The sequence below is a fragment of the Hyperoodon ampullatus genome (genome assembly GCF_949752795.1).
Source record: "Hyperoodon ampullatus genome assembly, chromosome: 1".
In the NCBI taxonomy this organism is placed as follows: domain Eukaryota; kingdom Metazoa; phylum Chordata; class Mammalia; order Artiodactyla; family Ziphiidae; genus Hyperoodon; species Hyperoodon ampullatus.
The window spans coordinates 147,010,073-147,238,502 of NC_136914.1; the positions used below are offsets into that span (position 1 = coordinate 147,010,073).

The following is a 228,430-nucleotide window of genomic DNA, read 5'->3' on the forward strand; positions in this document are numbered from 1 at the left end:
AACTGGAGAGAAATCGTAGAAGCATTGTTTTATATCTGGAGAGGCTTTTAGAAGCTTTATTTTGTAAGAGGGAACTGATGCCCAGAGAGGTTCTTCAGCTTATTCCATGTCACACAGCTAAGTACTGGCAGATTTGTAGTGTAAACCCACTTCTCTTGCCAGGATTCAGCGCTTTTTCTATTATAATTTTTTTTTAAGAATAGTTCTATGAAATGTCTCTTATTTATGAAACTTGGAGAAAATGACAAATTTAAAACAAATTGATGTTTGGGTTCTGAGTAGAATCAAGATAGATCTGTTGTATTTGTGAGTTGTGTGTGTGCCTAAACACATATGCAATTGGACTTTTTTCCTTAGTTTCTTAAATATATGTGCATATGTTCTTAGAGGTATGATATTTAAATCAGTAAGAAAGTCTGTCATCTTTGAGAAACCACTGACAACTCTCAAACAGTTGTAGGCTGCCACCTGGCTTCATCAATATATGACTCATAAAGTCAGTCCATTATCAACTTATCTTCTGCTAGATTTGTTGGACTTTTGATTTCTCTTTATCCTAACTGCCTGATTAAAATGACTAATGAGGATAGCACTAAACTGACACAAGTCAAAACATCTGGTTGCAGACTACTACTGGCAGTTCTGCTGGTCAGTCAATTGAATGACAAGGTGATTATTGCCAGTGACAAGCTCTGTGCTGTAATGGGGCTGTGGAAACCAAAGGCACCAAAATAATAGATACGTTTATGAGAGACTCTCTGTGAAACAGTTTAGTCTTACAATGAAAAAGTGGTTGGCAGCTGTTATTCAGGATTTCACGCCTGAGAATTTGCCTAGGGCTATAGAAGTGAGTTGCTGAGTTCCGCAGAGCTATGGTTAGAGCCTTTTTAGGGGGTAGTGATATGATATAGTGTATGATATGAAGCTGTCTCATGCACCTGATAATTGTACCTTTCCTCAAACCGTCATAAACATTTATTAACAGTGTTTATATTTTTAATAAAGTTAAGTGACTCAAACCCTCTTGTTAACAATTTCTTTTATCTGTTGCAGGGTTCTTTTATAGAACTGTTCCTTGGAATGATATTTTCATAATGAGTCAACAAGGCTATGTGGCTACACCTCCTTATTCTCAGTCCCAGCCTGGAATAGGCCTTTCTCCACCGCATTATGGGCACTATGGGGACCCATCTCACACAGGTTCTCCACCAGGTAAAGTGCATTATTTTGACCCATATGTGATTATTGAATCTCAGCCTCAGAGACATAAGATGTTCTGAAAGAGCTTTGGAAGAGTTGAATGGTCATTATAGATGATGCAATGGCTTGAGATTATAGGATTATTTGTTAAAAGCCTACCTCATTAGTTTGGTTATTGCATGGACCAGAATGAGTTTGTCTTTTAAATATAGATGAAAACAAAGACACTTGCTGAGTGTTTTGTTTTTACTGTTAGACTTGCTCTTGCTATTAATCAGTGGTGTGAGGTTATTGTAAACACTAAAAACCCCCACAAATTATGTATATATAGATATGTATATATACACACACTATATACTAAATATATGTATATTAAATATATACATATGTTGATATTGGAAAAATATCATTAGATTTGTATGCAAAAGATTACTCAGTGATGATAATAACAAGAAAAACATGGCCTTGCTTTGAAATCATTATTGAATAATATTGGTTGCCTTAAAATATGGTACCCAGCAGGGAATCTTGGCTTTGGAGCAGAGGTGGGAGAAAAAGGAGTAGTGGAGTGGGATTGGTATTGCTCTGATGGCAGTTGACATGATGAAGTCACCTCCTATTATCAAGGGGCTGCTCTGAGGGACCAAGTTTCAGCGTCAGAAGTGAGGCTAATACCAGCTTGTTTCAGTTCTGATGATCCCAGATTCCCTAAAAATATTTGTGTAAGACAGTTCTTGGGACTTCTGAGGGAATTCTGAGGAATTCATTTCAAATCCTTGGTGGAAATGGGCTGTGTATAAATCAATGAGTGTCTCTTGGGGTTCACTAGGACTGACTCAGGTATGTAGGATCCAGGCTGTGCTGAGTAGCATGTATGGGGTGCAGAGTCAGCCAGGGGTGAGGAAAGCCTCTAGGGAGGCTTGGTGGTAGCAGCCATGCACAGTTTGCTGTAGAAGATGCTGTGAGACTGTGAATGTCCTGTGGGAAGTCACTCTGATGACTTAGTCTGCCCATAATTTTTTTTTTGTGGTACCCGGGCCTCTCACTGTTGTGGCCTCTCCCTTTGCGGAGCATAGGCTCCGGAAGCGCAGGGTCAGCGGCCATGGCTCACGGGCCCAGCCGCTACACGGCATGTGGGATCTTCCCGGACCGGGGCACAAACCCGCGTCCCCTGCATCTGCAGGCAGACTCTCAACCACTGTGCCACCAGGGAAGCCCTGCCCATAATTTTTAAAAACCTCCAGATGAGGGCTTCCCTGGTGGCGCAGTGGTTGAGAGTCCGCCTGCCGATGCAGGGGACACGGGTTCGTGCCCCGGTCTGGGAGGATCCCACATGCCGCGGAGCGGCTTGGCCCATGAGCCATGGCCATTGAGCCTGCGTGTCCGGAGCCTGTGCTCCGCAACGGGAGAGGCCACAGCAGTGAGAGGCCCACATACCGCAAAAAAAAAAAAAAAAAAAAAAAAAACCTCCAGATGAGGCATCCTCCTCTTGTCCAGGACCAGTCCTCCCCATAATATTTCTAGGTCTGGATCCTGTAGGAAGCATTTAACCCATCTTTCTCTGGTTTCTTTCTGTCCGGTGGTTCATTCCCGCTCAGCATTTATATATAATGACAATTATAAATTTCTCTTTTTTGCATGCTTTCCATGTATCAAAAACTGGTCCTAAAAGATTTACGTGTATTATCTTCTTTAATCCTCATGCAGTGCTACTCAGGACATTATTAGCCCTATTTTGCAGCTAAGAAAACTGAATGTCTGGTATACAATGATTTATCCAAGGTCACAGAGCTGGTGGAGTAGCCAAGATTCATGCCCCGGTCCCTCAAGAAAACAAACAACAAACTCCAATACACACCTAAGTACGACATTCAGTATTATTCACTTTTCCTACCTGTCTTCACAGCCATCTTCTTAAACAAGTACTCACTTCACTCACTCACTCTCCATCCTTGCTTTGCAGCCCCTCCATGGCTCCATGTGGTCTCTACTCCATAGCTTGGGCCCCATCCACCCTTCCCCTTCTCCCACCGGGGTCATTGGTGGCCTCCTGTTACCAAATGCAGTAGACGCTGTCCTGTCCTCTTTTGAATTTGACACCGTTTACTGCTCTTGTTGTACAAAACCCTTTTCTCCTTCGGTTTCAGTGACACTATCCTTTTGTTATTTTTCTTGGTGGGTTTCTGGACATCTTCTAAGGAGTTCCCACCCCGCTACATGACCCTTAAGCAGTGCTGTTTCTCCTTCTTTCTTCTGTCTCCACCTCTCTTTTCCTCTCACTCTATAGATTTTTTCCCTTAACCATATCATTCCATATAAAGTACTAGTCTCTCAGATCTATTTCTCCAGTTCAGATGTCTCTCCTAAACTCCAAATCTGTATTTTCAACTGCCCACCTGTTTACATAGGTATATCAAACTCATCATGTCCAAAATAATTCAGTATTTTTTTATAAAACCTATTTTTTTCTGATACTCTGTATCTCACCCGGCAGCTATCATTCATTCAGCTACCCAAATTAGAAAGTTCCACTGTTTAAAAAAAATCTCTTCCTTTTACCTTCTCTAATCCAAATTCTTCTGGGGTAATCGCAAATGTCTTTTCTACCTACTTCCTCCTTTTTATCCCGTTGTCACTATTCTTGTTCCAGCCATCCACCTCTTGCCTGGATTACTAACATGGTCTCTTAACCCTCTCTCCAGTACTGCCTTTCTCAAAACATTCAGCCCTGTGCTGGAGAGATAGCCTGCAAATCTAATTCCGACTTTCTTTTGCTTCAGACCTTTCCAGGACCGCCAGAAAGCCAACCCGTGCCTCTATGTTCTTCCTCCCAGCAGGGCATACCTCACACTCCTCCTTCAGACTCAGTTCACGTGTGGTGCTTGCAGGCATTTCTGACCATTATTCGTCCTCAAGCTTATTTGTAAATCCTCTTCTCCTGTGTTCTCTAACACCTGTGCAGCCTCACTACAATTTACCATTATGTGTATAATAGATGTGCCTGAGCAGAGAAGGTCTTCATTCAATGTATGTTCGATGAATGAGTGAATGACCAGCTGCTGCATTCATCAGCAAAACACTCAGGTGTTTACCAATAATAAAAAAAACTGTCTTTGTTGGATTAAATCCTTCATGCTTTAATTTAAACCTCTTTCTCCTTATTCAATTCTCAGATGGATACCAGGCTATCCGACTCTGTATACGTACCTTTCTGTAAATTATGGTGTCTTTGTTTAATGATTTAAGGTGGTCACTAAATTACCCTAGCCTCTATTTCTCTGTGCTGAATGACCTTAGATCTCTTAGTCTTTGGTCATCACGTGCCTTCTTTTCTAGCCTTTTGGTGATCCTTTTTTTGTGTGTGTGTGACAGACACAGGCAACTTAGCTGTAGTTCCTTGAAATATCTATTTTACTGTAGATGTGGCCAGTGCTAAGTCTTGGTTTGAATTTCTTACATACCATATTGCCATTTGTGCCTATTGTGTAATGCTAGCGCTATATAATAACAAATATAACAGATTTATTGAGTGAGCAAAATACTTGTGGAGATACGACAATGAATAAAATGAAACTAACCTCTGTCCTTATAGTACTTACTTATCTGGCAGGACATGCATTAAGGAAATTGACAGTGACAGTGTGGGGGAAGCACCATCTTGAGGAGGTAGAGGTGGGCTGGAAGCCCACAGTGGGTGCACCTAACCAAGGCTTACAGGTGAAGGGAGTCTTCCTGGAAGGAAAGACCCGAAAGATGAGTGAGAGTTGGCCACGTAGGGAGGCAGCTTGCTGGGGTTGGGGAGGTGCCACTTTTGAGGACCTGCAAGAGGTTTACCATGGCTGACGTATAGAGTGTGAGCAGTGAGAGGCGCCTGAAGTGGAAAGTGGGGCCACTAAGACTTTATTTAGGCTTTATTCTAAGGGCCATGGGGTGCTGCTGAAGCATTGTAAGCTGGGAAGGGTCACGATCCCGTGTATATTTTTCAGTTACACTCCATATTAGGAAGAGTGTGGAGAAGGAATCAGAGTGGGCACACTGCTTTCTGGAGCAAGGTTTCTTGTCCTCAGCACTGTTGACATTTGGGGCCAGCTAGTTCTTTGTTGTGGGAGGCTGTGCTGTGCATTGTAGGGCCTTTAGCAGCGTCTGTGGCTTCTGCGCATTATTATTAGATACCAGTGCTCCCTCTCCAACCCCCGGCCCCAAGCCCTGGCAACCAAAAGCCCTAGACATTGCCTGTTGTCCCTTCAGGTGCAACATCGCCCTTGGTTGAGGACCACTGGTCTGGAAGCTGAGGGGCAAGAACTGTTGATGTCCTGGAACTGGGGCTGGGGGCTCTGGAGGTGGTGAGGCTTCTGATAAATAGTGAGCTTATGTAGGTGCAGCACCAGGCACAGTGCCTCAGGAACAATAGTCATTACAGTTCTGCCCATATAATAGGGAGTTTATCTTTGTTTATTTTAGATAAACTTTTTTTTTTTTTTAACAAATGGCTTTTAATTTTGGTTTTAGTTTGTCAGATCCAGGGCCAAATCCAAGATATGCTTTTCTGTGATGTTGTTTTGGTCGGGGTTCTTTTGCCAATAACAGAAGCCAGTCTAGCAGAAAGAGATTTGTAAAAGGGTATCAGGAAGCTAAGAGAATATTAGAGAGTCAGAGAACCAGGCTTGGGACTCTGCGGTCCATAGAGTGCACACCCTACATGGGGCTATTCCGTCAGCAGCCACTGCCTGTCTAACCTGGAGCCACCATCTCTGCCCTCTGGCCAGGGTCTCCCAAAGGTGTGTGGCTTTGCTGAATTTAGAGCACATGGCAGCCCAGTTTATAAGGGAGTCTAGGAAATGCAGATTCCATCTTTCCAGCTCAGGACCATACAGAAAGGCAAACCAGAAAGGAATTGGAATTGGTATTGAGTAAGCTAGTCCATAAAATCTGTCACTGCATTAAAGATCCGTTTATGATTTAAGATATTTTTCTTTGAGCATAAGCATAGTTAGATCTTTCTCTTGGTATGGTTTTGATTTCCTATTAAAATTCTCATACTGCTCTATAAAGAACCTGATTTCTCTTTATCTCTGATCACTTATGAAAATGCCAGTGATGTGGCCAGGCGAAGACTATGACTTTGCAGATAACAGTGATACTGACTTCCCTTTGCCCTGAGTATAGAGTTCAAATGGCATCCAGGACTTTGCAGTCTGACCCCAACCAACCTGGACAACCTCTGCTCCAGCCATTTTCCCCACCATCTGTTCACACCGCACCTTTTGCCAGTCCCTGATCACACCATGCTCTCTCAGGTCTTCACTTGAGCTTTGCCTTCTGCCTGGAATCCCCTATCCTGTCCTGTACTAAGACAACTCCTGCCTGTCCTTCAAGATTCTGCTCAAGTAGTCCTTCCTCTTTGAACTTTTCTTGATTCCCCTAGGAAGAGTTAGGTAGTCCCTCTGCATATCACAGCACTGTCACAGGGCACTGTAATTGTCTACATGGTTATCTCTTCCCTAAGAGCTCTTCATGCCTCAGAGGCACATTGAATGTATGTTGAACAAGAATGAGTTTGAATCATTGCTATACAGTTAATTTACAAAAATAAAGGGATTGACATGGACACACTACTATATTTAAAATAGATAACCAACAAGGACCTACTGTATAGCACGGGGAACTCTGCTCAATATTATGTAACAACCTAAATGGGAAAAGAATTTGAAAAAGAATAGATTCATATATACGTATAATTGAATCACTTTGCTGTACACCTGAAGCTAACACAACATTGTTAATCAACTGTACTCCAATATAAAATAAAAAGTTAAAAAAATAAAAGAGAAAGAACATTTTAGTAAGATTGGTGTACGACATTTCTGCTTGAGTAAGAACTGTTTTTTGTTTTGTTTTGTTTCGGTTTTGTTTTTAGAAACAAGTTAATATGTGCATCTCACGTACACATGACATGAGTAACTCCGAGAACAGTTTTTTGCTTTTCTAGACGTATATATGAGGGTTGTTGATGAAATTGCTGTTTACCTACTTATTTAAGAAACGAGAATATCTTTAGTTTCTTGTAGTGTACGTGATTGTTTACTGCTTTAGTGCTAGTATTGTAGATTTTCTACTTTTGTCCAAAATAATGTTTTAAAAATGAAAATACAAGTGTGCATATAATTATGGTATATATGTCTTGTTAGAATATAAATCCTTGGAAAAAAAGGCAAGGGATATGGCCAGGGAGAGAAACTAAGATTTCTTGAGAGATTACCTTTATTTATCGGGCATTATTCTGGATGCTTTTATACCCATTGCCTCATTTAATTCTCAGAACAATCCACAGAGACAGGGGACATTATTGCCGTGGTATAGTGTTAAAAGCTTAGGTTTCGAAAGAACAACGTATCTTGTCAGGGTCACAGGTGTTTAATGGTAGGGGAGGAACACAAACTCCAGTCTGTGTGACTGCAAGTCTCATGTTTTTCTAACTTTGCTGGATTTGGGGTTTAAACTCTATGTAAAAATAAGAGTAATATTTGTTGTTTTTGTTCTTGGTATATGGAAAATGGTTAAATATACTGTGACTGTAAAGGTAATATAAAATTTTTCTTAAGTTTGAGGAATCCTGTTTTAAGAAAAGAAACCTTTGTAAACGTTTCAATAATATTATTCATGAATACTGCCACCTTACTGGTTATATTTCATTCTGCATTACCCAGGCATCTGAGAGCATGTGCTCCAAAGTCTTGGCCAAAAAGTTCGTTCGGTTTTAAGTAAAAATAAAAGGCACATTTTTCGTTTCACCAAGAACTTTATTGAACAATGTATTCATTAACGTATTCATTAACCGAACGATCTTTTTGGCAAACCCAGTGTGACAATGTAAGAAATTCTTTCGGGGCTACTGCAAGGTCATCCAGTCACTTCCCTTACTGTCTAAGCGAATAAACTTTCTAGAAGAAGATAAAAGAAGAAAGGAGATGTTGAGTATGAAATACCATCATGAGGTCAAATGGAGGAGTGCACAGAAGCCAGCCAGGAGGTCATTGGTGATGGTGCCAGAGAGGAAAATGGGGTCAAAAGTAAATTGAATGGTAGAAAACAAACATATGGTTACCAGGGGGTAAGGGAGGGAGGGATAAATTGGGAGATTGGGATTGACATGTACATGCTACTACATATAAAATAGATAACTAATAAGGACCTACTGTATAGCACAGGGAGCTCTACTCAATACTCTATAATGACCTATATGGGAAAAGAATCTAAAAAAGAGTGGATATATGTATATATGTAACAGATTCACTCTGCTGTACAGCAGAAACTAACACAACATTGTAAACCAACTATACTCCAATAAAAATTTTAAAAAAGTGAATTGAATGGCCTGGAGCAAAAACAAGCAGGATGGAAATAGAGCAAATAAAAGAAATATACTTTTTCTCTTTTTTTTTTCCTTTTAAAAGACTGAAAGAGGTGTTGCAAGTAATCTAGTCTAAGCCTCTCCTTTTGCAGTGAGGGAAAACTGAGGTCCACAAAGATAAACTTCTTGCCCAGAGCCATCTATTTGCTAGTAAGTGGCCGGATGGGGCGTCGAACTGCTCTAACCCAAGCTCAATGATTTTTCTCCTGTACCATGATTTCTCTAGAAGGAGAGAAAAATGTCTGAGAATGGTTTTAAAGAGAAACCTTTAAAGATCTCTATTGGAGAAGAGCTGCTTATAAATTAAAACGCCGGCACTGCCAAGAGCATCTCTTAATCACGTGTGATTCCGTATTTTGTATGGGTGACCGTGATGACTTGAGAAGTCCCTCAACTCTTGAGAATCCTGGAAAAATTATTAACTCTGAAGGCTGTGCTCTGGATTCATTGGAGAAACAGATGCTATTCTCCATTCGTGTTCCTCCTGCTGTAACTCAAATAAAAGCATTTTCAGAGGTCTTTTTCCCCCCATAATTGAGTTAGGATGTTTTGTGATGCCTCATACTGGTTTTTTTTTTCCAGATTTGTATTCTGATATCCAATGGACATTTTCCACTGTGTATTCTAGCATTCTTTGTGTGATAGTGTGTTCCATCAAGATGCCTCTCTACCAAATGCAAAGATTTATTTCTTCTATTTTAGTTTCTGTTTAGCGTTAAAAGGATTTCTGCTCTCCTATCATTGTGATGGTCAAATAATGATGCCACAGCCTGGCATTGGTAAGTCTGTGATGGTTAAAGCAAGTGTGAAGGAGAACTTGTTCTAACCTGTTTTTCCTCCTCCCCCTCCTATTTTTTGCATTTTTAACCTAATATCTTTGTGTCCTCTCTCTTTGCACTTTCATACTCTTCTAAACTCATGTCCTTCCCTTGCAGGTATGATGAAGCCAGCAGGGCCTTTGGGGGCTGCTGCCCCCGGGGGGATGTTGCCTCAGGGCCATCCGCCTCATGGACCCCATCAGTTTGGCCAGAATGGAGCTCATGCCCAAGGTCCTCCTCTTCAAAGGTGAGCGAGATTCCAGCCCTCATTTGTATAATCTACTAAAATTATCTTACAAGTCCCTTCTACACTTGCATGTTGGTTGATTGAAACTCTGACCTCCTGATACTGCCCACATCCTCAAAAGGATCTACTGGAAAACTGCTAGGACACAAAGCATTTAGAGAAGTTAGGCCAGTGGTAAAGCCTGTGGATTTGATGTGGAAGGCACACGGATGCCAGTGAGGGACTCTTGAAAGGCAGGGTGATAGTAAAAACAACACGGGGAATAAATCATCTGTGTTTATAAATTAAGGAAGGGAGAAGTTGGAGGCAGGCCTGGAGAAGCCAAGGTATGAGATGTGGGAGATGCTGGGACCATGCAACCCCTCAGGACTGTGCCCCAGGAAGGGAGTCCGCATCACACCTTCCCTGCTGGAATCCCATTGTTGTTTGTCCTGTGAGGTGTTGCTGGTGAGAATCCCAGTGCCAAGCTGTACACAGTGTTTACGTTGGAATTTCTCCAAGGATCACCCAGAGGCTTCATTTCCCAGGTTCCTTTCTCAGGTTGTCAGGCTGCAAGGTTGGGGTTGGTGGAGGAGTAACCCTTCTGGAGGATTCTGGACCTTGCTGATGGTGGGGCCATTTCATTACCCTTTGAAGGAGCCTGTAGTCCCTGCTAGTGGGAAAACTCCTTCTGGAATGTTTTAAATCATCAAGTTCATTCACTGACAGGGCATTTGTGAGGTTGACATTCCCTGGCTCTTGTCTATTGTGATAACATTTGCCATTGACGTGGTAGCTCTCAGATGCAGAGTGAAGGTTGATGTAGGAATCACTGGATGAGTGAGTCTGAGTAATTGGGTTTACATGGGATCATGGTTTGAACAAGGAGCACGAAGTCAAATGGCCTGACTCAGGACCTGCCCCTCCTGTCTCTTGCCTAAATAGCATGGTGGTGAGGCACGAGGGGAGGGCAGAAAGCCTGAACCAAGACGTTGCCTCTGGTTCAAACAATTCACTAGCCTTGTGATGCTGGTGACGTTCCTGGGCCTCTAGACCGCATTTTCCTCCCTTGTAAAATGAGGAGGTAGAATTCTCAGTCCAGAGTATAGAGGAGAAAATCTGGAGAAGTACATTGTTGTGAACTGCCAAGCAAGTCAGATTTTTTTTTTAAAAGAAATGCAAAAATTGAACAGCCACTTTGAAGTTAAGAAAAGATTTGAGTCACTGGTATTAGCCTAGATTGGATTAATCTTTTTGGTTATTTCTACTTGTTTCACTTGAATTAGGTTGCTTAGGAGTAGGTAAATCACAGACGTTACCATCAGACCGATCTAAGCTGTGTGATTGTGAGCTCAGCACAGCATCTGGCACAGTGACGAATAGAGGCTCTAGGGTCGGGCACGTTTGATACCCTTGGCTCAGGGAGTTCTGGCTGGATAAGTTACTCTGCCTCTATGTGCCTTGGTTTCCTCATCACAGTTGTAACAATAATGGTGTGGTGGTGAGGATTTTGATCACTAATCCATGCAAAAAACCTTGCACAGTGCACAACGCCCGTGAAAGACAATGCATGTTAGCAGTTATCAGCACCGTTTCCACTGGATATGGAAAGTCTACGGTCTCTTGCTTGCCCTTCCTACTAGCTCAGTGTTGCTACCCACCACAGCTTGGTTTAGGAATCTGCCTTTATTGTGATGCCCACGGAAGCACTGACAGATTTTGCCCCATCTCTTCCTCCTCCACTGTTCACTTGCCTCAACTTGAACCGTTAATTAAAGGTTGGAAATGGGATTTAAAGATGGAAAAGTCTAGTATTCAGGCTAAGCCTCCATGGTGAGGCTACCTAGCCTCATGGGACGTATTTCTGTGTATACAGTTCAGTGCAAGCACAAAGGGCTCAGTGACTGTGCAGGTGAATCACACCAGTCTGATAACAGGGGTTGTCAGAGAGCATAGATCCCATATGACCTGGCTATGGTTATAGCACTTCAGGGAGTCATTTGTACTTAGAGGACCCATCATGGACCCATCATAGAAAGCTTTTGATTTTTACCATATCTAAACTGTTGAATAAAAACGTGATTAATTCAGAGTCATTATGTTGATTTAAATTTTAAAATTATAAGTTTTATTTTTAAATGTTGCTACTTCAAAGGTAATGTTTCCTAAAACTTAAAAATCATACCTAATCACTTGTCTTTTGGTGTTGGCTAAGGCGGAATAAATGTCTTAAACTTGTAAGTGGTACTAAAGTTATCTACAAAGTGTTACTGCTGGGTGGGATTAATCTCCTAAATAAATTCTATAACCTAAAGTTCCATTTTTTAATTATAGGGGGAAAAGTCCATTGTAAGTGTTCTATTTTGACCAAGAAATGGCAAATTGGGTGGGAAGGAAGGTTGGAAGGAGACTCGTCTTCCCAAATCGAAGCTATTATTAGGGTGAATCTAATAAGAAATTGGTTGCAATTTAAAAGGAGAAAACAAGAAAAATAAGAGAAATACATACTTGTTTTCTCTTCCATTTGTGTGTGTATATGTAAAGCAATGACATTGGGCAGAGCTTTTGTTTTTCTCTAGTCTATGGGCTGAGTATTTAAAAATCTAGATTTTGTATCAGTCAAATCTTGAAAAATTTGGTACCTTATCTCCAAATTCTAACAAACTTCAGCATACAGCTCACTTCTTACGCAATTTGTTGTAAACTTGAAAATGAAAAATATTTGAGGTTGAGCAGGCCACAGACAACTGAGTCAACTCTCCAGAGGTTTAGGGTTAAACTGAGGCTAACTTTTCATGTTTTGTAAATCCTCTGGTTATGATCCTTTATGGTTCTTTTTGGTTCTTTTTGATGGTGAATCTGCCCTCTTCTGACAGTCAATGAAACAGTTAATTAAAATATGTAATTGAATGTTTCTCAGCCCAGAAATATGTTAAATGAAGTAATCAATGAGAAATATTTAAATCTATATGATTTTTAATTCTAACCACATTATATTTACAGCAGGGAAAGAGATTGTTCCATTTTTATGGATTGAAAGCTGAAAGCTACAGAGAACTAAGTGGCTTGTCCATGCTCACACACCAGCTCTCCAGGCTATGGTCAGGGGCCTGGATTCTCACCTAAGCTCTGACACCCACATGCTGTGTGGTCTTGGATAAACTAATTTAGTAAAGTAATGAAATTGAAAAATAAACCACTCTGTATGTTTAATATGTTTTGTTAATCTCTTTTTTCATATGTATGTCAGAATTTTTTAAAATACTTTTTTTTTTTTTTTTGCCGTACGTGAGCCTCTCACTGTTGTGGCCTCTCCCGTTGCGGAGCACAGGCTCCGGACGCGCAGGCTCAGCGGCCATGGCTCACGGGCCCAGCCGCTCCGTGACACGTGGGATCTTCCCGGACCAGGGCATGAACCCGTGTCCCCTGCATTGGCAGGTGGACTCTCAACCACTGCGCCACCAGGGAAGCCCTAAAATACTTTTTATTAAAAAATTATTTAATAAAAGTTACCCTTTAATAGTATTTTATTTTTACTTTTAAGTTGATAATATTGCATTTAAAATCCAGATCTGTTTAAGACTTAGTTGATCAGAAAAAAAAAATTTGTGAATTTCTGACGCCTAACTCCTAGGATATGTATTATGCAATGAATGATGAGTTGGTTTTTTTGAGTCAAAAAGTAATAGCTAATGGTGTGCATTCTTTCATTCTGTATTTTAAATCTTTAACCTTTTGTTAAGTTAAAAAAAATAGTTGAGGGTGCTTGTCATAACTTCCATTTGAAACATATTTCATCCTACCTGTACTATCTCTATAAAAAATGATTCACAGAATGTTATATTTTAAAAATATTGTTAACATCTGTGAAATATCTCTGAACATGTTTTGGGGAATTTTTTTCTCAAATGATTAAATAACACTACCCACCCCCTCCTCCCATTAACTGCTGGTTAGCCCAAGCCCTGTAACCATACTTCACACTACAGCCACTAATACATTCTTGTAGAGAATGTACATTCTGCCTGTGTGCAATTGTTTCATATATCTATGAAACCCCATGCATAAGTTTTAAGAAAAAGACAAAAAGCATCATTTCTTGAGAAAAATGATTTCTTTTTATGATGCAGTGGATTTACAAAACATATCTTTAAGACAGTTCTCAAAATCATTTCTAAGTGATCATAAAGATACAGTCACAAAGCATTTTAGTTTTCTTGACTTCTGGTCTATTGATCATTAGCCCTAACATAGATTAGGCTGTGATGGACTCAGCTTCCTAAATTGATTTCCAAAACTTGTTCTTTGTTTATGTTAGAATTTTTTTTTCTGGCTAGGTGTCTTGATATGTTTAGCATGTAAGCATAGATATGGGATGATGCTACATGATTCATTTTGAGCTCACATTGAGGTTAATTAAAGATTTAGTGTATAACTGCTATATTTAAAATGGATAACCAACAAGGACTTACTGTTTAGCACAGAGACCTCTGCTCAATGTTATGTGGCAGCCTGGATGGGAGGTGAGTTTGGGGGAGAATGGATACATATATATGTATGGCTGCATCCCTTTGCTATGCACCTGAAACTATCACAACATTGTTAATTGGCCATACTCCAATATAAAATAAAGAGTTAAACAATAAATAAATAAAAGATTTAGTGTATAATATCAGTCATTTTCCTGGTGCCACTAGATGGGCTGATTTAATTTTACAAGTTACTGACATTTGTTGTATGTCATTTGCATATGAGACTATATGATATTAACACCCTTTTCTCTCTCAGATTTCCTGGCCCTGCACCTGTCAACAGTGCGGCCCCCTCCTATGCACCATACTCACCCTCTACACAATCGTCTTACCCAAGTCCGGTGTCCACTTCATCCGTCGCCCAGCTGGGCACTCAGCTCAGTACTATGCACGTCAACAGCTATGGTAACAATTTCATTATTCATGCTCATTGACTGTCTTGTCTCATGAGTATTTTTACTAAGAAAGGTTTTCTTCAAGTTCAAAATAGACATACCTCTGGCATACCATATTGAAGTAGTATTTGGACATTTTCATATAAATCATCTGTATTATGTGTGCAATAATTATTTTTTTCCAAATCATGCTGCCATTTATTTCAAGATAATTGAAGGACCCTCAGAATACCTTATGTTCAACATCAGATCAATAAAGAACAAAAAATGCTGACTTCACAAATAAACATTAGATCAGTGAAATTATTTTAAGAAATGTGAGGGTAGTTTAACCCTGTGTTTATTATGAGGCCCCCAAATCAAAAATATAATACTCTTTGTTTCACAGTGCTTTTTTGTTGTTGTTGTTGTTTTTAATATAAATTTATTTATTTATTTATTTTGGCTGCGTTGGGTCTTTGTTGCTGTGTGCGTGGGCTTTCTCTTGTTGTGGCGAGCAGGGGCTACTCTTCGTTGCAGTGCGCGGGCTTCTCATTGCGGTGGCTTCTCGTTGCAGAGCACAGGCTCTAGGTGCATGGGCTTCAGTAGTTGCAGCACGTGGGCTCAGTAGTTGTGGCTCGCGGGCTCTAGAGCGCAGGCTTAGTAGTTGTGGCGCACGGGCTTAGTTGCTCCACAGCATGTGGGATCTTCCCGGACTAGGGCTCGAACCCGTGTCCCCTGCATTGGCAGGCGGATTCTTAACCACTCCACCACCAGGGAAGCCCCACAGTGCGTTTTAATTCTGCATTTAGATCATGGGAAGAATGAAAGCTCAGATGCTGTGGGACAGAAAAGGGAACAAAAGGAGAGAGAACAGTTACAGTATTGGGATTAACATCAATAGCAATGCTGTATAAGAGCCATAGACATTTTCACTGGAACAACAGCATAGTCAGCCATTTATCTTGATGGCAAATGTTTTCATTACTTAAAGTTAGTTTCTTAAAAGTATCAGTAAAAAAATCCCCTCAGAGTATTTCTTTTTACTGGTTTCAAAATGGCTGAGTCTCCAAAGCAGCAGCAGTACAGTTTCACATAATCAAAGAAAGGAAAAAATAATCTAGTTTTATGATTTCCAGTATAATTCAATAGAATTTTAGTGGCCCATCCCTTCTTCTTGGTTATTTCTACCTACTTCCAAAATCCATTCGATCAAGTCAAGCACAGGATGCAAATAATTTATTGACTGAGTGAATAATGCTTGTCATGCCAAAAAATTTTTTTCTTCTGTATGATTTTCTATATTCTGTACCAGGTAAAATTCCTGAATTAATGCCATGAGTCATGAAAAGTGAATGCAACTGAGTTAAAATTTATCCTACTAATTTTCTCACTATCATTATAAATGTTGCTCTACTTGTATACAGTACTCCAAATAGCATTTGTGTCACTTTCTAAATGATGATTTCATCTTGTGGGGAAAAAAATGTGACTTGTACGGGTGCCTCCTTGCTTTATTCTGAAAAGGAAGTGTCCCTGTTGTATACGTGGTAGAAGTCAGAGTGTTGAGAAGTGTGGCATTTAGGTGAGCTGGTCTTTTTCTGGCCTAGGTTCGGGCATGGCTCCCCCCAGTCAGGGCCCTCCTGGCCCTCCATCAGCAGCAGCAGCATTCCAGGGTCCTCCACGGTCTACACAGCCATCCATCTTGCAGCCTGGATCTCAGGTTCTCCCACCACCACCCACTGCACTAAACGGCCCCGGTGCCTCACCCTTGCCTCCATCAACGCACAGACAAGACGGGCTCCCCAGGCCTGCTCCTACGAACTCCCAGTACCAGCCTCCACCTCTTCCAGGACAGACCCTGGGCCCTGGATATCCTCTGCAGCAGGGTAAGGTGGACAGGGCTCAGAGGAAGGCCTTGGGTCCCCTGGGGGTACCCTTAATTGGGAATCAGATTTGTTCCTATGTTACTAGGCATCTATCACTTACTGTTTTTGAATAGTGTGGCAAGTGCAAAGTAAAGGGGAACTGTAAATATTCACGTTTAACTCCCTGCCTTATTTAATATGAAAAATGCAAGGTGTTTGACTGAACAGTATAATATTGTCAGTGAGCCCTACATCTGGGTTTGGGGATTATAATAATTTCTTTTTAAAATTTTTTCCAAGCAGCCAACTATGGCCCCCAGATGGCAGGTGCACAGCTCTCCTACCCAGGAGGCTTCCCCGGAGGTCCTGCACAGATGGCTGGTCCACCGCAGCCCCAGAAGAAGCTGGATCCTGACTCTATCCCCAGCCCAGTAAGTGCTCTTCTCACTCTCACAGTCTACCTAACAAAAAACCATTCTTCATTCATTGTTCTCAGAAACTCTTCAGTTTGTTAGCATTTATCCTGTCCTTTATTGTCAAAGCACAATACCCATCACATGGATAAGGCTTGCTTCCTTCTGTGTATGTATGGGGGTGGTGAGGGTGGGTTATGTCATACCAGAGGTCTCCATGAGAGAAACAGCCTGTGCGGATTTTTTTTTGGTATCACGTAAACTTGGCAGTATCTATTGATGTTTATATTCACATATATTGGCAGTATGTATTGATATTTAATGAGTAATTAGTAGTAAGAGTATATTCTATATAAAAATGCTATTTTAAGAAACTAAAGAACCCTTTTCAGGATACTCATAGGAGTACAAAGTATTTGGCATATTTTAAAAAACTGTTTTAAATAAAATTAGAGCTGTAACTTAATTCTCCTCCACCCAAGTGATTTTCTTTGGAGAATTACTTTTTAGTAACTGTATCAGTCGGCTTTTATTAGGTTAATCTACATAACAAACAGTCCCCAACTTGGCTTAGACATCCACAAAGATTTATTTTTCACTTAGGTTACATGTACGCTGCAGTAGCTGCAGTTTGGTTTTAGGTTCTGCTCCATATGCCCTTATCACTCCAGAATCTAAGGTGAAAGGGCACCCCTTATTGGGGACATGTATTCTCATGGCAAAGAGAGAAAAGAAGGAAAACCGGTCAAAAGGTACAATAGCTGTTAAAGCTTCCAGTCAGATGTGGTACATGTCACAACCACACACATGCCCTTGGCTGAAACAAGTCATATAATAAAGTCTGATGTCAATGGAGGAGGGATATAAACACTTCCCTCAGAAGAAACTGCACATATTATGGCTTTGAGCAGGGATATAAAGTCCTTTGGAATAAGAATGAAATTGTCTACAGTTAACTTTCATCTTTGAAGTGGTTCTATAAACATGAGTAGAAAAAGTTAGAAAGAGACTAAGGAGCACTAAGAGGTATTATATTTCATATATATATATGGCCTAACTTTTGCATGTAACAAACCACCAGCAAACTTAGTAGCTTACAACCACTATTTATGAGTTGGTAGGTCCTCTGGGCTGGGCTTGACTGATTTTGGCTAGGCTTGCTTTGTGCATCTGGGGTCAGCTAGAGGCTTGACTGGAGCCCAAATGGTCTAGGATGGTCTATGAGTTTTCTGCGGTTGCTATAATCAAGTACCATAACCTGGGTGGTTTTCCAGCGTCTGGTGGCTCCAGGCATTCCTTGGCTTGTGGCCGCATCATTCCAATCTTTGCCTCTGTTGTCATATCACCTCCCCCTCTTCTCTGTGTCTTTTCTTCCGGGTGTTGATCTCAGAACTCCCTGTGCCCCTCTCATAAGTTTCATGTGATTCCATTTGGGGCCCACCCAGATAATCTAGGATAAGCACTATCTTTCAAGATCCTTTATTTAATCAATTCTTTTGCTATATGCAGTGTTAGTCACAGGTTTCAGGGATTAGGACATGGAGGTATCTTTTTGGGGGGCTATATATTCAGCCCACTATAAATGGTATCATTCATGCATTTGGTATTTGTTACCCATCTGTTAGCTGGGGATGATTGAGTCCTGTCACCAAGCAGGATAGCCTAGGTTTGGCAGTGCCAGAGATCCAAGAGGGAAAGTAGGAATATGCAAGGCCTCCTGAGGATGGTCTGCAGTGTTCTCTCATCCAAAGCAAGTCCCAAGACCACCCCAGAGTCAAGGGGCAGAAAAATAGACCCTGCCTCTGCATGGGAGGAGCAGCAAAGTCCTTAAAAACAGCATAGGTATAGGTAGGGGTGGAGGATTTTGGCTATTTTTGTACTCTACCACTTATTCTATATTTTTTAAAATATAAACTTGAAGATTTGTGGTAAAGTATCTGATGCTATGTTAGAAATTAAATTTTTTTTTTTTGCGATACACGGGCCTCTCACTGTTGTGGCCTCTCCCGTTGTGGAGCACAGGCTCTGGACATGCAGGCTCAGCGGCCATGGCTCACGGGCCCAGCTGCTCTGCGGCATGTGGGATCTTCCCAGACCAGGGCACGAACCCGTGTCCCCTGCATCTGCAGGCGGACTCTCAACCACTGCGCCACCAGGGCAGCCCAGAAATTAAATTTTAATAACTCTTAGTGCCCTTATTGATGATCATGTTACCAGCTATTACTTTTCTAGTTTAATATTATTTGATTATTCCAGTTGAAGAAGTATCATGTATTTACATGATTTACATTTTGACTTCCTGTTTCTCTGCTTGTATACAACATCTACAGACCCTTTGGGTCGTTCCACTTCATTCTCTGATGTTTCTACCTCCTGGTTCATTGTTAGTTAATCTCTCCAGTACTGTTTCTGTTACAGTTATTGGCAATTTTACTATCCATCTGTAGAAACTTCCATTTCTCTGGCCTCTCAATTCTTGATCTTATTTTCTTCCAATGTTCTTTGTATCTACCCCACTTACTCCTATCGTTACCAGTGACTGTACACCTTCATAGTCTCAGTTGAAAGCATCCCATCTTCCAACCACTGCCTTCTATCTTTTCAGCTCATTCCCTTTAGGACTCAAACTTCAATAATAATTCACCCACCAGGATTTACAACCTACCACTTTTTCTTGACTCACACCACCTTCATCTTCGCACTTCTCCTCTGCAGCTTATATTATGTGATCCATGATTATAAATCTGTCCCTTGCATCTTCTACCCTGAACTCCTTTGCCCCCTCCCTCCACTGCATTCACCTAGAAAATTCCCATTTGTTGTTAAACCAACTCTCCACCTACTCCGTGCCTGCACCTCAGATGCTGAAGGCAACTTGAGAAAGATGCACACCACGCTTACTGGTCTCACTTTGAATTCATAACCACTAAACTAAAGTGAACCTTTAGTTGTGTGTTTCTAAAACCTGACTGCACAGAATAATAACTGGTAGAGCATTTAAAATTATTGATGCCTTGCTCCCAGACCCCCAAATTACGATTTAATTGTACTGGGCATTGGAATTTTTCAAAGTTCCTCTGTTAATTCTAACGTGTAGCAAGTTTGGAGACCATCACCCAACTCCGCTGACCCTCCCATTTTCGTGATGACTATCATTTCTTCTCTCTTGAAACTCCTAACACTACCTTTTCCTTTTCTGACTCTTTAATGATAACCTGCTCCTTATTACAGTGAGAAAATAGAAGAAATCCAAAGAGAACCTCTGCATGTTTCATTTCCACATCTCGCTGCATGTGTTCTCATTTATCCCTCTTCCTCCTGTTAGTGTGGATAAGCTTGTCCATACTCCTGACCAAGGTCATCACCTCCACTTGTGCCCTAGAATCCACCTCTATGGCCTTTCAAGAGCAGCCCTCCAGAAAATGTCCCCTGTATTAGAGTTCTCCAAAAAACAGAACCAATAGGATATATGTCTATATATGGAAATAAATTTATTTTAAAGAATTGGTTTACTCAATTGTTGGGGACTGGCAAGGCCAAAATCTGCTGGGCTGGCCAGTGCGCTGGAGACACAGGAACAGCTGATGTTGCAGCTTGACTCTGAACGCATCTGAAGCAGAATTCCCTCTTCCTCAGGGAGACCTCGGCATTTTTCTCTTAATCCTTCGACAGGTCAGAAGAGGCCTACCCACACTGTGGAGGGTACTCTGCTTCACTCAAGGGTTACTGATTAAATGTTAATCGCATTTAAAAAAATACCTTCACAGCGAGATCTAGACTGGTATTTGAAACTGGGTACCATGGCCTAGCCAAGTTGACACATAAAATTAACCATCACATCCTCTCTCTGCTGCATTATTTTTACTTATTTGAAGATAAACTTAAGTTTTTCTCTGTCTAGATCATTCTCATCAGAATATAAACCTCCCGAAATACCTCTTACTGTTAATGAAAGAAGCCTCCTTTGTCCCTTCCCCATATCTATCCAGTTTCCTCCCCATTTTGTGGCTCTCTTTTACAGCAAGAAATCTCTAGAAGGGTTGCCTTTACCCACTGTCTTGGTTCATCTCCTCCTATTCCCTCCTGAACTTGTTCCAGTTTAGATCTTATCACTACAACCCCACTAATATTATGCTTGTTCAGGTCTCCAGTAACCTCCCATTTCCAAATCTTGTGGCCAATTCTCAGATCTCCTCTGTCTTGACCTGTCAGCAACAGATTTGACACGTCTGTTTATTCCATTCTCCTTGAAACACCTTTTCAGTGAGGTTACTGTGTCCCCAGCACATAGAACAGTGCCCAGTACATAGTATGCGCTCATATTTGTTGAACGAATGAACGTTAACAACAAAAGCAATGAGCAGTATATTGTGTCATTCATCCAAGACCCTTAAAATACGCACATACAAATCAGTCCAATATTATCTTAAGTGTAATGGCAACACCACCCACTCCTTTACATCTCTGCTTGTTTCACTGGTGGCTCTTTCCTGTCTCCTTTGTTGGTTTCACCTTGTCTTTGCAACCTCCTCGTGCTAAAAGTGTCCCAAAGTCTTTGGACCCGTCCCCTTCTCCATCGACATTTACTCTCTAGTCAGCTCTACTCGAAGTGTGCTCCTAGGACGGCACATGAATATTGGCTGGAGCAACCAAAATGTCCATCAGCAGATGACTAGATAAGGAAGATGTGGTACATATATACAGTGGAATACTACTCAGCCATAGAAATCATAAAATAATGCCATTTGCAGCAATATGGATGGACCTAGAGATTATCATACTAAGTGAAGTAAGTCAGACAAAGACAAATATCATATGATATTACTTATATGTGGAATCTAAAATATGATACAAATGAACTTATTTATGAAACAGAAATAGACTCACGGACATTGAAAACAAGTTTATGGTTACCAAAGGGGAAAGGGGATGGGGGAGATAAATTAGGAGTTTGGGATTAGCAGATACAAACTAATATAAATAAAATAGATAAACAACAAGGTCCTACTGTATAGCACAGGGAACTACATTCAATATCCTGTAATAAACCATAATGGAAAAGAATATAAAAAAGAATATATATATATGTATAACTGAATCACTTTACTGTATACCAGAAACTAATACAACATTGTAAATCTACTATACTTCAATAAATTAAAAACAAAGCAAAACAAAAAAAACATTGGCTTGGCGCTTAGTAGAAATGCATGTTCTCAGGCTCCACCCCAGACCTGAATCAGAATCTCTAGGAATGGGGCCCTGGAATCTGTTTTAACAAGCTCTTCAGATGATTCTTAGGCACCCTAAGGTTTGAGAAGTACCACTTTAGGGAATTCCCTGATGGTCCAGTAGTTAGGACTCCACACTGTCACTGCTGAGGGCCTGGGTTCAGTCCCTGGTCAGGGAACTATCATCCCACAAGCCACACAGCACAGCCAAAAAATAAATTTAAAAAAAACCAAAAAGCAATAACAAAAAACCCCAAAAACATGGCCCAAGAAGTACCGCTTTCGATGACTCATTCTCATGGCTTTAACTGAGAACGTAGATACTCCTAGTCAAGACCTTTTCCTTGAAATCTAGATTACAACCCCATTCTTCCAGGTCCTCTGGCCAAAAAACTTGGAGTCATCCTTGATTCTCTCTTTCTCACATTTAGTCCTTTAGCTAATTCCATTGCTTCTGCCTTTTGTGCTCATCCTGGTCCAAGCCTCTACCATCTATACCCACCTGGATTATCATAAGAGCATCCTAACTGGTCTCCCTGCTATTCTAGTCTGCACAGCAGCCAGGGTGATCCTTTCACATTCTAAGTCAGATGATGTCACGGCTCATAACAAACCCTCCAATACTCCTCTAGTTAGAAACCAAAGTTCTTACAAAGGCCTGTAAGACCCTACCATATTTGCCACCCCTGACACCGCCCACCCCCTGCCACCCACCCACACACACACGCACGCACACACACACGCACGCATGCCACTCTGACCTGTTCTTTTACCACTCTTCTCCATCACTTTGCTTTGTGTCACACCAGCCTCCTTGTTATGCCTCAGCCACGCCAAGCGTACTCCTGCCTCAAGGCCTTTGCACTTGCAGTTTCCTCTGCCTAGATTCTCCTCCCCTACATACATACAGGGCATGGCTCAATCCTGCATTTCCTTCACGTCCTCATTGCTCATCCCCCATCTCACTGGCACCCCATCCATATCACTTCATATCCACAGCACTTATTACCTGACATAGGATGCATCTTATTTATGCATTTATATATCGCCTGTCTTCCATACTAGAATGTCAGCTCCAAGAGGTCAAGGATTTGGTTTTGTTCACTACTGTGCCCCTAACACATAGAACAGGGCCTGGTACAGAGTATGTGCTCACATATTTGTTCAATGAATGAATGTTAACAACAAAAGCAATAAGCAGTATGTGATGTGATTTATTCAAGACCCTTAAAATATGCACATATAAGTCAGTCCAATATTATTTTTATCTTAAAAGTAATAAAATAGCAATACCAGATGGAGCCTGTTTTTATATTCTTATTACCAGAGTAGGATGCTTTTGCTAACTAAATTAATTCTTCCTTCTGGAAAGAAAGATGTGAAATCATGTTTACTGAACTCCTATTGCATTCCAGCCCTAAGCTAAGTGCTCACTACAACTCTTTTGGATGGTGGTCTTAGCCATATTTTGGAAGTGAGGACACTGGTATCACCATCAAACTCTTCCTCACTCTTTGTATCAGCAGTTGAGATCTTCCTATTCTCCTCTTTCTCTTACCATGCCCAAGTGCAAATAATTCTGCTTTAGGCAACCTGCCTTAGATGTGTACATGCATCTTATTATCTTGTCTCTCCCTTATCCCTTTTGTTCATTTATCTCAAGAGAATCACTTTCTTTTTTTCTCTTTCCTGATTCTATTTTGTGAAACTAGAATACTCTGTTCATAGCAGATATGTGTGAAAGTAATTCTAGTGGCGGAAAAAGAAATCTATACATTTTGAAGTAGGATTGGCATTATCAGGAGTCACTGTCACCAAATTTGAAACCCTTTAAGACCTGAGACACAGTCACAATCTCTATTGAAATTTCTGTGTTTTGTTTTATCTCTAAGCTGTTTTCCGAGAATATGGATTTGAGGTTAAAAAAAAAAAAAAAACAACCAAAAAAAAAACCCTGTATTTTTAGAAACTACTAGAACTGTTTGTTATATTTCTCACTCCCTTTGTAGTATTCTAGCCAAGATGTGAATTAATTTAGAAATGTAATTACCACCAATGACATTGTTTCTTTGGAGGCAGTGCTTTGTGAGTTTCAAATGGCTAGTTTAAAATAAACTTTTTGGAAGTAGAGTCTATCTGAAGACTGAGAGCTATCTATGTTCAATATATACATTATTATGACTTTTACCTCGCTTTCGTATTTGACACTTCATTTGTTGAAATGATGACAGTAAATGTAAACTACTGCAGTTTTGAATGACCCAGATGAACCTTGTGGTTGAAATGTAGAGTGTAATTACAGTGTTTTGATTTTTCTGTTTGCTTCTTGTCTCTGCCCGTGGTAGCTTTTAGTCTCGTTTGTATCTTACAGTAGTTGTGTTTGGAGCATATTCTATATCCTTAATTTAATAAGAATTCAAATCCTATGAAATTAAAAAGACAGAAATGCATGGATTTAAAAGCAGGCTAAATCTGTCTCTGATATGCTGTAAAAACCAATGATATCAATGCCAGGTGGGGCCTGGATTGGATGAGATGGAAAGGGAAAATGGAGCAGGTAACGTTTCAGAGCTTGGGGGAAGACAATTTTCATATTAGTAGTAGTTTCTTTTTTTTAATTGAAATACAGTTGATTTACAATATTGTATATGTACAGTAAAGTGATTCAGTTATACATATATATTTTTTTAGATTCTTTCCCATTATAGGTTATTATAAGATATTGAATATAGTTCCCTGTGTTATAAACACAACAGTAAATCCTTGTTGTTTATCAATTTTATATATGGTGGTGTGTATATGTTAACCCCAAACTCCTAGTTTATCTCCTGCCCCTTCCCCTTTGGTAACCATAAATTTGTCTTCTATGTCTGTGAGTCCATTTCTGTTTTGTAAATAAATTCATTTGTATTTTTTAGATTCCACATATAAGTGATATCATGTATTTGTCTTTCTCTAACTTACTTCGCTTAGTATGATAATCTCTAAGTCCATCCACATTGCTGCAAATGGCAATACTTCATTCTTTTTTATGGTTGAGTAATATTCCATGGTGTATATACGTGTGTGTGTGTGTGTATGTGTGTATGTATACACACGCACCACATCTTCTTTATCCATATCTGTTGATAGACACTTAGATTGCTTCCAAGTCTTAGCTATTGTAAATAGTGCTGCTATGAACATTGGGGTGCATGTATCTTTTTGAATTAGTTTTCATCTTTTCCAGGTATATACTCAGGAGGGGCATCACTGGATCATGCGGTAGCTCTATTTTTGTTTTTTTGAGGAAACTCCATACTGTTTTCCATAGTGGCTGCACCAATTATATTCCCACCAACAGTGTAGGAGGGTTCCTTTTTCTCCACACCCTCTCCAGCATTTATTATTTGTAGACTTTTTGATGATAGTAATTCTGACCCGTGATACCTCACTGTAGTTTTGATTTGCATTTCTCTAATAATTAGTGATGTTGAGCATCTTTTCATGTGCCTTTTGGCCATCTGTATGTCTTCTTTGGAGAAATATCGATTTAGGTCTTCTGCCCATTTTTTGATTGGGTTGATTTTTTCTTTGATATTGAGCTGTATGAGCCGTTTGTATATTTTGGAAATTAATCCCTTGTCAGTCTCATCGTTGGCAAATATTTTCTCCCGGTCAGTGGGTTGTCTTTTTGTTTTGTTTATGGTTTCCTTTGTTGTGCAAAAGCTTTTAAGTTTGATTAGACACCATTTGTTTATTTTTTATTTTATTTCTTTTGCCTTGGAAAACTGATCTCAGAAAATATTGCTGTGATTTATGTCGGAGAATGTTTTGCCTATATTCTCTTCTAGGAGTTTTGTGGTGTCATGTCTTATATTTAAGTCTTTAAACCATTTTGAGTTTATTTTTGTATATGGTGTGAGGGAGTGTTCTAACCACTGATTCACATGAGGCTATCCACCTTTCTCAGCACCACTTTCTGAAGAGACTGACTGTTCTCCGTTGTATATTCTTGCCTGCTTTGTTGAAGATTAATTGACCATGGGTGTGTGGATTTATGTCTGGCCTTTCTACTCTGTTCCATTGAGCTGTGTTTGGTTTTGTGCCAGTACCATACTGTTTTGATTACAGTAGCTTTGTAGTGTTGGCCAAAGTCTGGGAGGGTTACGCCTCCAGCTTTGTTCTTTTTCCTCAGGATTGCTTTGGTAATTCTGGGTTGTTTGTGGTTCCATATAAATTTTAGGATTATTTGTTCTAGTTCTGTGAAAAATGTCATAGGTAATTTGATAGGATCACATTAAATCTGTAGATTGCTTTGGGTAGTATGGCCGTTTTAACAATATTAATTCTTCCAGTCCAAGAGATGGGATATCTTTCCATTTTACTTTCTCTTTCTGATATTTCATTATTAGTGTAAAGAAATGCAACAGATTTCTGTATATTAATCTTATATCCTGCTACCTTCCTGAATTCATTTATTAGTTCTCATAGTGTTGGTGTGGAGTGTTTAGGGTTTTCTGTATAGAGTATCATGTCATCTGCATATAATGACAATTTTACGTCGTCCTTCTAATTTGGATACATTTTATTTCTTTTTCCTGCCTGATTGCTGTGGCTAGGGCTTCCAGTACTATTTGAATAGAAGTGATGAGAGAGGGCATCCATGTCTTGTTTCAGAATTTAGCAGGAAGGCTTTCAGCTTTTCACTGTTGAGTATTATAATGGCTATGGGTTTGTCGTAAATGGCTTTTACTATGTTGAGATACGTTCCCTCTGTACCCACTTTGGTGAAAGTTTTTATCATGAATGGATTTTGAATTTATCAAATGTTTTTTCTGCATCAGTTGAGATGACCATGTGGTTTTTGTCTTTTGTTGATATGGTCTATCACATTGATTGATTTGCATATGTTGAACCATCCTTGTGACTGTGGAATGAATCCAACTTGATCATGGTGTATAATCCTTACTATGTGCTGGATTCAGTTTGCTAATATTTTGTTGAGGATTTTTGCATCTATATCCATCAAAGATATTGGCCTGTAATTTTCTTTTTTTGTAGTGTCTGTCTGGTTTTGGTATCAGGGTGATGGTGGCTTCATAGAATGACTTTGGGAGTGTTCCTTCCTCTTCAGTCTTTTGGAAGAATTTGAGAAGGATAGGTGTAAGTTCTTTGTATGTTTGGTAGAATTCCCCAATGAAGCCATCCATTCCTGGAGTTTTGTTTGCAGGGAGTTTTTTTTAAAGTTACAGATTCTATTTCACTTCTAGTGATTGGTCTGTTCATATTATCTATTTCTACTTGACTCAGTTTTGGCAGGCAGTATGTTTCTCGATATTTGTCCATTTCTTCTAGGTTGTCCAATTTGTTCATATATAACTTCATAGTATTTTCTTATGATTTTTCGTATTTCTGTGGTATCAGTTGTTATTTTTCCTCTTTCATTTTTTATTTATTTTTTAAATTTATTTATTTTTCTTCTTGGTGAGCCTGGCTAGAGGTTTGTCAATTTTGTTTGTCCTTTCAAAAAGCGAGCTCTGGTTTTATTGATTTTTTTTCTTTTTCTTTTTTGGATCTCTAGTTTATTTATTTCCTCTTTGATCTTTATTATTTCCTTCCTTCTGCTCACTTTGGGTTTTGTTTGTTCTTTTTCTGATTCTTTTAATTGGTAGTTTAAGTTGTTTATTTGAGATTTTTCTTGTTTTTTGAGGAAGGCTTGTATTGCTATGAACTTTCCTCTTAGAACTGCTTTTGCTGCATCCCATAGGTTTTGTATTGTTGTGTTTTCATTGTTGTTTGTCTCGAGGTATTTTCTGATTTCCCCCTTGATTTTATTTTTGACTCATTGGTTTTTTTAGTAGCATATTGTTTAGTTTCCATGTAATCATTTTTTTTCTCATTTTTCTTTCTGTGGTTGATTTCTAGTTTCATACCATTGTGGTCAGAAAAAAATGCATGAAATAATTTCTGTCCTTTTAAATTTGTCCTAGTATGTGGTCTGTCCTAGAGAATGTTCCATGCATGCTTGAAAAGAATGTGCATTCTGGGTTTTTTGGATGTAGTGTCTGTAGATATCAATGAAGTTCAACTATTCTATTGTGTGATTTAGGATCTCTGTTGCCTTATTGGTTTTCTTTCTGGAAGGTCTGTCCATTGATGTCAGTGGAGTGTTAAAGTCTCCTACTGTTATTGTATTCCTCTCAGTTTCTCCCTTTATGTCTGTTAGTACTTGTTTTATGTATTTAGGTGCTCCTATATTGGGTGCATATATGTTAACCAGTGTAATATCCTCTTCTTGTATTGATCCTTTTATCATTATATAGCATCCTTCTTTATCTTTCTTTATGGCCTTTCTTTTAAAGTCTATTTTGTCTGATATGAGTATTGCTACCCTTGCTTTCTTGTCGTTTCCATTTGCATGAAATATCTTTTTCCATCTCCTCACTTTCAATCTAGGTATGTCTTTCACCCTAAAGTGGGTCTTTTGTAGGCAGCATATTATAGGTTCTTGGGTTTTTTAAATCCAATCTTCCACTCTATGTCTTTTGATCAGAGCATTTATTTATTTATTTATTTATTTATTTATTTATTTATTGTATGAATAAATAATAATTTATTTAGTCAGCATTTTACTAACGGTTTTTTTTTTATTAGTTTCTGCTTTATAACAAAGTGAATCAGTCATACACATACATCTGTTCCCACATCCCTTCCCTCTTGCATCTCCCTCCCTCCCACCCTCCCTATCCCACCCCTCTAAGTGGTCACCAAGCACCAAGCTGATCTCCCTGTGCTATGCGGCTGCTTCCCACTATCTATCTACCTTACATTTGGTACTGTATATATGTCCATGCCTCTCTCTCGCTTTGTCACAGCTTACCCTTCCCCCTCCCCATATCCTCAAGTCCATTCTCAAGTAGGTCTGTGTCTTTATTCCTGTTTTACCCCTAGGTTCTTCATGACATTTTTTTCCCTAAATTCCATATATATGTGTGAGCATACGGTATTTGTCTTTCTCTTTCTGACTTACTTCACTCTGTATGACAGACTCTAGGTCTATCCACCTCATTACAAATAGCTAAGTTTCGTTTCTTTTTATGGCTGAGTAATATTCCATTGTATATATGTGCCACATCTTCTTTATCCATTCATCCGATGATGGACACTGAGGTTGTTTCCATTTCCGGGCTATTGTGAATAGAGCTGCAATGAACATTTTGGTACATGTCTCTTTTTGAATTATGGTTTTCTCAGGGCATATGGCTAGTAGTGGGATTGCTGGGTCATATGGTAGTTCTATTTTTAGTTTTTTAAGGAACCTCCATACTGTTCTCCATAGTGGCTGTACCAATTCACATTCCCACCAGCAGTGCAAGAGTGTTCCCTTTTCTCCACACCCTCTCCAGCATTTATTGTTTCTAGATTTCTTGATGATGGCCATTCTGACTGGTGTGAGATGATATCTCATTGTAGTTTTGATTTGCATTTCTCTAATGATTAATGATGTTGAGCATTCTTTCATGTGTTTGTTGGCAGTCTGTATATCTTCTTTGGAGAAATGCCTATTTAACTCTTCTGCCCATTTTTTGATTGGGTTATTTGTTTTTTTGTTATTGAGTTGCATGAGCTGCTAATAAATTTTGGAGATTAATCCTTTGTCAGTTGTTTCACTTGCAAATATTTTCTCCCATTCTGAGGGTTGTCTTTTGGTCTTGTTTATAGTTTCCTTTGCTGTGCAAAAGCTTTGAAGTTTCATTAGGTCCCATTTGTTTATCTTTCTTTTTATTTCCATTTCTCTAGGAGGTGGGTCCAAAAGGATCTTGCTGTGATTTATGTCATAGAGTGTTCTGCCTATGTTTTCCTCTAAGAGTTTGATAGTTTCTGGCCTTACATTTAGGTCTTTAATCCATTTTGAGCTTATTTTTGTGTATGGTGTTAGGGAATGATCTAATCTCATACTTTTACATGTCCCTGTCCAGTTTTCCCAGCACCACTTATTGAACAGGCTGTCCTTTCTCCACTGTACATTCCTGCCTCCTTTATCAAAGATAAGTTGACCATATGTGCGTGGGTTTATCTCTGGCCTTTCTATCCTGTTTCATTGATCTTTCTGTTTTTGTGCCAGTACCACACTGTCTTGGTTACTGTAGCTTTGTAGTATAGTCTGAAGTCAGGGAGCCTGATTCCTCCAGCTCCGTTTTTCCTTCTCAAGATTGCTTTGGCTATTCGGGGTCTTTTGTTTTTCCAAACAAATTTTGAAATTTTTTGTTCTAGTTCTGTGAAAAATGCCAGTGGTAGTTTGATAGGGATTCCATTGAATCTGTAGATTGCTTTGGGTAGTAGAGTCATTTTCACAATATTGATTCTTCCAATTCAGGAACATGGTATATCTCTCCATCTATTTGTATCATCTTTAATTTCTTTCATCAGTGTCTTATAATTTTCTGCATACAGGTCTTTTGTCTCCTTAGGTAGGTTTATTCCTAGATATTTTATTCTTTTTGTTGCAGTGGTAAATGAGAGTGTTTTCTTGATTTCACTTTCAGATTTTTCATCATTAGTGTACAGGAATGCCAGAGATTTCTGTGCATTAATTTTGTATCCTGCTACTTTACCGAATTCATTGATTAGCTCTAGTAGTTTTCTGGTAGCATCTTTAGGATTCTCTATGTATAGTATCGTGTCATCTGCAAACAGTGACAGCTTTACTTCTTCTTTTCCAATTTGGATTCCTTTTATTTCCTTTTCTTCTCTGATTGCTGTGGCTAAAACTTCCAAAACTAAGTTGAATAAGAGTGGTGAGAGTGGGCAGCCTTGTCTTGTTCCTGATCTTAGTGGAAATGGTTTCAGTTCTTCACCATTGAGCACGATCTTGGCTGTGGGTTTGTCATATATGGCCTTTATTATGTTGAGGAAAGTTCCCTCTATGCCTACTTTCTGCAGGGTTTTTATCATAATTGGGTGTTGAATTTTGTCGAAAGCTTTCTCTGCATCTATTGAGATGATCCTATGGTTTTTCTCCTTCAATTTGTTAATATGGTGTATCACATTGATTGATTTGCGTATATTGAAGAATCCTTGCATTCCTGGAATAAACCCCACTTGATCATGGTGTTTGATCCTTTTAATGTGCTGTTGGATTCTGTTTGCTAGTATTTTGTTGAGGATTTTTGCATCTATGTTCATCAGTGATATTGGCCTGTAGTTTTCTTTCTTTGTGCCATCCTTGCCTGGTTTTGGTATCAAGGTGATGGTGGCCTCGTAGAATGAGTTTGGGAGGGTTCCTCCCTCTGCTATATTTTGGAAGAGTTTGAGAAGGATAGGTGTTAGCTCTTCTCTAAATGCTTGATAGAATTCGCCTGTGAAGCCATCTGGTCCTGGGCTTTTGTTTGTTGGAAGATTTTTAATCACAGTTTCAATTTCAGTGCTTGTGATTGGTCTATTCATATTTTCTATTTCTTCCTGATTCAGTCTTGGCAGGTTGTGCATTTCTAAGAATTTGTCCGTTTCTTCCAGGTTGTCCATTTTATTGGCATAGAGTTGCTTGTAGTAATCTCTCATGATCTTTTGTATTTCTGCAGTGTCAGTTGTTACTTCTCCTTTTTCATTTCTAATTCTATTGATTTGAGTCTTCTCCCTTTTTTTCTTGATGAGTCTGGCTAATGGTTTATCAATTTTGTTTATCTTCTCAAAGAACCAGCTTTTAGTTTTATTGATCTTTGCTATTGTTTCCTTCATTTCTTTTTCATTTATTTCTGATCTGATTTTTATGATTTCTTTCCTTCTGCTAACTTTGGGGTTTTTTTGTTCTTCTTTCTCTAATTGCTTTAGGTGCAGGGTCAGGTTGTTTACTCGAGATGTTTCCTGTTTCTTAAGGTGGGATTGTATTGCTATAAACTCCCCACTTCGAACTGCTTTTGCTGCGTCCCATAGGTTTTGGGTCGTCGTGTCTCCATTGTCATTTGTTTCTAGGTATTTTTTAATTTCCTCTTTGATTTCTTCAGTGATCACTTCGTTATTAAGTAGTGTATTGTGTAGCCTCCATGTGTTTGTATTTTTTACAGATCTTTTCCTGTAATTGATGTCTAGTCTCATAGCATTGTGGTCGGAAAAGATACTTGATACAATTTCAATTTTCTTAAATTTACCAAGGCTTGATTTGTGACCCAAGATATGATCTATCCTGGAGAATGTTCCATGAGCCCTTGAGAAAAATGTGTATTGTGTTGTTTTTGGATGGAATATCCTATAAATATCAATTAAGTCCATCTTGTTTAATGTATCATTTAAAGCTTGTGTTTCCTTATTTATTTTCATTTTGGATGATCTGTCCATTGGCGAAAGTGGGATGTTAAAGTCCCCTACTATGAGTGTGTTACTGTCGATTTCCCCTTTTATGGCTGTTAGTATTTGCCTTATGTATTGAGGTGCTCCTATGTTTGGTGCATAAATATTTACAATTGTTATATCTTCTTCTTGGATCGATCCCTTGATCATTATGTAGTGTCCTTCTTTGTCTCTTCTAATAGTCTTTATTTTAAAGTCTATTTTGTGTGATATGAGAATTGCTACTCCAGCTTTCTTTTGATTTCCATTTGCATGGAATATCTTTTTCCATCCCCTTACTTTCAATCTGCATGTGTCTCTAGGTCTGAAGTGGGTCTCTTGTAGACAGCATATATATGGGTCTTGTTTTTGTATCCATTCAGCCAATCTGTGTCTTTTGGTGGGAGCATTTAGTCCATTTACATTTAAGGTAATTATTGATATGTATGTTCCTATTCCCATTTCCTTAATTGTTTTGGGTTCGTTATTGTAGGTCTTTTCCTTCTGTTGTGTTTCTTGCCTAGAGAAGTTCCTTTAGCATTTGTTGTAAAGCTGGTTTGGTGGTGCTGAACTCTCTCAGCTTTTGCTTCTCTGTAAAGGTTTTAATTTCTCCATCAAATCTGAATGAGATCCTTGCTGGGTAGAGTAATCTTGGTTGCAGGTTTTTCTCCTTCATCACTTTAATTATGTCCTGCCACTCCCTTCTGGCTTGTAGAGTTTCTGCTGAGAGATCAGCTGTTAACCTGATGGGGATTCCCTTGTGTGTTATTTGTTGTTTTTCTCTTGCTGCTTTTAATATGATTTCTTTGTGTTTAATTTTTGACAGTTTGATTAATATGTGTCTTGGCGTATTTCTCCTTGGATTTATTCTGTATGGGACTCTCTGTGCCTCCTGGACTTGATTAACTATTTCCTTTCCCATATTAGGGAAGTTTTCAACTATAATCTCTTCAAATATTTTCTCAGTCCCTTTCTTTTTCTCTTCTTCTTCTGGAACTCCTATAATTCGAATGTTGGTGCATTTAATGTTGTCCCAGAGGTCTCTGAGACTGTCCTCTGTTCTTTTATTTCTTTTTTCTTTATTCTGCGCTGCAGCAGTTACTTCCACTATTTTATCTTCCACCTCACTTATCCGTTCTTCTGCCTCAGTTATTCTGCTATTGATCCCATCTAGAGTATTTTTCATTTCATCTATTGTGTTTATAATCGATGCTTGATTCATCTTTAGTTCTTCTAGGTCCTTGTTAACTGTTTCTTGCATTTTGTCTATTCTATATCCAAGATTTTGGATCTTGGAAATAGAATCTTGGATCATCTTTACTATCTTTATTTTGAATTCTTTTTCAGGTAGACCGCCTATTACTTCTTCATTTGTTAGGTCTGGTAGGTTTTTATCTTGCTCCTTCACCTGCTGTGTGTTTTTCTGTCTTCTCATTTTGCTTATCTTACTGTGTTTGGGGTCTCCTTTTTGCAGTCTGCAGATTCGTAGTTCCCGTTGTTTTTGGTGTCTGTCCCCAGCGGCTAAGGTTGTTTCAGTAGGTTGTGTAGGCTTCCTGGTGGGGGGGACTAGTGCCTGTGTTCTGGTGGTTGAGGCTCGATCTTGTCTTTCTGGTGGACCCGTCCACGTTTGTTGGTGTGTTTTGGGGTGCCTGTGGCCTTATTATGTTTTTAGGCAGCCTCTCTGCTAATGGGTGGGGTTGTGTTCCTGTCTTGCTAGTTGTTTGGCATAGGGTGACCAGCACTGTAGCTTGCTGGTTGTTGAGTGAAGCTGGGTGCTGGTGTTGAGATGGAGATCTCTGGGAGATTTTCGCCGCTTGATATTATGTGGAGCTGGGAGGTCTCTTGTGGACCCGTGTCCTGAAGTTGGCTCTCCCACCTCAGAGGCACAGCACTGACTCCTGGCTGCAGCACCAAGAGCCTTTCATCCACCCGGCTCAGAATAAAGGGAGAAAAAGTAGAAAGAAAGAATTAGTAGGAGAAAGAAAGAAAGAAAGAAGGAAAGAAAGGAAGGAAGAAAGAAAGAAAGAAAGGAGGGAGGGAGGGAGGAAGGTAAGAAAAAGGGAGAAAGGAAGAAAGAAGGGAGGGAGTGAGTAAGGAAAGAAAGAAAGAAAGACAGGAGGGAGGAAGGAAGGAAAGAAAGAAAGAAAGAAAGAAAGGAGGGGCGGAGGGAGGGAGGGAGGAAGGGAAGGTAGGAAAAAAGAGAGAAGATAAAGTAAAATAGAATAAAGTATGATAAAATATAGTAGTGTTATTAAAATAAAAAAGTAATTAATTAAAAAAAAAAACGGACGGATAGAACCCTGGGCCAAATGGTGGAAGCAAAGCTATACAGAGAAAATCTCACACAGAAGCATACACATACACATTCACAAAAAGAGAACAGGGAGAAAAAATCGTAAATCTTGCTCTCAAAGTCCACCTCCTCAATTTGGGATAATTCGTTGTAAAAAGAGGAAAAGGGGAAAAAAATCTTAAATCTTGTCCTCAAAGTCCGCCTCCTCAATTTGGGATGATTCGTTGTCTATTCATGTATTCCACAGATGCAGGGTACATCAAGTTGATTTTGGAGCTTTAATCCTCTGCTTCTGAGGCTGCACAGAGAGATTTCCCTGTCTCTTCTTTGTTTTCACAGCTCCAGGGTCTCAGCTTTGTATTTGGCCCCGCCTCTGCGTGTGGGTCGCCGGAGGGCGTCTGTTCTTCGCTCAGACAGGACGGGTTTAAAGGAGCCGCTGATTCGGGGACTCTGGCTCACTCAGGCCGTGGGGGAGGGAGGGGCACGCAGTGCGGGGTGAGCCTGCGGCGGCAGCGGCCGACGTGACGTTGCACCAGCCCGAGGCGCTCCGTGCACTTTCCCGGGGAAGCTGTCGCTGGATCCCGGGATCCCGGCAGTGGCGGGCTGCACAGGCTTCCCGGAAGGGGGGCGTGGACAGTGACTTGCGCTCGCACACAGGCCTCCTGGCGGCGGCAGCAGCAGCCCCAGCGTCCCACGCCCGTCTCCGGGGTCCGCACCTTTAGCCGCGGCTCGTGCCCCTCTCTGGAGCTCCTTTAAGCAGCGCTCTTAATCCCCTCTCCTCGCGCACCAGGAAACAAAGAGGGAAGAAAAAGTCTCTTGCCTCTTCGGCAGCTCCAGTCTTTTTCCTGGACTCCCTCCAGGCTAGCCGTGGTGCACTAACCCCTTCAGGCTCTCTTCCTGCCGCCAGCCCCAGTCCTCTCCCTGCGCTCGACTGAAACCCGATACCTGAGCCTCAGCTCCCAGCCCCCGCCCGCCCCGGCGGCCGAGCAGACAAGCCTCTCGGGCTGGTGAGTGCCTGAGGGCACCGATCCTCTGTGCGGGAATCTCTCCGCTTTGCCCTCCGCACCGTTGCTCCGAAGCTTTCCCCCTCCGCCACCCACAGTCTCCGCCCGCGAAGGGGCTTCCTAGTGTGTGGAAATCTTTCCTCCTTCACGGCTCCCTCCCACTGGTGCAGGTCCCGTCCATATCCTTTTGTCTCTGTTTATTCTTTTTTCTTTTGCCCTACCCAGGTATGTGGGGAGTTTCTTGCCTTTTTGGGGGTCTGAGGTCTTCTGTCAGCGTTCAGTAGGTGTTCTGTAGGAGTTGTTCCACGTGTAGATGAATTTCTGATGTATCTGTGGGGAGGAAGGTGATCTCCGCGTCTTACTCTTCCGCCATCTTCACCCACCTCCGATCAGAGCATTTAGTCCATTGACATTTAAAGTAATTATTGATAAGCATGTACTTATTGCCATTTTAAACCTTGTTTTGCAGTTTATTGTGTAGTTCTTTGTTCCTTTCTTCTTTTTGTTTTTCTTTTGTGATTTGATGGTTTTCTTTTGTATTATGTTTAAATTTCTTTTTGTTTTTTGTGAATCTATTATATGTTTTTGATTTGTGGTTACCCTGGTTTTCAAGTATGTTAACCCATAACTATTTCTACCTTCTTTAGACTCATAGTCATATAAGTTCAAATACATTCTAAAATATCTACATTTTTTATGCCCCTCCCCCACATTTCGTGATTTTGATGTCCTATTTTACATCTTCATGTTTATTTATTTTTTTGCTGTTCATTATAGTTATAACGCTTTTATAAAAATTTTCTTACTGGCTTATTTAAGTGATCTTCAATCTTTTTATATATTTGCCTCTCCTATTGTGTTTTTCCCTTTCCTATAGATTCTTGCTTATTTTCTGCTTAGAGAAGATCCTTCAATATTTCTTTTAGGTTAGGTTTAGTATTGCTATCTTCTTTTAGTTTTTGCTTGTCTGAGAAATTCTCAGTTTCTCCTTCTATTCTAAAGGATAATCTTCCTGTGTAGAGCATCCTAGGTTGCAGGTTTTTCCCTTTCAGGACTTTGAATGTATAATGCTACTCCCTTCTGGCCTGCAACATTTCTGCAGACAAATCAGCTGATAACCTTATGGGGGTTCCCTTGTACTGACTCTTTGTTTTTCTCTTACTGCCTTTAGAATCCTCTCTTTATCTTTAACTTTTGCTATTTTAATTATGTTATGTCTCATTGTGGGTCCATTTAAGTTCATCTTGTTTGGGACCCTCTGTACTTCCTGTACCAGGATATCTGTTTCCTTCTTAGGTTTGGGAAGTTTTCAGCCATAAATTCTTCAAATACATTTTTGATCCTCTTTTCTCTCTCTTCTCCTTCTGGAACCCCTATTGTATGTATGTTGGCATGCTTTGTATTATCCAGTAGATCTTGTATGTTCCTTTAATTTTTTCTTTTTTTTTTCTTTTTTTTTTTTTTTACATTTGTCTTCCTGTCTGCTGTTCTGATTGGGTGATTTCTATTATTTACCTTCCAGATCACTTATTTGTTCTTCTGCATTATTTGGTCTGCTGTTCATTGCCTTTAGCTTGGTGTTTATCTTGGCAATTGAGTTGTCTAATTTTGATTGGTTCCTCTTTATAGTTTCTAGTTCCTTGTTACAGTGACCTGCATTTCTATAGATAAATTTTCTTAATTCCTTCAGCATTTTTATTACCTCATTTTTGAACTCGGGATCTGGTAGACTGGAGTTGTCTTTTTCATTGTTTATTCTTTCAGGGGGTTTCTCCAGTTCTTTTAATTGGGAGTAGTTCCTCTGCTTTTTCATTTTACTTAAATTTCTCTGACTCTATGAATTTAGGAGAAACAGTTATCTACTGTGGTCTTGAAGGGCTTTTTTTATGTGCGAGTGTCCTTGTGTAGGCTGTGTGAGTCCAGTATTTTTGATATAAGGGCTGTTTTTAGTATGGATGTCTGCCACGTCTTTCCTCAGGGTGTGCTGGCTGTTGTCCCCTTGATATGGGGTGTGTTCGGTGTTGTGGTGACCAGAGCCTGCACTGGATGTTGGGTGGGGCCTCCTCTTTGCTATGTGGTTGTCACAGCCCTGTCATGGGCAGGGTCAGCTCCCAAGTTGTTGTAGTAGTAGCCCCTAGATCTAGTTCTAAGCTGTGATGCGAGATAGGTGGGACTGGAGTGCTCCCGCTGGGAAAGGAGGCGCTGTATATTCCTCCCCAGGGGCTTTCCGCTGCAGACATGCAATTCTGTGAGGATTCTGTGACACCACCCACCACCTGGTGTGCTTGCCCACAAAGTCCACCACTGCTGGTGTGCCCCCTGGACCTTCCCCCACTGTGGGAGCACTGATAATTGACTGGGATGTCAGCCCCACCTCTGGTGTGTGCCTGCTGCCAAAGCCCACTGCCACCAGAGGCATGACCTGCCTCGAGCATGCTGATAATGGGGCTTGTGTGGTGGACCTGTGCTCCATCTTGCGCACACCAACAGTGGCGCCCCCGACCACACTCCAGGCCCCTCGGGCTGCCTCTGTGCAGCCAAACTGAGTCCCCTCCCTGGGCCTGTCCACTGAAGCTTATGTTTCAAGACCCAGCCACTGTGAACACCAGGAGGCACATGTTTCGGGCTAGGAAGTGGGACAGCATGGCAGCCCTCAGAGCTGGTCCCTCTCTATGCTGCCTACCAGCAAGCCAGAACCTACACACTCCTCCCGAGCAAAGTCCAGGCCTCTCCAACTCCCTCTCTGTCCCAGCAGACCTCCCAGCAGGGGAAGGAGGTTCCCAGGATGAGAGAACCTTTCCTCCTTCACAGCTCCCTCCCAGGGGCACAGGTCTCATCCCGATTCCTCCTTCCTTTTTGTTTTTTGTTTTTTCCCTTTTGTACTACCTGGTTACATGGGGATCCTTCTTGCAGCTTTGATCTTGTGCCAGCTTTCAGTTGGTATTCTCTGAGAATTCTTCCACATGTAGATGTATCTTTGATGTGTTTGTGGGAGGAGGTGAGCTCCACATCCTTCTACTCTGCCATCTTGATCTCCCCTCACATTAATAGTTTCTTTAGGACCGCAGAAACTTCATATCCTCCAATGCTACATGTTGCAGTCTGGGCACTCATCTCATTTCTCCCCTCTTTTCCCCTCTTTTTACTGCCTCCTTTTCTTTTCTTTTTTTTTTTACCCCCTTATCTCTTGTCACTTTTATCCTATAAAGAAAGAAGTGAGGACAGGGAAAAGATAAAGAGGAAGAGAAAGATCCTTTTATTATTAGAATTCCTTCTTAACTCCATGCAACTAGATTTTGCTCATTATTTTAATCCCTAGACAGTTACAACAGAAAGACAATGTTTTGTCTCTATAGTCTTCATCAATAAATGTTTCAGTAGAGAAATATAAGATGTTTCCAAATTAAAGGACAAAACTTAAGGGGACTTCCCTTGAGGTCCAGTGGTTAAGACTGAGCTTCCAATGCAGGGGGCGCGGGTTCAATCCCTGGTTGGGGAACTAAGATCCCATGTGCGGTGTGGCACAGCCAAAAAAAAAAAAAAAAATTAGGGACTTTTGTTCTCGTTTCTATATGATAGGCAAAAATCATATGGGAACACGATATTGTTTGTTTCTTAAGTCTCAAGGAGCAGGGGTGTGGTGGAGAAAACTTGAAAGGCAAATTGAAGATCAAGAGGGATTTGAGGAGAAAAGTTAAGTCTTCTTCAGCTTATATATTTTAAATCATTTCTTCTGAATTTATTTTTAGCCTTTTAGAGTTTTCTTTAACTTCAAAAAGTATTTTCTTTTAAAAAAAAAAAGGTATTTTCAATTTCTTATCCTATGAGAATCTTTTCCCAAAAAACTCTTATCTATGGGCCCAAGAAACAAATTGAATAAAAATAGAGTTCTCCAAAAGATCAGGTCAGATCTCAAGAGCATTACAGAATAGAATTTGGAAGCTACTGGCATAAAGTTGTGCAAGTAAGCAAAAGTGGGACTGAAGACATGGTGGGTTCTCAACGAGAGTTTGATCTGAAATGAGCTGAAAGGATTTAGAAAATGCCTTTGTGTGTGTGTGTGTGAATAGTGTGAGGGGAAGGTTGGGAAGTCTTAACTTACTTTAACTTGCTCTTGATCTCTTGTTTATCAGATCCAGGTGATCGAGAATGACAGAGCCACCAGAGGGGGACAGGTTTATACCACCAACACCAGAGGCCAGATCCCTCCCCTGGTCACTACAGATTGTGTGATACAAGACCAAGGTACTTCTTTTCAGTTTCAGTTTTGACTGAGGTCTTAGTATTTCTCACATTTTTTAAGCAAATACATTGATACCCTTCAATAATGCTGTCTCTGATGGGCAACCCCTTTATAGCTGGTTAACAGGAACTAATTTGCCATTAATCAAGTAAAGAGAAGGTACTGTCGTCTGACTTCTACTGTATTCTCTGCTTGTAAAAATCTAGAGTTTCTGGTGAGATACAGTGCAATGTATCAATTTAAGAAAATTTTAAATTTTAATTTATGCGTTTAAAATTGTTCATGCCCTACTTTGGTTTAATTTATTTACTACAGTGGAAACCTGGCAGGATGACATGAGCAGAGCAGTAGGGGATTGAATACTTGAGTCAGCAGAACTGGTTCTAGTCCCAATGACATTTTTTTCAGCAAGTCCTTTAACATTTGGGGTTCTGGTTTTCTACTTTTAAACTGGGATGAGGAGAGGCTGAGCTCTGTCTCTACTGACTCTGTCCCATGTCTGCTATCAGTTTATATATCTGCCAAGCCTCATGCAGGTTTGATCTTTCTGGGAATATATTATTCTGTTATTTATGGCAAGTTAAAATATAGCCTGATGAGATGTGGCCGTCTCAGATTCTGAATAAACCCTTTTAATGGGTCATATACTCAATCCTGGAAATATAACATTGGTATACAGACAATCGTGTTGTCTCATCTCAAAGTTGTCAAGCCACCAGTTTCCCAATGGGGCTCCACTCTCTTCAGTCCATCCTCTGTGCTGCCTTCGGCACTGTCCTCATAGGGCAGGCAGCACGGTAAGGCAGAAAGAGCTCCGACTGGGAGCCTCACACGCCTGCACGCAAATCCAGGGTCTCTTCCTTAGTGTCCTGAGCTCTGCTTATCCCACCTCTCTGAACCTTAGTGTCGCCCTCTGTAAGATGTTAGGACTAAGACCTGCCCTGCAGGGGCAATGTACGGGTTAGAGATGACTCATGTATGCATGTGTGCACACGTATGTATGTTTATATGTATATAGGGGCTTGACGTGTAGAAGGGGTGATGTAAATCACAGGTGATGTTACTGTTATAGGTATTAATATTAAAACACACTTCAGATTACTTCATTTCCTATTCTAAAAATAATTTGTTCCTGACTACTTACAGAATCCATCCAAACTTGTCAAATGAATTCACATTTGTTAAGCACTTAGGACCTGGTATATAATAGGTTGGGCTCTATGAAATTGCTGATTTTTTTTCTATTATTGTTGACCTACAAAAATGGCAATTTCATTTCAACCTAATAGTAAGTGTTACATTCATGCTTTTAATATTTATTTATTTATTTAATATTTTAGTTTGAGGCACTTTACACACCTAAAGAATATTCCTTAGCAGCCTCATCTCTCATCTGTTTCTTCCTCTGCATCCGCCTCAGCCATACCAAACTCATCCCCTTCCCCTCCTGTCTCTGATTCTCACTTTGTACTATTTTCTCTGCAACAGACTGGGGACTGTTTTTTGTTCACTGTTGTACCCCTAGAAATTCACCTGGTATCTAGAATATAATGGTTGCCCAACAGATATCTATTGAATAACTGTATTTGGTATATATAAGTCTTACCTTTCTAGTTGGGAAATTCTTAGTTCTTCTAAACTCAATTTAATTTTTTCTTCGAAATCTCCTACAGTTTCTTCCCCCACAGTGCTTTGTATTCACTTCTTTCATAGCTCTTATTCCATTAAATTTTACTGTGCTTTGGGTCTGTCTTTCTCATGAGACTATGAGCTACTTAGGAGCAGGATCGTACTTGTTCATTCATTCATTCACTTATTCAGCAAATATTTATTCAGCACCTGTTACCAATGTAGTTAATATTTATTAAGTGCTTGCTATGCATTAAGATGGTCTTCTAAACACTTTATGTGGGTTAATTCACTTAATCCCCTGTATAACTTAATGAGATAAGCATAAATATCATTCTCATTTTACAGAATGGGAAACGGAGGCGCAGAATGCTTAGGTAGCTTATGCAAGATACGCAGCTAATGGGAAGCAAAACTAGAATTTGAACCCCAGCATTCTGATGCTAGAGCCCATGCTCTTAACCACTCACCTGCTGCCTCTATTCAGAAATAAAAGCCACAGTTCTATCCTTAAATGGGTGTACAATCTGGCAGGGAAAAAGAGATAACTTAGTATTAATTAAACTGTTATAATAGCAGGATAAAAGGAATATTGCTGTGGGAACTTAAATGTCAGGTAACTAACCCAGCCTGTCCTGCTAGAGTGGGGACAACTAAGCTGAGTCTCAAGTGAGCAGGTGTAAACCAGAACAAAGGTGGAGACGTCGGGAGAGGAAAAGGTTGCCCGGCCGCGGAGTGGATGTGCTAAGGTTTGGCAGTGGGAGAGAGTGTACTTGTTAAGGAGCACCGTGTGCAGAGTTTTTTGTTTTTTGTTTTATTTTTGAACGTAGAGGTGATTTTATTATTGTGGTTAAATACACAAAATAAAATTTGCTGTGTTAATAATTTTTTAAACTAATTAATTTATTTATTTATGGCTGTGTTGGGTCTTCGTTTCTGTGCGAGGGCTTTCTCTAGTTGCGGCAAGCGGGGGCCACTCTTCATTGCGGTGTGCGGGCCTCTCACTATCGTGGCCTCTCTTATTGCAGAGTACAGGCTCCAGACGCACAGGCTCAGTAATTGTGGCGCACAGGCTTAGTTGCTCCGCTGCATATGGGATCTTCCCAGGCCAGGGCTCGAACCCGTGTCCCCTGCATTGGCAGGCAGATTCTCAACCACTGCGCCACCAGGGAAGCCTGCTGTGTTAATAATTTGTAAGTGTACAATTCAGTGACATTAATTACATTCACAGTGTTGTGCACCATCGTGATTATCCATTTCCAGAACGTTTTCATCAACCTGCACTGACACTCAGTACCCAATAAACAATCACTGCCCACTCCTCCACTCCGCCAGCCCCTGGTATCTCGTATTCTACTTTCTGCCTCTATGAATTGGCCTGGTCTAGGTGCCTCACATAAGTGGATTCATACAATATTTGTCCTTCTGTGTCTGGCTTATTTCACTTAGCATAATATTTTCGAAGTTCGTCCATGTTGTAGCATGTATCAGAATTTCATTCCTTTTTAGGGTTGAATGATATTCACTTTTATGTATATGCTGCATTTTGTTTATCCATTTATCTTTTTTTTTCTTTTTTTCTTTTTGCGATATGCGGGCCTCTCTGTTGTGGCCTCTCCCGTTGCGGAGCACAGGCTCTGGACGTGCAGGCTCAGCGACCATGGCTCACAGGCCCAGCCGCTCTGCGGCATGTGGGATCTTCCCGGACTGGGACACGAACCCGTGTCCCCTGCATCGGCAGGCGGACTCCCAACCACTGTGCCACCAGGGAAGCCCTTCATTTATCTTTTGAAGGACATTTAGGTTGTTTCCATCTTTTGACTACAGTGAATAGCCATAGCTATGAACATTGGTATACAGGTATCTCTTTGAGTTCCTGCTTTCAGTTCTCTTGGGTGTATACCTAGGAGTGGAACTGCTGGGTCATATGGTACATGTAGGGAAAGAGTATGAGGAAGAAGCAGAAAGAGAAGGAAAGACTAGGATGGCAGGGTCCAGATCATTATCATCTCTCCGTAGCCTGCAGCCCCACCCTTGGCAAAAAGAAAGAGCTGCCTGGCATGGAGGGAGCCCTGAAGTTGGCCCAGTCACATCCCATTTGCTGTAAAGCCCCTTCCTCTAGCCTGGGTTATTTGCTAATACTTATTAGTAGGCTTTTTTTTAATTGAAGTATAGTTGATTTACAGTATCATGTTAGTTTCAACTGTACAGCAGAATGATTCAGTTTTATATAGATTCTTTTTCAGATTCTTTTCCTTTATAGGTTATTACAAAATATTGAGTGGAGTTCCCTGTGCTATGCAGTAGGTCCTTGCTGATTATCTATTTTATACACAGTAGTGCATATATGTTAGTCCCAACCTCCTAATTTATCCCTCCCCCACCCTCCTTTCCCCTTTGGTAACCATAAGCTTCTTTTCTATGTCTGTGTAAGTCTCTTTCTGTTTTGGAAATAAGTTCATTTCTGTCTTTTTTTTTTTTTTTAGATTCCACATGTAAGTGATATCATATATCACATGATATTTGTCTTTGTCTGGTTTACTTCACTTAGTATGATAATCTCTAGGTCCATCCATGTTGCTGCAAATGGCATTATTTCATTCTTTTTTATGACTGAGTAATATTCCATTGTATAAATACAGCACATCTTTACCTATTCATCTGTCGATGGACATTTAGGTTGCTTCCATGTCTTGGCTATTGTAAATAGTGCTGCAGTGAACACTGGGGTGCACGTATCTTTTCAAATTATGGTTTTCTCTGGATATATCCCCAGGAGTGGAATTGCAGGATCATATGGTAGCTCTATTTTTAGTTTTTTGAGGAACCTGCATACTGTTCTCCATAGTGGCTGCACCAATTTACATTCCCACCAACAGTGTAGGAGGGTTTCCCTTCTCTCCACACCCTCTCCAGCATTTATTATTTGTAGACTTTTTGATGATGGCCATTCTGACTGATGTGAGATGATACCTCATTGTAGTTTTGATTTGCATTTCTCTAATAACTAGGGATGTTAAGCATCTTTTCATGTACCTTTTGGCTATCTGTAGGTCTTTGGAGAAATCTCCATTGAGATCTTCTGCCCATTTTTTTGATTGGGTTGTTTGTTTGCTTGTTTTTGATATTGAACTGCATGAGCTGTTTGTATATTTTGGAGATTAATCCCTTGTTGGTCACATCATTTGCAAATATATTTTCTCCCATTCTATAGATTGTCTTTTCATCTTGTTGATGGTTTCCTTTGCTGTGCAAAAGCTTTTAAGTTCAATTGGCTCCCATTTGTTTATTTTTGTTTTTATTTCCATTACTCTAGGAGACGGATTGAAAAAGATATTGCTGCAATTTATGTCAAAGAGGGTTCTGCCTCTGTTTTCCTCTAGGAGATTTATAGTATTCGGTCTTACATTTAGGTCTTTAACCCATTTTGAGTTTATTTTTGTGTATGGTGTTAGTGAATGTTCTAATTTCATTCTTTTACATGTAGCTGTCCAGGTTTCCCAGCACCGCTTATTGAAGAGACTGTTTTTTCTCCAGTGTATATTCTTGCCTCCTTTGTCGTAGATTAATTGACCATAGGTGCGTGGGTTTATTTCTGGGCATTAGTAGACTTTTTAGGATGTAGCCCAAGGATCTCAGACACACACAGAAATTCACAGATATAAATAAAGTATAGAAACAGAAGGAACCTTGGACTTTGTTTAGTGTGCTCTCTCACTTTACAGACGTGAGGGCACTAAGGCCCAGAGAGGTTAAGTGATTCGCCCAGGGCCACACAGCTGCTTAGTGGCAAAGCCAGTGAAGAGAAACACCTACTTCAAGAATATTACTCCTTTGCCTTTGGCTGCAGGATCTAATTTAAGACTCAACTTGTCCTTTGCTTCTGTGCTTCTGCCCATCCTACAAGACCCTGTTCAAGCACGGCATCCTTTGTGTAGTCACCTCTGATCTCCGTGGCAGACTCATTGCCTCCCTTGGGCCACTTCATAATCGATTTGCTCTTCTGTGATACTTACCAGCCATGTTGTAATTATCTGTTTTATTATTATTCTCTTCTACCAGACCTTGAAGCCAGAAGCTTCATTCTGTCCTATCTCTAAGCTTCTAGCATGGGGATTGGCTTCATAAATATTTGTTGAATGAATAACTTATTGAATGTTTTTAGTCAGATTATCCCATAAGTTTCTTTATTAAGCATATTAGGAATTTTGGCTCTTAATTACCAAGGTTGCTAAATTATCTACTGTAACCTTACCTTTCATGCCCCACTTCTGTATACTGGCTTAAAAAATTCTTCATTGCTTTTTAAAAATTTTATTCTTTGTGTGCATTATCTTCTTGTAACAAGTTTGTTTAGTCACCTTCACAAGCTCATTCATATGCATATTTCACTGTAAAAGATAAGTGTTTTAAAGATAACAAATATTCAATTTCAATATATTATTGGAAATGTTGAGTAGTGAAAATTGAGTACAATGAAAAAATATACTTTAAAACATTCAAAAATTCTTATTTCCCACTATGTGTAACTTTGCGTGATGATGATAATGAGGAAGATTTTATCTAAGTTATATGAAATATGCAATAATAGGGGTTCAAGCATATTTACATTTACTACCTAATATTGGGTTGGCCAAAACTCTTGTTTTACTCTGTGTTAGTATTCACCTGGATTCTTACAGCAGTGGACCCATCTACCTGTCTCTGATCTTTTTTCCTGCTCCCAGAAGCTATCCAGTACATTCTGAATAGATTAATTTTCTTCAGGTATTTATTTGATCATATTGCTAAAAAATGTCCCCTCATTGCCCCTGGGCAAACAAGATTGGTCTTAACTCCTCATCCAGGATTCAAGACCTGGACCCAGCTTATCTGGGATGTTGTAGAGAATTGTGATAGGTTCTAATACCACTTTTGCCATTTACTAACCCTTTGATTAGGGTAAGTCCCTTAACCTCGCAGTGTCTCAGTTTTCTCCTCTGTAAAATCGGGTCACAGAGTATCAATCTCATAGGCGACTGTGAGGTGAAAGTGAATTTACACATAACAGCCTTAGAATAATGCCTAACCCACTGGCAATTATCGTTATTATTATTATCCTTTTTGTTAGTACCACGTTTCTCCCTTTTCTCAGACCCTCTGCAGCAGAGCCCCCGAACTGGATTCAGCCTACAGTCATGTTAATTAATCATACAGAATAATTTGTTTCTATTTGAATTAGTTGCCATTATATAAAAATCAGAATATTTTATGTAAATATCCATATTTCTAGCTGGTCCCCCCAAAATGTAAAATGTGGCAGTAATAGATTGAAGATGAAAAGAAACTCAGCTTTCTTAGGTCCAGCCTTCCCCTCATTCTGGACCCACCTGTGCAGTGAAACATGGCCAGAGAAAGGCTCACAACCACACTGCAGGGTCTGTTTAAACTCAGAACCATGAACTTCCCAGCACATTGTCCTTCCCAAGTCCTTTCACTTTTCCAGTCTCCTTAGTAACTGTTTCACAATCCCTTCTGAAACCGGTAACCTCCCATCCTTTCTTTCAGCTGCTCTTACTTCCTCCTTTCTGAGAAAAGGGCACAATCAGAAGAGAATTCTCACCATCGCATCAACCCCCTGTTGTAATGTGTCCTCAGGCTCTGCCTTCCTGATTTGGCCATAAATGTGCTCTAGTTGTAAGCCAGCCTCTCCTGCTGTGCACTACTGAAGTGTATTGCTACCATAAGTTTCCCTTCTTTATTCTTATGTCATCAATATTTCTCCTTTTACACAAGTATTCCCATCTTTTAAAAAACCTCCTATCTTAAAAAAATTAAAATGTTCTCTTGATCCACTTCTTTTACCAGCTACCCCTCTTTTCTTTGCTCCCCTCCACAATAAAACTTGAAAGGACTATTGCCAATTCCTCGCCTGCCTTTCTCTCCTAAACTCACTCTAGGCAGCCCCCCTACTTCACCCCCACTCCTCACTCCCCCATTCCACCAAAATTCTCTCTTCCGGGTCTCCACCACCCTCCACGTTGATAAATCCAGTGGTCATGTTGATCTGGGGGCACCACCTGGCACAGATGCTCCTGCCTTTTCCTTGATGTACTTTCTTCACTTCACCTCCAAGACACCCAGACTCCCTTGTTTTTTCCCTTCTCAGTCTTTAGCTGATTTCTCCTTTTCCTCTGGCTTCTTTATGTTAAGAGGACCAAGGGCTCAGTCCTCGGTCGTCTTCTCTTCTCTGGCCACCGTGATTCCCTGGGTGGTTTTAATCTAGTTTTGTGGTTTCAAATACCATCTATATGCTAAGAACTCCCAAATGTGTATCTCCAGCTCAGCTTTCAGCCCAACACCAAGACTCATGTATCTAATTGTTTACTCAGCATCACTGTTTGATTGCTTAATAGATTTCCCAAATGGACATGTCCAAACCCAGATTCCTGATCTCCACCCACACATCTGTTTAAAAAAATAAAACAAAAAACCCGTTCCCTTCCTGCAGCCTTTCTCTTTTCTGTTGGTGGCAACTTCATGCTTCTGATTCCTCAGGCCAAAAATTTTGGAGTCATCCCTAAACCTGTCCTTCTGTCGTACCCCCCATCTTCACACCTCATACATCATGCCCATCAACAAGTAAGCCACTGTACCTTCAAAATATGTCCAGAATCTGCTGCTATCAGGCTGGTTCCTGCCGCCACCCTGTTTCTCACCTTGTTACTGCACAGCCTCCAAACTGGTCTTCCTGGTTCTCCTCCCTATTACAGTCCATCCTGAAAACCACAGGTAGAGTCAACCTAAGTCCAATCACAACACTTTTCTGCTCAAAGCTTGGCAGTGTCTCCGCATTTCATTCGGAGTACAAGCCAGAGGATTTAAAAATGGTATCAAGCATCTAGCTAATCTGGCTTATGTGACTTCTCTGAACTCTTCAGAAGCTGCTGTGCCCCACTTACCCCACTGTCAGGCTCCTGACATTCCTCTACCAGGCCAGGCACGCCCTTGCCCCAGATACCTGCCAGATAAATCCCTTACCACCTTGGAGTCTTTGCTCAAATGTTGCCTTGTGATGAAGACCAACTCTGTAACTATTTAAAATTGCAGTCTGCCTTCCACTATGGCACCCCTTAACCAGAAATGCTTTTTTCATAGCATTTATCATCTTCTAAGGTTCTATATAATTTACTCATTTATTGAGTTTAATACTTATTGTCTATGTCCTCTGCAAGAACATAAGCTCTGCAAGGAAGCACCTAGTCTAAAGCTTAGTAGACACTCAGTAAATAACTGATGTTCTTTTGCCAAAATATATTATAATTTAATTCAAAATTTATTTTAGATAAGTTATTCTGGTGATTTAAAAATATTCTCCATGTCATGGATAGAGTTTTAATTCTCATGTATGCCTTGAAAAAAATATTTGGTCAGGAAACCTAATGTGTTTTTTAAATAGATTAGGGTGTTTAAAAAAATAATATTTCTATTATTTAGAATTTTCATTTCTAAATTGAATTTCAAGTTTAGAAAAAAAAAACTCATAGTCAAATGGAATCATATATGACAAAGTATAACTTGCTGATGTGAAATGGCATACAAATACTTACCTTTCCCATAGCAGATGTATTGATAGAAGAGGATGAAGAAGAAATTTTATTCTTATGTTTTGTACCTTTGCTTTATTTCTCCCATTGAATCTAAACACCTCTCAAGTCTCTGAGCGGCTATATTAATACCCGGCTTCTGGAAAATAATAATAAGTTTACAATCTCTTTTATATTTTTGCAGTAGAATGCAGAGTGTTTTATTTTACAAGAAACTACAGTGTGCTTAGACTGTGGATTGTAAAGTTAGACAATACTACCTTTTTTGTAGAAATCATGAAGAAGTTTTACAAAGAAGACAATGCATTGTCTAGAAGTAACTTTATTTTTTTTAATAAATTTTATTTATTTATTTATTTATGGCTGCTTTGGGTCTTCATTGCTGCACATGGGCTTTCTCTAGTTGTGGCGAGCGGGGGCTACTCTTCATTGCGCTGTGCATTTCTCATTGTGGTGGCTTCTCTTGTCATGGAGCAGAGGCTCTAGGCACGTGGGCTTCAGTAGTTGTGGCACATGTGCTCAGTAGTTGTGGCTCACAGGCTATAGAGCGCAGGCTCAGTAGTTGTGGCACACAGGTGTAGTCGCTCCGCGGCATGTGGGATCTTCCCAAACCAGGGCTCGGACCTGTGTCCCCTGCATTGGCATTCTTAACCACTGTGCCACCAGGGAAGTCCTAGAGGAACCTTTATAAATATTTAAATATTATAGGGCAGATTTTTTTTCTAAGCAGATTTTAAGTATGCATCCTTGAATATTTCAGGCAATGCGAGTCCTCGATTCATCCGTTGCACAACATACTGTTTCCCATGCACGTCAGATATGGCCAAGCAAGCTCAGATTCCATTAGCTGCCATCATCAAACCCTTTGCCACGATTCCCTCAAACGAGGTAAGTGATAAAAAAAAAAATTCAGTAATTTATCAATTCCAGAATTCTTCTTTCATCATTATTTCCCTATGCATTATTCTGTATTGTAAACAGAAAGCTGGAGTATATATAATGTGAAAAACATGCAGTCATTCAATTCAATAAGAAAACAAAAATCTGACAAACCATGTTTTTGGCATCCTGTATTCCAAACACTGATGGGCTAGGTCACTTTTTGGCTTAGTGTAACAATGCACATATATGGGAAATATGGACTGTCACACAGTGACAAATAACCAAACCTTATGTGAGGCCCTTATGCCCTAGTTCAGGGCCCCAATATCTAGGTGCTCAGGTAAAGGAAGATAATAGAGCCTAAGGTCCTTGGTGTTACTACTACATCTGCTTTAATGATCACTGGACCAAGATGCTCATAAACTCCTATTTAAAGTCAGCATGATTAGAAAGCATGAGGTAGATAAATCTGTATCTTTCAACTGGGGAAGATGTACCCAGTTTATAGTTAATGGGGAAAAAAGACAAGAAGTGGTGTACATTTAAGATTTCTGATATTAGGATGCCGTTAGTGGATATTATGATCAGGACATCTACTCTATGCAGCTGCCATTCCTCCTTTTGATGCCCCTGAGTGGTGGATACCCACATGCACACGGAGACAGACACAAGGTACTATAGCAGAGCTGGTCAGATGGGAGGTGAAGAAAAGCCTTACTTCTGGCTGGAATTTCCTTACAGTGGTCCAGTAAGCTAGGCTGAACTGAATTCTTGATTCCTTTCGCTCACTAAAAGGCCGAAGCCTCAGATTCTCTTCCCAATTTAAACCTCAGCTTGGCTTTAGTGATCCTTTGAGGTCGGTGATCTAACACACACCTAGAAGCACCTGAGCAAGAGGTAGAGCATCTCTAAGAGAGAATAGATTTGTACCCTTTCTTGGGCCAGTCACGCCAGCCGGGATGGGGGGTAAAGTGGCCTGGGATGGGGAGGGGGCTTGCTTTGTGTCCCCTCAGGGAGGGAAGAAAGAGTAGAGAGACAGTGTCCACATGGCAGTGGCGTTCATCCCCTTTGAGATGTCCACTTACTCGTTTTATAAGTGTATCAGAATGCTGCTATCTCTTCTTTTTGAGAGTATAGTGAACTGGGTTAGAGCTGGGCATAGAAGACAGACTGGGCTATTCCTAAAATCCAGTCTTACATGCAGTGTGGTCTCATAGTTGTAAATCAAGAAGTACATTCAATATTTCCTTATTTTAGGCATGGTGTCTTCTATGATGGTCCCAGAAATTTAATGTAATGCTCATAAGCTTCTCTTTAAAATCTCTATACTTAATAAAGTGGACCAATATATAATGACAAAGAGATCCATGCTAAATAAGATATATGTGTTTTGAATACTAACTAGCTATTTTAACCAGATATTTTTCAACATTTTATTATGAAAATGTTTGAACATACAGAAAATTTAAAAGAATTTTACAGTGAACACCTATATACCTGCCACCTAGATTCTACCATTAACATTTAACTACACTTGTTTTATCACACACTGACCCATCTGTCCATCAATCCATCTTTTTTATGCATTTCAAAATGAATTGCAGTTATAAGTGTACTTCCCCCTAAATACTACAGCATGCATATCATTAGCCAGGGTTTTATATTTGGTTATATATTACTTTTCCTTTTGCAACAAAATTCATTTACAATAAAATGCACATATCTTAAACATTTTACTGAATTTTGACAAATGCGTACACCTGTGTAATCCAAACCCCTGTCAAGATATGGCACATTACTGTCACCCTAGAAAGTTATCTCATGCCCCTCCTCAGTCAGCCTCCCAGACCTTCTCATAACCTCCCTTCTCTGACAACCATTGTTCTGATTTTTTTTTTCCCACAGATTTGTTTTGCCTGTTCTAGGTCTTCATATAAATAGACTTACAGAGTACACATTCTTTTGTGTAAGTTTCTCTCACCCAGCATCATGTTTTAAGGAGCCATCACGTTGTTGCCAGTTTCAGTGGTTTGTTCCTTTTTTATTGCTGAACAGTATTTCATTGTGTGGATATACCAGTTTGCTTATCTACTCTTTTACTGATGAACTGCCGGGCTATTTCTGCTTTTTGGCTTTTGTGAATAAAGCAGCTTCTATAAATATTCTAGTACAAGTCTTTCTGTGGATATGTATTCATTTCTCCTGGATTAATACCTGTGAGTAGATTGCTGACTAATGGGGTACATGTTTATTTAGTTTTATAAGAAACTGCCAGATCATTTTCCAAAGTGGTTATATGATTTTACAGTCCTGTCAACATGGTATCTGAGTTCCAGTTGCTCTACATTCTCTCCAACCTTTGGTATTGTCTTTTTAATTTTGGCAGTTCTGATGGCTGTGTAGTAGTATCCATGAGAGATTTTTTTTTTAATCTTGATCCTTTGAACAAAATTAAAAGTACTAATGAATAGTATAACACCCACGTACATAGCACCATCATTAACAAATATTAATATTTTGTCATATTTGCTTAAGATCATTTTCTGAGAATTAAAACTTCATAGCTACATAGGATGTCTCCTCTAATCAGGCTATTCTTCTCTTCCCTCCCACTCCAGACACAAACACTAATGAATTTGATGTGTAATCCTTCCTACATGTGGATTTTATATATTGACTTCATATGCATGTATCCATAACAATATGTCGTGTTTTTTGCTTTTTAATGAATCGGTTACTTTTATCTTCTTCTTTTTTTTTAATTTTTTTTATTTTTTTTTATTTTTTATTTTTTGCTTTATCACAAATTTAATCAGTTATACATATACATCTGTTCCCATATCCACTCCCTTTTGCGTCTCCCTCCCACCCTCCCTATCCCACCCCTCCATGCAGTCACAAAGCACCAAGCTGATCTCCCTGTGCTATGCGGCTGCTTCCCACTAGCAATCTACCTTACGTTTGGTAGTGTATATATGTCCATGCCGCTCTTTCACTTTGTCACAGCTTACCCTTCCCCCTCCCCATATCCTCAAGTCCATTCTCTAGTAGGTCTGTGTCTTTATTCCTGTCTTACCCCTATGTTCTTCATGACATTTTTTTTTCTTAAATTCCATATATGTGTGTCAGCATACAGTATTTGTCTTTCTCTTTCTGACTTACTTCACTCTGTATGACAGACTCTAGGTCCATCCACCTCATTACAAATAGCTCAATTTCATTCTTTTTATGGCTGAGTAATATTCCATTGTATATATGTGCCACATCTTCTTTACCTATTTATCCGATGATGGACACTTAGGTTGTTTCCATCTCCGGGCTATTGTAAATAGGGCTACTATGAACATTTTGGTACATGTCTCTTTTTGAATTATGGTTTTCTCAGGGTATATGCCCAGTAGTGGGATAGCTGGGTCATATGGTAGTTCTATTTGTAGTTTTTTAAGGAACCTCCATACTGTTCTCCATAGTGGCTGTACCAATTCACATTCCCACCAGCAGTGCAAGAGTGTTCCCTTTTTTCCACACCCTCTCCAGCATTTATTGTTTCTAGATTTTTTGATGATGGCCATTCTGACTGGTGTGAGATGATATCTCATTGTAGTTTTGATTTGCATTTCTCTAATGATTAATGATGTTGAGCATTCTTTCATGTGTTTGTTGGCAGTCTGTATATCTTCTTTGGAGAAATGCCTATTTAACTCTTCTGCCCATTTTTTGATTGGGTTATTTGTTTTTTTGTTATTGAGTTGCATGAGCTGCTTATAAATTTTGGAGATTAATCCTTTGTCAGTTGCTTCATTTGCAAATATTTTCTCCCATTCTGAGGGTTGTCTTTTGGTCTTGTTTATGGTTTCCTTTGCTGTGCAAAAGCTTTTAAGTTTCATTAGGTCCCATTTGTTTATTTTTGTCTTTATTTCCATTTCTCTAGGAGGTGGGTCAAAAAGGATCTTGCTGTGATTTATGTCATAGAGTGTTCTGCCTATGTTTTCCCCTAAGAGTTTGATAGTGTCTGGCCTTACATTTAGGTCTTTAATCCATTTTGAGCTTATTTTTGTGGATGGTGTTAGGGAGTGATCTAATCTCATACTTTTACATGTCCCTGTCCAGTTTTCCCAGCACCACTTATTGAAGAGACTGTCCTTTCTCCACTGCACATTCCTGCCTCCTTTATCAAAGATAAGGTGACCATATGTGCGTGGGTTTATCTCTGGGCTTTCTATCCTGTTCCATTGATCTATCTTTCTGTTTTTGTGCCAGTACCATACTGTCTTGATTACTGTAGCTTTGTAGTATAGTCTGAAGTCAGGGAGCCTGATTCCTCCAGCTCCATTTTTCGTTCTCAAGATTGCTTTGGCTATTCGGGGTCTTTTGTGTTTCCATACAAATTGTGAAATTTTTTGTTCTAGTTCTGTGAAAAATGCCAGTGGTAGTTTGATAGGGATTGCATTGAATCTGTAGATTCCTTTGGGTAGTAGAGTCATTTTCACAATGTTGATTCTTCCAATCCAAGAACATGGTACATCTCTCCATCTATTTGTATCATCTTTAATTTCTTTCATCAGTGTCTTATAATTTTCTGCATACAGGTCTTTTGTCTCCTTAGGTAGGTTTATTCCTAGATATTTTATTCTTTTTGTTGCAATGGTAAATGGGAGTGTTTCCTTGATTTCACTTTCAGATTTTTCATCATTAGTATATAGGAATGCCAGAGATTTCTGTGCATTAATTTTGTATCCTGCAACTTGACCAAATTCATTGATTAGCTCTAGTAGTTTTCTGGTAGCATCTTTAGGATTCTCTATGTATAGTATCATGTCATCTGCAAACAGTGACAGCTTTACTTCTTCTTTTCCCATTTGGATTCCTTTTATTTCCTTTTCTTCTCTGATTGCTGTGGCTAAAACTTCCAAAACTATGTTGAATAAGAGTGGTCAGAGTGGGCAACCTTGTCTTGTTCCTGATCTTAGTGGAAATGGTTTCAGTTTTTCACCATTGAGGACGATGCTGGCTGTGGGTTTGTCATATATGCCCTTTATTATGTTGAGGAAAGTTCCCTCTATGCCTACTTTCTGCAGGGTTTTTATCATAAATGGGTGTTGAATTTTGTCGAAAGCTTTCTCTGCATCTATTGCGATGATCCTATGGTTTTTCTCCTTCAATTTGTTAATATGGTGTATCACGTTGATTGATTTGCGTATATTGAAGAATCCTTGCATTCCTGGAATAAACCCCACTTGATCATGGTGTATGATCCTTTTAATGTGCTGTTGGATTCTGTTTGCTAGTATTTTGTTGAGGATTTTTGCATCTATGTTCATCAGTGATATTGGCCTGTTGTTTTCTTTCTTTGTGACATCCTTGTCTGGTTTTGGTATCAAGGTGATGGTGGCCTCGTAGAATGAGTTTGGGAGTGTTCCTCCCTCTGCTATATTTTGGAAGAGTTTGAGAAGGATAGGTGTTAGCTCTTCTCTAAATGCTTGATAGAATTCGCCTGTGAAGCCATCTGGTCCTGGGCTTTTGTTTGTTGGAAGATTTTTTATCACAGTTTCAATTTCAGTGCTTGTGATTGGTCTGTTCATATTTTCTATTTCTTCCTGATTCAGTCTTGGCAGGTTGTGCATTTCTAAGAATTTGTCCATTTCTTCCAGGTTGTCCATTTTATTGGCATAGAGTTGCTTGCAGTAATCTCTCATGATCTTTTGTATTTCTGCAGTGTCAGTTGTTACTTCTCCTTTTTCATTTCTAATTCTATTGATTTGAGTCTTCTCCCTTTTTTTCTTGATGAGTCTGGCTAATGGTTTATCAATTTTGTTTATCTTCTCAAAGAACCATCTTTTAGTTTTATTGATCTTTGCTCTCGTTTCCTTCATTTCTTTTTCATTTATTTCTGATCTGATTTTTATGATTTCTTTCCTTCTGCTAACTTTGGGATGTTTTTGTTCTTCTTTCTCTAATTGCTTTAGGTGCAAGGTTAGGTTGTTTATTCGAGATGTTTCCTGTTTCTTAAGGTGGGATTGTATTGCTATAAACTTCCCTCTTAGAACTGCTTTTGCTGCATCCCATAGGTTTTGGGTCGTCGTGTCTCCATTGTCATTTGTTTCTAGGTATTTTTAAATTTCCTCTTTGATTTCTTCAGTGATCACTTCGTTATTAAGTAGTGTATTGTTTAGCCTCCATGTGTTTGTATTTTTTACAGCTCTTTTCCTGTAATTGATATCTAGTCTCATAGCATTGTGGTCGGAAAAGATACTTGATACAATTTCAATTTTCTTAAATTTACCAAGGCTTGATTTGTGACCCAAGATATGATCTATCCTGGAGAATGTTCCATGAGCACTTGAGAAAAATGTGTATTCTGTTGTTTTTGGATGGAATGTCCTATAAATATCAATTAAGTCCATCTTGTTTAATGTATCATTTAAAGCTTGTGTTTCCTTATTTATTTTCATTTTGGATGATCTGTCCATTGGTGAAAGTGGGATGTTAAAGTCCCCTACTATGATTGTGTTACTGTCGATTTCTCCTTTTATGGCTGTTAGTATTTGCCTTATGTATTGAGGTGCTCCTATGTTGGGTGCATAAGTATTTACAATTGTTATATCTTCTTCTTGGATCGATCCCTTGATCATTATGTAGTGTCCTTCTTTGTCTCTTCTAGTAGTCTTTATTTTAAAGTCTATTTTGTGTGATATGAGAATTGTTACTCCAGCTTTCTTTTGGTTTCCATTTGCATGGAATATCTTTTTCCATCCCCTTACTTTCAGTATGTATGTGTCTCTAGGTCTGAAGTGGGTCTCTTGTAGACAGCATATATATGGGTCTTGTTTTTGTATCCATTCAGCCAATCTGTGTCTTTTGGTGGGAGCATTTAGTCCATTTACATTTAAGGTAATTATTGATATGTATGTTCCTATTCCCATTTCCTTAATTGTTTTGGGTTCGTTATTGTAGGTCTTTTCCTTCTGTTGTGTTTCTTGCCTAGAGAAGTTCCTTTAGCATTTGTTGTAAAGCTGGTTTGGTGGTGCTGAACTCTCTCAGCTTTTGCTTGTCTGTAAACGTTTTAATTTCTCCATCAAATCTGAATGAGATCCTTGCTGGGTAGAGTAATCTTGGTTGCAGGTTTTTCTCCTTCATCACTTTAATTATGTCCTGCCACTCCCTTCTGGCTTGTAGAGTTTCTGCTGAGAGATCAGCTGTTATCCTGATGGGGATTCCCTTGTGTGTTATTCCTTGTTTTCCCTTGCTGCTTTTAATATGATTTCTTTGTGTTTAATTTTTGACAGTTTGATTAATATGTGTCTTGGCGTATTTCTCCTTGGATTTATTCTGTATGGGACTCTCTGTGCCTCCTGGACTTGATTAACTATTTCCTTTCCCATATTAGGGAAGTTTTCAACTATAACCTCTTCAAATATTTTCTCAGTCCCTTTCTTTTTCTCTTCTTCTTCTGGAACCCCTATAATTTGAATGTTGGTGCGTTTAATGTTGTCTCAGAGGTCTCTGAGACTGTCCTCTGTTCTTTTAATTCTTTTTTCTTTATTTTGCTCTGCAGCAGTTATTTCCACTATTTTATCTTCCACCTCACTTATCCGTTCTTCTGCCTCAGTTATTCTGCTATTGATCCCATCTAGAGTATTTTTTATTTCATTTATTGTGTTTTTAATCGATGCTTGATTCATCTTTAGTTCTTCTAGGTCCTTGTTAACTGTTTCTTGCATTTTGTCTATTCTATTTCCAAGATTTTGGATCTTGGAAATAGAATCTTGGATCATCTTTACCATCATTATTCTGAATTCTTTTTCAGGTAGACTGCCTATTACCTCTTCATTTGTTAGGTCTGGTGGGTTTTTATCTTGCTCCTTCTCCTGCTGTGTGTTTTTCTGTCTTCTCATTTTGCTTATGTTACTGTGTTTGGGGTCTCCTTTTTGCAGGCTGCAGGTTCGTAGTTCCCGTTGTTTTTGGTGTCTGTCCCCAGTGGCTAAGGTTGGTTTAGTGGGTTGTGTAGGCTTCCTGGTGGAGGGGACTAGTGCCTGTGTTCTGGTGGATGAGGCTGGATCTTGTCTTTCTGGTGGGCAGGTCCACGTCTGGTGGTGTGTTTTGGGGTGTCTGCGGACTTTTTATGATTTTAGGCCACCTCTCTGCTAATGGGTGGCGTTGTGTTCCTGTCTTGCTAGTTGTTTGGCATAGGGTGTCCAGCACTGTAGCTTGCTGGTTGTTGAGTGAAGCTGGGTGCTGGTGTTGAGATGGAGATCTTTGGAAGATTTTCGCCGTTTGTTATTATGTGGAGCTGGGAGGTCTCTTGTGGACCAGTGTCCTGAAGTTGGCTCTCCCACCTCAGAGGCACAGCACTGACTCCTGGCTCCTCAATTTGGGATGATTTGTTGTCTATTCATGTATTCCACAGATGCAGGGTACATCAAGTTGAGTGTGGAGCTTTAATCCGCTGCTTCTGAGGCTGCTGGGAGAGGTTTCCCTTTCTCTTCTTTGTTCTCACAGCTCCTGGGTCTCAGCTTTGGATTTGGCCCCGCCTCTGCGTGTAGGTCGCCGGAGGGCGTCTGTTCTTCGCTCAGACAGGAAAGGGTTAAAGGAGCAGCCTCTTCGGGAACTCTGGCTCTCTCAGGCCGGGCGGGAGGGAGGGGCATGGAGTGCGGGGCGAGCCTGCAGCGGCAGAGGTCAGCGTGACGTTGCACCAGCCTGAGGCGCGCCGTGCGTTCTCCCAGGGAAGCCGCCCCTGGATCCCGGGACCCCGGCAGTGGCGGGCTGCACAGGCTCCCGGAAGGGCGGTGTGGACAGTGACCTGTGCTCGCACACAGGCTTCTTGGCGGCGGCAGCAGCAGCAGCAGCCCCAGCGTCCCACGCCCGTCACTGGGCTCCGCGCTTTCAGTCGTGACTCGCGCCCGTCTGTGGAGCTCCTTTAAGCAGCGCTCTTAATCCCCTCTCCTCGCGCACCAGGAAACCAAGAGGGAAGAAAAAGTCTCTTGCCTCTTCGGCAGCTCCAGAGTTTTCCCGGACTCCCTCCCGGCTAGCTGTGGCACATTAGCCCCCTTCAGGCTGAGTTCTCGCCGCCAGCCCCAGTCCTCTCTCTGCGCTCTGACCGAAGCCCGAGCCTCAGCTTCCAGCGCCGCCCGCCCCGGCGGGCGAGCAGACAAGCCTCTCGGGCTGGTGAGTGCCGCTCGGCACCGATCCTCTGTGCGGGAATCTCTCCGCTTTGCCCTACCCAGGTATGTGGGGAGTTTCTTGCCTTTTGGGAGGTCTGGGGTCTTCTGCCAGCGTTCAGTAGGTGTTCTGTAGGAGTTGTTCCACGTGTAGCTGTATTTCTGGTGTATCCGTGGGGAGGAAGGTGATCTCCGCGTCTTACTCTTCCGCCATCTTACCCGGAAGTGCGGTTACTTTTAAATAAGTAAAATATAAATATTCAAAAGATGAAAAGGGTATACAATGAAAAAGGTCCATTCCTACCCCTATACTCCACTCCCCACCCTTACAGACAGTTTTTGCCCATTCTTTGTGATTCCTTCTAGAAATAAATATGCATATACCAGCATATCAATATCCATCCTTAAAAAAAATAAATATATAAATGATAGTATAGCACACACACTGTTCAGCCCTGTTCTTTTATCAGTTAATGTGTCTGGCACTTCATTCATGTTGCTACCTACAGAGCGGCCTCATCCTTTGCAACAGCTGTGTAGTATGATATATTAGTAAGACAAACACTGTTGTAACTGTAGGTGTCAATTTTAAGTTACCTACAGATTTCAGAAATGTGAAAATTTAAGAACATGAATCCTAAAATTGAAGGAAATATGTTAACATAAATGTGCATGGGATTGCAGCAGATGTGCATGCTGTCTCACTCATTCCCATACTGTCTGAATCTTTCTACAGTGATCTTCTGTTATTTTCATAATCAGGAGAAGATGACAGTTCTACCCTGAAAGAAATCTAGGCAACAACTTTATTGTGTATCAATATGGGATGGATGGTCCCCAGCAGGGTTAGCTTGAGTGCATCTTGTTCATGGCACTGAGTTTGCAGTTTTCAGCTACATGCTAGCAAAAACCTCTCCTCCCTGCCCCCTCCCCACGAGACAGCTGACCTGGGTCATGCATGCAAGGAACAGAACAAAATTCAACATTCTCCAGACCCCAAACCAGAATGTGTAACCACCCTCTTGTTATCACCATTTCATATTAACAATGAAATTATTCAGTAACGTTTCCTGAAAATGAAACCTTGTATTTAGTTTTTTGGTTGAAAAAAGGTTTCAAACATTAGTCCAACCTCCCCCTAACTGTATATACACATTCCATATACACACTGAATGTGTGTGCTTTCTATTTTCTGAAGTTGTTTGATCTAACCAAATAGTACCTTCTCACCAGCATAAGGTTTTCCCTTAGTGAAACTTATTACCTAGTTTCTGTGCCTTCCAAAGTAATAAGCAGATGAGTTTAGAGTGGTGGCTTATTTTCGGAATCTGACTTAGGGTGAAACTCTGCTTAAGCAAATAACACACTCTAGTCTTTTCATGTTGCTGTAGACCCTGTGTGCTGACCAGGTAAATGTATTTTCTCTATTCAGGCTCTCTCTGTAGAAGCCTTTTCTTTTTTCTTAGACCTTCAAGAACAGGATTACTCAAAGATATATTTATGTATTATACATATGAATATTTATATATAATTAATTTTTATATATTATATATATAATTGAGGTAAAATCAATGAACAAAATTGTAAGCTATTTAATGGATATACTGTATTTGAGAAGGATTACTATTTCTTATATAGCAGTGTGTCCTGGGTTGAATGAAGACATTCTCTATTTTAAAGAATACTTTACTTTTATTTGTTGAAATAGACTTAAAGGTGAAAAAAAAGAAACGTAAAAGGGATGCTAAAACACCAGGAAGAAGTTCCTAAAGGTTGTGCCCTCAAGAAAGTTGTCTCCCTCTTTGGGCATTTAACTGGATCTGAACGTGGAGAGCCACTAGCATTAGGGAACCATCACTGCTGCACTCTGCCACTGCCTGGATGAAAGTCTAGGTCACCAAGGATCTGGGCCTTCTTGGCAGCTTCCCCATGTGGTTTCCATGACACCTTTCTGGTGTATTTTTTCCTGCTTCACGAGCAGGGAACATTTTAGTTCCCTTTGTTGTCTTCCTGACATCTAATATTGGGGTTCATTAAGGCTTGGGCTTGGGGTCTCCTCTTTTCTCTCACATACTCCCTGTCCCCCCAAGGACTAAGTATCATCTGTAACAGCTACTAGAGTAGCTAGAGAGAATAATAGTAGTCAAAACTTATAGAGTATTCATTGAGCACAATTATAAATGTATGTTTATTTATTTCATCCTCACATAAACCTATTTATTGTTCCATTTTAGATATAAGGAAACAGGCACAGAGTTAGATAACTCATTAAGGCCAACGGCTGCTAAGTAACAGAGCTAGGATTCCAAGCCAGGCAGTCAGAACCCGAGTCCCTAACTCTAAATCACTATGCTGTTGCTCCCTTATTCATTCATCCCTGTATCTGTAACCCCACATTCACATATCCAAATGCCTTTCTGAAATCTCTCCTTGGGTAACTCATAGACCCCTCAAACTTAACATGCTCAAAAGTGAATTTCTGATCTCTACACCCTAAGCCTGTTCATACTTCCACATATCCATAAATGGCATTATCGTTTATTTAATTGTTCAAGCCCGAAGCTAAACAATTAGAGCTAATAATAGAAAATAAGGGGCATGCTGATTTTTGATATTTATAACCTATAATAAAGGAAATAAGTTTTAAAGGATGTTTCTTGAAGGTAAATGAATTACATGAATACTAGTATTCTCCCTGTGAGTAGCATTTTAATTTATTTTCTTCTAGAATAAATGGCTTGCTTATTTTTAGGTATAGTAAAACTTTCCTATAAGGAAAATCCAGATAAGGATTTTATTCCTTATCTGACTAATATTACCATCATTACTGCAATTTAAAAAAGATATCCTTCAAGATATCCTGATATGGCATTGATCAAAAGGATTTATTTAGTACAGTTTTGTGGGTTTTTTTTTTATGTCAGTTCTGTTGTTTGACAGAACCTTTAAAGCATGTCATGGTGTTAGCAACGGACTATAAAAATAAACCTAACCCAGGCAGTTACCATCTGAGAATGTTCCCTGTGAGAGTTTGCTTTGGAGATGTATGCTATTTCCAAGGGCATATCTGTGTCATCTTTGTTTAATATGTCATATTCCTTACCATAAATTTAAACTTTTTTTGGTATGTGTTTTATGTGGAACCCATTGCCATATTTAATATAATTAACTATGAGGTATTTATTCAGCAAAATAATCAGTTATCTTGTAAGCTCTTTTGCTTAGTAACCTGTGATTTTATTTGTGATGCCGTATTTTAAGACTGAGGTAGAAATGGTATAGATTTCCAGCACAAAGGATTGAAGATTATACTTAATTTTGCATTTTTTAAAAAATAGGAAATCTTTAGATTTTGGGCAAGTGCATACATCATCTAATTATACATGAAATTAAATAATTTCACCTATAAACCAGATGGCAGAAGCTTTTCCTCCATCTGTGAATAGATTCAGGAATATCTGTGTATTTTTTTTAGATTATAAACGGATATAACTGTCAAAGTAATTTCCTTTCTTATTGAATTAGTTTAATCAGATAAATTTTTATCCAAGACTTTAAACTTCACTTGATTTATAATCCCCTACTTACTTTATAGGAACTGAGCTGGACTTTAGGAACATGGGGAAAAACAAGACCAGTTATTCTTGTCTAGAACGTGTAGAAAATCTGCTGGGACAGAGCTAATTTTTGTACAGTGTGAAAAAGGCTGTAATGGAAATAATCTCATTCTTGAGTTTAGGTTCAGGGAAATTTTACGTTAGTTATGACTTAATGAATAAAGAAGTTTGTACTGTTATTAAATACTGTTTAAATTATTTTTCTTCATGATTATTCATATTCTGATAGATTCGGTAGGTATGAAGAAGATGCCATTGGAAAGAAAAAGGGATGGATGTCAGTGAACTGACAAATGAGGTTAACAAAAAGGGAAAAGACTGTAAGAGAATAAACACCAACACATTACGTCCACATCCATCACCTACAGAAAGTGTTGCTTGGTCATGCACTTGACTTAGCCAATCTTGCTGGCATGAGTTGGCAGAGTTTAGGCAGAGTTTCCACTGCTGTTTAATGCATCAAAGGAAAAAAATTCTGCCTCACTGTAGTATTTTGTTTGTGTATCAACAACTTTTTTTTAAAGGAAGATAGCTTGTGAAATGGATGTTATCTGAGTTTTATAGATACAGAAGTTCTACAGGTTCTGGGGCAATGAAAGTCACACAGCTAATAAGTAATGCTGCTGGAACTCGAGTTTCCGAATTCCAAGTTCTTTCAGCAACATCTGTCTTGTTGAGATTTTATTTGGTTAAACACATAAAATAGCATTCCTTTTTCTTGCTGGCAGTTGTTTTAGCAATGAGCCTCCTGTTTCTGCAAGCTCGTGAGCTATCTTGACATGTCCATCTTAGACCTCTTTTCTTGAAGTCTTTTGACTTCAAGCTTCTGCTTAGTACTCCTTGAAGGCAAAGACCATCCAGAATCTGGCAGTGGGCTGGGCATGCAGTAGAGGTCCTAGGTGAGTAAATGCACTCTTCTGAGGATTGGGTAGACATGACATTTAAAAGACAAAGACAAATCAAACTACAGAACAGTGGTTGATTTCTAGGTATTTTAGGCTTCTGACAAACCCTGTGGATAAAGAAAAAAATCATTTGAGAGATCATAGATATATTCTATCACATTAATGAGAGAGGTTATATTTCATTAAAAAGCAGAACAGCTAAACAAGTAGGAAGAATTGTTGATCATATAAAGATATTTCAGAAACCAATAAAAATTGACTACTTTCTCCAAAGCACCATAGATGGTAACCAATAGGTGGAACACCTATTGGGTCAGGAGCCAGGAAATGACTGTAGGTCTCCGCTGTGCCTTGTATTGTGACCTTGGGCTGCCATTCCCAAGAGGGAGAAGCCTGGCTCCGATGTTCTATAAATCTAGAAGGCTGCTAGTGTCTACTTTACTTTTCCACTCTTTATTGGACTTTCAGCATGGATTACGATGTATTTGTCACACATCCTATATGTTATTAGAAATATATGTGAATATATTGTGCAACCCAACCCAAAGGGGTTTCATTTATATTATGCTTTTAGTATAAGAAATCTGTAGTATATTATTCACTTTAAAAAGCACATGAAGATTGTGAGACTATGCATTTTTATATATAGCCCCAATTTAGCTAGCTTTAGTGATAAATATGCTCTGAAATGAAACTGATTACTGCATAATATTGTGTCCTTTGAAGAACTTAAAGAAGACTTATATCTTAAATTATTTTAAAATGAAAGCTTCAAAAACCTGAATCTGTTTTTTAATATGTGCATTGTAGTCTTAAATTGTTTGCTTTAATGCAGTATTTTAAAAGTATTAATATAAAAACTTGGAAAAATAAAATCTATGTACTCGTGTAGAAATAGAATTATGAATATAACACTTAAAATACTTAATGTATAAAGTTACTTTAGAAACTAAATCTTATCCCTTAAGGATTTTGGCCACTGTTTGTATAGTGCTATGAAAAAGTACTATGAAAAAGCTAGGCAGCTGAAGAACAGAATGTAATCCCTTTTTAGAATGGTGTTGTAGCAGACATACAGGGAGAGTCACATTTGTCAGGGCAAAGGTTGTTAGAATTCTATTTTAAGTTACAATTTAGAAGTTTAAATATACCAAGCTTATGTTTTCAATCACAGAATTATTCATGTAACTCTTTATTTTTTTTAATTAAATGGAGAATAACATCAGGAGAAAAAAGAATGAAAAAGAAAGCATTCTTCCTTGGTTTAGCTTTCAGTGAAACCAGGTGTGGGTTTTATGACCTTCAATGCCTGGCAATTGAGTATACAGCATCCATCACATAGGAACCGAGAAGACCAGGCTCCCTGGATGTAGAATACTGGGCATCCATGAGGAGCCACCACAGTAGAGGAAGTATTTTAGAGCCTCTCACTATCATTTTCATCAATTCTAAGGCCCACATTTTCTCACATTTTCTTCACATTTTAACATTTCTAAAAGAGAAATATATCTTCCTAACAATGACTTCTTAGCATTGTGTCATGTTGAGTTGGAAGCTTTGATGAGATTTTAGAATCAGTGAAATACACTATTTCTACACTGCTTCGTTATTACTAACTTCAGTCACATTTTATGGATATCTAGGTAATACAAGAACTTAAAATTTCTGCAGTTGATATGTCTTCTCAGTGCTCAAGTATACAAAAGTCAAAATTTTAAAGATTTTTATTTGAAAGTTTCCTAAGCAACAAGTTCTCACTGAATAAAAGGCTAAAAAAATTAATAAAGTCATATTTTTAAGGATGGAAGGAAGAGAAAGCCCTATGCAAACCTGTAATTTGAAATTGTTTCATGAAATGTTTGAAAATAGCACCCAAGTTTGTCTGATGCACAAGTGATATGGGGACCAATTCTTTGTCAGGAATTGAACATCGTGTGGGTAAGGTGGTACAGGCAGGAATTTGAGCGTCAGTTGAAGTTGGGTGCACAAATTGACTCTACCACTTCTAGCAGTATGACCTTGAAAATTTTTACTTAACTTTTTTGAACCTCATTTCTCTCATAAAATTATAACACCACTTAACTCTTAGTTGTTTAAAAATAAAATAAACTGGTATGAGAAATATCTTTATCATTAGTTATGATTATTTGCTGTACCATATAAGTTCCTCTTTGGAAAATTTAATTTAATCCAACAATCATTGATTTGGGGTTTCTACTTTGTACAAGGAAGAAAAGTATGAAAACTACAGTAATTTAAATTTACCTGAAGTGTATACATCTAAGAGAGATATTATCATACCCCTTCAGTGATTCTAGCTACATATCTTACATAAGAAGAAGGAGGAAACTGATGTGGATGCCACAATTTATATTCATGTAAAAGGGAAAGAGCTACTCACTTACATTTTTAAAAAAACGTTGCATGGTCTCTGTCATTTGATATTACATCACTATTTTCTGTTTTTACTATTCAAATGATAAACACCCACCGTTATATAAACATTTCTATAGCTTTTGTTTTTTCATAAGGTGCTTCATGGGCACTTGCTGGAATAATTTTCTCTCCATCTCCCACACAGTCCTGTCCTTTTAGCCTAGTTAATTACTATTCACCTTTTAGATTTCAGTTCAAGTCACCTCCTCCAGAAAGCTTTCCAGGATACCCCACATTATACTCCCTGGAGCTCTCCTAATACTATGTATCACCGTTTGCAATTTTGTATTTGTGTATTTGATTTCTTTCTCCCACTAGGTTCTATGAGGGTAAGGACCACTGGTAATTTTTCCTCACTATTTTATTCCCAAGACCTAAAACAGTTCCTGGAAAACCTTTGTGCTAAATAAATATTTAACATGATAGTTTCATTCCACAATATCATTTGTATTGGGAAGTAAATTAGACTTTTGAGGCCAAGTAATTTGATGAGATTTTCACATAGAGATCTACGCTGAAACACTTATTGAGCATGTACTTTATGTAAAAATGCTGCATTTGCTACTAAACAAGTTCCAAGGTAATTTAAAAAGGAACTGACAATCCAGGAGCCAAGTTGTGCTGACTAGGATAATAGTTGCTTAAAGAATTTCCTGGACAGTAAAATTCTTCATACGTTTAGCTTAGGTTTCACTTTATTCTCCCGTCCAGTATTTGTTTCTTTCCATATCATCTCACTATAAAGTGAAGATATACTCTGTGTGTGTGTGTGTGTGTGTGTGTGTGTATGTATGTGTATTTATGAGAGGGGGAGGATATATGGACATACATGTTTAAAAAAAGGATTAAAATCTTTAAAATGTTATTATTTGGGAAAATAAGAGCATCTTTGACTTTCTTGAACAATATGTCTGCAAAATACAGGTAAAACAGAAGAGCCATAATGATAAACTCTAGTGTATGTAGATATCATGGAACTCATACACCACAAAGTTCACTCTTTTTTAAAAAATAATTAATTAATTTTTGGCTGCGTTGGGCCTTCGTTGCTGCGCGTGGGCTTTCTGTCATTGCGGCGAACGGGGGCTACTCTTCGTTGAAGTGCATGGGCTTCTCATTGCAGTGGCTTCTCTTGTTGTGGAGCACGGGCTCTAGGCACGTGGGCTTCAGTAGTTGCAGCACGTGGGCTCAGTAGTTGTGGCGCACAGGCTTAGTTTCTCCACGGCATGTGGGATCTTCCCGGACCAGAGCTCAAACCCGTGTCCCCTGCATTGGCAGGCAGATTCTTAACCACTGTGCCACCAGGGAAGTCCCAAATTCACTCTTCTTAATCCAGAACTGAACTACCAAGGTAAATTGATGTATATCATAGTCTTTAACATGAGAATGAGATTTAAGTTTCTTTTTGTTTACTATATTCCATACTCTCTTCTCCACAGTTTAAAAAGTTTTGAAAAACTCTTTTATGTAAGTACTTCAAACATCAGTCTTGTCTGCATTTCTCCTTTTCCTATAGAAAAAGGGCAGAAAATTTATTAGCTCATGTTTATCAATTTTTATTATTTATTTGATAAATTAAAAAGTCATCTTTCATCTCCTTCCAGCTCATTATTGATATATAATAAATATATAAATGTGTTTATTTCTCTAGATGCTTTCAAATTGGTCACACACATTTTTTAAATTCAAAATTTCTTCTCAACTTTTTGTAAAACCCTATTTTCAAGTCTTACCTCCCAATGGCTTTGGTCTATTTGCCCAGATCAAATTAACTCACAAAAGATGATTTGCTGCATTACTTGGAAGTGGCCTGGCCAGGGCATGGGGCTGTCCACCAGGGATGGTGACATTGATAGCACATCGGACTGCATGAATCTTAGAGTCCTGTATTTTTTCCCACTCTAAAAGCAATTCATATAAAAAGCTTGGATATGCTTGAATAAATGTGTAGCTTCTGTAGGTATCAACTCTGAAAAGGGAAATAGTAATTTGACTTTTCTGATATGCTTATTTATAGAATCAGTTTTATAATTGTATAATCACATGAATTTTTAGGAATTTTTCAATTGTTTTGTACAACATAATCTGGGCAATAATACATTGTTTTGTGATATGATGAGCAGTGTCCATTTTTATGAAGGATTACTAATTTACTTTCTCCAACAAGAATTTTTTTTTCTTTTTTTATTGAAGTATAGTTGATTTACAATGTAGTGTTAATTTGAGGTGTACGGCAAAGTGATTCAGTTATACATACACACACATATATATATATATTTTTTTCAGATTCCTTTCCCTTACAGGTTATTACAAAATATTGAGTATAGTTCCTTGTGCTAAACAGTAGGTCCTTATTGGTTATCTGTTTTATATATAGTAGTATATGTGTGTTAGTCCCAAACTCCTAATTTATCCCTCCCCCTCTTTCCCCCTTGGTAAACATGTTTCTTTTCTATGTCTATGGCTCTATTTCTGTTTTGTATGTAAATTCATCGTGTCATTTTTTTCCTAGATTTCACATATAAGAGGTATCATATGATATTTATCTTTCTGTGTTTGGCTTACTTCACTTAGTATGACAATCCATGAAATAATGGAAAAGGATAGAAAATTTATTAGCTCATATTTATAATGCAAATGGCTTATTTCATTCTTTTTTATGGCTGAGTAATATTCCATTGTATAAATATACCATATCTTCTTTATCCATTCATCTGTTGGTGGACATTTAGGTTGCTTCCATGTCTTTGCTATTGTAAATAGTGCTGCTGTGAACACTGGGGTGCAAGTATTTTTTCGAATTAGAGTTTTGTCCAGATATGTGCCCAGGAGTGGGAATGCAGGATCATGCGATAGCCCTATTTTTAGTTTTTTAAGGAACCTCCATACTGTTCTCCATAGTTGCTGTACCAACTTATATTCCCACCAACAGTGTAGGAGGTTTCCCTTCTCTCCACACCCTCTCCAGCATTTATTATGTGTAGACTTCTTGATGATGGCCATTCTGACTGGTGTGAGGTGATATTACATTGTAGTTTTGATTTACATTTCTCTTAATAATTAGTGATGTTGAGCATCTTTTCATGTGCCTTTTGGCCATCTGTATGTCTTCTTTGGAGAAATCTCTATTTAGATCTTCTGCCCATTTTTTGATTGGGTTGTTTGGGTTTTTTGATATTGAGCTGTATGAGCTGTTTATATATTTTGGAGATTAATCCCTTGTCGGTCATATCATTTGCAAATGTTTTCTCCCATTCTGTATGTTGTCTTTTTGTTTTCTTTATGGTTTCCTGTGCTGTGCAAAAGCTTTTAAGTTTAATTAGGTCCCATTTGTTTATTTTTGTTTTTATTTCCATTACTCTAGGAGACGGATCCAAAAAGATACTGCTGCGATTTATGTCAAAGAGTGTTCTGCCTGTGTTTTCCTCTAGGAGTTATATAGTATCAGGTCTTACATTTAAGTTTCTCATCCATTTTTAGTTTATTTTTGTATACGGTGTTAGAGAATGTTCTAATTTCATTCTTCTCCATGTATCTGTCCAGTTTTCCCAGCACCACTTATTGAAGAGACTGTCTTTTCTCCATTGTATATTCTTGCCTCCTTTGTCATAGATTAATTGACCATAGGTGCGTGGGTTTATTTCTTTCTATGCTATTCAACGGGTATTGAATTCAACAAACATTTACTCTTTACCCAATATGTGCCAGGTACTCTTCCTGGTCCTGGGATATGTCAGTGAACAAAACAGACAAAGACCTCTTCCCTCATCGAGCTCACATTTTAACAGAAAGAGGCAAGACAATGAACCTGATAATAAGAAAATTATTGAACAAATGGAGGAAGGAAAAAGTAGAGCAGATTGGGGGATGAGAACTGCCCATGGGAGGGGGTAGAGTGCAGGTTTCTGATTGAATAGGTTAGACAGGTATGCCTGATTGAGAGGGTGTCATTTAAATAATAGACTTGACTCATGCATAGGGGGGAACATTTTGAAGGTGTTTTCATGGCCATAAAGCAGTGAGGTAAATGGAGGGAAGACGTTGGCTGACTTGTAATTCTGTCAGAGAGACAAAGGAAGTTTGCCTCTAGGCTTATTATTTTTAACACTTTCACCTTTAAAGTGGACTATTTTACAACTTTCCTTTGAGGAACAAAAAACTGCCAATCATTTTGTTATGGAAGAAACAAACTTGATTCATAGGGTTTTTGAGTCTACAATATATTTTCATCATCTGCGGAACATTGTGCGTTCTTATAGCAATTGAAGCAATCAAACATGGCTTCTGCAAGTGGCCTATAATTAGACAACAAAATGTAATTCTTCCTTAGGGACCAAAGATAAACTGTAATAGGTCAAAGTTTAAAAGAAATGTGGGAAAATGTCTCTCAGCTATAGAATTCCTGAATATCATAGCTCCTTGAGGGGGATTGTCTTACTCAAATTGCCAACATGTGTTCCAGGAAGAAAAATGATGCTGATCTTTGCACATATACCCATAACTTGAAAGACTGCATCAGCATAACCCAATCCAAACAGAGCAGTTTTTGGTTAAGAATCATTTCTCACGGTTTATAATTTAGTCATGAACTATGACTTCCATTCAGGAAAACTGATACTATGGTGCTCTCCGAACTGCACTGATATTTATTTTCCCTTTCGAAACTCTGGATGCCTCGTCACCAGGAGCAGCCCTTTCATAGACTTCAACATATAGTCCAATTTGACCTTCCCACTACAAAGTGCCCCTGGCATTAGAGGGCCTGGGGAGAAAGGTCACAGCTGTGTTTGCTTTAAGACGCTATTGGCCATTTCAAGAGAAGAGTCTCCCAGTGTAGTTATTTGTGCATATATTGGGATGAACTTATTTAACATATTAAGGTTTTTCACACCCACACCTAATCTTCTGTGATAAAAGAACTGGCAAATATCCTCATGACCAAACGTGACTTCTGTATTTTCCTTCTTCCTTCATTTTTTTTTCATTCAGACTTCAGTTTTTTCCTTTTCCCTTCCCTTCCTCCCTCCTTTTCTTATCATCTATTCAATAAATATTTATTGAGCATATACTCTGAAATACAGGCCCTGGGGATCAGCGGTGAACCTGAGGTTTACCTAAGCTGTTAAGGAGTGAATTTTTTTATAGTTAGAAATTTACCTTAAAAATTAGATCTAATATTCAAACATCTTTTGAGTTCATTTTTAAAAGAGTTTTTAGGAATTGAATAAAATACAGGGGATGATGAAACAAACAGAAATTCTAAAGATCCCTCATGGTAATTGTAAAACATATGATAGAATTTACTAATTGATAGGCAGGTTTCAAGACCTATACCAACCATTCTTCCAAAGACATGATTTTTGTTTCGTGAATGGTGAAATCTCTTAACTATGTTCTGTCAGAATTGTTACTATGTAGCAACAACTGATTTGAGATGAGAGAGAGAGAGAGAAACCTGGCCAGTGAGGACATACTACTCTACCTGGCTTCGACAACTCTCCATAAAATCACTCCATCCTTCCTCTTTATCTTCCTTCTTCTCAGCTGGACTAGGCTACTTGCATGCTAACCGCCAACAGACGCCAAGCTCAGGCTTTTCTTCCCAAGTTGTGCTGTTCTCACTATTCCCTCTCTGTCAGTCAGTGGAAATGTATCTCTGCGTAACTACCCACCTTGAAAGAGTGCTTTATTGACCACTCCCCCATGCCCAGCCCTGCCCCCCCCACCACCACAAGTGATTTCTTCTTTTGTCTGTGCCTTTTGCTTAGCACCTATCATGAACTGCCCTGGGTAGTCATGGTGGTATATTTGTGGGTACCTGGTGGATATTTTGTTCATTCATTCAAAAACTATCACTGCCCACTCTCTCAGGTATTGTGCTATAGGAGACATGCGATAAAACAAGTGTTAGACATGTGAGGCATGGGTCTGAGAATTTAGCAGTGATGCTGAAAAGTAAAGCATTATGATGAGTGCTGTTGGGCACAGGGTCATATGGCAACACACAGCTGAAATGCCTAAGCCAGTCCTGAGGGGCCAGATTGAGACTTGGTCCCAGTTTAGACAAGGTCACTGACAACAAGTCAGGAGGAGGGAGGGATACCCCTTCTGTTGTAACAGGAGGGAGAAAGGAAGACCTTAGGTGGGTGCTGGTAAATCCATGGGGAAAAGTCAAGGGAGGGAGTTCCTCTCTGAGGTTTTCTGTTTTTCTTTGTGAGCAAGGCAGCAAAGTTATCTACTGAGGGAGGTGGGAGGAGAGCTTATTTGAAGGATAAAATGGAGTTAAAAAGATATAAAATAGCTCCTGTAGAGAAAGAGAGAGAAATGGCAGGAGACACTTCATGGGTACCAGGGACCACCAAGGGCTTGGTTCAAGTCACAGACCATGTGTGATGGCAGCTTTCTCTGAAACCATGTGCTTTTTCTACAGAAGCGAGCTGCAAGCTGTTTCTGAATGTTTTGCACAGAAAATGAATGGGGATCCAAGCTATAGCTCTGCAGTTTATTGGACAAGTCACTGCCCCTCACATGTCCATTCCCTTCTGAACATGGATGATAATTCTCACTGCCAGGGTTGTTAGCATCTCAACATCACGATTAGATTTTATATACATGAAAGCATTTTAAACTATTGAATATAAATCATACAGATGATAGTTATGATCTTACATATATTATAAATTTGAATCAGTAACATTTTCCAGGATTTTTCAATGCTGGATAGACCAAAACAAAAAATAAAAACACCCCCCCAACCCAAAAAAGACCAATTTCCAAATAAAAGACATATTCAAATCCAATATAAGCTCTAGATATAGTTATAACAAGAATAAATAGATTTAACAGGGATTTCCTTGGCAGTTCAGTGGTTAGGACTTCACCTTCTAATGCAGGGGGTACGGGTTTGATTCCTGGTCAGGGAGCTAAGATCCCACATGCCTCACAGCCAAAAAACCAAAACATAAAAACAGAAGCAGTACTGTAACAAATTCAATAAAGACTTAAAAAAAAATAAAAATAAATAGACTTAACAGCATTGTTGAAGAGGAAAAAGTTGAAAATAATCTCTCAGGTGCCACAAATACCAAAACTAGCAAGAGGTTAATTTTCTGGAAATATGAAAATGCCAAGTTTTAGGGCCAACTGAAAACATTTTTTTAAAGTCTAAATAATTTTCATAATTATTACAGTACATTGAGTATTTTATTATCAGTCTCGGTTTCTTTTTAAAGGTTGCATAACATGATTTTTAAAAGGCATTCAGAAAATATTATTCTTTCATGCCATACTTGTTATTTTAAAGAGTCCAACAAAATAGAACTGCTGTTGAGAAAACGTGTGTACAGTAAGCAGCCTACTGCCCTGTACATTTTCTGCCCATGTAGGCTGACTGAATGTCATATATGGTGAAGCCAAAAATAGAAAACACACACAAGCTGCTTCTCCTTTCTCTTTCCTATGGAAATATCTTTAATAAGTGCAGTTGATACAGACTCTCTTTTCATTTTAGCTGCTGGGCATAATCCTCTGGGAATCCGACTCTGCTTGTCTTCCAGCATGCCTAACAGTCTGAATGTTTAACATTTTTAAAGGGTAGTTGTTCGTCACAGGTTCTGGATTATCTTTTCACATACCATTTTCATGCTTCTACTTATACCCCCTGATTAATCCAAATTACCAACTGACCTCTCTTGAGACAGATCCAAAAAATAAGCAGCACTCCAATCCCAAAGAAGTAGCTGTGTGCCAGAATCACATTTGACAACACAAAACCTTTGCTGCTAGAGATATGTATTTACCATTGTAAAGATCAAATTTATTGGGGAATATAATCTGATGTTGAATATGATCCTTTATCAAGCTGGAGGACCGTGTCACATTTTGGCAGGTCTTCTTGCTATAAATCTTCTGATCTGATTTAGGACCCACTGTAGGCAAAAATGTCTCTCCCATTACTAGTAATTATTTAGCTGAGATATTTCCTTCAGGCACTTAGTAAAGTAGAATATTGGTCATGTGGGGACAACTATATAGTCCCAGGACACTGATTACTTTCCTGGAGACTTTTAATGAAGGAAATAGAAGGAGAGGGAAAAAAGGAGAAGTATACATTGAAAATGGGAAATGTGTATTTTTTCAAAATCAGTAAACAAGTGTTAGAAGACAGGGGAAAGTAGGTGGTTAAAGTGTGAGCATGTGTGTGCATGCGTTAGAACTTAGGTGAACTCTCGTCCTGAAAAAATGAGATGAACAGTGGAGTAATGGAAGAAGAAAGAGGAGAGGGGGAGGGTTTTCACCCAGGAATATCCTGGAGATAGGCAGGAATACCTTCCCAAGCCAGGGTGTTCCTGAAATCTCCGATTTGGCCACTCTGTCTTCTCTCTCCCCTCAGCCACACTGTTGCCTGTGATTTGATGGTCCAACAGGAAGAAAATCATTTCTCCATCACAGTGCATTGCTGAGCACCATGATGCAAGCCTCCTTGTCTTTGCTTTGTTATTTTGCACCTCGAGTGCGAACGCAGAGAGCAGGGGCTGGGCACTGGCAGCAGGAGCGCTGGCTTCCTCGCCTCCCAGGCTGCCGTCAGCGGCCTACTGTGCCTGCTGTGCTGGGGCTGCCTATCCCATCACTGTGTCCGTTTTCCTACATGTAGACAAGGAAGAGTTGGAAGAGGATTAGAAACTTTTAAAATAAGTTTTTCTTGGCTATTATCTTCAGTTAATTTGGCACACTCTGTAATTTCTATGTAATTCATGCTTAAAATAGCCTGTATTTCATGTTGAATCACGTTGTTTCACCCAGAATATTTTTTAACCATTATCAGAGGATTTTTCAAGAAAAGTATAAGTTTCTTCATTTTGTGATGGTAATAACTGATGTCAGTTCAGGTCAATGTTATTATAGTTACATAAAATGAACGTAGCATAATTATCTTGAGTATTTTATTACCTACTGAGGAAATTATATAGTTTTGTTTTAATTTTTAGTTGTACAGTGCCACCTAGTGGATCTATGCTATAAGAACACCTTCATATTTTCTTCAGCTTTCCAGATTTGGTATAATCAGTTTGTAATATTTAGCTGCCTTCTGTTATTCATCACTTTGCTAAGACAAAGACTATATAGCAAGACTTGGGTGTTCAGACTTTTTTTAGTTATAGAGATGCCAAAACAAAAATACAGAGGCTATAAACTTTACCGGAATTCTTCATGTTGGATCTTTCTAGGTTGTGCTTCATTTGTTTTTGTTTCGGATTACAATCTGTGAATGGTTTAGCGGTACTTTTTATTAATGATGATTTCCCAAGTATTCTTTCTACTCCTGCCTTGCTCTTTTAATCGCATGTTTGCCTGCTTGTTTGTTTAATGTCTTTCTATCCCACTGGACTGTATGCCCCACCAAGGCACACAGCATACCCAGCACCGAATCACAGATGTTAAAGAGAATGGCAGTAATACTTAGAAAACTGGTAATATATAAATACAGGAAAACTTTAAAAATTGTATTAGTAGTGCTGAGGAGTTGTTGATTGATACATTTTGTTTTCTACTCCTTTTACGTGGAACAATAACCAAAAGTTTTACCACTGAACCTAATTTCTCAATGAATTATATTCTTTCTTGTTCTCCAGAATTGACCATGGTGTTACATATGCACAAAAAAGAGATCCATTTTATCCAATTAAAGCATCTGAATTAAAATTAGTACCAATAAAGTATTTGGCATAACCCTGGTAGTTCAAAAATACAAGCAAAAGATTCAAATATTATTCTCCTCCCTCTTCTTTCCCCAGCATCCTCATCACTTACATGTTATATAAATTCATACCACACAGGACCAGAGCCAAGAATAGCCAGATGAAGGTTTTAGAGCAAGGCTCTCCATCCTTTTACTTTTTCCATTTAAGAGAAGAACAGAAAAGAAAGAGCAGGCAGGAATATACCAGAGGCCAAAAGATTAAAACACACTTATAAACAAAATTACAAAGTCTGAAAATAGCTCTGAGGTAAGTATAATATAATACCCTTGGTAAGAAGAAAAAAAAACTTAGGCAACTTTTGGAAAGTAATGTGATTTTTTTTTAAAGCTGTATACACTGAAGTTGAACTCAGAAAAAAAGTGAGATTAGCTATTTATGAGCTCATGCATGCTACTGTAGAGCAGATAAGCAGACATCTGGAGAGAGCAAAGAAAAATCTCTGATGGTCTTCAACATAGCCTAAGAGAGATGAAACAAGACAGTGTTGGGAGACCCTTGTCCTGTTGCCCAAAAAGAAAATGCAAATAGTTAAAAAGCTTTTAACATTCTTTACTGTCACCTCAATTGTCTGAGAACCTTCCTTACCTATCCATCATCCAGTTTCCAGAAGAGTGAAAACAGAAAAAATGCAAGCGTATTTTACAGCCTCGATACAGTCATTACTCGACTCCAGTTTGTTACTAGACATTCATTTTCAGTTCTGCAAGTTTGAATCTGCCAGGACTGGAATGCTTAGGTGGTAGCTGCCGACAGTTTCACAGTCATTTTAGGCTGGGCCTGTCTTTCAGTAAATCATATCAGTAAAAATAAGGTTAATTTTCCTTCCATTACCTCTGCTTTGTCTAGCAAATAATTGCATCAGATTTTGTTTCTAAAGTGTCTCAGGGAATTAATTATAGCCTTTGAACTCTTTGAAAATAAAAGAATGAGAGAAGTAAACTTGTCTGGAGTTTATGCACATTGCAGGCTTTAACCCTAGTTTAACTCTCTTGAAATCATCTCTTCACCTCCGAGGTTGAAGCTGTAGAACAGAGCAGCAACCAAAGTCATGACTGATGACTGGATTTCTGACCCAGAAAAAGCTACCTTATCGTTACATTTTTTGTTGTCTTTCACTTCTTATTCTGATTCTCCATTCACTGTCCTAAGAATCTCTTGTCGGTACCAATATCTTTCTGTTTGCTTCCCTTTTGTCCCCTCAGATTATTTCTTATTATTACCAGTTGAAGAAGATACACATTCATCACTTTATGCTTTTCAAACAAAAAGCTTATATTAAAAAAGTATTGTGTATGTCAATATTTGAATATATATGTGTATTTAAATCAAACTCCTAGAATGGTTTTAAAATCTATTGTACCTGTCAACTTTTGTAACCATCAGATACTATCAAAAGCTCCAGCAAGGTAGATTCCCTGCCTTCTAGATCATTTTTTACAGTAACATTTTACAGTAACAAGGTAGCTAATTTGAAAGTTTATATAAATAAATGCCTTTAGAAACTCAAGCCTATCTCACACTTATCAGACTATAACTGTCCTGTTAAATATATGCTCTCTCCTGAGCTGAGTGGTTTGGAGGAAAGGCTATTCAGCACAGATGTGGTAACAACAGTTAGTTATGCCAGGCTTAGTAGTCTGTCCTGCACATGGCTTTCTCATTTAATCCTGTCACAACCCTGTCCATGGGACACCAGAGCTACGCCGTGCGTACAGATCAGAAGAGACCAGAAATAAGAAAGTCCAATCCATCTTCTGGCTTCCTTGAGGCAAGAGATGGGGGAGAGGGCAGTGCAGAGGGAGTGATTCTGAATGTATTTTTTTTATCCTTTTCCTGATTCTTTTATGTATTCTACTATCTGTGTTTTCCTATTCTGAGATCTCACAACTCATTTCTGAAACCTCAGCAGTGGATTAGTTTTCACATTGAACATCTGGGCAGGGACAGACAGTAGATCTCTCTCTCTTTTTTCTTTTTTTTTCCCCAAGAAAATGGCAGAAAATGGCCTTATGACCCCACTTCATCGCCACCTTCCTCCTGCTCTTCAAGTCTCCATGAAACAGCAGTCTGCTTTATTTACATCTTTTTCTTTAAAGAAAAACTTGGTTGATGTGCCAAACCCTGTAATTGTCAAGCTTTTCTAGAAATGTTATCTTTAAGGAGATTTATAAAAGCAACAAGAATCTATGTGGTTTTATTCTGAAAGCTGGAAGTGTTGAGAAACAAGGCAGACTTCTAATGCTGAGTGTTTTTACTTTCAACCTGTAAAAGATGCGTACTGGTTTCTATGCATGTTTGTGAGGAAGAAGCAATTGAAATTATTTATTTTTTTGTTCTGGCAAAGCATGACCAGCCACATTGAAAGTACTTTGTGAGACGTTTTGTCATGGGATTAAAAGAACAGAAAAGGCAGAATCAGCCTCCTTCCCTAAACAAGGGAACATTATTGCATATTTCTTCAGAGAGTTGCATTTTTGAAGAAACATTTTATATACTGTGATGGAATTAGCTAAGTGGCATACCACTGTGCAAACTAGAGCTTTTATTTGTTTGTTTGTTTATTTATTTATAAATATTTTGGGTGCTCTGTGTAACATGTTGGATGTTAGTTCCCTGACCAGGGATCAAACCCACGCCCCCTGCAGTGGAAGCACAGAGTTTTAACTGCTGGACCACCAAGGAAGTCCTGCTCTGTTTTTTCTTTCTTTCAAACCAGAGCTTTTAAAATCAGACCCAGTTCCCCCTTCTTCATTTATAGTTAATGAAAAAACTTAGCAAAATATGTGATACACGGTGTCCAGGATGTTTCCAACATAAGCTTTATTAAGTATTACTACCATCATGGTATTTTTTCTCTGTCTTCACACACATGGGTAAAGACGCATATACATAAATGTACACATATGCTTATTAATTACATGTACATTTAAATTAATTTTTGTTTGGGTAGTGCCTTGAATTCCACAAGGTACCAAGAGAGGCATCCTTACTCCCCTGGTGAACACTAAGAGTTGAGTTCCTTAATGAGTCCAGAGTTTTCAAATTACAATTTAATACGTAGGACTTCTGAAATAACCTTGGTTATTTAGAATAACTTAGAAATCCTGTACCCACATGTCTCTTACTTGTGCTTGCTTCCTGTAGACGCCCCTCTACTTGGTAAATCATGGGGAGACTGGACCAGTCAGATGCAACAGGTGCAAAGCCTACATGTGCCCATTCATGCAGTTCATTGAAGGAGGAAGGAGGTACCAGTGTGGATTTTGCAACTGCGTGAATGACGGTAAGTGACGCCAGCACATGCCCTCGGGGAAAGTTCTGTAGTAAACGGAACATATTATACTTCTTAGCTTAGGAAAAAAATATATGTCTGTTAAGGCTCTTAGTTAGACCTGAGCTTTTCCTAAACACCCTCAAGAATAACTCAAAGGAATGATGAGACAGGGAACAATCTCTGAGGTTTATCTTCTGTAAACATAAGAGGTAAAATTTCATTTTGCCTCCAACTGAGGCTTTGTGGAAAGGAATTGAGAAATTAAATGACTTCCCTATTTTTGAGTTTTATAAGAAACATAGCAACTTCCCTGTGGGACTCACACATTTATATGAGAGTAGGAGGGCCTTGGATGTCCTGAACTGAGGGTGTTCTGGTTGGCTTCCCTTCAGGGAAATTACACAGAAGAACTGTCTTTTATCTACGTTTACAGATGATAAACTTGAGAGATTGTTCCCTCTTTCACCATTCCTCCGAATTGTTCTTGAATGTGAGTTCATCAGTATTTAGGAAAAGCTCAGGTATAGCTGAGTGCTTTAACACGTATATAGATTTTTTCCTCCAATATGAATGTCAGATTGTTTTTAAAAAAAAACGTTATTATGAAGGGCTTTCCCAGATTCACTGTATTTTCAATTTCATCCTGGTATGAATTCACAGATGTTGAAAAAAACTGCAAGCTTGCCAAAAGTGTTTACATTCATTATATTTATAACATGTCTCTCTTTTTAATTCTTTGGTGTCAAATGAAGCACATTCTCAGGCTGAGAACATTCCCATATTCATTTACATTTATAGAGTTTTTCTAGAACCACGCGATGATTATGAGAGCATAATTTTATGTGTTTTCCTCTGTTTCTTATCTTTGTAGACATCCTTACCTCCAGGGCACTAGATCTGAGGAACGTACAGCACTCTGCCCAGGAGCCTGTGGCTGCTGGCTGCTCCTTGATGAAAAGGGAGCTGAGGCAGTTTTCTGCCTGTGTCACGGCGTTCTCGGCCCCTTGGTTCCTGTGTGTGCTCTGGTGGGAGACCAATGCTGGTCTCCTTGTTTACCCGCCCCCTTATCACAGTCCATGGCTTTGCCCAACTCCCAGTGCCAGAGATTGACATGGTGAGGCTTACTCACAAAGACCTTTAAAAATGCCTTGCTGTGGAGTGGATTCATTGGTTTCCAGCCTCATCTCAAAGGCACCTACTCAATACAAATTGGATACACTAGTGAGACCAGATCTTGTTCGTTCTCCACCCTTACTTTTCTTTCTAAGGAAGATCTTATTCCATCTCTCATCCTGGATAAAATCTGCAACCAAATCCTTGGCTGTCACACAATCTTGGGACCTGGATTTCAGGAACCCTGTGACCGTGCACTTCCCGGGGCTTTAGTTTTGGAGGAAAAAAGTCACGAGACGGCAGAGGCCTCTCCTGAAGCATTTTGATAAATACCTCCACCAAGGTCACCAGATTTCCACTGTCTTCACTCAAGCCTTCAACCTTCTTAGCAAGGTGATCAGAAATTTGTCCAACATCTATCCACTTAGAGCATCTAGGATCTTCACTTTGGTGTGACCCTCTGGCTTAATGCCCAAAGGTCAGCTCAGAACCTTAAAAGGCCCTGCCACTTCCTAGTAGAGAAAAACCACACAGAGTTCCTATATTTCTACACAGTAAATTCCCCTCCCTTGATATCCATGCCTAGGAAGCTGCCCTGTTCATCTTCTATTCATATTAGACTCCAATATTAGTTCCTGCAAGGAAGCCAGACTCCCTTAGATTGACACAGATGCCTGCATTCTTCATTTAGGTTTAAAGAAGACAGAGGTTTGTTGGAGTTAGAAAGAACCCACCGGGCTTGGTCACATGGCTCCACTCTGTTTCCCTTCAAAGTGTCCAGAAATTACACAGTGGGCAGCACGTGAGGCCAAAAGACACGCCGGAAGACGAGTGTCATGTGGCTGTGCATGATTTACGGGGGGACTTGAATTCTGGTTTATAAAACATGGCAGATAATATTAAATACTAAAATTAAATTGATTTGATTTGATTGATTTGATTCCCCCTAAAATTAATTGATTTTAAGGGGAAATCTTTTCACATCTTATATGCAGATGTGTGAAAATAAATTATAGGAACTGTAGAAAGTACCACCCATACATCCTACAACAGCCAGTGCAGCATCCTCCATCTCATCTAAATGTAATGAAGTAGCAGTTTAAGGCCCCCATAGCTTTCTTAGCTCAGCCAAAACTATCAGTTTCCCACTTCCATAATCTTGTCAAGACATTGAATTTTCTGAATTCAGAGATCCATATGTACATATGAATCTTATAAAACTTGTTTAAAAAGAAATGGCCATGATATGGTAAGAAAATAGAAAAAAATCAAGCCTTAGTGATTATTTTCTTAAGGCGAAACTAAGAAAACAGTCCTATTATAACCCATGTGTTAGTTCACAACTGAAAATAAAGAATACTGAGTTACTGGTTTTAAAACAGGTCATTACTTCTGTGGTTTTACAAATGAAAATGTTCTTTACGAAACACTTAAAACCAGAGCATTACTGCTTATTCTAAATACTTCTATTGTCAGTGGTTTAACAGCCAGCCGAATTAATCTCAAGGCAACAGGAGTTCATTTTCGCAGAGATACCAGGCCATATTTGTCCATGTGTTTGGTGTGTGACTCATAAGTGTTCCTATGCTATTGGATGACTTCCAGGGCTTTGCCAGAACTAACCTTCTTAGACATTTGAATCAAATTAAGAGTTCCTCAGCTGAGATCTTAGTGGTGTAGTCTTTCCCAAATACAGTAATCCTTTCCCAAACATTAAAGATTACCATGCAAATTACCCATGGCTGAAGACGTCTCTTTTTTTTTTTTTTTTTTTTTTTTTTTTTTTTTTTTTTTTTTGTGGTACGCGGGCCTCTCACTGTTGTGGCCTCTCCCGTTGCGGAGCACAGGCTCCGGATGCGCAGGCTCAGCAGCCATGGCTCACGGGCCCAGCCGCTCCGCGGCATATGGGATCCTCCCAGACCGGGGCACGAACCCGTATCCCCTGCATCGGCAGGCGGACTCTCAACCACTGCGCCACCAGGGAGGCCCTGAAGACGTCTCTTAATTAAAGGATAATAAACATTATTGTTAATAATATGGCCAAATAAGAAGACAGTAAACCGGTCTTTCTTTTCTCTATGTGTGTAGACTTCTGTTTCTAATATTCTGAGGAAAATTCTGGACCAATTACCTGCTTATTGTTAAATAGTTAGAAAAGTCAAAATTCCTTTTAAAAGAGGTAATTAAATAGGGACAATTAAATTTTGGTTGTGACAATTTTAAAATGCCAGTACTTTTATCTGCTATTTCTCTGTAAAGATCCAAGTCATTAATGATTCTTTGTCATCAATAACTTGCAGAAGGGTCAAGAAGATATTTTAGAAAATGCTTATTCTTTCTAAGACATGCTTTTTAATAGTGGATATTTAGAATATACTAAAATATTTTTTTTCTCGTACTTGCTCCTTTCTTCCCATAATAAATTTTGAGAACTTACTAAATTGTCTGTGTTGTAAAAATAAAAGATTTCCTTTCCTATTTTGTTTTTATTAGTTCCACCATTCTATTTCCAACATCTGGACCATATCGGAAGAAGACTGGACCACTATGAGAAGCCAGAGCTATCTCTAGGATCATATGAATATGTTGCTACTTTGGATTACTGCAGAGTAAGTGTTCCCAGGACTTCAAGTGTTTATATATGGATGTCAGATACAAGCGAATTACTTTTATATGTCATGAACTGACCTTTGATTCACAGACAAAGCATTCGGGTGGTGCCATGGGGATGTAGAAATGCCTAAGACACAGATCAATCCTCCTAGGCTGTTAACATGATTAAATAACCAGACCATCCACTGCAGTGATCATCTTTAAAAACTAAAAAGTGGTGGCAGAAAGAAAAAAATAGGGACTTCCCTGGTGGTGCAGTGGTTGGGAGTACACCTGCCAATAATGGAAGGGACATGGGTTCGAGCCCTGGTCCAGTAAGATCCTACATGCCGTGGAGCAGCTGAGCTTGTGCGCCACAACTACTGAGCCTGCTCTCTAGAGCCCGCGAGCAGCAACTACTGAAGCCCATGTGCGCTATGGCTCATGTGCTGCAACTACTGAGCCCACGTGCCACAACTACCGAAGCCTGCACACCTAGAGCCCATGCTTCCCAACAAGAGAAGCCACTGCAAAGAGAAACTCATGCGCCACAACGAAGAGTAGCCCCTGCTCACTGCAGCTAGAGAAAGCCCGTGCGCAGCAATGAAGACCCAACACAGCCAAAAATATATATATATAATAATAATAATTTCATTTGTATGTCCCTTTCAGATAGAATATGATGCTGGGTTCTTTTTCTTTCTTTCTTTTTTTAAGTTTTTCTTGATGTGGACCTTTTTTTTATAAAACAAATTTATTTATTCATTCATTTATTTTTGGTCGCGTTGGGTCTTCATTCCTGTGCACGGGCTTTCTCTAGTTGCAGTGAGTGGGGGCTACTCTTCGTTGCAGTGTGTGGGCTTCTTGTTGCAGTGGCTTCTCTTGTTGTGGAGCATGGGCTCTAGGAACATGGGCTTCAGTAGTTGTGGCCCACGGGCCGTAGAGCGCAGGCTCAGTAGTTGTGGCCCACAGGCCGTAGAGCACAGGCTCAGTAGTTGTGGCTCATGGGCCCTAGAGCGCAGCCTCAGTAGTTGTGGTGCACGGGCTTAGTTGCTCCACGGCATGTGGGATCTTCCTGGACCAGGGCTTGAACCCGTTTCCCCTGCATTGGCAGGCAGATTCCCAACCACTGTGCCACCAGGGAAGTCCCTTGATGTGGACCATTTTTAAAGTCTTTATTGAATTTATTACAGTATTGCTTCTGTTTTATGTTTTTTGGTTTCTTTGGCTGCGAGGCACGTGGGATCATAACTCCCTGACCAGGGATCGAACCCACACCCCCTGCATCAGAAGGCGAAGTCTTAACCACTGGATTGCCAGGGACGTCCCTCCACTAGGTTCTTAATGCAGCAGTTTCATATAGTGCCTCTGCCTTATTTGTTTTGTCAATCATCTCAGAAAAATTTCCCTTCTAAGGCAGAAGCTCAGCTGATACGGTCAGTAAGACTATTGATGTGTTTCTGTAGCTCCTTCTCCACTCCAGCTGTCATCGCAGTGATTTAGGCTCTCAGAGTCTCCCTGAGACTGTTTCAGCAGCCTGAGATCCTGGCCTCCAGTTTCCTTGCTTTAAAATGTAACCATGAGACTCCCCCCACTACCTTAATCTAAAAAATTAAATTCAAAAATTTAAGTTTCTTTATAAGACCGTTAGCTACCACCTTAGCTACATCTTCAGTTGTAGAAAATTCTGGCTCATGTACTCTGAACACATCACTCCCCTGTACAACTCCATGCTTTTATCTAAGATGCTCTTTTGACCCAACTACCTTTCCATCCTCCTGTTACATCTATACATACCCCACCTAACAAACTCCTACTTATTCTCTAATCCCTGGCTGAAATTTTGCTTTATGTGAATGTGTGTGAATGTGCACACAACTTTCTCTGACTTCATCATGGTTGTTATTTACTAAATCTTCTGATGTTTTTTCCCATATAATTTGGTCCATATGTCTGTTTTAGCAGTTATCCCCATAGAGTTTAAATCTTCCTATATTTCCCCTCTTCCTAGATTCTGATATCCCTGGGGACAAGAATCTTGTCCTAGCTGTCTTTACAGCAGGTATCATAGTGCCTGCCACAGCGTAGGCAGTTGATCAATCAATACATGTGGATGAATGAATGAATGAGCGAGTGAATGAGTGAATGAATTTGCAGCTGGGTCGCTATTCCCAGGGCTGGCTGTTTCCCTTCTCCAGCGTCATAGTGATGGTGACATCATTATGGATGTCTTGAATATCCTTCAAATTCTTCAGTGATTTGAAAACATCTTCGTGAGTATTAGTTCAGATTTCAGCTTGTATCTGAAGTGCCGTGTGTAGACTTGAAGAAACAGAATCATCCTGACTTACTTCCTTTTCCAAAAATGAATGCCTCCTGGTGCCCAGTCCTCAGAAAACAGCCTCTGACCCACAGATTTCTTTCCTAGATATTATTTGCTAGGGGACCAGTCTATGTTGTATTGAATGTAAATTACAAAGAACATTATTCCTAACTAGAAGTTTTTTCAACTGAGTGGATTTAAAAATGTTTTCCAATTAACATACCTTTTGCATTTATTTTAGTATTTTGTATGAGTTTTTCAACTAGTTATTAAAGAAGAGTTAACACTTTATTAGTTTTAACTGTAACATTTGAACACATTTTGGGAAACATAAGAACATTTTTGGTACAAATGATTTATTTCAGGCAAAAACAAACAAAAAAAACCAAAACAACACCAACAAAAAAGTCCTAAAATACCAGTTACTTTTGGACAGTTTATTTGTCCTTTACTGTTGTTGACTGAAGGAGAGTGATCAGGCAGAACATAAACATTTGAAGTTCGAATTAAATGTAATAAAGCCTTTGTATCTAGTGATGGAAAATTTATTCAGTCATCTTTGCAACTGTAGTGTAAATCTAACTATGCTCTGACTTTCCAGTTCTCTGCCAAAAAGGCTATATTATCTTGATTTTATGCTTTTTTTAGCAGAAACTTAGGCAGGGAGTCAAATCTATTTCTGGGAACAAAAGTCTTAGTATCTTCAAACTCTTTTATCTGGAAATGTTCCAGATGTCTAATTGATGGGAAAGCTCACAGAGCAGGCAAGGAACCAAATAAAAACTACATTTTGAAGAGTTTTTTGTAAGGTTAATCTTCCTTTTATTATTCCAAATAAGGTTCATAATAAAAGAACTCTTAATATCTTCAAATTTAATTATACCTTAAAATGTAAATGAAGAATAATAATGAATTGCCTTAGGGCTTTGGGTGATGAATAAGAGCTTATATAATTGGTATGTGTATTTTTTAATACCATACAAACTTAAAGGAGAATTACAAAATAACATTTTCCCTATTCATTTTAGATAATCTTAATGCCAATTTTAGACAATAAAATTAGCATTCATTGAACATTCACTATGTGTGATGCTCTGTGCTAAGTGCTTTCTATGTATTGTATCATTTAGTTCTCACAGTGACCTCATGTGGTGTGAGTATCACCATGATGTGGGGAAACTTAGGCTTAGAGAGGTTAAGTACCAACCTCAGGCCATACATATAGAAAATGATGGAGCCAGACTGAAAACCATGTCTGTATGACCACAGAACCCCTATTTCTCTATCAGTACACTGTGGATATGTAGGCATGTATTTACAAAATCACCATGGAGTTCCCCTGGAAAAAAAGACCCAGCTCTGTCTAATAACTGACAGATTTTCACCTAGAAGTTTACAGAATATATCTATCTACCTGTAAAGTGTACCTGAAAGGTAAAATCTCATTCCAAGGCAGCCTGTTTTTTTTTTCCTAAATAAAAATGTAGTTTCTCCACTTAATTTTAGTTCACTTTGACATTTATTATATACCTAGCATGTCCAAGGCACTTTGGCTGTGTTTGTGAGTGATACCAAGATTAGCAAGAATATGAACCTGATCTCAAAGTCCTTACCATGCATAGACCTGATCATTAAAGTATATAAGTAATATGATAAATGCTGTAAGAATACAACAGTCAGAGTGCCATAAGAAAACAGATGAGCAATAATTTATGATTTGGTGGATCAGGGAAGGGTTCTAAGAGTAAGTGACATTTGAGCTGGTTAAACCATGAGCAGAGAAGTGGAAACTAAATGGTAAGCAGAAGCAGTTTCTCAGGTATTTGCAACTTACTCCAGTTTCTTCAGGGGCTATGGGGGGCTTTGTAGATGAGTGATGGGGACCTACTATAGAGACTAGGATAGTTGGAGAGTATATTCCCCCTTCCCCCAAAACATTCAAATTCAAATATTTTTTAAAACACTATGCCAAACGAAATACTTTTCCAGCCAAGGAAATACTTTTCTTGGCCCACGCCTACTAGATTGTGACTTCTGGATAGAAAATGTTTTGAAAATGGCAAACACTTAAATTAGTTGGAGGAATGTGTATTGCGGCATAATAGGAAGTAAAGCTGGGAAATTGTTTTGAGACACAGACTATCCTTTTATTTTCCACTAGGCTTGGCATCAGAGCTTTGATCTCTTAGGCTTTTATACATGTTTGCTAAATGAGTATTATGGGGAGTCTCAAATGCCAGGCCATTGAAGGATTGTACTAATTCAGTAGCCCATGAGGATAATTAAAGGCAAAGTGGGAGTTGTTTCTATTCATCCATCCATCCATCTACACATTCATTCACTCATCTAACAGTCTTGAGCGCTCTCTTGAGCCATGCTCTGTGCTTGGCTCTGGGGACTCAGGAAACTTCCTGTCCTCAGAGGCAGTAGCCTTGGGATCTATCTTGTGCCCTGGATAGTTTATTCTGACAGCAGTCTGTATAATGAGAGGAGGGAGATTGGAGGTAGAGAGATAGGTATTAGAAGTTGATGTAGTAGTCGAAACAAGAGAAAATGAGGGTAATATAACAATTCCTCAAAAAATTAAAAACTGAATTACCAAATTACCAACAATTCTCCTTCTGGGTATATACCCAAAATAATTGAAAAGAGAATCTCAAAGAGATATTTTCACACCCATGTTCATAATAGCATTAGTCACAATAGCCAAAAGGTAGAAGCAACCCAAGTATCCATAGATGGATGAATGGATAAACAAAATGTGGTATATACATACCATGCAATATTATTAAGCCTTAAAAAGGAAGGAAATTCTGAAATATGCTACAACACGGATGAATGTTCAGGACGTTATGCTAAGAGAAATAAGCCAATCACATAAATGACAAATACTGTATGATTTTAGTTTTATGAAGTACCTAGAGTAGTCCAATTCATAGAGACAAAGTAGAAATGTAGAATGGTGGTTCCCAGGGCTGGAGAGAGCAGGGGAAATGGTAAATGATTGTTTAAAGGGTACAAAGTTTCCATTTCTGCAGGATAGAAAGAGTTCTAGAAATGGATGGTGGTGACAGTTGCACAACAACATAAATGTACTTGAAACCACTGAACTGCACACTTAAAAATGGTTAAGATGGTAAATTATATTCTGTGTATTTTACCACAATTAAAAATAGTTTTTAAAAAGGATGAAAATGAGGGTCTAAATTTGGGTACTGGAACGAGAAGGAGCCTCTGAGGGCTTCACAATTAACTAGGTGTGGATAGTAAGGGGGATGAACAATTCCACAGAGGAAATGAGGCGTCAAGCCCAGAGCGTTCTGGAGGATCATGTTTTCTGTAAGTTCCTTGTAGAAAAGGCCAGCATAGTGGGAGAAATGTTGTCTTCACTTCTAAGATTTTGAGTGTAAGGTGCTGGCGGGGCCTTGCTGTGGAGGTGTGCTGTGGCTGATAGGAAAGCTGGTCGGGAGCTCAGAAGACAGACCATGCGGAAAGAATCTGAGGAGTCGCCTACAGAGAGGTGCTGGTTAAAAATGAGCAAATGAGATTCTGTGATGGAGCATGTGGTAAGGAAAGAGAAGAGGGTATCCTTTGGAGAAAGATAACAAAATGAAAAACAGAAGCAACAGTCAGAAAAGTGGGAGAGGAAATGACACCACGGTGCCTTGGCAGCTGAAAAAGGGAAAGTGGTCTGCCAGGTCAAAAATTGCAGAGATCAGAGAGATTAAGGATGAGAACTGGGTTTTATTTCAAACCACTGTAGTTTGCAGCCAGGAGATCTGTGAGCTTCAAGATGTCACGGTAAACCAGGTTATAGAGTTCATACATGCTAAGGTTGGCCGGACAAAGCCAGCTGGATTGAATGGGCAGAGTGATCGATTAAGGCAGCCAGGGATGAAGCCAGTACAGTTGTCTAGATAATAAACTTCCGGGTGGTTAAGAGTGGGGATGGGGTAAAACATGTGAAAGAAGCATTTTGAAAGAATAAATCAATGGGACTTGGTGATGGAAAGAAAAGAACAGTCAAATCTAATTTCATGTTTTCAAGCCTTTGGGTTGATGTGTAGTCATGTTATTGATAGAGATATTGGAAGAGAATGCTATTTATAGAGGAGTGATGTATTAGTTTTGCATACGTAGAAAACAAGTTACGGTGAAGCATTCTATAGAAACGTGTAGGTTGGAGATGTCAAAAATATTCGGTGGGGAACTGGTGATGCTGAACTTAGGAGAGAATGTAAGAATGGTAAGGCACATTTGGATTGGTCACAAGTTTTGGTTTAATTAGTGGAAACGATTGTTATTTTCATTCTATGTAAATCAGCATAAGTTTCTGTTATGAATTAGATTAGGTGGGAATCAGGAATGGTTTGCAATAAAAATCATTGCTCACGGGACTTCCCTGGTGGTGCAGTGGTTAAGAATCCGCCTGCCAGTGCAGGGGACACAGGTTCAAGCCCTGGTCTGGGAAGATCCCACATGCCATGGAGCAACTAAGCCCCTGCGCCACAACTACTGAGCCTGCACTCTAGAGCCCACGAGACACAACTACTGAACCCGCGCACCTAGGGCCCGTGCTCTGCAACAAGAGAAGCCACTGCAATGAGAAGCCCGCGCACCACAACAAAGAGTAGCCTGCACTGGCCGCAACTAGAGAAAGCCCACGCGCAGCAACAAAGACCCAACACAGCCAAAAATAAATAAATAAATTAATTAATTTAAAAAAATCATTGCTCATGTAGACAGCAACAGAGTTCTTACATTTCTTTGTTGGTCTGATTTTGGATGTGGCAAAGCAGTGAAGTTTTCAGGTTGATAATTTTCAAGTCCTGCAATTTTTTTCCCTTTTTCAAATGAAAGACTTTTATTAGAGGAGTGTTACATCTAGCCCTGTAGTGGACATAGGATGAATTAGTAACTTAATTTGGAGATAGTGTTATCTAATTTTATAATTGTAACAGTTAAAATTTAATCTAGAACATTTTTTTCATTTATCACAAAGTTAAGATTAAATTAGCCTTAATTCTTTACTCTCTAGTGTGACTCACTAAAGTTGTTTGCCTGTGGTTCTATTTTCTAAATATTTTGTAAGATCCAACTGAAGAATTGCTTCCTAAGAGCTGTTTGAACGCCAGCCAGTAAAGGGACCAAAAGCTACAAAACATTTATGTAGCAGCTGCTTTATGTTATAGTGATTGTTTTAAACAGAGAAAAGGCCCAGTATTCAATTTTTTTTACCATAAATATGTAAGGAACAGGTATATATTTAATAATACAGCACAATTTTTTAAGTATACAATTATATTTTAGTATTTAATTTCATATCTTTGAAGAGCTTATAAAGGAAGAGAGTTGAAAATGGTGATATCAAGTTAATGAAGTTTTACTTCAGTTTCAAAAACAAACACTAATTATAGTTTTGTACTCTTTTGGGCCACAGTTTGCCAGGGTTCCAGACATATTTCTTCCCCTAAGGCAGAGTGTTCTAAGCAAGGTCGCCACAAGACTGTACTCACCTTTGGGGAATTGTGGTAATAAGGTCTTCTGAGCCTTTCTCTGCTAGCTGTCATAATCCTGTCTAATTCAATAGTGGGACCCAGGTCATAGCCTGGAAAATAAACAGCTTTTATCTTTTTTATAGCATCAGAGACTGTTCCAGAAAATGATTTAATTCCACACGTTATATTAAATGAGATGTCTGATGACCTTAAAGAGTTTCTGGGTGTTTTAATTTGATTATGAAATGTATGTACATCATAATTATATGTGTGTGATTTGTTTGCTTTCTTGTAGAAGAATAAGCCTCCCAACCCACCAGCCTTTATCTTCATGATTGATGTTTCATATAGTAACATTAAGAATGGACTTGTGAAGCTCATATGTGAAGAACTGAAGACTGTGCTGGAAAAACTTCCGAAGTAAGGGAACTGCCATTCTTTTTGTAACTTATACAATATTGCTGAATTAGTATATTGGCCAGAAAACAAGTGCTGAATGGCCCACTGGTCTCTTTTGCTAATGGGGACATCGGATAATTGTTTATAATTTATAAACAATTATAAACAGCATCAAACAATCCTTAAAAAATCGGAGTGATCTTTTGTACAAAGCAAAAGAAACACAACTGATAAGAAATAATGCCACGGTAAACAACATTCAAAAATCCATTCTAAATTATAAGGAGAATCCCAACAGTGTGGTGGAAAAGGCCTTGGAAGTCTGTTATTCACTTTTCAAAAACTGATTTTCCAGCAGAAAACGGGTAGTTGCTGGGCGTGGTAGAGAGTTCTAAGGGATGCCAGGAAACTGAACTGTTGTCTCATGGCAGGCCCCATGGCTTTTTGGCCAAATTCCCTTTTGCCCTTATAGTACCCTGTCTAACCCCTCTGCAGCTTTCCTGCCTCTATGTCCTGTAACTTAAGGGCACAGGGTACATCATTTGTCCTGCTGTTGCAGGGGGCAGTGCATAAAAGGAAAGGTGGAAAGGTATATTAGCAAACATGACTATGTTTTATCGTGTACAAACTAGTTGTTTAGGCTGGGAACTAGCATCTAGTAAGGAGACTTGTGAGCAGGGAGAAAGCTTTCCTTTATGAGAAGATGACATGCTTAAGAAAATAAAAGAGGCTAGAAAAGATTGTCTGAAACCTAGTGTCTGCACCAGTCTTAACATCTTCCACCCCTCCCTATGTTCTGAACATAAGCAACCTCTGTTCTGAAAGGGCATGCTTTGAGGGGCGAGTTGTCCGCAGCCCCTAGGTCTCCCCAGGTCCTCGGGTGCCCACTCCTCTGTATTTGTTCCACATGTGACTGGTGCTTTGGTGCCTGTGAGGCTCAGTTGAGCGAACTCTGGACCTCCCAGGAGTAGTTTTGTTTGTATCCATGAAGCTGAAGTCATAATATTCTCAAGGATGGTTTGGAAAAGCAGTGGGGATGTTTAAAAAACATTGAGGTGATTTCAAACTGAATTCTACAATGAAGAATGAGCTGGGAGCAAGTTGAAGATGGGGCAAAAGAAAGGCCTCTGATGCCTGCCGACTGTTGTGACTATAGTTTCTGTGACCTCATTCTCAGGGACCTTGACAAGTATGGACTTTCTGCCTAAAATGGCATATTTGATCACAGACCTCCCCCAGGGCTGCTTTAACACTACACCTGCATTTTGAACTTGAGTTGTATGAAAGCAAACTACTCTAATTTCTGGAAATGGCCTCTCTCTCTCTCTCTCTCCCTCTCTTTCTCTCTCTCTCTCTCTCTCTCTCTTCAAACTGGTTCAAATTAGTTTCTCATAACCTATTTTCATAGTCACTTTACCAACCCCTTGTTTCTTTTCAACACACTGGTGATATGAAGCTTGTAACCTATTGATGCAAGTTATGAAATCACACTGTTAGGTGTCATCATGACCTTTATATCCCATTGGAGCAGAAGTGTGGCTTTGGCAAGAGATGGGGAGCGGCGGGGAGAATACTGCTGGCTATTCCCCGCCACTTTTCAAGTAACTCTCTTGAAAGTTTTTATTCAAGCCAAAATACCTTCTCTTTCTTTATCTTTTAAAACAAATCTGTTTTTTCTTTTCTCCCCTGAAATTTATTTTGGGCTCTGTGTATGTATAACTTTATATTTCCGATGGTAAGATTGCCATCAATTTGATTTACTTCTGTGAACTAAAGCAGTGTTTTTAAAGCATAGTATATAAGTCTTGATTAATATCTAAGGTATGTTCATCTCTCAGCTAATCTTTTGAAAAGGGAAAGCCCATTCCTACTCTTTAACTTTGAATTTGCATCTTTGATATTGCCAGGTTGCCAGACTTTTCTGTCTGACTTCTCTGGAACAGGAAAGAAAAGATTTGAAGTGCTTCACTCGTTACTCAGATCAAACTCTCGGACTTTTTTCTGGTTGTCTGTTTTTAATGCTGCTGTAGCTAAGATGTTCAGAATGCTTGAGTTTGGAATATTCTGGTTCTTCTAGTTACTAATATCTTCAGTGTTGCTCTGTCAGATTCATTCCATTATAATAATAGGGGCAACTGTTGAGGGAAGGGGTCATTGAAAAATGGAACAAAACATGTTCTTTATTAAGATATCCCTTATATAACTTTACAAAATTTGTGTAGAATCAAATGAAGGAGCGACTGAGGTTTTGTTTTCTCCTGGATATGATGTAACAGGGCAGCTATACTGTTGAAAAAGAAAATTTTAGGATAGTTCTTTGTTTCTCAAATTTAAAAAGAGTTGTTCCAATGGAAACACTACTACTATTTTGTAATAATGTGAGATGTCCTGATTAGATATTTATAAAAAATGTTAATTAGATTTTAAGTGAACCCTATGAATCCCAGGATACTCTTTTCCCATCACTAAAAATGTCCAAATCCAATGGGGAATAGCAATCCAGATTCTTCTCTTTAATTTTTCTTTTGTGTCTCTTGCCTTGGTTGACTCCAAATTAACTATTAAAAGGAATAAATCCCCTTCATGGTTTGCTGGACATTTTTCACCCTATGTAATAAAAGGTTTATTGGGACATAGGAGCTTAACCAGTGGTGTGCTGGAAAACTGGCTCTCAAATAAATAAAGCCTTGATTTGTAGTGTTTGCTCATTCCTGTGGTATAAATACTTCCAGCTGGGCTGATTTTAAACTACCAAGGCGACATCACTCCACTGGAGCTGAGAAGGGATGCAGACAAATCAGTTTATCAGTTTGGGCTCTAACTTGCCCTCTCAGACAGTGTCCACATCAATGAGACCTCTGTTCTCCACGTTGAGCTTGGCCCTCCAGGAGCAGAGAGTGTAAGCCTTGAGCCCTGCCCTTTATTGTTTTATTGTCAGGGATTCCTGAAACGTTAACTAAAAGGCACTTTCTACCAAGAGCCAAATGTGAATGAGTTGTAGAAATTTAGGAAGAGGAAATAACTTCTGGTTGGTAGCATCAGGGGAGGCTTCACGGAAGGAGGATTTGTGCTTGGCCTTGAAGAGTAAAATTCTAATAAATAAGGAGGGGGAAGGGGGATACGGATACAGTATAGTATAGTCATTGGTTGCGTAAAGTCATACAGTTTAGATTGTGGAGGGGTGTGTGTGTGTGTGTGTGTGTGTGTGTGTGTGTGTGTGTAGCTACAAAGGATAAGGATTCCCATTTCTAAAAATTTTGCAAGAGTCCAAAATGTAAACATTTACCAAGTGCTTTTGGGATTATGAGGATCTATTTAAACTGCCCGGCCATTTATCAAGGCCACAATGAAGAGCAAATGTCCTCAGTTAGCAAAGTAAGTAGAGAAGAAATAGGACAGAGGTTAAAGTGAATAGTTTGTCAGCCTGTACTCTGCTGAAACATCAAGGAAATTGGGAAGTCTTCGGTGGGAACTTCAGACACTTCCATTGTCCTTTCTCTTGTACTCAAGTAACTCTTTAGGCCATGTGCAAAATGTAGAAACTGAGCAAACTAGGTTCTTTTTCACAAAAGTGGTCCCCGAAGCAAAATAAGTTTTACCGATATCTAAGGGTCAAAGAAAATGGCTTTCATGTAGCTGCTGAGCACTATGTTATATCCGCTGCTGAAAATGAGTAAGAGCATTAGTAGTGTCTAGGTGTGTTGTTTTAGGAGGGGGTGTGGAAGGAGGCGGGGGAAGGAGAGACAGTGAGAATAAAAACGAGTCTAGACCACTCAACTCTGAATATACTTAGTATAGACTTTAACAGCAATATTCATGCCTTTGTACTCCTTTCAGGAAGATTAAGGCCTTGTCCTGGAATTCCTCACAAAAATTTTCTTTACGTTTTGTTACAGTTTTGGAGATTTTATTGCTTTTATTCTCTAGCCATGACCATCACAAATGGTTACCTAATAAGAATTACATTGTCAATTCGTGTATGTGATTTATTTTAGTATTCACACTATATGTTTCTATGGTATATAGCTTTCAAAATCTAGCCCATTTTCTATTGAGAGTCTTGAGAATGTGTAAAAAAAAATCACACAGGAGGAGCAAGTCCTTTCTTGATAAAAATAGCTGTCCTGTTTGTAATCTGAATATGCCTTTCTCTTGCTTCAGATATGCCATTTGTTACTTTGACCTTCTGGTGACTTCTGAGAGCTTTGTTTCTAAAGACTGTAATAAACCTAGCTTGTTTGTGGGGGGGGAAGCACCTTGTAATTGCTATGGTTAGAATATAGTAGAAAAATATGAGCAAATGTTTTCATAATATCTATTTGGTTTTTTACCTAGATTTTTGAGAATTTTTTTTAAATCAACTTGTTAGTTTTGTAGTATCTCCCATCCCCTACCGCTGTGACTCAGTATTATCTATATCCTGTAAACGATAATTAAGACCAAACCTTTAAACATGTCTTCTGTATATTTTATAGAATGTATTCTTACTGAATTTCTCATAGAAGCCACTCTCTCAGGACTTTATGGAAGAACGTCAAACCCTTTTTTTCTCTCTCACAGGGAAGGTCAGGAAGAGACTTCCTCACTTCGAGTCGGTTTCATCACGTACAACAAAGTCCTCCATTTCTTTAATGTAAAGAGCACTTTGGCACGGCCCCAGATGATGGTGGTGACCGACGTCAGCGAGGTCTTTGTTCCTCTGTTGGATGGTTTCCTTGTCAGCTATCAAGAATCCCAATCTGTGATTCACAAGTAAATATCGAGTGCTTTATAATTTAGATCCTAATCAGTTGTCTGTTTTTTTAAAATTAATCTTTATTGGAGTAGAGTTGGTTTACAATGGTGTGTTAGTTTCTGCCGTACAGCAGAGGGTATCAGTTATACATATACCTGTATCCACTCTTTTTTAGATTCTGTTCCCATGTAGGTCATTACAGAGCACTGAGTAGAGGTCCCTGTGCTATGCAGTAGGTCCTTATTAGCTATCTGTTTTACACATAGTAGTGTGTATATGTCCATCCCAATCTCCCAGTTACCCCTCCCCACCTCTTTCCCCCCTTGGTAACCATAAGTTTGTTTTCTACATCTGTGACTATTTTTGTTTTGTAAATAGGTTCATTTGTACCATTTTTTTAGATTCCACATGCAAGTGATATCATATGATAATTTGTCTTTCTCTTTTTTAATGTTTTGATTCAATCACACATATTTTGTTTTGTCATTAGCAAGGGGGTTTTAACACATGGATTATAAAACTCTATTATTTATGTTAGTTCTGTCTCTTTTCATTGTGGACTGGTATCTAAAAGGAGGAAATTTTTTTAGTACACATACTCAACCCTACCAGTCCCTTCTCTTTGCTGGAAGGCAATGCAAGGGAGTTATTTCCTGAGTGTGCATGAGAGTATTTGGTGATGATATAGCCACTGTTCCATAATTTATAGTCTAAGAGATCAGAAATGTAGTAAATAGAAAAAAAAATCTATAAAGAGTGTGATTTTGTAAATGTTCCAACCAAATCATAAATTTTGGTGCCAAATCATGCAAGGATATCATTCCTTGAGGAATGACCTCTGAAATTCACCCACAGGTGTTCAGTGTAAAAAAAACACCATATGTATTTAGGCCTGAAGTGTTCGTGACTTATTTCCTGATGTTTATTACAAATATGCTAAATATTTAAAACCTTTTGCTCATTCATTTCTTGCAGTTTATTGGACCAGATTCCAGAGATGTTTGCAGACTCTAATGAAAATGAGACCGTCTTTGCTCCTGTCATCCGGGCTGGCATGGAAGCACTAAAGGTGAGAAGAAGGCCCTTTTAGTTGCTAGTAAATAAATTCTAAACACACACACACACACACACACACACACACACACAGGAAGTTTCATCCATGAAAGAAGATACAGCCTTCATTAAAACATGCAGGTTGCTGGAGGCTGTTCATACTTCCCTACAAATCTCAGGAGGAAACGGCCCAAACCACGGCTTGCTCCCAGCGTTTACATTCCAGCACTGTTAGCATCTGAGCAACTGATTTTGTCGGGGTTTCCAGTTTAGCTCCTCCTTTTGTCTTTTATGTGAACTTTATATGATCTATTTTTAAATTATTTCAACAATATCTGAACTACCAGATATGAAAAGAAAAATCTCCATCTCTTTCCTTCCTTGGGGTTTTCAAACATGCAAGTGCAAGGTCGTCACAGTCAGTGACAGAAGTGAATGCTGCCTGGGGCCTTGCTGAATGCCAGAATCAGAGTGGGGTTGGCCAACTCTCAGGTTGGGAAGCTGAGCCCAAGGGACTCTGGTCGTTTTCATAGTAATAAAGACATTAATCTGAGGAAGGCAGAATGGTTAGAAAGTGCTTACTCTTAATCATTATTACCTTAGCACAAGAGTCAAACCACTTTGGCCCAGACAGCTAGTTCCTAAAATTGATTTTCAAATTTTATTATTAAAGTTACATTTGAATTATTATTTTCTTTTTTTTTGCGGTACACGAGCCTCTCACTGCTGTGGCCTCTCCCGCTGCGGAGCAACAGGCTCCGGACACACAGGCTCAGCGGCCATGGCTCACGGGCCCAGCCACTCCGTGGCATGTGGGATCTTCCCAGACCGGGGCATGAACCCGCGTCCCCTGCATCGGCAGGCGGACTCTCAACCACTGTGCCACCAGGGAAGCCCTGAATTATTTTTTAAGATAAAATGTCTAGCAGTAATAACAAACAGCAACAACAACCCTACAGAGTTTAGTTAATGAAATACTTCCACATAAATTTTATGACCAAACATTATAGTCTGGTTCCAGTATAGTGATTCTTGCCTGGGTTCTTTGGTCTTCAGAGTATTCACTCATGGGATCAAAGACTTGTAGATATCCCTCAAAAAGCCTCAATACAAGTTAATTTAACATAAAATTAAAGATAAATTTTACATCAGAAAGCGATTTGGAGATGTTAAGTTTCATCCCGTGGAAGCCAGCAGTGATCATTGTTTGGGCTACAGAAAGACTTGGGAATTTCTATTTTATTCCACATTGCTAAGGACAAATATCTTCTGTTTCAATTTGAAAGAGTTTTGCAATTGTTGTTGTTCTCTCCTCCAATAAGGTGTCTAGAAATTCCTATGTAAATTTCCTGATACGTGATAAGTTATATATGACGCTACAAGTCTTTCTACTCTGAGAAGTTAGTACTGGGAGTAACATTGTATTCATGTGTTCATTCCTGAAAGATGAGTAGATATTCATAAGCCAATAAATCATTAGTTAAGACAGTAGAGTGGAAAGAAGAGCGCAGCATGGCTCTTCTTTAGTTGCTAGTAAATAAATTTTAAAGAAGACAGATGGGCACATGTGTGCGCACATGCACACACACAGGAAGTTTCATCCATGAAAGAATGTACAGGCTTCATTAAAACACGCATCCAGAATCCCAGCTCAAACCAATATATCGTTTCTAAAAGGGAGCAATAATGTCGTCACAATGGGTTCCACACTGGCAGTCCACAAGAGGTCTAGAGGCTGCTTAGCAGCCTTGAAAGAAAAAATATATAAAGCAACTTGTGTACATGCATTCCACGTATCTAAAATGTGATATTATGATACATGACTGAAAACCACTGTGTTCTTATTAAGGATGATGTTCTTCGAGGTTGCTCAGTACCATAACTGCGCTGTCAGTGTCCTCAGCTGCCTGTCATTTGCCAGAGGCCAGTGCATTTCAGTCAATCTACTTTCATGTCTTTTGCATGTTATTTTTTGTTATACTTGCAATTTTTAATGTTAGAGTAGCATGTACTTTTACACTGAAGTTGAAAGATGCGAAGAAACGAATATCTAAATATAACTAATCAGAATAACTTTACAAATATCAAAGTAAATAAGTAGCATTATTCTTACAAAGTAGAATAAACTCCCTTTAGAGAAGGTAAAGAACTTTTTTTATAGCTTTTTCTTTTATAAATTTATTTTATTTATTTATTTTTGTCTGCGTTGGGTCCTTGTTGCCGCGCGCGGGCTTTCTCTAGTTGCGGATAGCGGGGGCTACTCTTCATTGCGGTGTGTAGGCTTCTCATTGCGGTGGCTTCTCTTGCGGAGCACGGGCTCTAGGCGCGCGGGCTTCAGTAGTTGTGTTACACGTGTTCAGTAGTTGTGGCTCGCGGGCTCTAGAGCGCAGGCTCAGTAGTTGTGGTGCACGGGCTTAGTTGCTCCACAGCATGTGGGATCTTCCCGGACCAGGGCTCAAACCCGTGACCCCTGCATTGGCAGGTGGATTCTTAACCACGGCGCCACCAGGGAAGCCCCAAGAACCGTCTTTATATGAAGTTAAGGAGCTACCTTTATAAAATGACACTGTTGGACATAATGTTAGTGGTGCTTACTGCCCTGTGCCTGCTGGCAGATTGCTCTCCCAGCCCGTCTTCACACAAGACTCCACGGCTGCGGAAGACCGGGAAGGCAGGCATGCCCCAAGTCACGGAGTCACGTATTAATGGGCGGGTACTTTTTTAAAATGCAGATCTCTGGCCCCACTTCCAGAGATCCTGATTCATTAGCTCCCCAGTTTGCTCTGCTGATTATCCATATTTGGGAACCACCAGCATAAAGAGTTGTTATTCATTCTGCCATCTCTTGGAATATCCTTACATTAAGTTAACTCACGAGAAAATTGCATACCTGACCTGTACAACTTCACATTACACTTGCACTAAGAACGCTTTTGTTTAACTATGATTTAATGTCTTGCCCTAAGCTGTTAATTAATGGTTAAATTAAGAAAGAACACTATGAAGAAAGTTCTTTCTTGTGTAGAACATTAACTGGAGACATTATTGCATGATTCAGTCTCTTACATGTAGAAAGATTCACTAGCTGGTTTCCTAGAGTCGGTTGCTATAAGCAGTCTAACGCATAATGTTTCTTTTAGCTTTAACTACTAAGATATTACTTAGGGTAGATATTCTAACATAACGATTTCTTTTCCCTGACCTTCTTAGTGATTTCCAGTTCTTTACATTTGCCTTAGCATTTCTATTGTATATGTGCCTTTAATCATGTTTCCTCAAAACTTTTTTTTATAAATAGACCGTTGCCGTAAATAACCTTAATGAAAAAGGTTTCTTCTGCATCTTCCAAGAAGATTGTATAATTCGTTGTATAAGAGTAGAAACTGCTGTAGTACAATTTGATACTTTCTCCCTCATAGCAACTTTATCAGGTTTGGGTGAAGGAAAAAAAATTCCAAATAAGATAAAAGTGTGTGTGTGTGTGTGTGTGTAAATGTCTGATGTGTGTATGATAGCTTAGCTGCCTCTGACCGTCACATCATCTCATCATCTTTTCAGGTCCCTTGTGGCTAAAAATCAGTAAGACTTAAATTTGTATAACATATACAGGGTACTAAAATTCTTGCCTGAAGTCATTATTAGGCTAAGAGCTAACATTTTTGAGAATTTGCAGGGTAATATCTAAATATTGAAGAGACCACATCATTCATTCACTTATTTTTTCAATCAACAAAGATTGATTAAATGCCTGTGTTTTGTTAAGACAATGTGAGGACTACTGTCCCTGCTTCTAAGTTGCTCATAGTGTGTAGAAGAGATGTAACTCCGTAATACCATGTGTGATGTTCATTGCTTGTGTTCCCAAAAATAAAGGGAGTGGGGGAGGAGAGCAAAGAGTAACTTTGGGAAGTCCGGTACCGCAGCAGGTCAGCCGAGTAGCTCAAGGTGTTCTGCACGAGAGGCCAGAGCTGAGAGTCTCATTCTCTGTGGAGGGGAGGAGAAACTGAAAGAGCATCAGAGTGCAATGTTTCTTATTTGTGTCCAAGTGGAGACATTTTAGAACTGGACTCCCCCATTTGAATTATAGCTCTACTTTCTATCAGCTAGATGCCAGGTAAAGTCTATATATAATTAGTTGTAATAAACTTTTTGAAGCAAAGAAAGAGAGTAGACAAAAACTAACATAAAACATGTGCTAATTTGTCACAAAAATAAAGAGGGACTGTTTGGTAACTTCTGATGCATACTTTCTCAAAAGCCCTTGAACTATCCAACTAAAAGTTTCCATTCCCTATTTTCTGTTGTACATGCTTCCGTGTCCACAGCCTCTTGTACTCTTTGTGTCTTTTTTTCCATATAGTCTTCCAAAATCTGCATCTCTTTCAAAATCTGACACTCATAACTCAACTATATGTGAATTTCTGGCATTGTCTTTTAAGTTGGCCTCAGAACAGTTTTCTGAGTTAGCTCTTACTTTCCCCATAAAACTAGATAAATAGAGTCTGGCAAAATGTTGGAGGGAAATGGCCTTTAGCGGTTATGCTTCAAATATATCATTAGGTGGGGGGGATTTATCTTTCATTTGTCTTAATATATGCTTAAATTTGGTTTCAAGATGATGCATCACAACATTCCTTCCACAGAAATTTATGGAGCATCTATAGAGTGAAAGGCACCAGACCCTGGGCAGGGGGCTTGGAGAAACACATTGTAGAAAAATCAAGGTCCTTCCTTTTTCAAGGAGCCTGTGATCCATGGAAGACAGTAGAATACCTAAAGTTGTAACAGTGTCATTAATTCTAGAAAAGTCTTATTTACAAAGCAGAGTAGGGACATAGAGGTAGAGGCAACCAGCTCTGCTGAGGGGGATAATAACACATCTCTCAGAGGAAAGGACATCGGAGCTGAATTTCGAAAAATGGGTTCTCCAGGCCAGCCTTTCTCAACCTGTTTCCACCATAATAAGAACGACATGTCATTCATCTAATCCTACATGATGCACTTATGTGGGCACAATCAGATTTTGGTAAAAACATAAATTTTGTAGGGATTATAAAACATATAATGCCATAGGAGCTCTTTCTTTTATTGCTACCAATAAAAGATTTTATAAGGATGTGATTAATGAAATAATAAATCTGAAATTAAGAGCCATTATATAAGGAAAAAATAAATATGCTTTATTTTTTTCAATATTGTACTTTTTTTTTTTTCCTTCAGAGTTTTACTCCATAGGTAATATTAACTAGGCAATCATGTATGGGTAATTATGATTAACACCATGTCCTGGGTCATTGAATTCTCTCAACAATATTTTGTAGTTACTGTTTTTCCTATGTCATATAATTAGGTAGCTGAGGCTTAGGGAAGTTAAATATTTTGCCCAGTGTCACTTAGCTGATAAAATGGCTGGGATTCTAACCCATGCAGTTAGGAGCCAGGACCCATGCTTTTAACTACTGTGGTATAAAGTTACAGTGCGTCTGTGAGTACAGAAGATCTAGATGATAGAAGAATTTTTTTTTTTTTTTTTTTTTTTTTTTTTGTGGTACGCGGGCCTCTCACTGCTGTGGCCTCTCCCATTGCGGAGCACAGGCTCCGGATGCGCAGGCTCAGCGGCCATGGCTCACGGGCCCAGCCGCTCCGTGGCATGTGGGATCCTCCTGGACCGGGGCATGAACCTGCGTCCCCTGCATCGGCAGGCAGACTCTCAACCACTGCGCCACCAGGGAAGCCCGATAGAAGAATTTTTGACAATGAATTCTTTAGGGGAATTGGGCAGGCGAGGCACGAAAAGTCAGGGAAAAGATAGACTTTTAAGAAAAGTTTTATACCTTTTCTGCTACTTGGATTAAAATAAAAAGTACTTTTATAAAAGTGATAGAAATGAAAAAAATTTAGTCATAGAAATGCAAAAAATTTAACGTGTTATTATCAATATTACTGGAAATTTTACTTGGATTTGGTCATTGGAACTACTGTCTTTGTTGGCCAAAGTGTTGAAAACATCTTTCTCCTATGTGGTGTGTATACACATGGAGGGTCAGTCACTGCCCGTGCTCTTCATTCAGCCTTGCCTTCCTTCTTATTAATGCTGTTATGTATCAGTAATTTTTGGTAAAAGACTTGGGCAACAATAAAGTCACTGCTCACTACTGGCCACACAGCAAAGACAAGATGGGGCATGGGTTACACACCCTCCCCAGGGTGTCAGCTGGGACCCACTCCACAAAGCATATCACAGTGTCACTCGGTGAGACAAAATAAGACAGGGCTAGCCTTGAATTCTCTTCATTTGTTTTTTAAGGAACTTATTCACAAACCCAAGTACCTTATTATTAGTAGCAAATGACTTCACATCTTGCAGCTGACCCAGGCACACAACTGTGTGCCGCTAAACCGCATCTTTGCAAACAACAGCTCCAGGCCAAGGAAAAGGAAAGATGGATTCCAGGCAGAGGGAGCAAATACAGAGGTGTGTAAAGCACGTGGTGTATTCCAGGAAAGCAAGAAGGTTGTGTGGCTGCAACTTCCAGTGCAGGGGATGGTCAGGGGCGAGATTACACTGGAAAGACAGATTCAGACTAAACTCCAAAGGGCCTCAGAACTGTTGTTCACATGCTGTGTGACCTCGCCAAATTGGATGAGCCTCAGTTTTCCTATCCTTAACATGCAGACAATACTACCTCCGTCACCAGGTTGTGAGTATTACATGAGAAATGTTCGCGAAGGGTCTGGTGCAGAGCTGCACACAGCTCTGGTAGCAACACATCTCACTGTTTCCTGGCCTTCGTGCTCCCACCCAAATAAAGGAATGTGGACTTTATCCTGTAATGGAAAGCCTTCAGGAGTCTTGAGGAGAAAAGCCACCTATGTGATCCGAACAGTTGCCTTGAAATTATTTCAAGGCAACAGTGTGCCTGGGTGGTTTGGAGAGAGGCAAGATGGGAGAGGGGCAATATACTGAATCATTTAATTTCAGTAAATTTTGCTTGTAGGTTACTTCTTAGCTCCCTAAATAAGATTTTAAATATTTTTAATGCTGATTTAACTTTCATGGAGCCTCCCTCGGCTTTTTGTTGCTTCTCAGGGACTACAGATAGTGTGATGTTGATCCCACATTTTTTCCTTTTGTCATCTTGCCTGATAGCTGGTTCCTTGTGTCTGCTGTTGCCACACCACCGCTGCATTCTTGTGCATTCTTCCTTGAAGTACCCCTTCAGGTTTAATCTGTGTTTACTAATGATTTCAAAGAAGAGCTTGTATTGCATCATGATCCTGGGAATCCTATCATCAGGGGATTTACCTGGTCCTGAAAGACTACTGTTGGCTAAATGAGAAAGTATTTTTACGTGGACACATCATTTTAATAGGTGTTTAAAGCATCATAGTATAGAGACCTACATTTATATATTGGCTCTTTGGGGAATTCCCTGGTGGTCCAGTGGTTAGGACCTGGTGCTTTCACTGCTGTGGGCCCGGGTGCGATCCCTGGTCAGGGAACTAAGATCCTGCAAGCCACACAGTGTGGCCAAAAAAAAAAAAAAAAATTGGTCCCTTCATTTACAACTTGTGTGACTTGAGGCAAATCACTTAGCCTCCCTGAGCCTCAGTTTCCCAATCTATAGAAGGCACAAGGTTACTGTGAGGATTAATGAGATGTATACAGTGCTTGGCTCATAGAAAGTACTTATATTTTACTTTCCTGAGTCCCTTAAAATAAAACTTCCCACCCAAGACTCTTTTTTTTCCCCCAGGCAGCTGACTGTCCCGGGAAGCTGTTCATCTTCCATTCCTCCTTGCCAACTGCGGAAGCACCAGGGAAGCTCAGAAACAGAGATGACAAAAAACTGATTAATACGGACAAAGAGAAGGTATTTGTAAACAGTTGCCCTTTGAAGTCCATATGTCAGTTCTTAAAATGGAATAAAGGGAGAGGGAGTGTGTGCTTTGTATAGGAAAGGGGGAGAAGCTACATGTAATGTATAAATCCAGGACATTGTATTTTATAGGAAAATTTTGAATTGTAAATAATTTAGGAAATTGTATATTCCTAGAAAAACTGATGTCTGAAATAAGATAAGTTCTCAAACTTTTTTCATATATAATCTGTGTAAGAGACTGAGTGATAAGACTATTAGGGGAATGGAAGAAATGGGGGGAAATGCAGAAAGAAGATCAAGGTAGAGGGCGAATGTAGTGGACGGTCCCGTATGACAGCACTCCCGAGGCACGAAGCAGACGTGCCTGGGGCTCAAAATATGCTTTGCTCAGACCCTCTCTGGCAGTGTAGCCGTGGGGACAAGTCGGGGGAAAGGCTAAACCGTGAGGTAAGCATCCAGCCGCGGCCACGTGACACCAACCAAGTTGCCTCATCTCGGTCTGTGAAAGGGAGGACTGAACGTCAGCTTCCTTAGAGCTGTCGGAGGATCAGATAACATTGCACACATACGTGTATTAAACACGGCACACGCCTGGCGCACGGGGTGCTCGACACGTGGCCTCTGCACTGATGATTATCACGGCTCACTTCTTCTGCACTTAACTGGGAAAAAAAATTCATTCATTTAAAAAACTTCAGTGAGAATTCAATAGAAATTAAAAACAGAAACCAGAAAGATTACGTGGTTTTCTTTTTTCCCTTTGTGTATCTTTTTCTTCAGATCCTTTTCCAGCCCCAGACAAATGTCTACGACCCTCTAGCCAAGGACTGCGTGGCTCACGGCTGCTGCGTGACGCTCTTCCTCTTCCCCAGTCAGTACGTGGACGTGGCCTCCTTGGGTCTCGTGCCTCAGCTCACAGGAGGAACCCTCTACAAGTACAACAATTTCCAGGTAAAGGCCAGCAATTTGTTTGCCTCGGTTTTCCACTGCTGGTTTACTTTTGGTGCCTAGATCTCAGGGTGAGAAATCTGTGCCCCCTTGTGGGCAGCCGACAAATGTAAATTCTAGGTCCGATGGAAAAGGACGGACAGATGGTTACGAATTGCTTGCCTGCTCCCTAAGGTATGGCCACACATTGACTCATTCAGCCTCAGAGTTGAATGTTAATGTTAAGCTTCCATGTTGGGGGGAAATATATTTAATATAAAATCTTGATATTTTATATTAACTATATTTAAGGTATTGTTTTTAAAAGTGACTATATATTTGTTTTAAAGTGTTATGATATGGGGCGGGTCAGTTCATGATGCTCCCCCCGCCCCCTCCAAGCCTGAACTGAGAGACAGAGTCAAGAGGTGATCAGAATGCCGGCCCTGGAACGGACCTAGGTCTGTGGGCAAGTGGGCTTGCTAGCGCTTTCCCCTCAGTGAGACAAACTTTACACCGAGGCACGAGGCAGCACAGACAAAAGCGTCTCCTGTGGACTCCTGCCCCCTGCTACTGTATTGAGGGCCAGGAAGCATGTGCTTCCTGCAGGCAGGCTGCTTCCCCAGAAAGAAGATGTGGAAGAGGCCGAGCTACGCCTGCCCAGTTCTTTTCCCAAGCTTAGAAACTGCATAAGTCACCTGCCCTCCCCTGAGAAAAGGTTGGGGGGGGCGCCTCTAAGTTATGTACCTCCAGAGGGATACACGGAGTGGGAACGTGTTCCCCCAACATAAATGACAGTGTTCATCAGCTAGTTGTATTTTGATGAAAGCAGTTAGTTTTCCTTGCCTAGCTACGTATTTATATTAGGAACTAGATGAGGGATTTGATAAGACGGAAGATTATAAATGAAATGACACTGAAAAAGCTTTCAGAACCCTTTCTGAGATTTCTGGATAAAGTAGGTTTTAATCAAGATTTGTTTCAAAAAGAATTGTTATTTTAAGTATTTTGCCGCCACCTGGTGGGCATGATCATACTTTATTTTTTAGGTGCACTTGGACAGCCAACAATTTTTGAATGACCTCAGAAATGATATTGAGAAGAAAATAGGATTTGATGCTATTATGAGGGTTCGTACCAGCACAGGTACTTTTCGTTTTTATTATTTTTCAGGTCTCTGTTGTATAATTGTTTCCTCTTCAAACTCATTAACAGGCCAACAAAGAAAATAACAGTAAAATAAGGAGAAGCAAAATTATCCTTTTCCCTCATCCTTAGGTTTCAGAGCCACTGACTTCTTTGGTGGCATCTATATGAACAACACCACCGATGTAGAGATGGCAGCCATTGACTGTGACAAGGCAGTGACTGTGGAGTTCAAGCATGATGACAAACTCAGTGAAGACAGTGGAGCCTTAATCCAGGTGATCTAAAATGTATTCCCATCTTTTGCTTTGTAGTTTGTTACTGACAGTGATCAGTGGGGGAGACTCCAGGGCCATCAACTGTGTTAGTCTCTCCGTAAAGAAATTCATCTCCATTTCTCCAAAGGCAAAAGTCACTAGATTAGAGCACTCTGTGGTATATTCTCCATACTGATTCATATATGCTATTTATGTGAAGTAACGATTATGTATGTCTGCATGAGAGCCCCGCAGACTTGAGGTCAGAAGGACAGGCATCAGTACCCACTCACTCACTGGTTTGCTGCATTCCTGACTGCCGTGTGTCAGACACCATTGCTGAGACGTGTTATCATATCAGAAGCAAGTAACCATAGGATTTGGCTTTGTAGCAAATAAGATTAACTAGAAGCCATGGAGACTTTGAATTAAAACAGGAGAAATTCTAATGATCATAGCTTTCAGACACGAGCATCACCCTCAAAGAAAGGAGAGAGACTGGCACCAAGTTGAGGAAAAACTGTTTATTTTAAAATCACACCTATTTAGGGAAATGGTTACTTGTTTGCATTTTTGAAATATATGTATATATATATATATATATATATTTTTTTTTTTTTTTTCGGTACGCGGGCCTCTCACTGTTGTGGCCTCTCCCGTTGCGGAGCACAGGCTCCGGACACGCAGGCTCAGTGGCCATGGCTCACGGGCCCAGCCGCTCTGCGGCATGTGGGATCTTCCCGGACCAGGGCACGAACCCGCGTCCCCTGCATCGGCAGGCGGACTCTCAACCACTGCGCCACCAGGGAAGCCCTATATGCATATATTATTAGTATAAAACCTAAGTACATCACCAAAGCTAGTTGTCCATTTTTAATCGAAGTGAGCCTTGAGGAGGACTATGAGAACATGAAGGTATTATTTCTGGACCTGAATCCCTGGTAATAAAATCTGAGCTAGGAAGTGTAGGCTAGTTGTGGAAATGCACAGATATGTGCATGTGAATAGCCCCATCAAAGCCTAAGTTTAAACCAGTGAAATGCTACATGAGAACCCAGTGTATGACTGGTCATTATTCCTCCCTTATGTGTTGTTCAGTCTTTAGCAATAATAGAAAAAATCCTGTAGGGAAGTTTAGAGGTCTTTTGGCTGTACACACTGTTTTGTAAATGTAAGTAAGATTAGGCTAGCTTGGGTGAATATGTTAACCAGAAAAACATGTGCCCTCGATGTTGCTTCTGCAGTGTGCTGTGCTTTACACGACTGTCAGTGGACAGAGAAGACTTCGGATTCACAATCTGGGCTTGAACTGCAGCTCCCAGCTGGCTGATCTCTATAAGAGCTGCGAGACTGATGCCCTTATCAACTTCTTTGCCAAGTCAGGTAACACTTTGCTAATTCTGGGGTGCAGTATACCTTGCCTAGTAATGCAGGCAGGCCTCATTGGTTAATCAAGTTAGTAGCTGACAGGTCCTGCGGTGGTGCAGCCTTTCGGTGGGTAAATTCAGAACTTGTAAAAGCAAAGGGTGAAGGAGAATAATCAGCATTTCTAACTCTAGACTAATAAGGAGAGCAGTTAAGTCGGGCCCGTGCTATCCAGTTTTGTTTAGTTTCTTTCCCCGGGGGACTGAGTTGAAATTGAGGAAGGTCATACTTAGACTCATTATGGTATATGAGTGTGCCCTCTGGGACACGAGGATAATAGAAGATGGTCCCTCACGTGAGACTGAATTTGCTTATCCATACCAAGATAATTAGGAAATGGTCGGGGCCTGAGGTGGAGTTTTCTGGCTTCTTCTCCCCTCCCTGCTCCAAACCCCAGTTGAAATGCTACACTAAGGTTTAGAAGAAAGAGTAATCCAGCCCATAAGAATTCAGAACACCAGAAGATAGTAAACTGGTCTTTTCTGTGTGTGTGCAGAGTTCTGTTTCTAATATTCTGAGGAAAATTCTGGACCAATTACCTGCCTATTGTTATAGGTAGGCTATTGTTCTTCATTTGCTAAATTATAATTAGTCAAGAGGAGAGCATTAACACATGGCGTGAACATTTTTAAATGCTGTTATCCCTTGCTGAGTGGTCTGAAGAGCAATTTTTTTTTATTATTTGAAGGGATCAATTTCTGAGCTAAACCTTTGATGCCCTTTTCATTGTTTTGTGCAAGTAGCTTTTAAAGCAGTTCTACACCAGCCCTTGAAGGTCATCAGGGAAATTCTGGTTAATCAGACCGCCCACATGTTGGCCTGTTACCGGAAGAATTGTGCTAGTCCATCTGCAGCCAGCCAGGTAAGTTACCTGCTGTCCTCAGGTGCTGAAGTGTTACAGACACCTACTTGTTCATTCAGCATTCTGCTAGTAAAGGCTTATGATATTCCAGGCACTTAGATGCTGTATAGTAAACCATATAACCAAGATTGACAATGCCATTTTGGGGAGACTGTGGTATATTTGTAGCCAACATTAAAATGCTTAGTGGCTTTACAAGATGCATGAACCCAAAAATGTGTGTGTATATTGGGTTGAGGGTCACTACATTATGTATAAATAAAAGAATGTTATATGTAAGAAATGTCAGTATAAATGGGGTTATCTTTTGCATGGATGAAGATGGATATAGAGTTATGAAATGTGGGTGCTTAAATACTTTTTGGACATTTATTAACAATCAAAGTTGACATGAACTAATGGCAGTAATGATTCTTTTATATTTTATAAACAAATATAATTTATAAATTTTGGAGTTCTTTATATTTAAAAGTTAATAATAGGTATGAAGAGTTTTGAAAAAATTGTCTCATCTAGTAATTTGAAATTTTAGAAGATCCTTTAAATAAACCTGACTCTCTCTTGTAAAAACAAAACACAAAAAAAGCAAAAAAAAAAAAAAAGGTAGAACCTCATGTCCACATTTATTTTTGCATCTGTTTTCTTTTTCATATTCTTCCCCATCAAAGCTAGATGCCATTTTTCATAGTTATGTATTGAATATCTGAGTATAGAATTTGGATTAAAGAGAAGACAGTAAGCAACAGATGGGAAAACTTTCTGGTTAATTCCTTGTCGACTGTGACATCTGAAATCCCACCCAAAGCAACCCTTCAGCAGCAGCGATAGTGCAGATACATCTGGGGGCCAAATTCATAATCTAGGTAAAGAAGGAAATTAAAACAAACATAGTTATTAGCTTGGACTTTTCACAAAAATTCCTTTCTGTGCTGTCCAGAGAGATTAAAGTAGCCATCCATTCTTTCATCTCCTGTTGATAATCACAAAAGCAACTCTTAAATCTCTGTAAGTCAGTTCTCTTTATTATTCAGAGGATTTGCCACTCCAGTAAATTCCAGTATCAGTCCTGTTTCAGAGCACACGTGTTTACTTTATACAAAGCCCCCCAGGTGCACCTGGATATAGTCCAACCGAGACCACTTTACTCCCCAGTTTTACTACTTGTTTTGGAGCTCTGGAAACATGGAGTGTTTCCATACTCTGTCTCTGGAGTGTCTCATACTTCGGAAAGATTGTTGAAGAAGAACAGGTACGGTTAGTGTCCTCTCAGGAAGTTTATTTGCTAATGTTAAAACAACTGGATTCAGAGACCTTAAGTCAAAGATCTGTTGCCTATTAAGGGAAGAAATGAAACTGGTCGGTTGCTGCTGGTTTAAAGTTAAGAGATTTGACTCTACTACTAGATAATCTGTTTGCAGTTGAATTGTTTCTGGAGTAACAACATTATGATGACAGTTTTTTTTCTGAAAAAATTGATAAAGATTATTCCTGTTCTTTTGGAGATTTTTCTTTCTCCATTAGCACATTTCAAGTGTACCTTTAACCTAGGATTATCCATCATGGAGTGGGGAAAATGTAGAGATTATAAAACTGTTAATAACGATAATATATTAAAATATACCATTATTTAAAAACAGAATGGCTGGACTTGAGGTTCTCCTCAGTGAATGCAACTTCAAATTTGGTGGCTTTCCATAGTTCACTTGCAAGAAATAATTTCCATGGAGAAATTCGTAAAGGAATTCCACTGTTTTACTATAGAGCCCAGTTTCCTTGATCAAAGCAAGACTGTTAAGGATCTATATACTTGGATTATATGATACTGGACCTCAGGAGATATGCTTTTACTGAATTGTCAGGGCCAGGACTAGGTTGATGCAGAAGAGGTGCTTAAGGTGTAAAATTTAAGGAGACACCCACTTTGGGGGGGGGGCGGTCACAGGATAGATGCTGGGTTAAGACATATAATTAAAAACAACATTAAAACAAATTTTTAAGTTTACATGAGCAATGTAGATTCTTTTTCATTAAATCTAACAACTCACTGTTCTGAACTTAAATATATTACATCATATGGGAGTACACTGACTTTAAAAGGCAAGTCACATGACCTTAACTGCGAAGTAATAGTTTTTTTCATTACCACATCTGTTACTTCAAAACCCAAAGCAGAGAATTCTCCAAATTCAATTAAACTGTGGATTCATGAATTTCCACTCCCTCCTCACTCACACTTTTTCTCTCTCAGAATAATTTCATTATTTATGGAGAGGATCAAGGAGGTGGGGAAAGGTTTTAATGCCCGATCTGTTGCCACATTTTCTTCCCCACCTCAAAAACACTAAGTCTCTCTGTTTTCTTTCACTCTAACTCCATTTTTCTTCTTTATAATAAAGTTTCCTTCTTACCTCCTCTGTTCTCCTCCCCCTGCCCTCTATAATCCAGTCTCTGCTAATCAGATTTTTTAGTCCTGATAGTGTCATCATGGGCCAAGCTCACCTCTTTGTGGTTTTCAGGACAACAAATTTCTAAACTGTCTTAATATGACCTGATTAATGAGCAGCAGCCAGTGAGTTGCAAGACAATATTAAAAAACTCTACATATATGCTTCTCTATGGGAATCTAAGAACATTCTTAATCCATAACATCTAAGATGCCTAACTGGTAATTAGCCCAGAAATAGTATTGGAGCCACATGTCTCTGGAATATGACCATGATCTGTGTCCTATACCTTTAGATAATAATTTTTTTCTTTTTAATCCTAATTTTCCTTGGCTGAAAACATATTCCAGTACCATATGTTGTCAAATAAAAATACTTTACGCTAAATAAGTGAAAGAAGCCAGACAAAGAAAGACAAATACCATATGATCTCATTTGTATGTAGAATCTAAAACACAAACAGAAACCAAGCTCATAGATACTGAGATCAGACTGGTGATTGCCAGAGGCCGGGGGTGGGGGTGGGGGGGCCAAAATGGGTGAAGGGGCTCAAAAGGTACAGACTTCCAGTCATAACGTAAATAAGTCCTGGGGAAGTAATGTACAGCATGGGGACTGTAGTTAATAACACTGAACTGCATATTTGATAGTTGCTAAGAGAGTAGGTGTTAACAGTTCTCATTACAAGAAAAGAAGATTCTGTAACTTTGTACGGTGATATTAACTAGATATATTGTGGTCACCATTTCACAGTATATACAAACATGAATTATCACGGTATATACCTGAAACTAATATAATGTTGAACACTGATTATTCCTCAACCTAAAAATATTTTATGCTAGAGAGCAAATTACAAGAAGAAAAGAGTTTTTCCTCATATGAGGAAACATGCATTTATTTAACTGTCTTTGGTTCTTTGAAAGGAGATAAAAGTTGAGAGGGAAAACTAACTACAAAGTAGGATTGTTCTGAAATATGTTTTCCTGAACCAGTGAAGTAAGTTCTGTTTAAACATTCCTTACTTAATAGATCATGAGAAGAGACCTGTGATAAAGGGATTTAAGTTGAGGAATAAATCCTTACAGAGCCCTGAGGGAAATTTCCTTTTTGGTGCGGATTCTGAAAAGTATATATTCTTTTTCATCATTAAGATAGAAGGCTAAAAAGAAATCATTAATTTAGAGACCAGGTATTTCTATTTGCAGATTATCATTATCACCTATATATACTTTTTTTTGGGGTATTTCGTTGTCCATTGACCTACTGTTAAAATGGAAGGAAGTGACATTCAGATCAGTTGATCTTGATTCTTAGCCATATTTATAAAATTGAGTTGGGAAGAAGAAGGTTAAACACACAGGCAAATTACTTGTAATTTTACAAATTACAAATTATTTGTAGTTTTTTTTACCCATCAAGTTGTGTTTCTAGAACTGTTTAATTGTATTATTATTTGGAGCGTCACTTTATGGTATGTACTTTGAGGCAGTTAGAATGAAGTCAGAATGAGGTCACATGAGCCAAAGAGAGGATGGAGAGGAAGGTACAGGTGGATTATAAATGTAGAATAGAAAGAATTCATGTACTAATTGAAGGTAAAGAAAAAATGAAATTAGGGTTCATCTGGTAGTTCTAGTATCTAAAATAGGAAACATAACAGGAAGAACATGTTTGTGGAATTGTAGGAGTTTGAGTTTTCGTTAGCATTCATTAGTGACACAGCTAATAAATTCATGAAGTACTTTCCTGTTTTATTTTCTACATACAGCATTGCAATTTCCTTATTATGGTTTATCTGTTATATGTGTATCATCCCCAGTAGACATTAGACATCTTGCATGTGGACTATGCCTCATTCCTCTGTAGATCCTTGATACTTTGATAGAACTTGTGACGTGGTGACACTCATTCAATGTCTGAGTCTATGACTAACAGATGCATGAAGAGCACAGAGGAAGAGATATCTCGTGGACAGCTGGAAATGCTGTTCTTGAACTCAAGAGGTAGAAGCTGGTAATACAGATTAGGAAATAACTTATTTCATTTTATTTAATAAACATGTATATGATACTATCTGTTCGGCACTATTGTAAGTGCTTCACAAATTAGAAATAATTTAATGCTCGTAACAACCCCATGATCATGAAGTAGAGGGCCTATTATTCCTTTTTTAGAAGAGAAAACCGAGGGAAAGAGAGGGTAAGGAATTTGCTCAGTGTTACACAGCGGGTGAGAGGCAGCGCCGGGACGGCAACCCCGGCCTTGAGTTGTGCTGAGAAGCCCTACACCGAGCTGCTAGAGCACGAGAGAAAATAAAACCACCTGCCGCGCTCTCCGTACCTACTCTGTGCCAGTTTCTGTGCTCTAGGTGCTTTACGTGGGTTACCATTTAATCCTCTCCACAGTCTCAACAGCAAACCTTTCTATTTTACAGGTTAAGTGCTGCAGGTCTTGATTTTCGGTAAAGACCAAGCATCTGAAACCAATGTCTCTCTCTTCCAGCTTATTTTACCAGATTCCATGAAAGTATTGCCAGTGTACGTGAATTGTTTGTTAAAAAACTGTGTGCTGCTCAGCAGACCAGAGATCTCAACGGATGAGCGGGCCTACCAGAGGCAGCTGGTCATGACCATGGGTGTGGCCGACTCTCAGCTCTTCTTCTATCCACAGCTTCGGCCAATAGTAAGCACACTGCGCTGGCGCATTTCCTAGAGGAGTCCGGAAGGGAATCATATTTTGACTTTTCCCATGTTTTGTCTGAAACATTTCATTCTTAACAAGAAACTTACGAGTCACGCATGGCTTCACAACGCGTAGTGTGGGCCTGAGAGCCGGGGCTCTGGGCGAGCTGCGCATGCGCTTCAACCTGAGCTCGGGGTCCGTGTGGGTGGTGGGCGGATCTGAGGAGTTCTTCACGGAATCCTTCAGATGACTGCTTTTCCTTCCTCATTCCCAAATTGGTAATCTTCAATTGAATAGGCAGATTGAAAAGTGAGTCGACAAGTTGTTGAAGAAATCCAGCCTTATGGCATGAAAGGCAGCTGATACGTGTGTATACGGGATTTCACGTGCACATGTTATGTTTTTAGACAGTATATGAATGTCTAAGAGTCACCACATTTAATCAGAATGGCTCTGATTAGTCTTGAGCAAATGCTATCAGGGGTTTACAAATCAGCATATATTTGAGGCTACCTACACTGTATATGGAAGGAACTGTCCTTGTCCTCAGAGAATTTACTTGGCAATGTATTCTACTTATTTAAAGGTAATCCTTGATGTCGTGAATGCCCCTGTACTGACTAGACTCCTTCCCCTAAGACCTAAGAAGTTATAATTGAGGGATAAGAGGGGGGAAGGCTGATGGCTTATTTCTAACTCCTGTACCCAAACTCATACCCAGGCTCTCAGTGCAATTAGAGACTTAAATTAGGTTGGAAATAAAAAGCTATTGATCCTTTCAATCAATATGAATGTTAGATGTAAATTGTTAACAAACAATTGATTTTCAGATAAAATTGGATTATCAACTCTGTGCCAGAGAAACTAGAATTCTTAGGGACATGAACATCACCACTCCACTAAAATCGCCTTGCTAAATCCAGTGGGCAGTCCTTCTCTTTTCTGACCTGTCCACAGCATCTGACAGTTTTCTCCCTCTGGAAACACCCTCTTTACTTGGTTTGTCCCAGTTTCTCTCCTGCTTCCTTTGCTAGTTTACCCTGTTTTCCCTGTTCAGGTACCCCGGAGCTCAGTCCAGGGAAGCTTCTCCTGTCTATCTACACTTAATCCCTTGGGGGTCTTACCTATGCTCTCAGCAACAGTTCCATACTGATGATTCCCAAGTTCCTATCTCCAGCAGTACCGCTGCCCTGAACTGTGGACGTGTCTGTGTCTGTAGCCTCCCGAGCATCTCTCCGTGAGCGTGTTAACGGGCATCTTAAACTGAGTCCTGATTGGCCTCCCACGCCTGCTTCTCCTGCAGTCTTCCCCATCTCCATTTATCACCCCTCCCTCCTTCCAGTTCTTCAGGACCAGCGTCCTGCAGTCACCCATGGCTGCTTTCTTCCTCATCCACCCCATCTCATCCATCAGCAAACATGTCAGCTCTCCTTTCCAAGATTATCCAGAGGCTGACCACTTTTCACCCCCATATGTCACCACCCAGACTCAAGCATAATCACCTCTCCTGTGGACCACCGCAGTCCCTCCTAACAAGTCTCCTTGCTTGCCCCTCCAGTCTGTTTTTGGCACAGAAATTAGAGTGATCCTGTTAAAAAATTGTCAGTTCACGTCCCTCTGCTACTCAGAACACTCCAGGATTTCGCATTTCAGTAAAAGCCAAAGTTCTTACTGCCCTGGCCCAGTGCTGCCTGTGCTACCCTGCCCTCCTTTCTGTCTGACTCATCTTATTACTCTCCCCTTTCTCACTCCACTCCAGCCACACAGGCCTCCTTGCTGATCCTTGAACATCCCAGATAAGCTCTTGCCTCAGGACCTCTGCACCAGTTGTTCAACAAGCATTCCTGGGCTCCCCTATTTAAAACTGTAACACTACCACCACTGCCACCATGGACATGCCCTATCCCACTTTACTGCTTCTTTTCTTCATAACTCTTAACACCATCTACATTTCTATATATTTAACTTAGATTATTTGTTGTCTCTTCTTCCCTTCAGAAAATGGTTAGCTGTGCAAGGCAGGGATTATTGTCTAATGACTAGTAGGATAGTAGTAGATAGGACTAGTAGATAGTAGGAACTCATTAAATATGTACTGGAAGGAAGGGAAGAAAGGAGGGAGGGAGGGAGGGGGAAAAGAAAAGAGAGGAAGGAAGGAAGGGAAGAAAGAGGGAGTTTCTAACTCTCTTGCCTTTGTCTGCATAGCACACATTAGATGTCAAGAGTACAACATTACCTGCTGCTATTCGTTGCTCTGAGACCCGTCTTTCAGAAGAAGGAATATTCCTATTGGCTAATGGTCTGAACATGTTCTTATGGTTGGGAGTAAGTAGCCCACCAGAACTCATCCAAGGAATATTTAACGTGCCATCTTTTGCACATGTCAACACAGATATGGTAAGTATATTTTTTCTTTGTTTTGTAGTAATATACAAATTCTTAAATGTTGCTTTCTTTTTAGAGGCAGTTGGCACTTTGAGACATACATATGAAGTATACTTATTTTATGTGTTTTTTTGGTAAATAAAAAGATCTTAAGTCTTAATGTCAAAGAATACACAGAGGGGCTTCCCAGGTGGCGCAGTGGTTGAGAGTCCGCCTGCCGATGCAGGGGACGCGGGTTCGTGCCCCGGTCCGGGAGGATCCCGCGTGCCGCGGAGTGGCTGGGCCTGTGAGCCGTGGCTGCTGAGCCTGCGCGTCCGGAGCCTGTGCTCCGCAGCGGGAGAGGCCGCGGCAGTGAGAGGCCCACATACCGCAAAAAAAAAAAAAAAAAAAAAAAAAAAAAAAAAAAAAAAAAAAAAAAAGAATACACAGAGGGAGTGGAATGTGAATATAAGTAATGAATTTCCTTTTTTTTTTTTTAACAACTCCTATGAAAAATATTGGCCATGATCTTTTCCTGAGACTTGTGACTTTGTGGTAAAATGTTCTAATTCACTTTTTCAATGGCTAACTCAAAGATGATGTATTAGCTCTTGGTGTCTTCTTGCTTAGAAGTGAGCATTAGCATTACTGTCTTAATGGAGGAAATCTAAGTCCAGATCTTTCACATCCCCCAGGGGCCACATGCAGCTGGGTAGTTATCTTTTGTTCACCATGAACCAGATTTCAGGGAAATCTAAGAGACCACATTCCCTTTGAGAAATCACATTTGGTGGTTTATTTTAATGTTGGAACAGTGGTATTTGGATAGCATTTTCCAAATGGGGTAATGCCTCAGGGTCCTGCAACTGATCCACTGAAGGAATAAAGTGTGTCCTTTTCTCACACAACATAGCCTTGAAATATCCATCTTGCAAAGGGATTAAAGACATCCTTTGTAAAAAACATAACACCCTTTGTGTCACTTCAGTGATATACATGTGTCAAGTTCCAGGGAAGGATTTTTATTTTCAAAAGAGAGTTCATTGGTGGAAATGCATGCTGGTAAGTATGAATAAATGCATGCTGATAAGTATGAATAATTTTTAGTAGATTTTTTTCATATTTTTGGTTTTTAGGTAAATGAACTAAGCCAAGAGTTCAGTATATGGTTTAGAAGGATGTTTTTTAACTTTAACATTCTAGTAATCTCATTCTGCTTCTATCTAAATGTCAGAAATTGTACTGAAACTTAAACTTGAATTTCTTAAATTTAGACATTATTGCCTGAGCTGGGAAACCCGTACTCACAAACGCTCAGAATGATAATGGGTATTATCCAACAAAAGCGGCCATATTCAATGAAGGTAAGAATGAGATTTTATTTATTTTTTTCTTTTTTCAAGTCTTTTTTTTTTTAAATTTTCTTACAAACTTTTAAAAATGCATGTCCTATATTTTTATAACATGATTTTTTGATAGAAAACTCACATTAACTTCTAAGTATATCTACCTACTTGTCAATCACAAACATATAAAAATAAACAGCTATCACCATGGGTTAACCACGGGTCATCTTACTAAGTATTAACTTAGAAACAATTGATAACATTAACAGGCTTTGAAATGATTTTTCCGTCAGTGTTTAAAATTACTTAGAACATTTGTTATCTTTGGATTTTACAATTTTTGATTTATTATCTCTGAAAAATTTTGCTATTCTAGTCCTTCTAAGGACTCCTTTTTGAGTTTGAGGAAAAGAGTTTAAAATGTCTGTATCTCAGGAAAATTATGCCTTGTCGCTAAATCCCACGTAGTCACCTCTGTCTTCCTTCTGAAGCTCAATATTAGAATCTCCTGGAATTTGGAATGTACAGATGACAGTGGTCTATTGCTGTACTACTTCCTGCAGAGGTACAGGACACTCACCTGAAGGCAGGCCTCTACAGGAGCCAGGGTATTATGGGGCCATTTTTTCCCCTGAAACATAAATGTGATATCAGTTTACATCAACATTCTATACCATTGATACTCATGCATGCAAACATCAACTTTAGGTAGAACTTAGGAAATTTGAACTAATAAAGAGCTTTATAATCTCTAGGACATCTGGGTGAACATAAAACCTTTCCAGAACTGTTTTTACATCACTACTTGGGTTCAGTTTTAGGACAGGACCTAGAGATGGCAGAGAAGGTTCAAAATAAACATGTTCTTCACTCTCTGAACACCCTGGAGACATATAATGAAATCTTAGGGTCTTATGAAACACAAATTGAAGACCGCTGGTACTCAGAATGCACAGCAAGGATGATCCACCTTTGTCCCAGCAGCAGCAACCGTATCTCCACAATTGACCCCATTTGCAGAGAAGAGGCCAAACTAAACATGGGGATCATCCTTGTGCTCAGTAGCCCCTCCTTCCGGGGGGGGGGAACCCTTTCCCCTCCTCTGCTTTCTCCCACCTGCTCCAGTAACCCCTTATCAAGGTCATGTCAGCTTTGGTTATTAAAATATCTGGGGTAAGCTCCAAATATGATATGTAAATAAAATATAAGCAATTGTGTAATAAAATAATTTTAGCTTGAACACTTAATCAGATTTTTTTATGTACCAGTGGCAAATTTATCTGTTGTTGGTAAAATCCTTGACATTTTCAGGGTATCATCTGTATAAAGAATTTGAAAATCTAAAATCCAGAGATGTGAGAGCTAAGGGAATCTAGGGAGATACCTGGTCCACCCCCTAGCCTTTCAGCTCCCCCCATTGCCATTTAGCAGTTATGAAAGTGAGGCTCAAAGGAGTTCACTCACTTGGTCAGGGCTGCACAGCTAGGTCACAACAGACACAGGCCTGACCCTGGCTGTTTAGTCCGATGCACTTGGTTTTGCATGCTTTTCTCCAACATTTGAAAATGGACCACACAAAGGAAATGAAAACACATTTAAGGAGTCTTTAAATCTCTTTGGAAGAGTCAAGATTGACTAAGATTGAGAAAGCAGAAATGGAAGGGTCAAAGATAGCAAAATCAAGCCCAGAAGGCACTGCTACTTTCTAGATTATGCTAATTAGTTTTTCAGAAAATCAGCCCTCTTAGACCTCACTGTCTGCACAGTCTCACATCTATGGGGGAAGAAAAAAAAAGATTCCTATCACAGTGTGTTCCCAGATTACCTAAATCAAACGCCTTACTGATAAATTCTACCCCTGCCCTGCTCGTGGTCCTCCAGGCTCCAAATTATCTCTTCTTCCTCTTGTGTTTTCCGGATTACTCCCGCCCCATCGGCTCCTTTCCAGTTTACAAGCTGTTCAAATCTACCTTCTTTGAAGCTGCTGCTTCTCCAAGATTCTGCTTCCTTTTCCTTTCATTTTATTCCACAAATTTGTATTGAATACCAGCAACACGGCAGGCATTTTACTGCCATGCTTCCTGAAAAGTCATCTATGTAGACTGCTTATAGTTCCTCATTCCCATCTCTCCAGTTTTCTATGAACTGCCAAATTGCTAAAGACATTTTATTCTCAATCCCTTTACAGAATTTACAAGATCAAATACTACTTTCCTCAATTTTTCTCTTCTGTTAGCTTTCAAAACATCATACTCTCCTGATTCTTCTCCTTTCTCACTGACCTTTTTCCTTTGCCTTCTCTTCAGTCATCTGCCCCTTAAAAAAAGTTGCTGTTCTCTTAAGTTATATCCATGGCTCTCTTCTTCCATTCAACATACTCCTTCTGGGCCATCCTAATCACTGCTACCTTTTATCTGTTCCCTGTGAAATAGGCAATGAGAGACGAAAATGGCTTAAGTACAATAATTCTGTAAGACCACTAGTAACATGGCCCAGAGAATATCAGATTTAGACCTCTTGAATTAGCCAGTCATTCCTTGGAGAGGACACACAGGAAGCTGGGATGGAGACTAACAGTGACCATTTTGCTGTTCTTCCCCCACTCCACAGAGCTATGTCCCTCCCTATAGAAATGTTAAGGAGGGTAATAAAATATGGATTCCCAATCCATCCCAGTGTTTTCTCCTCTGATTTATGTGGTGTACCCCTTGAAGAGAAGACCACTAGCGTGTCAAGACAGCATATCCCCCACTCCTATAAATGCAATTCCCTGAGACCTTCCACCAAGTGCTGGGTGGTCCAACTTTGTAGAGACTCAAATGGTAGAGCAGGATATTAATTACCTTATAGTTGAGTTTCCCCCAAGGCCGAAATTCATTCCCTGTTCTATTTCCCACTTCACATCATGGCCAGATGCATTCATCAGAGAAGGTTTTACAGTGAGTACCACATGAAAACCAAAAAAATAAATAACCTAAATGAATGGCAGCATTAGAAAATACCCCACAGATGAGCAACATGAACTTCCATTAATTTCCATAGAGAAATTAAATTCTAAGGAAATCAAGGTCTCAAATCCTTCCCTCCACAATGTTTTTATTCTGCCCAGTCTCAGCCTGAGTTGTGTCACTGAGGCTGGACCCACATTGCTGTTGCCGATAATGGACAATGGCAGAGGTCCTAGTGGCACCTGGGGAAAGGTGGAGAAAACACAAGTAAAGAGAAAATCGCCTTGGTTTCAGGCTCACCAGGATGCACATCTTAAACTCCTTTGGAGATGTTTCCATGAAGGGGTTAGTTTCTTTCCCCATGTCAGAGTGGAATATGACTATCCACACAGCTGCTCCAGTGTCAGCTCCCAGGGCTTGGCACTGACAAGCCAAGACATCACACATGTCCATATCCACATGGAAGTAGCTGGCTTGTAATGGTAGCAGCAGTTGTTATAATATTATTATTAGTTCAGGGTTGGTTCAGAGTTTATCAGCCTAAGGCCCTGGCCAAAATAACATAAAGGAAAAAAAGCAAGCCATGTTGACAACATTATTCTACTTGATAAAAAAAAAAAAGCGCCTATATAAAGCAGCAGTAGGGAGGGCTGGGCCCTCCCAGCCAATATGTAACAAACCTTCCTCGCTGCAGCTGGCGTGAAGCTAGTAGCTGCAGGCCCTTTGGGTGATTCCGCACGTGAAAGGAAGTAAGATGATGCCCTGGCTCTTCTGAATTATACAGGAGGCAGGTGGAGACAATGATTTGCATGTGCAGCTCCATTAACCACGCTCATGGCTCAACAGATATCAAATTCATTCTGATCATCTGCTCTGAATTCCTGAAACAGGAGTGAGTAAGGGGGCGGTCAGTAAGTATAAGGGCTCAGAGTATTCATGACGGACTACCCTCTTCTGGGTTTCTTCTCCATGTGCCTCTTCCTCTAGAGCAGCACTGTCCAATAATGCAAGCTGCACATGCAATTCTATACTTGCTAGTAGCAACAATTCAAATGTAAAAAATCCATTTTGATAATGGATTTTATTAACCTAGTATATCCGAAATATTATCATTTCCACATGTAATCAGTGTAAAGATTGTTTTGAATATTTGAAGAATTTATTAATTTTAGTGGTTTAAGAACTTTACATTTTCTTTTTCATCCACTTCCTTTGCACCTACACTGCCTAATTCAGATCCTGATCATCTCCCGCCTAGATGCTTCCAACTGCTTCCTGTCTGGTTTCCCTCATCCCCCCAGTGCATTCTAGGGACCATAACCAGTTGTTCTTAAACACCTTCACTGGATCACATTCCCTACAAAAACCCAAAGGCATTACCTCCCATTGCCTTTCAGAAGTGTGGGCTAGTTTACATACCAGGCAGGACTATGTCTTTTGTATGTGGTGCCCTCATGGAATGCTAGCTCGGCCCCCACCTCCTTAAGGAAATCCCACCCTGTCCTTTAAGGTTCAGTACAGTCACTACATTGTGAAGCCTTTCCCGTAGCACTCGGCTTATGTTTCATTGTTGCCACTTATAATTAATTTTATGTCTTGGTTTTTGTGGTTTGGGGGTCATTGCCTCTCTCCACTCTGGATAATGGGCACTTTCCTATCATCCTCCAAGGCCTCACAGACAGTGGATGTTATGTAATTTTGGTGAAATTGAAAGATACAAAATTTAGCCACATTCAGAATATGTTTATAACCAGCTACCTTGTTTTTTTTCCTAGCTCACGATAGTAAAGCAGCGAGAACAGCCAGAAATGGTTTTCCGACAGTTCCTGGTAGAAGACAAAGGACTTTATGGAGGATCATCCTATGTGGATTTCCTTTGCTGTGTTTACAAGGAGATCTGTCAGCTGCTTAATTAATTGAACCCTCTCTATTGTTAATACTGCATTTCTAAGGAGATAATCTCCTTCTTGGTGCCTAATTCTCCAGATAATAACAGGCTAGTTTTGGTTTCTTGCTCATTTTCAGAATAGCTTTCCAAGACGGCATTTAGAACTACAGCTTTGGTGCTCAGGTATAAAGCCAATGAAGGTACAATTGTACCTTAAAGGGAACAGTCTATTTCTGATTGCACAATTTTTAACTGTTAAAACTGATGCAGTTTGCATTTCATGAAAGGCATAGTTTACAGAACTGTAAACATTCTCAATTTTCTTTCTTTGTGCTAGACATATAAATTATTTTTCAAAATGTATAGATTTGGAGTAAAAAGTTTTGGTTCCTCTCCCATTTGCAGTGAGGAAAAAAACAACTTAATTTTTACATTATACTTAATTTTTTTAAAACCATGTAACCCCATTGAACACATTTTTCAACTTAAAGTTTGCATAGCAGACTTTTAAATAACCTTGGAATCTATTTGGTAGAACAATTTGTGTTCTATATTTTTTTCATAATTATATGTTGTGTATGTTAAAACTATTTTCCAGTTGTCGTTTGTCTGTAAAACTGTCTTTATCAATATTCTTAATGGTTCCCTGTACAATTTTGATGGTTTCTACCTGTATATAATGGATCTTAACCAGTTCAATAAATCACTTCATATGCTCTTACTCAGCAGACAGAATTCATTATTTAGGTATTTTGAGATTTTAAAAAGAAATAAGGGTAGTAGTTAAAGCGTCTTGGAAAACGTTGTTTGGATGGATCACTAAAAACTAAATATTTTGGGGGGTTGTTGAGGAGAATTAGATAAATAAATAAATATAAGCAATGTCAGAGACAGTGTACTTGAGAAAGGCAATTTAAAAGTTCTCCAATATGTGGGGCTTCCCTGGTGGCCCAGTGGTTAAGAACCCATCTGCCAATGCAGGGGACACGGGTTCAAGCCTTGGTCTGGGAAGATCCCACATGCCACGGAGCAACTACGCCCGTGTGCCACAACTACTGAGCCTGCACTCTACAGACCACGTGCCACAACTACTGAGCCTGCGAGCCACAACTACTGAAGCCCGTACGCCTAGAGCCCGTGCTCCACAAGAGAAGCCACCGCAATGAGAAGCCCACGCACCGCATTGAAGAGTAGCCCCCACTCGCCACAACTAGAGAAAAACCCACGCGCAGCAACAAAGACCCAATGCAGCCAAAAATAAAAATAAATTTATAAAAAAAAAAGAAATGTAGGTTTGTCAATATGAACGTGCAGTGGGATGAGAGCATATATGATCCCAAGCTACTTTTTTACAAGGACTGCCTGTCAAGTAAGTATGGCAATGATCCCACTCCACTCTGAGGTGAGTGTTCAGTTCTAGGCACCATACACTGTGTGAAACAGAAGCCCAGCCCACATTCTTTAATTCACTTGAAGATAGTCTAATGAATCAGATCAGCCAAGATGGCAGAGTAGAAAGATCCTGAACTCATCACCTCTCACATGCACAACAAAATCACTATTTGCAGAACAACCACTGATGCAAAAAAACAGAACCTACCAGAAAAGATATACAACTAAAGATAAAAAGGAACCACAGGGAGATGGGTAGGAGGGGCGGAGTCATGATACAAGTCTCATAACTCCCGGTGGGCGACCCACAAATGGGAGAATAATTACAACTGCAGAGTTTCTCCCAAAGGAGTAAGAGGTCTGAGCCCCATGTTGGGCTCCCCAGCCCAGGAGTCCTGCACTGGGAAGATGAGCCCCCAGAGCATTTGACTTTGAAGGCCAGTGGGGCTTACTTTCAGGAGTCCCAGAGGGCTGAGGGACATAGTAACTCCACTCTCTTAAGAGTGCACACAAAACCTCACCTGCTCCGGGACCCAGGGCAGAAGCAGTAATTTGATAGGAGCCTGGGTTAGGCCTACTTGCTGATCTTGAAAAGTCTCCCAGAGAGGCAGGAGACATCTGCAGCTCCCCTGGGGACACAGACACTGGTGGCAGTCATTTTGGGGAGCTTGTTCTACCAGGTGGACACTGGTGCTGGCAAGTGCCATTTTGGAACCATCCGTCTAGCTTATCAGACTCAGGACCCAGCCCTGCCCCACTCAACAGCCTGTGGGTGCCACTGCTGGGATGCCTCAGGTCAAGTAACTAACTGCATGGGAACACAGGCCCACCCACAGGGAGACAGGCTGATTTAAGACCCTCTGTGCAAAGCCCTGCCACCACAGGGCTCAGGGCCCAGCCCTACACAGCAGACCACAGGCAATAGCCATGGGACACCCCAGGGCTCTCCAGCCAGAGACCCCAGGACCCAGCCCTATCCACCAGAGGGCAGACACCAGCCAAAAGAAAACCACAGCTCTACATACCTGGCCCACCCACTACCAAGCTAACAGAAGCTTCAGGATCCCCCAGACCCCACACCCAACTGTGTCAGGAACCAGCCCCAACCACCAGCCATCTGACACCAGCTCTGGGGCACCTGGGCCCTGCATCCAGACTCCAGGACCTGTTTCTGCCCGCCAGTAGGCCAGCACTAGCCCCAGGACCTGGCTTTACCCACCAGTGGGTGGGCAAATGCACGGGGTCTCCTGGACCCTGACTCCACCCACCAGTGAGCCAGCATTAGCCACGGGGCCCCCGGGGTTCTGCAGTGAGTCACCTTGTGACCCAGACCTGAGCTAGGAAAAGGTAAAAAAATTGAAATATCTTTCTCAGACTCATCAAGAAAAAAGAGGACCCAAATCAGTAAAATCAGAAACAAAAAATTAGTTACAACCAACACTACAGAAATACATAGGATCATAAGAGATTACTAAGGACAACTATATGCCAATACAATGGACAACTTAGAAGAAATGGACAAATTCCTAAAAAAAAAATACATAGGATCATAAGAGATTACTAAGGACAACTATATGCCAATACAATGGACAACTTAGAAGAAATGGACAAATTCAATTCCTAAAAAAAATGGACAGTCCCCCAAGGCTGAACTAGGAAGAAACAGAAAACATGAACAGACCAATTACCAGTAATGAAATTGAATCAGTAATATTAAAAAAAAAAAAACTAACAAAGAAAAGTCCAGGACCAAATGACTTCTCAGGTGAATTCTACCAAACGTTCAGATAAGAGTTAACACCTATCCTTCTAAAACTATTCCAAAAAGTTGCAGAGGAAGGAACACTTCCAAACTCACTCTATGAGGCCAGCATCACCCTGATACCAAAACCAGATGAAAATATCAAAAAAAGAAAATTACAGGCCAATGTCACTGATGAACATCGATGCAAAAATCCTCAACAAAATACTGGCGAACCAAATCTAACAATAAATTAAAAGGACAATATACCATGATCAAGTGGGATTTATTCCAAGGACACAAAGATTTTTCAATATCCACAAATCAATCAGTGTGATACTCCACATTAACAAATTGAAGAATAAAAACCACGTGATCATATCAACAGATGCAGAAAAAGCTTTAGACGAAATTCAACATCCATTTATGATAAAAACTCTCCAGAAAGTGGGCAAAGAGGGAACATACCTCAACAAAATAAAGGCCATATATGACAAGCTCGCAGCTAACATCATACTCAACGATGAAAAGCTGAAAGCATTTCCTCTAAGATCAGGAACTCTTGTACGCCCACTCTAACCACTTTCATTCAACAGTGTTGGAAGTCATAGCCACATCAATCAGACAAGAAAAAGAAATAAAAAATCCAAATTGGAAAGGAAGCAGTAAAATTGTCACTGTTTGCAGATATCACACTATACAAAGAAAATCCTAAAGATGTCACCAAAAAACTACTAGAGCTCATCAGTGAATTCAGTAAAGTTGGAGGATACAAAATTAATACAGAGAAATCTGTTGCATTTCTATATACTAACAACAAACAGAAAGAGAAATTAAGGAAATAATACCATTTACAATCACATCAAAAAGAATAAAATACCTAGGAATAAACCTACCTAAGACATGTACTTGGAAATCTATAAGACACTGATGAAAGAAGTTAAGGACAACACAAACAGATGGAAAGATATACTGTGTTCATGGGTTGGAAGAATTAATATTGTTAAAATGACTATACTACCTGGGGCAATCTACAGGTTCAGTGCAATCCCTATCAAAATACCAAGGGCATTTTTCACAGAAGTAGAGCAAATAATTTTAAAATTTGTATGGAAACACAAAAGACTCCAAAGAGCGCAAACAATCTTGAGAAAGAAGAAAAGAGCTGGAGGAGTTATGGTCCCTGACTTCAGACTATACTACAAAGCTAAGGTAGTCAAAACAGTACAGTACTGGCACAAAAACAGACACATAGCAATGGAACAAAGTAGCCCAGAAATAAACCCACACACTTATGCAATTAATCTATGACAAAGTAGGCAAGAACATACAGTGGGGAAAAGACGATCTCTTCAATAAATGGTGCTGGGAAAACAGGACAGCTACATGTAAAAGAATGAAATGAGAACACTCTCTAACACCATATACAAAAATAAACTCAAAATGTATTAAACAGCTAAATGTAAGACCAGAAACCATAAATCTCCTAGAAGAAAACATAGGCAGAATGCTTTTTTTTTTTTTTGGCGGTACACGGGCCTCTCACTGCCGTGGCCTCTCCAGTTGCGGAGCACAGGCTCCGGACGCACAGGCTCAGCGGCCATGGCTCACAGGCCCAGCCACTCCACAGCATGTGGGATCTTCCCGGACCGGGGCACAAACCCATGTCCCCTGCATCGGCAGGTGGACTCCCAACCACTGCACCACCAGGGAAGCCCCAGAATGCTTTCTGACATAAATTGTAGCAATACATTTTTGTATCTGTCTCCTGAAGTAAAGGAAATAAAAGCAAAAAAACAAATGGGACCTAATTAAATTTAAAAGCTTTTGCACCGCAAAGGAAACCATAAACAAAACGAAAAGACAACTACTGAATGGCAGAAAATATCTGCAAATGATATAACCGATAAGGGATTAACATACAAAATGTATAAACAGCTCATACAACATCAAAAAAACAAACAACCCAGGACTTCCCTGGTGGCACAGTGGTTACAAATCTGCCTGCCAATGCAGGAGACACAGGTTCAACCCCTGGTCTGGGAAGATCCCACATGCCACAGAGCAACTAAGCCCATGCACCACAACTATTGAGCCTGCACTCTACAGCCCGCGAGCCACAACTACTGAGCCCGAGTGTCACTACTGAAGCCCACGTGCCTAGAGCCTGTGTTCCACAAGAGAAGCCACCATGATGAGAAGCCTGCACACCACAACGAAGAGTAGCCCCCACTCACCACAACTAGAGAAAGCCTGTGTGCAGCAACAAAGACCCAACGCAACCATAAATAAATAAATAAATTTAAAAAAATAAATTAAAAAAAAACAACTAAAACAATGGGCAGAAGACCTGAATAGACATTTTTCCAAGACATAAAGATGGCCAACAGGCACATGAAAAGATGCTCAACATCATTAATCATCAGAGAAATGCAAATCAAAACCACAATGAGATATCACACCTGTTAGAATGGCTAGCCTCATAAACAAGACAAAAAGACAACCCTCAGAATGGGAGAAAATATTTGCAAATGAAACAACAGACAAAGCATTAATCTCCAAAATATACAAACAGCTCATGCAGCTCAATATCAATAAAACAAACAATCCAGTTAAAAAATGGGTGGAAGACCTAAATAGACATTTCACCAAGGAAGACATACAGATGGCCAAAGGCACATGAAAAGGTGCTCAACATCACTATTAGAGATATGCAAATGAAAACTACAATGAGGTATCATCACCTCACACCAGTCAGAATGGCCATTACCAAAAAATCTACAAATAGTAAATGCTGGAGGGAGGGTGTGGAGAAAAGGGAACCCTCTTGCACTGTTGGTGGGAATGTAAATTGATACAGCCACTATGGAGAACAGTATGGAGGTTCCTTAAAAAAATAAAAATAGAGCTACCATACGACCCAGCAATCCCACTACTGGGCGTATACCCTGAGAAAACCATAATTCAAAAAGACTCATGTACCACAATGTTCACTGCAGCACTATTTACAATAGCCAGGACATGGAAGCAATCTAAGTGTCCGTCAACAGATGAATGCATAAAGAAGATGTGGCACATATATACAGTGGAATATTAGCCATAAAAAGGAACGAAATTGAGTTATTTGTAGTGAGGTAGATGGACCTAGAGTCTGTCATACAGAGTGAAGTAAGTCAGAAAGAGAAAAACAAATACCATGTGCTAACACATATATATGGAATCTAAAAAAAAAAAAAAAAAAAAAAATGGTACTGATGAGCCTAGTTGCCAGGCAGGAATAAAGAGGCAGACATAGAGAATGGACTTGAGGACATGGGGTGGGAGGGGGAAGCTTGGGCGAAGTGAGAGTAGCATCGACATATACACACTACCGAATGTAAAACAGTTAGGTGGTGGGAAGCAGCAGCATAGCATAGGGAGATCGGCTCGGTGCTTTGCAATGACCTAGAGGGGTGGGATACGGAGGATGGGAGGGAGGCTCAAAAGGGAGGGGATATGGGGACATATGTATGCATATGGCTGACTTGCTTTGTTGTGCAACAGAAAATAGCACAGTATTGTGAAGCATTTATACTCCAATAAAGATTAAAAAAAAAAAAGAATGGCTAGCATCGAAAAGAGCACAACAAATATTGGCGAGGATGTGAAGAAAAGGGAACCCTTGTACACTGCTGATGGGAATGTAAATTGGTGCAGCCAATGTGGAAAACTAAAACTAAAAATAGAACTACCATATGACCCAGCAATTCCACTCCTGGGTACATATCTGGAAAAAACAAAAACACTAAGTTGAAAAGACACATGCACCCCAATGTACACAGCAGCATTATTTACAACAGCCAAGATAAGGAAGCAACCTAAGTGTCCATCAACAGATGAATAGATAAAGATGTGGAATACATATACGATGAAATACTACTCAGCAATAAAAAGAAAATGAAATTTTGCCGTTTGCAACAACATAGATGGACTTGGAAGGTATTATGATGCTTAGTGAAATAAGTCAGAGAAGATAGAATCTAAAAATTAAAACAAACTAGTGAATATAACAAAAAAGAAACAGACTCACAGATATAGAGAACAAACCAGTGGTTACCAGTGGGTAAAGGGAATGGGGGGAGAGCAAGGTAGGGGTAGGGCATTAACAGGTACAAACTACTACATATAAAATAAACTACAAGGATATACTGTACAACACAGGGAATACAGCCAATATTTCATAATAACTATAAGTGGGGTACAACTTTAAAAAAAATAAAAAGATAGTCTAATGATTGCCCTGTGTTCCCAAGGGTACAGAAATAGAACCAATAAATAGAAGTAACAAGGTGCTGCTCAACTGAAAGAAGAACCTAAGTAATTAGGTGCTCAAAGAACGTGCTGTTCAAAGAGGCAGTATGTTCTCACTTAACAAATATTTATTTCACACCTGCTATGTGCCAGGCACTATGCCCTCTACTGGGGAGACAGACAACAGTAAGCAGCACAAACCAAATCCCTGCCATCTCTACAATTAAAGTTTCATAAATGCCATGACATGCTATATATATATATTGTATGTATATGTATTCCTGATATGTAAATATATATATAGCATATATACTAGGGATATATGACCTAGTCTAGCTAGGGGGCAGGGTGTAGTCAGTAAAGATTTCACAGTAGTTACATTGAAGCTGGGACCTGGAAAATTTAGTAGACATTAGCCAGGTCATCGGGAGCATTGGTAAATATTCCAGAAGAGGGAAAAATATGCATGAAGGCCCAGAGTGAGAGAGGGCATATATTACCCTTTCAATAAACTTAAAGGATTTTAAGTTTAAAGTTGACTGGAACTTACTAAGAAGAAAAAAAGTGGCAAAAGATAAAACTGAGTGAGTCCTAGTCAAGGGGGAGTTTGGACTTAAGCCTAAAGGCAAACTGTAGACATTCAGTGACTTCAGCAAGAGTGAAAAGATCATGCTCTAGGAAGATCACTTTGGGGGTGTAAGGTGGCAGAACTAGAAGCAGAGAGCCCTTTTTTTTTTTTTTCGGTACGTGGGCCTCTCACTGTTGTGGCCTCTCCCGTTGCAGAGCACAGGCTCCGGACGCGCAGGCTCAGTGGCCATGGCTCACGGGCCCAGCCGCTCTGCAGCACGTGGGATCCTCCTGGACTGGGGCATGAACCCGTGTCCCCTGCATCGGCAGGCGGACTCTCAACCTCTGCACCACCAGGGAAGCCCCAGAGAGCCCATTTAGGCGGCTCTCAGAGTAGTCCATTGAGGATACATGTGGTGGCCTGAACTAAAATAAGGGTACTTGACAGAGGGGGACAGGGAGGAATTGGAGTTAATGAGGGAAAAGGAAGTGTCTGAAAATGATTTCTGCTTTGGGCAGCTGGGTAGACAGTGAGACCATTCCCTAAGAAAGGAAACAGAGGAGTTGAAGCAGATTGTGCATATGTGTGTGTGTCTCTCTGTGTGTAAGGGGTAAGGGGCAGTAGTTCACATGTGCATGCTGAGGTCCCTTGTAAGCTATGCAAGTGAGATCAACTATAGCACCTAAATATATGGGGTCTGAGGCTCAGGAGAGAACTCTGGGCTGGAAATTTGCAAGCCACCTACATATAAAGGGGGAAAAATAGCTACATAAATGGATGAAAAAAACAGGGCAATTCTGTAGTGAGAGCACAGCAAATCCTTGACAGAGTAAAATAGAAACCTGAAGAGACTGGGGAGGAAGGGCCAGAGAAGTAAGAAGGAAAACCTGGCGAGAGGATGTCACAAAGCCAAGGGAAAAGAGGGGTAAAGGGAGAGTGGGAAGCCAAGTTGCAGGCTTCCCAAAGGCAAGCTAAGAAGACTAAAACATGTTGAAATTAGTAAAAGGGTCATGGGGAACTGGTGAGAACAGTTTTACTGGGTCAATGAGCTTAAATGCTAGATTGGAATAGCTTGAGAAATGGGGGGCAGAATGGAGGCAACTCAGGAAGGGGATGAGAGGGTCACAGACAGAAGAGAGGATTTTGTTGTTTAGGACAGGCAGGGATGATTTGACATTTAAATGCTGGTGGAGAGTCCAGTATTATGCTAGAAAAAAAAATAGTGGCAGTACTATTTCATTCTTCAACTCTAAAGAATGTTGAAGATTGAAAACAGAAAAAAACAAAAAAACCCAAAATCAATCAAACAAACAAAACCCTTAGAAGAGCAAGACTTGGAGGACAGAAGGAATACAGAGTACAAATGGAGAGATTCGATTTCAATGGTAGAAGAACCCAATATATAATGGAACTGCTCCAGTGAATCCTGAATGACCACTTGCCAAAAATGGTGTGAGTGCTGACCCATGGTGTTTTGAAATAGTCACCCCTTCCCCCAAACCTTGAGAGGCAGTAGAACATAATGGCTAAGAGCATGGACTCCAGAACCGACCACATAGATTTCTATACCAGCTCTACCACACAGCTGTGTGATACAGGTGAATTAGAAACCTTTCTGTGCCTCGGTTTCCTACTCGGTTGTTCAAGGATTAGGTTAATAAGTGTAAAAGGTTTAGAACAGTCCCTGGCACAGTGTGGCACCCAGGCATCACAGTTCATTGCCGTTATTATTTTATTAGGTTTTTAAATTAAACTTGCTAAGGATCATGAAAAGTATGACTAATCGGACTCCTACATGCCATGAGAATCTTAATTTATATCCTTAAAACCAAGCATCTTTAAATGCTATAGAAGGGTCCAGTTAAAAGATGGTTTCAGAGATTTCACTTCCTAGAAATCTAACCTAATGACAGTAGGTTGAGAATTAGGAACAGTATATTAGTCTTTTTTGTAATGTTGTCAGATGGAAACATGGTTCTCTATTAATATAATAATGAAGAGTAAGGATCAAAATTTAGATCATGTTCAAGGATAATCTGAAATTGAACTTCATCTCCTCTAGGAGGCATTACACACTATAGTGTCTGAAAGCTATAGTGTCAAAAAGGTTAGTCAGTAATCTTCCAGAGAAGACAATTCTTTGGGGAGAATTAAATATGTGATTTATAATTGCTGAAAACATAAGATGTAATACTGAATAACCTGGATAAAAAGGAAAAAAAATCTTAATTGAAAAGGCAAAAGAAATCCCCTAGTCATCATCTCTAACAGATGTTTTCTGGCCTCTGCTTGAAAAAAAAGTGATGAGAAGCTTACTCCTTCCCAAGCAGCCATTTATGAACAGTTCTGTTAGAAAATCATATTTAGCAGACTGTTTTACTGAAATTTCCCCTTTTTGTGCAAACTGTCTTTTGAGGGCACAGGTGAATTCTTCTTCCACTTGATGGCAGTTTTCAGATAGTTCAAAGGCTATCACGTATCCCTATCATGTCCCTTGTCCAGGCCAAACTCTCCCAATTCCCAAAGTATGTCCTCATTAACATAATTTCCAGAGCCATTGTCATCCCAACTTAATACAAGAAAATCCAGTTTTAAATCACATAAAGAACAAAGTCAATTTGGGAAGCAAAATGACTAGTGTCTAGTTTAGGAAACTATCATTATAATAGTGACTGCAGATCCAATCCCACTAGTATGAGTTGTGCAAGAATTTCTAAGGTGTACTTTTTATTTTCATGACATTTAAAAAAACTGTTACCAGTTATAAACACACAGCTCTTTTACGATAAGAATTTTCAATTTTAAGACCTTTTACAGAATAAGACTTTGAAGTCAGTATTTTTCAAACTGAGGTATCCTTTGGGTCCATGAAAAACTGTTTCTTTGAAAACATATTAATGTTTGAAAAATAGTTTTAGGATACCCCATGGGATTTAGAGTAATGTTACCCAATCAGTGTTTTAAGGACTTAATACGCCTATTTGGCAAAAAGGTTATTTATAAATTCTGGGAAATCAGATTCAGCATACTGATATAAATTTGCAGCAGTGAACTTTAGTGTACAAAAAAAGGTCATGTTTTAAAAATCAACCTAATTGGGGCTTCCCTGGTGGTGTAGTAGATAAGAATCTGCCTGCCAATGCAGGGGACACAGGTTTGATCCCTGGTCAGGGAAGATCCCTCATGCCGTGGAGCAACTAAGCCCGTGCACCACAACTACTGAGCCTGTGCTCTAGAGCCCGCGAGCCACAACTACTAAAGCCCGTGTGCCTAGAGCCCATGCTCTACAACAAGAGAAGCCACCGCAATGAGAAGCCCGCGCGCTGCAACAAAGAGTAGCCCCCGCTCTCCGCAACTACAGAAAGCCCACGCGCAGCAACGAAGACCCAACGCAGCCAAAAATAAATAAATAAATAAATAAAATCAACCTAACTGAATCAGAATCTTGAATCAGAATCTCTGTTTCATAGGACTGGCAGGTAAGATTTCCTATCTTTGGTCCATACTGATGACTAGTGTCAAAGCCCCAGTATCCTGAAGTCCAGGGCTCCTCTGCTTCCACGTTGTGTTTTGGGGAAATGAATGTATAGCCTGCGGACGACACTTTCCTATGTGCACAACTCAGCTACCTCCCGGTGAGGTCATCTCTCCCTGAGGCGATATTACCGACCAGCAGCAGTTTCCCAAGACTCCTGGGAGCCACCCTGTGCCTGTCCTCAACCATCCTGTCCTCTCCTCACTTTCAGGCAATCTACTCTCCCTTGGGTCCACTATTACAAATAGGAGGCATGCAGTCCAACTTTTTACTTAAGCTATTATTAACAAGGTGATACAGATGTGGTTAAATAATTTGTCTTACTTTTTTAATAGGTTGCATCTGGCACAAGTATTTTAAAAATTTGTGCCCTGGGGAAAGAGTCAGATGCCTTTAAAGTCAGACCAAAGTAAATTGATTCTGTAAGTTCACTGGTAAGTAGTAAGTCAGTGGAAATTACTTTGTTTCCTCAGCCTCAAAGATGATATTCTGTTATTTGAGAGAAAAAAAAATCCTTACTAGAGAAACACATTCCTCTTATGCAGCAAGAAAGTAACAACAGAAAGGAAAAGAAGTGAAAAGAGGAGGTTATTAAAAAATCCTCTGGGAATTACTTCCAATTATTAGTCAAGCAAAGAGTAAAGGATTATTTATTTATTGAGCACTTACTATGTGTCACACAGTAGACGCTGAGAAAGCATCTCGCTGCCTTTATAAAGTCAATGACAAAGACCAATTGCTAAGAGCATGAGCAGCAGGGTTATTAACTCAGAACTAAATGAGCAGGCAAAGACAGGTATCAGATGGAATGGGAATCTTTCACTTAAGAAGCAATCACTCGAAAGCAATCAGAACTGGGAATGTTCCCCAAAGAGGTTCTAATGCCATTCTGACCCAATCTCCTGTTAGTATCATCTCAAGGACATGGGTGGGATTTAAAATTTAGGGAGTCAGTTGGCTGACAAGCTTACATGTGCTTATATTTTCTTAAATTTTGCTTTGGAATTATTTTTATAAATACAATATTCTTAATCATGCTTATATGCTTTAACATTTTTATTTCAATAAGACATAGCAGTAGAAAAGTAAGCTATAATCTTGAGCTCCTATTTACCATGCATATCTGCCTTGCTTTTTGGACAAGGCCAAATAATCCCTCCACCTATGCAGCTTATCTGAATCATAGTCAACATGATTACATCAAAAACCAATCCTTTACTTAATATGAAAGTATGTACCTACCCAGCTGTCTTGAAAAGCATAAACTTATAAAATGACAGCAAATTCTGTAAGACATTTAAGCAATTACCTTGGAAATTTAACCAGCATAAACTACTAAACTGGGCATCTCTGAACAAAACTGTGCTTGACGTTTTGTCCTCTGCTTTAAAAAGACAAAGAAAACAAAAAGAACATGCAAAAAAGGTAGAATAATGATGTATTCTTTTCTGACATTAACAACTGTAATTATAAACTAAAAACTTGTGCAGATGTGGAATTCTATAAAAGGTGTGACAACACAGGCCTATACCTCCACATTTTCTCCACTGGACAGATGCATGAATGGCTGCGGTAACATCACTGTATTCAACTTAAAAGTATTAGTCCATGTCTGCACTTATTTGTGTGTTCCAAAGTGTACCAACTACATAACTTGTTTTCAAAGGTGATGGTTTCTGTCCTAATCAAGTAAATGTTTTTCTTCAAGTAAATGTTTTTCTTCAAGTAAATTTGGTCACACAGTATTTAGAAGCCTGAATTTAAAATATGCATGCAGTATTTAGCTAGACAAATTAATTTTTTAAAATTTTAGTTCTATGAAAGGAAAATATAAGCAAAGGACACCAAACTATTTTAATTGCCAACATCTAGGGAGATTTCACATGAACATTTCAGACTTACCGTCTTCCTTCTCTGGTGACAATTAGTTGGAGCTGAGTAGTGATGTCCGCCTTACCTAGGGAATGAGGTCTCTCCCCATCTCTCTCTCAGGTCTCCATGGCCCTGAGATCAAGTCAGTGGCTATTTAGTAAGGGGCTCTGTGCTGCTCCGCTTTTCTTAGAGAGGAGCTGAGAAAACCCACCAATGTGGGAAAACAGCACAGACAAAAGGGAGAAAGTAAATGAGTGTAAGTAAATATTCCCACATTAAGTATGCAAATATGTCTAAAAAAGAATTATTCCACTATAAAACAAACTCATGGCTTGCTTCACTGATTTATATTACATGCTTAGTTCCTATATGTGTTTTACATCATTGACTTTGATTTCAATTTTTTAGAAGTATTTTTGGAAAAAACCTACCTTATCTGATTTCACTGTTTATTAGCACCTCCAGTTAGAGGCAAGAACTGTAGCACCTACTTAAACTGATCATTTTGACATTTTGCCCAATTCTAGGAAAAGGGCTTACTGTAAATGAACATCTAGATTAAATGACGTAGTATTTTCTCTGTGCATTGTAGCTAGTAATGTTTATATTTGAGTAATTGACTGGGGACCCTGAGAGCAGAAGCAATGTAACTTTTTCAGAAATGAAGTCTTCGATGGGCTCAATTTGCTGGATTAATGTTCTAACATTCTGGTGAGTCCCAGATTTATAGCTTCAAAACTGATGGCATATACTTGAGACCCAAGCTGGACAATTCAGTCCCTATCACTAAACATCAAAGACAGGATAATGCTAAAAGTCCTACATGGACTCCAAGATTCAGGATTGTTCTAAGAACGGCCTTTCTTATAAGCAAAGTCTTATGTTTTTAATAGCTCACAAAAATATGAAACACTTTCAGATCAAGGACTACTATTCAGAATGAATCCCAACTGGGCCATCATTTTGTCAAGTTAATAAAAATTATATTAAATCGGTAAATCTGGAACTATACTTCAAAGACCAAATCTTATGTTCTCAAATTCAGGATGAAAATAGTACGGGTTTTAAAATAAGCTGCTGTAACTAATCAGAACATTGTAATTTAGCAATGGGTAGAAAGTATTTTAAGAGACATGAAAAAGAATCATTCCTACTAACAGTCATGACACAAGACTCTCAGCTATCAACAGCACACTCAAACTCACAAGCATCCTACCATTACGACTCCGTGAACTTAAAATGGAACTATGGCATAACGCTTTCTCAGTTTTCGAATGAGAGACATGTACTGACAGTTTAAGTTTCCACATTTATGAGCTAAGCACTCATAGGTGGCTCTTCTACTTACCAAAGTATCAGCAATATACTGCTGGTACAGTACTGATCCACTCCAACTCTGGATATGTGACCTGGCTGCCAAGTCAGACTTGATCCTGTTCCCCAGCTTGACACCTCTTGCACTGTGCCGTCTCAGTCCACACTTAGACTGACATCTCTACAATTCCTTGGTCTAAACTGCTGCAGCAGTATTTGGGTATGATATTCCCCACCACGAGCTCTATCCTAACTGACATCATCAACCTGTTCCCCTTTTCTATTCTACACAGTGAGGAAAAGTCAAAAAGTACTTTGGGCCTCCTAATCTCCATCCTCTGAAAGGAGACAGGTAACAGGGAAAACTGTTGCCAATGAAAATAAACATCAACATTTGGCTTAGAATACCTAGAACTGTAATTATGTATAATACTAGGAATGCTTATCTTAAAATTTTTAAACTAAAAAAGTTTAGGATTATTACAGAGTTACTGGTTTCAATCCCCCATAAGGAATTAGTAAATAAAGCAACTAAAAATCATTTTTGGTGATCCCTAGATGATTCTGTGACATATAAAAATGATCAATATAAATAGATGACCAAAAGTCAGAAGAGGTCAGAGTAACTGAGTTTTCACTGGAAACCTTTCCTCAATGAATGAAGATCTATTGTAAAACTGATACCCCAACCTTTACTGAAAGTGAAGCATAGCAAAACTAGTAGGTCAATTCCATCCCGTTATAAAAATGCCCATTACATTGTCAAAGGGAAATTCTAGGCCTTGCTTTTTTTTCCCTAACACCTACTCTTTTCTTATTTACTCTATTCTAAATATGGTGGGCTGTGGCTCCTTTTAACTTTCAATCTACAAAAAAGCCATTCCTAACTCTCTGTAAGATGACATTATGATACACATCTCACAGATGACTAGACTAGCTAAGCACCAGAAATGCTACGTCCCTTGGCTAGGCCCAGGGCATGGACCAGACTACAGTCCTGTTTAAAGAACAGAATCACTCCCTAGGTGATATTTCTAAGGACCTACACTGGGCAACTGGAGCATCTCTTTTTTTTTTTTTTTTTTTAATACAGCAGGTTCTTATTAGTCATCAATTTTATACACATCACTGTATACATGTCAATCCCAATCTCCCAATTCATCACACCACCACCACCACCACCACCAGCACCACCACCCCTGCTTTCCCCCCCTTGGTGTCCACACGTTTGCTCTTTACATCTGTCTCTCAATTTCTGCCCTGAAAACCGGTTCATCTGTACCATTTTTCTAGGTTCCACATATGTGCGTTAATATATGTTTTTCTCTTTCTGACTTAATTCACTCTGTATGACAGTCTCTAGATACATCCATGTCTCAAATGACCCAATTTCATTCCTTTTTACGGCTGAGTAATATTCTATCCCATATATGAACATTTTCTTTATCCATTTGTCTGTCGATGGGCATTTAGGTTGCTTCCATGACCTGGCTATTGTAAATAGTGCTGCAATGAACACTGGGGTGCGTGTGTCTGTTTGAATTGTGGTTTTCTCTGGGTATATGCCCAGTAGTGGGATTCCTGGATTGTACGGGAATTCTATTTTTAGTTTTTTAAGGAATATCCACACTGTTCTCCATAGTGGCTGTAACAGTTTACATTCCCACCAACAGTGCAAGAGGGTTCCCTTTTCTCCACACCCTCTCCAGCATTTGTTGTTTGTAGATTTTCTGATGATGAGCATTCTAACTCGTGTGAGGTGATCTCATTGTAGTTTTTGTTTGCATTTCTTTAATAATTAGGGATGTTGTGCAACTTGTCATGTGCTTCTTGGCCATCTGTATGACTTCTTTGGAGAAATGTCTATTTAGGTCTTCTGCCCATTTTTGGTTTGGGTTGTTTTTTTAATATCAAGCTGCATGAGCTGTTTATATATTTTGGAGATTAATCCTTTGTCCATTGATTCATTTGTAAATATTTTCTCCCATTTTGAGGGTTGTCTTTTCGTCTTGTTTAGGGTTTCCTTTGCTGTGCAAAAGCTTTTAAGTTTCATTAGGTCTCATTTGTTTACTGTTGTTTCTATTTCCATTTCTCTCAGAGGTGGGTCAAAAAAGATCTTGCTGTGATTTATGTCAAAGAGTGTTCTTCCTATGTTTTCCTCTAAGAGTTATATAGTGTCCAGTCTTACATTTAGGTCTCGAATCCATTTGGAGTTTATTTTTGTGTATGGTGTTAGGGAGTGTTCTAATTTCATTCTTTTACATGTAGCTGTCCAGTTTTCCCAGCACCACTTATTGAAGAGACTGCCTTTTCACCATTGTATATCTTTGCCTCCTTTGTCATACATTAGCTGACCATAGGTGCATGGGTTTATCTCTGGGCTTTCTATCTTGTACCATTGATCTATGTTTCTGTTTTTGTGCTAGTACCATATTGTCTTGATTACTGTAGCTTTGTAGTATAGTCTGAAGTAAGGGAGTCTGATTCCTCCAGCTCCGTTGTTGGCCCTCAAAACTGCTTTGGCTATTCGGGGTCTTTTGTGTCTCCATACAAATTTTAAGATTTTTTGTTCTAGTTCCGTCAAAAATGCCATTGGTAATTTGATAGGGACTGCATTGAATCTGTAGATTGCTTTGGGTAGTACATTTTCACAATATTGATTCTTCCAATCCAAGAACATGGTATATCTATCTGTTGGTATCATCTTTAATTTCTTTTATCAGTGTCTTACAGTTTTCTGCATATAGGTCTTTTGTCTCCCTAGGTAGGTTTATTCCTAGGTATTTTATTCTTTTTGTTGCAGTGATAAATGGGAGTGTTTCCTTAATCTCTCAGGTATTTCATCATTAGTGTATAAGAATGCAAGAGGTTTCTGTGCATTAATTTTGTATCCTGCAACTTTACAAAATTCACTGATTAGGTCTAGTAGTTTCCTGGTAGCATCTTTAGGATTCTCTATGTATAGTATGTCATCTGCAAACAGTGACAGTTTTACTTCTTCTTTTCCAATTTGGATTCCTTTTATTTCTTTTTCTTCTCTGATTGCCATGGCTAGGACTTCCAAAACTATGTTGAATAATAGCGGTGAGAGTGGACATCCTTGTCTTGTTCCTGATCTTACAGGAAATGCTTTCAGTTTTTCACCATTGAGAGTGATGTTTGCTGTGGGTTTCTCATATATGGCCTTTATTATGTTGAGGTACGTTACCTCTATGCCCACTTTCTGGAGACTTTTTATCATAAATGGGTGTTGAATTTTGTCAAAAGCTTTTTCAGCATCTATTGAGATGATCATATGGTTTTGATTCCTCAATTTGTTAATATGGTGTATCATATTGATTTGCATATATTGAAGGATCCTTGCATCCCTGGGATAAATCCCACTTGATCACGGTGTATGATCCTTTTAATGTGTTGTTGGATTCTGTTTCCTAGTATTTTGTTGAGGATTTTTGCATATATATTCATCAGAGATATTGGTCTGTAATTTTCTTTTTGTAGTATCTTTGTCTGGTTTTGGTATCAGGGTGATGGTGGCCTCGTAGAATGAGTTTGGGAGTGTTCTTTCCTCTGCAATTTTTTGCAAGAGTTTAAGAAGGATGGGTGTTAGCTCTTCTCTAAATGTTTGATAGAATTCACCTGTGAAGCCATCTGGTCCTGGACTTTTGTTTCTTGGAAGATTTTTAATCACAGTTTCAATGTCATTACTTGTGATTGGTCTGTTCATATTTTCTATTTCTTCCTGGTTCAGTCTTGGAAGGTTATACCTTTCTAAGAATTTGTCCATTTCTTCCAGGTTGTCCATTTTATTGGCACAGAGTTGCCTGTAGTAGTCTCTTAGGATGCTTTGTATTTCTGTGGCGTCTGTGGTAACTTCTCCTTTTTCATTTCTAATTTTATTGATTTAAGTCCTCTCCCTCTTTTTCTTAATGCATCTGGCTAATGGTTTATCAATTTTGTTTATCTTCTCAAAGAACCAGCTTTTAGTTTTACTGATCTTTGCTATTGTTTTCATTGTTTCTATTTCATTTATTTCTGCTCTGATCTTTGTGATTTCTTTCCTTCTGCTAACTTTGGGTTTTGTTTGTTCTTGTTTCTCTAGTTCCTTTAGATGTCAGGTTAGATTATTTATTTGAGATTTTTCTTGTTTCTTGAGGTAGGCTTGTATAGTTATAAAGTTCCCTTAGAACTGCTTTTGCTGCATCCCATAGGTCTTGGATTGTCGTGTTTTCATTGTCATTTGTCTCTAGGTATTGTTTGATTTCCTCTTTGATTTCTTCAGTGATCTCTTGGTTATTTAGTAACGCAGTGTTTAGCCTCCATGTGTTTGTGTTTTTTATGTTCTTTCCCCTGTAATTCATTTCTAATCTCATGGCGGTGTGGTCAGAAAAGATGCTTGGTATGATTTCAATTTTCTTAAATTTACTGAGGCTTGATTTGTGACCCACGATGTCATCTCTCCTGGAGAATATTCCATGCGCACTTGAGAAGAAAGTGTAATCTGCTGTTTTTGGATGTAATGTCCTCTAAATATCAATTAAATCTATCTGGTCTATTGTGTCATTTAAAGCTTGTGTTTTCTTATTTATTTTCATTTTGGATGATCTATCCATTGGTGTAAGTGAGGTGTTAAAGTCCCCCACTATTATTGTGTTACTGTGGATTTCCTCTTTTACAGCTGTTGGCAGTTGCTGTACTGAGGTGCTCCTATGTTGGGTGCATATATGATTGTTACATCTTCTTCTTGGATTGATCCCTTGATCATTATGTAGTGTCTTTCCTTGTCTCTTGTAACCTTCTTTATTTTAAAGTCTATTTTATCTGATATGAGTACTGCTACTCCAGCTTTCTTTTGATTTCCACTTGCATGGAGTATCTTTTTCCATCCCCTCACTTTCAGTCTGTATGTGTCCCTAGGTCTGAAGTGGGTCTCTTGTCGACAGCATATGGGTCTTGTTTTTGTATCCATTCAGCAAGCCTGTGTTGTTTGGTTGGAGCATTTAATCCATTCACCTTCAAGGTAATTATCGATATGTATGTTCCTATGACCATTTTTTTGTTTTGGGTTTTTTCAGGTCCTTTTCTTCTCGTGTTTCCCACTTAGAGAAGTTCCTTTAGCATTTGTTGTAGAGCTGGTTTGGTGGTGCTGAATTCTCTTACCTTTTGCTTGTCTGTAAAGCTTTTGATTTCTCCATCGAATCTGAATGTGATCCTTGCCAGGTAGAGTAATCATGGTTGTAGGTTCTTCCATCACTTCAAGTATATCATGCCACTCCCTTCTGACTTGTAGAGTTTCTGCTGAGAAATCAGCTGTTAACCTTATGGGGGTTCCCTTGTATGTTATTTGTTGTTTTTCCCTTGCTGCTTTCAGTAATTTTTCTTTGTCTTTAATTGTTGCCAATTTGATTACTATGTGTCTCAGCGTGTTTCTCCTGTATGGGACTTGCTGCCCTTCCTGGACTTGGGTGGCTATTTCCTTTCCCATGTTAGGGAAGTTTTTGACTATAGGCTCTTCAAATATTTTCTCGGGTCCTTTCTCTATTCTCCTTCTGGGACCCCAATAATGCAAACGTTGTTGCATTTAATGTTGTCCCAGAGGTCTCTTAGGCTGTCTTCATTTCTTTTCATTCTTTTTTCTTTATTCTGTTCCACAGCAGTGAATTCCACCATTCTGTCTTCCAGGTCACTTATCCGTTCTTCTGCCTCAATTCTTCTGCTATTGATTCCTTGTAGTGTAGTTTTCGTTTCAGTTACTGTATTGTTCACCTGTTTGTTCTTTAATTCTTCTAGGTCTTTGTTAAACAGTTCTTGCATCTTCTCCATCTTTGCCTCCATTGTTTTTCCGAGGTCCTGGATCATCTTCGCTGTCACTATTCTGAATTCTTTTTCTGGAAGGTTGCCTATCTCTACTTCATTTAGTTGTTTTTCTGAGGTTTTATCTTGTTCCTTCATCTGGTACATAGACCTCTGCATTTTCATCTTGTCTGTGAATGTGGTTTTTGTTCCACAGGCTGCAGGATTGCAGTTCTTGCTTCTGCTGTCTGTCCTCTAGTGGATGAGGCTATCTAAGAGGCCTGTGCAGTTTCCTGATGGGAGGGACTGGTGGTGGGTAGAGCTGGGTGTTGCTCTGGTGGGCAGAGCTCAGTAAAACTTTAATCCGCTTGTCTGCTGACGGGTGGGGCTGGGTTCCCTCCCTGTTGGCTGTTTGGCCTGAAGTGACCCAACACTGGATCCTTCCCAGCTCTTTGGTGGGGCTAATGGCGGACTCTGGGAGGGCTCACACCAAGGAGTACTTCCCAGAACTTCTGCTGCCAGTGTCCTTGTCCCCACAGTGAAAGAGAGTCACCCCCTGCCTCTGCAGGAGACCCTCCAACACTAGCAGGTAGGTCTGGTTCATTCTCCCCTGGGTTCACTGCTCCTTCCCCTGGGTCCCGATGCACACACTACTTTGTGTGTGCCCTCCAAGAGTGGAGCCTCTGTTTCCCCCAGTCCTGTCAAAGTCCTGCAATCAAATCCCACTAGCCTTCAAGGTCTGATTCTCTACGAATTCCTCCTCCTGTTGTCAGACCCCCAGGTTGGGAAGCCTGATGTGGGGCTCAGAACCTTCACTCCAGTGAGTGGACTTTTGTGGTATAAGTGTTCTCCAGTCTGTGAGTCACCCACCCAGCAGTTACAGGATTTGATTTTGCTGTGATTGCACCCCTCCTACCATCTCACTGTGGCTTCTCCGTTGTCTTTGGATGTGGGATATCTTTTTTGGTGAGTTCCAGAGTCTTTCTGTCGATAATTGTCCAGCAGCTAGTTGTGATTCTGGTGTTCTCACAAGAGCATCCTTCTCCGCCATCTTGGTTCAGCCTCAAGACCAGCATCTCTGTTTTCTTCATTCCCAGGTCAACTCTGACAAATACAGTTCTATCTCTAGGTAAGTTTTAATCACTAAAGTTGAAAATGTACCATCATTTCAGTAAAAATTCTAACCAACAGTTCCACATCATATCTACACCAAGAAAAGCGTTAGTCAAATGCTATCTGTAGTAGAAAGCACTAACATGTTGAACACGTTAAATTCATCAGGCTTTTAAGGATCTCAAGCCTATTTCTGTAATTCAGTCCCTATCTTCAAGCTGAGTCTTTAGTAAATATAACAAAACCTCATTTTATGAGCCAATGAAAAGCACAGAACGGCTACTCACAGACCAAGAGAATAATCTCATCTTAGGTCAGTCCTTTTTCATATGGTAACAATGACAATTTCACTCACAGAAAAGAGACTGCCAAATTTCAAAGGTTTAAAGTTTCATTAGAAAAATCATACACAAAATAAAAAATAGATTTATCAAGAACAATAATGGCATTATTTCATTCAGCAAATTCATTTAAAACATGGGTTACAGTACAGAAAGAGAAATGACAACATAAAGTCTCACACAACTAACTGATCTGGGAAACCAGTCCCTTAAAAGGCAACTGCAGTTCCATTTTCCAAGCTCTCTTCTTAAGTTGAGGGTCTTCTGTAATTTGGTTTTACATTAAGTTTTCTCCATAACAAGTTTAAACATGCATGTCATTTCCTCAACACGAAGTACTTTATTTCCCAAAATGTTTAAACCAAGTACCTGATAACCAGATGTCTCTGTTGCGTCCAATTCTTTTATTTTGTTAAGGAATATGAAACTGCTTTGAAAGTCAATCCAAGATCAAGTCCATACCAATGTTCTAGCACTTGGATGTTTGTCCTTGTTTGTTTTTTAGGAAGTATGTTAACAGTCATCAGTAGCTGCACAACTGAGATTATAATGAGTATTTTTTTTTCTCTTTGTAAAGTCTGCCTACTAGGTTCTACCTCTTACCTTCCCACCCCTGGGAGCTCCACCTCCCCAGTCAGATTGAGATTTGGGAGGATGTGATTTTGTTCCAAGTCTCTCAATTTCTTCTATGGTCAAATTATATGAGTTTAAGATTTTTCATAAAGAAAGAAAAAATAAGTCTCTTTTCATTGTTTCAACAAGAAAATATTAAAAGCCTAAGACAAGTTTACCATCTGTCCCAACTTCATTCCATCAAGGCTGTCAGACAGCTTCCCATTTACTGTGACAGCAGTGGCAGGATGCCCATTATCAACTACTGTCAGCACTAGTATGATACTCCAGATTGGGTCTTTTTTCACTGCTCACTTTATTTCTAAAAAGCAAAAGCCTTTGTAATTAGTTGAAATCTATCAGAATAAATTCCATCTCTGAAAGTGAAAGTATTTGTGTTGTTCCATTCTGTTCGGCTACATGCACATGACAAGACAGGATGACTCATTTATTCTGGACAAAACCAGACAGTGACAACTGCAAGGGAGGTTGGCTAAAATATTCCTGCAGCTTGGAGAAACTAAAGCAAAGTGCAAGTTGGAACAGAGTTCTAAACAACGTCTCCCAGTTGAAATTCAAACTATCAGAAAGAAGGTGAAGGGGCATTAATAGGATCACTGTCCTAAAAACTATCGAGGTGGAAAGCCACCTCTGTGTGCTCCTCCACGGCCCCCCCTGAAACCACCTCTTTCTCCTCGGAAGTTAGATCGATTTCTTTCTCGCCCGCGGCCAGCAGAAGTTCCACCTCTTCCTCCTCCTCTGGGAGCTCCACCTCCCCGATCAGATTTAGATTTGGGAGGAGGTGATTTTGGTCGAAGTCTCTCAATTTCTTCTGTACATCCAGTCAAATAGGAATTCGGGGTACTGAAGTAGGATGCATACGTTTCTGCATTGTAGTTGCTATTTGTAAGAGTTGGTCCAACTGTAAGCCAGCCTGAAATGGAGGGAAAAGAGATTATCCTTTCTTTTTCTTTTTTTCAGTTCTCTCTTATTGATCCTTTAGGAGCTATTTCAAATCTCCAACGCATTCTTTTTCTCACTGTTGTGGTCTCACCTGTTGCGGAGCACAGGCTCCGGACGCGCAGGCTCTGCGGCATGGCTCACATGCCCAGCCGCTCCGCGGCATGTGGGATCTTCCCGGACTGGGGCACGAACCCGTGTCCCCTGCATCAGCAGGCGGACTCTCAACCACTGCACCACCAGGGAAGCCCCTTCAATGCATTCTTAAGGGTCTTAAGGGTGTCCCAATCACTCACCCAATACTGATATTTTTTACAGAACACATGGCATTTAATCATGGTCATAAAGATTTCATATGTATATATCCTGTTTCTCCTCCTAGACTGTAACTTTTATAATATAACTTCTTATATTGTCTCCACCCATATTTCACATTCTGTGAGAACAGCACTTAGCAAAAAAATATTACACACTATACTGAGTTAGGGCTTAGTGAAAATTTAATAAATTTTATATCACCTTCCTACTTGTAGAAATGATACAACAGTTTTCTGATTAACATCCTGAAACTAACTTTTACCTCTACTCTTCCCAACCACAACATTAACCCAGCTGATAGGTCTCAGGAATTCAACCACGACCATGCTGCTCCTATTCATTCCCATCTTTCCATTTCTATTGCCACCCTTAAATTTTAGTCTTTATTTTTCTATATTAGGGGCTATTCCCCTAACACATGTAACAGACACACATATAAACTGTAATGATCTCCCAACCTCTCCTCCCTTTAAAAGTGGAAAGCCTAAAGCAAAGCTTAAACTATGTTCCTTCCCTACACAACCTTCTGGGCTTTCCACAAAGCCCAAACTTATGAACATGGAATCTGAAGTCTTATACAATGAGGTGTGAACTAGCTTTCCAATCACATTGCTCATTAATGCTTTTCATGACACCTTCACTTGAGTAAAAACAATGAACTGCTACAGTTAACTGTTTGTGTACTGATCTCCACCTCTGTGCCTGTTACTTTTCCTATCCTGTCAACCTGCTGAAAATTCCTCCTTCCACATCCACTTCAAATATATATCTTATATGAAATGAAATTAATTTTCTCTCAGAATTTCCATTGTACTTTACATTTCTATGGGTAAAAAGGTATTTTGGTCAACTACATTGCTAGACAACTCTGCTTATAATAGGGATTTTTTTTTTTTTTGCGGTACGCAGGCCTCTCACTGTTCTGGCCTCTCCCGTTGCGGAGCACAGGCTCTGGACACACAGGCTCAGTGGCCATGGCTCACGGGCCCAGCCGCTCCGCGGCATGTGGGATCCTCCTGGACCATGGCACAAACCCGTTTCCCCTGCATCGGCAGGGGAACTCTCAACCACTGCGCCACCAGGGAAGCCCAGGGATGGTTTCTTCTTTATTACATTGTATCTGGAATGGGAGGAACTACAAATTAACTGTAAATGCCTGAGAGAGACACCATGCTTCAAGGTTTCCTGCGTGTGGTTATTCTTGCTCATTAGGACAGGGTGAGGAATCTCTAAGAATCAGGTTCTTTGGGCTTCCCCGGTGGCACAGTGGTTGAGAATCCGCCTGCCAATGCAGGGGACACAGGTTCAATCCCTGGTCTGGGAAGATCTCACATGCTGCAGAGCAACTAAGCTCGTGTGCCACAACTACTGAGCCTGTGCTCTAGAGCCCGTGAGCCACAAGTACTGAGGCCACGTGCCGCAACTACTGAAGCCTGCGCGCCTACAGCCCTTGCTCCACAATGAGAGAAGCCACTGCAATGAGAAGCCCCCGCTCACCACAACTAGAGAAAGCCTGAACACGGCAACAAAGACCCAACACAGCCATAAATAAATAAATAAATAAATAAAATTTAAAAAAAGAATCAGGTTCTTCATAGGTTCACACTATTTCTGCCCTATCATTGTGAAGATTATTTCTTAGAATATTAGGTCCATTATAAAATGCTATAAAATGAAAATATTTTACTAGGATCATATTCTAAAATATAGTAGCCATTTTTGTACAAAATTTTGTTCAGCGTTTAAAAAAAATCATCAGTATCTAACAGTGCACAGATAACTAAGATCTGTAATATATGAAGAAAAAATGACAGATAAATCAGATTGTGCCTTTTATGTCTCATCTAGTAGATACCACCCTGATAAGTAGAGAAGTACCTAATCAGATGAAAGAGTACACTGCACACCTATGTGGTCTCACTGACAACTGAATCTATGAGACTTTTACTTGCTCCCTTCTGGTTTGTTTTTTGGCACATATGTTGTGTTGTGGAACACAACACACAAGCAAGAGGAAAGAAAGGAGAAAATTTAAAGATTTAATAAAAATAGTTAATATTGCCTCTTTCATGCTATATTGCCTCTTACGTAATAAATAAGAGCATGTAAATCTTTACAGAGTAAACTGCAAGGGACTCCGCCTCCCACCCACAAATTCTTCATTGCAATAGCATTTTATTACAACTTCTAAAGGAATTACTAAGACCCAAGTAAGTTTAAATTAGCCTGGCTTCAGCATATACGACACATATAGCAATTTTTAAACCTTTTAAAGCAATAGTAAAGAGTACTCCTATGGTATATGTGATAAATAGCTTTGACTACCTCCTTGAGGAAGAAGTGCACTTGAGGATTCAACCCAAATAAATTAAGGCCCCTTGAACAGACTTACCTCAATTGCTCCTACTATTATTTACATGGTTAACCTCCAACTACCTACAATTTCCCCAAGCAGATATTCCTTCTTAATTTTGTTTTACTAAAGCCAATACTAAAATCATTTTTGTGGGACTTCCCTGGTGGCACAGTGGTTAAGATTCTGCACTCCCAATGCAGGGGGCCTAGTCTAGTCAGGGAACTAGATCCCATGTGCATGCCGCAACTAAGAGTTCACATGCCACAACTAAGGAGCCCACAAGCCACAACTAAGGAGCCTGCCTGCCACAACTAAGGAACTGGCGAGCCACAACAAAGGAACCCACCTGCCACAACTAAGACCCAGCACAACCAAATAAAGAAACAAATAGAATAAAATAAAATAATTTTTGCAAGAATGGGCAAAGATAAAGAATTGGATAGTAGTTCGAAGCAAAAAATAAAACTTGTACCTCTAAGACTTTGTTCAACTGGTAGAGATACAGATAGAAGTATATCGTATATGAAAGATATAATGTATAATCTAAAGTGGATAAAGTGGCCACAGCTAAATGGATGGAGAAAACCCCCATTATGTTATAGTTTTGGAATATTATAGTTACAAATAAAAATTGGCATCAAGCAAAATTTCTATTTTAGTTGCTGTTTATGCTTATACCTATAATATACGTAACAATTATTCTCTCTACTCCTTAGGTTCTTCTACTCATGTTTAAAAAAAAAACACTAATTAAAATAATGCTGTAAGGCCATTAAAAGCATTATAACTAATTATTTAAAATGTAGAAATATATTTGACATAATATTGAGAAAAATACAAAATGATGACTACAGTTATATAAAACTTTGTATGCACAAGAGGAGTGGAAAATATTATGTAAAAAAAATGAAAATAATTCTTAGAAGTAGTGAGATTGAATCTCTTTCCCTCTTCAAAATTTTCTTTAATGTTTCTTTAACACTGATTTTCAATTATTAAAAGATATCCATCTGTTTGATGTTGCTTTTACTCTTCAAATAGTTTTGCTTTTTCTTTAAAGTTTTCTACTTCCTTTAAACAGCAGTTGCCACTGGAGATTGTTCCCAGATTCAGGAGCTGTTTTTGGGTAGAACAGGTTAATGATGGAAGAGAAAAATCTGTTCCTTATTTCCTCAAACACTAGAGCCATAATCTTGATATTCAATATATACGGACATCTACACTTTCTGAAAAACACACCACTCCAGTTGAGTATCTAGTGATGTTACTTTCTTTTAAGCCAGTGAAGAGGAAACATTTGCTTGCCACAAGCTCTGCTGCCAAAATATTTTACTTTGATAAGAGAGTAAAATCATCCACAAAATTTCCAAACAAGATTTCATGTATATGTTCAATGGAAGTCTAAACAACTCAAAGCTCATTCTATAGCTGTATATATACTACGTATGTAGTGACTTATGCATGAACTGTATGTGTATTGCAAAAAACTGGTTTAAAAAGATTAAATTTAAACCATAGCACTCCCACCCTTTAAAAATCAATATACTATTTTAATTTAGAATAATTCAAGGATGCATGCTGCAATTTCCGAGATAAACACTGAAGGAACAATAAAAGAATATCTAACTAACAAGCTAATTTAAAAAAAGAAAAATTGAATAATACAAGAATACGTAATCCAAAAGAAACAAGAGAAAAGGGAACACAGAACAGGTGGTACCGATGTAAAGTAAACAGTCAGATGGTAATTTATGCCCAAATATATCAGGAATTACATTAAATATAAACTGACTAAACAATTCAATTAAAAGATAAAGATAAAATGGATGAAAACTATGTGTTTGCTCACAAGAGATACACCTTAAATGTAAGGATATGGAAGATCGAGAGTAGAAGACTGGAAATAATATGCCAAGCAAACACAAACCAAAAGGAAGCTGAAATAGCTATAATAATGTCAGATGAAGTAGAATTTAAAGTTGAGAAACACTGGATAAAGAAGGACATTTCATAATACTAAGAGGGTCAATCTACTAGGAAGGCATAAAAATTTTTACCTTTTAGATACACCTAACAACAGAATCTCAGATATAAACTAACAACTAAACAAAACCACAAACCCATAATCCTAATAGATTTTAACATACCTTTCTCATAGAGTAAGTAGTTTAAAAAAAAAATCAGTAAAGACATGGCTGATATAAACAGCAACAATAAATACAGCCAATCAAAAAAACAATATATTGTTACATTCTTTTCAATCAGACTTCAATTATTTATCTAAATTGGGTCAAAAGCAAATCTTAACAAATTACAAACAAGTGAAATCTTATGGTATATGTTATTTGACAATATTAATCCAAAAAGCAATGACAAAATGATAATTTAAGCAACATAATACTGAATAACCTGCCAGGAGCAAAAATTTACTTTTAAATATAGGAAACATTTTCTCTAAAGCCAAGCCCCAGAGTAAACATTTCACATGCAAAATATTTCTTTGTAAAGAGAATGTAGTTTTTTACTTTTCTCTTTATCATTTTACACAATTTTATGAAATTTAAGGCCATCAGTTTCTACAACTGAAATATTTTTAAGATACCGTGTTCGCCAGCGCACACTCACAAAGAAATAGCTGACGGGGCTGAGGAGGGGGTAGAGGAGTGATGGATTATGTCATACATACATAAGGCAACTTTAAGGATTACTTTTTTTTTAGAATGAACATCAGAGTTTCTTCTAAATTCTTAGGTACTTTTAAGGCCAATTATTCCACTGTAACTTCTTCAATTTTTACTTTTTATAAAATGTAGACTGTTTAAGAAATAAGATCCTGGCTCATTTCAGGTTTTTTTTTTTTTTTTCCTTTCAGCTTTAAACAGCATTTCTAGCATGGTAAGGCCAAACAGGTTGATTTTACACATTGTGACTGAAGTGATGCAATGTTCTTAAAAGTTACTTCTATATTGTCTGAGAAGTAAAAGAAACAGAATGCACTATTATTTCAACAATACTTTGTAAACAAAAGCTGTGCCCTCTATAAAAGAACATCCTAGTCCATAAGATTATTATTTTCTACTCATTTTTTTTTCAAAATAGTAAATTCACATTATACCGATTTAGTAAAGTGTTAAAATTTTGATGAAACAACATCATGATACATTTAAGAAGCCAGGTACTTTCATTTCTAATAAAGCCAAGATCTGTATTTCACAAAGGTATGGTTATTTTCTGCAGGATCATTTTATTAGCAGACATTTAGTCCTGTCCAAAAAGTCAGTAAGACATTTGGTTCATGCCAAAAGATACTTGAAATTTAGTCCTATCCAAGACATCCATGAGCAAATTTGGTCCATGCCAAATGGTTTTGGACAGGGCCATATATCAAGGACATTTTGGTGTGGACCAAATATCTTACAGACATTTTGGACAGGACCACATGTCCTTTATGCATTACTTGACTCAACACAATATTTACTCAATAACCTGAATGCTGGGTAGAGAGAAGAGAATAAGACAATCTCCGCTTTCTATGAGACTGCACACTAAAGAGACTATAAACATATGCCCAAATGTATCTATAATTCAGATAACGATAAGTGCTATGAAGAAAAAGAAAATAAATTGAAGGGAAGGAGAGCAGTGGGAGGAAGGGAGTGGAGTGGCAAGTTGGCTAATTTAGACAGGGTTGTGAGAAAAGGTCCATCAGGTATTTGAATGATAGGAGAGAAGTCCATGGAAGAGTACTGAGACAAGACTGAGCTTAGCATATTTGAAGTATAGCAAGAAGAGGAATCAAACATATAAGAATTTTATTTTACATAACACTGTGTGATCTTTCTTAACATCTATATCCCAAGGAACTATCAAAGTTTTTTTTCCTCCTGAGGTCTTACCTGGTCGAATTGTACTATCTCTTCCAAATAAATGAAGGCGTCTTCTACCAAGACAAAAATGTTCAATTATATGAAAAATTTCTACAGGCTTTTCTATATTGCCAATTTCAGGTTCTTCTGTGATAATCAAGTCAATGTCAACATTAGCATGAATGAAGTCCCCGTCTGTGCTACGCTTAACAGTTCCTTTGATCCCCATAAGGCAGTGTTCCTAAATAACAATAAGAGCAGAACAATTAATCTCTTTTCATCAACAGTCATATTTCACAACATTTTACATTTCTGACGTTCCTCAATTCCAAAACAATCCTCATTTCTCTGACTCTTTGGGATACAGGTCTATGGGCAAAAACACAAAAGGAAAAACCTGGATCTCTGGATCTGAGAAGACTGCCAGGGAAACTAGACATTAGAGTATTAAACTTGGGGCCATGACATTTTAGAATTGAGTCAACAACCGTAGAATCTTTTCCTCTGCAACCCTTGATAATAACTTGTCTTCAGCTGTTATGGGCATGGCACTTGACCTTGGAATCTTAAAATGATGTTATACTGGGCCTCACATGATCCAAGATCAAAACTATATATAAGGTATAAGGCTTTTCATATGGAGAGGACTTCAAGCATGGATACAGACTTATAAATACTCAACATAAGTAAATGTGAAAATCAAACGATTTCCTTTTTTGTTGTTTGTTTTTTGACCTCTATTTAATCTGGATGACAGAGTATGGTTTAAATAAATTTAATCTCACTTGACTCCATCAACCAATAATAGCAAGGATGGCTTAGATTCCCTTCAAACAGAATTCCTAGTCCAAGAAAGACTTAAAAAAGACCCTCCACCAGAGGGTCCCTGCAGAGTGAAAGACTGGAGGACAAACTGTTAAACCCTTATAACTAGCTGGGCAGTCCTCTGAAGCAGAGGTTCTCAGTGGTTCTTGTTCAGGTTCTTATGTAAAAAAAGAAAGGAAGGGGAAAGAAATATTCATCTAAGCTGGCCAGCTATGAGTCTTGCTGCCATTTCTTTTTTCTGAGCATAGAGAAAGGAAAAAAAGCTCGGGGTCAGAAGTACTAAAAGCCCATATCTGACTTAGAATTACAGCAATTTAGGATATACAGGAATATCTTCTCCAGCTCAGTATAGGTCGATCTGAGTGAATAAAATATTTTTAAATTAACTTGGATGTATTATTTTAATGCTCAATGCCATTTGTACAAGTCAAAGAGAAAGACCTTTCCACCAAAATTAATTAAACAGTATACAGTCATCTGGAAAAGCTTGAGAGAAAATAATGAAAATAAAGAAAACAAAACAGTAAAGGCAATACCTTTGTTCTCTGGAAGACAGCCTTTGGATCTAAAGTCTTAGTCTTCCCAGGATTGTTTTTATTGGTTTTAATCCAACAAATATCTTCACATCTTCTGTAACCCCACTTGCGTAAACACTAGAAATGAAAGAATTTTTTTAAAAATCCTTAGCTAAAAGAAATAAACAATACTTAAAATAACCAACCAGCATTAAAAACTTCCTAGAGGTTTGAGACATTAAATTCCAAGGTGTCACAGTAATTTTGTCTTTGTGCAGAAATAGAAAAAAAGAAATAGTAGTCTTTAAATATACAGCCATTATACAGAATACACATATACCTTCTGAATATTAATACACAGTTGATATCAAAACACAGAAAGGATTACATAATACTGATTCTTTAATACTATCTTCTACTGTCATCAGCAGAAAGTTTTAAATCATAAGAAAACTCAGCCCCTCTTTAATCAGAAAATAATTCAAAAGATAATTTTGAATAAATGGGCCACACTCTTCAAAATGTTAAGGTCATGAAAGATAAGAAAAACTAAGAAAGTCTTCCAGATAAAAGAAGACTGAAGAGACATGAAAACTGATGACACTGAGTGATCCTAAGACCAGAAAAAAAATATTTATACTATATAGACGTTGTAAGTGGGACAACTGCAAAAACTGTCTTATTGAGAATAGTATCAGAACAGTGTTAATTTTATGATGCTAATAATTGTACTATTATTATAGAAGAAAATGACCTTATCTTTCAGAAATATAACTGAAGCACTTAGGGGGAAATGGACATTATGTCTAGAATAACTCTGAAATGGGGGAGGGAAAAAGGGAAAGAATGAAAAAGAGTAAAAGAGAGAGTGAGGGGGAGAGGAGAATAAAAAAGTAAATGTGAACATTTGAGCTTCTGGGTGAATGGTAAATGCGGATTGTTGCATAATTTTTAGAACTTTTCTGTAAGACTGAAGTTATTTTGAAATAAAATGTCTTAAAATCAGGAAAAAAAAAGATAATTTTGTTCCTTCCACCTCAACTTTCTATCCTCTGACAAAGCTAAAAACTGTTGAAAATGTTCTAACTGATAACTTCTTTCCAAATGAGAGTCTTATGTTATTTTTATGATTTAATACTAAACCTCAAAAATTCAAAGACTTGGGCTTCCCTGGTGGCGCAGTGGTTGAGAGTCCGCCTGCCGATGCAGGGGACATGGGTTCATGCCCTGGTCCGGGAAGATCCCACGTGCCGTGGAGCAGCTGGGCCCGTGAGCCATGCTGCTGAGCTTGCGCATCTGGAGCCTGTGCTCCGCAACGGGAGAGGCCACATCAGTGAGAGGCCCACATACCGCAAAAAAAAATTTAAAGACTTAAAATGGTTCTTATATTTCTTTATTGAGTAAAACTTTACTTTCATCTTTATGTAATCTAGACAATAGAGAGATTTGAACCTTAGTGTCCTAGAATCTGTTATATATGAACATATAACAAATACTAGCTAAGTGAGTACTCAGAGTGGCATTTTGAGGCCCACCATATGTAGGTGTTGACTAGCTGCTGGGAAAAAAAACATGAATAAGATATAGTCCTTACCCCTAGTTGATTAAGAGCAAAGTAGGGGGAAATAAGTAAATTGGGCAGTACAATATTGTTGGTACTATGATCAAGTACAAATAGAGATGTAGTGGAACATAAAATATTCACACTTTTCAGGAATGCTCTTATTGTATAAACTGAGATACACCACAAAATGAAACTTAGATTTTTAATTTAAAATCTCAAAAATCAAGATCAGTTATCTGTTCCTGTTGCCAAGTATTTGTTTCACACTGCATTAAATATCACAAGGGCCTAAATCCAACATGCCCTAATCAACTTAGCACAAGCTCATGAGTATTTATCATGCTGAATTATTTTTGTAATCATTTGAAGCCAAAATCTGCTTTCACCAATATGACAAATTGCTGCATAAATAAGATAAAACCTCCTAATCAATTTCAACCTAATTTGGGGGGTGGGAGAAAAGCCCAAAGCCAGACATCAGAGCTAAAAAAGGTAAATACCAATACACCTATAAAAACATACAGTATGTCTCTATTTTCTTAGATTTTCTATAGCATCTTAGGGAGGTGCCAGCAATAAAATAGATACCCTATATACAGTTATAGTCTTACCATGGATTTAACAAATGACAGAAGCAATGATGTTATCCAACAGTCTCAAACTTGCTATTTATACAAAGAATACAAAAGCAATTGCAGAATTTCAGGATTTGAGAACCAATTTATCTCAATATAATCCTACTTATATTCTTCACCTGTCAAATGGACACCTCCTAAAATTACCAGGATTTAAATGAGATCATAGGCAGTAGATCAAGTAATATTTCCTAAAAATGGAAAGTATTATCCAATAACAAGTGAGGTAACTGAAACACACAAGAGTAAATATCTCTTTACCCAAAGTTTCACTGTTGGACATCAGAACTGAGACCAGAACTAGCCACAATGATTCCATTATAAAAAAGCTTTATTATTTTGTTTCCATTTAGAAATCCAAAATACTCCAATCAAAAAACCAAAAAAAGTTCTGAAATACAATAAATATAAGGTACTTAAATTGAGATGTTATAACTTCTCACTCTCATGAATTTATTCAAACTATGTGCTCCAGATGCTGTGTTATTTTTCCAATTTGATTTGGCATTCACTTAGAATTCAGGAGTTAATGCTATTCAGAAGAATACTTTTTAACTACTAATAATGAACAGTAAATGACACTAAGCAGCTTGCTTTTGAGCTGCAATTCAGTTTCAAATCTCTGAACTGTTCTCTTCCTGCAGTTGTAATAAATCGTATTTTGATTTATTCACCCCTAATGTTAGTTAACTAAGGGATACTGCCTTTTGCACATTCTTTTTTTTTTTTTTTTTTTTTTTTTTTTGCGGTACGCGGGCCTCTCACTGTTGTGGCCTCTCCCGTTGCGGAGCACAGGCTCCGGACGCGCAGGCTCAGCGGCCATGGCTCACGGGCCCAGCCGCTCCGCGGCATGTGGGATCTTCCCAGACCGGGGCACGAACCCGCGTCCCCTGCATCGGCAGGCGGACTCTCAACCACTGCGCCACCAGGGAAGCCCTGCACATTCTTTTTTAAACATTTTTTCTTCTGAATATTTTAGTACTGTTCAAGAAACAAAGGAAGAAATAACATTAATCTTCAAACTTCTTATGCAACATACTATGTTATTTTTTTCTTAGGAATTTAAAAACCCACTTAAAAAAACACCATCTTACCACTCTTCCAAGGTCCAATCCCTCCCCAGAACCACACCAGAGAAAAATAAATGATCGAGGTGCTGCAATCTCATCAATTTCTAACTTCATGATCTGTAAGAAATCAAACCAATATTGCATAGAAGCATTTTATTTCCCATTCATCCTAAATCCAAAAGAACAACCATTGAGATTTATCAGGACTTACAGTAAATGTGTTCTTTAAATGTACTAATTTTCATTAGGAAATACAATGGAAAATAAATTTTATTCTTAAAACTTGTTCTTCTGGTTTTTTATTCCCTATTAAGACAACAACACGCAGATGCACACATGCACATACATACACTTGATTTTATATGGAAAGAGTTTACAGGAAACCATATTTATAGAATTACAGAATTTTATAAGTTATGGCTTGAGAGCAACCTGTTACCATTAACAGAAAAAGAAACTGAAAAGGGATTAAATTACCCCAAAGATAGGGGCAAAATTAAAACATAACCACAAATGTTTGGGGGAGGACTTTGTTTCCAGTAGAACGGTTCTAAATAAAATAAATCAATATACACATTTCAGTATAATGACTAAGTCTGAAATGTCACAAACAATAGACTATAATTGCTTTGTATTTGTTAAGTGTGTCAATTTTAAAAAAAGTTCTGCAATAATTAAATCTCTAAATTGGGGAAATACCTTATACTTGTATAAATGACTACGAAAGCAACCATTTTATATGGTATTCCTTTTCTTTTAGCTTCCTGTCACAGTTAAGAAGTTCCAGAGACAACGGTTCAAGCAAATATTTTTTAGTTTCATGTATTAAGAAAATCTTAACTTCTACCTGAGTGGATCATAACCACATCATCTATAATTTATCTAGGTAAAAATACATTATTTGACAGTGGTAATGGAAAAAAATTACAATAGGCATAAACCTATTCAGTTTTACACTTCCGATTTTAAGTCTTGATATATCTCATCTAATATTCTCACAGGAATATGAATTAAATATGTAATACACACACACATATATTCCTACAAACATCTATACATGGTATAGCTGAAGATAAGTGATGGCACACATCAGTGAAGAATATTAAGCAAATTACTCTCTTGACATTACAATTATAAATGCTAAATGCTGGTATTTTAAGAAAGTGCTTATATTCTTTTGTTTTGTTTTGTTTTTGCGGTACGCGGGCCTCTCACTGTTGTGGCCTCTCCCGTTGCGGAGCACAGGCTCTGGACGCTCAGGCTCAGCGGCCATAGCTCACGGGCCCAGTCGCTCCGCAGCATGTGGGATCCTCCTGGACCGGGGCACGAACCCGTGTCCTCTGCATCGGCAGGCAGACTCTCAACCACTGCGCCACCAGGGAAGCCCGAAAATGCTTAAATTCTTAAACAAAACACACTGGCCTCTACTGACCCTCTAATGTGAAAAAGAATACCTGTCAAACCTGAATACTTTCTTATTTATACCTTATTTATATTAGCTACTGGCACTTTCTTTAAGGTATTATCACATAAACGTTAAGAGCTTAGGGCTCTGGGGCCAGACAAAACTTTTCAATATGCATATAAAATGGAATTCCTTTATTTCAAAAACTCTGTTAGTTTATCATATGTAATTGAAGCTCCTGTACCTTCACTGACCAAACCTTAGAGACTGGCTAGAGAAAATAAAGTTCAACCTAACTACTAATCAGACATAATAAGATTAATTTTTCAATTTTCTTTTGACTAAATTGACAAAGTTTGTTTTACATTATTAATCAATTTTGATGAGGATATAGTGAAATAGACATTTCTTTTTTTTTTTTTTTTTTTTTTTTGCGGTACGCGGGCCTCTCACTGTTGTGGCCTCTCCCGTTGTGGAGCACAGGCTCCGGACGCACAGGCTCAGCGGCCATGGCTCACGGGCCCAGCCGCTCCGCGGCATGTGGGATCTTCCCAGACCGGGGCACGAACCCGCGTCCCCTGCATCGGCAGGCGGACTCCCAACCACTGCGCCACCAGGGAAGCCCCTAGACATTTCTTAAACACTACTAGAAGGAATGTAAATTTGTGTAACCTATCTGGAGAACTTCTCAGCAATATCAAGAGCATTATATCTTTAACCTTAAGTTTTGGGGATACTATATACTGTATACTTTTCTGTTTCAACAACAAACACAGATTACACTTATCAGAGGAGAGGAAAAACTTTTGTAAAGTAAAATAAAATAAATAAAATTGCCAGAGGTACTGAAGCTGAAAGGAAAAGCTTCAAGGAAGAAAAACTGAAGTTATTACATCTTGAAAAGTAAGTAATATTAACAATAGTTAATAATTATTAACTAGGAAGATGTGCAAGGATTCAAAGCAGTTTTCTATGAAACACCAGTCTAGAATTTCAGTCCTTTCCCTTCCCTACCTCTCTTCTGTGTTCAGTGCTCCTGATCACTCTCCTCCTCGAAATTCCCTATTCCGTTGGTTTCCGTGATATTCATACTCTCTTGGTTCACCTCATTCATCTTTGACCCATTCTTTTCACATCTCTTTTATAATGTGCCTCTTAAATGTAAGTTTCCTGAGGATTTACAGTAAATCCACACTGTATCTTACTGAGACACTATCTAGAGACAAATTCATTTATTCTCATAGGTTTAATTTGCTAACCCTTTAAAATCTGTATTTTGAGATATCTTTTGATATCTTGTCTTTTAAGTTTCATACTCTTATTACAACCTCTACGTGAATGTCTCACACACAGCTCTAAATCAACACATTCAGTAAAATCTAATCGCTCTAATCCTGCTACTCTTCTTAAATTGACTCTCTCAGCTGGTGATAACTCAACCCATTTATCCCAAGACTCAAACTCCTGAGTCATCCTTTAACTCTTCCCCTCTTCCCAATCACTAGATCTCACCAGAAGTATCTACAAAACATTACTGAATTTATCATCTCCTTTCTATTCTTATTACCATCACCCTAAATCAGGGTCCCTTCATCTCCTAACTAGACTACTGCAACGGTCTTCTATCTGCTCTCCCCTCTCCAGACTTCAATTTCTCTAGTCCATCCTCCCCTACACACTAATCTGACCATTTTACTAAACTGGTTAAAGCCCTTCAAAGATTCCTTAATGCCTTTAGGCATTAAGCTAAGTTTCTAAGACAGCATCTCAAGACAGTCCCAATCTGTGTTCCAACATCAACCTACATACAGACCTCCCTCACCCGTCTCTTTGCCTCCATCCCTTCTGCTCTTGCTGTTCCTTCTGCTTGGAATCCCTAATCCACCCTTTTCTTCAGCTGGTCAATTCCAGCTAATCTATCCATACATACTGTTCATGTGTCATCTCTTCTGTTTATGTCCCCCCAGCTCCCTCAGCTTGGTCAGTTTTTCTCAGATCACCTTATGCAGTCCTCTATTATTGAACTAACAATATGATAATGCAATTATCTGTTTAGGTCATTGTTTATTTTATCCCATTAAACTGTGTGCCCCTTAAGGCCAAATACTAAGTCTTATTCATCTTTCAATCTCCAGTACCTAGTTGCCTAGTACAAAGTGGTGCTCAATAAATATTTGTTATTTTTGTTATTGATCAGTAAAAACAGGTTACTTTATGTAACTAACTGAAGATATCAGCTTGTTCAATTTTATTCAGGAAAATATATTATCACAATTATATAATACTGAATTATACCACAATTATATAATACATATGTCCCTTAAATCTATTATACTGTAAGTTCTTTAAAAAGTAGAAATTATGTTCATATGTGTGTGTGTGTGTGTACGTATACTCTGTTTACTAAAACTAACCAAATATGGAATGTTATCAACCATTCAATCTGTTTTTAGACTTATTTCTAGCTATACATCCAAGGACTCTAAGACTGGAATTGTGAGTCTTCCACAGACAATTTACTCACTACCTGTTCAACTTCTGCCTCAAAAAGACAAATCAGACTAAAGATATTATAATATTTGTTAATGTACCTTAGACCTTCAGCCATAATATATACTATAAATCTATATTTACAATTCCTAAAAAAGTAGGGATATTTATAATATTACTTTCTGATCAGACATATATTTATTTGAAAAATAAATAATTCGTTACAATGTAGAAAGTTTGATCATACATCATCCCAAGTCCAGCATTTTTCATTAGCAGTGATGCCAGTCTCTCTGTAATATTCTTCTAAAGGGGGTTCAAGAAGAATCACATCAAATTTGGGTGTTAGTTCTCTGATGTCAAAGGCTTCTATATCTGCTTGTAAGTACCTATTTGATTAAAGCATAAAATGTAAGAGATTTTCAAATACTTTATAGATGGTAATGAAAGAAATTTCTTAAATGTTTCCTAAACACTATTTACAAAGTCACCATGAGCTAATTACTGAATACCTTTTTATGGAGGAGTATCCTTCCTCAGTACAGACAGTAAACCATCTACCAGTGCTCTTCCCGAGGACATGGATACACTCACACTACAAAGTAAAATCACAGTCCCACACGAACATCCAAAATACAAACTTCTCTCATTTCTTATATTGAAAATCCATACTCAGATGAGTGAGCCCCTTTCCATTATCATCGTAATATTCCAAAGAATACCATATTACCTTCTCCACAATTGTTAAGTTAGAAAAACTATTTGTTAGTAAGTTTTAAATTTCTCCCTCTAAAAAAGTTTCTAAAAATGGACATAATTTTCATTCTTTAGTTTGTGCCTTAGTAATATTGTTTAACAGTCTTTTCTAGCTACTTAGTATAAATTACTACTAGCTTTTACTTAATGGTTATTTCCACATAGTATGAAAGTATTTCAAATATAAATATAAAATACTTTAAATGTAAGATAGTCTGCTAAAATTTCTGCCACAAACTCAGACTTCTTCGTGGTTCTTCTAATCATTAACAGTATACATTTTAGCGAACTGTTAAATGTACAAAATGTTCAAAGTAAGCTAAATGTGGAATAAAGAGAGTCTCCAATTTCAAAGACCGTAAACACATTTTTTTAGGGAAACATTAGTCTGTTTAGCAAAGGTTAAAATGAATTTTTGTATTCCAAAATGTTAATAGCATCTCTGGTTGCTGAGTTATAATTAACTTTCATTTTCTTACTTTCCCTCTCTAAGTTTTCTAACTTTCTTCAATAAATAGTTTTTTAGAAAAATAGTCATTTAAAAACATTTTAAGATAATCAGGAATACAACAAATATGATTTTCTAAGAAAAAAATTTTAATTAGTAATTTAAAGTAAATTATCTAGAAAACTGAAAATAAATTAAATGAGAACCTACTGTGTACTCAGCACTGGAGTTTCAAACTTCAAACTATTTTACTATACAGAAGAAAGAGAGTGTGTTAACCTTACAAAGATGGTGAATTTTTTTCAAACAGAAAAGGGGTTACATGATAAAAAGACTAATATTTTAAGCCTGAGTTGGGAACAAAAAACCCCACTTACATAGGAGGAGTGTTAGATTTAGATATTAACTCATCCTTCAGCCTGATGAGCTCCCTCAGTTTAGGGTATTCTTCAAATCTGTCAGCCAAACCTGAAGAGGAAACATAGTAAATTCCAAATTTCAATACAAATGAGTATCAGTGCATTCAAACGTGATGAGCCTGCTCAGAACAAAACAATACACAACCACCTCTTCATCCTCACATCCTTTTAAAAAAGTCTGAGGACTTTTAAACAATTCATAAATACATTTTATAAACCTAATGACCTTAATCCCACATGCAGGCAAACTCCCAGATGTTCTACAGCCCAGATCAAGTCAATTAACCATTTAATTTCTCAAATTTATTAGATTAACTAACCTGCTTATAGCATCAAATTTAGCCATTCTGTTCTCAGGAAAAGAAAATTTTTTCTTTCAATCATGCTTTTTTCATTTTCTGTTTACTAAAAAAAGTCTTTCTCCCAAAGAATCTAGTGATTGTTAAAATTTTTACTTAGTTTCTTAGACAGTTATCCAAAGCACAGAAAATGAGGATTTCTTTTCTTTACTGCTGATGGTCTTAAATTAAGTGGCTACACTTTATGGACACAATCCCAGAACAAATCTAGTTAAAAAGATAATGAGTCCCTAACAGTCATTAGCTCACACCTCATTCACTCTGATTACTTATCAAAATTGTACTACCAATTCCAAGATAAGTCACTTTCTCTAAGAATATTTCCTATATCAATATTTATAGTTTTAAAGATCTCACTCCACATTATTATAAACCAAATCCTCAGATACATTTTCAAGCTTAGGACATTGAAAAACATCTCCAAGTTCCATAAAGGTTAAAAACAGGAGACTTGTTCCCATGTCCTCAAAAATATTTAAATCTCTGAGCCTCAGAAGAGATTTTAGGTAAAACAACATAATAACTGTTTAAACAACTGTAGGAGTAAGTAGGGCTTTGAATATCAAAGATTCCTAAAAGTTTTTATTTTGTTTTTTTCTTTCTTCCCTACAAGAAGCATAATCATAACAATATAAATTATATAAACATCTTAAGTTGAAAACCAGAAGTACATTTTAATAACTTTAATATCAAAGAGTAAAAAAGTGAAAGATTTTGTAAAGCCTCCTCAATCAGTGGTTACATAACAAATTTCAAATGAAACAAGTTTGAAGATTTTAGTACAGTCAGGTTTCAATCACAATAGAGTCAGCTCTCAATCATCTACAGAAGAGGTACACCTTTTTCTCAATCTGTAATAGTTTCCTAAGTACATTTTCTTTTTTTTTTTTTTTGCGTTGGTAAGAGGCTTTAATGTTATATGTTGTTTAGTTTACTTAGAGAATAAAAAAGAATGATTAAAATTATTTATTTGTATATTAACATACACCATTGTTTGTATTAAATATTATTAAATGTTCTTAACATCACTTTGAATACAAGAAAGATTTGGTCCCTATCCTCAGCAGCCCATCAAGGATGAAAACTGTTTCAATAATCAATTGCTGTCTTGAAAAACATAGTGACTTCAAACAAGACTCTTTTTTTGTTTGCTTGTGTTTCTCAGTTGTTGAGGCTTCTGTGGGTCAGGAGTTCTGGTGGGGCGCCTCAGGAAAGGCTCAGGTGGGGCTGGAGGATCCGGCACAGCCCGACTGGAATGAATGTCTGGTGCCTCTCCCGGGTCATGGCTTGACCAGCTGGGGTGAGCTGGATTCACTAAGTACATTTTCTTTGCCTTGGAGAAATAAGTATCTTAAAAGCAGAAAGTCTGATAATGAAATTTGGTTATATCAATATAACTTATCACAACTTTGAGGAGAAAAACAGCTTTTTGAAGTATAATTGATAAATGAAAACCTTATATATTAAACCTGTATTTAATGTATGCAATTCGATGAGTTTGAACATATGCATACACCTGTGAAACCATCACCACAATCAAGGTAAGACGTATCAATAATCTCCAAAAGTTTGTGTTCCTCTGGTTTTAGTGTGTGTGCGTGTGTGTGTATGTGTGTGTGGTAAGAACACTTAAGTAAGATGAAATCTACCCTCTTAAATTTTTTTAAGTATTGCTGACTATAGTCAACAGTATTGCTGACTACAACTTGCTATACAGCAAATCTACAGAAAAAATTTATCTTGCATAACTGAAATTTTATACCAATTGAACAACAACTCCCCATTTTCCTCTCTCTCTAGCCCGACAATCACTCCTGCATTCTCTGCTTCTATGAGACTGACTACTCCAGGTACCTCATAAAAGTTATGTGTTTATATACACATACTATTTTAGATACCTCTGTAAGTGCATGCATATTTGTCATCCTGTGACTGGCCTATTTCACTTACCATTATCATAACTTTTTGTGCTACATCTAAATTTTGCCTGTGAAAACATTAAAATCAGTTTCTACATGTTGCTTACAAACAAGAAAGGAGAAAATAAACTGGATTACATCAAAATTAAAATTTTTGTGTTGTAAATGGTACCAACAAGAAAGTGAAAAGACAGGAATTCCCTGGCGGTCCGGTGGTTAGAACTCTGCGCTCTCACTGCCAAGGGCGTGGGTTCAATCCCTGGTCGGGGAACTAAGATCCTGCAAGCCACAGTGTGGCCAAAAGAAAGACAACCCACAGAATGGGAGACAATATTTGCAAATCATACACCTGATAAGGGACTTGTACTGAGAATATATAAAGAACTCTTACAATGTAATAATAAAAAGACAAATTACCAATTAAAAAATAAGCAGAGTTTAGACATCTCTCTAAAGTAGGTATTTAAGTAAGTGCAAAAATAAGCATAGAAAAAGATTCTTAATATCATTAGTCACTAGGGAAATGTAGATCAAAATCACAATGAAATACTACTTCATACCACTAGGAGGGCTATAATTAAAAAGACAGATAATAAAATGTCAAGGGTGGTAAGAAACTGGAAATCTCACATATTGTTGGTAGGAATGTAAATGGTACAGCTGCTCTGAAAAACATTTGGGCAGTTCCTCAAAAAGTTAAACATAGTTACCACATGACACAGCAATTCCACTCCCAGGTATATACCGAAGAGAAATGAAAGCATACATTCACACAAAAACTTTACATGAATATTCATAGCAGCAGAGTTTATAACAATCAAAAAGTGGAAACAACACAAATGAATAGATAAACGAAATGTGGTATGTACATACAATGGAATATTTGGCAATAAAAAGAAATGAAGTACTGATAATATGCTGCAACATCAATGGCCCCTGAAAACATTATGTTAAGTGAAAAAACCCCAATCACAAAATATCACATATTGTATGAGTCCAATTATATGAATGTCTAGAATAGGCAAATTGATAGACAATAGTCAGTTAATGATTACTTAAGGCTGGGGGGCAACTGTGGGAGAAGGAATGGGAACTGACCGCTAATGAGGACTAAATTTCTTTAGGGGAGATGAAAATGTTCTAAGGATGTGGAGAAAGGGGACTTGTACACTGTTGGTAGGCATGTAAATCGGTAGTCACTGTGGAAAACATTATAGAGTTTCTCAAAAAAACTAAAAATAGAACTACCACATGATCCAGCAACTCCATTTCCGGGTATATATCTGAAGAAAATGAAAACACTAATTCAAAAAGATACACACACCCCAGTGTTCTTAGCAGCATTATTTACAATAGCCAAGAAATGGAAGCAACCTAAGCATCCAGCAAAAGTAAATGGATAAAGACAATGTGCCATATATATATATATATATATATATACACACACACACACACAATGTGGTGTATGTACTCTCTCTCACACACACACACAAACATTTATTACTCAGCCATAAAAAAAAGTGAAATTCTGCCTTTTGAAACAACATGGATGGATTGGAGGGTATTATGCTTAGTGAAATAAGTCAGACAGAGAAAGACAAATACTGTATATTACCACTTATACGTTGAATCTAAAAAATAAAACTAGTGAATATAACAAAAAAGAAACAGACTCACAGATAAAGAGAACAAACTAGTGGTTACCAGGGGGGAGAGGGAAGTGGGGAGAGCAAAATAGGGGGAGGGGATTAAGAAGTACAAACTTCTAGGCATATAATAAATAAGCTACAAGGATATATTGTACAGCAGAGAAAATACAGCCAATATTTTATAATAACTATAAATGAAATATAATCTTTAAAAATTGTAAACCACTATTGGTACACCTAAAACTTATATAATATTGCAAATCGATGATACCTTAATTTTTTAAAAAAGTTCTAAAATTAGATTGTGGCAATGGTTGCACAAATCTATAGATATTCTTTTTTTTTTTTTTTTTTTTTTTTTTTGCGGTAGGCGGGCCTCTCACTGTTGTGGCCTCTCCCCTTGCGGAGCACAGGCTCCGGAGCACAGGCTCAGTGGCCATGGCTCACGGGCCCAGCCGCTCCGCGGCATGTGGGATCTTCCCAGACCGGGGCACGAACCCGTGTCCCCTGCATCAGCAGGCGGACTCTCAACCACTGCGCCACCAGGGAAGCCCTATAGATATTCTTAAAAAACTGAATTATATTCTTTAACTGGGTGCACTGTATGGTACATGAATTATCTCAGTCAAGCTGTTTTTAAAAATGTAGGGATAATGCCTTTGGTAAGCTTATCGGTAGACTGGACACAGCTGAGAAAAGCTTCTGAGCTTGACGGTATCTCAATAGAAACCTCAAAAACTGAAAAGTAAATAGAACAAAAATTGGAAAAAAAAAAAAGCCAGACTATCTAAGGAATGTGGGACAACTACAAAAGGTAAAATGTGTAATGGAAATATAAGGAGAAAAAACAGAAAGAGGAACAGAAGAAATATTTGAAATAATAATGACTGAGAATTTTCCCAAAATAATGTCAGACATCAAACCCCAGACACAGGAAGCTCAGAGAGTACCAAAGAGGATAAATGCAAAAAAACCCCAAAGCAAACAAAACCCAGCTATACCTACACATATCATTTTCAAACTACAGAAAATCAAAGCTAATGAAAAAATTCTGAAAGAAACCAGAAAAAAAAAAAACAACTGTTGAGGAACAAAGTTAAGAATTATATTCAACTTCTCAGGAACAAGCAAGAACAGGGTGAAGTAAAATACTTAAAAGTGTTGAAAGAAAGAAAACACCAATCTAGAATTCTGTACTTTGCAAAATTAATCTTTCAAAAGTAAAGGAAAAATAAAGACTTTCTCAGGCAAACAAAAATTGAGGGAATTTGTTGCCAATAGGCCTGCCTTGCAAGAAATGTTAAAAGAAATTCTTTAGAAATTTTGTTAGAAATAAACCACAAAATGGGTAAATTACATGCATGTAATCAACAGCTAGCAATAGCATATTCCCAACAAATCTGACATACCTACATCTCTGATGAAATTTTGAGGTCTATGTCCGGTGTCTACAAAATGTTGGCAGTAATCATTATGGGGATTTAAACTCTGTGTTCCCTAAAGAAAACGTCAAAATTAAATTAATAGCATTCGCTCTGAGGGCAGATACACTAACTCTGAACTTTGTTTTTTATTATGAGGCCATACAAAATATAAGTTAACTGACATTAAAAAAAACAGAAAACATCACTATTAAAATAATAGTATTACAATTCAGTATCTACAGACATTAATAAAGCATTATCTCATCCTAAATGGGCAAGCATCAGAAGAATATTTCATGAATAATTTTAAATGACCTTTATTTTATAATGATCCCTCAATAACTGAAAAAATCTTGAAAACAAATAAGCATTTAAAATCTTTTCAGGCATAGAGCTGAAATGTGAAGTTATGACCTGAAAATTATTTATTTACCTTAAGAAAAGTACTAGAATCTTTGTAAATCTCTTCTTCATATGGCAAATTCTCATCCTCCTGTTGCATTTCTAATTCATCCTTGGAAAAGGAAGTATACATTTTAAGAGGAATATCTTACATATTATGATATCTCGAGTATTAAGACTCATATAAATATTTTCTTTCCCTAAGACACAATAAAGTTTTCAAATTACTGTTAAAGTCAAATATTGAAGTCAGGACTTCCCTGGTGGTCCAGTGGTTAAGAATCTGCCTTCCAATACAGGGGACGCAGGTTGGATCCCTGGTCCGGGAACTAAGATCCCACATGCCGTGGGGGAACTAAGATCCCACGTGCTGTGGGCAAGTAAGCCCGCGCACATATCCGACAGCTAGAGAGAAGCCCACGGGCGGCAATGAAGAGCCCACATGCCACAACTAAGGCCCGATGCAGCCAAATAAATACATAAATAAATAAATAAATAAATAAAAATACAAATTAAAAAAAATTTTTGAATCTAAAAAAAAATTGAAGTTTTTGCTTTCTCATCATTAGCTGTAACTAGTTATGCTTATAATATATAAAATAAATATTTCTTTTTCATTCTCATCAGTAATAACTGTCTATAACTACTAATTTTGTTGACTAATTTATCTAGGATTATTTATCTCTGATATAATACCTTAAATACTAGAATTTAGCTCAAATCGTGAAAGATATGACCACCAATAGGGCAATTTTATTTCTACTAGATCAAACCATATGAAACTATTTTATAAGTCAAAAATGTTAAAATATCAGAAACTGTATGTATATGGTTTGACCTAATATAATCACAAATAGTTAAGTTATATAAGAGGATATATCAAATGCAACCAATACACAAGAGAATATCTATGAAATTAGATAATTATATCTAAAGATTTACTGAAACTATTTATTCTCTTCTCTATTGAATATAGTTGTATGACAATTAATTTGAAAAAAATGGAGGTAGGTTATTTTGTCCTTAACTTTCTTTCTTTTCAACTACATATTGTAATTACAAGTTGAGAAGCTGGGTTTTTGCCTTGGGCCTCTGTCAGAAATGGTTCTACACTGCTGTCTAGCCCATGAGTTCTCAAAATATTTTAACTGTACTACCCTATATTGTTAACATGGAATAATGCAAGTCAAAGAAGACAGCATTGTAGCCTCTCAAAATATGATCGAATTATCCAAAGTTTCTGATACATCTACCTCCTTACTCTTATTTGAGAATGCTATCGCCTAGTGCTTACTAGGCATTAGGCTAAGTGCTTTATATACATCACCTAATTTAATCCACATACCTCTTGTGTTAAACTGATATAAATGTCTTAAATTTACCTAATTACATACACACTACCAACAATTATTCAGTATTCTGTCAAAATTCAGCTTCTGTCAAATTTTGTTTTCCTGGGTAAGACTCTACAGATTGTAAGGACTTATTTTCTTCTTGACCATAAAATTGTCCCATTCTCTACTTGCCTTATATTCTTCCATTTTGTCTTCATCTGTCTCTCCTTCATCCTGATACTTACGTTTTGCATTTGGAGCAGAGGTATCATAGGAAGCCCTGAAAATTAAAACTGAAATATCACTCACAAATATATACAAGATGTATAAATGTACCCATTAATAATATTAAAGAACTGGTTATAAAAACAGAACAAGGCAAATTTTTCCTGACTAAACAGTATCTATTCACCCAGTTTATAAATCTTAAAAGTAACACAACCTGATGAATAATCTGTATTTTTTTGAGAAAGCAAACAAATAAGAAACTAAGCTTTTATAAGGTATGAATGGCAAAAAGAAAGTTCTACATTATGTATCATTCTAATGTGTCTTGAGCAAAACTGATGTTCTATAAAGGATCATAAGAGACTACTACAAGCAACTATATGCCAATAAAATGGACAACCTGGAAGAAATGGACAAATCTTTAGAAATGTAAAAAATTCCCAGACTGAACCAGGAAGAAACAGAAAATATAAACAGACCAATCACAAGTAATAAAATTAAAACTGTAATTAACAATCTTCCATCAGGGGCTTCCCTGGTGGCGCAGTGGTTGAGAGTCCGCCTGCCAATGCAGGGGACACGGGTTCGTGCCCCGGTCCGGAAAGATCCCACATGCCACGGAGCGGCTAGGCCCGTGAGCCATGGCTGCTAAGCCTGCGCGTCCAGAGCCTGTGCTCCACAACGGGAGAGGCCACAACAGTGAGAGGCCCGCGTACCGCCAAAAAAAAAAATCTTCCATCAAACAAGTCCAGGAACAGATGGCTTCACAGGTGAATTCTATCAAACATTTAGAGAAGAGCTAACACCTATCCTTCTCAGACTCTTGCAAAAAACTGAAGAGGGAGGAACACTCACAAAATCTATTGAAAGGATCATACACCATGATCAAGTGGGATTTATCCCAGGAATGCAAGGATTCTTCAATATATGCAAATCAATCAATGTGATACACCATATCAACAAATTAAAGAATAAAAACCATATGATCATCTCAATAGATGCAGAAAAAATTCTACAAAAATTTGACAAAATTAACACCCATTTAAGATAAAAACTCTCCAGAAAATGGGCATAGAGGGAACCTACCTCAACATAATAAAGGACATATATGACAAACCCACAGCAAACATCATTCTCAATGGTGAAAAACTGAAAGCATTTCCTGTAAGATCAGGAACAAGACAAGGATGTCCACTCTCACCACTATTATTCAACATAGTTTTGGAAGTCCTAGCCACGGCAATCACAAAAGGAAAAGAAATAAAAGGAATACAAATTGGAGGGACTTCCCTGGTGGCACAGTGGTTAAGAATCCACTTGCCAATGCAGGGGACACGGGTTCGAGCCCTGGGCCGGGAAGATCCCACATGCCGCAGAGCAACTAAGCCCGTGTGCCACAACTACTGAGCCTGCGCTCTAGAGCCCACGAGCCACAACTAATGAAGCCCACATGCCTAGAGCCCATGCTCCGCAACAAGAGAAGCCACCGCAATGAGAAGCCCACACACCACAATGAAGAGTAGCCCCTGCTCACTGCAACTAGAGAAAGCCTGTGCACAGCAATGAAGACCCAACACAGAGAAAGATAAATAAATAAATAAATAAATAAATAGTTTTTAAAAAATGGAATACAAATTCGAAAAGAAGTAAAACCATTGCTGCTTGCAGATGACATGATAATATACACAGAAAAATCCTACAGATGCCACCAGAAAACTACTAATCAATGAATTTGGTACCGGATACAAAATTAATGCACAGAAATCTCTTGCATTCCTATACACTACAGAAGATAAGAAAAATAAATTAAGGAAACAATCCCATTTACCAATGCAACAAAAAGAATAAAATACCTAGGAATAAACCTACCTAATGAGGCAAAAGACCTGTACTCAGAAAACTATAAAACACTGATGAAAGAAATCAAATATGACACAAACAGATGGAGAGATATACCATGTTCTTGGATCTGAAGAATCAATATTGTGAAAATGACTATATTGCCCAAAGCAATCTACAAATTAAATGCAATCCCTATCAAATCACTAAAGCCATTTTTCACAGAATCAGAACAAAGAATTTTACAATTTATATGGAAACAGAAAAGATGCCATATAGCCAAAGCAACCTTGGGAAAGAAAAACGGAGGTGGAGGAACCAGGCTTCCAACTTCAGACTATACTACAAAGCTACAGTAATCAATACAGTATGGTACTGGCACAAAAAAAGAAATATAGATCAGTGGAACAGGATATAAAGCCCAGAGATAAACCCACACACCTATGGTCACCTTATCTTTGATAAAGGAGGCAAGAATATACAATGGAGAAAAGTCAGCCTCTTCACTAAGTGGTGCTGGGAAAACTGGACAGCTACATGTAAAAGAATGAAACCAGAACACTACCTAACACCATACACAAAAATAAACTCTAAATGGATTAAAGACCTAAATGTAAGACTGGACACCATAAAACTCTTAGAGGAAAATGTGGGAAAAACACTCTTTGACATAAATCACAGCAAGATCTTTTTTGACCCATCTCCTAGAGTAATAAAAATAAAAACAAACAAATGGGACCTAATGAAACTTAAAAGCTTTTGCACAGCAAAGGAAACCATAAACAAGATGAAAAGACAACCCTCAGAATGGGAGAAAATATTTGCAAACGAAGCAACTGACAAAGGATTAATCTCCAAAATATACAAACAGCTCATGCAGCTCAATATCAAAAAACAGATAACCCAATCGAAAAATGCGTGGAAGACCTAAATAGACATTTCACCAAAGAAGACATACAGGTGGCCAAGAGGCACATGAAAAGATGCTCAACATCACTAATTATTAGAGAAATGCAAATCAAAATGACAATTAGGTATCACCTCACACCAGTCAGAAAGGTCACCATCAAAAAAACCTATGAACAGTAAATGCTGGAGAGGGTGTGGAGAAAAGGGAACCCTCCTCTGTTGGTAGGAATGTAATTTGATACAGCCACTATGGAGAACAGTATGGACATTCATTAAAAAACTAAAACTAGAACTACCATATGACCCAGCAATCTCATTAGTGGGCATATACCCTGAGAAAACCATAATTCAAAAAGACACATGTACCCCAATGTTCATTACAGCACTATTTACAATAACCAGGACATGGAAGGAACCTAAATGTCCAATGACAGAGAAATGGATAAAGATGTGGTACATGTATACAATGGAATATTACTCAGCCATAAAAAGGAACGAAATTGGGTCACTTGCAGAGATGTGGATCAACTTAGAGTCTGTCATACAGAGTGAAGTAAGTCAGAAAGAGAGAAACAAATATCATACATTAACACATATATGTGAAATCTAGAAAATGGTACAGATGAACCTATTTGCAGGGCAGGAATAGAGACAAAGATGTAGAGAACAGATGGTTGGACACAGGGGGCAGAGGGAAGGGGAGGGTGGGATGAACTGGGAGATTAGGACTGACATACATTCACTACCATGTGTAAAACAGCTAGTGGGAACCTGCTGTTTAGCACAGGGAGCTCAGCTTGGTGCTCTGTGATGACCTAGATGGGTGGGATAGGAGGGGGTAGGAGGGAGGTCCAAGAGGAAGGGGATATATGTATACATACAGCTGATTCACTTCACTGCACAGCAGAAACTAACACAACATTGTAAAGTAATTATACTCCAATAAAAAAAAATTGATAACTACAATACTGAAAAATTCTAAATGCTTTATGAACTATCAAATCAATACCACTTTTAGGGCAAAGTGTGTTTTTTTTTGTTGTTGTTGTTTTTTTTGTTTTGTTTTTTTTGCTGTATGTGGGCCTCTCACTGTTGTGGCCTCTCCCATTGCAGAGCACAGGCTCCGGACGTGCAGGCTCAGCGGCCATGGCTCACAGGCCCAGCCGCTCCGCGGCACGTGGGATCCTCCCAGACCGGGGCACAAACCCGCGTCCCCTGCATCGGCAGGCGGACTCTCAACCACTGCGCCACCAGGGAAGCCCCAAAGTGTGTTTTTTTTAATAAGGATTTTTTAAATAAAATTATATATGGTATATAAGCTAATTCCTAGCCTAACATTCCATTTTCTAACTACTTTATAAATGAAAACTTACTGTATTCAGATAATAAGTATTTCGTAATTCATGAACTAACAATAAAAACCAACGTTTCCTAAATCTGTATGCTGATGCTTATAACAACACACTTCATACCTAGGATTATTGTTTATTAAAACAGTGATCCTTTCACAAATATTAACATGTCACTAAAAAAATATTCAACTGACCTGCAAGTTTCTCTTGTTTCAGCAATTTCTCTCTGCTCATCTTTGCTATTTAACACAGCACCAATACTGTCAGCACTTTCAGCTCCCAACTGAGAAAAGGCAAAAACCAAAAATTAGATGACAGTGTACTGAATAGCCTTCCCAGTCATTTGTAGCAGCATTTAATACATCAAGTATTTAAAAAAACAAAAACAAAAAAATCCGTAACTACTGCAGCAGGCAAATGGACGAATTACCTTGCAGGAAAAACAGAAAACATCTTGGAGCAAAACCATGTTAATTAAGAATGATTTTGCCAGCTGAAAAGTATTTTACACTTTCAGTTATTCTGAAATTAAAACAATTAACTTGAGCCAATCCTCTACTTTTAAAGCAAATAATAAAACACAATTTAGCAGCAGTAGCAATAACAAAACAAAAAAAAAAAGCAGCTAACATACAGTGTTTATAGTGTGATATGCACTACGTTAAACACTCTGCATCCATCAGCTCACGTACTGTACCTTATTTATTCCATGCCGTAATAAATACCTTTTCAGTTTTATTCAAGCCAAGTCTTTATAATGATTATAGGCACAATACTAAACTTTACAAAAACCTGAAAAATAGTCATGCATATTCGGGTTGGCAGTTTGGGAAATTTTGCAAAATACAACAAATGTAAACAAATCACTAGTTGAAATAGGCCTGGCTACATAGTGTGGGATCAATTCATGGAAAACTTAAAAGCCAAACCAAGAAGTATAGAATGCAATTTACAGGCCATGAGGAACCACTTAATATTTTTAAGCACACGAAGGGCATGAGGAAATCTGCATTAAATAATCCCTTAGCTCAAGAAAGGTGAGAAGGCACACTACAATATTAGGGCTGCAAGTCCCCAGCCTTGATCTTTAACAATTACCACTGCCTCTTTAGACTACCCACTTCATGACTCCCCTAACGTTTCCCCAATGATAAATCTCTTCCAATGTATCAACTGTTCCTGATATTTTAACTCTTCCATAAAATCTTCCTGACCCCTATTCTCTTTAGTCAGAAAACACATTTATTCCCATAGGTGGAATGCTTTCTAACCTTCTTCCCAAGACTGACTCGACTCCCTTCAAATCTCAGATGAGTACATTTCTTCTGAGGGTCCTTCCATGAACACTATATACAGAATAGGTCGCCTCTTTTCCATTATTTTTACCTCTTCCTTTCCTCATTCAGATCATGGCACTTAATACACTCTTTTTGTTTTACTTTTGTTTGTTTCACAGTCGCTATCACAACTTCCAATTTTTTATTTGTACAATTCAATTACTTTATCAGTTTACTTTTGTTTACTTCTCCCCCACTGAAATGTTAGCTCACTGAGGGGAAGAACTCTGTCCTGTTGATATCTGTATGTTCAGCAGCTACTATAATATCTGACTTACAGTACATGCTTATAAATATGTGAATGAACCAATGAGATTTTTTACCAAGGTGTAAATTAGAATACAATGTTTTACAAGAGGAATGCTTTAAATCAAATTGTGCTTACATATATAATTGTCTTCTCATGCTCCAACATTTTAAAAAAATTATGGAATGACTGGACTAATAGACTTTCCATTGTGGTAGCACTAAATATATTATTTGAATAATTATGACAATTTGGTATCATTTGAAAGCATGTATAATTCTTTGAAACAAAGCTACAAGTTAAATAAAAACAGGTGTAAATCGTTGGTGATAGCATCAATTGCCACAATCATGGTCTGGGCCTATATATTGCATCCGATATCTTCATCCAGCAGCCAAAATAAGTCAAGCAAATTATATACACTTGAGTTGTGCTCTACTCTGACAGATCATCAATCAACAAAAATTTATTAAAAACTTACTTTGGGCAAGAAACAAAGTTAGGATAGAAGATTAAGCCAACAGAAATTAAATGCAAAGACGCTACAAGCAAACTGTTTATATTCTGTATGATGGTTAATAATATACAGTAGTGGACTCAACAGTAAGGAAAATGGATGCTCAGAGGGAGAAGAGCCTAAGCCAGGGAGATCACAATAGGTTTCATCACAAAATTCTGACCTGGGCTGTCACAGAGGATAGACAGAAATCAGAAAGAAAGGACAACTTTTAAAAATCATAAAGTATGTACTGCAAAAATCACGTTCTGGAGAGTAATAAACCAGTCTGTCTTGTTCATACAGAGAAAAGTAAGTGAAAGAAAGGCTGAAATTAGTTGGAAAAGTGGAAGTCTGTCATTGATTATATTGTACATCCTTACTTAGGTGGAAAGATTCCTATCCAACTGCACTAGGAGGCAGCCAGGTGTATTGCAAAGGCCTAAAACTTCAGCTTGCAAATGTAAAGGGTTTGTGGCCTTCAGCATGTAACCAATTTCCTGAGCTTTATTTTCTTCATCTATAAGACACAGATAGCATCTGACTGGTATGATCAAATATAATGTATGTAGAAGCTTGGCAGAGTCTTGACACACAGGAAGGACTTAATAAATGGCAGCCATTATTAAATTCTGTGCAGTATGTAAGCTCTCTGAGGGTAGGACCACCTATTATTATTCATAGCTGAATTGCCAATGTCTACAAAAGCTCCTGGCACATAGTTAGACACTCAACCAATCATTGTTTACGACTATTTTGAGTCAAAACAGACGTATGAATTCAAAACTAAAGAGTAAGAATCTTGGTGGTAACAAAGAACTGCTGAACATTTTTGAAGATAACATAATAGAAACTGGGAAAAGGAAGGCTTGGAAAAGATACCTGATTTGTCCAAAATCATTATGCCAGGAACAGATCTAATTCCGAACGCCCCCTTTTTTTTTGGCCGCGCGTTTGTGGGATCTTAGTTCCCGACCACGGATTGAACCCGGGCCACAGCAGTGAAAGCGCTGAGTCCTAACCACTGGACCACCAGGGAACTCCCTAAACGCCCACACTTTTAACACTGTACCATAAATCTTTTCATCAGATCATAAAAGAGGATAGGTCTCAGATTTCCATGTACTAAAACGAAAATTTATTACTGAAAAAAATAACAGTAAGATGCCTCATCAAAGCCTGTGAGCATTTCCCCAATCCCTTTTACCGGTCTGAGTGGTAGAAAGTAAAACACAACCTATAACTTTAATTAAGCAGAGGTGTGCATCTGCATTTTCTGCATGTGTACTCTACTAATCAAGTGGCAACTTACTCATACACAAGAAGGAGTGAGGCCAAGATTTGGAGAGACAAACCTGGGTTCAACTTTCTGGCCCAGAGGTGAAGGAGCCGGGGCAAAAATTAACCTCTGGAGCCTCTGTTTCATTATCCGATATGTGAAGACAATATTACCTATTTCAGAGATTTGTTGTGATCGATACAGATTAAGAATTCAAACATTAGCTGCGGGTGAGGACGAGGATACCGTACACGGCAGAGTCGACAGCAATACGCATCATGCAGAATCTAAAATTTACACTCAGGCTACTACCAATGCAGTCGTTAGACACTAACCCAGAGAAAATACTGTAAACCTGACCCACAATGAAGCCCCAAGCTCAAGAATCGGGAGCTGATTACGAAGAAAGGCAAGACACAAACGACAATTTAAAAAGTGAACAGAGGGGCTTCCATGGGACGCAGTGGTTGAGAGTCCGCCTGCCGATGCAGGGGACATGGGTTCGTGCCCCGGTCCGGGAAGATCCCACATGCCGCGGAGCGGCTGGGCCCGTGAGCCATGGCCGCTGAGACTGCGCGTCCGGAGCCTGTGCTCCGCAACGGGAGAGACCACAGCGGTGAGAGGCCCGCGTACCGCAAAAAAAAAAAAAAAAAAAAGTAAACAGAAATTCTGGAGGATAACAAGTCACTTTTCTTTGCCTGAACTGCGGTAACTTACACACAAAGACCACTGTATTCTCATCATTGAGCACCACTCGGCGGCCATAACGGTTGCTAAAGACCAAGCGTGGCGTTCGGTTCAGCACCACCACAATGACCGCGAGGTAAAACAGGAAAAGATTCGGGGTACCCAGGGAGTTGAGAACAAGAGGGTAGGTGGGCGCAGGGATTAAGGTCGCAGGACCAGAAAGGACCGCACCGCGACCGGTAAGGAGACAGAAAAGGGGGGAAGAGGTAAGAAGCCGGCCGCGCACGCGCATTCACGATCCCTCCCTGGGCCCCGGACCTGCTGCGCGAGAAGCTGTCGCCGTAACTTCTGCCGTTCCCGGATCTCCTGCAAGCGGCTGTCCATGTCCCAACTCTTGTTTTCCACTGCCTCGAGAACCTGGCAATGAGCGGACGAATCCCCGCCCAATTTTTCTTCGGAGACTGTGGAACACAAAATTCTCCAGGAGCTTCCAGCGCCTGTACCCACTGTTTTTTCCTCAATAGCTGTTTCCGGCGCGGCCGGAATTTGGCGCCACCGCTCCCGGAAGTCCCGCCTCCTTCTGGACGCCCGCGATTTGACGCTGCCTAGAAGGGGCCCAATGAGGGTCCTGCGACGCCAGCGCCAGAGGCGTCTCTGGAGGCTTCGGCCGTCCAGAGCCGGGGCTGTTGGAGCTGTGCTGGCGAATCACGTGACCCCTCACTTGCCCCTTCCTGGGACTTGAGGCTCCCTCGGTCTTTCAGCACTGTTGCCAAGTGGTGGGCCGTTTTGTTGATTCCCTTTTCCATTAGTTCCCCAGTTGCCAGTTCTGACGTTTTAAACATTGCCAGATACCCGTTTTTTCGTGAAAGCACTAACGCGAGTCAGATTGCGGGGTTTGAACCCTGGACTGTCGTTTACTAGCTGAGTGGCCTTGTCTAGATAATCAACCTCTGTGAGCCTCTAGTTTTCCCATTTGTAAAATGAGAGTGATAAGAGTGCCTACCTCACAGCGTTGTGAAGATTGAAAGAATAAATAGAGCCAAACACATCCCGCCATGCAAGTGTTCATTAAGCTTTTTATTATTACTTTCCACTTGAGGCGGGGAACAGCAACTGCATCTGCCTGTGCTCTTCTCCACAACTCACTAGCCCTTGAGAAGTTTCCTATTTTACCATAATGCATTTTATGGATTCTTTAGAGAGGTGGGAGGGTGATAGTAAAATGTCTTGGTTCATGTCCTAGAGGTCAGAGGCCACAGGGGCCCTTTTTGTGCTTGTGCATTTGTCTTAGCTGGAAATAACCCTGAGATATGAAAACAAATAGCCTACTGATGCTTGTGGCAGAGGTGCTCAGTGATGATTCTCCTCTCTTCATAGGAAGGCAACAAGGACCAAAGTCTTAAGTTATTACCATTATGCACCATATTTGTCTTCTTATTCCAAATTCAAAGTAGCAGAAGTAGACTAAGACGTCATGTTGCCCCAAGTTTAATTGGAAATTGTGGCACATACTTACCAACAAGTCTGTTCTTTGAGAGAGGATTTAATTTTTGAAAATAGTATTAAATCCTCCAGATCAAAAGCAGGTGGGTCAGGCTAGGCCAAAAGTGGGCAGACTAGGCTCTTACTAATTGTCATGTCTTTCTCAAGAACTAGCTCTGAAAGGCAATTTCAAAAGAGGAGTCCTAAAAATCCCTTGAGTAATGGCAGCACTGTTTGAAAAAGTATGTTAACTTCCAAGGGGCCTATACTGTAAAAGACAATACTAATTTGTACATATGAATTAAAGTGTGTTTCTTTCACACTCAGCTGCATCACCTGCCAGTCAGGTAAGCTGAGTACTGATTTGAACCATTTTTCAGTGATGTGAATAGGCATTTTGTTCACTCAAAAATTTATTATAGGGCTTCCCTGGTGGCGCAGTGGTTGAGAGTCCGCTTGCCGATGCAGGAGATACGGGTTCGTGCCCCGGTCTGGGAAGATCCCACACGCCGCGGAGCAGCTAGGCCCGTGAGCCATGGCTGCTGAGCCTGTGCGTCCGTAGCCTGTGCTCCGCAGCGGGAGAGGCCACAACAGTGAGAGGCCCGTGTACCGCAAAAAAATATATATATATTATATTTATTGAGCATTTTATATGGCAGACACTGTGATGGACCCTTGAGTCTATCAAAGACCAAAAACCGAATCAGTCAGTTTTTCTTTAGGGAGTTTACTACCTAAAGGAGGAAAAAAAATTTTTCCTGGTAAAGTGTAGTGCAGGTGCTGGTGGTATTTAAGCCCCATACTCACCTGGACTCTGCTCTGTGATGATGGTTGGGCTGGGAGTTTGCAAACTGTAGTTCCCAGCTTTCCTTGTCAGACAGCTTCCTGTAAGATTCTGCTAAGAATTCTGCACAGGCAGAAAATCAGAAGGTGGAACATGGGAAAGCTATTGTTCCTTAGTTCTCTTCCTCTCTGCTTCTGGTATCCAGGGCAGTGGCTGTGTCCTTTACAAAGTCCAGCACCAGCTGCAGCAACCCCTCCTTGGTGGTCCTGTTTTCCCTTTCCCTACACTCACGTGGCATCCCCAAAAGAGCATTTGCTCTTGGGCTCTGATAATACCACCTCCACCTTCTGTTCTACCAGCTCTAGGACTAGTAGCCACTTCCTGCAGTTAGGAATTTCTGATTTAATCTCACCTTCCCCTTTATGCTCTTTTAGCCGTCAACATTTCTCCATAGCAAATGCTGTCTGTTTAGAATTCCTTATTTGATTTCTGTTTTCTTGCCTGGGACCTGTACTGATGAAGATGCAAATGTGAACTACCTTTAGTATTTACAAAGCCTTTGGAATGCAGCAGAGGGTTGCCCCGGTTTCCACAAAGAAAGGGATATAACTCTGAAACCTGTCTCCCAACCAATGAATTTTAAAATACCAGACCACACCTGTGGAGTACTGTACATGCCTAACAGTAACATTTGTTCATCACAGCAACATAAGGACCACTAGGGAATGTGTGTGCTGGGGAGAAGGGGGAGAAGAAATTTAGAAAATCCCCACATATATAATTCATATTCTTTGAAAAAGCAATTTAACTTCTAGGTACTTATTTTAAGGAAGTAATGAGAGATCCACGTAACAATGAATGCATCTCCCTTGTTGGGCTGTATCCCATAGGCCTACAAGTCTTGTGCTTGCCCAGCTTCAAGACTAAAGAAAGAGCCCAGAGTCAGCAACAGAGACATCAATGCATGGGGGAGACTACACGTCTGAAGCAAAGTCCTGGAGAAAAACCCCACCAGGTGCCGTGGAGGGCAGGCAGAACAAGGTGGCCGTCTTCGCTGTGGGGAAGGGAGGGAGATCACAAGTTACAGGGGAAATAGATGTCAGGTGGGCTCATTAGTTACCAAGGAAACCAGTAGAGGCGAATGCCCCTCCCCGCCTTTGATAAGAAGGCTAGCTGGGGCCTGGAGCAAGTACAAAGGAAGGTCAGTCATGTGAGTAGGCTGTAGGTGCAGCAGGCACTGGTCGAGCAGGGGACACACAGAGAGCAAGAGAACAGCCATCTTGAGTGGCCTGACCATACATTGCCCCTAAGTTCCTTGAGAATGACTCTTCCAAATCTATGTATCCAACTGCCTATTGTCCATCTTACTAAAATGTCCCTCACAATCTCGAAGTTAACATGGATATAACCTGAATTTGTCAGTCACCCCCATCTTCTCAAAAATAATTTTTTAATTCTACTCCTAAGGTGTTTCCTATTTCAGTGAATGGGATCAATATCCACCCATTTTCCTAAATAAAAAGCACTCTACCTCTCCTTCGGCCTCCTTATCTACTCTGTGCCTGTAGTTCCACCCTTGACCTCAACCCTCTCTCACACACACACACACACACCATTCTTCATTTCTGCAAACACAACTTCTGACGATATATATCCTGATTCATATCCTAATTTCCCTACCTGTTTCCAGCCTATCAGATTCTTCCTAGAGATTTGTGGAAAATTATAATTTTATCACTTCCAACTCTGCTCAAAATTTTTACATGTCTCCTCAATGTTTGGGGCAGTGCTGTCCAAGAGAACTTCTGTGTGAATATATCTTCATTTCTTTGGGATAAATGCCTGGAGTGCAATTACTGTGTCATGTGGTAGTTGCATGTTTACTTTTTTTGTTTTTGTTTTTTTAACTGCCAGACTTTTCCAGAGCATATGTATCACTTTGTATTCCCACAGGCAATGTGTAAGTGATCCAGTTTCTCCACATCCTTGTGTTCATTTATTATTTTACCTATTCTGATATTTTATATACATACACACACACACAGTGTGGCTTACATAGCAATTTGATGAAGCATAGAACATTGCAGACACATTCCTTGTTTTGAAATGAAAAAATTTCTGATGTTACTAAAAGCATCTCGTGGTTTTAATTTGCACTTTCCTAATGAATAATGATGTTGAACATCATTTTATTTCTTTATTTGCCATTACATACCTTTTTTTGTGAAATATCTCTTCATGTCTCTTACCCATTTATTAACTGGATTGTTTGCTTTTTACTGTTGAGTTTTAAGAGTTCTTTGTATGTTCTAGATATTAGTCCTTTGTTGCATACACAGTTTTCAAATTTTTTCTCCCAATCTGTAGCTTGTCTTTTTGTCCTCTTAACAGAGTCTTTCACAAAATGAAAGTTTTAATTTTGATGAAGTCTAAATTTTATTTTTATGGATCATACTTGTGGTATAAAGTAATAGGTAACATTCTTTTGTGTGGAAATAAGTATCCTCTCTTTCCCTCACTTCCCTTGTCCAAACCATTGGCAGATCCTGTAAGAAACAATTCTAAAATATAACCTAAATATGTCTACTTTTTCTCCACTTTTACAACTATCTCCCAGGTTCAAATTACCATCATCACTCACTTAATTTATTTTCCTTCTTCCCTTCCTTCTCTATTTTAAAACTGTAAATTAGATCATGTGATTCCTTAACTTAAAATTCTCCAAAAGTTTCCCATTAGGTTCAGAGTGAAATCCAAATTCTGCTACAGCCTATGAGAACTTACCTCATCTGGCCTGCCTATCTCTGACCTCACCCCGGTATACTAACCTCTGATCTTCCTGCACCTCACCCTAGTGCCCTAAACTACAGCCAAATTCTTTTCTGTTTGTCTCTCAGATACAACAAGCTTCATCCTACTTTTGGCCCCAGCATTTACAGGTCCCTCTTCCAATGTTTGTATGACTAGCTTTTCCTCATTAGGTCTCTCCACAGTCAACTGCTCCAAGGTCCCTTCACTGATGGCCTTATTGAATGAAGCCTGTGTTTCTTTTATCACTTTGTGTTATTACTCTGTTTCACTATTATTATCTTTTTGCACTTGACCAGGTGAAGTTATTTGTTTACTTCATCTACCCCCACTTAAAGGTGGGCAGTGGCCCACCTTTATCAAAGCAGTGGCCTTGCCTTTCATATTCACCCATCTCAAACACCAAGCACATAGGGGTCATTCAAATACTATTTATTAAATGTTTAATATTTCCATTTTCTTTTTGAGTATTCAACTACTGGTAGATTCAGTATGTCCTCAAAAGGGACTATTTATAATATAATGTTTCTAATTAATTACAGAAACGAAGAAGGTGAGTTCTGGTTTCTGATAATTTCAGCTCATGCTATCTTACCACTAATTCATGTCCTTTATTCATGTTTCATGAAGTAAATTAAAAATGTAGAACAATATATAACTCAAACATATCTTGATTCTAACTGCAAGACAGGATACTGTTATTGTGTTTCACAAGTTTCAGAAACCATGGAAATTTTTATCCTTTGACTTCACCAGTAATTCTATGATTTAACCTAGGCAAGTCTGAACAGGTCTTTATGGCTTAGTGTCTTGCTGTGTTAAAAGGATATAACACAAGCTTACCTCATCAAGATGCTATGTAAAACAGTTTCTATTTAGTCCAAGTACTGTATGATTTTCTGTCTATATTTGTGTGGAATAGCACATTTATTACACAATGGCATCAAAAGAGTTATGCCACAAAGGATGCCACATTCTTAGAGATATCTCTTCAAGATGCTATGTAAAACAGTTTCTATTTATTCCAAGTACTGTATGATTTTGTGTCTATATTTGTGTGGAATAGCACATTTATTACACAATGGCATCAAAAGAGTTATGCCACAAAGGATGCCACATTCTTAGAGATATCTCATCAAGATGCTATGTAAAACAGTTTCTATTTATTCCAAGTACTGTATGATTTTGTGTCTATATTTGTGTGGAATAGCACATTTATTACACAATGGCACCAAAAGAGTTATGCCACAAAGGATGCCACATTCTTAGAGATACCTCATCAAGATGCTATGTAAAACAGTTTCTATTTATTCCAAGTACTGTATGATTTTGTGTCTATATTTGTGTGAAATAGCACATTTATTACACAATGGCATCAAAAGAGTTATGCCACAAAGGATGCCACATTCTTAGAGATACTAGTGGGATTATATTACACCTGTTAAATTAATTTTGGGGATTGTGTTGCAATTAAATCTAATGATAAATTTGGAATTTAGCTAGGCTGAAAAATTGTCTCGGATCATTTTAAATTGTGTTTTTAGAATAAGCCTCTTAGATATCTCAGGATAGCCTCAAAACTTTTGTAGAAAATCAGTGAAATATATCTTATAAACTTATAATTTTATAAAGTTTATGTGTGTGTTTATTATATAATTAGAACATTGAAGACACATTCCTTATTTTGAAATGAAAAAACTTTCTGATATTATTAGTATTCATTTATTTGAAACCCTGTGGAACTCAACACAATAATAGAACACAGGGATAGAAAAAAAACTGTCATCTTATCCAAGATGTAAGTCTGATTCTGAAAGGATTTTCAAAGAAGCTGAAATTTGAAATATACTCTACAGTTTCATAAAATGCATTGTGTAGAGTTTTTAAAAGAATTTTAAAATGTCAAGAGTCTTTTAGTCACCTTAATATAACTAGCAGTAATATTGTAATAGAATTCAGCAAAATAACAAATGTAATTTAATTTATAAAATTAGAATTTTTATTTATAAATGTAAAGTAGGCTTTTAAAATTCTGGAGCCATGAAGATGAATTAGCTTTATGACTTGGATCAAGTGATCTAACCATTTTGTATCCCAGGTTCCTCAACTGTAATTCAAAGGGAATGAAATAATTCAGTGGTTCTCAAAGATTTTGGTCAAGGACCCCTTTACTCTCTTAAAACTGAGGACCTTAATGAGCTCAATTTATGTTTGTGAGGATTTATCAATCATTATTTACAATATTAGAAATTAAGACTGAGAAAAACTTAAGAATTTTTAAATAACTATTTCACTATATGTTAGCATGAACAATATATTTTATGAAAAATAACTATATTTTCCAAAACAAAAGATTTTTTTGAGAAGAGTGACATTGTTTTACATTATAAAAACTTGTTTAATGTTTGACTGGATTCTTATATTTTTTCCTGCATTAATTTTGCTGTCATATGTTGTTTTGGTTAAAGTATATGAAGAAAATCTGGCCTCATGCAGATATTTGGAAAGGGTTTAAGCCTTTAAAACTTTAATATTCTTTTAAGATAACTATGGATATTTTTCATCATACTGCATGGAAACTTGACATGTGATCATTTTTAAAGCCTAGTTACTATGTGAAATCTGAAATCATAGCAATGAATTTTTCATATCAAAGAGTAATAATAACTTTTTGGAGAATGGCTTGAAAAATGGATAGAAATTATGCCACCCTTTAGCATACCATTGAAGAGTGATGTGATGAGAGCTTTTTATTCCTTTATCTTTATTTGACTACTTTTCATTATTGAATATTCTTTCATTGTTTAAAAAAATATTTTTTTGGTGAATTTTCTTAAGGCTAGATAATAGTTAAATAATCTCTCTATATAGATGGGTAGTTAAATAGGTAGCACAGTAAAATGACAAATGCTGAATATCATTAATTTAATCAGAAGTTCTGTGAGTCTCTCTCAACTGAAAGATAGAAGTAGATTGGTGGGAGAGGAGAGAATGTAGAACAGTGTTAGTGGCTAAGTACAGTCACAGTAATAGTAATAATAGAATAATTCTCTGATTCAGTTCTACCAGCAGAATCATGGGAACCTAACTCCTAAATCTTTTGTTCAGGATTGAGAAGTGCCCAAAATGTCTCTTAGATCTATTTACAATCTGAGTCTTCTTAGTCCTCTCTTAGCAGCCTCCCTTTCTGCTGCTGATAATGGCCTCCTGGGTCCTATATCACCAGATCTCTGATCATCTGTTCTTCCCTGAATTGAAGACACACCCTGCTCCTCATCTGTCTGTGCCATTAGGACAGACATAATGTAACTCTCCTCAAAATGACTTTATTCCATTCTTCGTTTTATTTTGAGAGTTTCTTTCCATCTGACACTCTGGCTAAGAGGTTAAAGATTAGATCCTGTTCTCTAATGATTTAGGGACCTTACACCTGATCCAGGGAACAGCTACCCAAAGTAGCTAAGCCAGCCATTGCCCTTCTCATGAATTTTACAGTTCTTCAAGGAAATAGACCCAGCAAGTCCACCTGCTTTCACCATAAAAGTAGCTGGTGGATACAAAAGTGGTACATGCTTTGGACCTCATTCTGAGAAACTTCCTACCCAGAATTTTGGTCTACCTTGCTCTCTCTCTTGATTTTATTTTCTCTCAGTCTCAGATACTCCTGTGCCTGCATTCTCTCACTCTCTCTAGCCCAATTATTACTTGCTTAATCATAAGCAAGTAAATTTGATCCATGCTCCAAAGGTTTAAATACTTCTCTGTGTCTCAGAATCATCTGAGGATATTTACAAAAGTTTTATTCTAAGACTGTGTCTACCTCTTTCGAGATACAAAGGCTGTGTGTATGTGCCTGGAAGAGAAAGGAGGTGATGACAGGGAATGGTGACCTACAGATGAAGAGAGCTAGGCATTAGGAATGGAAGTTTGGTTGGAGGAAAAGTTGCCCTTTTCTCTCTCCTACATTGTTCTGGCCAATTATTCCCCATCCCATGGCCTCTTCAGGGCCTAAAAACAGTGGCATCAGCTCAGTGCCAGCCCAGGATAATAACGTGGTAGCATATAACAGTTAATGCAGGCAAGCTGGCTATGCCCTGAGCATTCATTCTACCCCTTCATCCCCTTCACCCCAACTCTTCGGCCAGATAATTACAGCTGAAGGAAATAGTTTCTGGAAAGAGCAGTGCCCAGGTTGGTAAAGGTGTTACAAGGTCTCCTAAGGGATAGAACTGCCTGGTAGATCATGGAAAGGGTGGGGATGGGGAGTGGTCAATCCACATTGCAACATCAAAGACAAAGAAAACATTTTAGAAGATTTCTGAGAGACAATGCATATCACCTATAAAGAAATAAAAATCAGATTGACATCAGCCTTTCATGATCAACTCTAGATGCAGGAAGAAAAAGTAGTAATATTTTCTTTCAAAGGATTTTAGCAAAACAATTTTTAGCCTAGATTTTTCACTTCTAGGTAAACTACATTTTGTTTGTTTGTTTGTTTTCCTGAGTTTTTTTTTTAACATCTTTATTGGGGTATAATTGCTTTACAATGTTGTGTTAGTTTCTGCTGTACAATGTAGGTAAACTACATTTGTGTGTAAGGGCTTGATAATACAAGCAGGCAAAAGTTTATTCCTCAGAATTCTTCTTTGAGAGCACTCTTGGAAGAAATACTCCATCAAGGGAGAAATAAATCCTAGAGAAAACAACTATATATTTATATTTATATTTATATTTAAAGGTGAACAATAAGTTAATTAAGTATTGACTCAAGGAAAAGAACACAAAAGAAACACTTAAAATATATTCATACCAATTCGGAACAAAAGTGCTAGATGGCACCAATATGGCCTGGTGAAGGGCTGGGCCAGAACAGAAAGAAATGGGCTGATGCTAAGGTCCTTATCTTGTTTGAGGCAAGACATATTTATTGATAAGCTTAACCAATTTATAGGAAAAATTGATTCTAACCCTTTGGGTTTTAGGAAGAGATAATAAAGAACAAAAATAACACAATACATAACTTTTAAATTAGCAAAAGATAATATGCATTATCCTACAGGAAGTAGGAAAGGAAGAAAAGGATATGGCAATTGAAAAACTCTAAATAAGGGATCAGAAAAGATTCCAAATATTACAATAATTTAAATCAATGTCAGTGGGTTAAATTAAAGATTACAAGGCAGAGATGTTCATATTGGATTAAAAATATAACAATTTCTGAAAAACAATATATTTCCTAAAAGAGACTCTTTTTATTTTCAGAGAGATACATGGGTGAGCTTTGTATCCTCATTGGCATCTGCAACACTGTCCTCCCTCATTACTGGACATCAAGAACCTACAGCCAGATCTTCACCATATCTGTTTTCAAGATCATTGCCAAAGCTTCCTAGAAAGCTTGGTGTTGAGGTTAAGCTTTACATCAGAAAATTTCTCTTCAGAGCTCTCCTAATAGCATGTCAATCAGTGTATTTAAGGCCCTCAAGCTCTGGGAAACAATGAGGAAAAGTGCCACAAAAGCTGTCAAACACATCAATGAAACTATTGGGACTGCCTAGTAAACAAGGGACTGAGTGTTATGAATAAGAGATTGACAAACTGATGACAAATTGGCACTGAGAAGGAATTTAAATAGAAAAATTGTCAAACTAGGCATTCCCCTTGCTGTCAAGGCTGAAACTGCTGAAAAAGGGGCTCCCTCTTCTATCTCATTACCAACTAATCTGGCCATTCAGATGTCATCTAGTCAGTTCCAGTTTTCAGTGTGCTCAAGAATGGATCTTACACCAGCAACAAGCTCACAATGCAGGAGTTCATAATCCTTCCCTATCGGTGCTGCAAACTTCAGATAATCCACATGCACCAGAGCTGAGGTCTAACAAAACAAAAGAATGTCATCAAGGAGGAATAAGGAAAGATGCTGCCAATTCGGGGCATGGGTTTTTTTCTCTAAATGTCCTAGAGAATAGTGAAGCCCTGGGCTGCTAAAGAATATCATTGGAAAGGCTGCATACATGGATAAAGTTGTTGACATAGATGAAAGTACCTCTGGTTCTTCCAGGGTTGGAAATAGCACCTGGATTTCAAGTCCTCTGTTAACTCTAGCTGGCATATCATATCTGACTAGTTATCAAACATGTACACGTTTTTCATCAAGGATGATTTGGTGGTGTAGTGCTGTTATGTATTTAACATCCTTTTGACAAGGATGACTGGAAAACTTGAAAGAAGTTCCCCAGCATACAGTTTTCCAGGTGGTAGGAGTTGATCTCATAGTGACCAACCCAAAGCAAACTTCCAAGGTTATGATGGGAAGTCATGCCATTGCATTCCTTTTTTTTTTTTTAAATAAATTTATTTATTTATTTTTGGCTGCATTGGGTCTTCATTGCTGTGCGCGGGCTTTTCTCTAGCTGTGGTGAGAAGGGCCTACTCTTGGTTGTGGTGCACGGGCTTCTCACTGCGGTGGCTTCTCTTGTTGTGGAGCATGGACTCTAGGCATGTGGGCTTCAGTAGTTGTGGCACACGGGCTCAGTAGTTGTGGCTCGCAGGCTCTAGAGCACAGGCTCAGTAGTTGTGGCGCATGGGCCCTAGAGCTCAGGCTCAGTAGTTGTGGCCCACGGGCCCTAGAGTGGAGGCTCAGTAGTTGTGGCTCGTGGGCTCTAGAGCGCAGGCTCAGTAGTTGTGGCGCATGGGCTTAGTTGCTCCATGGCATGTGGAATCTTCCCAGACCAGGGCTCAAACCCATGTCCCTGCATTGGCAGGCGGATTCTTAAACACTGCACCACCAGGGAAGTCCCATGCCGTTGCCTTCTGCTCACAGTGAACCAGATCAGCTCTGCAACTGAGTCTTTTCAGGTGTGGTATTTGGTTCAGTCCAAAAGGTAAATTCTCACTGTTTCCCATAATTCTATAGATATTGAGATATTATTATTGTCAACATGGACAAAACAAGACCATCCCTGTTCCAATCTAAGTGCTTGGCCAAGTACAATCAGGCAACAAAGAAACCAAAAATTCCTTAGACAAGCATTACTGAGCTGAGGAGGACCTCTGCTGCTATTTTCTGCTAAACTGGAAACTAAGCTTGCATCTGGAACATGTTGGAAGAATATAGATTTTGTGTCTGGCTCAGAATTATTATGTAATCTCATCTTTCTCTATGAAGCTATATACTTACAATGTAGACCTTAAGGTCTTTGCAAGCAAGACCTCCTGTGGCTTTATGTGGTGGGAAAAAATTCAGTAACATACCTGAAATATTTTATAAAGGTCATATGTTAAGGGATAGAAAAAGAGATATCAGGTAAATATGAACAAATCTCTTTAAAAGAAGCCATGATAGGGCTTCCCTGGTGGCGCAGTGGTTGAGAGTCCGCCTGCCGATGCAGGGGACACGGGTTCGTGCCCCGGTCCGGGAAGATCCCACATGCCACGGAGCAGCTGGGCCCGTGAGCCACGGCCGCTGAGACTGAGCATCCATATCTTGCACGTCTGGAGCCTGTACTCTTCAACAGGAGAGGCCACAACAGTGAGAGGCCCGCGTACCGCAAAAAAAAAAAAGAAAGAAAAGAAGCCATGATAGCAAAATAGAATTTAAGGCTAAAGTTAATCTTTAAATAATCATATACCAGTAAACTGTAATGATATGAATATATTAGCAACAAGCAATATGGCTTTGAATTATATAAGGAAGCAGAAAGCACTACTGAGAGAAATTCATAAGTCAATTTAAGCTGGAGATTTTGTCATCCCTCTAAAAAAACTGATTGAAGAAGCTTTCAAAAAAATCAAAATTATACAAAATTATAACATGATTTATAAACTGAAATGAAGAAATGAAGATGTAGAATCTTACACTCAACAGAGTATACATATTATTTTCAAATACATATGGAACACCCACAAAAATTAACCAGGTATTAAGTCATAAAGATAGCTTTATATATTTAAAAGAATCCATGAAATATAGATTATTTTCTTTCATCATTTAACAATTTAATTAAGAATAAATACTAAGAAGATGTCTGGAAAAAAATCCTATAAGTCTAGGGACTAAAAACGATTAATAGCCCCTGGATTAAAAAGAAGAGGAAAAAATTTAAGGGAAATTTTAAAATTCTTTTAGGTGAATGAATAACTTTAAATACATTTATCAGAAAACAAGAAAGATTGAGAAAAATAAAGAAAGAATTAAGCTCAAAGAACTGGAAAAGGAAACAATAGAAAACATACAGAAATAAGAAGGGAGGAGATAATACAAATGAGGAAAAATCAATAAGAAAGAAAGAAATCAATAGAGATGATAAATAATCAAAACCTATTTCTTTGAAGGGATAAAGTACAAATATCTGACAAAGCTGATCAACCAAATAAAAGAGAGTATAAATTAAATTTAACCCCCAAAAGAGAATTAACTACAGAAATAATAGAGATTTTTAAAACAACAAAAACTATGAACTATACAATAATAATATCAAAAATCTAAATAAAAAAATAATTCTCAGGGAAAAAAGTTGCCTGAGAAGAAATAGAAAACTTGGATAATGCGCTAACCATGAAAGAGATTTCTAATCATTCACCAGGACTCCAGTCTAAGTAAAATTTATGGTCAAGCTTCCTAATTTTAGTTAAGCAAATACACTGTAGCTAGTATACTCTGTAAAGGGTTTATTAAAGCATGTATAAATCACAGAATTGTTGGAAAGACTAAAGTAACAGACTATGGCTGAGCTTTCAAGAATGATCTCCAAAACCCAGCAGAACTGAGCCACCAAAAGAACTCTGGCCACTATTATGATTGGGAATTTGTTGCCAGCACTGCTGGTTTTAGTCTAATACCACCACTGCCAAAATTTATACCATAAAAATGAAGGTACAAAATTACAGCTATAAGATAAAATAAGTACTAGGGCTGAATGTACAACATAATAAACATAATTAACACTGCTATATGTTATATATGAAAATTGTTAAAGAGAATAAATCCTGACTTATCACAAGGAAAAAGAATTTTTTCTATTTCTTTAATTTTGTATATATAAGAGATGATGGGTGTTCACTAAACTTACTGTGGTAATCATTTCATGATGTATTTAAGTTGAATCATTATGCTGTATACCTTAAACTTACAGTGCTGTATGTCAATTATATCCCAGCAAAACTGGAAGAAAAAGAAATGAATGCACTGTACCCTGTTTCCACGTGACTCAATCTTGAATCAAAATCTCCCACAAGTGAATCTTATTGCCAAACCTTAAATTACATTCAGAATTCTAACTGTCAGGGAATTTGAAACATGTAGATTTTACTTTCAGTTTCTGCATGTTATAAAAGGGTTAGAATGAGATTGAAAAATTAATCCATAGAATCATACAATTTTTTGAGTTCTTCAAAACTTTCAAAGTAAAGATAATTCCAACCGATATAAAGTGTTCCAGAAAAAAGAAAATGAGGGAAAGCTGTGCAACTCATTTTAGTTCTCAATTCAAATTAACTTATTAATTATAATCTTCAGACCAATACTAGATTAGATCAGTACAATAAAATAATCTATTAGCCCATTTCACTTATGAACAAAATGTGAAATCCTAAATCAGTATTAGTTGAGTTCAACAGTGTTTTAATAAATAAAACATGGTGATGTACATTTCATTTTAGAAATGTAAGGAGGGGGCTTCCCTGGTGGCGCAGTGGTTGAGAGGCCGCCTGCCGATGCAGGGGACACCGGTTCGTGCCCCGGTCTGGGAAGATCCCACATGCCGCGGAGCGGCTGGGCCCGTGAGCCATGGCTGCTGAGCCTGTGCGTCCGGAGCCTGTGCTCCGCAACGGGAGAGGCCACAACAGTGAGAGGCCCGCGTAACGCAAAAAAAAAAAAAAAGAAAGAAATGTAAGGAGGTTCATCTCCAGAAAAGATAGCAATACAATTTAGCACATTAATGACCTAAAGGGGAAAAAATTACTTCAGCATATGCAGAAAGAATATCTGGTAAAGTTTAAAACTTATTTATATTTTTAAGTGTTAAAAAATTAGGAATGAAGGATACTTTCTTTAACTTGATAAAAGCTTTTAACAAAAACCTATGAAAAGATTATGACACATTATGAACAGGGAAGAGAGGCTTGTTATCACAGCTCCCATAGTGAGGAGTTCTTAGCAAATACAATAAGACGAGAAAAAAGTAGTAGATGTATAAGGATAGGATAGAATGGATATGTCTGTCACTGCAGATTATGGGGTGATCTTCTATTGGAAGACTTAACTGAATCACTAGACAAACTATTAGAACTAATAGGAGAGGGACTTCCCTGGCGGCACAGTGGTTGGGAATCCACCTGCCAATGCAGTGGACACGGGTTTGAGTCCTGGTCTGGAAAGATCCCACAAGCCACAGAGCAACTAAGCCCATGAGCCACAAATACTGAGCCTGTGCTCTACAGCCCGTGGACCACAACTACTGAGCCCGTGTGCCACAACTACTGAAGCCCACTCTCCTAGAGCCCGTGCTCTGCAACAAGAGAAGCCAGCTCAATGAGAAGCCCGTGCACTGCAACGAAGAGTAGCCTCCGCTCGATGAGAAAGCCCGCGTGCAGCAGCGAAGACCCAATGCAACCAAAAATAAATAAATAAATTAATTAATTAAAATTTATTTTTAAAAAAAGAACTAATAGAGTTCAGAAAGATTGTGCAGATGCAGGATCAATAATAGGCAACAACAATAATAATAGCAAATACTAAGTAACACGTAAGCACTTACTAAGTACTATATAAGAAACTTTATAAATATTTTACTTATACTAATTTATTCAAGTTTCAAGTAAATATCAAAACAGTCTTCTGTATCAGCAGCACACAACTAGAAATAAGTATGGAGAATGTGGCTTCACTCACATTAGCAACAAAAACTACAAAGTACATAAGATATAAACTAGTGAAGAAGTACTAATCCTTTACAAAGTACTTTTCAAATTGTATTAAATGACATAAAATAAGATTTAGGTAAAAAGAGAAAAGTAACATGTTCATGGACGGGTAAAACTACACTGTAAAAATATCATTCTCCATAAATGAACTTATAAATTCAATGCAGTTTTGATGAAAATTTTAGCAGGGTTTTGTGAGGAACTAGAAAAATAGTTTCTGTGCATGGAAGAATAATGGACTAAAGAAAGGGAACTTGTCTTATTGGATATATTAAGACATCTTATAAAACAATAGCAATAAAAACAGTATGGTACTGGTATAGGAACAGATGAAAAAAAATAGATGCAACAGAATACAAAAGCAATGAACAGCGCCTGTTATATATGAGGATGTGGAATGTAGCAGAAATTAGCATCACAAATCAGAGGGGGAAAAGAGGGATTATTTAGTATATGGCTCAATATATAGGGAAAAGTAAATTTAGATTCTTACCTCACTCCAAATACAGAAATAAATTCCAAATAGATTAAAAACCTAATTATAAAAGGCAGTATATAAAGTAATAAAATATATGAGGCTATCTTTGTGAACTAAGGATGGGAAAGGATGTTTAAACAAGACTAAAAAAGTATAAACTTTAAGGGTGGGTGGTAGAAATTGATGGATGTGTTCATATTAAAATTAAGTATTTCTATACGAAGAGGACATGATAGACAAACTTAACAGGCTGGTGGCAGATTAAAAGATGTTTTAAAAATTTAAATCTGAAAACTGATTATTAACAAATAGAGTACATAAGGAACTACTAAAATCTACAGGGAAACAAAAATTGGACAGGAGTAAAAATAGATAATTCATGGAAGAGGAATTCTAAATAGCCAAAATGTGTATGAAGAGATGCTCAACTTCACATGAAGTCAGAGAAATTCAAATTAAGTCAACATAGTATTGGGAAAAATTTTAAAGTCAGCTAGTACCAAATGTTGGCTAGAATGAGGAGGCATGAGAAACTTTATGCACTATTGGTGGGAGAGCAAACTCATAACACTGAGTGAAATTAATTAGCCATATATTCAGTATACATCATTCCTTCATCTGGGTTTATACTGTGTACAAGTTTTTAAGGGGACATTTATGAGGTTAATATCATTGCATTATTTGTGTTATCAAGAAGTTACAAGAAGCCTTGATATCTGTCCCTAGAGAAATGAATAACCAGAAGGTGTAGTGTATACATGCAATGGAATACAGTACAGCAATAAGAAGTAGTTAATCATTTTAAGGTATAGCAATATAGATAGACCTTAGAAATATAGAATGAATTCTATAGGACAAAACAATTTATGTACATTCAAAACATACATGCATAGAAAATAATATATTATTTCTCAGGGTTATATTTTCAGATGCCTAAGGACATATATTGAATATACTATTGTAAACATCTCTGATGGGAAGGACAATGTAAATGAGAATGGGTAGGACAAAGGGGAAAGAATAATGAAATAAAATGAGAAGGGTGTTGCATGGACTTATAATAGCAGAAAATGAAATCTGTGTATTTGAGAGCCATATGACTCATGGATAATTAGCATGTTTGTCCTAATTTGGGAGAGGAATAAGTAATGTTCCCAGCAAAAGGATGCACATGTTTAAAAACAGATTCTTGGAAGATTTGAATGGTCTTATGTAGAAGACAGATGGATATCTGATTAGTATAAATTCTTGCTTTAAATATATTCCTCCATCAAAAGTGTTAGAAATTAATCTGAAATTTGCCTCCAGCAATCAGTCTGGGAAAGGAGTGGAAATTTGAAAATGTGATTTTTTAGTATTCAAAGAGAATTGCTCTGTAAACTGGAAAATGCAAAATACTCTGTAAGAAGTTTGCCTTTTGTTGAGTTTCATGTAATCTGTCAGGTAGTAGTTTAAAAAGCATCAGTTTGTTTTCTTCTGATGTTATTATCTCATTCCGTATACTCATTGACTAAACCTTTTATTCATCAATAAAATTTTCCCTATCATTTATTCTTGTGTGAACCATATACTACAAATTATAGCTTGTAGATGCTGCTCTGTCATGCTTAGCATATTGCATTATTCAATTGCTTTGGTATTCTTGGTAATAATCTTAGACTCTTTAATGTCTTCTGGGTATAGTGTCACCTCTGTCCACATTGTACTTAATAAATCATAGCCATGTCCTGTATATAATGAAATGAAGGTTAAACTCTATGGACTGTAATATTCAAAGAGCACTACTTTTTGATAGTACAACCTCATTTAGAAGTTTTCATGGTTGTTTTTCTTGGTTAAATAGAAAGTGTTCAATATAACCATCTTTTCCTACTACTCTTTCACATTTTAGAAAAAATGTGATTTTCATTATTAATATTTTAAACAATATTCTTTAATCATAGTTAAATATTTCTACTAAAATATCTTGGAGCTTGTCAAAAATATTCCTAATAATGTTATATATATATATTTCTTATTGTTTCAATATTTTGTGATTCTTATTCAATATTTCATGTTCTTTTCTAACTCACTGAAAAGTGGGTCAGTGTACAAATGTTCTGAGCATATTAATGTTCTTCTTTCTAATGTTTTTCATGCCATGGCAACATAAAATATGATAATATTTATAAAACACCCATAGAAAGCTCTGTGAAGCTGCTTGTAGCCAGAGGTAACTGCCCTGCCCTGTAGGTCTTGCCCAACCACCCTGAAGCTGAAGGGAGAGCTATTTCCTACACACTTAACACCTATTTGTGCTCCAGCAACCCAACTGGAAAGCTCTGAATTAATGCTTTGAAATTTTTCAAAAGAAAGAACTTCTTTTCCAGCCTCCAGAGGTAAGATTAGTTCTAGAACATAGTGAGACCTCCTCTTTTATACAGAAAGAAGGAATAAAAGATGATAAGTTGTATGGCCCTTCAAAGAGTAGGGAAGACTCAGGGAAAATACCTGGAGACTACTTACTAGTAGTAGTAGTAGTAGTAATGATTTATATTTGGAATCATGACATCAATGTCTGTCTAGATTTATTAGTATTTAACAGACGCTAGCAATGGGGCAGGCATAGAAAGGTGACAGGCAAGCAGGAGAGGACACTTGGAGTAACAATGGGGTGGACAAAAGGAGACTACGTTGCAGGTGAGACAAGGTTATTTGAGAACAATGATCCACAAACTGCTCAATCTTTTAATGTCCAAGATAATTGGATGAAACCCTGAGTAGGTAATGATTGGACTGTCTGCGTTTCCCAAACTGGATGCTGCAGGATATCTTTGTGAGATATTCAGAAGTGTTTGGAGGTGGAAAAAGATGAATCTCTTTATCAAATAAGTGTGAGAAGTTCTGAAATAACAAAGTTACACTTGATGCCTGATTTCTGAGTCTTTAATATGCTGCCATTATTTGTATGTTTCTAGGAGGAAACAGTAATAAATACCCTTTCTCAGATGAGCAAACTATAATATACAGCCTTTCTCAAATGTGTTTGGCCATGTGCACTTTATTTTTTCTCAGACATATTATTAACCCCTTCAGGACACTAGGGTTTTTTCTAAGATAAGAGTAGACCTATCTTACTGCCTTAAAGTGTGTCATTAGGAACAGTATGTACCAATTTTGAAGACTAAACTAGTGGTAGTAACCTGTACTTCAGTTGAATCAATAGAAGTGTTCTTCTTTTTTTACCTTTAATTTGTCTTCTATATCTAGTCAATATCTTTTAATAAACACTTGTAATATAAATCGATCTGTGACACATTTCTCAATTTATATAGCTGATTTCATCCAATCAATCTTTCAAGTGGTTGCAATTTTTCCCTATTCTGGAAAAATTTGGGGGAAAGTTATACATAGCTTTTATAGCATTTTAGTATTAATTTTACGTGCAATATTAATTTTTTTCTAATATGGTTAACAAAATGTAGAAAATTAGACATTAATAAAACTGATTAAGTTAATTTTCATTTATAGTAAATTTTATTTCATTCATTAACCCAATTCTTTTGGGGTTTTTTTTTGAATTTTTGAATTTTATTTAACTTATTTTTTTATACAGCAGGTTCTTATTAGTTATCCATTTGATACATATCAGTGTATATATGTCAATCCCAATCTCCCAATTCATCACACCACCCTCCACTCCCCCACTGCTTTCCCCCCATGGTGTCCATACGTTTGTTCTCTACATCTGTGTCTCAATTTCTGCCCTGCACACCGGTTCATCTGTACCATTTTTCTAGGTTCCAGATATATGCGTTAATATATGATATTTGTTTTTCTCTTTCTTACTTCACTCTGTATGACAGTCTCTAGATTCATCCACATCTCTACAAATGACCCGATTTTGTTCCTTTTTATGGCTGAGTAATATTCCACTGTATATATGTACCACAACTTCTTTATCCATTCGTCTGTCGATGGGCATTTAGGTTGCTTCCATGACCTGGCTATTGTAAATAGTGCTGCAATGAACATTGGGGTGCATGTGTTTGTTTGAATTGTGGTTTTCTCTGGGTATATGCCCAGTAGTGGGATTGCTGGGTCGTATGGTAGTTCTATTTTTAGTTTTTAAAGGAACCTCTATACTGTTCTCCATAGTGGTTGTATCAATTGACATTCCCACCAACAGTGCAAGAGGGTTCCCTTTTCTCCACACCATCTCCAGCATTTGTTGTTTGTAGATTTTCTGATGATGCCCATTCTAACTGGTGTGAGGTGATACCTCATTGTAGTTTTGATTCACATTAATTTAATCCATTTACATTTAAGGTAGTTATCAATATGTATGTTCCTATTACCATTATCTTAATTGTTTTGAGTTTGTTATTGTAAGTCTTTTCCTTCTCTTGTGTTTCCTGCCTAGAGAAGTTCCTTTAGCATTTGTTGTAGAGCTGGTTTGGTGGTGCTGAATTCTCTTAGCTTTTGCTTGCCTGTGAAGTTTTCATTTCTCTCTAGAATCTGAATCTCTACCCTTGCTGGGTAGAGTAATCTTGGTTGTAGGTTTTTCCCTTTCATCACTTTAAATATGTCCTACCACTCCCTTCTGGCTTGCAGAGTTTCTGCTGAAAGGTCAGCTGTTAACCTTATGGGGATTCCCTTTTATGTTAATTGTTGCTTTTCCCTTGCTGCTTTTAATATTTTTTCTTTGTATTTAATTTTTGATAGTTTGATTAATATGTGTTTTGGCATGTTTCTCCTTAGATTTATCCTGTATGGGACTCTCTGTGCTTCCTGGACTTGATTGACTATTTCTTTTCCCTTATTAGGGAAGTTTTCAACTATAATCTCTTCAAATATTTTCTCAGTCCTTTTTTTCTTTTTCTCTTCTTCTTCTGGGACCCCTATAATTCAAATGTTGGTGTGTTTAATGTTTTCCCAGAGATCTCTGAAGCTGTCCTCAATTCTTTTCATTCTTTTTTCTTTATTCTGCTCTGTGGTAGTTGTTTCCACTATTTTATCTTCCAGGTCATTTATCCTTTCTTCTGCCTCAATTATTCTGCTATTGATTCCTTCTAGAGAGTTTCTAATTGCATTTATTGTGTTGTTCATCATTGTTTGTTTGCTCTTTAGTTCCTCTAGGTCATTGTTAAATGTTTCTTGTATTTTCTCCATTCTATTTCCAAGATTTTGGATAATCTCTCACTATCAATACTCTGAATTCCTTTTCAGGTAGACTGCCTATTTCCTCTTCATTTGTTTGGTCTGGTGGGTTTTTTACCTTGCTCGTTCATCTGCTGTGTATTTCTCTGTCTTCTCATTTTGCTTAACTTACTGTGTTTGGGGTCTCCTTTTCGCAGGCTTCAGGTTCGTAGTTCCCATTGTTTTTGGTGTCTGCTCCCAGTGGGTAAGGTTGGTTCAGTGAGTTGTGTAGGCTTCCTGGTAGAGGGGACTGGTGCCTGTGTTCTGGTGGATGAGGCTGGATCTTGCCTTTCTGGTGGGCAAGACAACGTCCGGTGGTGTGTGTTGGGGTGTCTGTGAATTTATTATGATTTTAAGCAGTCTCTCTGCTAATGGGTGGGGTTGTATTCCTGTCTTGCTAGTTGTTTGGCATAGGGTGTCCAGCGTTGTAGCTTGCTGGTCATTGAGTGGAGCTGGGTCTTAGCATTGAGATGGAGATCTCTGGGAGAGCTTTCGCTGTTAGATATTATGTGGGGCCAGGAGGCCTCTGGTGGACCAATGTCCTGAACTCGGCTCTCCCACCTCAGAGGGGCTCAGGCCTGACACCTGGCCGGAGCACCAAGACCCTGTCAGCCACATGGCTCAGAAGAAAAGGGAGGGGGAAAAAAAGAAGGAAATAAATAAATAAAATAAAATAAAGTTATTAAAATAAAAAAATTTTAATTATTAAAAATAAAAAAAATGAAAGAAAGAAGAGAGCCACCAAACCAAAAAACAAATCCACAAATGATAACAAGTGCTAAAAACTATACAAAACAAAACAAAACAGACAGACAGAAACCCCTGACAAATGGCCAAACAAATCTATACAGACAAAATCACACAAAGAAGCATACACATACACACTCACAAAAAGAGAAAACAGAAAACAATTTATATATATTAAAAAAGAAAAGGAAGAGAGCCACCAAATCAGTAAACAAATCTACCAATGATAGTAAGCTCTAAATACTAAACTAAGATAAACATAAAACCAGAAACAAACTAGAGGCAGAAAGCAAACTCCAAGTCTACAGTTGCTCCCAAAGTCCACCATTTCAATTTTGGGATGATTCGTTGTCTCTTCAGGTATTCCAGAGATTCAGGGTACACCAGTTTGATTGTGGAGATTTAATCCGCTACTTCTGAGGCTGCTGGGAGACATTTCCCTTCTTCTTCTTTGTTTGCACAGATCCTGGGGTTCAGCTTTGGATTTGGCCCCTTCTCTGCATGTAGGTCACCTGAGGGCGTCCGTTCTTCACTCAGACAGGACGGGGCTAAAGGAGCAGCTGATTCGGGGGCTCTGGCTCACTCAGGCCAGGGGGAGGGAGGGGTACGGATGCAGGACGAGCCTGCGGTGGCAGAGCCCAGTGTGACGTTGTACCAGCCTGAGGGGCACCATGCGTTCTCCCAGGGAAGTTGTCCCTGGATCATGGGACCCTGGCAGTGACGGGCTGAACAGGCTCCCCGGAAGGGAGGTGTGGATGGTGACCTGTGCTTGCACACAGGCTTCTTGGTGGCGGCAGCAGCAGCCTTAGCGTCTCATGCCCATCTCTGGGGTCCGTGCTGATAGCCGCGGCTCACACCCATCTCTGGAGCTCGTTTAGGTGGTGCTCTGAATCCCCTTTCCTCGCACACCACAAAACAATGGTCTCTTGCCTCTTAGGCAGGTCCAGACTTTTTCCCAGACTGCCTCCTGGCTAGCTGTGGCAAACTAGCCCCTTCAGGCTGTGTTCACGCAGCCAACCCCAGTCCTCTCCCTGGGATCTGACCTCCGAAGCCCGAGCCTCAGCTCCCAGCCCCCGTCCGCCCCAGCGGGTGAGCAGACAAGCCTCTCGGGCTGGTGAGTGCCTGTCGGCACGGATCCTCTGTGCGGGAATCTCTCCGCTTTGCCCTCCACACCCCTGTGGCTGCGCTCTCCTCCGCAGCTCCAAAGCTCCCCACTCCGCCACCCACAGTCTCCGCCCATGAAGGGGCTTCCTAGTGTGTGGAAACCTTTCCTCCTTCACAGCTCCCTCCCACTGGTGCAGGTCCCGTCCCTATTCTTTGTCTCTGTTTTTCCTTTTACCCTACCCAGGTACATGGGGAGTTTCTTGCCTTTTGGGAAGTCTGAGGTCTTCTGCCAGCGTTCAGTAGGTGTTCTGTAGGAGTTGTTCCACAAGTTGATATGTTTTTGATGTATTTGTGGGTGGGAAGGTGATCTCCACATCTTACTCCTCCACCATCTTGAAGGTCTAGGGTATTGTTTTTAATCATGAAAGAGTGTTGAATTTTGTCAAATGCTTTCTTTTGCATGTATTGAGATGATCATGTGGTTTTTTTTCTTCACTCTGTTAATGTGGTATATTACATTGATTGATTTGTTGAACTAGCCTTACATTCTAGGAATAAATCCCACTTGGTCATGGTGTAAAATCTTTTTCATATGCTGCTGAATTCTGTTTGCTTGTATTTTGTTGAGGATTTTTGCATTAGTGCTCATAAGGGATATTGGTCTGTAGTTTTCTTTTCTTGCTGTGTCTTTGGCTTTGGTAGTGCTGGCCTGATATTATTGGCCACCCAATCTAAAGTAGCTTACAGCTATTTTCTATTACAGCATCATTTATTCTTCACAGCCCTTATTACTCTATGATATTTTCTTCTTTGTGTTTTTGTTTGCCCTACCACCACACATGCATGCACACGCACATATGCATATGTACATACAGATGCATGCACACTCCTTAGAGTATAAGCTCTCTAAAAGGAGACATGGGCTTCCCTTGTGGCACAGTGGTTGAGAGTCCGCCTGCCAATGCAGGGGACACGGGTTCGTGCCCCGGTCCGGGAAGATCCCACATGCCACAGAGCGGCTGGGCCCGCGAGCCATGGCCACTGAGCCTGCACATCTGGAGCCTGTGCTCCACAACGGGAGAGGCCACAACAGTGAGAGGCCTGCGTACCGCAAAATAAATAAATAAATAAATAAATAAAATGCTGTTCAACAGAAATATAATGTAAGTCAGAGATATAATTTTGAATTTCCCAGTAGCCACAGTAAAATGGCTTTATTAAAGGATTAATTAATTTTAATTACATATTTTATTTCATCTAATATATCCAAGATATTGTCATTCTTACATGTAAATGTAAAACAGTTATTAATGATATATTTTACATTTTCTATATTGTCTTCAAAATCCATTGTGTATTTTATACTTAGCACATCTCAGTTAGAACAAGCCACATCTTAAGTTTACAATAGTCACATGTAGCTAGGGGCATCCATTGGACATCTAGGGTCTAGAATAATATACAAAAAACTGGGTGGGAGATGGGAGAGGGAAAGAGATTTATCTTTTACTGTATATACTTTTGTAATTTTGATTCTTGTGTTCTGTGTACTTATTGCCTACACAAAGAAAACTGAAAAAATGAATTAATAAATTAAAAGCATCATGTTTTTGTCTGTGCATGTGTGTGCATTCTTCCATGTCAGTGGTTTTCAACTGGGGATGATTCCCCCTTCCCCAGGGGACATTTGACAATGTCTAGAGATATTTTGGGTAGGTGGGTGGGGACTACTGGCATCTAGTGAGTAGATGTCAGGAGTGCTATTATTATATATCCTACTATGTATGGCAGGGGTCCCCAACCCCCGGATGGCAGATCAGGCCACAGAGCAGGAGGTGAGTGGCAGGCGAGTGAGTGAAGCTTCATCTGCCGCTCCCCATCACTCGCATTACCACCTGAACCATCCTCCCCCGGCACCCCCACCACCCCACTAGCGGAAAAATTGTCTTCCACGAAACCGGCCCCTGGTGCCAAAATGGTTGGGGACCACTGATGTATGGTATAGTCCACATCCCCCAATTAAGAATTATATGACCCGGGCTTCCCTGGTGGCGCAGTGGTTGAGAGCCCGCCTGCCGATGCAGGGGACACGGGTTTGTGCCCCGGTCCGGGAGGGTCCCACGTGCCGCGGAGCGGCTGTGCCCGTGAGCCATGGCCGCTGAGCCTGCGCATCCGGAGCCTGTGCTCCGCAGTGGGAGAGGCCACAACGGTGAGAGGCCCGCGTACAGCAAAAAAAAAAAAAAAAAAAAAAAAAAGAATTATATGACCCAAAATGTCGATAGTGTCGAGGCTGAGAAACTCTATTCTATGTATGTGCTTTAAAAAGTAAAAATTTTGTTACTAGGCATGATAATGTTACTAGGCTTTGATAAAGGCCCTGGGTATGCAAAGACGGTTCACACACAGCATCTGCACCTCAACGTCTCACAGTCTAGTGAGGGAGAGAGAGTAGGCAAATAATTGCAGGAATGTGATCAATTCTAGAATAGAGTAGAAACAAGGCATTAAGCAAGAGTTAAAGTATCTGTAAACATATTCACTAACTAGAAAGCCACTTGTTTGAAACATCAATTTGGATTGAATAGTTGAAGTTGAAACATCAATTCCAGAAGTCATTTTCCACCAAATCCTCTAGGTTGACAGTGTAGTACTTTATTCAAAGGCCTTAATGTGCCTCTGTACTAATCTACAATCCATAAAAATGTCTGAGAAGAGCCCTTAATTGGGTTATAACATCTGTTATTATATTTCTGTGCTGAGTACCACATTTTGGAACTTTAAATGGACTCTAATATATTTTAAAAAGAATGTGTAAGTCATGACTAATTTTGTTGCTGTCTGAAGGAGATGGCTATATTTTATAAGAACAACAGTTCAAGGGATTATCATGTTTTGCATATCTTCTCCCACGAACATCTCCATTTTTCTGAGAGGCTCACAAGTTAAACCATATTTCATCACCAATCAAAGAAACCAGACAAAGCTCAGACTCTGAAATCCATGGGCTTTGTTTCTTAAAACTTAGGGCTGTCATATTTTTGCTTTGGTTTAGTTTTTCACTAGTGAGCTCACAAAGTAGTGTACATATCTGTTTGAAAGTCAGAAGAAATCTTGTGTCCTTCTCACTGCCTGCAAGCTACCAACACAAGAGGCTGCACAGGGCAGTGGTGAAGGGCAAGTGCTTTGACATCTGGTAAGACCTGGGTCACCTCTTAAGGTGCAGCACATTACTTAACCTCACCAAACCTCGGTATCCTCATGTAAAATGTCTATCATGCAAGGGTTGCCAGATTGATTAAACTGAGATAGCATATTAAATTCATTTATCATTGCTAAGAATTAATCAAGTTATAGGAACTGTTACTACCCAAATGGCACAAAACAAAAAGCAGACAAAAAGCCACAAGTCAGAATAGAGTGCATGTGATTTCTCCACTAGAATTTATGTATTCATAGTCATTATTTTCCTAAAAAATAAGTGATTCCCTATCTTTTTAGTTGACACCTTAATTAAACGGAGAAATTTGAGTACTGTTTCGGCACTCTGGGTTGAATTGGTTCACATTTGTGTTCATTATTCGTTTCTTGCTACCTTTCACCACTGTGCTGTTAGAACACAGTACTAGCTCCTGTTTTTTGATGTCTGCCTCTTCCCAACTAATTTCACATTGTCTATTTAAAACCCAACTTTTTTTGAAAATCTCCCTTGTGCCCTCATTATCACACTAACTAAACCTCACTAAATAGTAACCTAAGTCTCTTTAGCAACAAGCCCATCCTCAATAGCTTGAACAAATACACTGCAGCTCTACAGAGTTCATTTATAGACAGAGACAAAAGGCTTCTTCCTGATTGTAATTTCAACAGACCTAGTGATTGTAATGTTACTGTGGTAAAAAATGCAGCTGCATTTTTTCATGCTTTCTAGAAAATTTGAGATAAAATCTTATAGTCACACCATTCATATTTTATAATTTAAATCTCAAAGAGGTTTTGTTTCATTCAAAAAGCTGAAATTGTAAATTTCATTTTGTTTGTGTGAAAAGTTATACTGTAATTAATTAATTTTATAGAAAATCTTATATTTCTCTTCTATTATGTTAAAATATCCACTGGATGCTTAATTGAAAGATGCAATAGTTTTCTTAATCTTTTAATATGTTGATATTTTACACTACCCTATTTTAATGATAGCAAAAAATTAATGACCAAATTAGATATTAGAGAAGGTTAAATAACAAAGAATATAGGTAATTTCATTGTTTTTCTTATGATCAATATTAATAATGATAATATTAACTGAGTAGAGCATAAATAAAAGGCAAAATAATTATTTAGTAGCCTAATGACTTGAGACAGATAATTAAGGTTTCAATCCATCAAGGGAGATGAAGAAACCTCCAAGGTTAGTAGGTTTTTTGTAGAGAGGGAGGGCCTGGTTTCTGTCTTTCCCTTTGCCCCACAGAGGAAGATGAGAAACTGATCCAGGCTTCTTTCATCTTTCTTCTTTCTGTTTTTCCCTTTATTCCATTCCTGAGGGGAAAATTTCAGAGCTGGTATGTCCATTATACATGTAACAGAGCCCAAAAGAGGGATTTTTTTTTCTAATGATAGAGCTTATATAGGAATGAGGAAAATACAAACGGGGCAGGGAGAGAAAAATTTCAGGCTGAGTAAACTATGGAGAAAAAAAATAACACAGAAATGGACATGGGAAGAGACAAAGAGAACATTCAGGGGGAAAATGGCTGAAAAAATGAGGGGAGAACAATTGGGAATGTAGATGTTTAGAAATTACCATAGAAAATCTAAAGCATCAAGTGGATCATTTTATTTTTTCCCCAAAGAATGTGCTCAAGTTGATTCTTTATCCAGTCTGGAAGGCTGTGAGAGAAAGTCGTTGGCCACATACCCAGCAGAATTTGAGCTGTTCAACAAGCTACTCATCAGAAGCATGTGTCTCAACCTGTTACTTGCCTTCGCCTCTTACCTGGTCTAGAATTTTAACCTATTCTCTCATTCCTTTAGGTGACACACCAAAGTGGATGGTTATCTTAAAAAGCTACAATTAAGACTGCTGGAGGTGAAGAGGCCCTGAGGGTTCTTTTAGTCTAGCACAAAGGAATGTATCGAATCAACAGCAGGCAAACACTGAGGGCCTGATGTTGTCCATAAGACAGTGTTTGTGATAAGGGACTTGCAGAGAGAGGAGAGTTTGCAGCTTGTACACCTCTGGGTACGAATAGCTGGAAAGTGCCAGACCTGGGAAAGCAGGCCCGGGGATCCCGTTCAGGAGGCATATTCCTACAGAGGGCAGAGAGTGCCCAAAGTGAAGAATATGGAAAAACAAGAAGTACAGGGTGTAGTTATTTCTTTTTTACTTATCTATTTTATATAGTGCTTAACTTGGTTTGCTGTCAGTTAACAACCAAGATTGGAACGGGCCTCAGTGGGGTCCTTACTGTCTTGAGCAGGCTGGTACGAAAAAGTAGGGATTATACTGCTCTTCTTCCTAAAATTTACTGTCTGGAATGGGAATAGTGTCTGGGGGCAGTCTTGAGAATCCTGAGCTAAGAATCCTGGGCTAATGCCTTCAGGGGTTACAGACTCACCAAACAGTCTCCCAGAACTGATTGGGATGAAAACTGATCGATTCCTACCTAAATTAAGGGCAATCATTCGGGTGAGTTGATTAGCCATTGAAACTTAGGGCAGAGTCGTGAGGAATTCTAACAGGTAGTCTAGTACTTTTAAAATGAAGGCCATTGTTTTAATCAACATTGTGGACTAGAGTCCTCTGAAAGGATATTTATAGGGAAAAAAATGGACCTTGATTTTGTTTGTGTTTTTTTTGCGGTATGCGGCCCTCTCACTGCTGTGGCCTCTCCCGTTGCGGAGCACAGGCTCGGGACGCGCAGGCTCAGCGGCCATGGCTCACGGGCCCAGCCGCTCCGCGGCATGTGGGATCTTCCCGGACCGGGGCACGAACCCATGTCCCCTGCATCGGCAGGCAGACTCTCAACCACTGTGCCACCAAGGAAGCCCTTTGATTTTTTTTTTTAATAGATTTATTTATTTTTTTTATTTATTGTTGGCTGCGTTGGGTCTTCGTTGCTGTGCGTGGGCTTTCTCTAGTTGCCACGAGCAGGGGCTACTCTTCATTGTGGTGCAAGTGTTCTCATTGGGCTGGCTTCTCTTGTTACAGAGCATGGGCTCTAGGTGCACGGGCTTCATTCGTTGTGGCACACAGGCTCAGTACTTGTGGCGCACTGGATTAGTTGCTCCTCAGCATGTGGGATCTTCCCGGACCAGGAATCAAACCCGTGTCCCGTGAATTGGCAGGCGGATTCTTAACCACTGTGCCACCAGGGAAGTCCCTGGACCTTGATTAATTGGCAACATTAAATAGGTGGAGAAGAGGATGAAGACAGTCATAGATTCGTTCATCTATTCCTTCAAGAAATGATTCATGAAGCCTCTATGGGAACTGTGCGAAGCACCAGGGATTTTGTGGAGAGCAAAAGCGACAAGGTTCCTGCCTTATATGGAGTTTACCTTCCAGCATGTGGAGTCAGACAACAAACATAGTAAAAGACAAAGATCACTTCAGATAGTAGTAGGTGCTATGGAGGAAGGAGAACAGTTTAATGCGATGAAAAGTGACCTGGGGGGAGGTTGAAGGCGAGTGTTTTAGGTACGAAGGGCAGAGACTACCTGGGCAGGTAGATTTGATTGAGATCTAAGCGTTGAAGAGTGGCCCTGTGAAGACCCAGGGGAGGGGCATTCTTTGAAGAGGGAGTAGCAAGTACAAGAGGCCTGAAATAGCAATGAACTTGATACACTGGAGGACAAAATCAGCAACACCAACAATAAAAACAAAAACAAAAACAAAACAAAAAACATTGTGGCCAAAGAAAGTAAACAAAGGACAAAAAGTCCAAGACAAAGTTAGTAGGATAGGCCACAAGGAAACAGTTCCTTTTAATCACAAAAAGAATTTAAAAGGAAGATTAAGGTAGAGGACAATTTTGATCCCGAGAAGACTCAGGAAAAATAAGACTCCATTAAAACAGCATTTTTGAGGATATAGAGAAAAGAGGGTAACCCTAGGTGTAGTGCCCCTATACTAGTAAAGACAAGATCTAAAACCTGGTTGACACTCAATATCAGAAAGCTTTGGTTTACAAATGTGTGCTCCAGAAGGAAAGGCAAAACCCTCACTGCTGCTGTTGGCAGTAGGTAAGGATCAGTGATCAACCCAAACTACAATTTTGTAGCTGCCACAGTTGGTATTTGAAATCCAGAGGGAAATGGAGATGATTACCACTGATATCTTCATTAAATAACACAAACTACATAGGTAAAATTTAATGGCCTAAATGTTTTAGATTTTTAATAAAGTAAAAATGTTAAAACTCCTGTGTGAGAACCCAAAAAATTATCAGTGCATAATTTAGTCCTTAGAGGTAATATTTCATTTGTTTTATGTTTCAAAGGCTTAACAGCACTTTAATTTGGTCTGAATTCCTTTGTCTTCCAATTTGAAAGGCAAAGAAAGTTCACTTCTTTCCCAAAGAAGCTGAGATTTTAATTAACTACACATTATTTACTGGACTTTGGGGCCCCAAATACAGACTGGATGAAATTTTTTAAAGGTTAACATGTTATCGAGGATCTGTAGCATCTTTTCCTAACCAGTTCTACTTCAGCCTGGATTGTGAAACTGCATCTTGATTCAACATGCTTTGGTAGGAAAAAACTGTTAGCCTTTCAATAATATGGAACAAACACTGAGCTTAGACAAAGGGGAAAAAAATGGAACAGAAAACGTACCATCTGTTGAGTGGTCATGAAGTAGCCAACACAACACTTTTCATATCCCCGCACAACAGCACTCTGGGGTGGCACTGTCACCCCCAGATGCAACTTGGAGAGAAACTAGCAAAAGTCTGAGCTATTAAATGGCTGAGGAGAATTTGCTATAACATCCTTTGGTTGACAGTCTATGTGCTGTCCACCAGACAACACAGTATCCCCTATTTAGATGTAACAGAGACGATAAGAAGAATTTGTTTACTAATGTTAAGAAAAAATGAATAAATCCAGCTTATGAATGGTCATCTTAATTTTAACACACCCCTTTTCTGACAGAAAAGTTACCTATTAGAAATTTGCCCAGCAAAGTGGTAAGAATCTGCCTGCCAATGCAGGGGACACGGGTTCAAGCCCTGGTCTGGGAAGATCCCACATGCCGCGGAGCAACTAAGCCCATGCGCCACAACTACTAAGCCTGCTCTCTAGAGCCCGTGAGCCAGAACTACTGAAGCCCGTGTGCCTAGAGCCTGTGCTCCGCAACAAGAGAAGTCACCGCAATGAGAAGCCCGTGCACCGCAAAGAAGAGTAGCTCCCGCTCTCTGCAGCTAGAGAAAGCCCGAGCATGACGATGAAGATGAAACACAGCCAAAAATAAATAAATAAAATTTATAAAGAAAAAAAAAACAAACACCAGGCTTAATTTCGGTATGCTATTTGGTAGTCAAAAAATTGATTGTGTATTTTTAAAAAATAAGACACATGAGAATGCAGTAGGTTAGCTGTATATATAGTCTCAGGGAAGAGATTAATAGAGAACTTTTATAAAATATACATTAAGGTTGGCAAACTGTATCTAGGAGAGATGGGTAGGGGGAAGGTGGCTTTACTTCTTTTGCATCAAGTCTGTTCATGTTTATATGAATACGTAATAAATATCAGACAAAACGTATACTTGATATTCACCCATGAGGTTTATAGTAAAAATTGGACTGAAATTTTTAACCTAAGACTTGAACTTGAGGTGGTATCATTAAGCCTTTCAAAACAAATAGAAGTGGGCTTCTCTGGTGGCGCAGTGGTTGAGAATCTGCCTGCTAATGCAGGGGACACAGGTTCAAGCCCTGGTCCGGGAAGATCCCACATGCCGCGGAGCAACTAGGCCCGTGAGCCACAACTACTGAGCCTGCGCGTCTGGAGCCTGTGCTCCGCAACAAGAGAGGCCACTATAGTGAGAGGCCCGTGCACCGCGATGAAGAGAGGCCCCTGCTTGCCACAACTAGAGAAAGCCCTCGCACAGAAACGAAGATCCAACACAGCCAAAAATAAATAAATAAATAAATTTAAAACAAATAGAAGTCATCCAACCTGGAAGAAATGGACAAATTCTTAGGAAAGCACAACCTTCCAAGACTGAACCAGGAAGAAATAGAACATATAAACAGACCAATCACAAGCACTGAAATTGAAACTGTGATTTAAAATCTTCCAACAAATAAAAGCCCAGGACCAGATGGCTTCACAGGTGACTTCTATCAAACATTTAGAGAACAGCTAACACCTATCCTTCTCAAACTCTTCCAAAATATAACAGAGAGAGGAACACTCCCAAACTCATTCTACGAGGCCACCATCACCCTGATACCAAAACCAGACAAGGATGTCACAAAGAAAGAAAACAACAGGCCAATATCACTGATGAACACAGATGCAAAAATCCTCAACAAAATACTAGCAAACAGAATCCAACAGCACATTAAGAGGATCATACACCATGATCAAGTGGGGTTTATTCCAGGAATGCAAGGATTCTTCAATATAAGCAAATCAATCAATGTGACATACCATATTAACAAATTGAAGGAGAAAAACCATATGGTCATCTCAATAGATGCAGAGAAAGCTTTTGACAAAATTCAACACCCATTTATGATAAAAACCCTCCAGAAAGCAGGCATAGAGGGAACTTTCCTCAACATAATAAAGGCCATATATGACAAACCCACAGTCAACATCGTCCTCAACGGTGAAAAACTGAAAACATTTCCACTAAGATCAGGAACAAGACAAGGTTGCCCACTCTCACCACTATTATTCAACATAGTTGGGGAAGTTTTAGCCACAGCAATCAGAGAAGAAAAAGAAATAAAAGGAATCCAAATTGGAAAAGAAGAAGTAAAGCTGTCACTGTTTGCAGATGACATGATACTATACATAGAGAATCCTAAAGACACTACCAGAAAACTACTAGAGCTAATCAATGAATCTGGTAAAGTAGCAGGATACAGAATTAATGCACAGAAATCTCTACATTAATGATGACAAATCTGAAACAGAAATTAAGGAAACATTCCCATTTACCACTGCAACAAAAAGAATAAAATACCTACGAATAAACCTACCTAAGGAGACAAAAGACCTGTATGCAGAAAACTATAAGACACTGATGAAGGAAATTAAAGATGATACAAACAGATGGAGAGATATACCATGTACTTGGATTGGAAGAATCAACATTGTGAAAATGACTCTACTACCCAAAGCAATCTACAGATTCAATGTAATCCCTATCAAACTACCACTGGCATTTTTCACAGAACTAGAACAAAAAATTTCACAATTTGTATGGAAACACAAAAGACCCCAAAGAGCCAAAGCAATCTTGAGAAATAAAAACGGAGCTAGAGGAATCAGGCTCCCTGACTTCAGACTATACTACAAAGCTACAGTAATCAAGACAGTATGGTACTGGCACAAAAACAGAAATATAGATCAATGGAACAGGATAGAAAGGCCAGAGATAAATCCATGCACCTATGGTCACCTTATCTTTGATAACATACGATGGAGAAAAGACAGCCTCTTCAATAAGTGGTGCTGGGAAAACTGGACAGCTACATGTAAAAGAATGAAATTAAAACACTCCCTAACACCATACACAAAAATAAACTCAAAATGGATTAAAGACCTAAATGTAAGGCCAGACACTATCAAACTCTTAGAGGAAAACATAGACAGAACACTCTATGACATTAATCACATCAAGATCCTTTTTGACTCACCTCTTAGAGAAATGGAAATAAAAACAAAAATAAACAAATGGGACCTAATGAAACTTAAAAGCTTTTGCATAGCAAAGGAAACCATAAACAAGATGAAAAGACAACCCTCAGAATGGGAGAAAATATTTGCAACCAAAGCAACTGACAGAGGATTATCTCCAAGATATACAAGCAGCTCATGCAGCTCAATATCAAAAAAACAAACAACCCAGTCCAAAAATGGGTAGAAGACCTAAATAGACATTTCTCCAAAGAAGATATACAGATTGCCAACAAACACATCAAAGGATGCTCAACATCACTAATCATTAGAGAAATGCAAGTCAAAACTACAATGAGGTATCACCTCATACCAATCAGAATGGCCATCATCAAAAAATCTACAAACAATAAATGCTGGAGAGGGTGTGGAGAAAAGGGAACCCCCTTGCACTGTTGGTGGGAATGTAAATTGATACAGCCACTATGGAGAACAGTATGGAGGTTCCTTAAAAAACTAAAAATAGAACTACCATATGACCCAGCAATCCCACTACTGGGCATATACCCTGAGAAAACCATAATTCAAAAAGAGTCATGTACCACAATGTTCATGGCAGTACCATTTACTATAGCCAGGACATGGAAGCAACCTAAGTGTCCATCAACAGATGAATGGATAAAGAAGATGTGGCATACATATACAATGGAATATTACTTAGCCATAAAAGGAAACGAAACTGAGTCATTTGTAGTGAGGTGAATGGACCTAGAGACTCTCATACAGAGTGAAGTAAGTCAGAAAGAGAAAAACAAATACCATATGCTAACACATATATATGGAATCTAAACAAAATGGTGCTGAAGAACCTAGGGGCAGGACAGGAATAAAGACACAGACTTAGAGACTGGACTTGAGGACACGGGGAGGGGGAAGGGTAAGCTGGGACGAAGTAAGAGAGTGGCATTGACAACATATACACTACCAAATGTAAAATAGCTAGGGCTTCCCTGGTGGCGCAGTGGTTGAGAGTCTGCCTGCCGATGCCAGGGACACGGGTTCGTGCCCCGGTCCGGGAGGATCCCACATGCCACGGAACGGGTGGGCCCGTGAGCCATGGTCGCTGAGCCTGCGCATCCGGAGCCTGTGCTCCGCAACGGGAGAGGCCACAGCAGTGAGAGGCCCGCGTACAGCAAAAAAAAAAAAAAAGATAGCTGGTGGGAAGCAGCTGCATAACACAGGGAGATCAGCTCGGTGCTTTGTGACCACATACAGGGGTGGGATAGGGAGGGTGGGAGGGAGACGCAAGTGGGGATGTGGGGATATGGGGATATATGTATACATATAGCTGACTCACTTTGTTATACAGCAGAAACTAACACAACATTGTAAAGCAATTATACTCCAATAAAGATGTTTTAAAAAAAAAAAAAGAGAGACTTGCCCAGGGTACTGGTACCTTTCAAAGAGTGTCTGTGTTGGAAGAGGCCTGGGGAAAGGAGGGAGAAGGTAAGTACAGTCTGCATGGGAGCCTTGGAAGCTTTATCCATTGGAGTTTGAGGAAAGGGAATTTCTTCCAATTCCTTTGGCCTGTTACTATTCAGGAATTCAGGCAGAAGCCTAGGGTGAGCACTTTAAAATTTCCAGAAACCAGCAATCTATTTTTCCTTTCTTAACAGAAAATTAAGTGCAAAAGTGTAGGAGTTCTTTCAGGTAACATTTAGGTTTATGGATCAGTATTTTCACTTGGCCGAAGAGTGCTATACTTGCTCTTAAGCATCAACCACTCTAGACCAGGGAGCCTAATGTTTACCCGGCTCCTGGGCAGGCTGAGTCTAACTGTTATTGAACCTGTGACTTCTCTAAACCACGTCCAAAGTTCCCTCCTACCCCTTTCTCAGAAGACAGTCTAGTGGCCTAGTTTGGGGCCAAATCCAATTGAAAGGAGTACAGAAAAGCCAATGTTCTTTCCATCTCCCCTCACCTGAGCTTTAGATGTCCTATTTTGTACTTGTTTTTTAAGAATAATAATTTTAGCAGTAATGTTAATAGCCATCATTTATCCAGAACTTACTGTATACCAGGTATTATGCTGTTATTGCATTATTTTATTTAATCATCAAAGAATGATTGCCCCTAGTGTAAGTATTAGAGTTATCTTAATTTTACAGATGAGTAAACTGAGCTAAAAGAAGCAACTTGCCTTATATGATAATAAGTATATAATTTCTTCAGAAATGTTTTTGTTAATGAATAGCAGTTTTCAAATACCTATTATTATTATTATTACTATTTTTGGCTGCATCGTGCAGCTTGCAGGATCTCAGTTCCCTTACCAGGGATTGAACCTGGGACATGGCAGAAAGCTCCAAATCCTAATCACTAGACCACCAGGGAACTCCCTCACATGCCTATTTTAATTATTTTTAATAAGAGCAGTTTATGAATTAAATACTTCTCACTTTCTCTTTGATTAATACTCTTTTAATCCCTCCCTCTCTCTCAGAGCCAGACCCAAATAAGTGCTTTACAAAAATTATCCCACTTAATTTTCATAACAATTTTAGAACGCTTACAGAAGTTATGTAACTTGCCCAGTTGATCAAATTGACAGTAATCTACTGAACCAGATTTGAACCCAAGCTGTCTGAGTCAAGAGCATGCACTGACAACAGCCAAATTATGCCATTAAAACTCACCTATGTGATAAAATCCTAACGAGGTCAGGCGCTCAGTTCTGTGACAAGCGGTGTTCTCTCATCAGCTGTAATCTTCTCATTTGACTTTTCAGCTTTTCAACAGGTCAGATCTAAATATGCAGCTGGTGCTAAAGTGTGAAGATCTACCTGATAACTTCAGTCACTGAACTCAAATAAGTCAAGTCCCTGAAATCTACTTTTCTATGGCTGCATAGCTGCAGTTAACTGAAGCCTGATTCAAGCCTTCAGTTTAATATAGCTTTGTAGGTTAATGAAGTCTACTGGATATTTGCTTTGCCTTTGAGAAATGGTGAATTGAATGTCTGTACTGAAATTTTTAGTTGAAGATAACAATTAGGATAATTCAGTTGAAAATAAAACTTTTCTATAATGTAGTCATTAAAGGCCTGCTTAGGGATTTTATCTTAGTTGCTTACAACCTGTGTAGATTTAAACAAGTTAATTAAACTTGCTAAACTTCAGTTTTCTCCTCTCTTCTCTTTTCAATGGGGTAATAATGCCTATATTATGGAATTTAGGAAATATTAATAAATTTGTATTAAATGAATGGTTGATAATGTGGTTAGTGCAGGAACTTGAGCATAATGTGTTCAATTAATGTCAACTCATTATTTAACCTAAAATGTCAAGACAGTTACTTTGGCTTTTCTCCTGCCTATACATTGTATGCTGCTGACATAAACTTTGAACATGACGGTTCAATAGGCAGACAATTCTGAAGGAATAAGTATGTACCTTTTAATCTAGTATTTATTAGGTTTATTATTTATAATTCTTCTTAATACTTTGCTCCTTAATTGTTCATTTAGGGACTTCTCTCGTGGCGCAGTGGTTTAAGAATCCGCCTGCCGATGCAGGGGACATGGGTTCCATCCCTGGTCCAGGAAGATCCCACATGCCTCAGAGCAACTAAGCCTATGAGCCACAACTACTGAAGCCTGCGCACCTAGAGCCCGTGCTCAGCAACAAGAGAAGCCACTGCAATGAGAAGCCCGAGCACTGCAACTGAGTACCCCCTGCTCACTGCAACTAGAGAAAGACCGCGGGCAGCAACGAAAACCCGACGCGGCCAAAAAATAAATAAACAAATAAATAAATTTTTAAAAAAGTTCCTTTAAAGATTGAGTTGGCATTCATAACACAGTTCAGTTTGGAACAAATTATGGTAGATACTTAGTGAGTTATACAAAAAGAGAAAATCTTGGCTCTATTATTTGCAAATAAAAAGTAAGCAATCATAAAAATTCTCAACACCTACAGAGTTACTTAGGTTTAGGAATAGTCAGGTGTACAGAATGAGAGTTTCCCTTTGAAACACAGATCTTCCTTGACTTACCTTGGGGTTATATCCTGATAAATGTTAAGTTGAAAATACTGTATGTCGGGGCTTCCCTGGTGGCGCAGTGGTTGAGAGTCCGCCTGCCGATACAGGGGACACGGGTTCGTGCCCCGGTCCGGGAAGATCCCACATGCCATGGAGCGGCTGGGCCCGTGAGCCATGGCTGCTGAGCCTGCGCGTCCAGAGTCTGTGCTCCGCAATGGGAGAGGCCACAACAGTGAGAGGCCCCCGTACCGCAAAAAAAAAAAAAAAAAAAAGAAAATACCGTATGTCGAAAATGCATTGAATACATCAAACCTAGTGAACACCATAGCTTAGCCTCAGCCTCCTTAAACGTGCTCAGAACACTTACATTAGCCCACAGCTCTATACAGAGCCTATTTTATAATAAAGTGTTGAATAGAGCATGTATATGAATACCGTACTGAAAGTCAAAAACAGAATGGTTGTGTGGAGACAGAATGGTTAAGTGTGTTTCTTGTTTACTGCTGTGATCGTGCGGCTGATTGGGAGCTGTGGCAGCTGCTGTTACCCACTATCATGAGATCATACCATATAATGCTAGCCCAGAAAAAGGTCAAAGTTTAAAATTTGAAGTATGGTTTCTACTGAATGCATATTGCACCGCCATAAGGTCGAAAAATCAAGTTGAACCGTTATTAAGTCAGCGACCGTCTACAGCAGCATTGTTAATACCATCTCTTTCTTTAAATACAGCAGTGTTGTTAATAACATTTCTTTTTTCAACTTTATAACTTCCCAAAATATCGGATCCATTTATTTGTTTTTCCTGAACATAGTATATGTTCATTTTTGCTGATTTAAATAGGACAACTTATTTTTCATTCAGAATTGTTTATAAGATTAATATCTTGCAACTTCATGAGCTCTGTGGGCTAGAGTGAAGCTGTATACAAAAACAGTGAAATCTCAGCATTCTCCAGTATTTGCAAAAGAGAAATACAGTGTGGTTGTGTGAGTTCCCTGATTGATTTTGCAGTTGTACGATTTACTGTGACCACCAAAAGCACTATAAAAATTTTTTTTGTTGCTCCCAATTCATCCCCAGACACAAATTGTGTAGGTTACAATCCCTCTAGAATTGCTAATCCAATCCATTTTCTGAGGGAGTCAAAAAGAAAATGTAATGGGAAAAATACATATTTGTAGCAAAATAAAATATTCTAAATAAAGTCAGTTTTCTTTGTTTTATTTTTTACACATTTTCCATAAAACCCATTTAATTTGCAGAGAAAAAACTCTGCATTCCACTGCCTTCAATGCATCTAACTCCAGCCAACCATCTCACAAAGGTAAGCCACTGACCATCAAGAGAACGAGATAAGGGCTTCCCTGGTGGCGCGGTGGTTAAGAATCCTCCTGCCAATGTAGGGGACACAGGTTTGAGCCCTGGTCCGGGAAGATCCCACATGCCGCAGAGCAACTAAGCCCGTGCACCACAAGTACTGAGCCTGTGCTCTGGAACCCACGATCCACAACTACTGAAGCCCGTGTGCTACAACTACTGAAGCCCGCGTGCCTAGAGTCCATGCTTCATAACAAGAGAAGCCACCGCAATGAGAAGCCCGCGCACCGCAACAAAGAGTAGCCCCTGCTCACTGCAACTAGAGAAAAGCCTGCATGCAGCAATGAAGACCCAACGCAGCCAAAAATAAAGAAAATTTAAAAATTAATTATTAATTTAAAAAAAGAGAGAACTAGATAAGAGACTGGATATAGAGTCAGTGAAAAATATTTATTGAGAAACTTGTAGTAAGTAATGAGGATCTGGAAATGAATAAGATCCAAAAGCTCACTCAAGAGCTTTCTTAAGGAGAGCACAAATCCATCCAACCACTTGAGTAAAAGTCCTCATTATGAAAAAGTCAGTATATTTTTAAGTGATCATTTGGATGCCACTAAACGGGTGTACATTAAAGATCCTTGTATTACCTTTTGTGCTCTTTCTTTCTAAATATTTATCAAACATTTTGAAAATGAAAAAATATAGAAAATTATAAAGTATAATATCATAGCTTCAAATTATAGTTACACATACTATTATGTATCACAATCAAAAATAAAAATCATGGCATTATCTATATTCTTAAAACTGATGTTATTGTTCAGGTTTTTGTGTTGATGTTCAGGGTTTTAAACATTTTAACCTCTTCAAGAGATCTATGTCTTAACACGTTTCTTCCTTCTGCCTTTATTATATTATATGTCCTGTTGAGCTAGTTAAGTTCCAAAGGTTAAAATTATTCAAAGTTATTGTTGAGTCTCTGAGATAATTTACTTAAAACATTTCTGAAGACAAGCATTCCACAAGACACATGCCATTACATTAACAGCCATTCTGTCACAGAATGAAACCTTATTAATTAACATCTTATTTCAGGCTCCCAGATGGAACCCAGCATCTTCCATAAAGTTGCCTTTGCTTAGACTCAGCTGTGAGCTGCAACAGAACTGATACTGTGTGCCAAGTATTGCTCTTCTTGTTGACTGGCTGACCATATTTCATTTTTCTGATGACCATTTGATAGCAAGGAACATTTAGTCATATGTAGAGCCTTTGTACACTGGGTAGAGGTTTTCTAAGCCTTCTAAAAATAAAGACTAGTCTAGAGTAGCATCATATATTTATTTATTATTATTATTAAATTTATTTATTTTTGGCTGCGTTGGGTCTTCGTTGCTGCACACGGGCTTCCTCTCGTTACAGTGAGTGGGAGATACTCTTCGTTGCGGTGCACGTGCTTCTCACTGTGGTGGCTTCTCTTGTTGGGGAGCACAGGCTCTAGGCATGCGGGCTCAGTAGTTGTGGCTTGCAGGCTCTAGAACGCAGGCTCAGTAGTTGTGGCACACGGGCTTAGTTGCTCCGCGGCATGGGATCTTCCTGGACCAGGGCTCAAACCCGTGTCCCGGCATTGACAGGCAGATTCTTAACCACTGAGCCACCAGGAAAGCCCACAGAGTGGCATCATATTTTTAATGCCCTGAGTTTGTTTTACTACACAACTCAGCTATAATTACTGCCAATGAGTCTCTGTTTCAAAACTGTATCTATCTTTCAGTCCCCAAATGAGGGCAAAACGTCCTTCACAATGTAACTGTTTCATGGAAGGGTGGGGGCAAATGAAATTCTTTCTGATTTCAGCTCCACTAGCAAATTTTGTTTCCAGTTGTTATACATAAATAAGCCTTTTGATGCTTTAGGGTTTTTTTTTTTTTTTTTGAATGAGGGTGTGTAGGAAAGCAACAGTAATATACATAGCTTAATTTCTTAGACAGGAAACTCTGTTGCATTACAAAATGCAGGGAGTTGCTTTACAGATGGTGAATATAATTTAGCTGAAAAGGTTTGTAATACTCTCATCAAATTAAACCATGGCTATTTTTGTTTTGTCTTATCTTTCTTTTTCTTTAGCAATATTCTAATATGGACAGCCTTACACGTGATACAATTGCAGGAGGCATCTTCCTTATCCAAATTCCTGCTCTCCTGGGACTCAGTTCAGGGGATGCCTGAAAGCCCATACTTCCTTTGACCATGCATTCTTTTGTCCCAGTTAAAATGTTAATAACTCCAGCCTGGCTGACACATTAAGTCTTATCAGGCAGCTTGTACACTTGGGTGTCTTTTACTAGGAGTCTAGATACCTGATTCATTGATACAACCTTTCTTTTTTCTTGCAGACAGATAAAAAACAAGACTGAGTCTGCTTATAATGTAGCATGGGAGATGCAATTCTGGGGAAATTAAGACACCTTTGCTTACAGCTGACCCTATGTTTCATGTAAAGTGATTGTTTAATTGACAATGCACTCCCAAAATATTTAGCATTTGGAAAATTCATGTAGTCACACTACAAATAAGTATCTGTTTAAATTCCCTGTCAACAGATCAATTTTGCAGAATGTAAATATGGTAGCCAGCCTCAAAGATGGCCCCCAGCGATCTCCACTTCCTGGAACTCACACCCATCCTGCACTGTACCAGGGTTAGTTTACTTTGTGAGCAATAGAATATGGCAGAAATGATGGTATGTCAGTTCTAAGATTAGGTTATAAGAGTCTTTGTGATTTCTGTTTTGGTCACTCTTGCTCTCTTGGATCACTGGCCCCAGGGGAAGCCAATACCATGCTGTGAGTGGCCTTATAGAGAATTCCATGTGGTGATGAACTGAGGCCTCCAGCCAACAACCTATGAGTGAGCTTGGAAGCAGATCCTTTAGCCCACCCAGGTCTTCAGATGACTGCAGCCCCATCACCACTTGGACTGCAACTTCATAAGACACCTTGAGTCAGAACCACCCAGCTTAGCTACTCGCAGATTCCTGACTCCCAGAAACTCTGAGATAATAAGTGCTTGTTGTTTTAAGCCACTAAGTTATGGGACAAAAACTTATGTTGCTATAGATACTAACATAATTACCCATTCATCATTAGTCTCCAGAATCCATAGGCTGAAATACCTATGAAATGTTATAATTTAGCATAAAACTCCTGCCAGATAAAAAAGTATAAACTAGGCGTAGTAAACTCAAATGCTCAAAAAGTCCAGGCAGGACTTCCCTGGTGGCACAGTGGTTAAAGAATCCGCCTGCCAATGCAGGGGACATGGGTTCAATCCCTGGTCTGGAAAGATCCCACATGTCGCGGAGCAACTAAGCCCATGAGCCACAACTACTGAGCCTGCGCTCTAGAGCCCGAGAGCCACAACTACTGAGCCCGTGTGCCACAACTACTGAAGCTGCGCACCTAGAGCCCGTGCTCCACAACAAGAGAAGCCACCGCAATGAGAAGCCCGCGCACCGCAACGAAGAGGATCCCTTGCTTGCCACAACTAGAGAAAGCCCACGCACAGCAACGAAGACCCAATGCAGCCAAAAATAAATAAACAAAATAAATTTATTTAAAAAAAAAAGTCCAGGCAAGTAGTGATCATGGTGAACTGAGGACTGTTCCCTAAGTCTAAGGATGGAAACAGCAATAGACATTTGTTGCCATGTGGGAATTAGGGTTGCAATGTTGCCAGATCTTTTGATTTTTCAAGGTATACATAGGTTGATCTCTTCCCAAGTTCCCAGATAATTAGTTCAAGCTAACCACAGTAAGTCTATCTTCCAGTCAGTGAATGTTTCAGGAACAGGCATGTGACCCAATAATGGCCTATAAGGTGTGAGGGGAAATCTCCTCAGAAGCTTCTGGGAAAGATTACTTCACTCCTGAAAAAGAGGCACAGAAAGAACAAGTCTCTTTTCTTCTTCTGAACATGGACTCTATCTAGATGTAATGTCCTGTTCTTTGCTGGCAGTCTGAAGATGAAGCCAACCCTAAGATGACCAAGTAGAGAGATACAGAGCCTGGCACCTCAAAGACATGGTTAGGCGCTGAAGCAATCAACCTGGATTGGTTGGTACTTCCTATTGTATGAGATCATATAATCCTTTAAAATACCTGCTTTTAAGCCAGTTTGATTTGAAGTGTCTTTTACTTGTAGCCAAAAGCTTTCTAACAGACACACAAGGGAGGCGGGTAGTCCATAATTTTATGGATGAGCTACTGATTTTAAATAATGCATAAAGTTCAATTATTAAAATGATTCTCTACCAAACAAAATATTGATATATCTGGATGGCATGTCAATCTTGCTGGCTGCTAGTTTATGACATCTCTTGTAGACACTACACTACCATATTATAAAAAAATTTTAAAAGCTTGTTTGCATTTTATTTGAGGTTCTCACTTGTTCACTGTTTATTGGCTGACATTTTTAAAAAATTAACTTAAATTTTTTACAGCAGTTTTAGGTTTGCAGCAAAATTGAGGGGAACGTACACAGATTTCCCATGTATCCTCTGCGCCACTCATGCATAGCTTCCTCCATTATCAACATACCCCACCAGAGTGATTATATTAGCTACAATTGATGAACCTACATTGACACATCATCATCACCAAAAGTCCATAGTTTGCATTACAGTTTGCTCTTGGTGTCGTACATTCTATGTGTTTGGACAAATGTATAAGGACATGTATCCATCATTATAGTATCATACAAAGTATTTTTACTGTCCTAAAAATTCTCTGAGTTCTGCCTGTTCCTTCCTGTCCCCACACCTGAACCACTGGCAACCACTGATCTTTTTATTGTCTCAATAGTTTTGCCTTTTCCAGAATGTCATACAGTTGAAATCATATAGTATACAGTCTTTTCAGATAGGCTTCTTTTACTTAGGTGATATGCATTTAAGAGCCTTCCGTGTCTTTTCATGCTAAGCAATTCTTTTTAGTGATGAATAATTCTCCACTACCTATTGGCTGCCATTTAAGGGCCAATCACTGTGGAATGCATAATTCTTTCCACTGGGGATTTTTTAATGTAGACAAATCTGGAACAATGTGATTGTGATTGTAGAAATTCTGTGTGTACAGCATGCCAGGCTAACACATATTGCAAGAGCAGAATTTGGTTAGGGAAGATTTCATAGTTTGAACAGGGCTTTAAAGGATATGCGGGATTTTGTTAGACTGACAAGAGTTTAGGTAACTTTGTTGTATAGGAGCCAGAAATTGTGTGGCTGTGGAAAAGTTAATGCAATCATAGTGCGGTATTTGAAACAAGGGCGACATTTTTTTTTTTCCACTGAAATCTGCAATGGGCAAATAATATCTGAGGTACTGTTTTTTGTTGTTGTTGTTGTTGGGTTTTTTTGCGGTACGCGGGCCTCCCACTGTTGTGGCCTCTCCCGTTGCGGAGCACAGGCTCCGGACGCTCAGGCTCAGCGGGCATGGCTCACGGGCCCAGCGGCTCCGCGGCATGTGGGATCCTCCCGGACCGGGGTACGAACCCGTGTCCCCTGCATTGGCAGGCGGACTCTCAACCACTGCGCCACCGGGGAAGCCCTGAGGTACTGTTTTTAATTCTATGAGCTGCAGTTTACTGCCACACTTGTCCTGATAACTGTCTTCACATATTTAAATGATAGTCATTTGCTCATTGTCCAGCACTTAACATACTGCTTCTAATTCCTACAACTTTGTAAAATAGAATTATCTCCATATTACAGGCGGCAAACTATATTTTAAAAAAGGTTAGCAGCCACTGATGGATGACGGGAAGCCAGGATCCCTGAATCCTATCTCCACTCCCCCCTCCCCCCACCACAGGCCCCACCCCCCATCTTCAGGCAATGAGTTCCCCAGAGGGCATTTATGCATAGGATGCAAGCCCAGGCAAATGTGGACTTTTACAATTAGCAAAGGCTTTGATCCCAAACCCTAAAGCAGTTTCCTAGTAGTAGGCCAATGGCCACACAGCTAAACAGCTTCTCTCCCTCCCTTTCTTCCTCAACCTATGCCCATATCTCAACTTTATGGTCCTTAAGATTCCAGTGATGAAGTAGAGAAAACACGAAGCAAAAGGAGGGAAAATAGGGCAGTGATCGTCTATGCTTATAGCCCATGATAATACTGTTAAGGGAGTCTAGCAGTGTGAATCAATTGCTGTTCTTGGATCTACACACTCCCAATCAGGACGTCTCTTTCTTTTCTTTTTAATGTTTATTTATTTATTTGGTTGCACTTGGTCGTGTTGCGGCTTACCGGGCTCCTTAGTTGTGGTATGCCAACTCTTGGTTGTGGAACGCATAGTGGAATCTGGTTCCCTGACCAGGGATCGAACCCAGGCCCCCTGTACTGGGAGTGTGGAGTCTTAACTGCTGAGCCACCAGGGAAGTCTCAGGATGTCTCTTTCTTGAAGGTGAAAAGAAGGGGCAGAGAAAGGAGTCTTTAGTGCCCCCTGGAGGTCAAGAAGCTATTGAATAATTTAACAGGGATTTGAACCCAGATCTGCTGGACTTTAAATTGACATCAAATCAATAGGAGAGTAGAACCAGAATCATAGCTGGATAAAGTAAGTTTCCACCTGGAGGCAACTTCTGGCTTAGTAGATGGGGAGATTTTCCTAACAATTTGGATTTTCTAGAGGTGGAGCATGCTGGCTTCCAAGTAGAAATTTCCTCCACCCATAGTTTTCAAGAAATACTTGGAAGTACACTTCTCAGGATGTTCTGAAAAGGATTCCTGCATTTGACAGAAAGTTGGAGCTCTAAGTCCTTTTCAACATGAAGATTCTGTGCTTCCCAGATCACAGGCAAGCAGCTCTAGCCAGGCTTTTCTTTCAATCTGTTTACTTTTCTCATCTGTGGCCACAGCCCACCTGCAACTGAGGGGTTTGAAACCACTCATTATCCTTAGGCAGACTCCTCATGAAAAGTGTTTTAATTCAAAATAGCTAGTAGTTCATTGGCTTTCAGGGACCAAACCTGTTGTGAGGAGGAGAGAGAAAACCCATCAGCGAGAACTAGTACTCAAGTGAGCAGAGCTGAGGCAGCCGCATGTTTGTCATCCTTCTTAAATGGGGTGCGGCAAGAGGCAGAAGCATGATAGAGAGGGGATTTCCTGCTTCACTGAGGCAGGCTTTCACAGGGTGACTTAGTTTGCGGGGTTAAGAATTCAAAGGCAGGGCTTCCCTGGTGGCGCAGTGGTTGAGAATCTGCCTGCCAATGCTGGGGACATGCGTTCAAGTCCTGGTCCGGAAAGATCCCACATGCCACAGAACAACTAAGCCCGTGTGCCACAACTACTGAGCATGTGCTCTAGAGCCCGCGAGCCACAACGACTGAGTCTGTGTGCTGCAACTACCGAAGCCCGCGTGCCTAGAGCCTGTGCTCCACAACAAGAGAATCTACCTCATTGAGAAGCCCGTGCACCGCAACGAAGAGTAGCCCCTGCTCGCCACAATTAGAGAAAGCCCGTGCGCAGCAACGAAGACCCAACATAGCCAAAAATAAATTAATTAATTTCAAAAAAAGAATTCAAAGGCAGTTACTGAGGCTAATCTACCATGTTGCAGTTGGCACTTTCTGAGTACTCTGTTCAACAGTTCACATGTATTATCTCAATTACCCCTCCCAGAGATCTATCCTGCAAACAGGATTGTCGTCCCTTTTTCACAGATGTTGAGCCTTTGGCTTAGAGCACTAAGGGAACTCGCCTAAGATCCCATAGTGAATAGGAGCTAGAGCCAGCGTGAGCACCAGTTTGATTTCAAGGCCAAATTAACCTTTTTTCTTTTCTGTTTTTGGGAGCCACTGCAATGAGAAGAGAAGCCACTGCAATGAGAAGCCCACGCACTGCAACTAAGAGTAGCCCCCGCTCACTGCAACTAGAGAAAAGCCCATGCGCAGCAACGAAGACCCCATGCAGCAAAAATAAATAAATTAATTTTTAAAAAAGGAAACAAAAAAGTGTTCAGTTTTATAAAATTTCATTTTGAAAAATGAGAAAAATAGAGATAAAATGCCTCTTAGAAGCATTATGAATACGATGAGTCAAGCAGAACTTTTCTTTTGCTCTTGGACACTGTATGTAAGGTCAACAGCCCTTACACATGGTTATATATGGTTAAATATAGAACAGCTGTTGCAATTGTGGGTCCTCAGACATCTTCATGGTGGAGGGCTGGCAAAGAAGAGTGTGGCTGATACAAGGCAGAGGTATAAACTTTACCTCTGCTGCCAGAGACGTCCTGCCAACAGAGGCCCTCGGCCCAAATCACTGTACCATTCATTTAGCAATTCATTTCTTATTTTCTGGATCTTTCTTTTATTTTCTTGTACTTTTAACCAAATACTATATGTTCTTTTATTGTATTCCCTGCCACCAAGACCTGATAATGTCTTATAATTTAAAATTTCCCACAGTCCCTAGACAGGGACTTATATTATTGCTATTATTTAATGTATTTTTTCTTTTATGTGATACAGCAATGCTCAGTGTTCTTTTAACAACTTTTTTTTGCACTTGGAATTGTCCAAGTAAATACTGCTTCTTTGCCATATGTTTGAACGCTCTTAGCTTTTCCAAATACTGGCAGTACCCAAATAGTACATAGAACTTTTCCAAAAGTTATTTGATGTATTGGTTTTGGAACTCTGTAAAAATAAAATGTACAATATATTGGTTGTATTTCTAAATCGAACTACACTATTCAGCCCATCATGTATGTAAAGTGAAAGGATCCCCCCAAACCACCCTAAAATCAAATGTTTTTACTGTAACATAGTCACCACAGGAAAGTACAGATATGCACATGTATTCGTGCCCCACCTCCATCCCCCAAGGCTGCACCTCCTTCCTGCTGTGATATGGGCTGGGAGCCTCTCCTCTTCACTTCCATTTTTAGGTTTTAGGCTGACAGGCTGGGGAGAGTTGAACTCTTGGGCCCCATATCACCAAGGTTGCTTGATGGAATTGGAGGTTGCAGAGGTGAAAAGAGAGACTGGGGGGCCTCGTGGGGCTTTCTAAGTGTTGTGATGGGAAATGCCTGCAAGATGTCGCTTGTTTCTTTCTTTTCCCTCTCCTTGCTCCTTTGTTGCTGCTGAAGGGATTGGAAAGCAGAGAAAGAATTGGCAGTGGGGTTCTTGCAGTTGTAACACAATGGAGTTGAGTTGCCTCCCCTTCTCCTTTGGCTTTGATGTGTGTGACAGAGGGTCAGGAGCGTCTGAGGAGGGAGTTGTGGCTAGGTGGCACCTAATCGAGGTGGAAAGGAGGGGACTTCTCCCCATTCCCCCAACACAAATGATGTGATGGAGGAGGGAGGGAGAAATGCATTTCAGGGATTGGATGGAGAATTGGAAATCCTAAATATCTGCATGTTGGTAGCAGTGAGGAGAAATGAAAGAAGAGATTAGCAGAGGAGGGGAGTAATATGTAAAGAGCAGGTCTGTTTAAGTCATACTCTGCCTGTAAAGTAGAGGACAAAACCCAAACTGAGGCCCCTGACTTCACAGTCCAATTACAGACGTGCCATCTTATATTCTCAGAAAGATATGCTCTAAAATTGAAGCGATTAAATCCAGATGTGGAATTTTCTGTGGGTAACTCCACTTTGTATGGGTCAGCTTTATAATCTGTTAAATGTTAAGTAGACCTTGGAAAATCTTCAGCTCCTCTTAGGTGTATAGGAAGCTGGAGGAGAGGCCACCAGTGTCCCTCCTCTTTGGAGCTCAGTTCCAACCATCTTCTCTTCTACTTCTTTCTCATTTTCCTCTCTCCAAGGTACACAGGTGTGTCAGAATTGGGTCTGCCTCCAGACCCCCAGGAAGTGTGAAAGCCATGGGTGTAGGAGCCGTGCAGGGAAGGGAGGGCAGCAGGGTCTAAGCAAGCCAGCCAGAATCCCAAGATGAGCCTTCCCTGGGCCATGATGTGAGTGGCAGAAG

At 39.0% G+C, this 228,430-nt stretch overlaps 2 protein-coding genes across 3 annotated transcripts; one reads left to right on the forward strand and one right to left on the reverse strand.

Annotated features, from left to right (window-relative positions):
• Positions 1-1,094: 1,094 nt before the first annotated feature.
• On the forward strand, positions 1,095-123,219 carry SEC24D (SEC24 homolog D, COPII coat complex component; the record flags this gene model as incomplete). Of its 2 annotated transcripts, none has more annotated exons than XM_079697737.1 (22): positions 1,095-1,212; positions 9,547-9,676; positions 14,444-14,592; positions 16,172-16,450; positions 16,730-16,860; positions 39,812-39,923; positions 49,897-50,024; positions 79,040-79,178; positions 82,776-82,891; positions 90,991-91,115; positions 95,655-95,846; positions 96,805-96,898; positions 104,640-104,756; positions 105,546-105,716; positions 106,742-106,838; positions 106,971-107,116; positions 108,340-108,478; positions 109,264-109,382; positions 114,332-114,511; positions 116,717-116,908; positions 118,150-118,239; positions 122,945-123,219. In XM_079697737.1, 22 exons carry the CDS (start codon positions 1,095-1,097, stop codon positions 123,083-123,085), a joined length of 3,105 nt encoding a protein of 1,034 aa, XP_079553863.1. In that variant the 3' UTR covers positions 123,086-123,219. The 2 variants fall into 2 exon arrangements, with proteins under 2 accessions (XP_079553863.1, XP_079553864.1); XM_079697738.1 differs by having other exon boundaries at positions 16,733-16,860.
• A 22,983-nt stretch (positions 123,220-146,202) lies between these two features.
• On the reverse strand, positions 146,203-179,199 carry METTL14 (methyltransferase 14, N6-adenosine-methyltransferase non-catalytic subunit). Its single transcript, XM_079706351.1, has 11 exons — positions 179,035-179,199; positions 174,865-174,953; positions 170,535-170,622; positions 169,040-169,120; positions 168,592-168,679; positions 163,214-163,304; positions 161,880-162,021; positions 157,762-157,854; positions 154,490-154,606; positions 153,159-153,369; positions 146,203-146,562 (listed from the first exon to the last, which is right to left on the reverse strand). The coding sequence occupies exons 1-11, from the start codon at positions 179,098-179,100 to the stop codon at positions 146,258-146,260; spliced, it is 1,371 nt and encodes a 456-aa protein (XP_079562477.1). The 5' UTR covers positions 179,101-179,199; the 3' UTR covers positions 146,203-146,257.
• Positions 179,200-228,430: the final 49,231 nt, after the last annotated feature.

Bases quoted from the DNA above. Each gene is read 5' to 3' on its own strand.
- METTL14 (XM_079706351.1), bottom strand. From the start codon at position 179,100: ATGGACAGCCGCTTGCAGGAGATCCGGGAACGGCAGAAGTTACGGCGA. The intron at 163,305-168,591 runs GTATGTCAGATT...TTTCCTCTTCAG, and splicing joins AAATTTCATCAGAGATGTAG to GTTTGGCTGACAGATTTGAA. The intron at 157,855-161,879 runs GTATGATCAAAC...GATTTCTTACAG, and splicing joins AATGCTGGACTTGGGATGAT to ATCATGAAGTTAGAAATTGA.